Genomic DNA, 266180 nt, shown 5'->3' on the forward strand with positions numbered 1-266180 from the left:
GCAATATCTGCTTTAGGTACAATTTGATATTGAGATAAAAATGGCTGCATTGGACCTTTAAATGTAGCTATTTGGAGTCTTTGGACCCTTTCCCTCACTTTGAATAGCATAATATTTGTTTGCTAAATAAACTTTTAAGTACCTCCTGTAAATTCTTAGATTTTTCAATAGTGAACTGCTGTATAAAGTTTAAGCACAGGAATTTCACCAGTATCTGTGGTGATAAAACACATGAAAGTTCAGACTGTTGCAACTGCTGCAACCGTTAATGCACTATCTTGGAAAAGGGAAGTGATTTTCCACTAGTGGTGTAAAGTACTCAAGTATATTTCAAACCAAATACCTTTAGACTTTTACTCAAGTAGTATTTTGCTGTGTGACTTTCACTTTTACTTGAGTCATTTTCTATTAAGGTATCTTTACTTTTACTCAAGTATGTCAATTGGGTACTTTTCCACCACTATTTTCCACTTCAGCCGATCCTTACAGGGAAAGAGCTTGGGCTATGTTGTTGAAGGTGAATTTTGCATATGTCCTGTTGCAGGATAACCTTCTTGCAATTCAGGAAATGTAAAACTTAGTGTATGTGAGGTTTAAAAATGGTTTCTGAGGTTTGTTATCTCCACTTAGAAATTTCAGACTTGATTTTCCCGAAAAATGTATCAACCCCTACAAAAATGTATGTTAATTATAATCCACATAATAATTCACATTTAATGTTGCTGCAGGATTATTTTCCTGCTGTAGCAAACTGGCTCAAATTAAGATCCTACATCTGTAGCGTCGGATCTAACTAACTGACCGAAATGTGTACTTTAGGACTGGGTTTCACCGACTCTTACTGCCTTTTCACCCCCACAACACCCATACTTCTACAACGGATATTAATAACCAGCTAATTTAAAATACCAGTTTGCAGTTATTAGCACCTATTGTCAGAGTAGACGTGCTGTTAACTGAGTTGAGGGAGGAAGGCTGCGGAGGGCTTAGTGTCCACATTTGCCCTCAGCTATGGCCTTTTCCCAGGGAGCACCTGGTAACCTGAAGGAAGGTTAGGTAAACAGCGTAAAAACACTTGCCCTAATTTCAGAGTTATAGAGAGCTTACATTTTCAGGGAACGTTGTACATTGAAGATGTTATTAAAGATGCCAAGTGTTAAATATTTGCGTCAAGCGTTTCTAACCCAGCTTGAGAAAGGTCATGTATACTGCAGCTCATCCAAATGGAGAGAGAAATATGTCTTAGACACGTCTGCATACATCTCCACTTTCAGCTACATTGCAGTCTTCGACATGCAGTCTTCTGTGTTGCATATCTCTCCTCTTGTTCATCTGTATCTCACATCGCTCTCTTTCTCTCCTTTGGGGGTCTCAATCGTAACTTCTTTCACACAGTTAGTAATACAGAAGTTTGGGCTGGTAGAAGTGAGAAATGGAGTGGGGACCATAGGGCCAGATTCACTAATCATTGCAGAAAGTTTACACCTTTTATTTCCCAATCGGAATATAAATGGGTGTTGAACTAAATATTAAATAAAGGGAGGTGCAACAAGTGCAAAAACTTTGGGTAAATGTGGCCCTGATTGGTTGGGTTTGGCTTCATTTTGGAGGCTTTGCAGATATAATTTGCAGAGGCTCCTCTTGCGGATTTATCTCATGGGGAGCAGCTGGAGATGTAGAAGAGATGATTATAGAGAAAGAGAGAGAGAGTGAAAAATAGGGAGAGAGGGGTAGAGAGAGGGTGGTATAGAGTGTCAAAAGGGAGGGGAAGAAAGAGGGGGTAGATACAGGAGAGAGAGAGAGAAAGAGAGAGAGACGGTGGTAGCTTCAGAGTGTCAGTCAACTGCCAGGGAAGTGCCAGGGAAGGTCACATTACACTGACTCTGGGAGTGCAGGGTTTTAAATAGAGTGGCTATTTTGGGGGCTACATGTTCAGGCGGGGCTGAGGGGTACCGGGGAGGGGGTGTACTCAGAGGGAACGTAGTGAAAAGGCTATATGGGTTGAGTGTGAAGACCAAGCCATTCATTGTTGATCACATTGTGCCTGCAATGTGTGTGAGTAGCCAAGGGCGGGCTCATTGCTTGTTCCTCCAGTGCTAGAATTGTGAGATTGGCGGGTTGGTGGGCATATAAAAAAGGGTGGGTAAAAAACTGAGTGGAACATTTGGTACAAAACTAATTGGCATGGGCATTGACAATGGTCAATAGTTTCCAATTGATAGCTGATATTTCTTCTCTCAACACATGCATACCTGCCTGTTTGCTGGTCTCACCAACGTTCTCTTTTCTCCCTCACTCGTTCCACTGATATAGTTTGGATATCACCCTTCTCCCTCTCTCCTTTGCTATTTCAACTCTTCCTCCTTACACCTCTCTTCTTTCACGATATATGGTCATCCTGGCCTGAGCCTCCTTCTCCCACCGTCCTCTCTAAAGTTAAATTTGAACATTTGATGACGGCAAAAAAGCAAGCAATATCTGCCCCTCTCTCTCTCTCCCTCCCTCTCGCTATCTGCCTCTCTTCCCTGTTCATTCCATTTTAGATGGTGCATGGTCAACGGTGCTGCATTTGCCCCTGTCACTCAGCCTAATTGCCCCCCCTCCTTCTCATCTTACCCCCCGGGTTGGTCTCTCTCTTCTGCTGCCCGTCCCACATTAGTGCCGTCTGTGTCGGGTCTGCAACGGGGTCTCTTCGAACTGTGCCATTTTTACAGCATTCTTAAACTTTAAAGGGTGGGGTAGACAAACACTATTTAAGGAGGACAAGAGGGTTACTTTTTTTTTCCAAAGGAGAAGGACACCTACCTTTTCCAGGAGTGATTTGATTCATCATTGTTTTGTGAGTTGAGAACAAGTGTCTGGATTTCTACTTGGAAATCATTCAACTGGGCATTACACAGGCCTATTGTGTGCACTTATTTATAACTGGGGCCCGTTCTTCCTAGGGTCTGTGTGTGTGTGTGGGTGTTTGTGTGTGTGTGGGACAGAAAGGCAACGAACTCTGGGGGTGTCCGTGTGCACGTGCTAAACCATTGCACTGCAAAGGGAGTGATCCCTCGTTTATCTGGTATCATCCCTCACTCTCCTTGTTTATCTATCGTCCCTCACTCTCAACCCTTTGCTCTGAGATTAATCATGGCCTCCTTTAAGACGTGGCTCTTGGGACTGTTCCTAGCCCTGCTCTGCACCTTCCAGACCCCTCTTGCCCCTGGCGTCAAGGCTCAAGACCTGCCGCTGGCCCCCCAACAGGATGTAGTAGCTGATGACGAGGGGGAGCATGCAGCGGAGGTAGGGGGAGATGACGATGATGACGATGACGATGATGATGATGATGGGGACAGTAAAGAGGACGATGATGATGACGATGATGATGATGATGATGACGACGATGATGATGACAATGATGACGATGATGACGACGACGATGATGACGACGATGATGATGATGACAATGATGATGACAATGATGACGACGATGACGATGATGATGACGACAATGACGACGATGATGACGACGACGATGACGACGACGACGATGACGATGATGATAACGACGATGATGATGATGATGATGACGACAACGATGATGATGATGACGATGATGATGACGATGATGATGATGACGATGACGACGATGACAAAGATGATGATGACAAAGATGATGATGATGATGATGATGATGATGATGATGACGATGATGATGATGATGATGATGATGATGACGACGACGACGACGATGATGATGACCACACAGGTAAGTTCACTTAAATGATGCTGCATTCTTTATCCACCTTCCCTCGCCATCATCTTTGTGTGACCCTAACCCCACTCCTCTCTGCCTGTCTGAAACTATGTCCGTTGAAAAAGGGAGAGGGGAGGGGCTTAGCCACACCTTGGCCACTCCCCTCTCCTTACCTCTCCCTGCCCTGCAGAACCTCTCCTTGTCAGTTAGTTCTCGGCTCAGCCTGTCACTCAGTTCAGCTGTCCAATCAGAGTAGATATAGGAAAAGATACTAGTACACAAGTCCCTCCTTCACACCTTTACAGCTGTCCATTACATTTGCTGTGTCTGTCTGACTCTCTCTGTGTTCTCTTCCCTGCTTAAATAGAGTTATGAACACTCTGGGGAAATTGAACTGGCCCGCCTGGAGTCCCAACTGTGTGTCATCCTACAGTAGATATGAACCTGGGGACTACAGAAGCATTGTAATGATGAGGAAAAAGGAAAAAAAATATATATTTAAAAGTAACACAGAGACTTGATAGAGTCAGTCATCGGATCATAATAAAATTCAGATCTTTTGATTTGTGTCTTGTTTGAAATAATGGTTTCTTCTTTTTCACTCCGTCCTTCCTTTCTCACGGTTATGGATTGGATTGACCTGTATTTGTGTCTCCTCCATGCTAACCTACAGAGAAAGAAAGAGAGACAGTGGTGTAGAAAGAGGAGGCTTGATAGAGATAGACAGACAGACAGGAGGTGGAAGGGGTGAGGGGAGGCACATGAGGGCTAAAGAATGAATGGATTTAGTAGATAAGAGTAGTCAGGAGTGGTAATAGCAAAAGCGTCGATAGAGTTTCTCTCTTTCTCCACATCTCTCAATCTCTCTCTTTCCCTGTAGAGCTTCCTTCTTTGTCACTGTATGTTGAATAGTTCCAATGAAATTAATGTACTGTATATGCAACCCTGGTCTATGTTTTTACGTCATCTGTGAATGCATATTAATAACACATCTGTGAATGCATATTAATAACACATCTGTGAATGTATCCATTCATATTTTGTAATACTCACTCAAGCGGTTCTCAGACAATTATATTTGTACAAAGATAGTCATTCATGCTGAGAACAGAGTCTTCCGTTATTTCCTTAAAAAACTAATTTTCAATATTTATATGGCCATTAGTCATTTTCACTTTAGAGAGGATAATTGGAATATAAATGATTCTGAAAATACATTTGTTTGTATAATTGGGTATGATACCACTTTAGTTAGAGTGTATGTCAGATATCAGAGATTTTTTGGGTGACATTCGCTACACCAGATCAAGCTATGTTTGTTTGGGCTACCTCTAGCCTGGTACTCGACGTAGATGTTGAGGTTTTTCATATTTTGGAGAAAAAAAATGCATTGGGAAAAAGAGAGAAATATATCTGTTTTAGGTAGTCAACTGACAAGAGATGACAGTTACTCCAAGAGTTTGCTCTTATTTTTATGTGGATTTTCTTTCTTTCTTTTTTGTTGACTGTGAAACAACCCCTTTCTGTGAAAACTGTGACAAAATATCACCTCTGATCATGTCTCTCTAACCCCACTTTCAATCATAGAATAAATCAATTGATCATGATGAGTTGCATGGATGTACTTCTGTTGTTGCCTGGAGTCATGGGTTTGGTGACTGACTACATGCATGGAGTACGTTTGTGTAGTATGAAAAAGGTGGGAGATAGTACTGAAACAAAGTCTGTTTGAGACAAATGAACAGGAAAAGTTCAAACGGTCATCTTAGTGTGGAATGGTTTATTGTATGGTCACGCTGAGTGTGAACCTATATATATCTTTAAAATGATTGGACTTTTCTTTATGGGTGTTTGTGATTATAATCTACCTATGTGTATTTGTATGTACAAAGCTTCTGTGAGGTAGTCTGTACATTGTACTGGTTTGGGTATGCGGTTAGAATTTGTGTTTGTCTACAGTATATGAGCGTGTAGAACTAGTGTGTGCATGCGGGACTGTATGTAAGGAAATTAGTTTTGTACAGTATGAATGAACTCTACACTGCCATTCTGTTACACTTGCTACACAAACAAAAATGCATTAATTAAATTAAAATGTACAGATACACACATACGTGTTAGGATGGGAATGAACAACTTATTTTACAGAGGCTGACGGTAATAACGACAATGATGATGATGTGCCGGCTGCAGCTGATGATAATGACGATAATGACGACAATGATGATGATGACGATGACGACGACGACGATGATGAGGATGATGATGAAGAGGAGGAAGATGACGGTCAACTGTATCACAAAGGATCCCTCTGTTCATACTGTGAATACTGTGAGGTAGGTTTCACCATCTAGATAGAAACACAAGTTTGGTGTTTGTGGATGTGGTTACATTTATTGGTAAAACAATTTGCACCATTTTCCCCATCCTTGTTAAAAATGCCAAAAATTCTCTCCCTCGCTCTTCTTTTCTCTCACCTTTTCCCTCTCTCTCTCTCTCCCTCCCCATCTCTTTATCTCTCTCTCTCTCTCTCCCTCCCCATCTCTTTATCTCTCTCTCTCTCTCCCCATCTCTTTATCTCTCTCTCTCTTTCAGCACTGTGACACCTGCGACAAGTGCCCATGTGCAGAGGGAGATGAGTCTAAGCACTGTGACACCTGCCAGGTAAAATGACCTTCCCATTCAACCACTAGTAACCTACACTCCCAGATAAAAGGGTTCCAAAAAAGTTATTAAGCTGTCCCTGTAGGAGAACCTGTTTTTGGTTCCAGGGAGAACCCTTTTTTGGTTCGAAGGAGTACTGTTTGGGGTTCCAACTGTAGAACCATTCCACAGAGGGTTCTACATGGAATCCAAAATGGTTCTACCTGGAACCAAAAAGGGTTCTCCCTGGAACCAAATAAATGGGTTCTGACATCAAGAGGGCTGGTTATGATGCAACGACAAAGTCAGATCAGAGAAGCTACTCCCTCCAGTTATGTTCTATGATGTTATATACTCCTTTATTTCTTATCCTTCTCTGATGGCTTACCCCGTTTTCTGCTTATTTCTTTAGATCTGCAACTTCTGCTACGTGTGTCCCGTTTGCAGCACTCTTTGCCAACCAGGTAAGACAGGGGTGTGGGACTGTTTGATAAAGAGTGATCGTTTGAACTGCTTGCCGCTATTAGAGGCATGTTTGAGCTTGAAAGCCAGGCAGCAGAAACATCAGGCTCACTGTATGTTTTTAATCCCCAAGGTGGTTTTCTGGACGAGCTGACTGGATCGATCTATAAGTAAGATACAGTTACACGTTCACAGTGACATAACACCTTTTGAATTCCTCAGTGTGAGCTATCAACATTCAATTTGACACAGAATTACGTGTATTCTCAAAATGGCAAATAATATCTATCTGCGGAATGCAGTTACTACAAGGAGCACCCCACATGAAACACCCATTAGCATTGCTCCACTACATGCCGTGTCCACTGCCGATGAGGCTGCTTGTAATAGTACGGCCCGTATCGTATGGATGGAGAAACAATTATCCACACAATGTGGAAAGATGTCTTCGGCTACACGCATATCAAAACAGACATTAAATGGCAGCCACTAGTTAAAAATAGTTCTGTTTATTTCACAGTAACATGCCAATTAGCTAACATTACTGCCTTCGGGAAGCTCAACGACAAGCAAATGACACCGGTGTTGAATCGAGGTGCCTGCCGACCTAAGGTGCTTCCCATGGGGCAGCTGTATCAGTATGTCGGCACGCGGTGTCTTTGCGCCTCCGCCTGCCGAGCACTGTTTTCTTTGCAGTTCTGTTAACGTTACGGCGAGGGAAGTAGCTTGCTACGGAGCTTTCAGAAAGTATTCATACCCCTGTGTTAGAGCCGGAATTCAAAATGGATTACATTGATTGTTTTTCTCACCCATCTACACAACATACCCCGTAATGATAAACCTAAATATTTGCAATTGTATTACCATGAAGTCCAAGGAACTGTCCATAGATCTCTCAGATAGAATTGTGATGAGGCATATATCTAGGGAAGGGTATAAACTAACTATTTCTAGAGTATTGAACGTTTCCAAGAGCCCAGTGGTCTCCATCATAGGGAAATTGAAAAAATAGGGGACTGCCTAGAGGTGGCCGTCTGACCAAACTGAGCAACCGGGCAAGAACGACCTTGGTCAGGGAGGTAACCAAGAACCCAATGACCACTCTGACAGAACTACAGAGTTCCTTGGCTGAGATGGGAGAACCTGCCAGAAGGACAAGAGTCTCTACAGCACTACACCAATTTGGGCTTTATAGGAGAGTGGCCAGACGGAAGCCACTCCTGAGAAAAAGGCACATGACAGCACGCCTGTAGTTTGCAAAAAGGAACGTGAAAGACTGAGATCTCAAGGCAAAATATTCTGTGGTCTGATGAGACAAAAATGTAACTCTTTGGTCTGAATGCCAAGCGCTGTCTGGAGAAAACCAGACACAGCTTATCACCTGTCTAACACCATACCTACCGTGAAGCATGGTGGGGGCAGCACCATGCTACCGGGGATGCTTTTCAGCAGCAGGGACTGGGGGACTGGTACGAATAAAGAGGAACAATGAATTGAGCCAAATCTTTGTGCTTCAGAGTGCAAACTACCTTAGACTGGGGTGAAGAGTCACATTCCAACAGGAGCGTTAACTTAACAAATTTTGAGAAAAGCTGCAAGGAAGAATGGTAGAAAATTCCCAAAACCAGATGTGCAAAGCTAATACAGACATACTCAAGACGACTGAAAGCTGTTATCGCCACCAAAGGTGCTTCTACAAAATATTGAATCAGGTGTGTGAATACTTAGCTAAATGAGATATTTTTGTATTTCTTTTTCAATAGATTTGCAAAAATTTCAAAAAACATGTTTTCACTTTGTCATTGTGGGGTATTATGTGTAGATTGGTGAGAAAACATATATAGTTAACAAATCCAAATGGCAAGCTTATCACACCCAAATTCACATGCACCTCACCCTGTGATCCTTTCAATAGGCCTACCCGTGTGAGTAGAAATGTGAAGACTGACGCGCAGTAAAATCAAAGATCGATGGAACATAAACCAACCACTTGTCTCCCTTTATCCGTTAGGACTGTAGCCGACGTCTTCGAAGCTGACAAATAAGCCCCCTGTCGCCACCATGTGGCCAAGGAAGATACTGCAACCAAGGGATTGTATTCACTGTCATTATTTTCACTTTTAATAAGTTATAAGTTATTTTTCTGTCTTTTTTGTTGTTGACTGAGAACACCACAAACATGCACACTGGATGTAGAGATATTGGATACACATATTGGATATAATGGATAGCCTATGGAAGTTGTGATGAGAATAACTTTAATTGAGCTGTTTGTGTATCATTGTTAGATGACAGGTTCATGGTATTCTTCTCAGGAACATGCATTCATATTTTAAAGTCATATCTGTGTTTCTTAAACACAGTGGGGTTGTATGAAATAAACTAAAAGGGGACATTTTAAACATTTGTGCTGTAATGTTTTTATGTGCACTGTCAAATTAAATGGAAAATGCAGCTAGAATTAGGCTATAAAAGAACACAATATATTGGCAGATATGAGCAAACATGGGGTATTTTATCATTTCAGCTTCAATTGGAAGATTCATATTGTGTAATGGGGAATATAAGCATAGAGTGTAAATTGTTGACTGTCATTGGGTAGAATTGACAGTATATACTGAACAAAATATAAATGCAACATGTTGGTGCCATGTTTCATGAGCTAAAATAAATTATCCCAGAAATGTTACATATACACAAAAAGCTCATTTCTCTCAAATTTGGTGCACAAATTTGTTTACGCCCATGTTGGTGAGCATTTCTCCTTTGCCAAGATAATCCATCCACCCGACAGGTGTGGCATATAAAGAAGCTGATTAAACAGCATGATCATTACACCTTGTGCTGGGGATAATAAAAGGCCACTCTAAAATGTGCAGTTTTGTCACGCAACATAATGACATATATGTCTCAAGTTTTGAGGGAGCGTGCAATTGGCATGTTGACTGCAGGAATGTCCACCAGAGCTGTTGCCAGAGAATTGAATGTTCATTTCTCTACCATAAGTCGCCTCCAAAGTAGTTTTAGAGACTTTTGCCGTACGTCCAACCGGCCTCACAATCGCAGACCATGTGTATGGCGTCGTGTGAGCGAGCGGTTTGCTGATGTCAACCTTGTGAACAGAGTGCCCCGTGGTGGCGGTGGGGTTATGGTATGGTCAGGCATAAACTACAGACAACGAACACAATTGCATTTTATAGATGGCAATTTGAATGCACAAAATGTATCCAAAGGAAATTTAAAGGTATCTGTGACCAACAGATGCATATCTGTATTCCCAATCATGTGAAATCCATAGATTAGGGCCTAATTCATTTTTATTCAATAGATTTTTATCCTCATATGAACTGTAACTCAGAATAATCTTTGAAATTGTTGCATGTTGCGCTTATATTTATTTTCAGTATATTTCTTTGTTCTTCACAGGTCAACATAGTTGGAGTCGAATACTATTACTGCATAACATTTGAACATAACTCTAATATACACTACCATTCAAATGTTTGGGGTCACTTCCTTGTTTTTGAAAGAAAAGCACATTTTTGTCCATTAAAATAACATCAAATTGATCAGAAATACAATGTGGACATTGTTAATGTTGTAAATGGGCATTGTAGCTTGAAATGGCAGATTTTTTTAGGGAATATCTACATAGGTGTACAGAGGCCCATTATCGGCAACCATCACTCCTGAGTTCCAATGGCACATTGTGTTAGCTAATCCAAGTTTGTTGTTTTAAAAGGCTAATTGATCATTAGAAAACCCTTTTGCAATTATGGTAGCACAACTGCAAACTGTTGTTCTGATTAAAGAAGCAATAAAACTGGCCTTCTTTAGACGAGTTGAGTATCTGGAGAATCAGCATTTGTGGGTTCAATTAAAGGCTCAAAAATATTACTTTCTTCTGAAACTCGTCAGTCTATTCTTGTTCTGAGAAATGAAGGCTATTCCATGCGAGAAACTGCCAAGAAACTGAAGATCTTGTACAATGCTGTGTACTACTCCCGTCACAGAACAGCGCAAACTGAGTCTAACCAGAATAGAAAGATGACTGGGAGGCCCCGATGCACAACTGGGCAAGAGGACAAGTACATTAGAGTGTCTACTTTGAGAAACAGACGCCTCCCAAGTCCTCAACTGGCAGCTTCATTAAATAGTACCCACAAAACACCAGTCTCAAAGTCAACAGTGAAGAGGTGACTCCGGGATGCTGGCCGCCTCCAACATCGTTTTAGAGAATTTGGCAGTACTCACCAGTCTCATCGTCAATGTCAACTCTAAACAATGAAGAGTTTAATTCCAAAACGCTATAGATTTTCTGAAATTAATAAAGAGATTGTGTTTTTTCAATATCTAATCATGGCATGACATGTATTTATTTAAAATCTATCACTTGATGGTTTCATTTCAGAGAGACAAATACATTTTTAATAAAGAAATGTACAAATGATACATTTGTGACAAACATTTTTTAAATGTAAAAAAAACGAAACAATTCAATACAATAATATGAGATCTGTATGTAAAACATTTACATTTGGCATTTTAGTAATTTAGCAGATGCTCTTATCCAGAGTGACTTACAGTAAGTGTTCTCATTTGAGAAAACTACAGCTAGTTGAGACAACCGCATAACCCTAACATTACATGTACAGTGCCTTGGGAAAGTATTCAGACCCCTTTACTTTTTCCACATTTTGTTACATTACAGCCTTAATATAATATTGATTCAATATTTTTCCCCTCATCAATCTACACACAATACCCCACAACGAGAGCATAAACAACTTTTTAGACATTTTTGCAAATGTATAAACATTTTAAAACAGATACCTTATTTACATAAGTATTCAGTCCCTTTGCATACGAGACTCGAAATTGAGATCAGGTGCATCCTGTATCCGTTGATAATCCTTGCCATGTTTCTACAACTTGATTTGAGTCCACCTGTGGTAAATTCAGTTGATTGGGCATGATTAGAAAAGGCACATACCTGTCTATATAAGGTCCCACAGTACACTGTGCATGTCAGAGCATAAACCAAGCCATGAGGTCTGCATACACGGCGGAGCTGATGGCATTGCAGTGGGTTGAGGAAGTCAAGCCAGACAGAGTACCCAGCTAGCACATAACATTCTGAGAACCATATGTTTCTTAGGGCTTGGTGAGAGCGTGTTTGTCCTATGGTTATTTTGCATACAACCTTCCCACAACATTCTGGTAATGGTGCAGGATAGTTGCTTGGCATTGGAACATTCTCAGCGCATTTAAGGAACTTGACAAAGTCATATTCTCAGAACATTATGAAAACTTTCCATAAAAAAACAAGAAAACATTAGTAACATTCAAAGAAAGATCTAAGAATGTTATTTAAAAACATATACATTCTGTTCTCAGCATCAATAAAACTCTCTCTATCCTCTCTTGTTAACTGTGTTCAGCTTTGTTGGCTGTGTCCACTAATTGGCCACACCTGATCTTAATAAGTGTTTGTATTCTTTGAAATGGGGCACATTTGACTAGAATAAAATTAACAGCTTTGTATGAGTTCAAAAAAACGTGGTATGGTTGCTCCATCCTGGTGTTGCAGTAGACTAATTCCATGGATAAAGAACAGAAGACACCGTTTTGAATTTCACTGATGCTGTGCCACAATAAGAAAGAAATGTGTTTGCATGATTAATACCTAAGCAAAATCATTTCCATGTATCCTATCTGTTCAAAACAGAAACTAAGCTAGCGGTGATTTAAAAAAACCTCAAGATAACCTTTACATATCGTTCAAAACATTCACAACATTTAGAGAATGTTCCTAGAATGTTTACCTTCAAATAACTTCACATTTGCATTCTCAGAACATTATTAAAACTGATGTACTGGCTAAACACCCTTAGCAGTGACGTGGTGGACATTGAAGTTTCAATGAGCAAGGCAGAGGCAAAAGGCCTGATGTGGTGGTGCAGTGATGGTAGGAGCAGTGTAACAGAGACCCTAAGGGCAGGCATCTATTCCAAGTACAGTGGAATGTCACGGAGGGGCGGACGGCAGGAAGAGACAAAAGAGAGGAGGCCATCTTTACAAGATTAAGAGCAGGACTCAGCCAGTTGAATAAGAAGTTAAATGTGATAGGAAAGCATCCAACAAGAAGGTGTGATTACTGCCAGGAAACAGAGGAGCATGTACTGATGGAGTATGAGAGGGAAAGAGAAAGAATATGTGCTTCAGTAAGGTGGGATTTTTAGCATTCATAGCCATGGTTATCAATTGTACTGCAGGAATGGATTGGAAGTCACAGAAAGGAGGTTGTGGTGCCAGCGGCAGAGAAGTGCTTGGGATTGCGAGGATTTACTGCAGAACAGTTACAAGGGGTGTGGAGTGGTAGTGTTCTGTCCTCTCAGACTGTTGGATTAGATAGGGTTAAATAGTGGAATGGGGGTAGTATTTTTTTATTTTTAGGTTTAATAGTTGGCTGGGCAATTTTCCTTTTCCCCAATGTTGTGTTACCGTATCAATAATTGAATGTAGGTAGGCCGTGAATGCCCTCATACACTAGTACAGTAGGTGGCGGTGTATGCACCAAAAATTGGATGGGATCCAACAATCAACTCATGAAGAAGACGACTCGAACAACTTTCACTGGCGTACCAACATCCGCAGGATTGCCTTCGCTAGAAACGGACACAGTGTTGTAAACGCACATATTGTTTATAAAGAAGCTATTTTTATTTTTTATAGTATTATTGTTCTTTAGAATCAACTACTACCCAGTTCCATGCAAAGAGGGTAATTATTATTATTAATTTACTATCAAAGCTTGGTGCTGACGTTTGGTCGTGGGACCAGTTGGCGTTGGTTAGCATTATCGTTGGCTAGCTAAGACTTGCATGTTAACCTACATGTTTTCTGGTAGCTAGCAAGTTGTTTAACGTTAGATAACTAGTCTTTCTAACGTGTTTTTACCTCTAGCGGACAATGACTCGGCATGGGAAAAATTGTACGGCGGGAGCCGTTTACACCTACCACGAGAAAAGGAAGGACACTGGTGAGTCTTTACAACGTTGGTTTAACGTTAGCTGTTCATGCCAGCTAAGCGTCATCTGCTCTCTCTTATCTAGCGGCATCGGGTTATGGGACGCAAAGTGTGCGTTTAGGAAAGGATGCCATAAAGGATTTCGACTGCTGTTGCCTTTCTCTCCAGACTTGCAGGGACCCCGTTGTAACGTAAGCCGCAATCCCCTTGTCTCACACAACACATCATTGTTGTGTAACTCGTATATAATCCGTTTGTGTGTCGTAAAAACGTTAATGTTGTATCTCCAGTCCAGATGGATACTTGTATGAAAAACAGGCCATCCTGGAGTACATACTCCACCAGAAGACCGAGATCGCCAAGAAAATGAAGGTAACTGGCTTTAAAATGGTCCCGTTTGGGAAATAGTACAGAACACCGAGACTAGTTTTATTTCTCTCACTCGATAGATATTTAATTAATTAGTGGCCAATCGCATATTTTGACCAATGGGTATGTTAATTGTGTACATAATCCTTTAACGAAACCAATGGTTGTAGGATGGCCAGAATTGGGGTGACTAAATCAATGGAGGTCAAAGAAAAAGGTGAAACAAAATCTGGAAAATGTAATCGCTTCAGCTAGGCTGGATTCTGTGCAAGATTTAAGGCTACTGACAGGCTCACCTTCCCTTTAGACATGTTATATTTCTTCTCGAATCCGCAGGATATTAAACAATATGAAGGTAAGATGGATATCGATTTTGAGACATGACATTTAGAATTTCAGTATACACTTTTCTCTGAAATGTCAATAGAGCACTGAGCGTGTACCAAGTTTGTTTGTTTTTCAAAGCCTTTTACATTTGAATTAGGCTCGTCGTGTTAATTTAGCTTCTTGCGACCATCGGAAGCAACTTTGAAGATGATGACGACCACAACATGTGAAGTCCTCAAGTTGTTAATTAGAATCCTGTACCGCTATGTCAACGGTGCTCGGTGCTTATTATCGGATGTATTAGGTTACAAAATCCAACTTTAAAAAAATATCATGTCGATGATATGATTCATAAGGCCGACAAATATGATTATTCAGGTCCTGAAACATTCAGTCTAGTCTCTCTAACATATCATTAACAAGATATAAAAAAAAAAAGTTGCATTTTTGTAACCTAATACATCCGATAATAAGCACCGAGCTTTATCTGTCTTCATCTGACCCTCTCACTGTTCATTTAGGCGTACGAGAAGCAGAAACAGACTCAGAAGAGTGACAGTCGTCTGGAGTCTAAATCTGAGGAGAGGGGGATAGCAGAGAGGTTCAAGACCCGGGAGAACAGCATCGTGTCCAAACCCATCAACCCCTTTACCTCTGGTAAGTGTGTGTCTACTAGCTTGGAAGGAACGTAGGACAGAGAACAGTAGATTGAGTTAACCTAACCTATCTCTTCAGGCCAGGCCAAAGAGTCAGACAGCCAGAGTGTTGCGGGTACATCAGCCAGTACATCAAAAGCTGACTCCGCTGCTCCTGCTGCCGGCACCAGCTCCTCCCAGGCCCTGCCCAGCTTCTGGATCCCCAGTCTCACCCCAGAGGCCAAACCCACCATACTCAAGAAACCTGTGAGTGAAAGCCAAAGTCCTAAAGTGTTGACTTACCCCATGCCCTTATCCCACATTTTCACTCTACTTCTTTCTCTTCATTTCTCTCATTCAACACAGCTGTCTGGTCACTTGTTTTTCTTTACTGAGGATCTGACCTTTGTCCTAGGGAAACAATTGTTGACTCTTCCACTGCCAAGAGCTTGTTAGGTTTCTTGTCCAAATGTCAATGTCATCGTGCTCCCTGTGTCTGTCCCCTCTTGTTCTCCATCTCTCTATTATCTGTTATCTCTCTGAGGTCAGCTTGTCCCCAGGTGTTTGATCTGTTGGTCTTTCCTTCTCCCTCTCCACCATACATTTTAGCGGTTTGCTATTTCAATGGGTTTGTGCAAAGCAAATTATTGACCCAATAAAGAGGAGTTCAAATTCAATCATCGCTCGCTCTCTCCCCCCTCAGAGTAAGACGGTAGTGTGTCCCATGTCTGGCCGGCCTCTGAAGATGAATGAGCTGACCAACGTACACTTCACTCCTCTGGACCCCAGTCTGGACCGAGTGGCCCTGCTCGCACGCCAGGTCAGTGCCTGACCACACCACAACCTCTGCACACTGTTACACATTGTTATCTCTAACTCCATGCATGTCCCTCTTTTACATAAATAGTTGCATTCATGAGTTTTCATGACAAGTGTCAATAAAAAAAAAAAGGTCCACCAAAGTAAAAACCTGCGCAAAAGGAATTTGATTGCTGTAAATACAGAAATGTTTTGCTCACTGGGAAATAAATGTACAACTAGTCAGTGACTACTGTTTGGAGTTAGCAACTATATAAGCTTATTACACTGTCCTGGGATCTCCTATGATCTATGTAGAAAAACCCCTTGCCTTCTAATGATGCTTGTGAGCGTCCTAGAGTAGAGCATGTAACAGGTTCATGATTTTCATAAATGGTGTGTAGCTCAAACCATTCGGACTCTACAGACATTTTTGTAAGACCGGGATCCATCCTTGTCTCACAAACACTGTTCTAGCTCAGCCCCTTAATCACACATCTGTTGGTATCAACAGATGCAGAAGAAATGGACAAATCCAATACCCAGAAGTATATAGCTCAAAAGGGGTTAGAAATCCAAAACCCGTCGGCGTTAGTGGGGCTCATTGGGTTAATAGCTTGTGTAATGTTGTTCCCAGGAGAGGTACCTGTGTGCCGTGACTAAAGACACTCTGGGTAACAGTGTCCCCTGCTCCGTTCTCAAACCCTCGTAAGTATACCCCTCTTCGGTTCCTTTTTATTTACTGGACCACCTCTACTACCTCTCTTCTTCAGTTTCTTAAATCTATTTCCCTTCTCCCAGTGGAGCGGTGGTGACTCAGGAGTGTGTGGAGAGGCTGATCAGGAAGGACATGACGGACCCGATTACCGGAGACAAACTCACAGAGAAGGACATCATCCCACTACAGAGGGTGAGTGTTGGAGCGTGTGTTCGAGTTTAAAAGAGTGTACGTACAAGACCGAGCAGGGTACTTAGTTTGTAAGGGTAATTGAAGACCGTCATATGTTAATATAATATTTTCTATTTTATTCCTTCCCAGGGTGGAACTGGGTTTGCAGGCTCTGGAGTGGGACTGAAAGCTAAAGAGGCTCGACCCGTAATGATGGTGTGATGGTTCAGAGACGACGGTCAACATGACAAAGGCATATACTTGATTATTTGTACATACGGTTGTCTGTTCTTGTATGGAGTCTGAGAATTCCAACTGCTATTTTGAAGCTTTGTTATACAGGGTTCTATTCTGAGAAGCACATAGGTGCACACAAAGAAATTTAGAAGGTAAAATATTTGAGGTATTAATTTTAGGCACACTGGTGCTCCTAAATAAAAAGAATCCTGACCACACATAGTGTGTAGGTGCATATGCAAGTAAAATGGTCGTACTGTAGAGCCCTGAGAAATGTCATTTTTATTTCTCTGGCACACACGCATCAAACAGCCTACACACCAATTCATGCCTGTACCGTATATCAAGTTAAATTGGCTGTGTTGGGGTCAAGGAGGTCAGAGTTCTTGGTGACCCTCATCCGCCAACATACCTCCGTAGTCAGTCAGCGTGCTTGACTTAAGGAAGTCGACCTTGTCCATGACCTCCGAGAGAGAGAGACGTCCATCCTAAGAGAGGAGAATGAAGGAATCTGGGTAAACTAACAGACCATTTAGCAGGTGGCAGTGGTGTGGTAAACTCCATTCAAGCACCAGGAAACAAATTAAGTTGCTTAGGACAGTAAATGTCATGTCAAAGAAAAACAAAACTTTTTGTAGAAAAACCAACATGGCTTTATTTAAAATTCAGAGAAATGTTTCACCACAAGTGTAATTCAATTTTGCCCCCTCCCTTCCTTCCACCCTGTGAACCAAGTGTATATTCTATATATGATGCTGTTAAAAAAATAAGCCTGTTGACTTGTGGAGTGTCTTTATTCACACATGAGCATGATTGTGTTGTGTGTGAGAGGCTGTAGTTGTGGTTATGTATCCGCGTGTGTAAACATCTCCATGCTCCCGTTACCAGTTACCGTTAACTGTATAAATATGACCTGTGACCTTTTCCCATCAGAACTTCCCCCTACCCAACTCCTTAATAGTAACAGTATTCTCCATTATAAGTGTATGGCCTTTCACAATACAAAACCCCAATATGTATTTTGGAAATCCCTCTCCCTAGAGGGCTCTATGCAAACAGAGTACGTATACGGTGCGTTCCAAAAATTTGGCTGCACAAAAAGTACATAGAATTGCGCAAACGGAGCTCCATTTGCATGGAGCCCTTAACCCCTCCCTAAGCCTTCGCATGACTTCATCAAAGCTCGTCATGTCTCCTGGTGAGATCCTCTCCGTAATTGGTCGCCTGGCTTCCCACAAACATGTTCCAATTAGCCAGAATCTCCTTCTTGGTTATTTTGTCATCCTGTTTCGTCCAATCGCGGAGGAGGCAAGTTTCAGGTCCCGCCCACCACCATTCATTGCGTCATGATTGAGAGATGGATGAAAAAGAGGGAGAGTGGAATGAAATTGAGGGAGAAATGGATAGATAACAGTGAGAAAGGGAGAAAAGTGTGAATGAAGGACAGATGGAGAGAAAGAGATTCATTATAATTAACAGGTCATTACCCCCAATTAATTCCATTATGTTGATTATTAGCAGTGTTCAGGCTGACAGTGTGTGATGTGAGAGAGCCCTGAATCTGCTCCCAGGCTCATGTCTGTAGTGTCGCAAATGGCACCCTTTTCCCTATAGTGCACTACTGTTGACCAGGGTCAGTAGGGCTGAAGTACTGCACTACAGGGAATAGGTTGCCATTTGGGATGTAAACATCTTTGTTTTAGCATAAAAGCTACTATTTTTCAAAGTTCCTAATTTAAACTGCTAGGAGACTGTTCTTGTATTATTACCACAGATGTCATTTAATATTTACATAGGATAGGCCTATGCGTTGCACATGTCACCAAATACAGTGGTCAGTTGTAACAGGATGTTATTTGGTTTTCATATGAGAAGTCGGTGTGAGGTTGGGGGAAGGTGTGAGGTCAGAGAGGAAGGGGAGATGCTACAGGGTGAGTTGGAAGGGGTGTGAACGGGTGGGGGTATGCACTGCACGATAGTTGTAGCTATGGCGGTGGTTAGATGTGGGGTGAGGGTAGAAAGGGGAACACAGGAGGTGTGAGTTGTAGAGGGGTACAGGGATGGGGAGGGGTGCTTCAGAGGGGATAAGATTGTGTGTGGAAGTGGATTAGGAAACATTTATTGTAATGGGTGTACAGGTTTGGTAAGTTTAGTTTGTGGTAAGGGTGAGATCAGGCAGTAGGACTGGGAAGATGCGTACCTTGTCTGTGTCTGTCTCGTGGATGAGGTGCTTAGCCTCATTGTCAGTATGGTCAATCTCTCCTGGCAGGATCCACTGAGCTACCTCATGGTTATCCAGGAAACCATCCTGACAACAACACAACAGACACAAACCTGTTAACTTAGTATGTTGACAGAGAGAGGGGTGCGTGTGTGTGTAAGTATTGACATTGCTGGTCTGAGAGGTAGGGTACTGTAAGTGTACTGACTTAAATAGTGATGTTATAGTAATGTATAAGGAGAGGATGTTGTCAATGTTAAGGTGATCCAGTAGCAGCAGACTAGTGTACCTTGTTGGTGTCTCTGATCTCTGTGAAGTGCTTTTTCTCCGTCAGCACCCAGTCTGGTTCACTCTCTCCATTCTCAGGTGTGAACATGTCCCCTGTGATGGAGAACAGGTTACAGCTTGTACAGTAGGTGTTGTATTTTTAAAGTATATTCCAGGGGTTATGAGCTAGTTCAGGGCTACAACAAAATTGTGAAACGTCTGGGGGTACCCGAGGAGCTGTGCATCTCTGGGTTATCTTCTGTTTGTGTACACATACCAGCATACCAGCACTTTCATTTAACATATAGTTGGTTGTGGACCCAAGAATATCACGCATAGATGGTAATAAAATATTTCATTTTTTGTTCTCATATTAAAATGTATAAAAAAACTATTACATTTGGTTGATGACATATTGTATGTTCTCTGTTTGGAAAGGGTAGTAAGTTGAAGGAGAGACTAACCAATGTATTCGTCAAGGGTGATCTTTCCATCACCGTTCTTGTCAATGTCTTCTACGGTTTCCTGAAGTGAAACAGAATAAAATAGTTTAGAAGTGGGCTGGAGAAAAAAGTACACCATCTGGATGTTCCTCAGAATTTGATTGATCTTGTGACTGATCCCAGTCCTCTGACTGACCTGTATAACAACGGCCTTCATGTGGTCGTACTCCTCGGGGTGAAGGAAGGCAGTGAACTCGTCCTTGGTGGCGATGCCGTCCCCATCGCGGTCAGCTGTCCTAAAGCGCCTCTCGTCTCTAGTCAACATGGCCTTGTAGCTAGCCTTGTCATCCACGTCGTCAAACTCCTCATCTGCAACGGAGCGGAGGACATTCTCAGAGTCAAGACATGGCTTTGTAAAGCAAAGATCAGGGGTCGTATGTATCAAGCGTCTCAGTGTAGGAGTGCTGATCTAGGATCAGGTCTCCCCTGTCCATGTAATGTTACTTGTTATGATCTAATAGGCTAAACTTATCACTAACCCCTTCCCCTGCCTTTGTATTAACAATACGAGCCTAAGATGACACCACTATCGCATAGCTGTATGGCCACTACTGTACTGTCATGTTCAGCTCTCCTCTCTCATTCCCATCTCATTTTTGGATTGTGTTTGTAGCTCATGATCAATCTCTCCTTATATTACATAGTAATTATATCAAATTTGATCCTACATATAGTATCTTGGTTGTGCCAAAACCTGCCCATCATTCCAACAATCTTTAACACCCATAAAGCCTACTAATTATATGCGGACTATACACCTCTGGTAAATTTGGACTGCCCTTTTGAAGTCCCACCCCCTCGCTCATTCACCTCAAATTTAGGCTGCCCACGCTCCCACACACACCCCCTCCCTTGTCGTACCCAGGTAGTAGCCGTAGGTGGTGTTCTTGTATTCCTCCCAGCCGATCTTCCCATCCTTGTTCTGGTCGTACTCCTTCCAGTGTTTCAGCACATTCTCCTCGATGTACCTCCTCTGCCTGTGTTTGATCCACTGGTGCAGTTCACCATGGCTCACGAAACCATCCTTGTCTGTGTCGATGCGATCTACAATCTTCCTGCCAAAGGGACAGAACAAGCCAACTAAGCCTACTACCTACAGAAGCGAACTTGGTCACCATTCAGAGCCTGGTTCCTTTCTAGGTGTCTTTCTTGGTTCCAGTCTTTCCAGGGAGTTTTTCCTAGCCACTGTGCTTCTACATCTGCATTGCTTGCTCCTTGAGGTTTTATGCTGGGTTTCTGTATAAGATCATTTCCATGTAAAAGGACCCATGAGCACCAACGTGAAGTTCATAGGAGCATATCAAATTGGATGACAAATTAATGCTAAGAGTATATTTCTGATAAGGCATACTGTATATACATCTGTTACAGGTTTTCTTTTTTCCATTTATGTTTTGAGTTTGGACTTTTAGCATGTAGGGTGCACCGATTGGTGTCACCTTGTTAGTCAGAAGGTGTTTCACCTGTACTGACCCAAGTGATATTTAAGAGCAGCTGGCCCAGTGCTCCAGTTGTCTTGAGAGATGTGTAGGGTCAACACTTTTAGTTGGCACTCCCTATTTGATTTATAGAAAAACATTCCTTTGTCTGATCTTTCCTGTTTTCATTTTGCTCAACTTTTTGGTTTGCCTACGGTCTTTAAGTTTGGTGTGGGTTTTTCATTTGTTTGCCTCTTACTTGGCAAATTTAGTGGGTGTTCATGGTGGGTGTCTTTTAGGTCCCAGTTTTTATTGCTATGCAATTTTCAGTGGACACCCCCATGAGTGTCATTCAGAACCCCTCCTAAAACCCCAACTGTTTAGTTTTGGTTGTTGTCAGTGAGTCTTTGTTAGATCCCCTTTTGTTTGGTCAAAATGTTTGATTCTTGCTGGGGAACGTAACATTTTACAACCAAATTTGGTCTTGTTTGGGGCAGAGCTCATTAAAATAATACCCAAATAAGGATATTGCATATTTATACTTTTATTATTTAACTAGGCAAGCCAGTTAAGAACAAATTATTTTTACAATGACGGCCTAGCCCGGCCAAACCCGGACAGCCTGGGCCAATTGTGCACTGCCCTATGGGACTCTCAATCACGGCCGGATGTGATGCAGCCTGGATTCGAACCAGGGACTGCAGTGATGTCTTTTGCACTGAAATGCAGTGCCTTAGACCGCTGCACCACTCGGGAGCCCACCTTTGCAGTGTGGCTACATCCCAAATGGAACCCTATTTCATACATAGTTCCCTCTTTTTGACCAGAGCCCTATTGGCCCAGGTCAAAGGTACTGCTGTACATAGGGAATATGGACCCTGGTCTATAGTAATGCATAACATAGGAAATATGGGCCCTGGTCAAAAGTCGTGCATATTGGCCATTTGGGACACTGCCTGCCTGGGAGTTCTGTAACATAATGTACCCAAGTTTGTCTTTGCTTTCCTCAGGGGTCAGCTGGTCGAAGGTCTTGGCTTCCTCTTTGCCCAGGAAGGCTTCGTGGTCATAATGGAAACCAGTGGAGTCGTCATGGGCGTGGTCACTCAGGTCACTATGGCGATGGACACGCTTCTCTTTAGCGGGCACAGCTACCACCACCCCGAGGATGAGAATGAGGGAAGGTAGTGACTGCAGCAGCATCTTCTGTCCTGAGAAAGAAAAAAGGAGAAAGAGAGAGACACTACAGCAGACTGAACAGAATTTATCCTACAAATAGACAGAGATGATACTTGCCAGACACATGGGCCTCACTCAAAATAATACATTATTGGGTTAGACAATAACTGTTTATTTAATGCAAACAGTGATACATATGGTCATAAAAAAGTGTGTTCAACTTTTGTGCCCTATTTATAGGCTACTGTCTTGAGTCCTGACATGAATTAGGATTAATCAGTCAATGTCTGTTGTCTTAACACTTCTGAATAATGAATACAACAATAAATTACATCAATAAAGCCTGTGAATGAATTTAAAAAAAATGTTTTAAAGCAAAAAGGGATGCAGTTAGGTAGCCTACATATTTTAAGACAATGAGTTTAGGCTACTTCAAGATCATTTTAACTTGGCATAAACTACACAACGTTTTTTTAATTTAAATTTTAAACAACCGAAATCACTCAATTTCTTTACTGGAGCATATACGTTCATGCATTATTAATAATAATAATAATAAAACACGTACCAATTTTTAGCAACACGTCTCAATCACGGTTTTTTCTGGGCTTGTAAAGATACGCGTTGGCACTTTCCCTGCCTCTTTAAATTCTACAATAAAGGAGGCGGTGCCACGCTTTCTCAATCGACCATTCGCAGACACGCTGACAAGAAAATAAACCAATAGAAACGAGGAAATGGGATTAACGGAGCCCGAGACTGATTTCGATTGGCTTTGAAGCGCCACGTTGACATGCGACCGCGCAAACCTCCATACCGGAGCGCGCATGAAGAGATTTTTACGAAAGTTTTCATCAGCAATGTAAAGGGACACCTGAGGTGTATAAACATACGGCAAGGAATGGCAGGCAGCATTGTTTGGTAAAACCCAATGCAATTGACATGCATCTTGCCCACTCATATGAAACCAGGGAGGATGGAAAACCACACCACTGTAGCCTTTACCATTGTAAAGTCCGAAAATGATATACATACTAATATCGGGAACGACAGACTAACGTGATATTTATTATTAAGGAATTTATTCAGCATGGGGGGGGGAATTATTTTCACATAAATGAATAACGTATGCTTATGTTGTTCTGGAAACCTAACGCTTGGGGGCAGAGTGGGATACATTTTGAAACGAACAATCTAGAAACCACAGCAGAGATTTTTTTCTTCAAAACCCCCCCTTTTTCGTTTCCCGACTTCCTTCCTACCACATACCTCCCGCCAGAGCCACCTTAGCCTATTTCCACTCAGTATCATTTTCAGGGCAGTTACATCAGTTTAACTTTTAATGCCTCGATGAAATCATGAATTCATTCCTATTTTATTATATGAGAAGGAAGTATTTTGTTTAGGTTTAGCATAATTTATTTTCAATGTTTGGTCATATGAACGGAGTTTGATATGATTAGAATGGGCTATTATTCATTGATTGATTGATTGATTCATTTTATGTAGCCAATTTCTCCATATTGTCATTGGAATTGTTGTTATTTACTTAATTGTGTTATTCAGGCCTACTTCATTTGGTTATTAAAGGTGAATAGCTTTTTTTTCTATTTTGATGTTAAGGCTATTAAACAGTCATAAATAATGCACTGTGCCAAATTGTGATGTAAATGTGCTGGCCAAACACTTAACGACACCTTATCCCCTCAGCCCTCAAATTAAGTGGACACTTCTGATGACATTTCATCACGTCTGACGAGTATACACTTGCAGGGTAATGGGCAAGGGAGGAAGGAAGGAATGATTTTTAAACGGACTCCCCTTGGCCGGAAATTCGTCACTCGTTCATCCCGAGATGATTGTGTTTTCAGCCACTGGTAGTTTGTGGGTGTTTTATATGGCTACAGTCAATTACGAGTGCATGTCTATATTAAATATATAATTAATAATATATACCAATTATATGATAGCTAGCAAATGAATTATCCTGCCTAGCTGGAACTTCTGAAGAATATATATTTTTTCTTCTTCTACAATTTCCAAAAGATAACCAAACAAAAACATATTTACCTTTACGTAGCAGCAAAATGTCACACTTATTTGCATTCCTTTTTACTTACACTTGTATCTTGACTTCTCCATTGATGTTGTTTTTAAGTTTTCGCTGACTTTTCTTAGCGAATGTGCAATCGTCGCAAATTGAATTATGGGGAGTTTCTAAGTCATCTAAGGCGAGGGTAAGTGGATGAGGGTGTGTTTTTGAAGTCTTTGGACCGCAGCCCCCAGTTCACATTTGGGACCCCCTGTAAGTTAGGCAGGGCTCTGGTACTTGTAGTACTATGCCCTATAAATGTTTTCTTGTAGTACTGTTATTAGTACTGTTAAGATGGCGCCAGAGAGACCAAGGCTGACGTTTTAATTATTCCTAACCAATCGTGTTTTTTAGTTTGTTTCTTTGCATTGTTTGTAACTTATTTTGTACATAATGTTGCTAATACGGTCTCTTATGACCGAAAATAACTTCCGGGCATCAGAAGTGCGATTACTCACCACGGACTGGCAGAATCCTTTTTTTCCTTTAATGAGTCCGAAAAGCCCGACATGAATGATATACTGCTCTCCCGGGAACAGGCCCAGATCCCGTCATTTGTACGAAGAGACGGCACAGAAAAAGGGGCCTTAGAATTGGTAGGCAATCAAATAAATCCCCACTTCCTTTCATGCAATCTTTGGAAAATAAAATCGACGACCTATGCGGAAGATTAAACTATTCCTCTGACACCGCCAGGACCTCTATACCAGGCGGTGTCAGAGGAAGGCCCTAAAAATTGTCAAAGACTCCAGCCACCCTAGTCATAGACTGTGCTCTCTGCTACCGCACAGCAAGCAATACCGGAGCACCAAGTCTAGGTCATAGAGGCTTCTTAACAGCTTCTACCCCCAAGCCATAAGACTCCTGAACATCTAATCAAATGGCCACCCAGACTATTTACATTGCCCCCCCCCCCCCCTTTTACACCGCTGCTACTCTGTTGTTTTCGTCTATGCAAAGTCACTTTAATAACTCTACCTACATGTACATATTACATCAACTAACCGGTGCCCCCGTACATTGACTCTGTACCGGTACCGCCGTGCATAGTCTCGCTATTGTTCTTTTACTGCTGCTCTTTAATAACGTGTTACTTTTATTTCTCATTCTTATTTATTTTTTAAAAACTGCATTATTGGTTAGGGGCTCGTAAGTAAGTATTTCACTGTAATGTCTACACCTGTATTCAGCGCATGTGACTAATAAAATAAGATTTGGATTAGATTGGATTATTACTGTTATTTGAGTGAATTCAGTAAAAGTGGGAGTCTTTTTGCATTTACGTCTCCTGTAACCTCTTCAGAGATCTATCTAACATATTAGCCCAATACATGATACATTTCTGAAATCCTCAGATGTTTCCTAATCACACACAATTGAATTGAATTGTCATTGGGGTACAATTGAGACTATAATAATGGTGTCCCAGTTATTTTAGTCTGTTGTCCCAGTCTACCAAATGCAAACTGAAAATATGCTTTTGAGTCACTGTACACAAATGGGTGTGTCATCCCTCCTGTCAATATGATATCAACACAGTTTTTTCTGTGATTAGGAAACTTCTTGAGGATTTCAGAAATGTATCGTGTTGAGCTAATATTTTGGATAGATGTCAAAAGAGGTTATAGCTGACGGAAATGCAAAAAGTGTCGCACTTATTCCGAATTGATCCTACTTAATTGTGTTATTTAGGCCTACTTCATTTTATTATTTACGCAATTTACTTCATTTGTCCTTTCTTGAGATTTTCTCATAAACCCATAGAAATAGAAAGACCTTCTCACAACATTCTGGGAATGGAACCGATTCGCTATCTTAGTTAACAGGAATCCATTAGTTCTCAGTGTTGGACTCCTCAGTCAGGACAATGGTTAACAGCAGGTGTTGCTGTTATTGGATAGTTTTACACAGGATGTTGCTGAACGACACAGTTGAGACTTTCTCATCCCCTCCTCTAACCATACCTTTTTATTATGTCCTCTCTCTCTCCCTTTCTCTCTCTTTCCCTCTAATTCAAACTCGTTCTCTCTGTTTCTTTCTCCTTTCTCTTGCTATCTCCCTATCTCACACATACCCTGTCTGCCTCTTTTTCCCTCCGCTCGGTTTCATTCTCTCTTCTGTCTTTCCCTTTCCGTCTCTCTCTCCCTCTTTCTCTTTTGGTCTCCTCTCTCGCTCCTCTCTTCCCTCGCCTAAGGCAGTGTGTCTAGTTCCATGGAGCAATTGAAGGTGACAGGGGCAGTGAGAGAGGAGGGGAGAGGGAGGGATGGAGGGAGGACGTGCCACAGTGCCTGGGGGCACACAACAGCAAAGAGATGGAGAGAGGAGGAAGAGAGAGAGAGGAAAGAAGGAAAGACAAAAGCAAGGAAGAGGAGGGGAAGAGTGAATTGAGTGGGGGAAATTGACATAAAGTGAGAGAGATGGATATAGAAATGAATATTTCATAATCAATGTAGCCCCTCCCCTTTTATGGAAATTCACAGAGTTAATAGAGTCACGAAAGGGAAAAGGACACACACACAGACACACAACCGCACGCACACGTAAGCTCGTGTGTTTTGTTTTAAGGACTTGATATTAATTTGTCCCGGCATGGTTGCTATGGTGACCTCCATCCCCCTCCCCCCAGCAGTGAAAAAGAGAGAGAGGGAGAGAGAGCGAGAGAGGGTGACAGGGATGAACTAACAAGAGACTGAAAAAATGTGCCCTAAAGCTGCACGCATATTCAAGTAACACACAAACACACACGCATACACATATACAGTACACACACTCAGGGCCGGCTCTAGCATTTTGGGCCCCCCCACCCCACGGGCAAAAGTGATTAAAAAAATCAACGGTGGCCCCCTGGAGGTCAGGGCCCCTGGGCAAGTGCCCTGTGTGACTAGTCGGTATTTGGCCATGATTACTACAAGTTTAGATAGCTGGCAAGACAAAAGTATGTGGACACCCATTCAAATTAGTGGATTTGGCTATTTCAGCCACACCTGTTGCTGACAGGTGTATAAAATCGAGCACACCACCATGTAATCTCCATATACAAACATTGGCAGTAGAATTGCCTTACTGAAGAGCTCAGTGACTTTCAACATGACACCCTCTTAGGGTGGCACCTAACCAACAAGTCAGTTCGTCAAATTTCTGCCCTACTAGAGCTGCCCCAGTTAACTGTAAGTGTTGTTATTGTGGAAACGTCTAGGCGCAACAAAAACTCAGCTGCGAAGTGGTAGACAGATTGTGCTTCCAGCTTTGTTGCAATAGTTTGAGGAAGGCCCTTTCCTGTTTCAGCATGACAATTCCCGGGCACAAAGCAAGGTCCATACAGAAATGGTTTGTCGAGATCGATATGGAAGAACTTGACTGGCCTGCAGAGCCCTGACCTCAACCCCATCAAACATCTTTTGGAAGAATTGGAACGACTGTGAGGCAGGCCTAATCGCCCAATATCAGTGCCCAACCTCACCAATGCTCTTGTGGCTGAATGGAATCAAGTCCTTGAGGAATGCTCCAACATCTAGTGGAAAGCCTTCCCAGAAGAACGGAGGATGTTATAGCAGCAAAGGGGGGACCAACTCCATATTAATGCCCATGATTTTGAAATTAGATGTTCAACGAGCAGGTGTCCACATACTTTGTGTCATGTAGTGTATATACTGAACAAAAATATAAACATAACATGCAACAATTTCTAAGATTTTACTGAGTTACAGTTCATATAAGGAAATCAGTCAATTGATCCCGCTGTTGAAGAAGCCGGATGTGGAGGTCCTAGGCTGGCGTGGTTACACGTCGTTTGCGGTTGCGAGGCCGGTTGTGAGTATGGCCAAATTGTCTAAAACGATGTTGGAGGCGGCCAGCATCCCAGAGTCACCTCTTCACTGTTGACTTTGAGACTGGTGTTTTGCGGGTACTATTTAATGAAGCTGCCAGTTGAGGACTTGTGAGGCGTCTGTTTCTCAAACTACGTAGACACTCTAATGTACTTGTCCTCTTGCTCAGTTGTGCATCGGGGCCTCCCGATCTTCAGTTTCTTGGCAATTTCTCGCATGGAATAGCCTTCATTTCTCAGAACAAGAATAGACTAACGAGTTTCAGAAGAAAGTCAATTGTTTCTTGCCATTTTGAGCCTGTAATCGAACCCACAAATGCTGATTCTCCAGATACTGAACTCGTCTAAAGAAGACCAGTTTTATTGCTTCTTTAATCAGAACAACAGTTTTCAGTTGTGCTACCATAATTGCAAAAGGGTTTTCTAATAATCAATTAGCCTTTTAAAACAACAAACTTGGATTAGCTAACACAATGTGCCATTGGAACTCAGGAGTGATGGTTGCTGATAATGGGCCTCTGTCCGCCTATGTAGATATTCCATAACAAATCTGCCATTTCCAACTACAGTAGTCATTTACAACATTAACAATGTATACACTGTATTTCTTATCAATTTGATGTTATTTTAATGGACAAAAAATATACGCTACTTTCAAAAACAAGGACATTTCTAAGTGACCCCAAACTTTTTTATATATATATTTAGGGGAGTTGGGGGCCCCCTATTGGCTTGGGGCCCTAAGTGATTGTTTATGCACTTGTGCATACAGGCATACACACAAGATACAGTGTACATACATGCCCATAAACCCACTCATACAAAGACAGGATGCATAGAAACATCTAAAACACATTTACAGAGATATCTTATATTCTTGCTTCATTGTTTCTGGAAAACAAAATCCCTTCTTTTTTATGTCATCTATCTCTTACCTCAGATGATTCTCTGTAGCCAGCGACAGAGAGAGAATGACAGAGAGAGAGGAAGTTTAGACGGGAGGGAGGGAAGGAAAGAAGGGAGGGAGCGAGAGAGAGAGAGCGCAGAGTTTTGTCAACCGGAAATAAAACATGTTGGCACCCTCCTTCTCCTCCACCTCCCCCCTCCTCCCATCTCTCTCTCCCTGTCTCTCGCTCTCTCTTCCTCATGCCCTCCCTGTCCCCCTTTCTTCTTCTTCTTCTTCTGATCTTATAGTCATACTTAAGTCTTCTTGTTTATTTTCTAGTCTTTATAATAATAACATGAGCTTCCTCGTTCCATTCTCTCTCTGTGTTCTTGAAGTAGTGGTGCACTTCTGTTTTCAGGTTTGAGTCAGTTGTATTTCAATTCAATCAATTCGGTTGATTAGAACATTTGAATTTAAAACGTGAAAACTCATCCTCATTGAAAGTAAATTTAGGCACTTCCTGAATTAAAATGTAATTGACATTAACCTTGTGTGTTACGAAAATCATCCAATCCAGTCTACCTCCCAAGAAGTATCTGTTTGTAGTGTATTTTTTAGAATATCAGGCAAAAGGTGTTGTATTATGACTGTAAAACATAGTGAGCTCTCTAATTGTATTCAATTAACCTTTATTTAACTAGGCAAGTCAGTTAAGAACAAATTCTTATTTACAACTGACGGCCAAACCCTAACCCGGACGACGCTGGACCAATTGTATGCCGCCCTATGGGACTCCCAATCACGGACGGTTGTGATACAGCCTGGAATCGAACCAGGGTCTGTAGTGATGCCTCTAGCACTGAGATGCAGTGCCTTAGACCACTGTGCCAATCAGGAGCCCAAAAAATCAGCAGACACCAAATAAGACTAAAGATAGATAACTGGGATTTGAGTAATAGAGTTGTCCTCAATACATCGCCACTATATTATATTGTATTACAGATATATTACCCCACAGGACTCAACATTAGTTTGCTCAAACTGTAGATGCATTCTCTCTTCTCATTTTTGTAGTGTCAAGGACTCTCTAGTTCTCTGGGCTAATCCAATGAAATATGCAAATGTGGTGTCACGAGTGACAAAGTGCAGTCAGAGAGAAACCAAGCCAAACATTCCGTAGCACGCGTATTTGGCAGCTTGTACTGTGTAGAGTGTGTGTATGTGGGGAGGGGCCTCACGTCGTAGTCTGTAAGGATAGCGACTGACCAAGTTGGTGCGTGACGGTGTCACTGGTGTGTGAGGGTGTCACTGGTGTGTGTGTGTGTGTGTGAAAAACAAGTACTGTGTATGAAAGTGTATAACTCAAAGTGTTTGTACTATGGCTATAACTGTGTGTTCCTAGAATGCAACCCTTTGTTTCATATTTGCAAATGTAAATGTATGCAGTTTCTCCAGCCAGAACTGGGCCAGTGGTCTCTCTCCCCCTGTCCTCTGTATCCGAAAGGTCAGAGTTTCTCTCTACAGTCCAAACCCGTTGGAACACTATAAGGCCAAACACATTTCAGTTTTAAAGCTTTACCTACGGTGTTCTTATGAATGCCTTATATGTCTGTATTAAATAGGTTGTTATTCATAGACCGTTTATATATCATTTGTTATATATTTATTAACAAGTACATACCGGTGCATGTCTAAAAACATTCAGTACAAGGACATGTTAACCTCATAGATCATGAGTAATATGGCTTTTACATAAAATGGGTACACTATGGATTAATGTTTGGAAGCCGACCTTCAAATAAAGTGTCAATAGGCCTTGTTTTGAAATTGATATAGGTGATCGTCATCCTCCCTTCATCCTTCACCCTCCCTTTCTTTCATTCTCTCCATACCTTTACCAGCCCTCCCTCCATCTTCCCCTCCTCTCTCTCTCTCTCTCTCTCTCCATCACCCCTTTTCCTGGCATTAAGTCCAGACCTGACACTGACACTGAGTCTGTGTGTCATCCTTCTCTTCCTCCCTCCCTCCTCCTTCTCTCTCCCTCTCTATCCATCGCTCCGAGGACCAGAGTGCCTGCAGACTTGTTTCTCTCTCCCTGGCCCACTCCCCCCTCCCTCGCCTCCTCTCTTTCGCTCTGTCTAACTCTCTCCATCTCTACTCTGGCTCGCCTCCCTGCTCTCTCTTTCTCTTTGCACACACAGTCAACAAAAGCGAGGTCAGAGGAGAGGGATGAGGGTATAACGAAAGAGAGGAAGAGGAGGAAGAGCGAAACCTTGGAAGCAGTGGAAAGACTAGAGAAACATCAAGTTTGGAAAACCATTGGCATCCTCTCTCTTGAGGAGGTGAGTGTCCTTTCACTAAACTTGTCAACCAACATCAATTTTGGGGGAAAGAGAGACAGACACAGACAGAGAGCAAATAAGAGAACAAGGCAAATTTGAACGAAACAAATAGGAACTATTTATGGCAGACAGTGAGAGGTATAACAAAAGTACCAACTGGACTAAAGAGGGTGGATCCACACAGAACCAAGACAACTTGACCTTTGACTCGAGGTAGAGATACAGAAAGGCACTGTGAGGCAAACAGGTAGAGATACACCCCGCTAGCAAGGTCCATGAATATATGGTCAGAGAACTAGCTCTCACTCACTGATGCCTCAGGGTTTCTCCACTTCTTCTGTAATGTATAGCCTTTCCCCACTTTACTTGGTATGTTTTCAAGCTAAAGGTCTGCTAATAACGATTTATGAAATCTGCCTGTCTGGTGTCTTACGCTTATAACCGGTATGACTCTATGCTGGTTATGATACCTGGTTGTAGTCATAGTTGGGAGTCCGTCAATGCGCAGCACACTCACAGCTTTTGAATAAAAGGACAAGGCAGGATTTATTTATGCTATTCCAGTCTCAATCATGATCACTGATTAACGGATCAATGAATCAACTGTAAATTGTGGAGTGAAGTGTATAGTGTTAGAGCATATATCTTGCCCCACAAACAAGATAATGTGTGTCCAGTGTTGTGAGTTGTTAGTCTCTTCCATCGTTACTGTATTAGGGCCTATTGTAGCGTGTTTTTCCGAAGTCCCATTGACTGTTTAGTTGCTCTATTTCTCTATCATCATGTGTCATTCGAGTGTAGTTACAGTGTTGTGAGTATTTCTGCCCCAATTCTCTGCATGCCGGTATCACTGTCATACGTAGTCAGTGTGTATTTTTGTATGTACTTTTGTCCCCCCCTTTCAGTGCACCATATTAATGTGAAGTTAGCTTTAAGGTTAGAGTAATGTGGTGTTGTGAGTGTGCTCCCCCCTTCTCCGTGTATTACAGGTGTAGCCAGTGTTGTGTGTAATTCTGCTCCCCTGTATCACTAGTACAGCTTTAGTGTTGTGCATACGTATTTCCGCTCCCCTTCTGTCTGTGTGTGTATAATAATGTGTGTAATGTTACTTCTACATTGTGACTGTGTATCATTAGTGTAGTTTGTATCTGGGGTTGTGTTCTGCCTGTGTGGTTAATGGTAGCTGACAGTGTTACTCTCTCCTCTCATGCGTGTGTGTATAGTCAGTGTCAGAGTGGAGGGGATGTAGCTCCTAATTACTGAGTGTGTTTGTAATGAACTCCCCGTGTGTCGCCGTGGTAGGCTAATGCACAAGCGTGTGTCTGTCTGTCTGTCTCTCCAAACCCGATCACTTATTTCCTTTACCTTTCTCTCCTCTTCCTCCCCCTCTCTTTATCTCCTCCTCCCTCTGTCTTCCAGTAGTTCTGATCTGTGTTCTTATTGGAGGAGAGAAGTAAGAGGTCAGAGGTGAAGGGGAAGTGTTATGTGTGAGAAACTCAGCATGCTGAATCTACAGAACACCTCCAGCTGGACTGGGCCAAACAACTGGTACCATCAACCAACACAGCACGGTACAGATAGGAAACAGAGGTGGTGTGTGTGTGTGTGTTTGTGACTCGTGGAGTCAGCTTAGGGTGAGCTGGAGAATCTTCCACATGACTGAGCAGAAACAGTGTGCCAACAGCTACAAAACACACACACACACACACACACACACACACACACACACACACACACACACACACACACACACACACACACACACACACACACACACACACACACACACACACACACACACACACACACACACACACAGTGACAGAGTGCACAAACACAAAACAGTGAAATGCATACGTACATGTGGAGATATGGAGGATGCATAAACGCTTGTTACACTCAGGCAGACAGTAACTGGTGGACACACAAACACACACATTTCACCAAGAAAAGAGCTTCAATTATCCTTCTGTTCTAGAACAATCTCTCTCCCCCTTTCCATTAGATGGCTGTGTGGTGGATGATGTGAGCGTGCGGATGGTGGGAGGAGGAGAAGGAGTGCAAAGAGAGAGGGATGAGGTAGAGGACGCCCAGCATCACCTCCAGCTGAAGAGAAAGCTCCAGAGGAATCGCACCAGTTTCACCCAGGAGCAAATTGATGCGCTGGAGAAAGGTCTAACCCCAGCCCCAGGCTTCAGTTGAGGCCTGTGGAGATTACATTAAATTACAGTAATAAACATGAAGGAAAAGCTTAGTTTAATGCCATGGGCATGTGTGTGTGTGTGTTAATGTGAACCATTGTGGGCTTCTTGACAAATTTTTCTCCACCTCACAGAGTTTGAACGGACACATTACCCAGATGTCTTTGCCAGAGAGAGATTGGCAGCTAAAATCGACCTTCCAGAGGCTCGCATTCAGGTAACCAACCGTTCACTCTGTCTGTCTTTTTAAACCTCTTTTCTTTATTCTTATCCTTTACTCCCCTTAGTGGTCAGATTAGAGTATGGCAGCTACCAAAGTAGTACCTGAGTTGTTCTCAAACCAGTCCTCTGGGACCACCAGTTTTCACATATTTGTTGTATTCCAACACAAACACACCTGAATGGTTACAGGTTGGGTTGATTGATTGACAGGTGTGGTTTTCCAATCGGCGAGCTAAATGGAGGAGGGAGGAGAAGTTGCGCAATCAGAAGAGGTCAGGCGGCGGGACTTCCTGTTCTCAGGCACATGCCCCCCTCAGCACCTCCTTCAACACAGGTGTCTATCACTCTCACCATGGTAACAGCTCAGGTAAGAAACCATATTTTTTTTCAATATGTTTGTAGGTGTACAAGTGTGTGTGTGTGTGTATTATTGTATACAATATTATTTTAAACATATTTCTGTGTTTCTTGATGAAGCCTCGATGCACAGTCGCAGTGACAACTCTCTCTCAAGCTACGGCTCTCTCTCAGTCTTCTCCAATATGCAGGTAAATTCAACAAATGTTTATTTTTTATTGTGCTATGAACCCCGTGGCGTCCATTGACTATTAGTCTTTCATTTTGAACCAAAACTTTCACTGAATCTTTGTTCTGTCTCATCAATCTTATCACTGGTTAACAATCTTCTCTCTTTTCTCTTCCTGCCTGTCCTGTTACTGTCACTCTCTCCTCTTCTCTTTGCTCTCCAGTCGTTGCCCCCCCAGTCCACTCCCTCTTACCCCTGCATGCTCCCTCCCTCCCCCTCTCCTCCCCCCCTGCCCCGGAAGTTTGACTCCCTCTCTTACCCCTCTCCTCACCTACCTCCCCCTCACTCTGCCAGCTCCAACACAGGTGAGTCTCTGCAGCATGTGTGCATGTGAAGATCTAGTATTTAGTTTAGGTACCACTTTGCTAACTCATCCTTCTTCGCTTTGTCTTTCTCTCTTTGTCTCTCTCTCTGTCTGTCTTTGTCTCTCTCCCAGGATATCTCTCTCCTGGTGTGTCGGGTAGTGAGCAGGACTTAGGTCAGTACTGGACCAGACTCCAGTGAGAATAACACAGTTACGGCATGACACTAGACCACCACCAGACCTGCCAGTATCTGAAGATCCACCTATTCTCTGTGACAGACTAAGATACCCAAACACCCAATCCGTTACAATCCAAAGCGATTACAATCAGTCATTCTAATAATGACAAAACGACCAAAAAAAAGTATCAATGACCTACCACAGCCAATAACAATCATGGATGACCTTGGAACCACCAATGACAATCTAGTATGGGCCTGAAGCAGCCACTGACAATCAAGTATTGCTACTGGACTATTAATTACAATTAAGCTTGATCTCAGCGCACCAGGCAATCAAATGATGAACTGAAACTGGATCCCAGCAGATTCACTCACTCCTTCACTCACTCACTCATTCCTTTTGATGTTTGTTCAGATCAAACAAGACAATCAAGCATTGAAATGAAATCACCAATCATAGTCAAGCATGGATTTCATTTAACCAATGACAGTCGAGCAGGGATTAATGCAACCAATGACCTAGGAGAGTATAAGACAATCAAAAACCAATACTAGTGAATAAGGACGTTACTGTGATGCCATATTTTTGTCCTCTCTCCATTCCTTTCTGTCAATCTGACTTTTGCAATCTTACCCCTTTTAAAATCCCTTCCCTCATCTGTACATTTAGCACTGTGTGTGTGCGTGCGTGTGTGTGTGTGTGTACGTGCAGACATGAGTGAGTGTTTGTATGTGTGTAGCTGCATTTTGTGTATGTGTGTGTCTTTAAACTGCTAATCATTTTAGTGTACTCCCTTTTTGTGAAACTGTTTGAACCAAGAATAAAATTCTAAATGTGAAACTAAACAATGCCTGTTATTTAACCGTCATTTATCATTAATAAGAGGGCTAGCTTGATTCATGTAAGAGTTGGAATGTGCATTGCTTATATTTTGAAAAAAGTGAATTTACACCACATATACTGTACAAACAGGGAAATAATGGCTGGAAAGGGGGAATCCTGAGGTGGCTTTCTTTCTGAACACAAAAAGACTTTGGCTAATTTAAATGTGAGAATATTTACCAAATCGTCAGTAACATATTGATCTATGTAAGTGAACCACCCCTCAGAATCGTCTGGTGGCGCTTGTCTATTATATGGCCTTTAGCTTGTTTATTTCTCACTCTGTCACTGAGCAGGAGCATTTCCTGCCTATGTGACTGTGGATTTCCTGTTTTTGTTACTCACATCACCACACCCACTGTAAATAATGCCCTGACTGACTGACAAACCAATTCTCACGGGGACATGAAACGCACTCGTACAAACTTGCAAATGCGCACGCACGCACACGCGCACACACACACACAAACACGTATGCCGTATACAGTTCTTGTAATCTTGATAATCACAATCAACACAAACACTCAGTTACAGCCTGCCCATATAAGGTCCTATATGCTAACACAATTATTTGTGTGTTTCCGTGGCAATGTTTAAATGAGTGTAATTAGGAGCAGAGTTAACGAGGTGTGGAGATTCCGAGAGGATGTTGCACGCAAGACACTCTTAACCCCTGCTCAAACAATCACATCACCACTATCCCCTATGGACTGTCTCTACCTCCTAACCCACCCAACCCATCAACTCAACTTCTATAAGAGAGCACTTATCTACTGTCTGTCTTTGAACATGGCCCTCCCTCTATCACTTCATCTTTCCCATCCCGCTTTCTACTCCCTTCTTCTTGGTCTTGCCCACTCAACACCTCTCTCTCTCTCTCCAGCTAAACTTGACCTCACTTCAAACCACTTTCAACTTTGAACATACACTCTTGGACTTCACAAGGGTCACAGTATGTGTTCGTATTCACTCTCTTGTGACATTTCCAGTGGACAGGAAGAGTTTCCTTGGTGTAAAAGAGCACTGCTGCTTACCAGGTTTTAGAGCGAGTTCAGGAGCTGACAAGGTACAAATCTGTCGTTCTGCTCCCGAACAGGCAGTTAACCCACTGTTCCTAGGCCGTCATTGAAAATAAGAATTTGTTCTTAACTGACTTGCCTGGTTAAATAAAGGTAAAATAAATTTTTAAAAAAAAGTCAAAGTAATCAAAGAAGCATACATAATCTACCCTTTTACTGTATGATGGTAACAAACACAATCCACCAAGAGTTGTATTTCATGGGTGAATTTTCAACATTGACATCTATCTCTCTTTTCACCCCCCCCTTCCTCCTCTCACTCATTATCTCTCTCGCTCTCACTCTCTCATTATCCCCCCCAGCTTCCTGTCACAGAGGAAGTGCCTCACCCTGCTGGCTGGCTCCCCATTGGTTCTCAGATGAACAGTGATTTGGGGGGAGATAGGGAGGGAAGGACAGGGGGATAGATAGAGGGAGCGGGAGACGTAGAGAGGGAGAAGGGTACGAGACAGGGCATTGGGCAGGCAGGAAGATGAGCACCAGAATAAATTAAAGGAGTGAAAGAGAGAGGACTACTTAATGTGTTCAACATGAAGGCAAGGAAATGGCTTTGAAGGCGTAAGCGGTAAGAAGAGCGCTACAAGAAGCAAGTCAGGAAACTGTCCATGCAGAGACTTTAGAAAACAGAAAGAGAGGGAGAGAGAGAGAGTTAGTGAAAAAGAGATAGGCTGGCAGGAGAGAGACCTCCATAATGTTTTTGTTAATTATAATGTATTACCGTATCAATGCAGTGGCATTTATTTTTATGTTCTGCTCAGTATTCTTTTGAATGTACTTTGTTTATGTACTTTTGTTTGTAACTCATATAACCCGCAGGTGGTCAGATGTGTTTCTATAATTTCAGATGGAGCATGGTCTTATCAGCAGTGTTTTCACTCTTCCTTCAAACATGTCTGTCATGCAGTACACTTTTTTTTCTCTCTCTCTCGTCCCTTCAACTATCCTCTCTCCTTCACTCTCTCCTTTCCTCCTCTCTCTCTGTACATTGTCTGTGTTCAACCATTCTCTCGCCTTTCCTCTCTTTTTCGTGCTTTTCTTTCTTTCTCTCTCCCTCTCACTCTCTCAGTACAGTCTCTCCCAATCCTTGTACCAGTGTCTGATTTTAAGCTGACGCTGGGCATGGTTTGGGGGGGGCCGTGCTGAGGATTCTGCAACAAGTTGTGCGTGTGTGTTTGGGTGTTGAGGGGTCTTTTTGTGCATTAGACCGCTGTGCCACTCGGGAGACGCAATAAATTGCTTTTTGTGGTAACCTTTAGAATTTGTTAAATATTCATCTGACCTCACAATGATTCCATGCCATTGTTGTTAGATACAAGTCATGTATTTATTGATGCAGTACACAGCCTGTACAGGTTACTAATAAATAGTATGATACATAATGAAAATCTGTGCTGTTTGTAGATGTTTCTTAAATTACTTTTTCATACTTTATAACCTAAGATTGAACTAAATCCAATAAATAGTTTTAAAATGTTGATTGATCTTTGAATGCAATGTAAAGAGCTGAGAAACACTCTTTTCACACCACTTAGATACAGCTATGACCAGAAGTGACCTTTTCCTAGCAGATTAGGAGAATTTATGCATCAGATTAGAATAATTAACATAGCAGGTTTGGAGAATTAGATTAAGGTTAGGAAAAGGAGTAGGGTTAGGGTTAGCGAAAATGTTCTCCTAACCTGCTACGAAAATCACTTTTGGCCTTAGCTCTATTGAAGTGCTGTGAAAAAAGTGTGTAGCTTAGGGGTTCCCAAACTCTTTCATGCCATGACCCCATTTTGATATATGAAAATTCTCAGGGCCCCAGAGCACTGATGGTGATATCAAGACAACTGGAAACTCTGAAAAATTTGAGGTCAAATCATGACGCCAGTGAACCTCAGGTCAGGAAGTCGGAGCTCTAGAAAGAGGCCAGAGTTCCCGAGTTGGAATGACCGTTCAAAATGATTTTTCCCAGTCGGAGATAGTTTTTTCCCCGAGATCCCAGTTGTCTTGAACACACTGAAGTCGGAGATTTCCGAGTTCCCAGTTCTTTTGTATGCGGCATTATTGCTCAGAGGGAGACGGCAGGGTATTCCCTTTGAGATAGGAACACAAACTCCTCCATAGTGACCATTGAATGCATTCGGTCACATGACAGCTCAATCAGTTGAATGACTTCCCTTACCCGCATGTCAACTGAGCCAGAATCACAGTCAAAATGGATTGGGAAGAAGGTCCCAAAGTGCTCTTCCAAGCATTGGAGGTGAGCAGTGAGTGATCACTCGTGTGGGACACTTATAATGCTGTTTTCTGTTAGAAACATGCACAGCCGAGGGAAAGGGGCATGGTTAGCTTTTGAAAGACTCCAATAAGAATTATTTCCTCTGAATCAGTCGCTTGGTTTTTGTATTTCCGCTGCATGCTTGCAAGTACCGTATGTCGTTTACATAGGAAAGATTTTCTTTTCATTACCCAGAAAGTCAACCAGTTTTTTTTTGCATTCATTGTGAAAGGCAACAGTTCCTCCCTCAATGCGAAAAATCTTTCCAACACTCACCCTCGATAACCTCCAAGCCTCATTGTGAAATAGTTTTTCAAACAGGCGTGCGTGCAGTTGATGTGGTTTGATGTAGCTAACAATCGAAGTTGCCTGCTGCAGTATATCTCCCTAAAGTTCTGTGCGCAGCTCTTTTGCCACCAGCTGTGTATTATACAATGTCTCCATATGGCAGAAGGAGACACATTCATAAGTAGAGCGCAGAGAGGCCTGCCCCTGTTCCCTGATAGATGAAGCCCCATTTATGCCAAAGTCCACATTTCCATCCCGTGGAATATGGTTTTCGTCAATATAGCCATATATAGCCACGCAGCACACATCAACTGTGCCGTTTCATACTCGGGAATCGTGAGACAGAACAATATGTCCTCATGAATAACATCCCCCGACATGTACAGTAAACAAAAGTCAATGCATGGGCATAAACTGGGGAGTTTGAGTCCTTCAATCAGAGTTTCCTCTTGATTGCTAGTAATAGCATAAATGATTTGTTTAACAGTTTTCTCTGACAAAGGTATTGATGTGAGTTTCTGTGCCTCTGCCTCCCCACACATTGTTTTCACCACATCAATTGCAGCCGGTAATATCAGAGTCTCTGCAATAGTGTGTGGTTTATAGCATAGCGGGCCTAGTCATTCACCGTGGGAATGACTGAAGTGCAACGGTAAGTGCGGCCTTCTCCCACGATCTAAGGGCTCTCCTCTGGTTGAATTGTATCTTTTAGATTTGAATAATTATCATTTAGATTTTTAAGCTTAAACACATCACAATGATTTTTGAATTTTTTATATCAGGCGACCCCACGCAGTGTCGCGTTTGGGAACCGCTGGTGTAGCTGTATCGAAGTGACATGAAAAGAGCTTCCACTCTTTTTTTTTCTTTTTCTGAGAGCAGACATCTTTTATGTCCAAGCCGTTGTTTTATGTCCAAGCTGTTGTTTTATGTCCAAGCTGTTGTTTTATGTCCAAGCCGTTGTTTTATGTCCAAGCCGTTGTTGAACAAAGGGAGCTGAAGAGATGGTGATGGATGCTCCGCAGACTGTGGAGATTCAGAATGTTGTTCAACAGCTGATATGCTGATTGTGAAGAAGGTGGATTTTATGGTGTTTATTGCACATGTGGTTAATTGTACTGCACAAACTAACAAAAAGTCAAAGAAACTGGACATAAATAGCATTTGCCGAAACATTGCAAATAATACTGTCCGAAGTTGCTCTTCCTTCTCAGGCCCCAGAGCCGGTAGTGATTGGTGTTGGCAGTTGAATCTGAATAAAGGAGTACATTGAGTTTTGTTTAGTTAATTTAGTTGAGTTTTATTTTGTTCATTATTTGGGCTGATATACAGCCAAAACAACAGGTGGCGGAATGCACTTATATATTTTGTTTGCGAACCGCAGTAATGTCAAAGAAGACCCCGTACAATAGGTGGCGGCAATACACCAATAGGTGTAGTCTTTAAAGAAGAAGAAAAAGAAGAGAGCGGACATGCGCAGATGTTACGTTTGGTAGAAGCGGTAATGATGCTTGAACCTCACGGCGGTGGAAATAAGAATGAATGGACGTTGGTCCAGAAGAATGGAAAAGTAGCAAAATTGTTGGGAAAAAAAAGGGAAATAATGTGTAGTTCTGATAATACACCATTGTATCTTGTAGGAGTCATTTTTTTGTGGGAAAAAAATGATATACCCATCACGAGATGGATTGATAGATAAGTGGGTGGTGGGGCTAGTGTTATCATGTTATCATCATCATATACAGCTATCTTTTTATGGAATGGTCTGCCCATCTATGTGAGAGACACAGACTCTGTCTCGACCTTTAAGTCTTTATTGAAGAGTCATCTCTTCAGTTGGTCCTATGACTGAGTGTAGTCTGGCCCAGGGGTGTGAAGGTGAACGGAAAGGCACTGGAGCAACGAACCGCCCTTGTTGTCTCTGCCTGGCCGGTTCCCCACTCTCCACCGGGATTCTCTGCCTCTAACCCTATTACGGGGTCTGAGTCACTGGCTTACTGGTGCTCTTCCATCCCGCCCCTAGGAGGGGTGCGTCACTTGAGTGGGTTGAGTCACTGACGTGATCTTCTTGTCCAGGTTCGTGCCGTGGGGGGGATCTTTGTGGGTTATACTCAGCCTTGTCTCAGGGTAGTAAGTTGGTGATTTGTAGATATCCCTCTAGTGGTGTGGGGGCTGTGCTTTGGCAAAGTGGGTGGGGTTATATCCTGCTTGGTTGGCCCTGTCGTCAGACGGGGCCACAGTGTCTCCTGACCCTTCCGGTCTCAGCCTCCAGTATTTATGCTGCAATAGTTTGTGTCGGGGCGCTAGGGTCAGTCTTATGTCTGGAGTATTTCTCCTGTCTTATCCGGTGTCCTGTGTGAATTTAAGTATGCTCCATCTAATTCTGTCTCTCTCCCTCTCCCTCCCGGAGGACCTGAGCCCTGGGACCATGCCTCAGGACTACCTGGCCTGATGACTTGCTGTCCCCAGTCCACTTGGTCATGCTGCTGCTCCAGTTTCAACTGTTCTGCCTGCGTCTATGGAACCCTGACCTGTTCACCGGACGTGCTGCCATGTCCCGCACCTGCTGTCTCTAACTCTGATTGATCGGCTATGAAAAGCCAACTGACCTTTACTCCTGAGGTGCTGACCTATTGCACCCTCTACATCCACTTATTATTATTTGACTCTGTTGGTCATCTATGAGCGTTTGAACATCTTGGCCACGTACTGCTATAATCTCAACCCCGGAACAGCCAGAAGAGGACTGGCCACCCCTTAGAGCCTGGTTCTTCTAGGTTTCTTCCTAGGTTCCTGCCTTTCTAGGGAGTTTTTCCTAGCCATCGTGCTTCATTGCTTGCTGTTTGGGGTTTTAGGCTGTGTTTCTGTATAGCACTTTGTGACATCGGCTGATGTAAAAAGGGCTTATAAATACATTTGATTGATTGATTGATCATATGCGCCTGCAGCGAGTTAGCTAATCAGACAGGTAGCTGGGGATTGGCTATCATTTCCTTTAAAAGCGCTGTGTTTTGTGTTGTTCGGTGCTGGGAGTTGATCGGAGAATGTCTCTCCATGGGGATCGAGCCCCAATGCAAGTGTCCATGTCGTGCGCCTCCCGAGTGGCGCAGCGGTCTAAGGCACTGCATCGCTACAGATTTGGGTTCAATCTCAGGCTGTGTCACAACTGGCCGTGACCGGGAGTCCCATAGCGGGCCAGGCACCTGGCGGACCGGGCACCTGCAGGCTGAATTTGGTCGTCAGTTGAACAGTGTTTCCTCCGGCACATTCGTGTAGCTGGCTTCTGGGTTAAGAAGGCGGGTGTTAAGAGGCTGTGACTCGACCTGCGCCTCTCCCGAGCCCGTTGGGGAGTTGCAGCGATGAGATGAGATCATATTTGGATCACAATTGGATATCATGAAATAGGGGAGAAAAAGGAGGTAAAGAATGGGTGTTTGCACTGGAACCTATCTCCACCCTGTATATGTTGTCTTGTCTGTCTTTCCCCCTCCCTATTTTGTCCTTTAGAGAGGTTGGCAGAGTAGAGCAGGGCCAGGGGAGGGTTCCATATCGTGTGCAGCACCAGAGTGAGATTGTAGTGCCTTTCAGCATATTGTTTTCAGTGCCTTCCCTTAGAATAACTATCTTGTTGCGGTGCCACATCAGAATAATTCCGTGTTCAGTGGAGTGAGATTTGTAGTGCCTTTCACCATATTGTTGCAGTGCCATATCAGAATAATGCAGTGTTTCACTTTTACATGCCCGATATTTACCTGAGGGAGTAAGGGGGAGGGTCTATTGTGTCGACACAGTCCTGGAAATCGTACAGTCTGCTGTGGGAGGTGGGGTACAATCCATATTAACCTATGAATTGAAAATAAAACTTACCTGTCCTGTCTTCTGTTTTGGGGTTGTGTGCCTGAGAACATTAAATCCTGTGTTGGATGGAGTTATAAGGGGTTCACACTAAACTGTGACATGCCGACTTGTGGAACCCGTTCAAAACATCCACAATTATGGACAAAGCATTGGGTAAAGTAGAATCAGTGAAGATCACGAGAAGTAGTCTTGTTCTGGTTTCTGCCGATCAGAAAAAATGTATGTTGGATATCAATTGAGCTGATGGATATTATGTATCATGCTTTGCGCTATGGCGCAGGGCACCTCTCAATGGAGAAATGTCTGGAGTCTCGGATAATGCTGACATTACTCTATTTAATGAACATTCCAGGAGTGGTTGATGCGCGAAGGATGAATCGTAAGGTTAATAGCAGGAAGGAGAAGCGTTGTCTGTTCTAGTGTTTTTTTGTTATGTGGAGTCTTGCCCTACTCTAGTGCAGCTGTGATATGTGTACTATTCTGTCAGAGCTTTTGTAAACCAACTTTACAATGTTCTTGCTGTAAAATATTTGGACATGTAAGAAGTGTCTGCAGACGAGAGAAGCTGAAACGTGGAAAAGATCACTATGAAGGAGATTTCACATTTTTAGTAGAAGAGAATAGCCATGGAGCAAAATATTGTAACTGTGTTGGAGAGCACGAAGTGCAATCCTTGGAGAGCCCTTTAAGGGTGAGAGGTTGCCAAAATCAAGGCAGGAGAGTCTCTCCTATGTGGAGGCTGTCAAAAGGGTAGAAAGATTGAGTGTCTCTGAAGGTCCGGTGGTAGTGAAAACCCGTAGGTCTACACTGCAGCCTGATTATCACCAGCTCCCTATGCAACTGGGTCCTGGACTTCCTGGCGTGTTGTCCCCAGTTGGTGAAGGTAGGCAATATTAAAGGTAGGTGAAGGTAGGCCTCACAAGGGTGCATCCTCAGTCCCCTCCTGGAATTACCGTACACCCACAACTGCGTGGCCAAGTTCGCTATAGACATGACAGCAGTAGGCCTAATTACCAACAACGATGAGATGGCCTACAGAGAGGAGGAATGCACTCTGATGGCGTGGTGCCAGGTAAACGGCATGACAGTGACACAACCTCAGGAGGCTGAAGAAATTTGGTCTGTCCCCGAGGGCCCTCGGTGTTCTACAGGAGCACCATCGAAAGCATACTGTTGGGCTGCATCACAGCCTGGTATGGCAACTCCACCACCACTGACGGCAAGGTTTTACAGAGGGCAGTATGCTCAACCAAATGCATCATTAGGTGCACACTGCCTGTCCTCCTGGACACCTACAACACCAGGTGTCCTAGAAAATAAATAAGGTGTTTGCCATACTCCTAACTACCGGTACCCAAAACTATCACAAGGGTATTGTGATTACAAGGGTAATCACAACAGCAATACCATTACCCTAAACAAATCTTGGTTCAGTCACCAGTTTAAGTTGAGAGTAGGGGTATCCATGGTATTTTCCAAGTCTAAAAAAAGAGAACCTTACATAATGTTGCCAAACAAAGACTCAACAAACTTACCTGAGACTCCCTGTCCCTGCCTATCTGTCCCCAGCTCTGCTGTCTGTGTGCCATCTGTTGTCTGATGATCTGCCAAATGACATCATTATGCAACATTTCCATTAGCATTTCACTTCTTCTTATTAACATTTTATAAACTAGTCTTTGCGATATTAGGCTACTACTATGGTTCTTACTTTGCGTTTTGGTGTACTGAAAAATGCTCTGATGACCGTCTTCTTCTTCAATTTTTCTACCTGGCTGGCGACACACACACACATACAGTATGCAGGTTATTTACAGTAGGATATGGGTTTCTATCATCTAGTAACATTCCATAATGGGCTTCGATCTGCAAGCTAGTCAGCTAGCAAATGTGAAACGGATTGCAGTGACAAGGGTTGACAGCTGTATATGAGTTCACCATTTACACAACGTAAGCTGCAACCTTTTAATTTTAATAAAGTTTATGTTTTCAATTTATATTGTCTGGCTTCCCACAATAGCTGAATTTGTAGAGCTAGCGAGCACCAATTCCGTTTCTGAGGTGTTTGTTATAATCTTTGCTATCGTCAGTTTCCTCCAAGATCGGCGCACAGGTGCTTCAAAGTCCCCCTTTTGCAACGTGACCATTAAAGATATTTAAGACAATGGTAGAAGAGAGTGTAGTTCTGTTCAGTATGGAATTCAGTTTATCATAGGGACTTAAAAGCAATACAGCTGCATGCTGATCTTGGAATAAACTGACGATAGCAAAGATTCCATCTTTGACGACGTCACATAAATGAAATAGCAAGCTAGCTAGTATCTAACTAATGTTTACTCGCTAGCTCTGCAAATTCAGCTATTGTGTGTGAACCCTGCCAACCTAAAACGTAATCGCTATGGTGCAATTGACTGGATTAACCTCATGTTAGCTACGTGCTTCAAGTGCCTTTCAGACGGTAGACACGAACACCCTGCCAGTTAAGAAATGCAACATTGCATTGCTAGCTTCTCTCATTGATTTGAATTGACACTATGGAACGCCGTTTGGGTCTTAAGGCACGTGGTCAAAACGCGATCTTTTTAATGCTGCGTGTGTAAAGTAAACAGGCGCAGGCGTTAAATTAACGCCCACACACGTCAAATAAGCGCGTCCAAATGTGCTTGCAGGCTTTTCAACATGTGCAAAATAAACGTCTGCAAGCGGACCTGCACACGTCAAGTTAACGCCAACAGCTGCTAAATATGCACCTGCACACGCTAACTTAACGAGTTCCTTTAATATGCTAATTTTACTAGCCAATTTCCCTAGCTCCTCATTTCACAGTTTGAAGGAACTTGCTTTTCCACTGCAAGCAGAGTTTGAACCTTTACAAGGTAACGGTTTTGTCTTTGAAATTTGTTGTTACTGAATCGTAAAGTTTATCAGCTAGTTTACATTGGAAGGATCTGTATCTCATCACTGGCAATACAATTCAGCTAACATTAATCTATCACCAGGATCAGCAGTGCTTAGCATAAGCTAAGTCATATTTTGCTAGCTAATTTAGCTAACCGTAGCTTCGAACGGTCATACTACTATTAGCAGTGAATGGCACCGTCATGTGTTTTATTAAAAGCCCTGCTGAAAAAAACATGTAAACTATAACAGCCACGGAAACACATTGGACTGTGTTAATACTATCAAGGTAAATTAATTTACATACTAGCAAGATTGTTGCTTGCATGCAGGGCCAGGCATACATAGACTAGACAACGGACAATCCTGGTAGTTCTCGATTTTTGGACTATTGTCTTTATTTTGCTTGTTTTTGAGTTACGTTTTTAGCCCAACGCCTTGTATTTAAGCAAAACAACTTAAGGTAGGCAACATCAGCCTGACTGGCTTTCATTTAAATGCTAGCGTTAGTTGCGCTAGCTTGCGATTGCATGAAGACACAAATTTGGCTAGTGACAACCTTAAACCTTTTTTAACATCGGACGTTACATGTCAGCTTTCGAACAAAGTAGACTTTATTGTGCACGTTCCCTTTTCACATATATTCCATCAAAGCTTATTAGGGTAAAATAACTTCAGGCATATACCCAGTACTGCTTTATTTCCACAGTTGTCTCTTGCAGAAGGGAACCATGAAGAGGAGATTGGAGTGGGCAAGGGGGAGGCTGATAAAGCACCAGAGAAGACCTGATTCATCAAGTATCAATTCATTTTGGTGATTCTCACCTGGTTGGCATGCATGCACAAGACAAGGTATACAACATTAAGCCCAATCAAATATACAATGTTATTAAAACATGTATCCCAATTTACAGTCAAGCAACGTTTGTCAGTTGTTAATGTTATGAACAACAATCAATGGTTCTTGGAGTCAATGAATCAATTGAAAGTGACTACAATTACACATTTTACAACTGTGCCAGTAAAGATGAAAGTAATCTGCTCTTATGGTTCTGTTTACATTTTTTCCAATCTGACACTTAATGTTTGACGTCAGGCAAAATGTCTTCAGCCAATAGGAAGGAGAGCCGCTTCTTACCGTCTCCACTGCAGCCCAGTCGATAACGATAAAAAAAACTGGAACAATAGATTGTGCTACACTATGTACAACTCCAGTTTGCCTATTGTCCCAACAAATGACAATGGTGACAGGACAAGTCTCAGCATAAGCAAAACAAAGTAGATGGTGATACTTGACCATTCTCCCATCTACTGTACATGAAGATGATCAGCAGCTTCAAGTTCCTGGGCACCCTGATCTCCTTTTCTGCCCTCAGTTACTTCACTCAAAGTGTCACGATCGTCGTAATAACATTCGGACCAAAACGCAGCGTGATATGGGTTCCACATGTTTATTGAATGAAACGCACAAAAAACAAGAACGAATGAAATGCGAAGTAAATGAAGTGCTCACAGGCAACTACACATAAACAAGATCCCACAAAACACTGATTTTCTGGATTTTTTTTTCATTTCATCTGTCATAGTTGAAGTGTACCTATGATAAATTACAGGCCTCTCATCTTTTTAAGTGAGAGAACTTGCACAATTGGTGGCTGACTAAATACTTTTGCCCCACTGTATATACACTGCTCAAAAAAGTAAAGGGAACACTAAAATAACACATCCTAGATCTGAATGAATGAAATATTCTTATTAAATACTTTTTCCTTTACATAGTTGAATGTGCTGACAACAAACACACAAATTATCAATGGAAATCAAATTTATCAACCCATGGAGGTCTGGATTTGGAGTCACACTCAAAATTAAAGTGGAAAACCATACTATAGGCTGATCCAACTTTGTAATGTCCTTAAAACCAATGTGTATGACCTCCCTACAATGCTTGGGCATGCTCCTGATGAGGTGGCGGATGGTCTCCTGAGGGATCTCCTCCCAGACCTGGACTAAAGCATCCGCCAACTCCTGGACAGTCTGTGGTGCAACGTGGCGTTGGTGGATGGAGCGAGACATGATGTCCCAGATGTGCTAAATTGGATTAAGGCCTGGGGAACGGGCGGGCCAGTCCATAGCATCAATGCCTTCCTCTTGCAGGAACTGCTGACACACTCCAGCCACATGAGGTCTAGCATTGTCTTGCATTAGGAGGAACCCAGGGCCAACCGCACCAGCATATGGTCTCACAAGGGGTCTGAGGATCTCATCTCGGTACCTAATGGCAGTCAGGCTACCTCTGGCGAGCACATGGAGGGCTGTGCGGCCCCCCAAAGAAATGCCACCCCACACCATGACTGACCCACCGCCAAACCGGTCATGCTGGAGGATGTTGCAGGCAGCAGAACGTTCTCCACGGCGTCTCCAGACTCTGTCACGTGCTCAGTGTGAACCTGCTTTCATCTGAAGGGCGCCAGTGGCGAATTTGCCAATCTTGGTGTTCTCTGGCAAATGCCAAACGTCCTGCACGGTGTTGGGCTGTAAAGCACAACCCCCACCTGTGGACGTTGGGCCCTCATACCACCCTCACGGTGTCTGTTTCTGACCGTTTGAGCAGACACATGCACATTTGTGGCCTGCTGGAGGTCATTTTGCAGGGCTCTGGCAGTGCTCCTCCTTGCACAAAGGCGGAGGTAGCGGTCCTGCTGCTGGGTTGTTGCCCTCCTACGGCCTTCTCCACGTCTCCTGATATACTGGCCTGTCTCCTGGTAGCGCCTCCATTCTCTGGACACTACGCTGACAGACACAGCAAACCTTGCCACAGCTCACATTGATGTGCCATCCTGGATGAGCTGCACTACCTGAACCACTTGTGTGGGTTGTAGACTCCGTCTCATGCTACCACTAGAGTGAAAGCACCGCCAGCATTCAAAAGTGACCAAAACATCAGCCAGGAAGCATAGGAACTGAGAAGTGGTCTGTGGTACCACCTGCAGAACCACTCCTTTATTGGGGGTGTCTTGCTAATTGCCTATAATTTCCACCTGTTGTCCATTTGCACAACAGCATGTGAAATTTGTCCATCAGTGTTGCTTCCTATGATCCCCAATCAGAGACAACGATAAACAGCTGCCTCTGATTGGGAAACCAATCACACCCACCCTAGTCACACCGACCTAACCAAAATAGAGAATAAAAAGGCTCTATGGCCAGGGCGTGAAAGTCCCACTTGTGCTTCTCCACTACCCTCAAACTTGCTGCACCACGACCTGTGTACTAACTAGTGTCTAATTGCCATAACATGCAAATGAAATGTCCATATTTACTGAAAGATTTGTAACATTGCACATATTGTAACAGTCCCTTGACATACATGACTTAACTACTTTGAATAATTCTCAGTTTACCCACTAATAAAGCTGCATTATGTATTACTGTGTCCAATTGATTATGGTTGATTGTTTTGAAAACCTTCACTACACAACTTTTTTTTTTGTGCTGATGGGACAATCCTGTCGGAAACATTCATAATATCAATTATTTTGGGACACATCAATTAACATTGGCTGCAGTATTCCCGAATTTACTAGGTGGTCAAGCAATAAACGTTTTGGATAATTCCCCTTAAATCAAATCAAAATGTATGTCACATGCGCCAAATACAACAGGTGTCGAGACCTTAGTGAAATGCTTACTTACAAGCCCTTAACCAGCAATGCAGTGTCAAGAAAAGTAAATAATTAAAGAGCATCAGTAAAATAATAGCGAGCCTATATACAGGGGATACCGGTACAGAGAATGTGCAGGGGCACTGGTTAGTCAAGTTAATATATACATGTAGGTAGATGTCACGATAGTGTGTAGAGACGAACCAAGTTCCACGTCTTTATTTCTAAGTGAAACTTAAGCAAAACATTAAAGAAACGTGACTAAGTGATGCACAAAATAATATCCCACAAACACAGGTGGGAAAAACTACTTAAATATGATCCCCAATTAGAGACAACGATTACCAGCTGCCTCTAATTGGGAATCATACAAATCACCACCATGGAAAATAAACTTGAACACCACAGAAATAAATGAACTAGATCACCCCCAGTCACACCCTGACTTACTTCACCATAGAGAAACAATGTCTCTTTATGGTCAGGGCGCAACAGTAGAGATATTGTAGTGACTATGCATAGATAGAGTATCAGCAAATAGTCTGGGTAGCCATTTGATTAGATGTTCAGTAGTCTTATGGCTTGGGGGTAGAATCTGTTTAGAAGCCTCTTGGACCTAGACTTGGTGCTCCGGTACAGCTTGCCGTGCGGTTGCAGAGAACTGTAGCTGTGGCTCCACTGGCAATCCCAGCCTAGGAATGCTGAAGCCCCCGAAGTGAAAATGAAAATCTTCTCCATGGTTAAAGGGTATGTGTTCCCCCTGAAAAAAAGGAAAGTGGGGGACATTAAAGTCCATAAGTAACACTTATTGGAGAACACAATACTCTTAAGTGAAAGTAGTTTCAGATTTAATTTATTACATTCTTAGGGGGCCCATGGAAGTATAAGGCTGGAGGAATAATGCTGTCCCACAGTTGTGAGAGTGATTAGGTGATGTTTTACTGATGTGGGCCGTGTTACTTCAATGATCATGGTTTTGCATCTAACCTTCCACCTCCAGAAGTCAGTCCCTCCAGAAACATATGACTCTTCTCTCTTTATTGCTCTTTGATTGGTACCAGGTGGGGAGCGCTCTGCTTTGAAAAGAGGTTTCTCAGCGTAGATGAAAACCTCTGAAGAGGCTTGTGTCTATTCATGTAAGGCATGAGACATACACTCCAGACCCTCTTTTAATCTATAAAGTAAAAATACGTCTGAATTTGCCCTGAAGAATTTAACTAAACTTGAGATCCCTTAGATATGGAAACACTACTCAAGAGCATCCCGTATCCTGCTTTCTAAGTAGAACTTTGTGGCTGACTCCACCAGAGCATCCCTCTCCAATGTACGAATGTATCACACTGGACCCAACATGACCACTTCCTGTGCCTCGTCAAAAGTTTGTGCTAACTGGATCTTAGTTCAATAATGAGTGTTTTGGGACAAATTAGCAAAACAATAAACTGATTATCACTGCCCTTAAAGATTGACTGCCAATTTACGTGCAAATTAACAGTAACATAACATCCATCACAGTATAAAGTACTTACCTTCTCCAACTTCTCTCTGAAGTCATATTCCGCAATTTCTTTCAGTTCTGGCACAGGAGGTTGTAGGTCACACACTTGTCTGTATAGCCTCTGAAAAAATGTGGCTCTACACCCCCATGTTGCTGTCACACAGAAGACAAACAGTAAATAAGGGACACATTACATACAAAAATCAAATGTTTTACTCAAGTCATATATTGCCATAAACAAATGTGTCTTTGTTGGTGTAACTCACCTTGAGAGTTGCAAGAAAGGCCTTTTTTGTCAATCAGGTCCCTCAAATATTGCAGAGGAATGGATGGCACTCATTAGCAGCCAGATAATTTTTCTTGAGGAACCACCCTCATCAGCTACCCCTTTTCCGTCAGCATCCCTAAACCATGTCTATTTTTGCCTCCGGATTAAAGTGGGCTCTCTTAAAGCCTCTCATTGCACAATCATAAACGTTGTCCCTCATCATGTTAATTTGGTTGGCATCTCATTAACTTCAGTGTTTGGCGGTCAACACTAAAAGAGACATTCAGAATAACAAAGCTCAGATACTTCCCACAATTCATCTGTAATAACAAGACATTTGATTATTTACAGGGATGACTTACTCATTGTCATCACCAACATCAACAGAAGAGTGTGGTGGACGATAAGCCTCAGGGAATGGTGGAGGGGAGGCCACAGGAAGTGGTATAGGTGGAGGGGGGCCATAAGAAGCGGTGTCACAGGAATAGGTGCTGCCACAAGTATAGCCTCATTTGTAGAAAGTCAGTAAAAGGTCATTTAAAGGCTTATACATTTCAAAAACATGGAGAAAGCAATAAAGCTGTCAAACATAATTGTGATTGCGTTCTGAAAATGATTTACAGAAAAAAAATGTAGCTGCATGCATCCCTCACTATAGAATGTAATCAATGTGTAGGTCAAGACAACATTTTAAGGATGCATGTAGCTCTATTTTTTAAATAATATTTTCAATATGTATTACATTCAACAAGCAGACAGTGTTGTTTTCTCCTCCATGGTCCGTCCGAACTCTGGAGGGAACGCCATATCTGGAGACAGCATTCATGAAGCAATCCATTACAGTACTGCTGCGATTGTTGCTGGAAGCACAAAGAAACACAACAAGGCAGCTGTACCCATCAATGCCACCATGTATAACTATCCTCCACCTAAATCAGAAAACACAGCACTGGTTGATACAAAAGCTGAACACATGAAATATACAAACATCACCATCCTCCTTTACCACTTAGATGCTGCATCAGGTTCCTGCAGTATATAACAAAGCAGCAGACCTGATATTAAATTAACATCCAAAATGTGGAACAATGTTAATGAATCAAGTTAATGAGTGAGGAGGACAGACTCTCCTGTTGTTCACACTTAGGCACAAATACTTTGTTCCAACAGTTTTTTTTGCCTCAGTATGTCCTCAATATAGGCATGTTTGTTAATTTCATGATGCAGATATTCTATTGATCACAGAAGTGGCAGAAACACAAAATAATTATTATCCACATGATTGATATATTGGGCCATTGCTTGCTAAACTGAACTAGTTGTTGATGAACAAGTTGATGAACAATTTGAGATGTTACAATGTACAACTTCTCACCAGTGATATAGATAATTGTGTCGATCACAAAGATACATCTACCTTATCAGTTTGAGGTTTCCATCAAGGTGCCATAACGAGTTTTGTCCAGCAACACGTTATGACCTTCTATGTAGCCTCTGCGACATGGCTCTGAGGGCAGCTGCCCTCGGGTTAACACGAATCATGCTGTCCCTCACATTGGATTCCCAATGCCCCTAATTGTGCTCGAACAGCTTCCGGTCCAAGTTTGTCATTCACAGCCACCAAGTCCTTAATCTTTTCATCCAGAGCCAAGTCTGACATGTCAGAATATAACGGTGCATTTGACATATTGAAGTGTCTGGGGAAAAAAAGTGTAAATGGACAGGGATGAGGTAATGTACATCATCATAGTCATTTTAAAGTCCTGCCTTGATTGTAGTCATTCTAAAACTGTTTGATTGGTAAGAAACTGGAAACCATGCATCTAAAGTCTGTAGTTTATAGCATTACGCCCAAGAACAACTGACCTTAGACAATGTTTGAGTGTTGATCAGGACACATGTAGAATATTTGCCATGAGACGCACTGAAAGCAATATTGGATTTTTAACCAAGACATACATTGAAATGTTGACCAAGAACAAATACAATGGGCAGCAGGAGAAGGAAGAGTGAAAAACTCAACCAAACCCACTACAATGCTGCTTACCTTGTTGTGCATGCCAGCCAGATGAACGAATCTCCTGAATGAACTGAGGTACTTGATCAATTAGATCATCTGCTGAAGCAACATTTAGCAGCCTCCCCCTAGCCCAGTCAAGGCACCTCTGCATGGTTTCCATTCTGCAAGACGACAGTTTTGTGAAAATAGAGACGATAGGACTGCGATTCCTGTTAAAACAGTGCCATAGTACTAACGTTAACGTTCCTGGTTCTGAAGTTGTTCATTTCTGCATCATAGGCTTAGATGAAATATTAACATTTCAAAGGGTATTCAAAAATCATATCTGTGCTGTTGGAAAGCTGGTATGTTGTAGATATTAGCAAAGTTTTTACAGGGTTGTCTTAGGTCAAATGTGCTTTATGGGAGTTTTGTAAATGTTTTCATGCTAATCGCGAGCTAGCGCGGCTAAGGCTAGTTGGCATTGCAATTATAGTTATCCAGCCTAAAAATATCTGAAAATACAAAAATGCCTAAAAATACAAAAACATGTTTCACGTCAGTACTCCTCGACAAATCACCTTTATGTAGCTAGCAGGGCTGTAAAAATGTTACAAGACTGCACCGTTCACTGCAGCGAAGGCCGGTGTGTGCGGATCAACTTTATGATTAATAATAGTATTTAAAAATAATCAACCTTGTTAACGTGGACTCAATGACATCAAGTCCAGGATTATCGAGTGCAGTCATTTAGGGTCTGTTTGCAGCGGGTAAGGAAGTTTCTTCTCGCCATCTTCAATTGTTGCATCAAACTGACTGTACACTGATTATTGAAACCTGATTGAAAGGAGGAGCTAGGGAAATTGGCTAGTAAAATGTGCATATTAAGGAACGCGTTAAGTTAACGTGTGTAGGTGTATATTTAGCAGCTGTAGGCGTTGATGTGTGCAGGAACGCTTGCAGACGTTTATTTAGCACATGTTGAACCGCTTGCAAGCACATTTTCAAGTGCTTATTTGACGCGTGTAGGCGTTAATTTAGCGGATGAAGACGTTAATTTAATGCGTGCACGTGTTAATTTAGCGCCTGCACCTGTTTACTTTACACACATAGCATTAAGATCGCGTTTTGACCACGTGCTTTAAGACCCAAACGGCGTTCCATATCAAACAGCAGTAAACATGGGTTGATGTTCAAATCAAATCAGTCACATACACATGGTTAGCAGATGTTAATTTGAGTGTAGCGAAATGCTTGTGCTTATTTTTTTATTTAATCTTTATTTAGCCAGGAAGGGCTCATTGAGATTAAAATACATTTTTCAAGAGCGCCCTGGCCAAGATAGGCAGCACCAAGTCATTACAAAAAAATTAGACAACATGAAAAACTACAAGTAATCCAGTAAAAACCACTGAATTCACAAGAGTATAAAACAGCAAATTAAAAACATTGACAGGTCAGGGAATCAGACTCAAAATCCTTCATCAGTGATTTAAAAACACTAATCGGGACAGGTTCTTCCAGTTTAAAAAGTATTTTGTAAGGTGTTCCAAGACGATGGCGCAGAGTACATAAAAGCCCTTATACCAAATTCAGTTCGGACATTTGGAACAGTTAGCAGGATAAAGTCCAGCGAACGAAGAGAGTACCCACCACAAGCACAAATAAAAAGGTAATAAACCCAAAATGGCTTTGTAAATAAAAGTATACCAGTGACTGAGCCTACGAGTGACTAGAGAAGGCCAGCCAACCCTGGTATACAAAGTGCAGTGGTGCGTAAGGGTTTTGCAGTTTAAAATAAATCTCAAAGTGCCATGGTAAAGAGTGTCAATTGATCTCAAACACTGAGCGGAAGCATTCATATATAAAATATCCCCATAGTCTAGTAAAGGCATAAATGTAGCTGATACTAGCCTCCTTCTGACTTCAAAAGAAAAACAGGCCATATTCCTAAAATAAAATCCCAATTTCAGCTTCAATTTTTTTGTAAGTTGTTGAATATGCAATTTAAAAGAGGCCGTCATCAATTAAAATTCCAAGATATTTATACGAGGTTACAACCTCAATCTCCTTGCCCTGGCAGGTAGTAATAGGGTAAAGGTTCAGAGGTCTATTTCTTGCATTAGAAAACACCAGTTAGTTTAGTTCTCTCAGTATTGAGAATAAGCTTCAATTGACACAAGGTATGTTGAACAGTATAAAAAGCAGTTTGCATGTTCTGGAAAGCTTTTGTAAGAGACGAGGCACAACAGTAAATAACAGTATCATCAGCATAAAAATGAAGTTGTCCATTTTGGACACTGTCTAAATCATTTATATAAATAGTGAATAAGAGAGGACCAAGTACAGAGCCTTGGGGCACACCATTCAAGACAGACAATTTAACAGACACAAGCCCATCAAACTGAGTGCACTGAGTTCTATCAGACAGATAGTTAGCAAACCATGCAACTGCATGCTCCGAAAGACCTACACTCGACAATCTCTGCCTTAGTATAGCATGATCAACTGTATCAAAAGCCTTAGAGAGATCAATAAAAAGTGAGACAGTGCTGTTTTTTGTCAATGGCTTCAGTGATATAATTTAAAACCTTCCTGGCTGCTGTAATTGTGCTATGCTTCTTCCTGAAGCCCAATTGGTACATTGATAAAAGAGTTAGTTTTTATTTACTATTTTATTAAAAAAATATTTGTATTTTTTATTAAGTATTTTCCCCAGGGGTTGGCAGCTTTGAGATTGGCCTATAATTATTTAAAAGAGTTGGATCTCCCCCTTTTAAAAGTGGTAGGACAAATGCTGATTTCCAGATCTTTGGAATTTCATTACATTCCAGGGTTAGATTGAACAGAGATGTAAGTGGTTCAGCTATGAAATCAGATGCCAGATTTAAAAAGCAGGGATCCAAAAGATCAGGACCTGCAGGCTTTCTCTGATCTAAGGATTTCAAGGCTTTATGTACCACCTGCACTGAGAATGGCAAAAAGCTAAATGTTTGACCAGCTCTCACTTGTTCATCCACACAGGGCTGTACAGAGACAGAGAACACTGAATCAAACAGCCTACCAGATGATACAAAGTGCTCATTGACGCAATTCAGCATTTCAGTTGTCATATATAGCAACAGAGTCCTTCAAAACACATGACGGTAATTCATTAACATTACTGTTACCAGAAATAGACTTAATAGCCTTCAAAACTTTATAGGGTCATTCAGGTTCAGTGGTAAGACATACATATTCAGACTTGGCCTTCCGGAGAAGAAAATAACATTTGTTTCGTACCTGCCTAAACATAAGCCAATCAGCATCAGAACGTGATTTCCTTGCTTTAGCCCAGGCTAGATTACGGTTGTGAATAATACAAGACAGCTCAGAAGAAAACCATGGATTATCCCGCTCTTTAACCCTGAACCTGCAGAATGGGGCATGTTTGTTTACTATTTGGGAAAAAACATAATGAAAGAATTTCCAGGCAGTTTCCACATCAGGGATAAGCTCAATCTTCCTCCAGTCAAAATAAAACAAATCATGAAAGAATGCCTGCTCATTAAAACACTTCAAATTTCTCTTACGGATAAAACGTGGATTTGTCTTTGGAACCTTCGTATTTCTAACAGCAACAACACAATGGTCACATAAATCATTACAAAAAACACCAACCGCAGAATATTTATGTGGAACATTTGTCAATATCAAATCAATCAGGGTAGATTTATCTGGGCATTTAAGATTTGGGCGAGTGGGTAAGTTAATCAACTGGGTAAGATTCATAGAATTACAAAACATTTTTAAATCATCAGACACCGGCTTTAACCAACAGCAGTTGAGATCACCAATCAAGATCATTTCACTGTAAAGAAGTTTAGACATAAGGTGCATCAAAGAAGAAAATGCATCACCGAGAGCAGAGGGGGGTCTATAACAGCCAATCACAGTTATAGAGAAACCCTTTGAAACCTCAATATTCAAAGCAAGAAATTCCAACTGTTTACAAATAGTTTCAGACTTTGCCACACTTACATGGAATTTAGATTTTACATATATAGCCACACCCCCACCTTTCTTAACCCGATCAGTGCGATAAACATTGTAACCACTTATACAAATATCCTTATCAAAAACAGACTTGCTGAGCCAGGTTTCAGAAAACACAATTACATCAGCATCAGTTGATTTAGCCCAAATCCTAACCCCATCCATTTTTGACCACAGTACATTTAAATGAAAAATACCAAAACCAGATCTTGATTTCAAATCAGAGGGGGTTTGGAGACATTGCATATCAGGGCCAGGGTTAGGTTGCACATTACCTGATATCAACAAAAGAAGAATAACTATGCACCTCTGTTTAATAACCTTGCACGGCTTCTCTTTTTTAAGAGACCTACTGCAAGCAAATTCTACAAGTGAGTTGCCAGACAATACAAAAGTCATTTAAAAACCATTAGACTTTGGTAAAATTCGTACTATTCACATCATGCCACAAATACATCCGCACTTGGACAAGTGAAAAAGAGCGAGTTCCTGCAGACAAAATGTCCAATGGACGGGAGAGCACATTGTCAAATATACTCACCCAGCGACAATGTTCGTTTTCTCCAGAGTTCAGTAAAGTCAGTGCACAAAGCAATACCACGAAAACTGTTATTTTCTCGGACATTTTTAAAAATAAATTATAGGCCAACGAAGGTAAAAGAGAGAGACAGCGTGTATGTATGAGTCTGAATGTGAGTGTTTGCGCGTGTGAGTAGATTGGGTGTTGATTGTTGAGCTGCCACTGACAGCCAGGCGAAGAGCAAAAAGGAGCAGCTTGGACAAGACACTCCGCAGACGAAGGAGGAACTCAGGCCAGCCAGAGATAGGGTTCCTTTGGTAAACTTCAAGTAATGAAGTGCCGAGTTGAGGAGGACCCGTGATCTTTACACCAGCAAAAATAAAATAGTTTGCACTACACAACAACGAAGTTACGCAACCACAGATAAATAGGTTATTAGTAGGTTCAAATGTACTAGTCACAGACAAACGACTTGACATGCTGCCATCTTGGATTTGAGATGCAATTACGATACAGTTGAAACCAGAATTCATTCGTGAAGAGCACACTTCTCTTCTAGTTCCGACAATGCAGTAATATCTAACAAATTCACAACAACTACCTTATACACACACAAATGTAAGGGATGAATAAGAATATGTTCATAAATATATGGATGAGTGATGGCAGTGCGGCATAGGCCAGATGCAGTAGATGGTATAGAACAGTATATACATATGAGATTAGTAATGTAGGATATGTAAACATTATTAAAGTAGCGTTATTTAAGGTGACTAGTGATACCTTTATTAAGTCAACTTATTAAAGTGGCCAGAGATTTGAGTCCGTATGTTGGCAGCAGCCTCTCTATGTTAGTGATGGCTGTTTAACAGTCTGGTGGCCTTACTTTAGGCCTTACTGTAGCTAGCTAGCAAACGTCACGAGTGACCTGTAATTTAATGCAGCGAAAATGAGGACGTGACGGGTAAACCTCTCTGGGATAAGTGGGACCGTCCCACCTGGCCAAAATCCAGGGGAAATGCAGAGCGCCAAATTCAAATAAATTACTATACAAATCTAACTTTCATTAAATCACACATGCAATATAGCAAATTAAAGCTACACTTGTTGTGAATCCAGCCAACATGTCAGATTTCAAAAAGGCTTTTCGGGCGAAAGCAAACGATGCTATAATCTGAGGATAGCACCTCCGTAAACAAAAGAGAGAAAGCATATTTCAACCCTGCAGACGTGACACAAAACACAGAAATAAAAATATAATTCATGCCTTACCTTTGACATGCCTCTTTTGTTGGCATTCCAATATGTCCCATAAACATCACAAATGGTCCTTTTGTTTGAGTAATTCAGTCAATATATATCCAAAATGTCAATTTATTTGGCGCGTTTGATCCAGAAAAACACCGGTTCCAACTTGAGCAATGTGACTACAAAATATCTCAAAAGTTACCTGTAAACTTTCCCAAAACATTTCAAACTGCTTTTGTAATACAACTTTAGGTATTTTTTGAACGTAAATAATCAATAAAATTGAAGACGGGATGATCTATGTTCAATACAGGAAGAAAACAAACTGAAGCTAGCTTTCTGGTCACGCAGAAAGCTAGCTATCTAACAGTACACTTCAAGTGACCCTCGTTCAAGATGGCTGTACTTCTTCATTACACAAAAGGAATAACCTCAACCAATTTCCAAAGACTGTTGACATCCAATGGAAGCGATAGGAACTGCAAGAAGGCCCCTTAGAAATCTGGATTCCCAATGAAAACCACTGAAACGAGTGACCTAAAAAAAAATCTGAATGGTTTGTCCTCGGGGTTTCGCCTGCTAAATATGTTCGGTTATACTCACAGACATGATTCAAACAGTTTTATAAACTTCAGAGTGTTTTCTATCCAAATCTACTAATAATATGCACATCTTATCTTCTGGGGATGAGTAGCAGGCAGTTGAATTTGGGCATGCATTTAATCCGGACGTGAAAATACGGCCCCCTGTCACCAAGAAGTAAAAAATGTTTTTTCTCGTGTTGAGTGGTAGAAGTAAAGAGCATATCCATTGTTTGAACTACTTACTGGATGTCAGCCACCAACGACAGACCCAAAATCTGATTCCCACACATGCACAGTACCTGCATCATGTGCCACTGCTGAGTGCTGGGGGGTGAGAGGCAGTGGATCAAACCATTGTGAAGGAAAGGGCAAGGGGTCTCAATCTTTTGAAGCAAAAACGCGTGTCTATAATCAGGACAAGTGCTTTCATTGCGTACTATTAATATTATTTAAATGAGTTATGTTTACAGTGATATTTTGGGGGGACAAATCATATTTTTCCCATGATGGGGTGTCCTGTCCCCCTTGGGATTTCCGCCTATGGTCTATGCATGAGTTTATGCCGCGTTCACAACAACTGGGAACTCGGAACTGAGAAATCTCAGACTTCCATCTTCAGTGCATCCAAGAACACTTTGAACTCTGAAAAAAACAACCTCCGACTGAGAAAATTCGTTTTGAATGCTTATCCAACTCGGATTTCTGACTTTCTGAATTCGTTTTTTTTCCGAGTTCACAGTTGTCTTGAAAGCACCATTAGCTAGCCAACTTCACAATGACTTCCTATAATACCGCGTTCAATGCTAGTCGGAACTAGGAATCTCATTTCCAACTTGCTGATTCATTGAACGCTGCACATGTATAACTACAACCAGTTTTATCAAAGATTTTTACAACTAAGATAGACCACAGCCTGTTGTTTCTAACGGGAACAAATGAGTCATAGTGAGCAGAACAAGCAAGGAGGTGCGAGCTAGCGAGATCCTATTGGCGCGTTCTAGTAGGGAACGCCTCTTGGAAGTGAGCGTGTGCAATAACACAATTCGCTTTGGCACTCCTTCTAAACAGCTGTAATTGTTTTGAGTAAAAGTTTACAAAACGTTGTCCAAACTGTTCAGCACGGATTCTAGTTTTGGTGACAGAAAACTGTATTGAGATCAAATGTTTCATTGATCAGAAAATTTGCCGAATCTCGGCCAAAATCCATATAGTTCTATATTCTCCCACTGCCGGCCAATGGGCTTCATATTACTACTATATTTGGTAGTGAGTGGAAACGCCAAGCGGGTGCTTCACATTTATACGTCAGGTGAAATATCTGTCTCATTGTTCTATCTGTGGTCGTAGCATTTTTGACATTTCCGAGTTTCCTAGTTCCGACTTGTAGTTGAACGCGGCTCAAGTGGGGTTCGGGGATTTCTATTGGAGAAGCAATCTCTGCCTATCTTAATACTGTACTGTCTTTGACGTAATTTGTATCAGTTTGGATATGCGGAAAGTTGGAACTTCGAGTTTCATTTGGTCAAGAGCGGTTGACTTGAAATTGACCCACAAAAAGTAGCTAGCAAGATTCGATAAGAGGTAGACACATATGAAGAGCGGTCTGTGAGGACTGACAATAGTGGAAGCGAATGAAAACATGTAACGTTAGCTAGCTATATATGTCTTCTATCGAATTAATATAATTTACAGCGATAAGCTAGGTAACGTTAGCCTGCTGTTGCTAGCTTGAAGTTGAAGTGGAGAGGAGACGAACGCTTAGCACTATATATATATTTTTTAAAGTTTTATATTTTAGAAAAGTTAATATTACTCCACTGGAAAGTTTTGCTTATGAGGACTCCGATTCGCCGTCGCGTGGAGCAGTGAGGACGGAACCACCACAGGTAACGTGTTAATATTTAAGTGGCCGCATATTTTGAGGGAAAATCGACTTTCGGTCCGGTGTTCCAGCCATTCAAACATCAGTGGGTGTTACTGGTGTGCCGATGACCAATGTAGAGTAGCACATTTCCATTTTTGAAAAGATGAAGTAAGTCAAGTGTAGCCTTGTGAACATTCATGCCACAGATACCACCTGAACTGATACTAGCATGCCATGACTAAAGAAAGGAGAGGGCGTGGTGTCAGTTTCGACAGTCTGATAAGATGCTGGCACGAAGTTCTTGGACGAAGTAATATCCTTATTTACTACAGCCATTAGCAGGGGCGCAACTTTGGTTTTAGAAGTGGGGGTCCTCCCTCAGAATTTGTTTGTGCATCTAAAGCTCATTTCCTGCGTTTCTACTAAGGCTGTCCCGAAAACAAAACAAAAAAATTGGTCATAGTGGAATTTCATTTTAAAACGTGTATTTTTCCATTTATAGACACACCCTGTGTGTTTTAACAAAATCAACTGTCCGTACTGAACTTGTCTGATTAAATAATGAAGACCCACACATGACTCGAGGGAGCCAGAGATAGCCTAACCAGAAGGGGGAAAAAAACTATTCCTGACCGTCCTTCACCCGCTGCTGCCGGCCTTCACTCCTGAAGTTGCCGGTAATAGGCTATATCAGTGGTCGGAAACCTTTTTCCATTTGAAGTGCCAATTTATCTTGCTGTTTATACCAATCTTGCGTGCCAGTTATGATTTTCATATGCACAATTTGTGGAACAGTTTAATTTAATTTATAATAGTCTTTGTATCTCAAAATCATTGGCTGTGGTTAATCTACATAGCCAAATATGTGATAATAACCTACATAAAGCCAACATACAAAAACATTGCAGCCTGCAGGTAGAAAATATCCTGATAAAAATATATATCCTATTAATCACATTGGCTACACATGGCCTGTCTGCAATTATCTTGAAACGTTGTATCAACTGGGTCGCCCCAAAATTCGTGCTATCGAACTTGAAACATTGTATAAAATATTCTGGGCCCTCAGTTTCCCATGCCAGTGAGCTTAGGACGGACACACCTGTATACTATTTGTGCAAAGGATAAGAAGTAATCAGGTATTTTATGGCGTTGCCACTGGATCAGAGCATTACATTTTTCCCTTTCATGCCGAGTGGTTATCGAAAGGGAGAGAGCTGGAAATGTTGTTCAAATACTTTGAGGAACTATTGTCTTTCTAAGTTGATTCTAAAAACAGACTTTGTTTACTTGCTGTTTGAGGTGAAGAGACATTACTTTGAGAAGCTCCACAGCTCATTAGTGTTGGTGAGTTAATTAAGACAATCAGAAATACTATAAGACATCCCCAAATGGGCACATGTATAGGTCTACATTTGCGTGTAGCCATGTCCTACGTATATATGCATAATCAGATGCATATATAATGGGAATTCACTGTAAATGTAAGCTACTATTGGTGATGTACAGCATGTAATGGGTAATTGATTGACATAACTTCATTGTGTGCACTGTTTGCTATGAAACAATGAAAACCCACAAAATTGCATGAGAGCGCATTCTGGAGAGACATGCCTCTGAGCCACAATCCTCATATTCTTGGACCGTGGCATCTCCGCAGCCTCCTCAATGGATTAATCCACTGAGACAGGCGCAAATAAAACAGGTGTCTTGTGAGCCATGAAAAAATAAAATATATATTTGACTGCTCAAATAAATAAATAAAACTCATTTTCAATACAGACCCCTTTGCCATACAGTAGGCTAGTCCATATAAGGCCCCTAGACCTTATAAAAGTTGCACAGTATACCCTTAATCTTGTAATAAATCAAATCTAGTAATACATGTGACATTTCTGCCATGCATTTTTTTTGCCACTATAAATGCTAGCTTAAACAGTTTCTTCTGATAAGTCTCCAGTATCAACATTTCCAAGCAAACAAAAACAGGAAAAATAAAGAATCTTTAGACATGCTGAGCTAAAATAACATACTCTTTGCCAGAATTCAGCCAGCCAGCTCAAGATCATAAAATATGCAAATACAGTGCATTCAGAAAGTATTCAGACCCCAACCCTTTTCCACATTTTGTTATGTTACAGCCGTGTTCAAAAATTTATTAAATTAAACATTTATTATCAATCTACACGCAATAATGACAAAGCGAAAACAGGCTTTCAGAATAAAAAACAGAAATACCTTATTTACATAAGTATTCAGAGCCTTTTCTATGAGACTCGAAATTGAGCTCAGGTACATCCTTTTACCATTGTTTCTACAACTTGATTGGAGTCCACCGGTGGTAAATTCCGTTGATTGGATATGATTTGGGAAGGCACACACCTGTCTATTTAAGGTCCCAAAGTTGACAGTGCATGTCAGAGCAAAAGCCAAGCCATGAGGTTGAAGGACTTGTCCATAGCTTCGTGACAGGATTGTGTCGAAGCACATATCTGGGGAAGGGTGCCAACACATTTCTTCAGCATTGAAGGTTCCCAAGAACACAGTGGCCTCCATTTTTATATGGAAGAAGTTTGGAACCTCCCAGACTCATTCTAGAGCCCCCCGCCTGGCCAAGCTGAAGAATCGGGGGAGAAGGGCCTTAGTCAGGGAGGTGACCAAGAACCTGATGGCCACTCGGGCAGAGTTCCTCTGTGGAGATGGGAGAATCTTCCAGAAGAAGAACCATCTCTGCAGCACACCATCAGGCCTTTATGGTAGAGTGGCCACTCTTCAGTAAAAGGCACATGACAGCCTGCTTGGAGTTTGCCAAAAGGCACCTAAAGGACTCTCAGACCATGAGAAACAAGTTTCCCTGGTCTGATGAAACCAATATTTAACTTTTTGGCCTGAATGCCAAGTGTCACATCTGGAGGAAACCTGGCACCATCCCTACAGTGAAGCATGGTGGTGGCAGCATCATGCTGTGGGGATGTTTTTCAGCGACAGGGACTGGGCGACTAATCAGGATCGAGGGAAAGGTGAACAGAGCCAAGTACAGAGATCCTTGTTGAAACCTACTCCAGAGGGCCCAGGACCTCAGAATGGGGCGAATGTTATGACCTTAAACACACAGCCCAGACAACGCAGGAGTGGCTTCGGGACAAGTCTCTGAATATCCTTGACTGGCCCAGCCAGAGCCCGGACTTGAACCCGATTTGAACATCTCTGAAGAGACCTGAAAATAGCTGTGCAGAAATGTTCCCCATCCAACCTGACAGCTTGAGAGGATCTGCAGAGAAGAATCTGAGAAACTCTCCAAATACAGGTATGCCAAGCTTGTAGCGTCATACCCAAGAAGACTAAAAGGTTGTAATCGCTGCCCAATGTGCTTCAACAAAGTACTGAGTAAATGGTCTGAATACTTTTGTACATTTGACTCGTTTCAGGAAACTAGGCGTATGTCGCGGGTCACTACTTCACAGGAGAGGCATTTGAACGTAAATTATTATAATTTTTAAAAAATCAATATGCATTTTTTTGGCAAATGCCTTCTGGAACATGTGAACTTTCATGTGCCTTAACCTGTTATGGTTGCATTCCTTTTGTTCTCAATTTCCGCCTGAAGATATACCCTAATCTAACTGCCTGTAGCTCAGCCCCAGAGGGAAGGATATGCATATTCTTGGTATCATTTGAATTGAAACATTCTGAAGTTTGTGGAAATGTTAATTGAATGTAGGAGAATATAACACAGTAGATCTGGAGAAAGAAAGAGCAAACGTTTTCTGTTTTTTTATTGTTGTAGTATCATCTGGGGGCAGAGGTAGAGCGGGCAGCTTGGCACCGGGGGCTCCTAGTCGGAGTCGCTATCACTGTGAAAGACAACAATATTTGTATTGTATGAGCCTTTTATCATCACATAAAATAAACAGATATGTATTGTATAGAGCAGAGGGAACAGTCACTAAGGTGAAGTGCTGTTCCATTCAACTCCAGCCATTGTTGTGGGCCTGCACTCGCCCCCAGCACCCAATGGCTATTTCATATGGAAATGAAGAGGAGTAGCAGGCACAGTGGCCATGTGTGTTTGCTGTTCTACTCCATTCCATTTGAGTAAAAAAAATTGAAAATATAATCTGACATGGAATATATATATATATATATATATATATACTGCTCAAAAAAATAAAGGGAACACTTAAACAACACAATGTCAATCACACTTCTGTGAAATCAAACTGTCCACTTAGGAAGCAACACTGATTGACAATAAATTGCACATGCTGTTGTGCAAATGGGATAGACAACAGGTGGAAATTATAGGCAATTAGCAAGACACCCCCAATAAAGGAGTGGTTCTGCAGGTGGGGACCACAGACCACTTCTCAGTTACTATGCTTCCTGGCTGATGTTTTGGTCACTTTTGAATGCTGGCGGTGCCTTCACTCTAGTGGTAGCATGAGACTGAGTCTACAACCCACACAAGTGGCTCAGGTAGCGCAGTTCATCCAGGATGGCACATCAATGTGAGCTGTGGCAAGAAGGTTTGCTGTGTCTGTCAGCGTAGTGTCCAGAGCATGGAGGTGCTACCAGGAGACAGGCCAGTACATCAGGAGATGTGGAGGAGGCCGTAGGAGGGCAACAACCCAGCAGCAGGACCGCTACCTCCGCCTTTGTGCAAGGAGGAGCGCTGCCAGAGCCCTGCAAAATGACCTCCAGCAGGCCACAAATGTGCATGTGTCTGCTCAAATGGTCAGAAACAGACTCCATGAGGGTGGTATGAGGGCCCGACGTCCACAGGTGGGGGTTGTGCTTAAAGCCCAACACCGTGCAGGACGTTTTTCATTTGCCAGAGAACACCAAGATTGGCAAATTCGTCACTGGTGCCCTGTGCTCTTCACAGATGAAAGCAGGTTCACACTGAGCACATGTGACAGACGTGACAGTATGGAGAACGTTCTGCTGCCTGCAACATCCTCCAGCATGACCAGTTTGGCGGTGGGTCAGTCATGGTGTGGGGTGGAATTTATTTGGGGGCCGCACAGCCCTCCATGTGCTCGCCAGAGGTAGCCTGACTGTCATTAGGTACCGAGGTGAGATCCTCAGACCCCTTGTGAGACCATATGCTGGTGCGGTTGGCCCTGGGTTCCTCCTAATGCAAGACAATGCTAGACCTCATGTAGCTGGAGTGTGTCAGCAGTTCCTGCAAGAGGAAGGCATTGATGCTATGGACTAGCCCGCCCGTTCCCCAGACCTGAATCCAATTGAGCACGTCTGGGACATCATGTCTCGCTCCATCCACCAACGCCACGTTGCACCACAGACTGTCCAGGAGTTGGTGGATGCTTTAGTCCGGGTCTGGGAGGAGATCCCTCAGGAGACCATCCGCCACCTCACCAGGAGCATGCCCAGGCGTTGTAGGGAGGTCATACAGGCACGTGGAGGCCACACACACTACTTAGCCTCATTTTGACTTGTTTTAAGGGCATTACATCAAAGTTGGATCAGCCTGTAGTGTGGTTTTCCACTTTAATTTTGAGTGCGACTCCAAATCCAGACCTCCATGGGTTGATAAATTAGATTTCCATTGATAATTGTTGTGATTTTTGTCAGCACATTCAACTATGTAAAGAAATAAGTATTTAATAAGAATATTTCATTCATTCAGATCTAGGATGTGTTATTTTAGTGTTCCCTTTATTTTTTTGAGCACTGTGGGACAAAAGTATTTAGTCAGTCACCAATTGTGCAAGTTCTCCCACTTAAAAAGATGAGGCCTGTAATTTTCATCATAGGTACACTTCAACTATGACAGACGAAATGAGGAGAAAAAATCCAGAAAATCACATTGTAGGATTTTTAATGAATTTATTTGCAAATTATGGTGGAAAATAAACTTGTTATTGACCAAATACTTATCTCAATACTTTGCTATATACCCTGTGTTGGCAGTGACAGAGGTCAAATGTTTTCTGTAAGTCTTCACAAGGTTTTCACACACTGTTGCTGGTATTTTGGCCCATTCCTCCATGCAGATCTCCTCTAAGAGCAGTGATGTTTTGGGGCTGTTGCTGGGCAACACAGACTTTCAACTCCCTCCAAAGATTTTCTATGGGGTTGAGATCTGGAGACTGGCTAGGCCACTCCAGGACCTTGAAATGCTTCTTACGAAGCCACTCCTTCGTTGCCCGGGCGGTGTGTTTGGGATCATTGTCATGCTGAAAGACCCAGCCACATTTCATCTTCAATGCCCTTGCTGATGGTAGGCTTTGTTACTTTGGTCCCAGCTCTCTGCAGGTCATTCACTAAGTCCCCCCGTGTGGTTCTGGGATTTTTGCTCACCGTTCTTGTGATCATTTTGACCCCACGGGGTGAGATCTTGTGTGGAGCCCCAGATCGAGGGAGATTATCAATGGTCTTGTATGTCTTCCATTTCCTAATAATTGCTCCCACAGTTGATTTCTTCAAACCAAGCTGCTTATCTATTGCAGATTCAGTCTTCCCAGCCTGGTGCAGGTCTACAATTTTGTTTCTGGTGTCCTTTGACAGCTCTTTGGTCTTGGACATAGTGGAGTTTGGAGTGTGACTGTTTGAGGTTGTGGACAGGTGTCTTTTATACTGATAACAAGTTCAAACGGGTGCCATTAATACAGGTAACGAGTGGAGGACAGAGGAGCCTGTTAAAGAAGAAGTTACAGGTCTGCGAGAGCCGGAAATCTTGCTTGTTTGTCGGTGACCAAATACTTATTTTTCCACCATAATTTGCAAATAAATTCATTAAAATTCCTACAATGTGATTTTCTGGATTTTTTTCTCATTTTGTCTGTCATAGTTGAAGTGTACCTATGATGAAAATTACAGGCCTCATCTTTTTAAGTGGGAGAACTTGCACAATTGGTGGCTGACTAAATACTTTTTTGCCCCATTGTGTGTGTGTGTGTGTATATATATATTTATTTTATATATATTAGAATTAAATACATATATATCATAAAACGGCATTAGCACTTACCCATCCAGAAGTACGTCCTGTCCTTGCAGAAACTCAGTTCCTGTTTGAAACATAACACTCAGATTGTCTCACTTTTTCACTTTCACTTTAGACTTTGACTTCGCTCTTCCTGATTTATTCGCCATGATATATTTAATGAAATCATTGAAAATACAACTTTCTGAAATACAGCTGTGCTTAACAAGCGCAGCAACACCTCTGATCGTCAAGGCGAGAATGGAGTTCGTTACGCATGCGATATCAAACAAGGAATGGTGCTCCAACCCAAAACCATTACATACTGGCGTTTACCTCAGCTTGGCTATCTACCCAGCTAGATTTCAAGAAGATCAGTGGTCATTGGGCAGAAATACAGTCCATCAACGAAGCTTCGCTAAAATGATTGGTGCGCCAGGTAGTCATTGCTCGTTGTCTTCAAATAAGTTCACTTCGGTCAATACTCCCCGCAAAAAAACAAAGACGTTTGGCTGTGTTGCAAACATCCAGAGGAATGCAGTGAAACCAACCATGACGAGATAAACAAACAATGTTTTACCGTGTGTAATTATGTCAAATGCTCCATAAAAAAATTGATGGAGATGGAATTCACGGCACAAACAGGTTACAAAATGTTTCATTTTAAGCTATAAAAATGGATTTTATCAAAGAAAACGGCACTTCATTTGATCACTGGGACCCTCAGGAAGAGAAATATGTGCAAGATATCAGAATGTAAGTCATAATTTTACTTTCAGATGTGAATGTGTAAAAACTGTCATGGCGGAAAATGTTTGATTGCTCTTCTCAAACAAAAGCATGGTATTTGTTCTCTGTAATAGCTTTTTTAAATTGGAAAACATATTATGATTACCAAGATTCTAATCTTTTGAAGGGTGTAAGACACCTACATTTTCAAGAATGTTTAATGTTAAGACGTTGTATTTTTAGTTGTCACTCTGAAATTTCCCCTGATGTTGATCCCTGTACAGGGATAGCAGCCATAACATGTTTTAATAACATACTTGCATGCCATCTGTAATTACAAATAACATTGTTAAATTACGAGCCTAGTTGTTTTTAACCACAGAAAAAGACAGAAACCTAATGAGTGGGCTGGACATGCCGGGAGATGAGTTCGGATTGGTCTGTCAATTTGAGCTGGTCAGTAAGTGTAGGTAATGCTGTTCTTAAAAAAACATATATTGTGTATTAAAACTGCATACGTGTTGCTCTCCACTTTCTGGAGGACCGAGTTTTGAAGTCAGTGGAATTAGAGTATGATAGCTAGGAGATGGAGAAAACACCTGTCTCTGGATTACATCTTCAAACTAAGGGCATCCATGACCGGGAGAGGCGTCCATCCATGATTTATACGGATAAGATAATGTAGCTAGCTAGACTTTCAGATTTTCCAAGTTTCTAATTGTTAGTCATTTTAATTTCTAGTTAAAGTGTACTGTTAGCTCACTAGCTAACTGTGTGTATGATCTTATTATTCGTATCTGAGTCATTTGCTTTGCTAGTTATAGCCTAATGTTAGCTAGCTAACAAAGCTGGTTGGTTAGCTACCTGCAGATTTCATGCAGGTCAGTAACATCATGAGTTGGGATTCTGGTTCATTATTCAGCTAGCTAGCTAGCTACACATCTTAACAAAAGGTTACACTGTGCAAGTAACCATTTCAATAGAATGCCACTGCGACTGTTGATAGATATAGATGGTAAATTTATCTACTCCGATTTACAGAGCAGAATAACTGATGGATTTATGAATGCATAACAACCGTTGAATATGGCCGGTGTCAGTAAACGCTGCACAGTTGCAGTCACCAACGCTCTGGATAACATAAAAACAGCCTAACCAGCTCTAATGGGGCGAGTAAAATGGTCAATGGGCTTGTTCTCTCATTTGTGCCTGGAAGTAAGCTAGCCAACTTTAGCCAGTTAGCTTGGTTGCTTGACTGTTGTTGTTAGGACAGAATGCTCGGATCAACCCTTAAAGAGAAGGGCGGGACTAAGGCTTAAGATGATGTGAACGATGCTGAATGGGCTTAGACAAAGAAGAGCTCTCCAGGAAGTACCAAAACATTCAAAGGCCATTTTCTCAAAAATAAGGTTACAAGTTTATCAACTTTCAAAGCAGAATTACTTTCCCATTGTTCCTCAAATACAGTGTATGATATACAATGTTGGTGCTCTGTGTCTCTGCTTTTATCCGATGTAAAAAAACACAAATTAAAATGTTGATACACAAGACTGAATCAAGGCGCTCGGTCACAAATGTAATGTCAATTTTTTCTTTTTAAATCTAAACTGTCACATTTCTAAACTCATTTTGCTTTGTCGTTATGGGGTATTGTGTGTAGAATAATTTTTATCTATTTTAGTATAAGGCTGTAAATGTAAGAAAATGTGGAAAACGTCAAGGGGTCTGAATACTTTCCGAAAGCACTGCATGTCCCCTTTTGTGTTTTACACTTCCAGCAGAGGAATTATATTTCTGAGTGTATGATATTCAGTTTCACAGGCATATCAAATCAAATCAAATGTATTTATATAGCCCTTCGTACATCAGCTGATATCTCAAAGTGCTGTACAGAAACTCAGCCTAAAACCCCAAACAGCAAGCAATGCAGGTGTAGAAGCACGGTGGCTAGGAAAAACTCCCTAGAAAGGCCAAAACCTAGGAAGAAACCTAGAGAGGAACCAGGCTATGTGGGGTGGCCAGTCCTCTTCTGGCTGTGCCGGGTGGAGATTATAACAGAACATGGCCAGGATGTTCAAATGTTCATAAATGACCAGCATGGTCGAATAATAATAAGGCAGAACAGTTGAAACTGGAGCAGCAGCACAGTCAGGTGGAAGTTGAAACTGGAGCAGCAGCATGGCCAGGTGGACTGGGGACAGCAAGGAGTCATCATGTCAGGTAGTCCTGGGGCATGGTCCTAGGGCTCAGGTCCTCCGAGAGAGAGAAAGAAAGAGAGAAGGAGAGAATTAGAGAACGCACACTTAGATTCACACAGGACACCGAATAGGACAGGAGAAGTACTCCAGATATAACAAACTGACCCCAGCCCCCCGACACATAAACTACTGCAGCATAAATACTGGAGGCTGAGACAGGAGGGGTCAGGAGACACTGTGGCCCCATCCGAGGACACCCCCGGACAGGGCCAAACAGGAAGGATATAACCCCACCCACTTTGCCAAAGCACAGCCCCCACACCACTAGAGGGATATCTTCAACCACCAACTTACCATCCTGAGACAAGGCTGAATATAGCCCACAAAGATCTCCGCCACGGCACAACCCAAGGGGGGGGCGCCAACCCAGACAGGATGACCACAACAGTGAATCAACCCACTCAGGTGACGCACCCCCTCCAGGGACGGCATGAGAGAGCCCCAGCAAGCCAGTGACTCAGCCCCTGTAATAGGGTTAGAGGCAGAGAATCCCAGTGGAAAGAGGGGAACCGGCCAGGCAGAGACAGCAAGGGTGGTTCGTTGCTCCAGAGCCTTTCCGTTCACCTTCCCACTCCTGGGCCAGACTACACTCAATCATATGACCCACTGAAGAGATGAGTCTTCAGTAAAGACTTAAAGGTTGAGACCGAGTTTGCGTCTCTGACATGGGTAGGCAGACCGTTCCATAAAAATGGAGCTCTATAGGAGAAAGCCCTGCCTCCAGCTGTTTGCTTAGAAATTCTAGGGACAATTAGGAGGCCTGCGTCTTGTGACCGTAGCGTACGTGTAGGTATGTACGGCAGGACCAAATCAGAGAGATAGGTAGGAGCAAGCCCATGTAATGCTTTGTAGGTTAGCAGTAAAACCTTGAAATCAGCCCTTGCTTTGACAGGAAGCCAGTGTAGAGAACTGGAGTAATATGATCAAATTTTTTGGTTCTAGTCAGGATTCTAGCAGCCGTATTTAGCACTAACTGAAGTTTATTTAGTGCTTTATCCGGGTAGCCGGAAAATAGAGCATTGCAGTAGTCTAACCTAGAAGTGACAAAAGCATGGATTAATTTTTCTGCATCATTTTTGGACAGAAAGTTTCTGATTTTTGCAATGTTACGTAGATGGAAAAAAGCTGTCCTCGAAATGGTCTTGATATGTTCTTCAAAAGAGAGATCAGGGTCCAGAGTAACGCCGAGGTCCTTCACAGTTTTATTTGAGACGACTGTACAACCATTAAGATTAATTGTCAGGTTCAACAGAAGATCTCTTTGTTTCTTGGGACCTAGAACAAGCATCTCTGTTTTGTCCGAGTTTAATAGTAGAAAGTTTGCAGCCATCCACTTCCTTATGTCTGAAACACATGCTTCTAGCGAGGGCAATTTTGGGGCTTCACCATGTTTCATTGAAATGTACAGCTGAGTGTCATCCGCATAGCAGTGAAAGTTTACATTATGTTTTCGAATAACATCCCCAAGAGGTAAAATATATAGTGAAAACAATAGTGGTCCTAAAACGGAACCTTGAGGAACACCGAAATTTACAGTTGATTTGTCAGAGGACAAACCATTCACAGAGACAAACTGATATCTTTCCGACAGATAAGATCTAAACCAGGCCAGAACATGTCCGTGTAGACCAATTTGGGTTTCCAATCTCTCCAAAAGAATGTGGTGATCGATGGTATCAAAAGCAGCACTAAGGTCTAGGAGCACGAGGACAGATGCAGAGCCTCGGTCCGATGCCATTAAAATGTCATTTACCACCTTCACAAGTGCCGTCTCAGTGCTATGATGGGGTCTAAAACCAGACTGAAGCATTTCGTATACATTGTTTGTCTTCAGGAAGGCAGTGAGTTGCTGCGCAACAGCCTTCTCTAAAATTTTTGAGAGGAATGGAAGATTCGATATAGGCCGATTTTAGTTTTTTATATTTTCTGGGTCAAGGTTTGGCTTTTTCAAGAGAGGCTTTATTACTGCCACTTTTAGTGAGTTTGGTACACATCCAGTGGATAGAGAGCCGTTTATTATGTTCAACATAGGAGGGCCAAGCACAGGAAGCAGCTCTTTCAGTAGTTTAGTTGGAATAGGGTCCAGTATGCAGCTTGAAGGTTTAGAGGCCATGATTATTTTCATCATTGTGTCAAGAGATATAGTACTAAAACACTTGAGCGTCTCTCTTGATCCTAGGTCCTGGCAGAGTTGTGCAGACTCAGGACAACTGAGGTTTGGAGGAATACGCAGGTTTAAAGAGGAGTCTGTAATTTGCTTTGTAATAATCATAATCTTTTCCTCAAAGAAGTTCATGAATTTATCACTACTAAAGTGAAAGTCATCCTCTCTTGGGGAATGCTGCTTTTTAGTTAGCTTTGCGACAGTGTCAAAAAGGAATTTCGGATTGTTCTTATTTTCCTCAATTAAGTTAGAAAAATAGGATGATCGAGCAGCAGTAAGGGCTCTTCGGTACCGTCCTTCGGTACTGTCCTGCACGGTACCGTCCTTCCAAGCTAGTCGGAAGACTTCCAGTTTGGTGTGTGGCCATTTCCCTTCCAATTTTCTGGAAGCTTGCTTCAGAGCTCGGGTATTTTCTGTGTACCAGGGAGCTAGTTTCTTATGAGAATTTTTTATATTTTTTAGGGGTGCAACTGCATCTAGGGTATTGCGCAAGGTTAAATTGAGATCCTCAGTTAGGTGGTTAACTGATTTTTGTCCTCTGGCGTCCTTGGGTAGGCAGCATATAGGATGTTCTATAAATTGTCTTAAATTGCGGTAATTTGTCTGATTTATATTAACATGACTGGGCATTCAAACATATCTGTATTAGAGGTCGACCGATTAATCATTTTTTTACACCTTTATTTAACTAGGCAATTCACCTCTCTAGGGTAGGTCACCTCTCTAGTCACCTCTCTAGGGACGCTAGCGTCACACCTGGCCAACTTCCAGTGAGATTGCAGAGCGCCAAATACAGAAATACTAATTTATAAAAATTCAGAAAAGATAGGTTTAAAAATGAACTTCTTGTGAATCCAACCACGGTGTCAGATTTAAAAAATGCTTTATGGCAAAAGAAATCAAATCAAATCAAATGTATTTATATAGCCCTTCGTACATCAGCTGATATCTCAAAGTGCTGTACAGAAACCCTGCCTAAAACCCCAAACAGCAAGCAATGCAGGTGTAGAAGCACGGTGGCTAGGAAAAACTCCCTAGAAAGGCCAAAACCTAGGAAGAAACCTAGAGAGGAACCAGGCTATGTGGGGTGGCCAGTCCTCTTCTGGCTGTGCCGGGTGGAGATTATAACAGAACATGGCCAAGATGTTCAAATGTTCATAAATGACCAGCATGGTCGAATAATATTAAGGCAGAACAGTTGAAACTGGAGCAGCAGCACGGTCAGGTGGACTGGGGACAGCAAGGAGTCATCATGTCAGGTAGTCCTGGGGCATGGTCCTAGGGCTCAGGTCCTCCGAGAGAGAGAGAATTAGAGAACGCACACTTAGATTCACACAGGACACAGAATAGGACAGGAGAGGTACTCCAGATATAACAAACTGACCCTAGCCCCCCGACACATAAACTACTGCAGCATAAATACTGGAGGCTGAGACAGGAGGGTAAACCTTTACAATTATTTGAGAACATAGCCCAGCAGACAAATCATTACAAACAGTAACCAGCCAAGTAGAAGAGTTACACAAGTCAGAAATAGAGAGAGAATGATCTTCAAAATGATCTTCATATGTTTGCACTCAGATGATATTCAATAAATGTTCCTTTTGTTCGATAGTCTCTCTTTGTCCGAAAACCTCCGTTTTGTTCGAACGTTTTTAGTAATCCACAGGCTCAAACGCAGTCACAACAGGCAGACAAAAAATTCAAATTTCATCCGTAAAGTTCATAGAAACATGTCAAACGATGTTTATATTCAAGCCTCAGGTTGTTTTTAGCCTAAATGATCTATAATATTTCAACCGGACAATAACGTCGTCAATATAAAAGGTAAACAAGAAAGGCACTATCTCTGGTCGCGCGCATGAAAAAGCTCTGTGACACGGCAGGGTCCACTCATTCAGACTGCTCTTACTCCCTCATTTATCAGAATACAAGCCTGAAAAATTTCTAAAGACTGTTGACATCTAGTGGAAGGCATAGGAACTGCAATTTGAGTCCTAAGTCAACTACCCTAAAATAATCTTACTTCCTGAATGGATTTTTCTCAGGTTTTTGCCAGCCAAATCAGTTCTGTTATACTCAAGACATTATTTTAACAGTTTTGTCAACTTTAGTGTTTTCTATCCAAATCTACTAATTATATGCATATCATATCTTCTGGGCCCGAGTAGAAGGCAGTTTAATTTGGGCTAGTTTATCTAGCGTGTCCTGGGTTGCATATAAATCGATGCGTTGCGCATCCGCGGAAAAAAGACTGTCGTTGCTCCAACGCTTACCTAACCATAAACATCATTGCCTTTCTTAAAATCAATACACAGAAGTATATATTTTTAAACCTGCATATTTAGCTAAAAGAAATCCAGGTTAGCAGGCAATATTAACCAGGTGAAATTGTGTCACTTCTCTTGCATTCATTGCACACAGTCAGGGTATATGCGATAATAATATACGTTTTGTTTTCGAAATGATCGTTCCTGGATTCGACCATATTAATGACCTAAGCCTCGTATTTCTGTGTGTTATTATGTTATAATTAAGTCTATGATTTGATAGAGCAGTCTGACTGAGCAATGGTAGGCAGCAGCAGGCTCGTAAGCATTCATTCAAACAGAACTTTAGTGCGTTTTGCCAGCAGCTCTTCACTGTGCTTCAAGCATTGCACTGTTTATGACTTCAAGCTTATCAACTCCCGAGATTAGGCTGGTGTAACCGATGTGAAATGGTTAGCGGGGTACGCGCTAATAGCGCTTCAAACGTCACTCCCTCTGAGACTTGGAGTGGTTCTGCATGGGTAACGCTGCTTCGAGGGTGGCTGTTGTCGATGTGTTCCTCGTTCGAGCCCAGGTAGCGGCGAGGAGAGGGATGGAAGCTATACTGTTACACTGGCAATACTAAAGTGCCTATAAGAACATCCAATAGTCAAAGGTATGTGGAATACAAATGGTATAGAGGGAAATGGTCCTATAAATACTATATTAGCTACAACCTAAAAACCTCTTACCTTGGAATATTGAAGTCCCATGTTAAAAGGAACCACCAGCTTTCATATGTTCTCATGTTCTGGAGCAAGGAACTTAAACGTTAGCTTTTTTTACATGGCACATATTGCATATTTTACTTTCTTCTCCAACACTTTGTTTTTGCATTATTTAAACCAAATTGAACATGTTTCATTATTTATTGGAGGCTAAATAGATTTTTATTGATGTATTATGTTAAAATAAGTGTTCATTCAGTATGGTTGTAATTGTCATTTATTACAAATACATTTAAAAAATCGGCCGATTTTAATTGGTATGGGCTTTTTTTTGGTCCTCCAATAATCGGTATCGGCTTGAAAAATCATAATCGGTCGACTTCTAATCTGTGTCCATTCTCGAGGTTGATCGATCAATCGGAATGGACGATTTTTTTCAAGTTTTCATAACAATCTGTGTTTTTGGGCGCCGATTTAAAGGGGCAGAACGACAGATTTTCACATTGTCAGCTCGAGGGATCCAATCTTGCAACCTTATAGATAACTAGTCCAACGCAATAACGACCTGCCTCTCTCTCGTTGCACTCCACAAGGAGACTGCCTGTTACGTGAATGGAGTAAGCCATGGTAAGTTGCTAGCTAGCATTAAACTTATAAAAAACAATCAATCATAATCAATAGTTAACTACACATGGTTGTTGATATTACTAGATATTATCTAGCGTGTCCTGCATTGCATATCTGAGCATACAAGTATCTGACTGAGCGGTGGTAGGCAGAAGCAGGCGCGTAAACATTCATTCAAACAGCACTTTAGTGCAATGACTGTGGCCATGATTATTGCCATGAATGTGTCAAGACATACAGGATTAAGTGTCTCCATTTATTCTAGGTCCTGGCAGTTCTGTGCACTCAGGACAACTGAGTTATGGAAAAATATCAATTCAAAGAGTAGTCTGTAATTTGCTTTCTAATGATCATGATCTTTTCATTGAAGTTCATGAATTCATCACTGATGACGTGATAGCCATCTTCTCTTGGGGAATGCTGCACTTTAGTTAGTTTTGCGACCGTATCAAAAATACATTTTGGATTCTCCTCCTTAAGTTGAAAAAATAGGATCGAGCAGCAGTGAGGGCTCTTCGATATTGCATGGTACTCTTTCCAAGCTAGTCGGAAGACTTCCAGTTTGACGGAGCGCCATTTCCGTTCCTATTTCATGGAAGCTTGCTTCAGGGCTCTGGTATTAAAGGTTCAATTTAGATTCACAGTTAGGTGGTTAACCAATTAAAAAACTTTGTTTTTTTACTCTGACGTCCTTGGGTAGGTAGAGGGAGTCTGGAAGGTCATCTAGCAATCTTTGGGTTGTCTGAGAATTTATAGCATGTCTTTTGATGGTCCTTGGTTGGGGTCTGAGGAGTTTATTTGTTGCGATTGCAAGCGTAATTAAATGGTGGTCCGATTTAGTCCAGGATTTTGAGGAAAAACATTTTAGATCCACAATATTTATCCACAAAATATTGTGGACAAAACTAGATCCAGGGTATGACTGTGGCAATGAGTAGGTCTGGAGACATGTTGGACAAAACCCACTGAGCCGATGGCCCCAACAGCCTTTTGGAGTTGGTCTGTGGACTTTTCCATGTGAATATTAAAGTCACCAAAAATGTGAATATTATCTGCCACGACTACACGGTCTGATTAGGAATTCAGGAATTCTGACTTCCCTGATTGAGTAGGTTGCATAGATTTAATGACTAAAACGTGTATGTATGTGTAAATGTTACCGACACTGGTGTTCGAACTCTTGTGTGTAGAATGATTGAAATGTGGATAGACTGGATTCTCCAGCCATGTGTTTGTGTACGGCATTGCTTTCACTTCCCTATGAGTGCCATGGCATCAGCCATGGTCTTTGTCACTGACGTATTCAGGTAGAAACAAAGACTGTTCCATTAGCAACACAACTGACACTTGCGCAACTATGGGGAAAAACAGACTGTAAACTATATTTCTTCTCCAACGTTTATTGAAAACATAAATACATTTGCACTATGAGCACTTTTTGTCTCAAATACATTGTTACAGATGTTGGTTAGTTAGCTAGCAAATGTTTTGCCATATTAACATTGTCATGAAATCATTCAAAACAAGACATGGTATCAAGAACAAGATGAAACTGAAATGTGTCACTTACGATTCCCCACAAAGCAGTTTCTTGTAGTTTTTGGTAGCTATTTGGCCATCCAGAATCACAACTCACTGACTTCGGCCCCAATGAAGCATGCACATCATTTTTGTGACATTGTCAGCTAACCCATCTGTGGAAGCATCTAGGCTACATACAGTCAGTCTGCCTGTCAGTCAATAAAAGTGAAGTTCAAATCAAATCCCTTGACTAATAAAAGGGTTGGTGTCTTTAGGTTGGGGCTGCCTTTGGAGTTGACTTTAAACATGCACTTGTAGGAGTTTCTATACTGCATACTAAGACACAAAAAAGGTCAGGTGTCGGCTAATAACATTTCTCTTTCTCTCAGTGATGTCAGCTGATGCGCTCAACCCTACCTCTCCCAACCCCTCAGTGATGTCAGCTGATGCGCTCAACCCTACCTCTCCCAACCCCTCAGTGATGTCAACTGATGCGCTTAACCCTACATCTCCCAACCCCTCTGTCTCGTCCATCTCTCTGGTTGAGATCAAGGCAGACACTCGTCTGGTGCTGAAAGCTTTCCTCCGCAGCGCACTCTCTAATCCTTCGACCGAGCGGCTTGGGACGGTGGGGGGAAGCTACAAAGACCACAACAAGTACAGGTAACAACTCTCTCACGTAGCCCCCCCCCCCCCCCATCTAGGCTATTACCTGTCATCCCCATCACCTCACATCCCTGCCATTCACCCCCATCCCAGTTGTATGTTTTAAAAATGCCACCCAATATTCTTTAACCTTTTTTTATTTTGAAATTGTATTTAATTTTTGCAATCATCGTACCTCTTTATCCATCTCCCCTGTCTCTTCTTTCCAGTGCAAAGGAGTCTAGGAAGCGGCCGGACAATGGCTGGGACTCTCTGGATGAAGCAATCAGCTCAGTGGAGGAGAAGAAACACGGCTTGAAGGACCTCATTAAGAGACGACTGCAGCCACGGCCCTCCACCCTGCCCCTCCGTCGCTCAGCTAAAGACAGCGGTGCAGACCAGACACAAAATGGTGGCTCCTTGGAGAAGGACGGAAGACCAAACCGAACCAGCCCAGGCCTGCCAGGCTTCTTCAGAGACCAACTCGAGGTGAGATGGATCCACGTTGTTAATCACAACGCATGATTTAAAATGTACTAAGAAATTACATGTCACATACAGTACCAGTCAAAGGTTTAGACACACCTACTCATTCAAGGGTTTTTCATTATTTTTACTATTTTCTACATTGTAGAATACTAGTGAATTACATCAAAACTATGAAATAACACACATGAAATCATGCAGCAACCAAAAAAGTGTTAGACAAATCAAAATATATTTTATATTTGACATTCTTCAAAGTAGCCATCCTTTGCCTTGACAGCTTTGCACACTCTTGGCATTCTCTCAACCTGCCTCATGAGGTAGTCACCTGGAATGCATTTCAATTAATAGGTGTGCCTTGTTAAAAGTTAATTTGTGGAATTTCTTTCCTTAATACGTTTGAGCCAATCAGTGGTGTTGTGACAAGGTAGGGGTGTGATACAGAAGATAGCCCTTATTTGGTAAAAGACCAAATCCATATTATGGCAAGAACAGCTCAAATAAGCAAAGAGAAATGTCAGTCCATCATTACTTTAAGACATGAAGGTCAGTCAATACGGAAAATTTCAAAAACATTATACTTCAAGTGCAGTCGCAAAAACCATCAAGCGCTATGTGAAACTGGCTCTCATGTGGACCGCCACGGGAAAGGAAAACCCAGAGTTACCTCTGCTGCTGATAAGTACATTAGAGTTACCAGCCTCAGAAATTGCATCGAAAAATAAATGCTTCACAGAGTTCAAGTAACAGACACATCTCAACATCAACTGTTCAGAAGAGACTGAGTGAATCAGGTATTCATGGTTGAATTGCTGCAAAGAAACGACTACACTTAGAATAAGAGAATTGATTGGGCCAATGGACATCAGACCAGTGGAAATCTGTCCGTAGGTCTGATTTTGCGATTTTTGGTTCCATCCGCTGTCTCTTTGTGAGACGCAGAGTAGGCGAACAGATGATCTCTGCATGTGTGGTTCCCACCGTGAAGCATGGAGGACGTGGTATGATGGTGTGGGGTGACACTGTCAGTGATTTATTTAGATTTCAAGGCACACTTAACCAGCATGGCTACCACAGCATTCTTCAGCGATACACCATCCATGATGGAGTGCTGCATCAGATGACCTAGCCTCCACAATTACCCAACCTCAACCCAATTGAGATGGTTTGGGATGAGTTGGACCGCAGAGTGAAGGAAAAGCAGCCAACAAGTGCTCAGCATATGTGGGAACTCCTTCAAGACTATTGGAAAAGCATTCCAGGTGAAGCTGGTTGAGAGAATGCCAAGAGTGTGCAAAGCTGTCATTGAGGCAAAGGGTGGCTCCTCTGAAGAGTCTAAATAAATATTTTGATTTGTTTAACACTATTTTTGGTTACTGCATGATTCCGTGTGTTATTTCTTAGTTTGGATGTCTTCACTATTATTCTACAATGTAGAACCCTAGAAACCTTTGAATGAGTAGATGTCCAAACTTTTGACTGGTACTGTAATTAGCTGGTATCCCACTCCCCCATTTTAAGAGTTTTGTTGTGGTTTTCAGTCAGACAGAAGACCTGTGACCGATTTTTAGCTGCTGTTTTAAATTCTATACAAGACCACATCGGTCATAGAGCAAAACTGCTGCTCTGAAACTATGGAATGTAATAAGTTGTGGAATGTGGTTATGATATGTACAAAGCTGTGATTATCTGATCTTATACAGTATATGACATCCATCATTGTTACTATTACCTCAGGAAGATGTTAGGTTCCCCTCCTCCATGTCAGATGAAGAAGGGAACGATCCAAAACAGCAGAAAAAGGCAAAGAAGTTGAAGAGCCAGATCTCCTCTTTCTTCAGCATGAAAAAGAAGTCAGAAAAGGATAAAGACAAGGATGAGACGCGTCTTCAGAGGCCATCCACACTGACCATCGGCGTAGGGCCAGTACCCGTGGCGCCAGTCATCTCTCCCAGTAAGTATTTTGGAACAGAACAGTCGGCAGCAATTAATGTTTGCCTCAAACTATCATATTTATTAGGGGTTCAGCAGCGAACACCATTGGCTCATAGTGGCCATATTGTTTGAGCTGGAGTCCTGGTTGAAGAAATGAGTACATAGATGTTATATACCAAATTTGGTACCAATCGGTCTAGCGTTTCTGGTGAAGTAGACGTTTTAAAGTACATAATTAAAAATAATTTGCACATTGCATGATCTGTTCGATGTTGAGTTTTAATATTGGACAAGCTTGAAAATTAGTACAGCGGTACCTCATCCAAGGGGCACAGTGGGCCCACAACTTGAACCCCTTGCTATTTGCAGCTATACTTATTATTATTATTCATATTAGGGGTTCAAGCAGCGACGCTGGGTGAAACCCTATTGTTTTTGCTGGCATTCATTATTATTATTATTATTATACATCTTCTGTCAAGGAAAATTAACATGCACATTCCTGTATGATAATAAGGCCTAGGAGGATGAAAAATTGCATGATGCTAAAGGCGTTGGCCACACCCTCTCATGCAATGCCAATTGGCCCAATAGTGGCACTATAACAAACAATTGAAAATGCTACATTTGAAAGCTCATGCCCATCACCCCGTTTGAGCTAGAGTCCTGAAATTTTGTTAACACTTAAAACGCTACTTCTCTGGCACCAAATGACCGATCTGCATGAAGTTTGACATGTGGCATATGTGGGCCAATGTCTCTCAACGTAAAAAATAGTTAAGACTACAACCTAAAACAACTAGTACCTATTGACCAATAAACATGTGGGCATGGTCTCACACATAAAGGTCTATAAATCAGTCACAGATATTCATATTGTAACACAACTTGGTACATATTTTGCAAACTCTGTCAAGGCTCAACATATCCAAGCACCTTCATATCAACCATACGGTGGTGCTATAACAGGCACATTTCTATATCTCTTGATCTGTTTGACTCAGAGCGATGAAATTAGCATACATGCAAAAGGATATGAGACTAGCTAACCTTTTTTAAAGTATGGTTGCGTTTGGCCACATTGTGGCACTGTTGGATGGGAAAAAAACATTAATGCAAGTTCATTGGCTCATAAAGGATATATTGTTTCAGCTAGTCTTGGAAAATGAGTTTGAAGATATGTATCCATACAGTGCATTTGGAAAGTATTCAGACCGCTTCCACATTTTCTTACATTACATCCTTATTCTAAAATGAATTAAATATGTTTTTCCCTCATCAATCTACACACGATAATAACAAAGCATTTTTTCCCCCCTAATGTATTAAGTATAACATAAGTATTCAGACCCTTTACTCAGTACTTTGTTGAAAAAACCTTTTGGCAGCGATTACAAGCTTGGCACACCTGTATTTGGGGAGTTTCTCCAATTCCTCTGCAGATCCTCTCAAGCTCTGTCAGGTTGGATGGTGAGCATCACTGCACAGCTATTTTCAGGTCTTTCCAGAGATGTTTGATCGGGTTCAAGTCCGGGCTCTGGCTGGGCCACTCAAGGACATTCAGAATCTTGTCCTGAAGCCACTACTGCTTTGTCTTGGCTGTGTTGCTTAGGTTCGTTGTCCTGTTGGAAGGTGAACCTCCGCCCTAGTCTGAGGTCCTGAGCAAGTTTCCATCAAGGATCTCTTTGTACTTTACTCCGTTCATCTTTCCCTCAATCCTGACTGGTCTCCCAGTCCCTGCCATTGAAAAACATCCCCACAGCATGATGCTGCCACCACCATGTTTCACCGTAGGGATGGTTCCAGGTTTCCTCCAGATGTGACGCTTTGCATTCAGGCCAAAGAGTTCAATCTTGGTTTCATCAGACCAGGGAAACTTGTTTATCATGGTCTGAGAGTCCTTTAGGTGTCTTTTGGCAAACTCAAAGTGGGCTGTCATGTGCCTTAAACTGAGGAGTAGCTTCTGTCTGGCTACTCTACCATAAAGGCCTGATGGGTGGAGTGCTGCAGAGATGGTTCTCCCATCTCAGAGAGCTCTCTGGAGCTCATGTTGTTTTGGTACCCTTCCCCAGAACTATGCCTCCACACAATCACGTCTCGGAGCTCTACGGACAATTCCTTCAACCTCATCGCTTGGTTTTTGCTCTGACATGCTTTGTCAACTGTGGGACCTTAAATAATATTTACCTCTTATGTGCATCATGTGCACATTCAGATAGCCTTGTCCAACTAGGTCTACTATCAATCACCTCGTATACCTTAGCTGGCAACATTATAACCAATGCCAGCCTTACATGTAATTAACCATAGGCTGCTATAGGATATAAAGCCTACAGGTTAAATAATTTAGCTCTGATTTTCTCCCCATCATAACCGTCGGAGGGGGGTAAATAAGTGACTTCCTTGAAAAGGGGAGAATATGAGCTTTACAACAATGCCAGAATTATTACTGTACTCATAATATTCAGCAAAAATCATGTGTTTTTCCAATCTTAAAAAGCAACCGCAACTCGCTATTGCCATAGATGAAAATAACGCTTATGGCAAAATAGAACTGGATGTGATCTGAGCAAAATGGTTAGTTTGTTGCACAGCCAGGAGACTTCAATTGTATCAGCTCAAAAGAAAGGCAGACGACTGATTGAAGTGACTGGGAACCAGTGGTGTAAAATACTTTAAAGTACTACCTAAGTGGTTTTTGGGGGTATCTGTACTTTACTTTACTATTGATATTTTGGGCCACTTTTACTTCACTACATTCCTAAAGAAAATAACATACTTTTTACACCCTACATTTTCCATGACACGCTAAAGTACTTGTTACATTTTGAATGCTTAACAGGACAGGAAAATTGTCCAATTCATGTACTTATCAAGAGAACATCCCTGTCCATCCCTACTGCCTATCATCTGGTGGACTTAATAAACACACATGCATCTTTTGTAAACTATGTCTGAGTGCTGGAGTATGCCCCTGGCTATCTGTACATTTTAAAAACAAGAAAATGGTGCCATCTGCTTTGCTTAATTTAAGTAATTTGAAATTATTTATACTTTTGATACTTAAGTATATTTAGAACCAAATACTTTTAGACTTTTACTCAAGTAGTATTTTACTGGGTGACTTCCAATTTTACTTGAGTAACTTTCTATGAAGGTATCTATACTTTTACTCCAGTATGACAATTGGGTACTTTTTCCACCACTGCTGGGAGCTGTGTGTGGGAGAGCCAGATCAACTTAATCAGCTCGCGCAACAGAAACATGTTATCGATCAATGAGAGGTTTGCATTATGTATTCTACACAGCTATGCATGCTTATGCTTGGACAAAACAGGTGAAAATGAGCTTCATGTCAAAGTGAATGTCTCTTAGTCTCACGTGGACTTTCTCGTCTTGTTATATTTTTGTCAACTAAAATGAAAAGCAATTGGTAATAGTTTTTATTTTTTTTGCGCGTCTCGTTATCGTAATTTAGTTTTTGTCTGGGGCAATAGGCTGTTGACGACTATTTTTCGTCATAGCAGCACACCTGATTCTAAGTTGAATGTCTAGACTGAAGACCATGCATGTTTTAGTTGATTATTTCAAACAGGAGTGTTGGAACAAAAGCTGGAATTAAAGCCTGCAACATCCAGTAGTTCTCCAGGACCAGAGCTGGAGGCCCATTCTATTACACTCCTACTATTCTCTCCTCCCATCCCTCTCTGTAGCACACCCTCCTGAGTTCTATGACGAGGTGGCTGAGACTCTGGACAGGATTGCTCAGCGGTCCCACAGTATGAAGAGACCCCAAAAGCCCAGCCCACGACCCAGCCCTGCTTCCACCCCGGTCAAACCTCCCCCTGGTGAGTGGAAACACACATGCTATGCTGCTGTATGGCTATTCTTTATTTTTATCCATCTCTCCTGTCCTCAGAACCTGACAAAGAAGAAATGGTGCGCCAGCTGGTCCAGGTACTGTCTATGGAAGGGGATGCCATCAACTACAAGGTAAGACTTCTGGTGTAGGACTAGATCTAGATCACCTGACACTGCAGTTTCTAACTACCTACACAGTTTCTAACAACCTACGTACACCTTTACTACCTGCCTACACCATTACGAACAACCTACATTTCTACTATGTACACCTTAACTAACTACCTACCCTTGTCTTGTGTGTGCCCCCCCCCAGATCCAGTCGGACCCCTTCCTGCGCTCCACACTGAACCGTCTCTCATACCCATCCTTCGCCAAGCTCCTGGACACCTTCGCCAGCCAGGAACAGGCCACGCCGTCACCTCTGCCGCCTCCTGCCAGCAGCCCCACGCTGAGACGAGTGGCTGTCACCATGGAGGTGTCGCGGCGTGTCGTCACAGCGACAGGGATGCAGCGCATGCAGGGCTACGCAGAACGCTATATGGAGAACTTTGCCCCCTGGGTGAAGAGCCATGGAGGATGGGTGAGTGTTTGCTCCAATTGCCCTGTCCCTATCAGAACTCTCTATCTCTAAATTATTTTTGCAAAATGCAAGTTAGCCATAAATTTTAATGCAGATTTAGCTCAGCGTTTGTTTTCCATTTCTCCTAAACAGCTAAATATATGAAGAATATATGCATGTATTTGATAAGAGTAACTTGTTTGGTTGTACAGACTGGTTGGTTGTTGAGCAACAAAACCGACACGTGCGCATCTATGGGGCAAATCAGACTGGGTTCACTTAGTTTGTTGACAACATATAAATTATATTTAATCTCCAATGTTTATTGAAAACATATATAAAGTTGCACGATGAGCACTATTTTTGTGTTGTTGGTTAGCTAGCTAGTAAATTCTGGCCATATTTAGCATAGAAGGGACATCACTTAAAACACCTCAAAGCAGGACATGGTATCAAGAACAAACTGAAACGAGCCACGTACGATTCCCCACCTGGCGGCATCTTGTCAATGTTGCTAGCCTTCTGGCCATCCAGAATCACAACAACACATGGACTTCTGCCCCATTGAAGCATGCGCAACGTTTGTGACATTGTAAGCTAACCCATCTTTTACATTTTTTTAATGTGGACATTGGCGCCCTCTGTTCTAAAGTTTAAAGGTTGTTTCCAAACACAACCACCAGGAGGCAGAAGTCATCACTGACCACAGCAGGCATCTGGTGCTGATTTTCCCTCAATTTCTAATCTCCCATTTTCCATATGCAGGAAAGTATTGTCCAGTTGGAAGAGATTTTGGAGTGCGACTGACAACCCTCCACCATCAAGGCAGCTCGGAAATCCTCACTACTTCCTTTTAACGGTGAACTCTAATCTATGACTAAGGCCTGGAGTTGTTTCCTATCATGTCAGGTACAACTCAAGGCCCTTCCTGACCTCAGTTTCTCCTGTGGTGAGAGAAGGAGTTAGCTTTTTATAACTCTACGACATGTGAATTATGTCACTTGTATTTGTCTGAGAATCATGTGTACTTGTACAATTCTTTTTTTTATCAACATTTTTCTATAAACGTGTTTTACAAAAACCAATGTGTACAGTGTGGTCTTTGGTTTGCATTTCATTACTTGGTGTTACGACTGAAGATCATAATTAAATAGTGTACTTTGATAGTCCATTTATAAGGATATGAGATATTTATTTAATTAGAATGACGAACCCTGACCTCTTCAGTTGTCTATTGGACAGAAATAAGTATTTGAAAGCATAGGCTCATCTCAGAACTATAAGAGAAGTGAATTCATACCGACAACACCTCATACGCACAATATGGAAAACAAGTTGTTTGAACTATTACCACATTCATAATCAGAGATTCATCCATTTGGTTAAGTGTATTTTACAAAATGTGCAAGTTCACAAAACAAATACCACATCACAAGCATATACAAATTACAATGGATTTACATTTTATTTGCTTTTGATAAGGCTCACTTTTAAACATATATAGTTTTGACTTCTGGTTAAAAGATGCTGCAGTTGAACAGAATACTATAACTGTTTCTTTGGGGCAAATCCCAATGCTTGTCCATGGGCATCAGAGCAAGCACTTTACATTTCCACAACTAAACAATATAATTTGTATCGCCTGATTAGTAAAAGTAACAAGCAGCATGTAGTCCCCAATAGTTACAAATAATGTCATTCCTTATCCTGTATAACTACATGGCTGTATTGCAGTCGTGTTGATCAGATCTCTAGAAGACAATTTCATTACACTTCTCCAGGCGTTGTGAGATCTGAGCAACATGACTGCAATGAAGATGACCTGGAATGTGCCCCATGGTTTTTAATGTAGTGTTCTAAGAACAATCAATCCAGATGAAAATAACCCTTCAAATGTGTGTGCTCATTAAAATATATTTACTTCAAACTTAACAGAATTGAACACAAGGATGATCTGGATTTAATGTTCTGAAAAACCATTCCAAGCAGCTGTTATCTCACATTCAGGACCCAGCTAACACTTTTTAGTTCCCACATCGTTGTGGGGAAGTTCTTTTTCAAATAACCAAAGGAAAACGTTAAGGGAACGTTACATGAACTCTCTGTGCCAGCTAGGGAGTCTCTCATTCAGCCTCTTGTCTGTGAAGGACCAGTCCCAGATCAGTCCAGGTACTTCTCAGCACGGAGGATCTGGCAGTACATCAGAAGGGAGAAAATCAGGGCCAGGATCTGAAACGACAAGAGAATGTATTTGAGTTATACAAATGGTGACCTATATTTTACAAAACTGGATTAATTTAATTGTTTGCCAGATAAGTTTCCTAAATTATTAGATTTTTTATTTATTTAATATTTGTAGCTCATATTTCTTAGTTAATCAATTTTAGATATGTTACAACACTCCAATATTCTCAATAACCCAGATTCCAGTGGTGTAAAGTACTTAAGTAAAAAAATACTTTTGTAGTTTTTTGGGATATCTGTACTTTACTATACATTTTTGACAACTTTTACTAAACCACATTCCTAAATGCATGTTTTTACTCATACATTTTCCCTGACATAAAAATACTTGTTACATTTAGAATGCTCATGCAGGACAGAATTATGGCACCTATGAATATAACGCTTTGTCATCCCTACTGTCTGATCTGGCGGACTGCCAAAACACAACTACTGTGTAAATTATGTTGGAGTGTGCCTCTTTCTGTCCTTAATTAAAAATAATACGAGAATAGTGCTGTCTAGTTTGCTAAATAAGGAATTTAATGTATAGCATGTACTTTTACTCAAGTGTGACAATTTAGTACCTTTTCTCCCACTGCACTTAAGTAGAATTAAAACCAGTTACTTTAACTCAAGTAGTATTTTACTGGGTAACTTTTACTTGAGTTATTTTCTGTTAAGGTATCTTTACTTTTACTCAAGTATGACACTTGAATGTTTTCCACCACTGCAAGATTCAAGCTTTCTTTATAAACATGCAAGTGAAGTTTTATCTGGCTGTTTATCGAATTTATGTGACTAACAATGATCCTGCTTGATGGAAGACAACCCTGGCTTATTGATTGTGATCAATCAATTAATCTATTAGTATGTTGTAATTACCTGGACAATACCAATGCAGACTCCAAACACCAGGACAGAGGGGATGTTGTCCAGGAGCCACTGTCTGGCCTTCTGATAACATGGCTGAGAGAGGGAAGAGGAAAATGCAGGAAGAGAGAAGGACAAAGGGAAAGGAGGAGAGGGAAATGGGAAAGAGAAAAGGGCAAAGGAGAAGTAGGGGAGGTTGGGGGACAGAGAGGGAGATGGGGGTTGGGTAGGGGGGAAGAAGAGTGGAGGACAGATGTTGGAGAGAAGCAGAGCAATATGTTGATGAGAATTGGGTGTTGAAAGAATGCAGTCGAGAAAATAAATTGTATTGTCACAGTCATGTCATTCTTTACACTCATGTAAGTGTGAGCACACGTGCAGATCTGGACTCTGTTAGCAAGACCTGTAGGCAGCTGGGAAATGTCTTGTGCGCAGCCTGTTGAACCTTGACTCCCCTGACCCCCCCCCCCCCCCCCCCCCCCTACATTTAAGAAGTGGTCTGACCTCGATCCATTCTTCAACACATTGGTCCATCCCACCGGAGCAGCAGGAAAAGGGGAGCGTTCCATTGACCACGAGGTACCAATCTGTTTTGTTGGTGACGCCGCAGCACTTGAACTTAGAAACAAATATTGCATAGTTGTTAGTCTCTGACTCTGTCAGATCCTTAGTTAGTTTGTCTGAAAATGTGCCTCTAAAAATGTGTCCCTGGATCAGCAACTGCACAGCCCTTCAGATTCACTGATGCTGTAGGTACATTTCTAGCCAATCAAGGAGATTTAAAGCGATAGTGCCAGATGTTGGCCCTTTTTCTACTTACGCAGAGTCAGATGAACTCATTGATGCTATTTTTATGTCTCTGTCCAGTATGAAGGAAGGTATCTTCGGAAGCCAATGCTAGCTAATGTTTGCGCAATGGCTCGAAGTCTACTGGAACAGCTACAAATAGCATGCTGACTCTGGTTAAGTAAGGGCCCTTTAAAGGGTCAATCTGCATTGCTACATCCATATTTGTATATATATATATATATGAATGAATGCTATGTAGCCATTGATTCTTGAAGAATATAACTTATAAATGCCTTCATGAGCTTAGTGCAACTGTCTTACCACAATCTGTTTTGATCCACCCAAAATATAAGCTTGTTTTACTCCAATGTTTATAAACAAAGTAAAACCATGGATGGTCAGTTCCGTTGGGTATACTACGAAGCAGGTTGAAGGAGTTAGGGGGCAGCTTATGTCAACTTTGAGTTCAACTAGGTATTACCGGTCATACGAACGTGGCTCATCTTTTAGCCAGGCAAATTTCTATGGCAACGAATTCTTCAGAACTCAGGCTAACTCCATTTACCCTGAATGAAATGACTGAGCCGCAAGTTGAGGACCAGATCCCTCCCTATGGCAAAGATTGCATCGTCCCCTTCATTCGAGGAAGTCGACTGGTTAAATATTTTATTAATCAAAAGTTTTTTGTGTGTAAAATGTTTTGGTTAAAATATAAAATTGCACATTTAGTAATGACAGAAGGCAATGTAATGACAGAATGCGACTTCACGCAATGTAACACTTTTGTATGACTTAATAACTATTGATAGGAGTGGGGGAAAATGGAGTTGATAAGCACACAAACGACTGCATTAACGATAAGAAATACAATAACTGCATTTCTAAAAGCCTATTTCACACTGCTGAATTTGCAAGATAACTTTTCTTTCGTTTTGGTTTCGGCACAATTGAAAATGTGGCACTGACTCGCCCATGGATTGACATTTCAGCATTGTGTTAATGAAAAGTCTGGTGTTCGGCTAGCCATGTGCGACATGCACGCGCAGTTACAAGCTTGCTAGAGTTAGCTACAGCCGGCCAAGCAATATCCACTGCTGTAGTATGGATGAAGCCTGAGCTGGAATGTGAAGCTAACTGAAGCTGTTTAGCTTTAGAAAACTCTGAGTAGATCTAACTTGCTTTGTAGGATACCCCTCTGGCATCCATGGCTCTATGAATTTGAGAGTGGTTACTTTCTCCAGCCCATCATTCAGCTTTTTCCTGAAATGGGAGAGGGGACAGGGCCGGATTACAGAACAGGCATGCAGGGCACATGCCCCTGACCTCCAGGGGGCCCCCAACCCCCCCTAAAAATATTTTTATTTGTTTTTTGGGGGGGCCCACCTGGAGGTTGGGGTCCCCCAGATAGTATATGATGGCAAAATGTGTAGATTTGCAGGAAATTAAGCTGTACAACTGCACAATTGTTTCTGTCTCATGGTAAAATGTGAACAAAAGCGTGAGATGGCCCACTGGGCACTCACTGGTTGAATCAAGCTTGTTTCCACGTTATTTCAAAGAAATTGCGTTGAACCAACATGGAATAGATGTGGAATTGAAGTTTGTGCCCAGTGGAGAGCTATAAATCAGCAAAACGTGTAGAATTGCAGGAAGTTTGCTTTAAAACGGCAACATTTTATCTTAGCCTCAAGACAAAATGTGTAGAATAGCATTATAAAACTGCAAATGTTTCTCTCTGCACCATGCCAAAATGTGTTGAAATGCAGGAAGTTAGCTGATTTCCCCCCCCCAAAAAACTGCCAATGGCCCATTAATGATCACTAAGGCCGGGATTGCCTACACCCGCATAGCTGGGCTGCGTGCACTACATGAAACATAATAGAATGTTAAATTGAACGTAAACTGTGCTGTACTGAACGACCAGTTGAAAAACAGGGAGGGGTTGGGTCCTGACTTCAAAATGCACTTCTGCCTTTTAAATGCGTCAGCCATTGCTTCAAGCCACACACCGGCACACCCACCGAACAACGCAAACGTACCTCAATGTCTGTTCAAGAACATTTTGGGGAAGCATTCAGTACAAGCTGTTCCACAAGGTAGCAAACATTCAAGTGAACTGAACGCACCCCTGGTGTTTTGGCGATGTCGGGTGTGTAACTGAATTAGTGCTGTCATCAGTGAGCGTCTGCTCGTGTTGTTCTCACAAAGCCACACCCGTCCCACTCATATTAGAAGTTCAAAACGAGAAATAATGACACAAATTGAAAATCATTTAACGAAATAAGGATTTATATCAGTCTAAAGCGACTCCGTGCATCCCATGGCAGTATACGCAATGCATTTCACCGGGATGCTGGCCCATGTTGACTCCAATACTTCCCACAGTTGTGTCAAATTGGCTGGAAGACCAACCTTGATACATATGGGAAACTTTTGAGTGTGGAAAACCCCAGCAGCATTGCAGTTCTTGACACAAACCGGTGCGCCTGGCAACTACTACCATACCCCGTTCAAAGGCACTTAAATATTTTCTTGCCTCATTCGTCCTCTGAATGGCACACATACAAAGGCTTAAAAATCTTCCTTGAATCTGTCTCCTCCCCTTTGATTCCCCTGGTCAGTCTATGTCATGGAACGAGCAGGTGTTATTGATGTTTTGTATGATCAGAAAGTCCTTACTATCATCGTCAGTCAGTGTAAGTGATTTATCACTAAATCCACACTGAACAGACACAAGCACCAAATAAGGTAACAGACTAGAGATTGGTGGGTTTCCCCTACCCCCCCATCCCCCTCTACCATTTTCTGCACATTGTCCCATGACTTCTTCAGTCCTTCGTCTGTCAAGTAACCCTTCATCCCCTCCTTTAACTCATTCTGTGCTTTTGTGTCCAGCTGTGTGAGAGAGAGAGAGAGAGATGAAGATGAATTGTGGGCTTTGATATACTTGCAGAATATGAGACAGATATAGGGGATAATGTAGATGTACAGAAGGCTTCTATAATGTAGTCTGTACCACCTCTTTGTCTTCTGTATCGGTATATCATTTTTTTAAACACTGGTTGTTAATTTAGTGGTAATATAGTGGTACAACTTTACTAAGGACCCTCATTTGGGGTTGTTAAACATTAGTGGGTGAAACTGGATCTTTATGAGTGGCCAGGAGGATTGTAGATGGATGGTAGACTGGACTCACCTCTTTGTGAAAGATATGGAGGACCAGGGTTAGAGTCACCTCTGTCAAGACCAGGAGCAAAAGGATTACAAAGAACTGTGAGGAGGGAGGGAGAGAGAGAAAGAGAGAGATGGGTTAGATATTTAATCCTTTGGACCTGTGAGTGTGTGTGGTTTTGTGTGTTGTGGTAAGTTGACTTGTAAAGGTATTTAACATGGTTGAGGTGGACCCATGTTTTGTCATGTCATGGGGACTCACTGTCATCAGCAGGCAGCGCTGCTCCTTCAGGGCACCAAGGCAACCCAGGAAGCCTGTCACCATGGTGACGCCTCCAGCGACCAGAAGTAGGTTTGCTGCGGAGAGTGAGGGAAAAGACAGCGGGAGGGAGGAGAACTCGGACTGGGTGAATGATAGCCACACTCCCACTCCAAACAGGCCACACCCTCCCAGCTACAGAGGAGACGGGAGACACAAAAGGTGACTTACGGTGAATATCAATACGTAAAGTGGTAGTTTATTCCTAGGTGAACTGTCAGAAGTAGTTGCCTCCATAGTTAGAAGATAGGACATGGGAAAGGAAGCAAGTTTTTGCATTGGGACTCACCCTGCCTTTTGTGACTGATCCCAGATCTGTATGTGTTTACATGTGTAAAAGCACTTACAGATGAGACAAGGCTACCCTGTGTTATAAGTTGTGCATTTTAATAGCTAAAACAGAGGAAAATCATCAATGCTGTCTACTTGACCTACATAAGTAGAGATCTGGCAGGAGTCTTACTGTTGAGCGTGTTTCCGTATGTTCCTACCAACTAACATATGCCCAGAGTTATTGGAGTGTCATTTTATGTCTTGGTGCCGCCAACCAGAGGCTTTATCATGACCATTTTTCTCTTTAAAAAATAAATAAATCCATAGCCCGCACTTTATGATATCTAGTTCAGAGTTTGTATTCACATCCTAGTGTTGCTAGCCAATACTGTACATTACACGTGGTGCATGGTGAACTTGTTCCCCAGCCTAAGGTAATGTTCACGTTAATCTGGGATCACAAATATATTAATTTGGGAGACCAATAAATAGACCAAACTTGAACATAATAGAAACAGGACCACAACAAAACTAGAACAAGGCCAGATTGGAATCAGACTGGTTTAAGACCAGAATTTACAATCTCTTATGGTATGTAAGTATGTAGAAGGGAACAGGCCAGAACAGATCAGAACTGAGCCAGAACAGGACAAGAAGAGAGCTAGAAGAACACCGTAATAGAACCACACAAACAGGACTAGACAAAGACCAGAAACAGATCAGAACTGGATTCGGAGCTTAAAAGCTCCATCTGTGATATCAAACAGCCTGGACCCTCCCGCTTTGTTTGTTAATCTATATTCTTCAAGATTCAAACAATGGGTATAGCGTACTCTGTCATTTATTTAAATGACTATTGGACAGCAGAAAATCAAACAGATTGTGCCTTTTAAAAACTGAGGCATACCAAAGGATAGAGATGTGAAGGTACTGACCCAGAAGATGAGGTTGAAGACGAACATGAGGTATTTCACGCAGCACAGGCACCTCCGAGAGGCTGACATCCTGACAGAGAGAGAACAAAGTATTCTATATACTAATATCAAGTTCAAGCTAATTGGGTTATAACAAGTTCAAGACAAGACTTGAGAAATCTACTTAACTCTACTCAAGTATACCTTGGGCATACAGCACATTCGAGGTGTGATTGTGGCGGCAGATGGTTTTGTGTATTGTGGTTAGTTTTGTTGTTAAGGTATTTATATGGTGTGTCTGTGGTTAGTTGTGTGTGGGGGGGGGGGGCTGTCAGTGACTGTGTTGTAGTGTTCTTAGCCAACCAGTTCAGGGGGGGGGTGTGTTCTTGCCTGTGTTGTAGTGTTCTTAGCCAACCAGTTCAGTATGTATGGTGGACTTGCTCCCTAGCCTATGGGTCTGATAAGTCACACAGTCACTGTGGTGGAATCAAGTGACCTGTTCCACACACAGGAAGTCCGTTTTTCAGAACACAGGAAGGAACCTCCCTTCTCCTGCTGTACTGCTAATTGTGTGCGTGCTTGCTAATTGAACTCATGTAGGGCGGTCGTGGAAGGTTACCATGACCAGCCCCAGACAGGATAAACATGACTCGTAACACGACTGGAAGTGAAGCTCATTCTAAAGGCATGATGATGCCAGAGTGCAGAATAGTGTGGTAGAATAGACTTTAAAAAATACTTAGAACAGAATGAAATAGAGGAGTGCTTCGTTTGTTTATAGATGTACAATAAGAGGCGGTCTTTGAAAATGGGGAAGACTTCTTGGTCAAGCAAAAATGACATTGATGTTGGTAGTGTGAACAATGCCAAAGTATTTTATGCATTTTTACTTGTCCACCACTTAGAATGGACATAAATGGAGGCAGACTTACAGAAGAAAACTACTTTGGCTTAAGTTCTGCTGTAAATGATATGAAATATAAATTATTCCCAGTCTTAGACAACCAAATTGTCATAAATCAATATATGCCATTACTAGGATTCATGCATACACAGTCAAGGTATACCTGCCATGGCGGAGACCTTTAACGTGTGTGTGTGTTTTAATTAAGCCTACTGTACCTGTCTGACGGTTGGCTCCACAGGCTTGATATACAAACAAATGAGTAGAAAAATTCCAGGCTAGGGAATCCTCTTTTGTTCTCTTGGCTCTTCTTCTTTGTTGAGTTGATTTTATTTCAACTCAATGACATATGTTTGGATTCAGTCCCCTTTGTTCTGTTTTAAACGATCCTCCAGATTAAAAAGCTACATTTGAGTTTCCCCTCTTTGTCGTCCTCCCCTCTCGGTATGGATTGTTCTTAGGATAGAATTCCAGTTTCTTGCGCTCGCTCTTTCTTTTCCTCAATTCCTTTCTCTCTGTCCACTGTAGAATTCTTGTCAACCTTTAGATAAACTGTCCTCCCTTAAATCTTTAACTCAGTTGATACATTTTTATAAGTCTATCCCTACATCTAGAGTTTGTTTATCCTTTCTCCCTCTTTTCTATTACAATGCAGTTCTCTCTCTTTCTCTTCTCAATAACTTCCAGATGTGACTGTGTTGTTGCCGCTCTCTCTTCTCTCTCTTTCTCTCTCTCGCTCCCCCTCCTCCTTTCATTATTTTTGCCATCCCTCCTCCATCGCCTCTTCCTCCTCACCCCCATCCCCTTACTCACATCTCTCTCTCGCCCTCCCTTCCTCTCTCACACTCATTCTCCCTCTCCAAACAAACATTCTCTGTCAGATTATCCTATTCAGCAGAGAGACATTTAAGGCATTCATTTGCCATAGTAGCAGATTTTTTTTCTCTTCCTTTTCCTCTGATTCTGTTGTATGCACCCCCCTCCCCCCAACACTTCCTCCCCTTCCTGAACAAATGGTTGAGGGGTGTAGTGGAGTTTTGACCAGGATAAAATAGAACATTTTGGCTTACGTACGTAACATGTCCTACCAAGGACATTGCCTTTACAGTGATCAATCTTAGTAAAAGTGGTTGTTGTTATATCTAGGTTTCATGTGTGGGTTTCATCACAGCAGAGGGTTTTCCCTGATTTAGTTGTTTGCCTGAAAAACTGTGTTTGATCTCTGCTTGAGGTACCTGTTGTTTTTCTGCTAGATGTTTGCAACAGATGCAACTGTGCAAAAACAGACCAATAGAACGGAAGGCCTGTGCGTCACCACCACACCAGCTCTTTACTGCAGGTTACATAATTTAACTGTTCTCTGATCATAAAGATAGGGAAAGACACCACCTAGTGGCCATAATCGGCAACACATAAAATCAAAGCCTAACTATGAGACAAATCCTAACTTCTACTGAAGTCAAATATTCACTTAGTCTCCCATTGACATCAATGCATGATTAAGTGAATATTCAACTTCAGTGGAAGTCAAGATTCCTCCCTATGAATTGAGTGCTATTGAGTCCAGCAGTTCCAGAAATAAAGTGCATTTGCGGACAGCAAATGATTAAGCAAAAAGTATTCATATTCTGTCAAGTTCAACAACTTCATTCTAGCACATTCTCTCCACATCCTAAAACTTTATTAAACTGAAAACGGTTAAGAAATAACACCATACAAAATACAACTGGTAAAACGTATGGCTATACACACAACCATTTGTTTTGTTGATAGAGCACACAATCACAGATCAATACAATGTTAAAGGCCTTTTCAGTAGTACAAAAATATTAGAAACCTTTACAATTATCATCTAGAACCCCTTTTTTTTTTCATGGAAAACTGTTCTATTTTTAAACTGCAGTCGTTAGACAGAATGCCGCTCCTCCATTCTGCTCACCTCTTTCACTCTCATTTTCTTTCTTTCCATTCCCTTCTCCCCTCTCCATCTCCTTTTCACTTTCCCCCTCTCTGTTGCCCCCTCCTGTCTTTTTCTCAGAGTCAGATTTTGAAAGTGAAGGAGGAGCCATTATCTCCAGCACCTCCTCCACTCCCTCATCAATGTACAACAGAGGCTCCTTCTCCTCCCATTTCTCCGCCTCCTTGCTCCCAGCCACTCCAACTGCCCCATCAGGCCCACCCCTCTCTCCCTCGGTCTCGTTGGCTATGAATGTGCTCAGCACAACATCTGTTCCAGCCCCCTCTCTCTTGTTGTCCTCTGGGCTCCCTCCCTCCTCCACGCCCTCACCCTCCTCCCTGTCCCCGCCCCCTAGCTTCACTGGCCCCGCCCAGGCATCTTCCTCTGTTCCTTTCTTCCACTTGGAACTCTTCCCGTTCCGGACGCCGGACCCAAAGTACTCTGTGCGGCACTGCCTCTTTCGTCTGAGGCCCAGATATATGCAGTAGACCATGCCCGGGAATATAACACAGACCAGGAGACTGGCAATGATGATCCAGAACAAGCTGAGCGGACTTCGCTTGACCCTGCCCACCGTAGAGTCATGATCTGTGGAGGTGGAGGTCGTAGCGGGGGTTGTGAAATGGCTGGGAGCGCTGTTGACCGATGGGGAGGCGGGTGCTTGGGTAAGTCCCTCTGTGTGGCTGGCAGTACTCTCTGAGGCAGTGTGGATAGGTTCAGGTGTAGTAAAGGAGTCCTTCGTCAGATGAGGGGTGGTGTGGAGGGGCCCGACTGGGATAACAGAAGTCAGGTGGTCCTGGGATGTGGTTGGGAGATAAGAGGTGGTAGTCAGGACGTCTTGGGAGAGGGTGGATTTAGGGCCAGGTGGAGTGGTCGTATCTACAGGCCCTTCAGTGATCACAGGGGATGGTGTCATCGTCTCAGCCTCTGAAGTAGTAGTTGGTGCATCAGAGGTGGGCTCCTGAACGGTTGTGATCTCAGGGTCTGTTAGTACTATAGTGATGTTATCTATGATAAGTACTGGAACAGAAGTTACCAGGGTGATTTCAGTGACAGGCTGTGCTGTAGTGACGACCACAGGAGCAGTCGTTGTCTTGGTGGTGGCCTCGGGTGAAGAGGCTGCCATCGTGCCGTCCTCAGTAGTAGGTGCTGCCATGCCATATTCAGGTACGGTGATGGGGACATTATCTTGGGCAGGGAGACTGGGCAGAGAGAGGGAGAGGAGCATAGCCCCGAGCATCAGTCGTACCCACTCCATACTGGGCAAGAACTGAGAGGGGTCACGGAGGTCAACAGTCACTAAAGGGTTTTGCTGACCTCTCTCAGATTGTGTTTGTCTTCCTCTCTCTGAGGTGCGTCAGTGACAGCCTTGTGGCTTGAAAGGTATTGCAGGTTTGTTTTACAAGTCTAGAGGAGAAAAATTCACATTCTAGAAAAGAAAAGCAGTATCTGTCATCAGCTACCGAGGTTCTTGGTTTGACTAGGGTTGTGTCAGGCTTTGATCTTCACTGCTCTCGAATTTTCCCTTTCTTTCAGGCCTTGCTCTTGTTAATAATCTAAGGTTTGACTGAGTGTTAAGCATTTGAAGTGCATTTACGTAGTCAAACTTTTGTTCTCTTGCTGTCTCTCCTGGTTGCTGGGCTTGTGGTTAACTAGGGTGTACTTGTGTGCAAATAGGCCGGAAAGACACAACCCTTCTCTTCCTCTCTCGCTCTTCCGTTTTCTCCTCCCCCTGCACTTCACTTTACTTTTCTGTATGTCAGCTGTCTATTTCAGGTGCAGCGTGAGAGATTGCAGCAACGGTGAACCAAAAAAGTCACGAGACCTATAGAGAAAAGGATAGATTGAAGGGTAAAGGAAGAAATGGAAGAAGGAATGGAGAGGTTATTTTATGTGTACATTCCCACATGTACTGTATAAATAGATTTACCTCCTCACAGCATCCACTGTCTGGACCGCTGTAGATTTAAAATGCTTGCTTAGTACACGCCTACAAAATTAAGGAAGTTACCAACACCACTTCTTGTTGTTTATTCTTGTCCGTGATGTCACCATCCATTTTAATTTGGTTTATAAATTAGTGACTAAAAGCAAGTAGGCCTGTCTTAAAAATGATAAATAAATAAAAACTATGATAAAATGAAGACTTAGAGACCAATTTATATATATTTTTTAAGAAATTGAAAAATGTATTTAAAAGGAATTATGAAGAGGTACATTAGGAGGACCCTCTTACTACAATAGCATGTCAGTAAATGTAACACAAGCCTATGAAAGTTCCTCCGATTGCGTTTTTGAAACATCTCTTTCCCTCCTTTTTCTTGCCTCCTCACACAGTCACAAAGTCATATTCTGTCGATTATTATCCAGATCAGTGTCTGTTTAGATCAGACATATATCAATGTGTGCCACGAGACTTTCAATCTTACTTACCCACACGTTGCTGGGAGAGAACGGTTGGGTTTGAAATGATCAATCCACCATAAAGGCATTAGGCTTTAACTCGTGTACTGTGTGGATGACGTCCCCTGCACTAGTACTTGTATGAAGCACCTTTCTCTCGCTCTCTTCCTCTGTCCCTCCCTCCTGTTCACTCCCTCCTTTCTCTCACCCCTCCCTTATTCTCTCTAGTTGGTTCTCTCTATCTCTTCCCGTCAAGAGTATCAAATTCTCCGTAAAACAGTTTTGTTAACTACTAAAGAGAGAGAGGTGGATAGGTGGGGAGATGCCAAGTAACTTAAGAGCAGCTTCATTTGGTTTACTGTGTCATGTGCTTATTTTCTTAAGGAAAAAGGAGAAGTTGGTCCTACGAAGAATCTGTGTGTGTGTGTTGAAATGTTTGAGCCAGGGTGTGTTTGCACGCCTACACACAGGCCTACTTGGATGTGTGTGTGCTTGACGGTGTGCATGGGTTTGTGTTTGTGTGCGTGCGTGTGTGTGTGTATGTGTGTGTATGTGTGTGTGTATGGGGAGCTGGCAGTCAAAGGGCGTAAGTTGTCAAAACGTGAGAATTCAAAGTAGAGAGAGTATGATGAAAATGCCATTTTATTATGTCAGTCCATGTTATTTTCACATCTTGGGACATTATATGTCAAACTTCAGCTGGTCGGGTATTACATTCTAGAGGGGTAGATTTTCTACTGTATTTACAGCTCTACATTATTGATCAAATGGCCCGATCCATTATCAATTTTGAGGTAGTCCTATAGTCGATTCCAGTCACCATGTTCACATGCACACCAATATTCCGTTATTATTTGGGATACACAAGTATTCCTGTTTACAACAACCCGAATAAACGTGTATCCCAGTTATGAGAAACCCAGTTAAGATGCCTGGGATATGCTGATCGTAGACTGGATAATGTGGCATGTAAACATCTTATTCCGTTCACTGTTGTTTTACATGATTTGTATCATGGGTACATTTAGGAATATTCTGTTTATGCAGGGATAATCGTAAGCGGTGGATAGACGTATAGGGCTGTCGTGCTTCAAGTTCTTAGGAAACTTTGCAGTATAATATATATTTTTTTGTGTTATTTCTTTAATTATTAGCCCAAGAAATGTTTTGTGTTATAACATACAGCTGGGAAGAACTTTTGGATATTAGAGTGGTGGTAACTCCCCAGCATTATCAGCATTATGACCAGGAATAAGACCTTCCCGAATCGGATCCTCCTCTGATCCAAGAGGCTGTTCCAAAACTCTGCTGGCGGAAAAGAGATACTCGGAGCTGACTTTTAGTTCGACTCAGGAGGTGCACACACCACCCACCGATTCTGAGTATATTACTCGCTAATGTTCAGTCTCTGGATTATAAAGTTGACGAGCTCAGGGCAAGGATTTCCTTCCAGAGAGACATCAGGGATTGTAACATACTCATGGCTCTCTCGGAATATACTCTCTGAGTCCGTTCAGTCAGTGGGGTTGTATGTTTCATGATTAATTACTCATGGTGTGATTGTGATATCATACACAAACTCAAGTCCTTTTTTTTTACCTAACTTAGAATACCTCACAATCAAATACCAACTGTATTACCTCCCAACAGAATTCTCTTTGGTTATAGTCACAGCCCTGTATATTCCCCCTCAAGCCGACACCACGACGGCCCTCAAAGAACTTCACTGGACTTTATGCAAACTGGAAACCACATATGCTAAGGCCACATTTATTGTAGCTGAGGATTTTAGCAAAGCAAATTTGAGGAAAACATTACCGAAGTTCTATCAAAACATTGCCTGTAGTACTCAACCTTCAACACTCAACTCCAACTTCTGGGATGCCTACAAGGCCCTTCCCTGTCCTCCCTTTGGCAAATCTGATCATGACTCCATTTTGCTCCTCCCTTCCTATAGGCAGAAACTCAAAGAGGAAGTACCCGTGCTAAGGACTATTCAACGCTGGTCTGACCAATCAGAATCTGGGATATGTTCCAGGTAGCCTCCGAGAACAACATAGACAAATAAATACACTGATACGGGGAGTGGGATTATCAGGAAGTGTATAGGAGATGTTGTACACACTGTAAGTATTAAAACCTACCATAACCAGAAACCGCATTACCCCAAAACCATCGCATATAACCATGCAAGGTGATTGGGAATATGGCTGAATACAAACAGTATAGTTATTCCTTCACTGGGTGCCGAAGACGTGGATGTCGATTAATGCAGCCCCCGCACCTCTCTGATTCAGAGGGGTTGTGTTAAATGTGGAATACACATATTCCAGTTGAAGGCATTCAGTTCCTTCCGTAAGGCAATCATAGGCAAAACATCAGTATAGAGACAAAGTGGAGTCAACGGCTTCACGATTCAACGTCTTAGACACGGGACGTATGTGGCAGGGTCTACAGACAATCACGAACTATAAAGGGGAAACTAGCCATGTCGCGGACGTCTTGCTTCCAGACAAGCTAAACACCTTCTTCGCCCGCTTTGAGGATAACACAGTGCCACCGATGTGGCCCGCTACCAAGGACTGTGGACTCTCCTTCTCCGTGGCCGATGTGAGTAAGACATTTAAGCGTGTTAACCCTCACAAGGCTGCCGGCCCAGACTGCATCCCTAGCCTCAGAGCATACGCAGACCAGCTGGCTGGAGGGTTTAAGGACATAGTCAATCTCTCCCTATTCCAGTCGGTTGTCCCCACATACTTCAAGATGTCCACTATTGTTCGTCTACCCAAGAAAGCAAAGGTAACTGAACTACATGACTATCGCCCCCCCACTTCTGTTATCATGAAGTGATTTGAGAGACTAGTCAAGGATCGTATCACCTCTACCTTACCTGACACCCTAGACCCACTTCGATTTGCTTACCGCCTCAATAGGTCCACAGACTGTACAATCACCATCGCACTGCACACTGCCCTATCCCATCTGGACAAGAGGAATACCTATGTAAGAATGCTGTTCATTGACATAGCTCAGCATTAAACACCATTGTACCCTCCAAGCTCATCATTAAGCTCGAGGCCCTGGGTCTGAACTCCGCCCTGTGCAAATGGGTCCTGGACTTCCTGACGGGATGCCCCCAGGTGGTGAAAGTAGGAAACTACACCTCCACTTCGCTGATCCTCAACACTGGGTTTCCACAAGGATGCGTGCTCAGCCCCCTCCTGTACTCCCTGTTCACCCATGATTACGTGGCCATGCACTCCTCCAACTCAATCATCAATTTTGCAGATCACCTAACAGTAGTAGGCCCGATTACCAACAATTACGAGACAACCTACAGGGAGGAAGTGAAGGCCCTGGGAGTGTGGTGCCAGGAAAATATCCTCTCACGTAACGTCAGCAGAACCAATGAGCTGATCGCAGACTTCAGGAAACAGCAGAGGGAGCACGGGAGCATCCCCCCACCCCCCCCGCACTGACCACTTTTACATATTTTGTATTACTCATCTCATATGTAAATACTATATTCTATCATATTCTACTGTATCTTAGTCTATGCCACTCTGACATTGCTCGTCCAAATATTTATATATTCTTAATTCATTCCTTTACTTTAGATTGTGGATATTACTTGTTAGATATTACTGCACTATTGGAACTAGAAACACAAGCATTTCGCTACACCTGCAATAACATCTGCTAAACACGTGAATGTGACATACACCTTTCAAATCAAATTGTATTTAAACAGCTTATCTATAATAAGACCTTAACTAAGCTATTATCTGGAATACAGTACGCATGAAAACGTGTCAGTCAGATAAATTAAGCTAAATTGTTTATGCCCAGTGCAGTTCACCAATCATTTTTATTTGACTAGCTCCTGATAACAGTGCATGTACAGTATTAGGAGTCAACAGTATTTGTCTCGGTGTGTTTGTAGAAATGGCACCTTTCTCTTCGTTGCTGTTTGACACATGACGATGATGTGTCACTAACAAGGTCTGAATTGTCTTAAAATGGGAACTCTCTTATCAAGTGTTATTTCCAGTTAGACATGTTGTTCTAATCTCTCTCTCTCTATTCCTCTCTCTCTGATCAGACCCAGGCTTAATCTGTCTTTCAGTAGACTTATGTAGATCTTATACTTTTGTTACAGCCAATAAACATACAGATTATCAATTCATATTGGAAATGTTTCAACTCTGTCAGGATTATAGTTTTCAAATCTGCCGTGGAATTGGTGAACTAAGCATGAACATTTCTCTCCAAAGTAATTCCAGGTAAATTGTAGCACTGTAGTACAAAAAACTGAATCATACGCAGGTCTCCAAAAATGTTTGGTCTGTAGTTTCTTCTGGTATCGCGCTTCCATTTGCATACCAGAAATCAGTGATATCCTCCAGTGTCACTTTGGGTTGAGTCCACAGGTTGTCACACTCTACCCCTTTCTGCCTCCCCTGCTCGCTCCTCCCCCTCTCCCTCCCTCTCTCCCTCAGTTTATGGCCGGGTCCCATGGTGGAGCCGTTGGCGTACCAGAATTCCACCCTCTCCTCCACCGATGATATCTGGTCAACCCACAGATTCTCCAGATCCACCCCTGACACCTTCTCTCCTCCTCTCCTCACTCTCCTCTCCCTCTCTCTCTGGACTGACAAACGCACCGATAGGAAGACAGTGAGACCAAGGAAGACCGAAGCAGTCAATCCCAGAGCCCACAGAACAATGAAACAGACCAGTCTAGTAGAGCCAGGAGACAATGGTGGGGACCTTTCATCTGCCTCTCCGCACTCAGGACGATGATGCACATTGTTTTCAGTTGTGTTGTTCAGCCTGTTGTCATAGCCTGAGATTGTGTGGTTGTATCCGAGGGAATGAGTATGAGTTTTCTTATTCAAATGTACTGTTGTGTTACAATGATTAGAGGTTGTGGTATTACTGTATGAAAGTGTGTCTGTGTAGTTGTCTGTGTTATTATCTGTAAATGTGTTTGCATTGATATATGGAGCTGTGCTATTGTCAGCATGGGGGATTGAAACTGTGGCTGTGGTGTAGTCCTTAGACTGGCTTGTGTCGTCAGGTTGTGTTTTGTAGCCGGTAGCCCTGTAAGTCACGGTCATGTGCTCATACAAACCAGGACGTGTGACTGTGTACGTAGGTGAAACCGTCGTTGTTGTTGCGACGCTGTTGGCCTTACTTTGTTTACCTCTGTTCAAACCTGACGCTCTACTAGTTGGGGTGATTGTGAAGAAGTCTCTCTGTGTTGTGTGGTAATCTCCTGAAGCAGTCTCTAGTCCTTGTGTAGCAGTGTGCTGGTCTGCTGCTTGTGATCTGTCTAAGTGTGGCTTCGCTAGCCTGGAGTCATTACTGGTGTCAGCAGCCCAAGTATCTATGGAATTTGGTGTGTTCAGTTCTCTGGCTATTTCAATGTTGCTGCTGTCATGATACCCAGTCCCTTCCTCCCTGGGGAGAGTGGTGGTGCTGGGGTGGTCAGTTGTGGGTGAGGCTGTGTGTCTGCTGAAGGGAAGAGTCTCATGGTGATTGTGGCTCTCTGTTTCCTTCCTCAAGTCTCCTGCAGTTGTGTGCCTGTTGCTCTTCTGTACGGCTGTGGTGGCGTAAGTGGCAGTTCCTGTTCTGAGAATGCCTCTTCCTTGAGTCGTTCTGCCTGAGTTGTTGACAGCTGCTAAGCGAGTGCTTTTCTTCAATTGTGTTTTAGCCGTTCCACTAGTCCTACCAGGGTGGTTTTCAGTTGTGGAGAGTGGAAGCATCAGGGGGTCTGATGTTGGAGTGCTGATACTAAGGTCTAGAACTGATGTTGTGGTTTCTGTGGCGCTCGGTGAAGCCGCAATGGTGGAATGGAGGACAAGAGTGGCGAAGAGGTGAGGAAGGCACAGGGCAAGGGAAATCAGAGCCCCTATCATCATGTCTGTGTGCGAGAGAGGGGGACAGAGAAATATATAAATAGTGGGAAAGCGAGAGTAATAGAGAGAGGTAGAGAGAAAGAAAATTAGAAATAAAGTGAGAGAGTGAAAACGAGAGAGAGGCATCCAGCTAATCAGATTACTTTGTTTTGCTTGTAGTACTGTAGCACACTAAACTCTCCCATTGCTTCCCATTGCCATTCAGTCTCATACCCAGTAAGTTGTCAGTTCTCGATGAAAAAGTCTCTAGCGATTTCATTCAATTAGAGAACAATAACTCTGCTCAACATGGATAATAAAATATCTATGCAAATAAACAGAAAAGTACACATACCTAATTGTCCAGCTTTCTCATCTCATCTTCCCCTTTATCTGTGATTTCCTCTTCTGAGGCGCCACTCATCATCGCACCCTGCTCTAACCACAAGCCTCTCACTCGACACGAGGAAATGGTCTGTTTTGATTACCGTGGCAACAGAGCTATAAGGTGCAAGTTGTGGTATGATGATGTGGTATGACATAGCCCCTTCTCCATCCTCCATTGCTCAGTCCCCTTAGACGGCAGTTTGGAATAAAAACATGAGTTACACCCTGCTTCCTGTTGACTCAATTCATCTCACATGTTACAGATTCAAAGTGACAAGTGAACGTTTGGCGAGAAAAGTAACAGACAGCATTCAAGTCTGTAATTAACATTTTTTGCCATTGAGGTCAACCGTGATGTCTAACACTTTACTCATAATGCAAAGTGATTTAAACATACTGATTATTCATCATGCCTGCTTGACAAAAAAAGTATCCAGTGCAGATTAGGGGGAATTTTTCTGTAAAATGATTTTCCATAGATGATGAATTTATGAACATACGTGTACAGGATGTGTAAATTACATTTGTGGTAAACCGTGGGGTGTTGGGTTTAGTGTGCAGAGATCGACACAGACGGGGAGGCTTTAGTCCGCAAAAACAACTTTACTAACACAGAAAATAAACATAACAAAGAAAATCACTTAGGTTTGGCTCGGTCTTTCTTCTCTACTGTGGCTTGGTGTCGGTCTCTCCCCGGTCTCTCTCGCAGTGTGCCACCATGCTCCTTTTATTTGGCCTCCACAGCTGGTTGGCCCTTTCCTCTAATTACCTCCACTTAGAGCTGTCTGGAAGGGAGGCATGCTAAGGGATAAGTTTGCATCCCTCCTGGATAGGGTGTCCGCATTGCCGTGCGGGGCACCCGACCTGTGGATGACAGAGAAAGAGAATCGCTGTAAGGACAGGAACCAGCAGGTGACACGGTCATTTGTGTCCTTACCTCTTGCCATCCACACGAGGGGCATGGTCAGTGATCAGGGTGAACTTCCTCCCGAGGAGGTAATACTTGAGGGTGTCCAGTGCCCACTTCACGGCGAGGCACTCCTTCTCGTCAACCAAGTATTTTTTTCTTCCTCAGGAGGAGTTTCCTGCTGACATACATGATGGGCTGCTCCTCGCCTTCCTGCTCTTGGGACAAAACGGCCCCTACCCCTGTGTCAGACGTGTCTGTCTGGACCAGGAGGTTTTTTGAGAATACCCGGTGCGAACATAGCACATCCTTCAGGGCCAGGAACGCCGCCTCTGTGTCCTCTGTCCATCGCCCTGTCTGGGGTAGTCGTGCCTTTGTTAAGTCTGTGAGGGGAGAAGTTATTGCGGCAAAGTTAGGTACAAATCTACTGTAATACCCTGCTAACCCCAGGAATGACTTCACCTGACACTTGGTTCGGGGGACCGGACATCCCCTAATGGCAGCGATTTTTATTTTAATTTTTTCTTGGGGTTTCACATTGCCCCTCCCGATCTGATAGCCCAGGTACTCCACCTCGGCGTAGCCCAGCTTGCACTTGTGGGGGTTCGCGGTCAGACCTGCATCCCTTAGCGCATCCACCACGGCCTGTAACCTGCAAACATGTGACTCCCAACTGTCACTGTGCACAATTATGTCATCCAGATAAGCAGCGGCGTACTCACTGTGCGGCCGCAGGACGCGGTCACTGAAAGGTCGCTGGTGCCCCGTGGAGCCCGAAAGGCAGAACCCGGTAGTGGTATAGCCCCCCCCCTCCCTGGGGTGAAGAAGGCAGTCTTCTCCCAGGAGGCCGCTGCCAGTGGCACCTGCCAGTGGCACCTGCCAGTACCCCTTCGTCAGGTCCAAGGTGCTGACGTCTCTCGCCATCCCCAAGTGGTCGATCAGTTCGTCCACCTGGGGCATGGGGTAGGCATCGAACTTACTGACCTCGTTCAGGCCCCGGAAGTCATTACAGTAGCGGACGGTTACGTCTGGTTTTGGAACCAGCACTATGTTGATAGACCACTCACTGTGTGACTCCTCCAGTACCCCCATTTCTAACATTGTCGTCACTTCCCGCTGGACCACCACCCTCCGGGCTTATGGTATCCGGTATGGCCGTTTACACACTTTTTCTCCTGGACGGGTGTGGATATGATGTTCCACGAGATCCGTGTGCCCCGGCACCTCGGAGAACCCCGGAGCTGTGATCTAGCACTCCGGGCAACTACGGCAGTAGTCCTACACGGCGCGCTTGACTCCGGGCCAGTGGAACCAGTTCTCGATCTGCTCCCTGGTTTTCTCCATCCCCAGGTGTGCCCCAAGCAGGTGCGTGTGGCCAAGCTGCAACACAGTCCTGACATACTGGCTGGGTATGAGGAACAAGTCTTTTGCCTCCCCATTATGCTTTGCTACCTGATACAATAAATGATGCTTGATTGCGTAGTGGGGGTAGCGCCAATCACTTACCCCAGGTAACAGTGCGCCATCCACTGCAATCACCTGGCCCCTAGCGTTCTGGAGATTGGGGTCTTCTAACTGGGCTGTCCCGAACTGACCCGTGAGGATTCCAGTGTCGGGAGGTCCGTCTAGGGCCTCCACCTCCATAAAGGGGAGCCTGAGGCACGGTGGCTTGCTTGCCGGAGCGGGGTCGTCTCCCTCCTCCGGGTCCGACTCGGGCCCCATGTGAGCCACTGCGGGTGGGCCAGGGTCACCATGCTGCCAGAGTCCAGCAGAGCGCTGGTGTCGATGACATCGATTCGTACAGGAACCATCGGAGTGGCCGTCTCTGTGTGCGCCCAACAGGAGGTGACGTAACTCGCCATCCGGGTTACCCCAGAGCTGGTGGATGCGGATGGCATGGCCTCCTCCCAGCCAGGACATCTCCACGCGAGGTGCCCCGGCTCACCGCACTCATAGCAGCAAATAGCACAAATTCTGACAAACTCCAAGCATTGATTATGCAAGAATGGGCTACCATCAGTGGCCCAGAAGTTAATTGACAGCATTCCAGGGCGGATTGCAGAGGTCTTGAAAAAGAAGGGTCAACACTGCAAATATTGACTCTTTGCATCAACTTCATGTAATTGTCAATAAAAACCTGTGACACTTATGAAATGCTTGTAATTATACATCAGTATTCTATAGTAACATCTGACAAAAATATCTAAAGACACTGAAGCAGTAAACTTTGTGAAAATTTATATTTGTGTCATTCTCAAAACCTTTGGCCACGACTGTACTACCCTATTTATTGCCTACCTCCCTAGTCTTCTACATTTGCACACACTACATATATTTTTATATTTTTCTTTTATTTTGTGTTATTGACTGCATGTTTGTTTATGTGTTACTCTGTGTTGTTTTTGTCGCACTGCTTTGCTTTATCTTGGCCAGGTCGCAGTTGTAAATGAGAACTTGTTCTCCACTGGCCTACCTGGTTAAATAAAATAAAAAATGTTAGACTAAGGTTTAGACTAAGGTTTAGACTAAGGTTTAGACTAAGGTTTAGACTAAGGTTGTAACGTAACAAAAAGTGAAGGGGTCCGAATACTTTCCTGAATGCGCTGTATGTTTTAATTATTTGGGGTATAGGGGAGGGTTACTTGTTTTTTTCAAGTGTTCAGGGAGGGTTTAGTTAAAATATATTTTGCTTGAAGGGAGTGCCAACCGTTCTCATTTCAGAGATCAGATTTTTTTCCAGGTAACCCTTACTATAAATAACGTACACTTCCCTAAGGACATGCAAAATCCTAGAGGATAACCTGGTTCAGTCTGCTCTTCACCAGATACTGGGAAATTAATTCACCTTTCATTAGGACAATAACCTAAAACACAAGGCTGGAGTTGCTTACCAAGAAGACAGTGAATGTTCCTGAGTGGCCTAGTTACAGTTTTGACTTAAATTTGCTTGAAAATCTATGGCAAGACCTGGAAATTATCAACAACCAATTTGAAAGAGCGTGAAGAATTTTGAAAAGAATAATGGGTAAATGTTGCACAATCAAGGTGTGAAAAGCTCTTAGAGACTTACCCAGAAAGACTCACAGATGTAATCGCTGCTAAAGGTGATTCTAACATGTATTGACTGACTCAGTTGGTTAAATACTTATCTAATCAATATATGTGGTATTTTTTTTTTTTTTAAATCTCTTTGACAGTACAGAGTATTTTGTGTAGATCATTAACAACAAAAAAAGACAATTAAATGTATATAGCCCACTGTAACACAACAAAATGTGGAAAAAGTCAAGGGGTGTGAATACTTTCTGAAGGTATGTGAAAACATGTGAACAACTGACCTCATGTGTCTCATTTGTTTTGAAGTGAACATTTCAGCTCAACATGTGAAAATAGCTATTTCACATATGGCTTTTTGTAAGTGAATTCATTAAATTGTATGGGGTTTTTAAAGTAAGTGGTGTGCTGTTCACCTAAAATGTGTAAAAACGTGTTTTACTAATCTTTAGTCAGTATGATTACATTTCACCTGATCACTTAGTACTGACTTTTCAGTACAAACGAACCGGGAATTTGAACTCACGTTTTGCATTACGCTGATCTTCATGCTGCGCCACAAAATCTGTAGCATTCTCAGAAGACCCTGCGATGGAACTTTTTAAGTTTGTGCTTTTCTAATAACCAATGCATGTGTTCATGCAAGTGACTTATTGAACGAATCCTCACTATCAGTATCTGCAATTTGGCGGTTACGCCAAGAACCTTGCTTTGAGAAAGGGATATCACAGGGCCTCAGCTTAGAGAGAAGAAGCCTCTCGAGGTATTTGTCTGTCACATGCCTGACCCAGTATTGGTCAGTCACATGAAGGAAGCAAACATTTATTATGAATAATGAATAAGCTAAATCATGCAAATATAACTTGTCTGTATAGAAGAGAACTAACGGGACTGCCCCAGGTGGAGCTCCTGATTGACATGTGTACTTGGTGCATTGAATTGGTTGGAACCTCCCCAGCGTGCTGATTAATAAAATGTTCATTTAAAATGGACTGTGTCCCTGTGTTAGAAATTATTAATTTAAGATGTATGTCCCTGTGTAGAATTTCCACAATATCCCCGACACATTCATTACCTATAATACATCTGCTATTTTAGTTATAAATGAATCAGTATTTTCTCAGCAATTTGAGGGTTTTCTGTTTAAATGTTACTCCTGAATCACTATGATAAATATAAATAAAAAAGTATATATATATATTGAGTGTATTATACAAAAGCTGAGATTTACTTTTAAGTTTAGTGTAGGAATACAGGTGATATTAAAAAAGTGACATAGACAGGGTGGTGCATCAAGAAGATTGGCATGCCGTGAACCAAGAGGTTGTGAGTTCAAATCTCAGGTAATAACATGTTGAATAGTATTTACTGTATAAATAAACATACACACAATGCCAAACTGTGTCAAATATCTGAGTGGAGAACACTGCGGCTATTTTCTGATGTTCCTAACAACTTTTTTTTGTAAAAATGTGAATACATGTGAAAATCCACATGAAATATTATCAGCTTTTCCAAAACCACATGGTTTCGCATGTGCATTTTTATGGGAAATAAAATGTTACATGTGCAAAACATGGGAATTTCACTTATGAAATCATGTGATTTTCGTAAGTCTGTACTGTGCTGCAATACGCACACGTACTGTAAGTAAGCATTGTTAGTCTACACTTGTTGTTTACAAATACAATTTGATTTCACACACACACATTCACCAGCTTAACTTGACACATTGGTTGATGTATGATTTCATTGTTTTGATGTAATTGTACCATTTTGTCAGAATGCCTGTGTTCTCCAGAAGACAACATCTACAATATCACCCTGTGCTGCTTCAAAATCTGAGATTTTTAATAAATGGAAAAATAACTCCCTGAGTGTATTATTTACAGCAATTTACAAACACTGCACACCAACCTGTGGAACAGTGTTTCTTGATGTCCAAAATGAGGGAAGTAACTGTGATGTTCTGTGAATACCAGTAGGTGGCTGTAGAGGCACGACATTAGTGATGCGCGAGTTAGCTGGGTTTTTTTCAACACCCGCCCGCAATTGCTAATAACCCATCCGCAACACGACTAGCCTATTTGTGATAAAGTAACATTCTGAGTTCCGCAACAGCCCCTACCCCACTAATATAGAAAATGCACTGTAGGCTAGTCAAAGATGGTGGAATGATTTTTGGACAGGGCGTGTAGGATTTATTTTGCCTGATTTAGATTTGTTTCTGCTTATAATTTTGGTTAGAGAGATTTTGGTAGGCTATTTGTTAGTCAACTTGTCTATAATTAGATACATGCAGCTTCTCTTCTGTCATATGTTGAGCCAGAAGAGTAAATAATCCCTTGCTCACCAGAATAATGTAAAAAATGGATCGAATGTGAATGCTTCAATCTAGTTGAAATCGGTAAAGTTTCTATGCTTCTTTTTGCAGAGCAAATACGTTTATTTACCAGGGAGAAAATGCAATAACTCAACAACAACAAAAACGGGAAATATTTTTTCTGTGCAAAATGTCAAAATTACCGGTTGTAAAGGAAATAGAAAACTGCTTGGATACATATTTTATTTGGTTGAAAAACTATCCGCTTTTATCATGCTGATAAAGATAACACCTCTACAGATGGTATCTACATTCGCACATTCGCATTCTCTCAAGATGAAAACTGAAAGAATGAAATCATATTTCTCCATTCCTGTTCCTGAGTAAAAATGTTGCCTACATTTGGTGTATCCTTTTACTGCAAGAAATGCTTAACTCTGCAAAAGTTAATATTAAAGGAAAATTCCACCTCAAATCTTTTGGTATTTGTTTCATTAGTCCATTGTTGACGTAGTCCCATTTTTGTGTGTTGCTTATCAGCAATCAAGTTGTCAAGATATGTAACTTTCAAAATACAGAAATTATCCAGTATGATGCATTTTGCGTCATATGATGCTGCGTTTTGCTTCCTGTAAAGATCAGTGAATAGAACATTATCTTCACACAAGATCAGAAGATCAAGGAAACTGATTTGACGTGTATCAGATAGCATAGTAAATCTCAAATGATCAGAACAGGAGTTAAGAAAAGCATGGAATGCCTGGAGCTGTTTTGCATCACCCCTCCATAGAACAAAAATATAATCAATATACCGTTTCCAAATAATGATGTTAGGCAAGAAAGCATTTTTCAGAGGATTGAAAAGACTGTTTCTCCATGTAACCCACATACAAATTAGCATAGTTAGGAGCCATGGGGGATCCCATAGCAGTACCCTTCGTCTGAATTACGAAATAATTTAGAAACATGAAATAGTCATGTATGAGTACTATTTCAGCCAATGTTATAATGCATGCACTGGAAGGTAGTTCATTAGGGTCACGTTGCAGAAGAAAATGTTCCATAGCTTTATTAGCGCCCTCGTGTGGAATATTTGTGTATAACGACTCAACATCAAAAGTAACTAACAAGTTATTCTCAGGGAGAGGATCAAGAGATTCAATGATAGAGATGATACTGCTGGTGTCCTTTACAACGGAGGGAAGCTGTTCTGCGAGTGGTCGAATAAAAAAGTCAATAAAAGTAGATAGAGGGGCCGTTAATGCATCAATGCCCGCTACAATAGGGCGTCCTGGAGGTTTTGTAACATTGTTGTGTAATTTCGGCAAAGTGTAGAAAGTGGCAATTTTAGGGTGTTGTGTAGACAAAAAGTAATGTTCTTTTTTGGTTATCTGATCAGAACTTAAATACCCATCTAGGACAGTAAAGATAGTATTCTGAAATTGTGAAGTAGGGTAACTTCTGAGTTTCTTGTAAAAGGTGTTGTCAAGCAGCTGTCTATGACACTCATTTACATAAACTGTCCTATCCATGAGCACAACCGACCCACCCTTATCAGCAGGACGAATAAGGACTGACATATCGGATTGTAAATCAAGCAAAGCTTGTTTTTCATCCTTAGTTAAATTATGGAAAGATTTAGGCCCCTGTTTATTCTTAAGGAGATGTCCAACATCTTTTTCCACAAGTCTGCAATATGTCTCGATAGAGTGATTGGCTGGGTGAATAAAATAACTCTTGCTTCTAAAAGGAGTCGGAGTATGTGCAAGGAGAGCAACCTACTGGTTCAATGGAAGTGTCAGAATTAGGGGAGCTGAAGTATTCCCTTAAACGGATGTTTCCAAAAAACTTAAACATATCTACCTTAACATCAAAATCGTTGCACTGGGTTGTAAGGCAAAAAAGATAACCCTTTATTAAGCAAAGAGACATGGGCAGGGCTCAATATCTTGCTTGATAAATTAAAGACACTCAGTCCCGTGGGTTCTGGGACCGTGTGAACGGTCTCCTCTGCCTCTGATAGTAGTTTCTTCTTACCCCGTCCGGTGCGGCATCTCGTCGATGCGCGTGCCTGCGGCCGCCTCCGCCCTTCGTTCGGTCCAGTCTCTCGTTGAATAAAAAACTACCACTGGAAGCCGATGGTTTGTAGAGCGTTGATCAGACGGGGGTGGATCGAAGTAAGCGGCATCCCTCCTGCGTCTGCCATGGAGAGTGACTTGACGCACATAATCACTAAGAGTGACTATATGTAGATGCGTTGTGACTATACGTAGACTTGGATCTGAAGCCATTCTTGTGATTATTGTGACTTTGCCATTGTAATTGTTTGTAAGCTTGTGTAGTCGAAAATGAATTTATGATCGTATGCTATCCATTTCTTGTTTGTATGCTGTTCTTTGTATGCCATTTTAATATTGGATAATTAACCAATGATATTAGGCCACTCTTGGCCATGATTACAGACACCTGTGTCTTTTGGCACTATATAAACCGCAGTGTTTGTGATTATACCCTGATGATGGGGGCGGCAGGGTAGCCTAGTGGTTACTGCGTTGGACTAGCGTTGGACAACCGGAACGTTGGAAGTTCAAATCCCCGAGCGGACAAGGTACAAATCTGTCCTTCTGCTCCTAGGACGTCATTGAAAATAAGAATTTGTTCTTAACTGACTTGCCTAGTTAAATAAAGGCTTTTTAAAAATGAAACAGCTTGGCTGTCGAAACGTTGGTAATTACATTTTTGCATCCGAGCTCCTAGCGTGTGCTGCTCCCTTTTATCTTCAAGTGTTCTACTCCGCTAGCCAGCACCTCGCCATAATAGGTGTGCGTTTCTTTTTCTTCTATATTAACTTTTTCTAACCATTCCCAAAAAGCATTTGGCGATTGGGTAGGCTATTTGGCACTTGTAAGCCTGTCAGGCCCTAAAGCTTAGGCTTACCGCACTAATGCGAGAGAGCCTAAAATAATGAAAGATAAACCTGTAGCCTGTAGATATATTTAAGGGATTGTTCTCTCTTTATTCAAATCCTCCCGCCACCAACATTTCATCAACACAATATTTTATGACCCTAAATCTGCCGCCCTCCACAAAAGCCGCGGCCCTTGCAGAGCAAGGGGAACCACTACTTCAAGGTCTCAGAGCAAGTGACGTCACCGATTGAAACGCCACTAGCGCGCACCACCGCTAACTAGCTAGCAATTTCACATCGGCTACATATGCAGGAAAATTATGACTGGTGTGCAACCACCAATTAATGTGTGAAGTGTTCGTTATTTTTCTCGCACTGTGCGAAAAAATGAATTGGAACAATAGAGAAGATAGGATGGTAGTGAAGGGAAAGTCGGGAATTTGAACAATGAGAACAATTTCCAATTCTTGGAAGTATTACTGAAATAGTTTTTCATTACTTAAATAATGTAATGTACAGTATTTTTTGTTATTCAATGGTTCTTGCTACATTCAAGTTTAAACAATCTCTTCCTATCCACATCTCCTTCTCTCCCTATCTTTTTCTCTCTCTGCCGGAAATGTAGGACTTGATGGAATTTGATCAAAGGATGCAGTATCGTTTCACCGCGTCTTTTCTGACCCTAAGAGCAACGTAGTCTATCCCTTTGATATGGGCTTTTATATCTGTAAAATGAGTGAATAATGACTCATTCAAGTAGCAGTTAATCAATGTGAGATGAGGATGCGTCTATGTGAGCATGTGTATGTCTTTTGTTATGAGTTTTTGTGTTAATGTAGGAGTGAATATTGTGTTAATGTAAGTACTGATGATGTAGCTGAAATTGTATGCATGTACATACATGCATGTAACTGTGAACGACTGTACTGTGTGTCTAAGCTCTGTGTATATTAACATCTGTCTGGTGTTCTCTCTCAGACTAGAGCTTACGGTGGGCAGCAGGGTAGTGAACTTTCGTCTGATAGAGGCATGACTTCAGAGACCTGATCCTCAAGACCTTTGACTTTGAGATCGGCTACTGCAACCCCTACAGCAGGAACACCTGTGAACACATCTAGTCTACCTGACCTGGAGGCAGACATGGGTGAGTACACACACACACACACACATGCATGCACACTAGGGATGCAACGGTAGACAGTATGTTGTCAAACAGTTCGGTACGCCCCCTACGGTTCAATACGCACACGTGAACCGCGGAATTACGATATGCCTGTCATTTTCCTATAATTTGCTTATTGCGTTGCAGACTACACGCACGTTATACATTCAAATCCACACAATTAGACGTGTAGCTTGGCAGGCAACTGCTTGGGGCACCAGGCCGTTATGGGGCTCCTGAGGGCTGACAAACTTTACTCCACAGCAATTTCTCAATGTGGCAACCGTAGTGACCGCAACCCCCTGCCCCTTAAACAACCAATGGACAATTTGCAATGACATCTCAGTAGGAAACCTCCCTAAATGGGTGCCAGGAAGAGATGGGGAAACTAAAACCAAAATTCTCTCAGCTACAACGTGACAATGTTGAGCGCTAGCGAGACAGAGCGGAGCAAATTTGAAGAGGCACCGCCGTCTTTCAAATCCGCTGTGTGGGAACATTTTGGATTCAGCGTTCAATACGATGAAGACCGTAAACAAACAAAGTACAGTCTGCAAGCATTGCTTTGACACTGTCGGCTACTTGAGTGGAAACACTTCTAACATGATGTCATTTAACGTAAACTCACCCCATTCCTACAAATGTGCGCAACCGCAACATTCAAACGAGGCTACAAAGAAAACTAATGAGACTGTGTTGACGTCAAAATCGGGGGTGTGAACTAGGTTTCTATTCAAACGTTGATCGACATGGTAATGGCTCTATACTATTGGAGAAAAGTTGAAAAAACTGACCCTCCGTTACATCGTGACGTGTCATGCCATAACGTACAGCACGCATAAAGCAACTATTTCTGTCTTACAATCTCTCTCCACCAGGTGTATGTAGCACTTCTCTCATCATTTAAAAACAAGAAATGGACAGTGACAGGGTAAGGGGGGGATACCTAGTCATTTTTTTCTTCATCATTGCATGAGATCATCATTCTCAAAGCCGCTGTTTACTTCTAAGATCACTTTAGCACCGCCCTAAAAACCAGATTCAAATTCGACACAAACCTTCAAATAGGTATGTAATGACACATTTTATAAACTCTTTATAGTGTTTCATTTACATTTTAGAGGCGATAAGTTGGACAGATCGAGTGAAAAAAGGCAATTTCCCCACACAACATCTCTCCTTCTCACTATCACGCATTAGTTTCACTTCCCCACCCGCCATTTTTAAAAAGACCCGACGGGGCTCATTGCCTGCTTGAATTATGCAGAAACGGGCAGCGTTTAGGTCATGTAATTGATTCTGTTGGAAAGGGGAGAAATTGTGCTTTACAAGGGTATTGACATTACAGTTGATCTGGAACAATCTCTCGCTGCTGCCTTCCAACAACAAAACATAAAGAACTAACAAAAGCAGTGGGAGTATTCATAGCCAAAGATTGTATAGGCAATACAAGTATGTACCCTGTTAATTTAAAATAGAGAATTCAAAGCACCTACAGGTTCTCAAAGCTAAGAAGCACTTTTAATTTGAATGTTTTTCTCCCCTTGACTCCCCTAGCCAGTCATGCTGCCATTTCTGAATGGAAAGTTTTATGTGGTTCTTTAGGAAAAATAAAGAGTTCATTGTTTAAAGGGTGATGTGTTTTTGTATTTTTTTCTTAAATATAAAGATACCGTACTGTTACCGTCGGTCACAAACCGTGATGCATACCGATCAGTGGGCCCACTGTACTGTTGCATCCTGTCACGTTCTGACCTTTATTTCCTTTGTTTTTGTATTTATTTAGTATGGTCAAGGCATGAGTTGGGGTGGGCAGTCTATGTTTGTTTTTCTATGATTTGGGGATTTGTATGTTTCGGCCTAGTATGGTTCTCAATCAGAGGCAGGTGTCATTAGTTGTCTCTGATTGAGAATCATACTTAGGTAGCCTGGGTTTCACTGTTTGTTTGTGGGTGATTGTCTATGTTAGTTGCTTGTGTCAGCACAGGTCTCATTTATAGCTTCACGGTCGTTATTTGTTTATTGTTTTTGTATAGTTTGTATTCTGTGTTCAGTGCTTTCTTTTATTAAATATTCATCATGAACACATACCACTCCGCATTTTGGTCCTCCGATCCTTCTCGCCTCTCCTCTTCAAATGAAGAGGAGGACGACCGTGACACATCCCTAATGCGCGCACACACACACACACACACTGCTGTGTTCTAGAGTCAGTGGCATAGGAGGTCCTTTTTATTTTTGCCCTAAACATAGCACACCAAACCATCAAGTCACCTGCTCGAGAGTTCAGTAAGGTACAGTACATGGAAATCAAATATCATCTGTCCTCGGGTGCAACACTCACTACCGAGTTCCAAACTGCCTCTGGAAGCAACATCAGCACAACAACTGTTCATCTGGAGCTTCATGAAATGGGTTTCAATGGCCGATTTGCCGCACACAAGCCTAATATCACCATGCGCAATGCCAAGCTTCGGTGAAGTAGTTTAAACTCACTGCCATTGGACTATGGAGCAATGGAAACACGTTCTCTGGCGTGATGAATCACGCTTTACCATCTGGCAGTCCGACAGACAAATCTGGGTTTGGTATTTTATTAGGATCCCAATTAGCTGTTGCAAAAGCAGCAGCTACTCTTCCTGGGGTTCACATAAAACATAATACAGAATGACATAATACAAAACATTAATAGACAAGAAAAGCTCAAGGACAGAACTACATACTTTTTTTTTAAAGGCACACACAGCCTACATATCAATGCATACACAGAAACTATTTAAGTCAAATAGGGGAGAGGTGTTGCTTTATCTGTTTTTTTTTTCAACCAAATTTGCTGTTTATTTGAGCAATCTGCCCAAATGCATAGTTGCAACTGTAAAGTTTGGTGGAGGAATAATGGTTTTGGGCTGTTTTCATGGGTCGAGCTAGGCCCCTTAGTTCCAGGGAAGGAAAATCTTAACGCTACAGTGTACATTCTAGACAATTCTGTACTTCCAACTTTATGGCAACAGTTTGGGGAATGCCATTTCCTGTTTCAGCATGACAATGCCCCCGTGCACAAGGCAAAGTCTACACAGAAATGGTTTGTTGAGGTCAGTGTGGAAGAACTTGACTGGCCTGCAGAGAGCCCTGACTTCAACCCCATCAAACATCAAACATCAACCCCTAATCACCCAAATCAGTGACAAGGTACATACAAGGCTGACAAGGTACAAATCTGTCTTTCTGCCCCTGAACAGGCAGTTAACCCACTGTTCCTAGGCCGTCATTGAAAATAAGAATTTGTTCTTAACTGACTTGCCTGGTTAAATAAAGGTGTAATAATAAAAGTGCCCAACCTCACTAATGCGCTTGTGGTTGAATGGAAGCAAGTCCCTGCAGCAATGTTCCAACATCTAGTGAAAAGCCTTCGCAGAAGAGTGGAGGCTGTAATTGCAGGAAAGGGGGGGCCAACTCCATAATAACCCATGATTTTCAAATAAGATGTTTGACAAGCAGGTGTCCACATACTTTTGGTAATGTAGTGTATGTATTGCGTTCTTTCTTTCCGTAAATCCCCAGCTGTCTTCCTCTGTTTTAATCTTCCTCATAAACATCCTCTATCTAATCTATTTTTATAAACACAATACTCAACAGGTTGGAATTCTCCCCGGGGGGTGTCAAACATCAGCCCCAGCAAACAGGAAGGAGTGGAACCCATACTTCGCCCCCATTCATATCCTCTCTCAGACCCTCTATTGATTATTTCTTACATTCCATCCCTCCTCTCTCCTTCATCTCGTCTGGCCCTCTACAGTGGTGACACAAAAAGATACACATCTCTCTGCTTTGAATGAAAAATATGTGGTGAATACTGTTACCGTCTGTGTTGTGGGTTCTGCTGAACTCATGTGGGTATGTGTATGACACAGGGTCAGTTCTCTTGCCGGTTTGCCGTCGCCTCTGTACGCCGATGACATCATCGTTTGGCATCAATTTGGACATACTCTATGAAGACGTTTGTACTCTTGAACTTATCATCCCCGGGATCAGAGGCGGAGTATGGGTTCGATGCAGTGTGGGACAGCTCCTTTTCAGGATGGGGTATACAGAGCAACATACAGGATAAGCTGTTTACATGTCCACCTTCTAAACAAGTGCTCTGCAGAGTGAGAGGAAACAAAAAAAAGTGTATGTGTGTGTTTGTTTACCAGAATGGAGTGGATGAGAAAATGAACCCAGAGAAAAAGGGTGGGGTGGGGCTGCTGTCTATAAGTGCATCCTATTGATCTATACAGTATGTCCATCCATGCGCAGGCCCAGCCTAGTCTCAGGGGATGTTGCAAGAGAAAAACAGACCGAGACAGAGCTCTGCTAAAGAAGCATCTTCAACTATTCTGAGGAACTGTTCTCCCCATCTTGTGCTTTCTCTGCTTACTCAGGAAAAAGGTTGTTTATATCTATTTATTTATTTGATTCATCAGAGTTATCCAGAGAGCTGCAAAGGTTTCAGGTTGAGTGTCCACCGAGAAGCCAACGGTTATGAGTCAAGCATTTGACTGCTCAAGTGGTCACACACTCTGTGGAATGAAACGGACATCCGGTGTAGCCCATCTTTACCAGAGGTCGTGGTGAGCAAACGCATTTTCAGGTTAGTTATGTGTTATCATCGTCTGCTCTTGGTGAGCGGAGCAGGGCTCCTTCTAACAATCTCCATCGGGCTGTGTGCCCCAACGGCTGACCAGTACTCTCGTGGAGTGGTAAGTAGGAAACCCTACACGCTTCTTCCAGTCCGGTAATGACAACCAATTTAATAACCTTCATTATTCGCATTTATGACATTCCCTCAGATTCATATGACATGTGAGATGTACACATTAGATATTAAATACGTTTTCATACAATAGGCATTGTTCAAATAGCCAGATTGGCATACTATGTTCAATGCTAGTATTGGGACTCTACTAATGATTTACACTAGATCCATACTGCCATTTGCATTGAATTATTTGACTGTGGTGTTGCCCATAAATGTTATGTTTCAGTTATGTGTTTTAAACGTAAAGAAAAGCTCATGGTAGTTATGTGTTTTAAACAAAAGAAAAGCTCATTGGACTCATGTGGGCAGGCTAATGTTTAACAATAAATTGCATATAGTGGTGCATGTTTACAATATTCCTTGGAACTGAGGCCAGTGTATATGCATACTGGAGATAGTTTCACAGTGTGTGTGTGTGTGTGTGTGGTATCATTCTTGAGCTGTCTTTTTCCACAAACATTTGTGTTTCTTCCACATATGCAAACACACTTAATCACTACTTATTCTGTAATATATCAAGGAATTAGGAATCACTCTGTGCATGTATGTGTGTCTCTCTCTCTGTGGAGGACTGGCTGAGTCGGTATGGGTACCTGCCCCCTCCGGACCCCCGCACAGAGAGGCTCCAGACCAGGGAGGGCATCCAGAAAGCTTTCCGCCAGATGCAGAGGTTTGCTGGGCTAGAGGAGACAGGAACACTGGGTAAACTCTTTAGCATACTTTTGCAACGCTGAGTCTATGTTTAATTGGAAAAAAAACATGTTTTAATTGCTAAATGGACAAAATACCTAAATGTTATTAAACAAAATGGTTGAGAGAATGTCTAGAGTGTGTAAAGCTGTCATCAAGGCAAAGGGTGGCTATTTGAAGAATCTCATCTCGACACTTCTTTGGTTACTACATGATTCCATATGTGTTCTTTCATAGTTGATGTCTTCACTATTATTCTACAATGTAGAAAATAGTAAAAATAAATAAAAACCCTTGAATGAGTAGATGTTCTAAAACTTTTGACCAGTAGTGTGTGTGTGTGTGTGTGTAATTATATATATATATATATATATATATATATATATAGTGAGCCTGGATAACTTCATCTTTGTTTCTCCACCCTAACTGTTATTGTACACACTGATGAAAGAATATAATATAATTATAAAAATATGAATGTCCTCTATCTCTCCCCCTCTCTCTGGCCCCCCTCCCTCTCCTCCCTCAGACCATGCTACTCTTTCTTTGATGAAGACCCCTCGCTGTTCCCTGCCTGACATTGTCGGAACGGAAGACCTGAGGAAGAGAAGGAGGAAGAGGAAAAAGAGATATGCTTTGACCGGGCTGAGCTGGAAAAAGAATGATATCACCTGGAGGTATGATGTCGCTGAAAAATACTAGTTATAAACTGGTTGGTTTGAGCTCTGAATGCCGTGGTATAGCAGACCGTATACCACAGGTATGACAAATTACTGTTTACTGTTCTAATTACGTTGGTAACCGGTTTATAATAGCAATAAGGCATCTCGGGGGTTTGTGGTATATGGCCAATATACCAAGGCTAATGGCTGCATCCAGGCACTCTTTGTTGCGCCGTGCATATTAACAGCCCTTAGCCGTGGTATATTGGCAATATACTACACCTCCTCTGGTTTTATTGCTCAATTATACACCATGTTTGTTGACAATGTCTAGAACACAAGTTACCAGATTCTGAATGAACTTAGTTACCAGATTTCGAAACAACTCAGTTACCAGCTGTTTACGTGGCACATACTAGGCCATAATAATCTTCACTCGATTTAACATTTAAAAAACAGAGACGTGCTAGTTAAAAAGCTAAGATTTAAAGTGGGCTTCTTTTTTCTTTTAGAAATGGGTCTTGCCTGTCCCTAAATAGCAAGAAGCCAATTGTACAGTACATTCAATTTTCCTGCCAGTTCTTGACTATTGTGACACCATTTATCAGAATGCAGCAGCCATTACTCATAAACCATCTACCATAGTGCCCTTCATTTTATCACAGGTGACTGATTTAATCCTCATCACTGTATCCTGTATCAAAAGGTTGGCTGGTCCTCATTATTAAAATCCCGTAGATCACTTCATTACTCCCTTTTAGTTTCCAAAGCTCTACTACTAAGCTTCCGATTTAACTAACTTGTTAAAGTATAAAATCATGCGATACCAAACCTCAGGTCCTCACCGAACTAGGATAATCCGCTTTTAGTTTTAATACACCTCATTGCTGGAACCAACTACAAAATACATTAGAATTGGATGTTCTGGTACAGCTCGGTAATTTAATATTGCTTGGGGACCTTCTTACTGAAGAATGTACGTTTTTCTGGAATATTTGTGTTGTGCTGTATTTTATTTTGTTTGACATTGTATCATATTTTCATTGATTTTGTCTTATGAATTGTACTGTATATGCAGGCAGAGCCATTTACCAGGGTTTGAGTTTTAGTGATGTCCGGAAAGAGCGGAATCTAGGAACACATAGCCTATTAGCTATACAATTGTAATGTTATACCCCTAAAAGGGGGGAAATATGATTCATTATTCACAATGACACACAGAATCAGCAACTGTTCAGTCAGTTGTAATGATGAATTGTATAAAATCATCAACCCTTCACATAGTTATTTTCTCAAATTACATAGCGTTCACGTTTCTATTCCTAGGCATTACTAATCAAGCTCCGCACAAACAGACATCAATGGAGCACACAGTCATTGCATTATCACATTCACATGAAATATTAGACTATTAAGATTTTGTATTAATATCAGTGATGTAGTGGTAAAAAAAGTAAGTAATTAGTAAACTATAAACTCCAGTGGGCGATTGAGATAAGACGAACATCCATCGATACAAACTAAGACCTATTACATTTTTAGAACTGTATTTTTGCATTTTCATTTCATTTTAATGTAAACCTATAGGGAAGATAGGCTATGTGGAGATGTTCATATTGAAACGTATATTCTTTTTTTTTTTGTTCCTAATAGGGGTGTATCAGTTCACCAAACCCACGTATCAGTAGGTATTGGGGTTTTACGGTCACAGTTCGGTTTTGGTACAGCGGGAAAACAATGTTCAGCATTCACAATGTTCCTTGCATTGTCTGCTCTGACCGGATTGTTATATTGGACAATGTAGGTTCCTCGAGTGGCACAGCGGTCTAAGGCACTGCATCTCAGTGCTAGAGGAGTCACTATAGACACCCTGGTTCGATTCCAGGCTGTATCACAACCGGCTGTGATTGGGAGTCCCATAGGGCGGCGCCCAATTGGCCCAGCGTCGTCCGGGTTTGGCCAGTGTAGGCCGTCATTGTAAATAAGAATGTGTTCTTAACTGATTTGCCTAGTTAAATAAGGTACAAAAAAAGTAACACTTTCACTCTGATGCTGCATTTTTAACCATGTGCGATGTGGAAATTTTACCAGTAGTGAATTTGTAAATACCAGTTGGATGCATTCATGTGATTTGAACTAGTTGAGAAACACTGATTGGCTAATGGCCAACAAGCTGTGTCAACCATAAACTAAAAGTACAGCTTTCAAGCTTGTAAACAAATGATAGAGTTTATAAACCACGAATAGATTTATTTTTATAAATAGTTAATGCATTTACAGTGCCTTCAAAGTATTTTGTGGGTTAAAATGGATTAAATTCAGATTGTGTCACTGGTCTACACAAAATACCCCATAATGTAAAAGTTGAATTATGTTTTTAGAACTTTTTACAAATGAATACAAAATTTGAAGCTAAAAGTCAATAAATATTCAACTCCTTTCTTATGGCAAGCCTGAAGAAGTTCAGGAGTAAAAATATGCTTAAAAAGCCACATAATAAGTTGCATGAACTCACTCTGTTTACAATAATAGTGTTTAACATGTTTTTGAATGAATACCTCATCTCTGTACCCCACGCATAAAATCCTGTAAGGTTCCTCAGTCGAGCAGTGAATTTCTAACACAGATTCAACTACAAAGACTAGGGAGGTTTTCCAATACCTCGCAAAGAAGGGCCCCAATTGGTAGGTGGGTAAAAATTAAATAAAAAGCAGACATTGAATATCCCTTTGAGCATGGTGAAGTTATTAATTACACTTTGGGTGGTGGATCAATACACCCAGTTACTACAAAGATAGTCGTCCTTCCTAACTCAGGTGCCGAAGAGGAAGGAAACCGTGAGGCCAATGGTGACTTTAAACCAGTTACAGAATTTAATGGCTGTGATAGGAGACGACTGATGATATATAAAAAATATTGTAGTTACTCCACAATACTAACTTAAATTACAGAGTGAAAAGAAGGAAGCCTGTACAGAATAAAAATATTCCAAAACATGCATCCTGTTTGCTATAAGGCACTAAATAAATTTACTTTATGTCCTGAATAAAAAGTGTTATGTTTGAGGCAAATCCAATCCAACACAACACATCACTAAGTACCCCTCTTCATATTTTCAAGAATGGTGGTGGCTGCATCATGTCATGGGTATGCTTATTATCGGCAAGGAATAGGGAGTTTTTATAGGATAAAAATAAATGAAATAGAACTAAGCACAGGCAAAATCCTAGAGGAAAACCTGGTTCAGTCTGCTTTCCAATAGACACTGGGAGACATTCACCTTTCAGCAGGACAATAACATGCTTACCAAGACGATATTAAATGTTCCCGAGTGGCCTAGTTACAGCTTTGACTTAAATTGACTTGAAAGTCTACAGCAAGACTTGAAAATGGCTGTCTAACTATGCTCAACAACCAACTTGACAGAGCTAGAAGCAACTATTTGTCCAATGCCGTTGTAATCTACTGGGAATCCAAAATCTTTATCAACTTGCTCTTTCATAGTGTAATGTTTTACACATTCAAAAGTCTCTCAGGCTATCACACAATGTTATGCAAATTAGTTGCTGTATGTGAGGATGCTGGAGCATGCTGAGGGAGAGTCTTTGGTGAGGCGATTGTGCGGCGGGTCAGTGCTGGGGTGCACTGTCTGTGTTCATCCAAATAAATTACAACTTGGTTAATTATGGGAAATCAGTGTCCTAGGACTGTTTACGCTAGTCAAACTACGTGTGATTTTCGTTGGCTTTAACAGGCTCGTTACAAATTGGTGGCAATGGTGGGATCTGCACGTGAACTAGCTAACAACTTACGAGCTTGGCTAATTTTAGCTGGTTAGCTGCGTTGGAAAATGGAGGGAAAAGTTGAACAACCCGGGAACAGCAATCAACAACCACTGGCCGACCGACAGCCGGTGGTGGATCAGCCGGATGCCATGGACAGTCGGATTGACCAGCCAGTGTTCATGTCAGAATCTTTCGAGGGGAAAGAAGACGAATGGACTGTGTTGATTGAACAATTTGAGTTAGCAGCGCAAGTGAATGGATGGTGAGCGGTAGATCGTCTGAACTTTCTCATGCTGTTGCTGAGGGGAAATGAGCAGAGATTTTGTAGTACTTTACCTCAGGATACCAAGAATGATTAGAACAGTGTGAAAGTGGCTTTGCAGAGGCATTTTGAGCCACCGGCACATGCTGACTGGAATCATGCATTTTTTCAGGACAGAAAAGGTAAAGTCGTTGAGTGCATTCATGACTTTGGGCATGATTTAAGCAGGCTAGCTTCAAAGGCTTATCCAGATTATAGCACGAGCACACGTAATTCGCTGGCACGAGACCGTTTTATTACATACATTGGGTGCAGTGATCTGCGTATGCACCTGCGCAAGGCAGTACCAGAAACGTTGGAAGAGGCCATTAGCATGGCTACAGAGCTTGATCAGATAAAGCAGCTAGAAATGCTGGCAAGTGAAGACACTGCACAATAAAAAAGTGAACATGTGAACAAGCAAGGTAACTCTGCCTCAAGTTGGAGAGAATGTCAGAGTTCCAAAAGAGATGTTTGAGTCATTGCGTGAGAGCGTTGCACAGTTGCGGACTAAGGTGCAGTATTTTGCAGCCACATCAGAGGCGGACATACCAAAGCAGCAGAGTGTTTCCAGGGTCTTCTACAGTAGCAACGGCAAACGCCACGGGAGGATACAGACCGGACCAGGGAGAGGGAGATCTAGCTTCCCCGGGAGCGACAGAGGATGACCTACGTCGACCAATAGCAGGGCCTGCTGGAAATGTCATTGCCCATGAAAAAACTGTCCTTTCCTTTTCCATGTCAGCACAGCATTGGATTCAACTACATGCACAGCTGACCAGTCCACAGCGAGAATTACATCAAGTGTGGTGGAGAGTGGGGTTTACCTGGAGTGCAAATTTGCCGACCCAGAGTATGAGTTCGTGGTGGACTCGGGGTCCAGGTTTCCATGGAACATGAACAGGTATGGAGAAATGCTACTGGAGATAAGTGGTACATTGCAACCATACCAAAGCATGGTTAAACCTCTCTGGGATATGTGGGACGCAAACGTCAAAAGCCAGAGAAAATGCAGAGCGCCAAATTCAAATAAATTCATATAAAAAATTTTTTTGCATGAAATCACACATGTAAGATACCAAATTTAAACTACACGTGTTATGAATCCAGCCAACATGTCAGATTTCAAAAAGGCTTTTTGGCGAAAGCAAACGATGCTATTATCTGAGCATAGCACCATAGTAAACAAAAGAGAGAACATTTCAACCCTGCAGGCACGACACAAACTGCAGAAATAAAAATATAAATCATGCCTTACCTTTGACGAGCTTCTTCTGTTGGCACTCCAATATGTCCCATAAACATCACAAATGGTCCTTTTGTTCGATTAATTCCGTCCATATATATCCACAATGTACATTTATTTGGCGCGTTTGATCCAGAAAAACACCGGTTCCAACTTGCGCAAATCTCAAAAGTTATCTGTAAACTTTACCAAAACATTTCAAACTATTTTTTAAAGTAAATAATCAATAAAATTGAAGACGGGATGATCTGTGTTCAATACAGGAAGACAACAAACTCAAGCATGCTTTCTGGTCTTGCGCCTCTATCAAATATGATGTGACACTTGTTCAAGATGGCCGTACTTCTTCATTACACAATGGAATCACCTCAACCAATTTCTAAAGACGGGTGACATCCAGTGGAAGCGGTAGGAACTGCAAGCAAGTCCCTTAGAAATCTGGAATCCCAATGAAAACTCATTGAAAAGAGGGTGACCTCAAAAAGAAAATCTGAATGGTTTGTCCTCGGGTTTCGCCTGCTACATAAGTTCTGTTATACTCACAGACATGATTCAAACAGTTTAGAAATTAGAGTGTTTTCTATCCAAATCTACTAATAATATGCATATCTTATCTTCTGTGGATAAGTAACAGGCAGTTGAAATTGAGCATGCTTTTCATCCAAAATTCCAAATGATGCCCCCTATCCTAGAGAAGTTTTTAAAGTAGCAAATGGACAGTCATCTCACAGACATCTCTCAGTCTTGGAGACCTGGTCCACAGTCATGAACATTGAATCTGACCTGGGACTTTGTCATTGCTAGCAACGCAGACCAGTGTGTACTGATAGCGACAGACTTTCTGGTAAAATATGGGGCTGTACTTGACGTGAAAAAGAAAACACGTGTTTTGGGGAAGCAGATTCCCTTGATTTTCAGGGGAGTGGCAGGGGGAGTGTGTTAAGTGGTGTTGATGAATGGCACGATTATCCCATCCAGAAGTGAAATGTTTATAACTGGTAAAGTTGAGGGTACAGTAAAAAAATGACAAAACTGAGGGTCTTCTTGAGCCCTGCGTTAGTCACTGATACAAGTAACCTGTTGGTAGTGTCATGGAAATTCTACACTTAAATTAATAATTATTTATTATCAGCGCGCTGGAGATGTTCCAACCAACTCAATGCACCAAGTACACATGTTGATCAGGAGCTCTCCTGGGGCAGTCTCGTTAGTTATCTTATATAGATTGCAGCCAGCTAACTGCGATGCAGCTGAGAGTTGTAAAGGAAATGGTGGGGAGGTATGTGGGAATGTTTAGCACTGGTGATTTTGACTTGGGCGGCACTAAACTAGTCCAGCATAGGATTGACACAGGGGACACCAGGCCTATCAAATGAGCATTGAGGCGGGTGCTTGTTCATCTGCAAGCAGAGTTTGACGAGCATTTGCAGGATATGTTAGAAAGGGGAATAGTTTACCCATCCAGCAGTCCATAGGCAGCACCAGTGGTGTTAGTAAGAAAGAAGGAAGGCTCAATCAGGTTCTGTGCGGATTACAGAAGGTTAAATGAGAACACTAAAAGATGCTTATCTGTTTCCTATGATCGATGAGACCTTGGACTTGCTTTCCGGTGCTCAGTGGTTTTCCACTTTAGACTTTGCCAGTGGTTACTGGCAAATCGAGATGCACCCCGAGGATCGTTGCAAAACTGCTTTTATGACAATGAGAGGACTTTTCGAGTTCCAGATAATGGGGTTTGGGTTGACAAATGCTCCAAGCAGCTTCCAGGGTCTCATGGACCTGGTTTTGGCTGATTTACAGTGGACAACATGTTTGGTGTACTTAGACGACATCATAGTGTTTGGTCGTACATTCCAAGAGCATGTGAAGTGTTTAGACAAGGTTTGGATCATGCAGGACTTAAGATGAAGCCATCTAAGTGCCATTTGTTCAGGTCACAGGTGAGGTACCTGGGATACATCATCTAGTGTCGACTGACCCCATGAAAACAGAGACAGAATCTTTTTACGCCTGGCGTCATACTACAGGAGGTTCATACCAGATTTTGCAGCTATGACGGAGCCTTTGTACAGTTTGACAGATAAGGGGAAAATGTTTGAATGTAACGCAGCGTTTGAAGTTGCCTTTAACAAATTAAATTCCAAGTTTACCACATCCCCCATACTTGCTTTCCCTGACCCAAATCTAGATTTCATAATGGATACTGACGCATGTGACACAGGCATAGGGGCAGTCCTCTCCTAGAAACACGAGGGTAGAGAGAGAGTAGTAGCACATGCCAGTCGGTCACTGTCAAAACAGGAGAGGAAGTATTCACCTACCAAGAAGGAGCTTCTTGCTGTGGTAGTGTTTCTTAAACATTTCAGACAGTTTTTGCTGGGGAGGAAATGTATAATGAGAACTGATCACAGCTCACTGAGGTGGCTGAGTAACTTCAAACAACCTGAGGGACAGTTGGCTAGATGGTTGGAGAAACTGGATCAGTTTGACAATGTTATTGTCCACAGGCCAGAGAGACTGCACAGTAATGCAGATGGTGTGTCACACAACACACACAGACAGAGAGTGTAGACACAGCTGACTCACAGGAGGCCACTGCCTCCTGTAGGCTATGTGAGTCATACATAGCCTACAAGCCACTGATGCAGACCTATAGCCTACACCTTCACAATAAATACCATTATTTCAGAAGAAAAGAATAGCATACTTTGAGTGGTCCTGATGTGGTTATGCCACACACCTGTGGGCTACACTAGTTAATTTAGCAAACAAGATTTGCTTAGAATTCATCTGGCATTTTATAGTATGAAGAAAACAATTGAACAAATATTTTCTCCAAACGATTTGAGAGAGTGCGCACATACGGCTATTCTGTGTTGCGCAGTTAACAAAGAAATAGGTTGTCACATGAGATGATGCTGGAGAGACGAAGCAGGTACGGGGAGTAAAACATTTAATAAAGACGGACATGGAACGAGACAGGAACAGCGTCAGCAAACTAATAAGAAAGACCAAAAACAATACATTGCAGCAGCAGGTAACAGAGCTGGGGAACTGACAAATATAGGGGAGGAAATTAACAGGTGATAAGTGAGTCCAGGTGAGTCCAATAACGCTGATGCACGTGACGAGGGAAGGCAAGTGTGCGTGATGCAGGGCAACCTGGCGCCCTCAAGCGCCAGGGGGAGGGAAGAGCGGGAGCAGACATGACAGTACCCACCCCGACGTCACCAAAAAACTCCTGGACCGGCTGGGCGAACAAGAATTGACGATCCGGCTGAGGCCCAACGTGGGATGGGCGCCATCCGAGCCAACCAGGGCAAGGGACTCTCGAGCCAGCTAGGGCATGGTACGAGCTGGCTAGGCACCCCCGGTTCCATCAGTGGTGACCCAGATGCCACCATACCAACCGGAACGCCAGTACTCCCCGATGCTTCGTATGTATGCTACTGCATTCTGTCACATGAGACGAAGCAGGTATGGGGAGTAAAACAGACATGGAACGAGACAAGAACTGCGTCAGCAAACTAATACTAAAGACAAAAAATGATACAGTGCAGCAGCGGGGAACAGAGCTGGGGAACTGACAAATATAGGGGAGGAAATTAACAGGTGATAAGTGAGTCCAGGTGAGTCCAATAATGCTGATGCACGTGACGAGGGAAGGCAGGTGTGTGTGATGGATGGCAGGAGTGCGTGATGCAGGACAACCTGGCGCCCTCAAGCACCAGGGGGAGGGAAGAGTGGGAGCAGACGTGACATAGGAACTCCTAATATGCTTAATTTAGAGTTATTAATGTAACTTTAGTTGTTCTACAAACATTGGGCTTTGTTTTGATTTTAAGACTTGAAAAAAGTAGCTTGAAAGGCATGAGCTCTGCTTTGTTTTTTTTTGCGCAGGCTGTAAACACTCCAATAGTTTCTCATTCACAATTTGACAGCACTTGATAATGCCTCAAATTTCACGGCGGCATCGCCTTTGTTGTCGTAATGCACCCTATAAAAAATCCATGCCTTTTGCGGCCTGGAGTGATGCATTGTGTCCTTCTCCCTGAGTGCTGCGCAATCCGAAGTGCCTCTCACTCACATGGCTCTCCGACACGTGATCAGGTCTTTCTCACAGGCTACAAGTGAAGACAGACACATCGGGGACACAACTGTGCAAGTCCTTATTGAAGATACTGGAAGAACTGTCTATCATTTACTTATCGTCAGCCAACAAGATGAGTAGGTCTAACGTACAGCAAAAGCACTAGCCTACTGTCCCACAGTACAAAAGTTGACCCTATTGTGCGATAAATAAATATTCCAAACATAGTCTGGGACCGTTGTGGGGTTCAATAGATCCCAAATTAATATAGCCACTAGCATTCTTTTTGTGCCTGACGCAATAGATCAGAACGTTTAGCTTAAAATGTTGATAAACTATTAGGCTATTTCTTCACATTATACGCGCAGCAATGCACACATGGCAGTAGGCTATAAGCGTGAATGTTCCATTAGCGAGAAAACACTGACCTCAAATGAGATTATACACGTAATGCTTTCAATATAAAGTTGCATTTATGGTGAAAATGATCTTTCCCAAACTTGAAACTCATGCCCTACTTATGTAAGTCAGTTAGGCTTTAAACCCCTTGTAAAGCGGATTAATGTGGTTAATTTTAAGAAGTTATTTGGCCACATATAGGCCTATGGGCTAGGCTACATGAGGTGTGCGAATATGAATCGAAAAAGTTTAAGGGAAAAAAGCAGTTTCTTATGCTGGGCATCATTAAAGTGATAATATATAATTCCTATAACACAGGGCGAGACCCAGATGCAGACACAGGAGGCAGATGGTCAGAGTCTCTGATATTTATTAGAATACAAGGGGCAGGCAGGTCGAGGACAGGCAGAAGTTCATTAACCAGGTCAGAGTCCAAAAGGTACATGGTGGCAGGCAGGCTCGAGGTCATGGCAGGCTGAAGGGTCAGGCAGGCGGGCTCGGTGTCAGGGCAGGCAGAACAGGTTGGAACCGAGAGGGCTAAAAAACAGAAAAACACGCTGGTAGGCTTGACAAAACAAGACAAACTGGCAACAGACAAACAGAGAACACAGGTATAAATACACTGAGGATAATGGGGAAGATGGGCAACAACTGGAGGGGGTGGAGACGAGCACAAAGACAGGTGAAACGGATCAGGGTGGAGAGGAAACAAGCACAAAGACAGGTGAAACAGATCGGGGTGTGACATCACAAGTGAGGCTAATATTGTCACCCAACAGACTATTCTTGATTTAATCTTTACATATACTAAATAATATATGTGTGAAATTTGTTTTGATTTAGAATGGACCATTATCATGCACCTGTCTCGAAACAGGGTCGACGGGAAAAATATGCATCACAAAATAAGTGTTCTGTAGATCACCTCTGACCACTCCCCACGTTCTATGTTCGAAATATTGTTCCAGTATTCGCTTTAGAACGTATTAGAGTTTTGGCTGGAAAAGTCTGTTGAAACAAAGGCACATTCCTTTCATGAATTTGGAGAGTGAGACCTGAATCTTCTACCTTGATTTACAACACGGCGTGAGTTTTTAACCACCATCAGTTTCCTCCTCCCCCTTCTGCGGGTGAGAGGGCATGTGGTTGCAGTCATTCATTGCAAACCTGATCTGACCTATTTGGATCTGAACAGGACAGTCATGACAAGATAAACAATGTGCTTAATATTAGGAATGTTGAGAAAAAAATATAGTAGGCATAGTCTATAGAAAGCTGATGGGATCCTCCTTTTTTTAGTAGGGCTATCACTCTGTTTTCTCACAATTGCATTGCCTATAGAAATATTGCACAACGTGAGCTCATGGGCTCTCATTAAGTGTTTGACATCAATGCAAATGTATTCAAAAATCTAACCATAGTGATTAGAGGGATAATAGATTGCTGAGTACCAAGCAGTTAGCAAGTTTTATCAGCTACTAATCACCATCAGCAGCAACAGAGCTTGGAGAAGCCTAATTACAGTGACTAAACAGTCACATGGAATTTGACTGCCTTCATGACTCGTGACCGCCGGTGTGGCGGTAATACGGTCACCGCAACAGCCCTAGTTGCACCATATGAGCTCGTACATAGATACTTACCGTCCGTCTGGCCACTCTACCATAAAGGCTTGATTGGTGGAGTGCTGCAGAGATGGTTTGGCCCGGGCGGCCAGCTCTAGGAAGAGTCTTGGTGGTTCCAAACGTATTCCATTTAAGAATGATGGAGGCCACTGTGTTCTTGGGGACGTTCAATGCTGCAAAAAAATGTTGGTACCCTTCCCCAGATCACAATCCCGTCTCAGAGCTCTATGGACAATTCCTTCGAATTCCTGGTTTTTGTTCTGACACCCTCTGTCAACTTGCGACCTTATATAGACAGGTGTTTTCCTTTCCAAATCATGTCCAATCAATTTAATTTACCACAGGTGAAGGATGATCAATGGAAACAGGATGCATCTGAGCTCAATTTCAAGTCTCATAGCAAAGGGTCTGAAAACGTATTTAAATAAGGTATTTCATTTTTTATTTAAAAAATAAATAAATTTGGCAACATTTATTAACCTGTTTTTGCTTTGTCATTACGGGCTATTGTGTGTAGATTGATGAGGAAAAGTTTTTATTTTATCCATTGTAGAATAAGGCTGTAAAGTAACAAAATGTGGAAAAAGTGAAGGGTTCTGAATACTTTCTGAATGCACAATAGGTTACCTTTCGGGGTAAGCTCCGCCCCTTCTATCTTTCAGAGGATTATGGAAAATCTGATGAAGGATCTTGATTGGATGGAATGAAAAGGAGCACCCGAGGAACCTACAAAAGGTCCTGCAACGTCCTCAGGAGAACGGACTCCAAGTGAAAAAGTCAAAATGTGAATTTGAGAAAACACGGATCAAGTATCTAGGTCATGTGTTGGATAACAGAGGAATCCACCCGTCCACAGAGAAAATCAAAGCTATCCCCGGGGCACCTGCGCCTACAAACGTGTAGGAGCTGAGGACCTTTCTGGGTCTTGTTAACTACTATTGGCGTTTTGTGCCACAGCAGAGCACAGTTCTAGCGCCACTGTACAGGTTGCTGAAAGACCAAGTGACTTGGCGTTGAAAGCAACCGGAACAGGATACCTTCAACAAATGAAAAGAGCTGATGAGTGATCAGGTCTTAGTCCACTGTGACTCAAAACTACCCACTGGGCACACACTGGTTGAATCAACGTTGTTTCCACGTCATTTCAATTCAATTACATTGAGCCAACATGGAATAGACATTGAATTGACATCTGTGCCTCGTGAGTACCTCTTTCTTTGGCTTGTGACGCATTGTACAGTATTGAATCACAAACCCTTACTTACCATGTTTGGGGAGCACAAGAGCCTCCCTATGATTGCATCCAGAGGTAGGCCAACATTTTGTCAGCGTATGACTACTACCTGAGACCAGTAATGCCGGAACTGTGTCAGCTCACATTCACACACTGCTAACAGAGCACTTTGAGGAAGCACTGCTGAATGCTACACAACTAGCCAGGGCAACACACATGGAGAGTGAGCTCTCAAACGTCTACAAATATATCATGGAGAGTTGGCTTGAACAGGTTGAAGTAAATTTGAAATTCTACACACGGAGGAACGAGGGTGTTTCTTATGGGGCAATACACACAGGACACCAGGACATTGTAAAAACGAAACCACTTGCTCACAAATACTTTGTCTGGTGGCCAGAACGATATAGAGAAGTGGACCCGGTCTGCAAGGAGTGTGAAATACCATGACAGGTTTTGTTGCATCCATGGGAGTTCCATGGTGAGTGTTAAATGTTTACACAGACTTTGCAAGCCCATGTTTATGATAGTGGTTGACGCACACTCTAAACGGTTAGAAGTGTTCAGAATGTCACAAATCACTTCACATGCTACCATAACCAGACTGAGAAGTTGTTCTCATCATTCGGGTTACCTGTGAAAATCGTAACGGACAATGCGAAGACTTTAATGTCAAACGAATTCCAGATGTTTGTGAGGTAGAACAGAATCCTGCCCTCCACCAGCACGCATGGACACCCAGCTTCAAAAGGGCTGGCAGAGCGGTATGTTCAGACATTCAAAAATGGTTTTAATAAAGCCTGCCAGTACCACTCTGGACATAAAGGACAAGATCTCCTTGTTCTGACTGCAGTACCGCACCACAACGGACTGCACAACAGGACAAACGCCTGCTGACCTCTTCTTGAGCAGACATGTTCGCAATGCTGTGCTTCGCAGGAAGCAGTACAAGTAAAAGTAAAACCAAATGAAAATATTGTCACATACATCGGATAGGTGCAGTGAAATGTGATGTTTTACAGGGTCAGCCATAGTAATACGACGCCCCGGGAGCAAATTAGGGTTAAGTGTCTTGCTCAAGGGCACATCGACAGATTTTTAACCTTGTCGGCTTGAGTAGTCAAACCAGCAACCTTTCAGTTACTGGCCCAATGCTCTAACCATGACCAACGTACAGTGGAAACGTAATTTGGATTGGATGATGCCGTGTACCTGCGAAATACAACAGGAGGAGGACCGAGATGGATACCTGAGTTTGTCACACAACAGACAGGTCCAGTATCTTACAAAGTGATAGGCAGAGACACTGACCGTCCACATATGACACAGGGATCAGTTGAGAGCATGAGTTGCTCCTGAAACACCATCTCTGGTGGTAACTGACTCTTTGACTGACTCGTCTCACCTGTACAGTGTGAGTTAAGGACATTTGAACGCAGACACAAAAAGCCTGCGTTGCTCTCACAGGGTCATCAGACCACTCCAGCATTACAGCCCTTAAAGACTTTTACACACACGCATTCACACTGATGAGGCTGAAAAAAAGAGAAAGAATTCTTATGATGTGAAAAGATGTATGTCAAACTGTTCATTGAAATGTTTAAAAGATACATACTATTTTAGTTGTTTACAGTACAAGCATTTCAAAAAAACTTTTATTTCATTAGGCAAGTCAGTTAAGAACTAATTCTTATTTTCAACAATGGCCTAGGAACAGTGGGTTAACTGCCTTGTTCAGGGGCAGAACAACATATTTTGTATTCAACAGCTCTGGTATTCGATCTTGCAACCTTTCGGTTACTAGTCCAACACTCTAACCACTAGGCTACCTGCCGCCCATTTAATAGGGATAATTTGTTACTGTTTCTCAGACTAAAATGAGTAGATGATGTAGTGTATTAATTAGCCTATAACAACTACATGGTTCAATTATGGTATTACATTATTGGGTTAATAGTAATATTGGTACACGCAGGTCACCGTACGTACCATAGTCAAGGTCAAAGTGCATTATGAGAATGCACATGTCAATTCATTCTGTTAGTAAACTTGATGCTAAACAGCATGGCTGCATCTTGCCTCGTTAATATACCACAGGTAGTTTACCAAAGTTACCGGAATCTTCAGTCATTTTGGTAATTAACAGAAATGGCAATCTATCATAACTTTGGTCATTTATATTTGTATAACAAAGAAAATGTATTTATATATAGTATCATATATATTTCGATACTGTTTCCATATATATAGTAGATAGACCAAATATCCTAATGAAAAAAGCATCTAATCAACAATGGCATTATTTTCAATTAACTCTGCAACTCTTCCAACTGTTAATGTCTTTCACAACTGCCGTCAGCTTGATGCCAAAACATTGACAAAATACATACTGACATAGTAAAATAAATAAAAGTGTGAAAAAATAATTTAAAAAATAATTATTTCATTCAGAATCAAGATGATTGCCGGAGAACAAGGCTGATGTTTTACATATTCCTAACCAATAGTTTTTTCTTGCGTTGTTTGTAACTTATTTTGTACATAATGTTGCCGCTACCATCTCTTATGACCCGAAAAGATCTTCTGGACATCAGTACTATGATTACTTGTTTTCCTTTAACGCGTCCGATGAGCCCGACGTGAATGATATACTGCTTCCCCAGGAACAGGCCCAGTTCCCCATCATTTGCGCGAAGAGAAGGCGGAGAAAAAGGGTCCAGAGGGCGGGCTGCCTTCTGAGAATTCGTAGGCGATCGAATAAACCCCTACTTCCTTCCATTCTGCTAGCAAACGTGCAGTCTTTGGAAAATAAAATCGATGACCTATGCGGAAGATTAAACTACTGGGACATTGAAAACTGTAATATCTTATGCTTCACGGAGTCATGGCTGAATGACAACATTATCGACATACAGTTGGCTGGTTATATGCTGTATCGGCAGGACAGAACAACGTTGTCTGGTTAGACAAGGGGCATCGGACTTTTGTATGTATTTTTGTAAATAACAGCTGGTGCACGATATCTAAGGAGGTCTTGAGGTTTTGCTCGCCTGAGGTAGAGTATCTCATGATAAGCTGTAGACCACACTATCTACCTAGAGATTTCATCTGTATTTTTCGTAGCTTTCTACATACCACCACAGACTGATGCTGGCACTGAATGAGCTGTACTCCGCCATAAGCAAACAGAAAAATGCTCAACCAGAGGCGGCGCTCCTAGTAGCAGGGGACTTAATGCAGGGAAACTTAAATCAGTAATACCAAATTTCTATCAGCATGTTAAATGTGCAACTAGAGGGAAACATTTTGGACCACCTTTACTGCACACACGGAGACGTATACAAAGCTCTCCCTCGCACACCATTTGGTAAATCTGACCATAATTCTATCCACCTGATACCTGCTTACAAGCAAACATTTTAAGAAGGAAGCACCAGTGACTCGATCAATAAAAATGTGGTCAGATGAAGCAGATGCTAAGCTACAGGACTGTTTTGCAAGCACATACTGGAAAATGTTCCCGGGATTCCTCCAATGGCATTGAGGAGTGCACCACATCAGTCACTGGCTTCATCAATAAGTGCATCGATGACATCATCCCCACAATGACCATACATACCCCAACCAGAAGCCATGGATTACAGGCAACATCCGCACTGAGCTAAAGGCTAGAGCTACTGCTTTCAAGGAGCGGGACTCTAACCCGAAAGCTTATAAGAAATCCCACTATGCCCTCCGATGACCCATCAAACAGGCAAAGCATCAATACAGGACTAAGATTGAATCGTACTACACCTGCTCCGACGCTCATTGGATGTGACAGGGCCTGCAACCCATTATAGACTACAAAGGGAAGCACAGCCGAGAGCTGCCCAGTGACACGAGCCAACCAGACGAGCTAAACTACTTATATGCTCGCTTCTAGGCAAATAACACTGAAACATGCATGAGAGCACAAGCTGTTCCAGAAGACTGTGTGATCACGCTCTCCAGAGTCGACGTACGACCTTTAAAAGGTCAACATTCACAAGGCCGCAGGGCCAGACGGATTACCAGGACGTGTACTGCAAGCATGCGCTGACCAACTGGCAAGTGTCTTCACTGACATTTTCAACCTCTCTCTGTCCGAGTCTGTAATACCAACATGTTTTAAGCAGACCACCATAGTCCCTGTGCCCAAGAACACTAAGGTAACCTGCCTAAATGACTACTGACCCGTAGCACTCACGTCTGTAGCCATGAAGTGCTTTGAAATGCTGGTCATGGATCACATCAGCATCATTATCCTAGAAACCCTACACCCACTCCAATTTGCATACTGCCCCAACAGATCCACAGATGATGCCATCTCTATTGCACTCCACACTGCCCTTTCCCACCTGGATGAAAAAAAGGACCCTGGGACTAAACACCTCCCTCTGCAACTGGATCCTGGACTTCCTGAGGGACCGCCCCCCAGGTGGTAAGTGTAGGTAACAACACAGGGGCCCCTCGGGTGCATTTTCAGTCCCCTCCTGTACTCCCTGTTCACTCATGACTGCACGGCCAGGCACAACTCCAACACATCATTATGGTTGCCGATGACACAACAGTGGTTGGCCTGATCACCGACAAAGACGAGACAGCCTATAGGGAGGAGATCAGAGATCTGGCTGTGTGTTGCCAGAACAACAACCTCTCCCTCAACATGACCAAGACAAAGGAGATGATTGTGGACTACAGGAAAAATGGTCCGAGCACACCCCCATTCTCATCAACAGAGCTGTAGTGGAACAGGTTGATAGCTTCAAGTTCCTTGGTGTCCACATCACCAACAAACTAACATGGCCCAAGCACACCAAGACAGTCGTGACGAGGGCACAACAACACCTATTCCCCCTCAAGAGACTGAAAAGATGTGGCATGGGTCCTCTGATTCTCAAAGGTCCTACATCTGCACCATCGAGAGCATGGTAGCATCACTGCCTGGTATAGCAACTGCTCGGCCTCCGACCGCAAGGCACTACCCCCCCCCCCCCCCCCGCCCTTTACACCGCTGCTACTCTGTTATTTTCATCTATGCAAAGTCACTTTCATAACTCTACCTGCATGTACATATTACCTCAACTAACCGGTTCTCCCACACATTGAATCTATACCGGTACCCCCTGTGTATAGTATTGCTATTGTTATTTTACTGCTGCTCTTTAATTACTTTTATTTATTGTTCTTACTCATATTTTTTTCAACGGCATTGTTGGTTAGGGGCTCGAAAGTGAGCATTTCACTGTAAAGTCTACACCTGTTGTATTCGGCACATGTGACTAACACAATTTGATTTGATTTGAATCCCTCATATTACACACCAATGGTATTTACTAAGTTGATGGTTCATATTCTGAAGTGCCCTAATGGGCCACTAGATGTCTTGTGATAGATTACATAAAACCCTTGAAAGATAATTATGGTAGTTTACAGGTAAACTTAGAAAGTTTCCAGTAATATACCCTCTCTTTGCAACCCAAATCTCCTCTCATGCCCTCCCTCATCCTCCCCCACTCCAGTGTGCTCAGCTACCCCTCCCCCTCCCTGTCCCCCTCCCTCCACCCCGAACTGGTGGATCTCATCCTCACCTATGCCCTCCGTGTGTGGAGCAACCCCACCCCCCTCAACTTCCAACTTCTTCGCCCCTCCCGGGACCACCCCAACCAAGAGGGGGACTTCAGGGTGTCCTTTCCCAGCTCCTACCACGAGGACGGGTACCCCTTCGATGGCAGAGGGGGCACCCTGGCTCACGCGTTCTTCCCCGGGACGGCGGACATGGCGGGGGACACCCACTTTGACAATGGGGAGAGCTGGAGTTACGGGTATGGAGGTGAGGGAGAGGCTTATAGGATGTGACACACACAAACGGTGTGCACTTCTGTGAACAACATAATGACATTTTAATTGCTTTATCTTTCCCTATCTATCCATCTACTTCCTTTCCTCCCAACATCTATTACGCTCTCTCCCTTTCTCTCCCCTCCCTCCATTTCTCTCTTCATCTTTAGCTCCCCCAACCTCTCTCTCACTTTTTTCCTTCCTCCATTTCTGTCATTCTCCCTCTATCGCCAAATAGCCTATACCTACAGTATATGTATCATCTCGGTACTGGTACCCCTTGTATATAGCTAAGTTATTGTTACAATTTATATTTTTATTCCTTGTGTTATTATTTTCTCTTTGCATTGTTGGGAAGGGCACGTAAGTAAATATTTCACAGTCTACACCTGTTGTTTATGAAGCATGTGACAAATACAATTTGATTTGAGATCTATTGTCTCTTTTTCTCTCCTCTCCATCTCTCTCTCAGATGACATTGGCACCACTGATCTCTTCACGGTAGCAGTGCATGAGTTTGGCCACGCCCTGGGCCTCTCACATACCTCTTCCAATCCCTCCATCATGAGGCCATACTACCAGGGGACTGTGGGGGACATCCAGAGCTACACACTACCTACAGATGACAGGCTGGGAATACAGGCTATATACGGTACACACAATCACACACAGTGCACACACACATTTGAAGTCTTTGTTTGGGTCCTCAACAAAGGGAAATATTAGAAAGACCCATATGCAGAGACACAGGAACACAAATGCTCAAAAATACTGAAATGGTATTTCATAGGAAAGAGAAGGTCTGCCACGCATCCCACTCCGGCCCCAACCACACCCAACCTACCTTTCCTGCCCAGTCCTCCATCCCCAAGACTAACACCACAGTGAGTGTATAACTGGACAAATACTGCAAATACTCCAACTTGTTATGGTTAAGATACTATATGACAATATCATGAAAATATCATAAAGATACAGTACCCTCTCTCTATCGCCCCTTACAAACACAGCCCAGACCCTGCTCTGCCAGATCGCTGTGAGGGGCAATATGATGCCATTGCCAACATCAGAGGAGAAGTCTTCTTCTTCAAGGGTAAGAAGAACAACCATTTTTCATGTTAACTATAGAAAAATGTATGGGCTTGGGACTGTCAGTGTGGCGCCATTTTCTCTAAATGTTCTCCCATGTGGCCCAGCCCCCTAGCAATTTGAGTTTCAGTCTGTGACCTTCAGTCCCTCGCCATTTTAGTGACAGCTAGTAAAATGAGAGAGAGAAATAATTTGAGTGATAGCTAGCAAGATGCACACACAGCAGAGGGAGAAAAAAACACAGGAAAATCTCCTCTTGTGTACTACCTATATCCTACCACTAGAATCCACATACTTTAATGAGGACAGCTTCTCTATCTTGGAGGGGGAAATCAATCATTTCCAAGCCCAGGGACATGCACTAGTCTGGTGTCCTAAATTCCAGAACTGTAAAGAAACACACAAACACCTATCTGGAGGAGACAGCATTTCCTCCCCCATATGCCCCCCTAGGCACAATTACGACAACATAACCAACAAAAACGGGTCACAAATCCAGCAGCTCTGTCACACGCTGGGTATGTACATAGTCAATGGTAGGCTTCGAGGGGACTCCTATGGTAGGTACACTGATAGCTCATCTCTTGGCAGTAGTATTGTAGACTACTTTATCACTGACCTCAACCTAGTCTCTCAGAGCGTTCACAGTCACTGCGTTCACTGAGAACCCTATCAGATCACAGCAAAATCACAGTCTACTTGAACAGAGCAATACTCAATCATGAGGCATCAAAGCCAAAGGAACTAAATAATATTAAGAAATGTTATAGAAGGAAAGTAGTGTGGAAACCTACCAAAAAACTAATTGTCAACAACAAATTCAATCCCTTTTAGACAACTTCCTGGACAAAACGTCCCACTGTAAGAGTGAAGGTGTAAAGTATATTTGACCTCAGCTTCCCTATCAAATCTAAAAATGTCAAACAGAAAACCGAAGAAAATGAACAACAATGACAAATGGTTTGATGAACAATGCAAAAACCCAAGAAAGAAATTGAGAAACCTATCCAACCAAAACATAGAGATGCAGAAATCCTGAGCCTACGCCTTCACTATGGTAAATCACTAAAACAATACAGAAATACACTACGGAAAAAGAAGAAACAGCATGTCAGAAAGCAGCTCAATGTAATTGAAAAATCCATAGTCTAACCACGTGTGGGAAAATTGGAAAACCCTAAACAAACAACAATACGAAGAGTTTATCTATCCAAAACTGATAACTTCTCCTTTCTTTTTGGTCGTAGAACAAACAGCAAAAACATATACATGATCAAATACAAATTAAAATCACCTATTAAAGACTACCAGAACCCACTGGATTCTCCAATTACATTGAATGAACTACAGGACAAAATATGGTATCCTCAATGAAATGATAAAATATACAGACCACAAATTCCAATTGGCTATACTTAAACTCTTTAACATCATCATTGGCTCTGGCATCTTCCCCAATATTTGGAACCAAGGACTGATCACCCCAATCCACAAAAGTGGAGACAAATGTTACCCCAATCACTATATGCAACCTTGGGAAAAAATGCATTATCATTAACAGCAGACTCGTACATTTCCTCAGTGAAAACAATGTACTGAGCAAATGTCAAATTGGCTTTTTTGCCAAATTACTGTATGCTAGAAGGCACCCTAACTGACAAAGAAACAAAACAAAACAAAGGCAGCACCTAGATCTTCTGCAGAGATTCTGTCAGACCTGGGCCCTGACAGTTAATATCAGTAAGCCAAAAATAATGGTGTTCCAGAAAAGGTCCAGTTGCCACGACCACAAATACAAATTCCATCTAGACACCGTTGCCGTAGAGCACACAAAAAACTATACATACCTCGGATTAAACATCAGCGCCACAGGTGACATTCACAAAGCAGTGAACAAGCTGAGAGACGAGGCAAAAAGGGCCTTCTATAGAACCCATTGCCTTATATGGTTGTGAGGTCTGGGGTCCGCTCATCATCCAAGAATTCACAAAATGGGACAAACACCAAATTGAGACTGCATGCAGAATTATGCAAAAATATCCTCTGTGTACAACGTAAAACACCAAATAATGCATGCAGAGCAGAAATAGGCCGATACCCGCTAATGATCAAAATCCAGAAAACAGACGTTAAATTCTACAATCACCTAAAAGGAAGCGATTCCCAAACCTTCCATAAAAAGCCATCACCTACAGAGAGTTGACCCTGGAGAAGAGTCCCCTAAGCAAGCTGGTCTTGGGGCTCTGTTTACAAACACAAACAGACTCCACAGAGCCACGGGACAGCAACACAATTAGACCCAACCAAATCATAAGAAAACAAAAAGATAATTACTTGATTCATTGGAAACAATTAACAAAAAACTGAGCAAACTAGAATGCTATTTGGCCCTAAACAGAGAGTACACCGTGGCACTTGTACAGTGCGCAAGCTTTTAGCATAACCCCTTTTACACCCCTGCTGGCTTACCCCTACTAGCTAACCACTAGCAGCCTTGAAACACATCACTTATTAGAAGTTCAGCACATCAGCGTTTCTCATACAAAATCAAAATAAACCTTTATCATCATAGTAGACATTGAACGCAGATGGTAGCTATAGCTAACCACATACTAAACGGAGTGCTAATGTTACTAGCAGCAGTAACAGTAAATCCAGGTAGACTCAGCAATAAAATAAACATCCCTTTTTCAGGACCCTGTCTTTCAAAGATAATTCGTAAAAATACAAATAACTTCACAGATCTTCATTGTAAAGGGTTTTAAACGCTGTTTCTCATGCTTGTTCAATGAACCATAAACAATTAATGAACATGCACCTGTGGAACGGTTGTTAAGACACTAACAGCTTACAGACGGTAGGCAATTAAAGTCACAGTTATGAAAACTTAGGACACTAAAGAGGCCTTTCTACTGACTCTGAAAAATACCAAAAGAAAGATGCCCAGGTTCCCTGCTCATCTGCGTTGACGTGCCTTGGGCATGCTGCAAGGAGGCATGAGGACTGCCAGGGCAATAAATTGCAATGTCCGTACTGTGAGACTCCTAAGACAGCGCTACAGGGAGACAGGACGGACAGCTGACAGTGGGAGTGACAGACCACGTGTAACAACACCTGCACAGGATCGGTACATCCGAACATCATACCTGTGGGACAGGTACAGGATGGCAACAACAACTGCCAGAGTTACACCAGGAATGCACAATCCCTCCATCAGTGCTCAGACTGTCCGCAATAGGCTGAGAGAGGCTGGACTGAGGGCTTGTAGGCCTGTTGAAAGGCAGGTCCTCACCAGATGTCAGCTGCAACAACATTGCCTATGGGCACAAACCCACCGTTGCTGGACCAGACAGGACTGGCAAAAAGTGCTCTTCACTGACGAGTTGCGGTTTTGTCTCACCAGGGGTGATGGTCGGTTTCGCGTTTATCGTCGTAGGAATGAGCGTTATACCGAGGCCTCTACTCTGGAGCGGGATCGATTGGGAGGTAGAGGGTTCGTCATGGTCTGGGGCGGTGTGTCACAGCATCATCGGACTGAGCTTGTTGTCATTGCAGGCAATCTCAATGCTGTGCGTTACAGGGAAGACTTCCTCGTCCCTCATTTGGTACCCTTCCTGCAGGCTAATCCTGACATGACCCTCCAGCATGACAATGCCACCAGCTCGTTCTGTGTGTGACTTCCTGCAAGACAGGAATGTCAGTGTTCTGCCATGGCCAGCGAAGAGCCCGGATCTCAATCCCATTGAGCACGTCTGGGACCTGTTGGATCAGAGGGTGAAGGATAGGGCCATTCCCCCCAGAAATGTCTGGGAACTTGCAGGTGCCTTGGTGGAAGAGTGGGGCAACATCTTACAGCAAGATCTGGCAAATCTGGTGCAGTCCATGAGGATGAGATGTACTGCAGTACTTAATGCAACTGGTGGCTACACCAGATACTGACTGCTACTTTGGATTTTGACCCCCCCCCACCCCCTTTGTTCAGGGACACATTATTCCATTTCTGTTTGTCACATGTCTGTGGAACTTGTTCAGTTTATGTCTCAGTTGTATGAATATTGTTATGTTCATACAAATATTTACACATATTCAGTTTGCTGAAAATAAACACATTTGACAGTGAGAGGACGTTTCTTTTTTTGCTGAGTTTATAATGGCTGACCCAACATTGGCTACCATGATATTCTGCAACTTATATCGGCCAATAAAGATCACAGTTCAGCTAAAATAAAGACATTCCTTGAAACAAACGATGACATTAATCCAATTGGTATTTGACCATTTATTTTTGCAGAACGTGCAGTGTTGATGGAGTTGTTGTAGCTTGCTTGCTAGCTAGCTAGCCTATTCCATCCCCAAGCACCATGCTAGATCTGAGTGGGCCAGTTCGTTTTGCATGGACTGTTTAAAAAAAGCATCTACTAGCAACATAACATGACCAAACTCTTTGGGCAATTTTGTACCTACTTACCCAATTCGCCTCCATCACCGAAGCCACCAGCAGGCTTTTCCTTTCTTGACATCAAAGCCCAACGTATTGTTGGTATCGGAGTTTTTGATAAATGTAAATCACATTGCGAAAATAGAAGTGTATATCATTTTTCTTTTGCATGAAGACTGTTTAGATAAAATACAATACATTTACGTTGTTAGATTTGTGGAACATACTGTCTATCGTGCAACTTTTCCATTGTCACTTATCTAAAGTCAACTGTAACCCGTACACAAATACATATGCATAGTGCATACACTTACTGTATACTGTACACCCAAAACACACACTTTCCCATTCTCTCTCCCCCCAACCTGTGCCTCTCCCTTTATTGTCTCTCTCTCTCCCTCCCTTTCTCAGGTGCTTTTTTCTGGCGTGCTCAGCAGTGGGGTTCTCTGGTGTCTTTCATCCCAGCATTGATCCACAACTTCTGGGTTGGGCTCCCCCTAAGGCTGGACCGGATCGACACAGTCTATGAAAGGAGTGACGGACACATCATCTTCTTCATTGGTGAGAATATATTCAAAAATATATAATACTGCATAATATGATATGTTATACCGTAATTATATAGTATTCTCAATTGTATATTGCTTACTGTTATGTGCTTGTGTGAGTAGTATATGAATGCCCAAATGAGCGTCTTCTATCGGTTTATGTCTGATAAATGATATATTTCAATGTGATTAATCTCTCTCTGGTTGTCTTATGTCCTCTCTACTCTCTGTGCAGGAGCCCAGTACTGGATGTTCAAAGACAGGGCCTCTTTGCCTGGGTACCCACGCTCCCTAGAGGAATGGGGCATGCATACCATGGAGGGTCGGCCACTGGAGAGGGTGGAGGCGGTGTTTGTGTGGGCACACAATGGGAAAACGTACGTGTTCAGCGGAGGGGAGTTCTGGAGATTTGACGAAGGGGGGCAGGACAGGAAACTGGAGGGGGGGTACCCCAAAATGGCCTCCCTCTGGACAGGGGTGCCCTCTGACCCAGATGACATCATCAGCTGGGGAGACGGTAAGAAATACGCTAAGTTAGTGTTTGCACCTAATCACAGATCCAGGATCAGATTGGCCTTTACCCAATTGTTGAAGGAATTTAATTCCTCTGTTTTAATTCCCAAATAAAATTAAACACTCTGTCAATTCATAAGAATTTGTAAGACCCTTATTTTATAGGAATGGACAGAGCCCGATCTTAAAAGTCAAGTAACAGCCTTTATTCAAGAGAGTACTGAGTTCATACACATTTTACCACAGGTTATAAACTGAAAATGACGTCAGCGTTTTCTAAATGTTCCATCTCTTCTTGACACTGGTAGAAAGGCTCTATAGCTCTCAAGCCTTCCCTCCTCGCCTAGAGCCAAGGTCAGTCAGTGTAGATAAGCATTCTAGACAGTCTGGATTCATAGTTCATTCATTTGTACCAAGGAACAGACCGTCATTGTTCTAAACTCTTGACTACATTCACTACATTATATTCAATACTGGGAGCAAGAGAGAAAATTCATACATGTACAGTCGCATAATAGTATTCGGATTAGTCAGCCCTGATTGAAATGTATACATAATTAGTCATCATTGATAAAAATTCCCTTAACACCAATCCAACCATTTTACCCAGAAATGGGCAACTGGCTACCCTCACTTTTGTAGGCCTGCGGATCCATTTTTTTTAGGAACTCAATTGGGGTCGCAACTTACTGTTGAGAGCTGGAACATGGAATACAAAAGGTGCTATTTCAAAATGTTGCATAATTTCTATTATGTCAGTCACTGACAGTCACTCAATTACAGTAGCCCATGTCAGCTAACATTTTTTAGATTGGTAAATTAGTCTAGTGGCCAGCTATCTAAACTTGTAGTAAGCATGGTCGAATTACCGACCTATGGCAAAATGTGTAGAATTGCAGGAAATTAGCTGTAAAACTGCAAATTATTTTCCCCGCCCCTTGGCAAAATGAGTAGAATTGCATGAAATGAGTTATGAAATTGTAAAATCTTCTCTACGCCCCATAGCAAAATGCACCATGCTCTACCAACTGACCAATACAGGATCACACTACAGTACTCCGAGAGAAGCTTTGTGGGTCCTTAGTAAGGCTTAGTAAAGGGTAGTTCTGGGGCACTTTTAGTACCAGTCAAATCTTTGGACACACCTACTCATTCAAGGGTTTTTCTTTATTTTTGAAATATTTTCTACATTGTAGAATAATAGTGAAAATATCAACACTATGAAATAACACATGGAATCATGTAGTAACCAAAAAAATGTTAAACAAATCTAAATGTATTTTTGCCTTGATGACAGCTTTGCACACTCTTGGCAATTTGTCAACCAGTCTTATGAGGAATGCTTTTCCAACAGTCTTGAAGGAGTTCCCACATATGCTGAGCACTTGTTGGCTGCTTTTCCTTCACTCTGCGTTCCAACTCATACCAAGCCATCTCAATTCGGTTGAGGTCTGGTGATTGTGGAGGCCAGGATGCAGCACCATCCCTCTCCTTCTTGGTCAAATAGCCCTTGTGTTTTGGGTCATTGTCATTGTCCTGTTGAAAAACAAATGATAGTCCCACTAAGTGCAAACCATATGGGTTGGTGTATCACTGCAGAATGCTGTGGTGGCCATGCTGGTTAAGTGTGCCTTGAATTCTAATTAAATCACAGACAGTGTCACCAGCAAAGCACCCCATCACACCTCCTCCTTCATGCTTCAAGGTGGAAACCACACATGCAGAGATTATCCGTTCACTTACTCTGCATCTCACAAAGACATGGTGTTTGGGACCATAAATCTAAAATTTGGAAAATTCAGACCAAAGGACAGATTTCCACCAGTGTAATGAACATTGCTCGTGTTTCTTGGCCCAAACAAGTCTCTTCTTCTTATTGATGTCCTTTAGTAGTGGTTTCTTTGCAGCAATTCGACCATGAAGGCCTGATTCACAGTCTCCTCTGAACAATTGATGTGGAGATTTGTCTGTTACTTGAACCCTGTGAAGCATTTATTTGGACTGCAATTTGAGGCCCAGTTAACTCTAAAGAACTTATCCTCTGCAGCAGAGGTAACTCTGGGTCTTCCTGTGGCAGTCCTCATGAGAGCCAGGTTCATCATAGTGCTTGATGGTTTTTGCGACTGCACTTGAAGAAAGTTTCAAAGTTCTTGACATTTTCCTTAATGATCTTCATGTCTTAAAGTAATGATGGACTGTCGTTTCTCTTTGCTTATTTGAGCTGTTCTTTCCATAATATGGACTTTGTCTTTTACCAAATAGGGCTGTCTTCTGTAGACCACCCTTACCTTGTCACAACACAACTGATTGGCTCAAATGACAAGGCACACCTGTTAATTGAAATGCATTCCAGGGGACTACCTCATGAAGCTGGTTGAGAGAATGCCAAGAGTGTGCAAGGCAAAGGGTGGCTACTTTTAAGAATCTCAAATATAAAATATACAGTGGGGCAAAAAAGTATTTAGTCAGCCACCAATTGTGCAAGTTCTCCCACTTAAAAAGATGAGAGAGGCCTGTAATGTTCATCATAGGTACACTTCAACTATGACAGACAAAATGAGGAAAAAAAATCCAGAAAATCATTGTAGGATTTTTTATGAATTTATTTGCAAATTATGGTGGAAAATAAGTATTTGGTCAACTACAAACAAGCAAGATTTCTGGATCTCATAGACCTGTAGCTTCTTCTTTAAGAGGCTCCTCTGTCCTCCACTCGTTACCTGTATTAATGGCACCTGTTTGAACTTGTTATCAGTATAAAAGACACCTGTCCACAACCTCAAACAGTCACACTCCAAACTCCACTATGGTCAAGACCAAAGAGCTGTCAAAGGACACCAGAAACAAAATTGTAGACCTGCACCAGGCTGGGAAGACTGAATCTGCAATAGGTAAGCAGCTTGGTTTGAAGAAATCAACTGTGGGAGCAATTATTAGGAAATGGAAGACATACAAGACCACTGATAATCTCCCTTAATCTGGGACTCCACGCAAGATCTCACCCCGTGGGGTCAAAATGATCAAAAGAACGGTGAGCAAATCCCAGAACCACACGGGGGGACCTAGTGAATGACCTGCAGAGAGCTGGGACCAAAGTAACAAAGCCTACCATCAGTAACACACTACGCCGCCAGGGACTCAAATCCTGCAGTGCCAGACGTTTCCCCCTGCTTAAGCCAGTACATGTCCAGGCCCGTCTGAAGTTTGCTAGAGAGCATTTGGATGATCCAGAAGAAGATTGGGAGAATGTCATATGGTCAGATGAAACCAAAATATAACTTTTTGGTAAAAACTCAACTCGTCATGTTTGGAGGACAAAGAATGCTGAGTTGCATCCAAAGAACACCATACCTACTGTGAAGCATGGGGGTAGAAACATCATGCTTTGGGGCTGTTTTTCTGCAAAGGGACCAGGACAACTGATCCGTGTAAAGGAAAGAATAAATGGGGCTATGTATCATGAGATTTTGAGTGAAAACCTCCTTCCATCAGCAAGGGCATTGAAGATGAAACGTGGCTGGGTCTTTCAGCATGACAGTGATCCCAAACACACCGCCCGGGCAACGAAGGAGTGGCTTCGTAAGAAGCATTTCAAGGTCCTGGAGTGGCCTAGCCAGTCTCCAGATCTCAACCCCATAGAAAATCTTTGGAGGGAGTTGAAAGTCCGTGTTGCCCAGCAACAGCCCCAAAACATCACTGCTCTAGAGGAGATCTGCATGGAGGAATGGGACAAAATACCAGCAACAGTGTGAAAACCTTGTGAAGACTTACAGAAAACGTTTGACCTCTGTCATTGCCAACAAAGGGTATATAACAAAGTATTGAGAAACTTTTGTTATTGACCAAATACTTATTTTCCACCATAATTTGCAAATAAATTCATAAAAATTCCTACAATGTGATTTTCTGGATTTTTTCTCATTTTGTCTGTCATAGTTGAAGTGTACGTATGATGAAAATTACAGGCCTCTCATCTTTTTAAGTGGGGGAAATTGCACAATTGGTGGCTGACTAAATACTTTTTTGCCCCACTGTATTTTGATTTGTTTAACACTTTTTTTTGTTACTACAGGATTCCATATGTGTTATTTCATAGTTATGTCTTCACTATTAGTCTACAATGTAGAAAATAGTAAAAATAAAGAAAAGTCCTTAAATGAGTAGTTTTGTCCAAACTTTTGACTGGTACTGTATGTGTTGTAGGACTTATCGGAAGATCCGACTGGGAAGTTTCGCTTGAATGACCCTCCAAGTCATAATTACAAGTGGGAAAACAAGTATCTTTTGTTGTGACGTTTTACCTTTCACCTTTTCAATCCAAAAAGATGAAAATAAATCAATTTGACAATTACAAACTTAGCAATGTGAATATATCAAGTTTGACCATATTGTCAATGTTAAGAAAGCTAGCTAACTTTATTATTAGCAATGTTAGCTAGCTTATCTAGCTACCTAAATTTTGTTGGTTGAATAATTGTTCCGACTTTAAAAGCACTTGAACGAAATCATGTTGGACTTATAATTTCGCATTTCCCACAAGCACATGAATGACCCATTAGTCACACGAATAGAATATTATATATTATATGCAACTTTACTGAGTGTGATATTGGGAGATTCTCATTTGTGGAAAAGTCTGTCCTCTCCTTGACCCCTCCATCCTCCTCTCCTCTGTGACCCCAAAACCGATGAGTCATGGAGGAGAGTGTCAATTTGTTTGTATGCAAATGAGGGAGTATGCTCTCTTCCTCGATTACCTACTTTGGCAGAGGATGCACAAGAGTTTCTTCCCTGCAGCTAGCGCAGAAGTGTTTACAAACAAATCTACCACACCCTCTCGAAGGAGAAAAGCATGCACACATTTAAAAACTATACAGTAGTTATACAACCATTTTATTTTTGGATTCCTTCCCTGTAAATGTGATTTGCCTGATGACGCACGAGTGGAGGAGAGTCTAATTTCATACAAGCGCATTTCTTTCAACGTTTCCTCTTCTCGCCTCCGCTCCTAGATTACCTTTGACCTTTTTCAAAAGGAGGCGAGGAGATGAAGCGAGGAGTCGAGCAAACCAATTGAGAATCTCCCAATATGTTTAGTTGACCACATCTCTCCTTGAAGTACTCAAACCATACCACAATCACTCTCTTCCCTCTGGCCCTCAGGAGATGCTTATTTCTTCAAGGACACCTCCTACTGGGTGCTAAAGAGAGGGGGATTGGACCAGGGAAGTATCAATCCAAAATCCACAGCAGTGGATTGGATGAAATGTAAGGTTGGTGGACCAACTCCCACCCACTTACCCAAGATGCCTCACCCTACAGGCAGAAACTGTGACCGGAGCAGAACTGTAACAATACAAGCATCTTATTGGCTAATCATAGTGTCTGTTTCTGCTTTGTTGTTATTTTCTGTTTCTGTATGTTAGTATTCACTGTTTTCATTGTTTTTTTTCTCTGTCAACTACAATGATTACAATGATTTGGTGAAAATTAAATGGATAAAATGACAGACAGCAAGCAGCGTTCAGGAGTTGTGGTGATTTCAGTGCTCAGAGGACTATAAGACATTTACAGTGTATTTAAGTATGTCCATCTGGTCATTAGGTCTTGTGATGTACTGTATGTCACCTGATGTATGTAATCTGCCCAACAAGTATGCCTGTCCTTTGTTGCAAAGACAATTTCCATATGGGATATTAAATTATACTATTCTATCCTATCCTGTGTAATACCATGATTGGTTCAATTATTATTTAGTCGTTCTGAACTTAGCTTAGGGGCACGTTCAGTTGATTGAATGTTTTGCTACATTTGCGAACAAGAACACAGAGATGTTGGTAAAGATAATTTTTCTCTATGTAATTCAAATCAACATGTATTTGTCATATGCACAGGATACACATGGTGTACAATTAAATGCCTTCAAGAAATGTAAATTAAAAAGGCTGAGATTTTTTGGGGCATAAACATATGAACAATAAGTCCCAAACACAAGATGTGTTGTGAAAATACTGAATGCAAAGTGTGTAAATGTGCCCATATAGTTTCACAAACATATTTCATGATCCAAAAGCAAATGAGTCATCACTAATAAAAATGAATGATTAGCAATAGTGTTGCGGGTAACATTATATAGAACTCAGCAGTGTCAATTCCCATGAAGCTACAAATGACTGGCGGCATGAGATAAACAATGCTAGAACCATTACATTCTAAACCGTCAACATGTGAGCTAACAATAGCTGAAACTTAATAGCCTAAAGCTAGCTAGAGATTGGCAAAGCTAAATTCAGTTAGCATGAAGCTAGTGAACTGTGAAATACTATTTCCTTAAAAATAAACACTTTCAACACATTTTAATGTAATGTCGGAAGGGATACAGACACCTTCACTTTTTCCATATTTTGTTAGGTTAGAGCCTTATTCTAAAATAGATTAAATGTTTTTTTCTCTCTCATCAATCTCCACACAATAACCCATAATCTTTTTTTGTTGCTAATAAAATAAAATAAAAATGTCACATTTACATAAGTATTCAGACCCTTTACTTAGTACTTTGTTGAAGCACCTTTGGCAGCGATGACAGCATTGAGTCTTCTTGAGTATAATTCTACAAGCTTGGCACACCTTTACTTGGGGAGTTTCTCCCATTCTCTGTAGATCCTCTCAAGCTCTGTCAGGTTGGAAGGGGAGCGTCACTGCACAGTTATTTTCAGGTCTTTCCAGAGATGTTCGATTGGGTTCAAGTCCGGGTTCTGGCTGGGCTATTCAAGGACATTCAGAGGTGTCGCAAAGCCACTCCTACATTGTCTTGGCTGTGTGCTTAGGGTCATTGTCCTGTTGGAAGGTGAACCTTCACCCCAGTCTGAGGTCCTGAGCGCACTGGAGAAAGTTTTCGTCAAGGCTTTCTGTACATTGCTCCGTTCGTCTTTCCCTCGATCCTGACTAGTCTCCCAGTCCCTGCCACTGAAAAACCTCCCCACAGCATGATGCTACCACCACCATGCTTCACCATAGAGATGGTGCCAGGTTTCCTTCAGACGTGAGACTTGGCATTCAGACAAAGAGTTCAATCTTGGTTTCATCAGACAAGAGAATCTTGTTTCTCATGGTCTGAGAGTCCTTTAGGTGTCTTTTAGGCAAACTCCAAGCGAGCTTGCATATTACTGAGGAGTGGCTTCCATCTGGCCGCTCTACCATAATGGCCTGATTGGTGGAGTGCTGGTTGGACAACATGGTTGTCCTTCTGGAAGGTTCTCCCATCTCCACAGAGGAACTCTGTCTGAGTGACCATCGAGTTCTTGGTCACCTCCCTGACCAAGGCACTTCTCCCCCATTTGGTTGGGCGGCCCGCTCTAGGAAGAGTCTTCCATTTAAGAATGATGGAGGCCACTGTGTTCTTGGGGACCTTCATTGCCACAGACATTTTTTGGTACCCTTCCCCAGATCTGTACCTAGACACAATCCTGTCTCGGAGCTCTATGGACAATTCCTTCGACCTCATGTCTTGGTTTTTGCTCTGACATCCACTGTGTGTTCCTTTCCAAATCATGTCCAATTAATTTAATTTACCACAGGTGGACTCCAATCAAGTTGTAGAAACATCTCAACGATGATAAATTCTAACAGGATGCACCTGACGTAAATTTAGAGTCTCATAGCAAAGGGTCTGAACACTTATGTAAATTAAGTATTTCTATTTTATTTTGCAAACATTTCTCAAAAATGTAATCCATTTTAGAAAACGTAGTCTGGATACTTTCCCAATGCAGAGTATTTCTGAAAAATATGTTGGATTATATTTGACTAACTACCATAGCATGCTGTCAAAATGTATTTGGGATTTATTTAACTCTGCAAGTCAGTCACGAACAGATCCTTATTTACAATGACGGTTTACGAAAAGGCAAAAGGCCTCCTGCGGGGACAGGGGCTGGGATTAAAAATATAGGACAAAACACATATCACAAGAGCCACCACATAAAGAGAGACCTAAGACAACAACAGCATGGCAGCAACACATGACAACAACATGGAAGCAACACAACATGGCAGCAGCATAACATGGTAACAGCACAAAACATGGTATAAACATGATTGGGCACAGACAACAGCACAAAGGGCAAGAAGGTAGAGACAACAATACATCATGCGAAGTAGCCACAACTGTTAGTAAGAGTGTCCATGTTTGAGTCTTTGAATGAAGAGATGGAGATGAAACTGTCCAGTTTGAGTGTTTTTTTGCCACTCATTCCAGCCACTAGATACAACGAACTGAAAGACGAGCGACGGTAATCTAACATGGATAGGATGGTCCCCTAAATCAGGGTTACTTTGGCAGCTGGGTGAAAAAGGAGCAATTAAGATAGAGGAAACCAAGTCTAAATTTAACCTTAGCCTGCAGCTTTGACATGTGCTGACAGAAGGACAGTGTACCATCTAGTCAAACTCCCAAGTACTTGTATGAGGTGTCTACCTCAAGTTGTAAACCCTCAGAGGTAGTAATCACACTAGTGGGGAAAGGGGCATTCTTCTTACCAAACCACATGACCTTTGTTTTGATGGTGTCCAGAACAAGGTTAAGGGCAGAGAAAGCTTAGTTGCAGAGCGTTTAACACAAAATCCAGAGGGGAGAATACTATAGACATCAAGAAAGCCAGTCAGTTGATCATTGACAAGTTTTTCCAACACTGTTGACAAACAAGGAAAATAGAATTTGGCCTATAACAGTTAGGCTCAACTTGATCTCCCCTTTAAATAAAGGATGCACCGTGGCTGCTTTCCAAGCAATGGGAACCTCCCCAGAGAGGAGAGAGATGTTAAAAAGGTCAGAGATAGGCTTGGTGATGATTGGGGCAGCAACCTTAAAAAAGAAAGGGTATAAACCATCTGACCCAGGTGGTTTTTTGGGGTCAAGTTTAAGGAGCTCCTTTAGCACCTCAGACTCAGTGACTGCCTGCATGGAGAAACTTTGTAGCGGGGCAGGGGAAAAAGAGGAGCAGCATCGGGGATAGTCACATTAGAAGGGGTGGGAGATGAGGAAATGCTGGACGGACAAGGAGGCATGGCTGAGTCAAATATGATGCCTGACTTAATGAAATGGTGATTAAAGAGCTCAGCCATGTGCTCCTTGTCAGTAACAACCACATTATTGACATTAAGGGACATGGGCAGCTGGAAGGAGGAGGGTTTATTCTCCAGGTCTTTAACCGTGTTCCATAACTTCTTGGGGTTAGACCAACAGAGAGAACTGCTCCTTAAAGTAACTAACTTTGGTCTTCCGGATAGCCTGAGTGCACTTATTTCTCATTTGCCTGAACGAGAGCCAGTCAGCCTAACTATGCGTGTGCCGAGCCTTTCGCCAAATGGTATTCTTGAGGTGGGGTACAGTGCCTTGCAAAAGTATTCATCTCCCTTGGCATTTTCCCTATTTTGTTGCATTACAACCTGTAATTTGAATAAATTTTTATTTGGATTTCATGTAATGGACATACACAAAATAAAACTTTTTGGTTAACAGTACAACTGAAAATATTAAAAAAGGAGGTACAGGCGTCTTCGACAGAGGGGATAAAGCTGTTTCTACATCAATTTACAGAGACCAGGTCATGAAGGAAGGCTTGCTCATTAAAGTTGTTTAGCAGGCATTCATGACAAATCAGGACAGGTCGTTTCACTGAGCAGCCATTACGAAAACAGGCTGGTAAAATTGTGATCACTAAGGACATTACAGAAAACACCAGACTGATACCTATCAGGATTCTTTGTGAGGATAACATCAATGAGATCAGCCTTTCCTGGGTGTTTGGAGTCATACCTTGTGGAATTGGTAATAATCTAAGAAAGATTTAGGGAGCCACATTGCTTTAGGACTTGGTCAGGTGGTTTAAGCATGTCCCAGTTTAGGTCACCTAACAGGATACATTCAGACTTAGTGTAAGGGTCCAGGAGAGCGCTTAGGGCAATTAGAGGACAGGCCGGTGCTGATGGAGGACGATAATACCCAGAAACAGTCAAGAGCTATTTGAAAGTTGAATGCTTAAAAACAGCAAATCAAATTGTTTGGAGAAAGACTTTGTGGAGACAAGCAAGCACTGAAGGTGTTCCTTGGTAAAGATTGCCAGAGCACAAGTGAGAATTAGGGCTAGCAACAGTAGATGCCCCAGGGTGTACATGCACATTTCCAGATATCATCAGCAGTAATAAAATCAGGGCACGGCAGAGGACAGGGAGAGCTCTGTAGTGTTGATTTATGACATTTGAATGTGGATTAGATGGCAACAAGATCATATTGTACAGCAATTTCATCAGGTAACATGAATACAAAGTCGGCATCCCGAGTATGGAAACAAACGTAGTTTGTCCCACGGTTGGGTAAACAAGCAAGTTCATAGTCAATCAAGCACACAGGAGTCATGAGGCAAATACCTTAAAGCACAAGATAAAATATATAACTTGGGGCTAGCAAAGAGTCACTCGCCCCAACAGTGCATGTGCTGGAGGCGAGTGAAAGCTTGGGAGAGAGGGGGGAGTGTAGCGGGGGTACCTGTACCAGACAGGAGGAGGGCACAGGTACCCAGACAGGCTAGGGCAGACGGTGAACAGATCGCCAGGTGGAATCCAAGCAGCAGTGTAGCAGGCAACGGGAGTAGGTGTCACACCCACTTGGGAAAAGATTTTTCGGGTTCCTTGTAGAAATTCCCAGCTAGCTAGCAAATCTTTGTCCACCGTTTTTTTTCCACGTGGAAAAGGAAGACGTTAGCTAGCTATATCTCTTTAGTGTCGGCGAATCGTCCTTTACGACTTCCAAACAAAGTTGTCCTGCGGCTGTTGTATTTTGGAGATTGCGGGGAGGATATTTTCTGATGTGATCAAAGCAACAAAATAGTTTGAGGTAATTAACAATTGAAGTATCCTTGCAGCATATCAGTTAGAGAATATAGATAAATACAGGGGATACTGTATTGTAAGGACCTCTGCACAGATGGGGGGGCTTCAAAGGCCTCTGCATTTGGGTGGGGGAGGCTGTGAAACTCTCCTGCCATTGTTGGGCTCAAGGGCTTTGACACCTCTCACTTCACACCTGTGCTAATTGATCTGATCTGTCCTAGCAAGCTTGGTAGCCTTAACTTCGCATTCAGTCCTTATAAAGTAAAATATATCATTCATATTTATTTTTCTTCTTGGCTTTAAAAGTAACTTCAGACTAAACATTACTCAGTTCCAGGTTAGATGGTGTTTTCAGGTTTCTTGTGTTTATTTTGCTGGTAGTTGGTTTGCCAGCGCATTCGTTGTATATACAGTGCCTTGCGAAAGTATTCGGCCCCCTTGAACTTTGCCACCTTTTGCCACATTTCAGGCTTCAAACATAAAGATATAAAACTGTATTTTTTTGTGAAGAATCAACAACAAGTGGGACACATTCATGAAGTGGAACGACATTTATTGGATATTTCAAACTTTTTTAACAAATCAAAAACTGAAAAATTGGGTGTGCAAAATTATTCAGCCCCTTTACTTTCAGTGCAGCAAACTCTCTCCAGAAGTTCAGTGAGGATCTCTGAATGATCCAATGTTGACCTAAATGACTAATGATGATACATACAATCCACCTGTGTGTAATCAAGTCTCCGTATAAATGCACCTGCACTGTGATAGTCTCAGAGGTCCGTTAAAAGCGCAGAGAGCATCATGAAGAACAAGGAACACACCAGGCAGGTCCGAGATACTGTTGTGAAGAAGTTTAAAGCCGGATTTGGATACAAAAAGATTTCCCAAGCTTTAAACATCCCAAGGAGCACTGTGCAAGCGATAATATTGAAATGGAAGGAGTATCAGACCACTGCAAATCTACCAAGACCTGGCCGTCCCTCTAAACTTTCAGCTCATACAAGGAGAAGACTGATCAGAGATGCAGCCAAGAGGCCCATGATCACTCTGGATGAACTGCAGAGATCTACAGCTGAGGTGGGAGACTCTGTCCATAGGACAACAATCAGTCGTATATTGCACAAATCTGGCCTTTATGGAAGAGTGGCAAGAAGAAAGCCATTTCTTAAAGATATCCATAAAAAGTGTTGTTTAAAGTTTGCCACAAGCCACCTGGGAGACACACCAAACATGTGGAAGAAGGTGCTCTGGTCAGACGAAACCAAAATTGAACTTTTTGGCAACAATGCAAAACGTTATGTTTGGCGTAAAAGCAACACAGCTCATCACCCTGAACACACCATCCCCACTGTCAAACATGGTGGTGGCAGCATCATGGTTTGGGCCTGCTTTTCTTCAGCAGGGACAGGGAAGATGGTTAAAATTGATGGGAAGATGGATGGAGCCAAATATAGGACCATTCTGGAAGAAAACCTGATGGAGTCTGCAAAAGACCTGAGACTGGGACGGAGATTTGTCTTCCAACAAGACAATGATCCAAAACATAAAGCAAAATCTACAATGGAATGGTTAAAAAATAAACATATCCAGGTGTTAGAATGGCCAAGTCAAAGTCCAGACCTGAATCCAATCGAGAATCTGTGGAAAGAACTGAAAACTGCTGTTCACAAATGCTCTCCATCCAACCTCACGGAGCTTGAGCTGTTTTGCAAGGAGGAATGGGAAAAAATGTCAGTCTCTCGATGTGGAAAACTGATAGACATACCCCAAGCGACTTACAGCTGTAATCGCAGCAAAAGGTGGCGCTACAAAGTATTAACTTAAGGGGGCTGAATAATTTTTCAGTTTTTGATTTGTTAAAAAAGTTTGAAATATCTAATAAATGTCTTCCACTTCATGATTGTGTCCCACTTGTTGATTCTTCACAAAAAATACAGTTTTATATCTTTATGTTTGAAGCCTGAAATGTGGCAAAAGGTCGCAAAGTTCAAGGGGGCCGAATACTTTCGCAAGGCACTGTACCTAGGAAATAATCTTTGGTAGTAGGAATCCTTCCAGGCAATTCTGTCCAAAGGTTGCAGGTTTGGAGTTTTGATTTGGATTGAATCCTGTATATGTCCTTGCAGAAAAACAAACTTTCTGTAAAAACATGCTGAAAATGCAGGAGCCCATCTGCTCATTAGCTCTCTGAATTTCCACATATTTAAATATATAAACATATATGTGGAAATATATAGCAGTCACGCTGGACAAGTGTGCCTGCTAAATGTTATCACCACACTTACTCATTTCATGCATTCTGTAATATTGCTATTAGGATTTGTTGGGAACAACACCCAACAGTATATCATGTCTGAATACATAATTGAAGTAGGTCAAAAACATTTTTTTTTCCTTCAATCCATGCATCAACTGGCTAAATAAACAGAACTTGAAACCTCCAGCAGATAAAGGAGATTGATACAAAAAGATTTTATTTTCACAATATCAAAAGTCAACAGTGAACCCTACAGAGATTTGTGGATCAATAGGCATCAGCAGGGTAGAGAGAAAAAAAATAAACAGTTGTGTGTAGTGATCCCATTTAACCAGTTACTTTATTTTTGTTTGAGTGTAGGTGCATGCTGAGTAGCATTGAGAACAATGTTTTTGAAAACTGAGTTGGAGACAAAACACAAGCAAACAGTAAACTGAAATAGCAAACTGGAACAAAAAATCATTTTTGCAGTTCATCCTTTACACAACAGTTATACAAAAATCTAAGAAAAGAAAAGTGTTTAAGAAACTATGCATATGGAAAATTCAACCCAGAAATGGGGTTAATTTCCTATATCTGCAGATTAAAATATTCTCATCTCCTTTCAAGTATCCCGCCATCTGTAGGACAATGTTCCCATTTTCAAATGTAAAAATACTACAAGATTAGGGGGAATGACAAATACCAAACAACTCAATGGCGGCAAGAGGGGATAAGAGAAGTTAATAGGAGGGGAGGAAGAAAAAGGAGAACTCCGTGATGGCCATTTTATAGAGCTGAAATAACAACAGTCATGGGCACAGTTTCAAACGGACCCAAAGCGGTCAAAACTAAATACTTCATGATCTTCCGACCAAGGTCTGGACAGTATCAGCAGTATGGTAATAGCTCCACCTCATCCTCTGATAGTGTAGGTGGATAGAGGGCTAGGTAGAGTTTCTGCCATATTGCTCACACAGACACAGCGCTTTCATTTCTCCAGTGGGGAATCAAGAAGTGTCTAGAGTGGGGTTTGAAACCCTGGTCCTGGAGTGCGGCAGTTTTTGATTAAACTGACCTGGAAGACCAAGTGTGTTGAATTTAGGCAATCACTGAAAAATAAGTGTAGTAGCTCAGTGTGGCTCTGAGACAATTGTACAGTACCTGCGGCACTCCAGGAACAGGGTTGTCTACCCCTGGTCTAGGGGTCAGTTTGAAACAGAACTGAAGAGATTCAAGACACCAGAATCCATCCTAACATAAAGGGCGCGTTCCTCTGCCCAGGCATTGCTGACGCATGCCAGATCTTAAAATACCTATCCAGGGGTTGTAAGTATCAGCTAGACGCATCAAGTTATAGCAATCGACGACAGTCGATGACGTGGCACGTAACCATTGGTTGATGCACGCAACGTCTAAGCAGGGGAACGCGACCAAAGGCGCCATATTCCCTCCAGGGTGAGAGGTCACAGGAAGTAGTCTGCCACTGGCTTTTTGGAGGGAATGCCCCTGGTTTCTTGCGGAGCGGCTTCAAATATGATGAACTCCCTCTGCAGGTGCTCATCCAGCTCCAAGATGGCCGCCACATTACCACATCTGTTTGTCACAGAAAGAGAGAGACAGAAGGGGGCAGGAGAGCGAGTTGGTTGATATTGCGACCTAAACATTGTTATAAGCTAACAAAGTACATGCATACACAGCAGAGTTTGGCCATAAACTCAGCAGTTCAAATACAGAATATATAGGACGGGAGAAGAAAACGAGACAAGCGAGCAAGAAAAAGATGGAGACAGGACACAGACCTGTAGCAGTAGTTGGGAGCAGACCACACAGTGAGCACAGTCTCATTGAAGTGCCACTTGTATCCCTCCATGACCAGCTGGTGGGCCCTGCAGATCATGTGGATGTCGTTGGCTGCGTTGAACTGGGCCACCACGTCACTGCCAAACAGGTAGCCTGCCCCCCTAGGGCTCACACCCCACCCTGTGGTGTCTGGGAGAGAGAAGCAGAGAGACATTCTGGTTGCTACTGGAGTCATCTCATTCCTTTTTGTTGGGGCATAGATGCTACAATGTGTGACAGGATGACTTGGAGGAATCTTCACCATCTTGCTTACAGCTACACGTTTTTGGGGCACAAGTTTATTTAGGGGGTTGTTTCTGGACAGTACCAGTATCTTACCTTCTGGGTCAGACCACAGCAGGTCACACATGGGGCCGTCGTGAGGCACTTCCTGCTTCCTGTCGATAGTTCTGATTTGGTCCAGAGTTTGAATAGATGGAGAAAGGCCGCCGTGCACACAGAATATCTACACAAAGAGAAAATATAAACACAACATGTAAAAGGGTTGGTCCCATGTTTCCTGAGCTGAAATAAAAGACCCATGACATTTTTCATACGCACAAAAAGCTTATTTCTCTCAAGTTTTGTGCACAACTTTAGTGAGCATTTCTCCTTTGCCAAGATGATGCGCCACACCTGTCAGGTGGACAGATTAAGAAGCCGATTAAACCGCATGATCATTAGACAGGTGCACCTTGTGGTGGGGACGATAAAAGGCCACCCTAAAATGTGCAGTTGTGTCACACAACACAATCCCACAGATGTCAAGTTGAGGGACTGTGCAATTGGCATGCTGACTGCAGGAATGTCCACCAGAGCAGTTGCCAGAGAATTGAATGTAAATTTCTCTCCCACAAGCCATCAACATCTAGAGAATTTGGCAATACATCTAACAGGCCTCACAACCGCCGACCCCATGTATGGCGTCGTGTGGTGAGCAGTTTGCCGACGTCAACATTTTGAACAGAGTGCCCCATGGTGGTGGTAGGGTTATGGTATAGGCAGGCATAAACTATGGACAACGAACACAATAGCATTTTGTTTAATCAAAGGCTATTTGAATGCACAGAGGCCCATTGTTGTGCCATTCATCCGCAGTCATCACCTGAAATTGCACAGCCCCATGTCGCAAGGACCTGTACACAATTCCTGGAAGCTGAAAATATCCCAGTTCTTCCATAGTCTGCACACTCAGAGATGGCACCCATTGAGCATCTGTGGGATGCTCTGGATCAACGTGTATGACAGCGTGTTCCAGTTCCTGGCAATATCCAGCAACTTCACATAGCCATTGAAGAAGAGTCAGACAACATTTCACAGGCCACAATCAACAGCCTGATCAACTCTATGCGAAGGAGGTGTTGCACTGCATGAGGCAATTTGATCTTTTCCAGGGTATCTGTGAGCAACAGATGCATATCTGTATTCCCAATCATGTGAAATCCATAGATTAGGGCTTAATTTATTTATTTCAATTGACAGACTTTCTTATATGAACTGTAACTCCGTAAAATATTTAAAATTGTTGCATGTTGTGTTTATATTGTTGTTCAGTCTAGTTAACGTCTCGCTTAGCCTCAAGAAGTTTAACGTCCCATCTAGCCTCTAGCCCAGGGAAATGCGTAGCGCCAAAATCATATAGTACTCGTTAAAACTCAAACTTTCATTAAATCACACATGCAGGGTACTCAATTAAAGCTACACTCGTTGTGAATCGAGCCAACATGTCAGATTTTTTAAATGCTTTTCGACGAAAGCATGAGAAGCTATTATCTGATAGTATGCAACACCCCGAAATACCTGAAGGGGACGTAAACAAAAGAATTAGCGTAGCCGGCGCTACACAAAACGCAGAAATAAAATTCATTACCTTTGACGAGCTTCTTTGTTGGCACTCCTATATGTCCCATACACATCACAATTGGGTCTTTTTTTCGATTAAATCCATCCATGTATACCCAAAATGTCCATTTATGAAGCCTGTCTGATCCAGGAAAAAACTGCTTTCCAAAACGCAACGTCATTTTTTAAAATTAAAAAAGTTGCCTATAAACTTTGACAAAACACTTCAAACTACTTTTGTAAACCAACTTTAGGTATTAGTAAACGTTAATAATCGATCAAATTGATCACGGGGCGATCTGTATTCAATAGCAGCAGGTCTTGAAATCTTGGTCGATATTCTCTCTTTCAAAACTTCCGCCTGTGTACTTGATGACAGGAAGTGCCTATTTCTCATTTCACCAAGGATTAACTTCAACCCAATTGCCAGTACTGGCGACATCGTGTGGAAGCTGTAGGCATTGTAAACTGGACGCTATCTATTTTCCCTTGCCATAGACAATACAGAGACTGGCGGAGGGATACTTTTTTTTTGTGAACAGGTTTTTCTTGGGGTTTTGCCTATATAGTCACAGACATGATTTAACCGGTTTTAGAAACTTCAGAGTGTTTTCTATCCACACATACTAATCATATGCATATACTATATTCCTGACATGAGTAGCAGGACGTTGAAATTTTGCGCGAGTTTTAACAAAAAGCTGCGAAAATTCGCAGCCTCCCTAACAGGTTATTAACAGGTTTTAAGGCCTTACATAATCAAACTCCAGAAACAGGTTTCTTTAAAAACATTCTTCCTCATACAGCAGCAAAACATGTTTGAACCAATGAGTGCAATTGCGATCGTTACTTGCATTAATTACAGAGTTAACAATTACAGAGGAAAACTAGAGCTAGCAGGAAAGATATAAAGAGGGGAGATTGTAGCGAGTCATGCTGTTTCAGTGAGAGCTAGCTATTTAGTGAGACTAGCCATCTAACCATAACAATCTAGCCTGGTCCCAGATCTATTTGTTCTGAATTGTCAACTCTTATGTTCATTGTCACATCCCTACTTGGCATGACCATAGGAGTTGGTAAGATGGCACAAATAACAGAGAGAAGCAGAGAAATATGACTGAAGGGGCCGGGGAGCGCACCTTGCCGTCAATGATGGCAGAGAGGGACAGGTAATCAAAGATCTCGGTGCAGTATCTCCAAACAGTGACCGAGCCGTACTTGCGGAGGCACTCGTCATAGAAGCCGTAGACCTGTGTGATCTGACGTGACTCATGGTTCCCTCGGATCAGAGTGATCCTGTCTGGATACCGCACCTGTGGGAGGAGGGGTTAAGTTACGTGTTAGAATGGGTCCTTCAGAGGGACCCTACTGGCTAAAAAGCAAATGAGAGGGGTGGTAGGTCCAACTTTGACCTATAGAGAGCTTAGGTTTGTAGTAGGGCTAGACAAAGGGCACACATCGCACAGTACAATGAAGTACACAAAAATGTCCAATCATTGCATTTCCTGAATTTACATAAGTTTAAATTGAATTAACGCCCACCTTGCATAGCATTAGAAACACTACTACAGAGGCGGTAAAAGAGAGTCAGAAGAATAAAAATAATTGAATAGCTTTGATTTGGCTTCTCTCGAGTACCTTGAGTGCTAGCAGCAGCAGGAACGTCTCCACACTGTAGAAGCCTCGGTCCACAAAGTCACCCATGAAGAGATAGTTTGTCTCCGGAACATCACCCCCAACCTTGCACACACGCAATTGAAGTTTTAAATAATGACACAGCAAAAAGAGCACAGTAGAATATGACATGTAAATTACATAGAGTTTATGGCATTATGAAGAAAAATGGTGCATATGTTGAGTTTGGAACTGTACACACACACACACACACACACACACCGCAACAGAGCAGCACTCAGAAATCATACAGATGAAATGCAGACAACTTACTCTAAACAACTCCTTCAGGTCATAAAACTGTCCATGAATATCCCCACACACCTGTGATAGAAAAGGAGAATTGTAGAGAATTAAAGGGAAACAATTCAGGAAGTAAAGCTGAGCAAAAATGTATTTAATCCACTAATACTAAACATGTGCTTGTAACATAGAAAAATCTATATTTTTTGTATTTTGACCTTTAACGTTTATTAGAGGTAAGGGTAGCGCTATCTTGAATTGCCATGGTAGCACCGATGTGTCATTGCATTGGTAGGAGTGAGCAGATTGTGAGTTTTGGCACAGAGACTGCAAGTGAATGCTGCCACTGGGAATTTCCTCGCCTCTACTGGATTGCGAGCAGGACAACAATATTAAGGAATGAAACTGTATACAATTAATTTTGATGTAATGACATGTACACTTTAGAGTATTTTTTCAGTTGATGAGTCGGTGAAATGAAAATGGCAACAAGCAGAGTAGACAAATCAGCCAAAATGAGGCAAAGTAGCTTGCAAGAGCGAGGACAACGAGCCACAGCAGCAAGAGTGACAGTAGCGAGAGCGAGGCTGCATTGGAATCTGTTGACGAGCAAGTTGATGAGCAACATAGTGAAGTAAGAGAAATTGACACTGTTCCTGTTCTCTGTCATGGATAGGCTTAGTCCTCCTACACAGTTAACAGGAAATCTAGCTGACAGTTGGAAACATTTCAAGCAGAGATTCAATTTCTACCTAGCAGCCAGTGGAGCAGGGGGAGATGACAAATTTAAGGCTTCCATTTTTCTGCATGTTATTGGAGAGGATGAATTGGACATTTACAATAGCTTTCAGCAAGACGAGGCAAACTTGATATTGACTGTGCTAAATTTGAGGAGTACTTCGTACCATGCCAGAACGTCACGTTTGAGAGATACAAGTTTCTCTCATGATCAGAAACGGGTGTCAGTTTTGACCCGTATTTGGCTGAGCTGAACACACTGAGCAAAACGTGTGAATTTGAAAAACTGAAAGACTCACTAGTGAAAGACTTTCCTGTCTGTGGCATACTTATAAAGCAGTGAATGTGTGTCCAGCAGCCGAAACCACCAGAGCACAAGCTAAAGAGCTGCACAGGGATGAGACGTCAGTGCATGCAATAAAAAGGAGAGGAGCACCACACACACACACACACACACACACACAACACCTTACAAAACAAAAAACAAGCAAAAGAGGGAAATCAAAACACTACATGTGGAAAATGTGGATTTATCCACAAGCAAAAAAATTGCCCTGCATATGGCAAATCATGTAACAACTGTGGGAAAAATAATCATTTTACAAAATGCTGCAAAGCTGAGGCTAGAAAGAAAAAGGTTCACACAGTCAAGGAGATTGAAGAAATCTTTGTTGAGTCTGTGGAAATAGGCAACGCAGTAAAAGCTGAATGGATTCTGCCATTCACTGTGAATGAAACTATAATACCATTCAAGCTTGATACTGGAGCACAGGTAAACCTATTGTTACTGGATGACTACAAAACACTGAAGGTGAAGAGCAAAATACATCTGGTGAAAATTAAGTTTACTGGTTATACTGGGGAGAACGTACCAGTCAAAGAAAGCTGCATAGGAACTTTACAGCACAAAGGAAAACAGTTCAAAGCACAGCTGCTGATCGTGGAAAAGTGTACAGCCTATTCTAGGAATCAATGCATGTGAAAAGCTCAATTTGTTGAAAAGAGTATTGACATTACAGACTGAAAATGACCAAGAATCGCTACTGGCCGAGTATGAGGACGTGTTTGAGGGTCTTGGATGTTTACCAGGAGAACACAAAATATGTACTTATGACAAAATTACTCCAGTTGTGCATGCATGCAGAAAAGTTCCATTTTGCACTGAGGAAAAAGCTCAAGGAGGAACTCGGACGCATGGAAAAGATGGATGTCATCACAAAAATGAACGAACCTACAGACTGGGTAAGCTCACTGGTTGTGGTGGTGAAAAAGAACAGCGATCTCAGGATATGTCTAGACCCGAGAGATCTCAACAAAGAAAGAGAGCATTTCAAGTTGCCAACAAGAGAGGAGAATGTCGCAGTTTGCTGGAGCAAAGTGGTTCAGTAAGCTGGATGCCTCATCAGGATTCTGGCAAATGAAGCTCGACGATGCAAGCTCAAGGCTATGCACATTCAACACACCTGAGGGCAGGTACAGATTTCTTCATCTACCATATGGGATTCTCTCAGCGTCAGAGGTCTACCACAAGACAAACCACATTATCTTCGAGCACATTCCAGGAGTGGAGACCATGATGGATGACATCATCGTCTGGGGGTCCACAAAAGAAGAACACGACGCGAGAATGAGACAAGTGCTGGACCTGACACAGAAAGTCAACCCAAAACTAAACAAGGACAAATGCGAGTTTAGTGTGAAAACACTTACCTTCGTGGGAGACGTACTTTCAAAGGATGGAGTCAAACCAGACCTGAGGAAAACATTAGCCATCAACAACATGGAGCGCCCGAAGAAAAAGGACGACGTGAGATGCTTCATGGGCATGATCACCTACATTGCAAAGTTCATTCCGCAACTGTTAGCAAAGTCCGCTCCACTCAGATGTCTTCTGGAACAGAAAAATGAATGGGAATGGTCCCATGAACAGGAAAACTGCTTCAAAAACAAAGACAATCACAGAAGAGCCCGTGCTCAAGTTCTATGATCCAGAGAAAAGCACAAGGATTTCTGCAGATGCGTCAGTTTGGCTTGGGAGACTTCAAAGTAGACACGACCACAAACCATTGGTGTCAATCATGTCTAAGTCACTGAATGATTGTCCAATGAGAATCCAAAGAATGTTGACCAGACAGCAAAAGTATAATGTGAAGACGATCTATACACCGGGAAAGTTTGTTCGCCGCCGACACTCATTCTCAAGCAGTCGTCAAGAAAGAGGGCTTCGAAACACAGAAACACACAGATTCAGGCCTACGTCGACATGATCGTAGCATCACTTCCTGTGTCTTCTGAGAGAATGGAGCAGATCAAAAGAGAAGCTGCAGCTGAACAAACAATGATAGAGTTGAAAGAAACAACACTGATAGGATAGCCCGCACAGGAAAACAACTGTCCAAGGAGAATACAGGATTACTGGATGTGCAGGGCAGAGCTCACTGTTGTGGATGACAGTGTTCAAAGGCAACAAGATTGTCATTCCCATGACACTACGCAAAGAAACGCTACAGAAAATACACGAGGGCCACTTGGGTGAGGAAAAATGCAAACGACAAGCACGAGAAGTAATGTACTGGCTAAAAATGAACTAGGCTTCATGTGAACTGTGTTTGACCGACAGGCCAAAGCAGCAAGCAGAGCCACTAATGCCTTATCCAGTACCCAACAGACCCTACTACAATGTTGGAGTTGACCCTTTTGACTGCAATGGCAAAAGTCACATTGTTGTTACCGACTACTACTCAAACTACCCTGAAGTAGCAACACTGCCAAATACCTCCAGCAAAGCTGTAATCACCTACCTGGAATCAGTCTTTGCAAGACATGGTGTTGCGTCTGAACTGTACTCGGACAATGGCCCGCAGTTCAAGTTTCGATTGTTCGCTAACGACCGGGGATTCTGACAACACCTCCAGCCCCAACTACCCAAAGTCCAACAGCTTAGCAGAGTTCAGTCAAAATTGTTTGATGACAAAAGGCACACGATGGAAAGGAGGATTTCCCAAAAAAATCTGACGAGCACATGGAGGGCTGTGCGGCCCCCCAAGAAATGCCACCCCACACTATGACTAACCCACCACCAAACCGGTCATGCTGGAGGATGTTGCAGGCAGCAGAATGTTCTCCACGGCGTCTCCAGACTCTGTCACGTGCTCAGTGTGAACCTGCTTTCACCTGTGAAGCGCACAGGGCGCCAGTGGCGAATTTGCCAATCTTGGTGTTCTCTGGCAAATGCCAAACGTCCTGCACGGTGTTGGGCTGTAAGCACAACCCCCACCTGTGGACGTCGGGCCCTCATACCACCCTCATGGAGTCTGTTTCTGACCGTTTGAGCAGACACATGCACATTTGTGGCCTGCTGGAGGTCATTTTGCAGGGTTCTGGCAGTGCTCCTCCTTGCACAAAGGCGGAGGTAGCGGTCCTGCTGCTAGGTTGTTGCCCTCCTACGGCCTCCTACATGTCTCCTGATGTACTGGCCTGTCTCCTGGTAGCGCCTCCATGCTCTGGCCACTACGCTGACAGACACAACAAACCTTCTTGCCACAGCTCGCATTGATGTGCCATCCTGGATGAGCTGCACTACCTGAGCCACTTGTGTGGGTTGTAGACTCAGTCTCATGCTACCACTAGAGTGAAAGCACCGCCAGCATTCAAAAGTGACCAAAACATCAGCCAGGAAGCATAGGAACTGAGAAGTGGTTTGCCTATAATTTCCACCTGTTGTCTATTCCATTTGCACAACAGCATGTGAAATTTATTGTCAATCAGTGTTGCTTCCTAAGTGGACAGTTTGATTTCACAGAAGTGTGATTGACTTGGAGTTACATTGTGTTGTTTAAGTGTTCCCTTTATTTATTTTTTTGCAATATATATATCTAGACGAGCGAGGTCAGAGCGGAACCGACTAAGATACAGTAGAATAGTATAGAATACAGTATATACATATGAGATGAGTAATACAAGATATGTAAACATTATTAAGTGAATGAGATACCATAGAATGGTATAGAAAACAATATATACATATGAGATGAGTAATGCCAGATATGTAAACCTTATTAAAAGTGACTAGTGTTCCATTCCTTAAAGTGGCCAGTGATTTATAGTCTATGCCTATAGGCAGCAGCCTCTAATGTGCTAGTGATGGTTGTTTAACAGTCTGATGGCCTTGAGATATAAGCTGTTTTTCAGTCTCTCAGTCTCAGCTTTGACGCACCTGCACTGACCTCCCCTTCTGGATGGTAGTGGGGTGAACAGGCAGTGGCTTGGGTGGTTATTGTCCTTGATGATCTTTTTGGCAATCCTGTGACATCGGGTGCTGTAGGTGTCCTGGAGAGCGGGTAGCTTGCCCCGGTAATGCATCAGGAAGACCGCACCACCCCCTGGAGAGCCATGCGGTTGTGGGCGGTGCAGTTGCCATACCAGGCTGTGATACAGCCGGACAGGATGATTTCAATTGTGCATCTGTAAAAGTTTGAGGGTTTTAGTTGACAAGCCAAATTTCTTTAGCCTCCTGAGGTTGAAGAGGCTCCGTTTCACCTTCTTCACTACACTGTCTGTGTAGGTGGTCCATTTCAGTTTGTCAGTGATGTGTTCGCCAAGGAACTTGAAGATTTCCACGTTCTCCACTGCGGTCCCGTCGATGTAGATAGCAGAGGGTGCACCCTCTGAAGTCCACGATCATCTCCTTTGTTTTGTTGAGTGAGAGGTTGTTTTTCAGGCACCACACTCCCAGAGCCCTCACCTTAGGCTGTTTCGTCATCATTGGTAATCAAGCCTACTACTGTTGTGTGGTCTGCAAACTTTGAGTTGGAGGCATGCTTGGCCATGCAGTCATGGGTGAACAGGGAGTACAGGAGGGGGCTGAGCATGCACCCTTGTGGGGCCGCAGAGTTGAGGATCAGCGGAGTAGAGGCGATGTTTCCTACCTTCACCACCTGGGGGCGGACTGTCAGGAAGTCCAGGATCCAGTTGCACAGGGCAGGGTTCAGACCCAGGGCCTCGAGCTTAATGATGAGCTTGGAGGGTACTATGGTGTTGAATGCTGAGCTATGTCAATAAACGTATCGTTTGAGCCGTTGAATTGAGACTTCACTTTGTCTCAATACTTACGTTTTGCCTGTTTGATTTCCTTGCGGAGTGAATAACTACACTATATATATTCTTCCATATTTCCATCCCGCGAATGCTACCATCTATCCACGGTCTCTGGTTAGGGTAGGTTTTAATAGTCACACCGGGTACCACATCTACTATACACTTCCTCCTAAACTCAGTCACAGTATTCGTGTATGGGTCTTGATTATTTTCGCAAGCTGCCCGGAACATATTCCAGTCCACGTGACCAAAACAATCCTGAAGCATGGATTCCTGAATAGTGCGAAGCATGTGTCCTTCCTGTTTGAGTTTCTGCCTATAGGACGGAGCAAGATGGAGTTGTGGTCAGATTTGCCGAAAGGCGGACAGGGGAGGGCCCTGTAAGCATTCCGGAAATTTGAATAGCAATGGTCTTAGCAGCGTGAGTAGTACAGTTGATATGTTGACAGAACTTCGACAGCCGAGTTCACAGATTTGCTTTGTTAAAATCCGAAGCTACAATAAATGCAGGCTCAGGATATGTGGTTTCCAGCTTGCATAAAGTCCAGTGTAGTTCCTTGAGGGCCATCGAAGTAACGGCTTGAGGTGGGATTTAAACGGCCGTGGCGATGATGAAGGAGAATTCTCTTGGGAGATAATATGATCTGCATTTAATTGAGAGGTATTTTAGGTCGGGTGAACAAAAGGACTTGAGTTCCTGTATGCTTCCAGAATTACACCAGTCGGTAATCATGAAAAACACCCTTCTGTCCCGGAGAGAAATTTATTCCAGTCTGTGTGATGTACTGAGAATCCTGCTGGCTTTACCAGCTCTGACAGAGTATCCCGAGAGAGCCATGTTTCTGTGAAACAAAGTATGTTACAGGCCCCCTTGCTCTAAGCTCACCAACTTTGTTATCGCAAAGTCTAAACCTTTCGAGGGAGGTTCTACTAAGCCAACATATGGATTTGTTTAAAGATGGTCATACCATGGATCATTTAGATATTTTATTTTAGGGCCCCTGTAGGCATCAGAAAATATTGAATTTGGCTTTCACTACTATAGCCCATTAAAAAGCATTGAATAACACATTCATAAATGGCAAAACAGACATTCTGTTTTGAAGTCTGGTTTTGAAGTGTCTGTCATATATATATAGGAGATATGCTCAGGAAATATTTGTGTTCTTTGGACATTTTTAACCCCTTTTTTGTTGGCTAGTGCTGAGTGATTAGCTCTTTTTGAGGTCAGTTTAGTTAAATAAATCACTTTAAATGTTTTTTATTATTATTATTTTTTCCATTAAATGCATTATGTGGGTTGAATGCTGTAACACAGAATAAAACAATTAATAAAAATCGCATGACGGTAATGACTGCCCATTACTGCTTACTAACCATCTATCTACATTAATAAAAATATTTGATGAGTTTATTATTTCATTCCAAGTCATCATTTCATATAGAGCTGCTGCCTATGCGGTCTGACAAAAATCACTATTTTAGTAGTTTTTCAAAGTAAATAAAGACATAGCCTACTTTTATGAATGCTGAATACCAACTATCAATCCCTTAGATCATGTATTTTCAGGCTCGCGAAGCAACTGCTTTCTATCTCTCTCCATCCTGTGTTCTCTCTTCTCTCAGTCTCAGGGTCTTGCGCCGCACAGACCGGACAAGTTTAAGTGGGCGTGCAATGGATTATGGGCATTGTAGTTAATTACCACATTTTCTGTGCTTAACTATGTAGAATATTGGCCTGGAAACTACAACTCCCTACTACATCGCACAGTTCAGGCTTGATCTGATATATATACAGAAACTGCATATCGAGCTTACAGAAAAACAAGTCTCCCCTTTCCATAGTGGGTTCATACTAGTTTGTAGCCCAAACAGTTTGGACGCTACAGATAGAAGTAGGCATATCGGCGGAACTGACTTCAGACGAGTCCGTGTGGCTTCTGGTGGTCGTAGAGCAAAACAGTGAACATCACTGTGCTCCTGAGTCTCAACTTTCCATTTTTCAAACCCGTTTGGACGCTATAGACGTTTTCATGAGAAGAGATGGGAGGTCTCCTGTTCTGACAAACAGCGCTGTAGCTCTGCCACTTTCCACCGTAGATGTGGAAGGCCGACAGGCAGATGCGGTGGATTGAGACGGATCTTATATAGCTTAAACTGAATGATTTTGATGGGAATTTGTGTATTATGTTAGATTGACTCACAGGTACATCAATAGATTTAAGGATTATGGACAATCAGATATGAAATGTTACATGTTTGCTCAAAACCTTTGGACAATAAAATGTAACTGTCACCTTGCAAGCCGTTTGATAACTTGTACAACTCCCTTCCATTCATTGTTCCATTTTTTATGTGCTGAAGGGTCATCATTACTTGGGGAAGATGAGGACGAGATTGAAAATGGACGAGCAGGAGGAAGTTTGAGCCACCACGTAATACTACTGCCTCTGCCAAGCTTTTTGACTGGAAGGTAACTGTCAATGATTATTGTTATGTACCATTAGGCCTATGTTGTTGTTTTTTTAAACACTCACTCTCTATATGACACTGTGGTGCACTGTCAGCTCTCAGACCTTTGTGTTGAGGACGACACTATAGACATGTCACCTGTGCACCAGGCAGTCAATAGTTGAACCCACAGTAACAAGGAGAGGCAGGGGCTGAAGAGACTGGACAACATGCTGCAAACACTGCTGAGGGACAATCACACACTCGCAGGACAGATACATAGATATACATAGGTACTAGTGAAGTGACTCCTAGTCTTCACCCAATAGCTTAGATTGTCACTTGTCATTTCCCCTTTCTTGCATGCTTTTCATTTGTTCCCTTTTTGACTCTTTGTGTATTAGGCTATATGCCTAGTAGAATGTTTGTATGAAGAAATTTAAGTTGTAAAAGCAAATTGTTATTATATGCTTCATTCTTATATTTTGTAATTCTAGGAAAATTTTGATGACAATATCCCAAAGATGAAAGTTGTATATAATGTTATGGTTAGGATAGCATGATGTAACTTGCACTTTGTTTTCAGGGTGGAATGAGATCATGTATTCCCTTAAGTAATATAAAGTCTTTCCTTATCAAATGTAAGACTAAATTACATTTGTAATATGTTTTGGTGCATATATGCATTGACTATGCTATCCAAATAAGAAAGTGTCTGATTGCAGAACATTCCATAAAATTCTACAAAATACCACGGGTCTTTAAAACAGCTGTAACTCATTCACAGTTAAAAAGGTATTACTATTCTGATATCAGTCAATCCTTACAAAACAAGGAAGACTCAATATATTCTAAGTGTTTCTCTATCTTCATTAGGAAGTGTAAATTGCAGTTGTTTGGGAAAAAAGTGTATGGCACATTTTCACAGGTGTTTTTTCTTGACTGATTACCATTTGATTTACGTCATATCATTTGAAAGGGCTCTTTCTCAGCTTTCAAAATATGTATCATGTTTTCATAATGGTTTGACACTAGCAAAGTATAGCTCATTTAGGTATGCAAGATCTGAGTAAATTCATGAATTTCAAAACTCTCCAACAGTTGATGCAACAATGCCAATATGGCAGTTTACAATTAAGTCAGGTTTAGTCTGTCTATCGACATGTCTGTAGACAATTGTCTTAGCGACATCATGAACATTCTATCGACATCAGCACCCCAGTGCTCCAAATAGCATACTTTATTTTATCACCAATAAAACCCATCTGTTTAAAAATGAATTCAGTAAATGTCAACCTAGCAAGCCAGGCAACTAAAAAGCTATTTTCTAAACAATGTTTTGGTTCGTTGTCTAGCCAGTTCAAATAATGACCAGAGTATAGCTGACAACGTCTAAACTTTAGTTACTTGTGATCCATTATTACAGGAAAGTAAACCAACCTAATTATTTACAAGGTAATTGCGAGTTACAGAAAATAGCTTAGTGCCATAGTGTGACAAAATAAAAGTTGGTCATTCTGAGAATTTTTAGAACAGCATCATCATCAAAGGAGGATTTGGTCTGGTTGCTGTGACAGTACGGTAACCACATCAACGGACACTGCGAGTCGCAGAGAAGTAAACCTTTTTCACATCTGTGCGACAAGGAAAGTGACGGTCTACAGATATTCCACCTGAGTATAAATCAAATGTTGTTTTGACCAGTGACACTGGTCGCATTCTAATTGCCTACAAACATGTAGAACAAGTATGAACTAGAATTTACAGTTAACTGGGGTTCTAAAGCCTAGTGTTTCCATTCTCCCTTAATGTATTCAGCCATCCAACATTACACATAACACGAGGGCTCAGATTGGGAAGTGCAAATAATGGCAGTCTAGGCAGATCTACGAAGTAACCAAGGTGTCTTCTATTCTGAAAATACTCACAGTAACGGGAGAATCCACCCTCTGTACGTTACTCTCCTCTACCAGAATCTCCCTGTAACACAAACGACAGGCTTAGTGATGAAGATTTAGATAGTATCAGAAATGTTATAGTAATATGGCCTTTGTGTTTAATTACCTGGCCTTGGCACACAGTGCTTTGACTTCATTTTCCTTGATAAGTTCACAACGCCTAAGTTGTTCTATCTGTCTGTCCAGATCACTGATGTCCCCCATTGTCACACACATATGGAGCGAGAGGCTCACACACAATCCTCACTCTGGGGTCTGGAGGAGTCACCTACAGGGCCTCGCAAACAGAGTGTATTCTTCACACACAGTCACCCTGGTCCGGAACACACACACACTCGCTGTTCAGGCAGTTATAGTCACAAAGAGAGAGCGGCAGATAGAGGGATCTATGGAAGAGTAAGAAAATACATTTTTTAGAGCATGGTAACATGTAGACATTGTTATATGTCTGTCCTGTTCAATGTGAGGGCTTCAAATAGTGGAAACCCCAATAAACCAACTAACGTAGTTAGCTTTACTAGCGAAGTTCGCGAGTTAGTTAGCATGAAGTGAGTTAAACATTAACATAATAACGTTAGTTAATTGGTAACGTTACCTCAGTCTGCTAGTTGGCTGGTCTTTTCATTAAAGTTGGTATTATGGCTATATTTGTGTTCATATGTAATACTCAGATCGTTTGTGGTAGAAAAGAGAACTGCGTTGTTAGGATTAGCTAACAATCTTGGCCTGTTTATCAGGTACTTACGAAATGCTAACGTTGCTTAGCTAGCTAATTTAGCTTGCTAGCTAGCTGTTACCAATGTGTTCTAGTCGAAACGGCGTAATCCAAAACTAACATAAATACCTTTGAATATTGGGGAAGAAGAACTTGAGATACATACATATAGCTGTTTTATTCCACGTAAAAGCAATTTTTCCGCTCCACCACGGTTATCTTTTTCACCGGTTCACCAAACCACAGCCGGACGGGCTCTGTCTGCAACTTCCGCTGTCGGGAACGCGCATTTCGCAGTCATGAAACGGGAGGGGAATTTTTCAGTTTTTAAGCAAATTTTCTACATACTTTCTATTTGGTTTTAGTCGTTTAAGTTGCCAGTGAAATAGTTTTTCCCATCCTGAAAATGTCAAATAATAACAATATATATTTGCTATCCACAAACAATTTCACCCCCATTGATGTATATGGACCCCCGATTGCATTTTCTATGTATTGGCCAATGAGAGGCTTTGAAGCCATTGGCACTCCCCAGAAGGAATTGATGGATTTCTACAGAATTTCAATTGAATGTTGTAAGGACAATGTTACATGTATTTAAGCATTTTTTTGTTGTTGTAGTGCAGACACTAACATTAGTACTTAAAAAATATATAAACTTTAAGGAAAATGTATATATATTTAGTTTTTTTGTTTAGCACACATAATAAATATAAATTTAACATGCAACAAATTAAAAGATTTTACTGAGTTACAGTTCATGTAAGGAAATCAGTCAACTGAAATAAATAAATTAGGCCCTAATCTATGGATTTAACGACTGGGAATACAGACTGTTGGTCACAGATACCATAAATAAAAAAGGTAGGGGCAAGGATAAGAAATCCAGTCAGTATCTGGTGTGACCACCATTGTCCTCATGCAGCGTGCAGCTGATTGTGGCCTGTGGAATGTTGTCCAACTCCTCTTCAATGGATGTGCAAAGTTGCTGGATATTGGCATGAACTGGAACACGCTGTCATACTACACGTCAATCCAGAGCATCACAAACATGCTCAATGGGTGACATGTCTGGTGAGTATGCAGGCCATGGAAGAACTGGGACATTTTCAGCTTCCAGGAATTGTGTACAGATCCTTGGGGCCGTGCATTATCATGCTGAAGTATGGGGCCTCAGAATCCCGTCTCGATAAAATTGAATTGTTTGTTATCCGTAGCTTATACCTGCTCATACCACAACCCCACAGAGCACTTTCTTCACAACGTTGACATCAGCAAACCACTCGCCCCCACACAACGCCATTCAAGTGGTATGCGGTTGTGAAGCCGGTTGGACGTACTGCTTATGGTAGAGAAATTAACATATTTTCTGGCAACAACTCTGTGGCATTGTGTTGTGTGACAAAACTGCACATTTTAGTGCCATTTTATTGTTCCCAGCACAAGGTGCACCTGTGTAATGATCATGCTGTTTAATCAGCTTCTTGATATGCCACACCTGTCAGGTGGATGGATTATCTTGGCAAATGAGAAATGCTCACTAACAGTAATTTGAGAGAAATAAGCTTTTTGTGCATATGGAACATTTCTGGAATCTTTTATTTCAGCTCATGAAACACTTTTACATGTCGCGTTTATATTTTTGTTCAGTGTATCATTTAAAAGAATGCATTAAGGTGTCTGTAATATAATAAAAGTGAAACAAACAAATGTAGACATACATTTCTATAGCTTCCCAAATATTTTTTTTACATTGTGGGGGAGTGCCAACATGGAGGCGCAGTGGCTTCAAAACAGAGCCCCCTGTTAGCCATCTAGTGTGAGATATATATATATATATATATATATATATACACAGTGCATTCGGAAAGTATACAGACCCTTCCCTTTTTCCAAATGTTGTTACTTTATAGCCTTATTCTAAAATTGATCAAATAAAAATAAATCCTTATCTACACACAATACCCCATAATGACAAATATCAATGTATTAACAATAAAAAACTAAAATACCTTATTTACAAGTATTCATACCCTTTTCTAAGAGATTCTAAATTTTCTCTCAGGTGCATTCCATTTGTCATCCTTGAGGTGTTTCTACAACTTGATTGGAGTCCACCTGTGGTAAATTCAATTGATTGGACATGATTTGGAAAGGTTCACCTTCCAACAGGACAATGACCCTAAGCACACAGCCAAGACAACGCAAGAGTGGCTTCAGGACAAGTCTCTGAATGTTCTTGACTGGCCCAGCCATGGCCCGGATTTGAATCCAATCAAACATCTCTGGAGAGACCTGAAAATGGCTGTGCAGCGACGCTCCCCATCCAACCTGACAGAGCTTGAGGGGATCTGCAGAGAATGGGAGAAACTCCCCAAATACAGGTGTGCCAAGCTTTAGTCATAATAAGTAATACCTATTTTCCACCACAATTTGCTAATAAATTCATTAAAAATCCTACAAATGTGATTTTCTTTCTCATTTTTGTCTGTCATAGTTGAAGTGTACCTATGATGAAAATTACAGGCCTCTCATCTTTTTAAGTGGGAGAACTTGCACAATTGGTGGCTGACTAAATACTTTTTTGCCCCAATGTATGTATGTATGTGTATATATATTTATTTAAATTTTAATGTATTAATTGAGGTATTGTGTGTGTGAGGAAAAAAACTATTTAATACATTTTAGAATTAGGCTGTAACGTAAGAAAATGTGGAAAAAGTCAAGGGGTCTGAATACTTTCCAAATGCACTGTAAATCTTTGGTCATCCCACGACCCAGTTGGGCTGGGTCGACCCACAGTTTGGGAACCAGGCAACTTCCGCTGTCGGGGAAGCACATCTCTTAGTCATGAAATGGGAGGGGAAACCCTGGCTGAGAGTACTTTAGTACCTCAATCTAATTTGCGAACCGAAGTGGACACCGATCCACATTGTGTCTGTTTAAAGTTAGATTACTTAATTGAAACGAGAACTGTAACCACACTCAGATTTAGACTCCCAACTATCCACAATATCAAAATGATCGTTTTAACCATGTTTTGAGGCTATGAAATGGTTGTTTACATTTACATTGTTTTTAAACATTGGGAGTAAACAAGCCTATAGTTTGGGTTCTGACTTGGTACGACAGTTGAACTTAGCTCATGTGGCATTTACAAGTTATATTCTTCAATAATCAAGGGGTATAAACAGTTGAAGTTGGAAGTTTACACACTTAGGTTGGAGTCATTAAAACTCATTTTTCAACCACCCCACAATTCTTGTTAACAAACTATAGTTTTGGCAAGTCGGTTAGGACATCTACTTTGTGCATGACACAACATTTTTCCAACAATTGTTTATAGATTATTTCACTGTATCACAATTCCAGTGAGTAAGTTGACTGTGCCTTTAAACAGCTTGGAAAATTCTAGAAAACGTCATGGCCTTAGAAGCTTCTGATAGGATAATTGACAACATTTGAGTCAATTGGAGGTGTACCTGTGGATGTATTTCAAGGCCTACCTTCAAAATCAGTGCCTCTTTTCTTGACATCATGGGAGAATCAAAAGAAAAAGAAAAGGACCTTGTGAAGATGCTGGTGGAAACAGGTACAAAGGTATCTATATCCACAGTAAAATAAGTCCCATATCGACATAAACTGAAAGGCCGCTCAGCAAGGGAGAAGCCACTGCTCCAAAACCGCCATAAAAAAAATCCAGACTTTTTGCAACTATACATGGGGACAAAGATTGTACTTTTTGGAGAAATGTCCTCTGGACTGATGAAACAAAAATAGAACTGTTTGGCCATAATGACCATCAATATGTTTGGAGGAAAAAGGGGGAGGTTTGCAAGCAGAAGAACACCATCCCAACCGTGAAGCACGGGGCGGCAGCATCATGTTGTGGGGGTGCTTTGCTGCAGGAGGGTCTGGTGCACCTCACGAAATAGATGGCATCATGAGGGAGGAAAATTATCTGGATATATTGAAGCAACATCTAAAGACATCATTCAGGAAGTTAAAGCTTAGTCACAAATGGGTCTTCCAAATGGACAATGACCCCAAGCATACTTCCAAAGCAAAATGGCTTAAGGACAAAGTCGAGGTATTGGAGTGGCCATCACAAAGCCCTGACCTCAATCCTATAGAAAATGTGTGGGCAGAACTGAAAAAGCGTGTACGAGCAAGGAGCCCTACAAACCTGACTCAGTTACACCAGCTCTGTCAGGAGGAATGGGCCAAAATTCACCCAACTTATTGTGGGAAGCTTGTGGAAGGCTACCCAAAACATTTGACCCAAGTTAAACAATTTAAAGGCAATACTGCCAAATACTGCCAAATACTAATACGAGTGTATGTAAACTTCTGACCCACTGGGAATGTGATGAAAGAAATAAAAGCTGAAATAAATCATTCTCTACTATTATCCTGACATTTCACATTCTTAAAATAAAGTGGTGATCCTAACTGACCTAAGACTTTTTACAATGATTAAATGTCAGGAATTGTGAAAAACTGAGTTAAAATGTATATGTAAACTTCTGACTTCAACTGTATAATTAATTTAAAAGTCAAAATGGATGTAGCAACTAAGGATTCTAGCTTTAATTATGCAATTTATCTTATTTAAAAACAAAGTAGGGCTACAGAACAATAAACCACACATTTGATTCAAAATCTTTTAAAATTTTTAAATCACTTGTAGAATCTCAGGTCAGTTTCCAAAAGTTGAACATTGATCATACAAGCCCACCACATGTAAACACTGTTAGTAGAGCTAAGTTAGAGCATTCACAATTTTATAACAGTAACTCAACAATAGCAGCAAAGAAAAAGTTAGTGGTTACATTTAAAACAAATATTAGCAGGATACTAGACATTGGAATGTAGTGAGAAGATAAATATATTAAAACATACAATCCTGATAATTATCAAAGGCACATTGACAAATGTCCTTGGTGATGGCAGAAATATTAAAGTTAGTTGGCTAGTGATATGAAACTTGTACCAGTCGTAACAATGTGATTTCTAAGTAAATGGAGGAATCTACCACACACCCAGCAAGGTTGCTAAGGTGCAGGAAGATGTCTGAACAGACCTCTAATTTAAGCATAACAATAATTATCAGCAATTTCCATCCACCCCAGCTGCAGAGAGTCTCTTCTTCAGACCTCCAAGGAAATACCAAGCACTTCAAAACATGATACTACCTCTTTTGCACTTCCCACCAGTCTTTCTCCCTCTACTATCTCTCATAGTGAGCAGAAGTATCTGTGGACTGGGAAAGCTATGAGGCCGGAGATGGCGATGCCCAGACTGTCTCCTACACTGGCTGCCACCATGGCAAACTCCCTCTGTCTGTCTCCAGTCTGCAGGGAGAGAGGGGAAAGGTAAGGGGAGTGGCACGCAAACACACGCAAACATGTCCGATGGCTGACCCTCCAGCTAATGTTATATATTGACATAAACACAACCTTATATGCAGGCTGACAAACACACACACACACACAGGTGACTGACCTCCTTGCTGATGAAGTAGAATGTGTTGACGTATGCAGCTCCTCCCAGCAACCCCTCGTAGAGGACTATCACAAACACCAGCCATGCACTGGGCAGGAACTGGTAGTACACCGACAATAACAGCAACACCGCATTCACACACTGAGGGAGACAGAGCAACACTCCGTTCACACACTGAGGGACCAGGGCCCGTATTCACAAAGCATCTTAGAGTAGGAGTGCTGATCTAGGACAATAAAATGACATGGACAGGGGGGACCCGATCCTAGATCAACACGCCTACACTGAGACGCTTTATGAATAAGGGTACAAAAGGTAGTGGTGGGGATGGTGGGGGAGCTAGAGGGGAGGAAGAAGAAAATATAAAGCCAGGTGGAGAGAGAGAAAGATCAGAGAAAGTTATAGCTCCACCACTAGGTCTGTTACGCTGACCGTATTACCACCACACCGGCAATCACGAGTCATGACCGCAGTCAAATTCCACATGACAGTTGAGTCACGGTAACTATGCTTCTCCAAAACTGCACTCTGATGTTGCCGATGGTCATTAGTAGCCTACCAAACTTGCTAACAGCCAGTCGCTAATGATCTGGTGCTCAGCGCTCTATTGTCCCTCTAATTCAATGCAAATGCATTCCAAAAATCTAATCAAACACTTTATTTTTAATTTTTTTATTTCACCTTTATTTAACCAGGTAGGCAAGTTGAGAACAAGTTCTCATTTACAATTGCGACCTGGCCAAGATAAAGCAAAGCAGTTCGACACATACAACGACACAGAGTTACACATGGAGTAAAACAAACATACAGTCAATAATACAGTATAAACAAGTCTATATACGATGTGAGCAAATGAGGTGAGATAAGGGAGGTAAAGGCAAAAAAAGGCCATGGTGGCAAAGTAAATACAATATAGCAAGTAAAACACTGGAATGGTCGATTTGCAGTAGAAGAATGTGCAAAGTAGAAATTAAAATAATGGGGTGCAAAGGAGCAAAATAAATAAATAAAATCTAGTAGGGAAAGAGGTAGTTGTCTGGGCTAAATTATAGGTGGGCTATGTACAGGTGCAGTAATCTGTGAGCTGCTCTGACAGTGAGATGAGACTGACTAATATCTCAGTAGCTTTAAATGGCATATCTGTCCAAATGAATATATTTCCATGGCTGAGTTCAATGCTTCCCCTTCTGGCTATTTGGATAAAATCATAATGCAGTTTCTAAATATATATGGCAGGATAAGCGAGCCCGGATCAAATGAAAAAAACTTTAAGAGGGAAAGACGTAGGACTATCCGTACCGAACTTTAAATTGTATTTCCAGGCACCTGCATTTTGTTCCATCCTAAATTGGTTTAGACATGATTCTTCCGCCCCGTTGTGGAGTATAGAGTGAAATATGGTGTCTCCTATTGCCCTGGAAGAGGTGGTCTTCACTGATATAACCCTTAAACAAATGTAAACTACGCTTTGGTCCTATTATTTATCACAACATTTCTATATGGCGTCAAATTGAAAATCGATATAACTGGGATTCAAAATGACAGGACATCACAATATTTCACAATAATGCCTTGTGATCTGGAGGGTGGCCTTTTGCATCCCACCAATGGTCCAAATGTGAAATCCATACCCTTGCTGATATCATGGATAGTAATGGTTCGTGAACATTCCAAGAGCTGAAAGACCGATACATACCAGGCAAATCTTTTTTCTATATTTACAATTTAGTTCAGCTTTGCTGGCCTATGGAGTCCCCTGGGAAACCCAACTACCGAACCATCCAATGCTGGGATTTATAAATAAATGTTCTGTGCTCCTGAAAAGGACTGATCTCTATAATATAGAAAACTTTTGGAAAGCTCATTCTGAGCTAGTCATAAAAAAATGGTCCACAGATCTAATTGAAATCGGAACAACCCTTTAACAACCCTTTAACAGAACATTGAAAAACATGACTTTGGCATCCCGTAATCTGAACCATCAATTTATACATTGTCTGTTCACACACTGTATTTAACACCGAGGAATCGTTTTACGATTAAATTGACCCCAACTCCTAAAATCAGGTAGGCACATTCCTCCATATGTGGGTGTACCCTGCAGTTAAATGCTTCTTGGCAAAGATACAAAATTAATTCAGAAGTGCATGAATGTAAATTCAATGCTTTGCATCTATGTTACTTAACGATGAAAGCTCCTTGAATCTCTCAATCAGAGATTATATGATTAATGCTGACAGGCAACACTGCCGCAAAATATTATGTTGGATCTTACACGGCAATCACCTCACTCTCTCCCAATTTGCCAGTGGATACAGTTACTTTTAGAAGTTAGAACATCATTTGTATTTATTATGGATCCCCATTAGCTGCTGCCTTGGCATTGGAAAACCTTTGTGGTTAAATCTGTTTGAAATTCACTGCTTGACTGAGGCATCTTACAATTGTCTGTATGTGTGGGGTACAGAGATGAGGTAGTCGTTAAACACTTATTGTACACAGAGTGAGTCCATGCAACTTGTGTGACTTGTTCAGCAAATGTTTACTTCTGAACTTATCTAGGCTTGCAAAGGGGTTGAATATTTAACAAGACATTTCAGCTTTTGATTTTTAATTAATTTGTAAAAATTTCTAAACATAATTCAATTTTTACATTATGGGGTATTGTGTGTAGGCCAGTAACAATCTCAATTGAATCCATTTTAAATTCAGGCTGTAACACAAAAATGTAGAAAAATCTAAGGGGTGTGAATACTTTTTCAAGGCATAGTACCAAATAAAAATGGCCTAGAAGGCCAGCATCCCGGAGTCGCCTTTTCACTGTTGACGTTGAGACTGGTGTTTTGTGGGTACTATTTAATGAAGCTGCCAGTTAAGGACTTGTGAGGCTTCTTCCTCAAACTAGACACTAAATGTACTTGTCCTCTTGATTGATCAGTTGGGCACCGGGGCCTCCCACTCTTTCTATTCTGGTTAGAGCCAGTTGCCACAGATGTCTCAAACTTTTAGGGAGAATGCAATTGGCATGATGACTGCAGGAATGTTCACCAGAGCCACCTCCATTGTTTTAGAGAATTTGGCAACACGTCCAACCGACCTCACAACCGCAGTCCATGTGTATGGCGTCGTGTGGGCGAGCGGTTTACTGATATCAACGTTGTGAACAGAGTGCCCAATGGTGGGGTTATGGTATGGGGAGGCATAAGCTACGGACAACAAATAAAATTGCATTTTATCGATGGCAATTTGAATGCACAGAGATACCGTGACGAGATCCTGAGGCCCATTGTCGTGCACGGCACCATGCCGCAAGGATCTGTACACAATTACTGTAAGCTGAAAATATCCCAGTTCTTCCGTGGCCTGCATAGTCAGACATGGTACCTGTTGAGCATGTTTGGGATGCTCTGGATTGACGTGTACGACAGCGTGTTCCAGTCCCCGCCAATATCAAACAACTTTGCACTGCCATTGAAGAGGAGTTGGACATCATTCCACAGGCCACAATCAACAGCCTGATTGACTCTATGCAAAGTAGATGTGTCACGCTGCATGAGGCAAATTGTGTTTTTTTTTTAAAGGTATCTGTGACCAACAGATGCATATCTGTATTCTCAGTCATGTGAACTCATTTCAATTGACTGATTTCCTTACATGAACAGTAAAATCTTTGAAATTGTTGCATTTTGGTTCAGTATATTATTTAGTATGTAAAGACAACATTAAATTGAGAATAGTCTAATGGGTGAGAATATTATCACTTGTGAATGATGCCCAGTGTGTGCAGTCTAAAGAAAAACAGCGCATGCATTATTTAAAAACTTTTTCAGCTCATAAGCCTATACGTTTTGATAAGGTTTGTATCACAGTTTGTATCATGGCCAAATTACTCAAAGCGTAGCCTATAAGCCTAGGACCCCTGGAACAGGGTTGGAGAGCCCATAGCCAACAGAACTTGGTGAACCGTGTTCTTATAAGCCCAGTCATTGCGCAATGGCGTGTGAACAGAGTTTTGACTGGCCACCATTTAAAAGAGGATCCCAGCTTTCTTGTGATGCTATATTTATTGCTCAATTCTTAAAATTAAGCACATTAATCCTCTTTATGACCAGTGTAGCCTACCTGGCATATAAAAAAATTAAATCGCACGTAATGTTCTTTCTATTTGAGTGCAGGCTACGGATTTTTTTTGTGTGGGCCATTCTAAAAATAAAAAAAATGCACAAATATGTAAACACCAGATTACATTGAGAATAGTCAGATAGTTGAGAATATTATCAAGTACTTGTCAAATTGTGGATGAGAGACTGATGAAGTGTGTGCAACCTGAGCAAGAAACAGCAGAGCGAATGCCTTTCATCCAACTCTTTTCAAATCATCCTTAGTCGCTCAACTCAAGTTGCATACATAACTACATATTCAGCATATAGAAGGACCTGTTTCAAATGATCACTTTGTTAACCACAACACAGAATAGCCATTTGTGGGCACACCCTCTGAAGTCAATATCCTTTCTATTATATTCTTCTTCCTATCAAATAATGCCACGGAATTCTAAGAAAATCCTGTAAAAATAATTAGTGTAGCCCACAGCCATATGGCAGAGCCAGATCAGGGCCTAACATGAGGACAACTCAAAATATGCTGTTCTGTTCTTCGGTATAGGCTACATTTTCTTCTTGATGGTGTAGGCTATATTAAATGGATTTAATAGACTTTTTAAAATGCAGACATTCCAAAGATCTGCATCAGAGTTGCTTGTGGAAGCCCAAAGAGCCCAATGCGTGGAAGCCCAAAGATGCAAAACGTTTTGTTATTTAAAAGGAATATTACCGTGAGACAGGCAGTAATTTGCATAACAGTTACCGGCTGATAAAATGTCATGACCGACAATTTCATCACCGCTTGCTGGTGACACTGATTTATTTAGAATTCAAGGCACACTTAACCAGCATGGCTAAAACGGCATTCTGCAGCGATACGCCATTTCATCTGGTTTGGGACTGTCATTTTTCAAGGGCTATTTGACCAAGAAGGAGAGTGATGGAGTGCTGCATCAGATGATCTGGCCTCCACAATCACCCGACCTCAACCCAATTGAGATGGTTTGGGATGAGTTGGACATCAGAGTGAAGGAAAAGCAGCAAACAAGTGCTCAGTATATGTGGGAACTACTTCAAGACTGTTGGAAAATCATTCCAGGTGAAGCAAGTTCAGAGAATGCTAAGAGTGTGCAAAGCTGTCATCAAGGTGGCTACTTAGAAGATTCTCAAATATAAAATCTATATTTGTGTAACACTTTTGTTTACTACATGATTCCATGTGTTATTTTGTAGTTTTGATCTCTTCACTATAATTCTACAATGTAGAAAATAGTAAAAAGAAAAGAAAAACCCTGGAATGAGTAGGTGTCCAAACTTCTGACAGGTACTGTATCTCATCTATTGTTCACTCACCTGAAGCAGAGAGAGAGCCCAGATTCTCCTGAACTTCACACAGCAGAGAGAGGATCGCGAGACCAACACCCCCACCTGGTACAGTGTCTGGTACCTGAACACACACACACACACACAAAGAATGTTAATAGCTTTACACCACTTAATCAGAGAAGTTTACATTCACCTGAGCCAAATACATTTTAACTCAGATTTTCATAATTCCTGACATTTAATCCTAGTAAAAATATATATATATATAACATATAGGAATAAAATTCCTTTAACAACAGGGAGTACAGGAGGGTGCTGAGCACGCAACCTTGTGGTGTCTGTGGGGTCATTTTGCACTTCCTAAGGCTTCCACTAGATGCTAACAGTCTTTAGAACCTTGTTTGAGGCTTTTACTGTGAAGGGGGGCTGAATGAGAGGGGAATGAGCCAGGTGTGTGGCAGAGTGCCATGGGCTTGTGACTTCACGTTCATGTGAGAGTTACCTCGCGTTCCATTGCTTTTCTACAGACAAAGGAATTATCCAGTTGGAACATTAATAAAGATTTAGGTTAAAAACATCCTAAAGATTGATTCTATACTTTGTTTGACATGTTTCATACGACCTGTAACGTAACCTTTCGAGTTTTTGTCTGGACGTAGTGCTCGTGCCTCATGAAGATGGATTACTGGGTCTCTATTTGGACATAAATAATGGACTTCATGGAACAAATCAGTCATTTATTGTCGAACTGGGATTCCTGGGAGTGCCTTCTGATGAAGATCATCAAAGGTAAGTGAATATTTATAATGTTATTTCTAACTTCTGTTGACTCCAACATGGCAGATATTTCTTTGGCTGGATTGGGCACTGAGCGCCGTACTCAGATTATGCTTTTTCCATAAAGTTTTTTAAAAATCTGACACAGCGGTTGCATTAAGGATATGTCTATCTTTAATTCTGTGAGTAACACTATCTTTTATCAATGTTTATTGAGTACTTCTGCAAAATCACCGGATGTTTTGGAATCAAAACATTACTTCACGTAACACGCCAATGTAAACTGAGATTTTTGGATATAAATATGCACATTATCGAACAAAACATACGTATTGTGTAACATGATGTCTTATGATGAAGATCAAAGGTTAGTGATTAATTTTATCTATATTTCTGCTTTTTGTGACTCCTATCTTTGGCTGGAAAAATGGCTGTTTTTTTTGACTTGGCTATGCCTTAACAATCATATGTTGTGCTTTCGCTGTAAAGCCTTTTTGAAATCAGACACAATGGGTAGATTAACAAGAAGCTTCTTTCATTTGTTGTATTGGACTTGTTAATGGGTGAAAGTTACATATTTCAAAAAAATATTTTTGAATTTTGCACACTGCCTTTTCAGCGGAATGTTGTCGAGGGGGTTCCGCTAGCCTGCCCTAGAAAGGTTAAGCCATTTTGCCAAAACTTTGGAAGTATGCTTGGGGTCATTGTCCATTTGGAAGATCCATTTGCATCCAAGCTTTAACTTCCTGAATGATGTCTTGAAATGTTGCTTTGAAATATCCATATAGATGTCATCATGACGGAGGATTTTTTTTTTGAAGTGCACCAGTCCCTCCAGAAGCAAAGCACCCCCACAACATGATGCTGCCACCCCCGTGCTTCACGGTTGGGATGGTGTTCTTTTGCTTCCAAGCCTCCCCCTTTCTCCTCCAAACATATCGATGGTCATTATGGCCAAACAGTTATATTTTTGTTTCATCAGACCAGAGGACATTTCCCCAAAAAGTACAATCTTCGTCCCCATGAGCAGTTGCAAACCGTAGTCTGGCTTTTTTATTCCTTGCTGAGCGGCCTTTCAAGTTATGTCGATATAGGACTCGTTTTACTGTGGATATAGATACTTTTGTACCCGTTTCCTCCAGCATCTTAACAACGTCCTTTGCTGTTGTTCTGGGATTGATTTGCACTTTTCGCACCAAAGTACGTTCATCTCTAGGAGACAGAACGCGTCTCCTTCCTGAGCGGTATGACGGCTGTGTGGTCCCATGGTGTTCATACTTGCGTACTATTGCTTGTACAGATGAACGTGTTACCTTCAGGCGTTTGGAAATTACTTCCAAGGATGAACCAGACTTGTGGAAGTCTACAATTTTTTCTGAGGTCTTTGGCTGATTTCTTTAGATTTTCCCATGATGTCAAGCAAAGAGGCACTGAGGTAGGCCTTGAAATACATCCACATGTACACCTCCAATTGACTCATATGATGTCAATTATCCTATCAGAAGCTTCTAAAGCCATGACATTTTCTGGAATTTTCCGAGCTGTTTTAAAGGCAGTCAACTTAGTGTATGTAAACTTCTGACCCACTGGAATTGTGATACAGTGACTAAGTGAAATAATCTGTCTGTAAACAATTGTTGGAAAAATGTCTTGTGTCATGCACAAAGTAGGTGTCCTAACCGACTTGCCAAAACTATAGTTTGTAACAAGAAATTTGTGGAGTGGTTGAAAAATGAGTTTTAATGACTCCAACCTAAGCGCATGTAAACGTCCAACTTCAACTGTATATATTCTGAATGGTACTGACCAGCGATACTGCTCTGCATGGGAGAGAGAGAAGTTTGGGAAATATAGGAGTTCCAACTGTAAAGAAAGTAGAAAAATTAGGAAATGAGTTCAACTGTAACAAGAAGTTGGGGGTCATCCATACTATACAATGAGAATGGAAGTGATGGTGAGAATATCAACTAATTGCAGTGACACTATAAACTGCCAAGGGGCGACAGAGGCCTACTCACCAGGCCCTGGTTGATGAAGTACTCCGCGAAGTAGACAACTCCTAACGGAACCACAAACCTCAGCAGACCCTGAGGGGAGGCGGTAGAATTGATATAGCAGATAGCAGATTGGCAATAACACATGGAACACATCAAGACTGAGTAAAACTTACTAGGCCAGGGTTAAACTGCTTATTTAGCACATGTGAAAATGAAATTAAAGTAAAACTGTTCTGTGTCTATCACATTGGGGAATTGAGTTTATATCGACTGGGGAAAAATGATATTTATGAGATTTTGGCCTGGCTTACCCTGGTCTGGGCCAACTTTGATAGAGTATAACTTTTTAATCTGAAATTGGTACAGACCAAGTCCACTTTTCTAAAGTGACTTCAAACTCACTTTAGTGATGTGTAGTTTCTCAATACATGTCAGTGGTCCAGTGACCTTGTCTTCTGTTATATTCAGAAGGAAGGAAGTGAAGATGGGCTGTTTGGTTAATCAATGTCCTACAAAATATTTAATAATTAAAATGTAATATTTCATTACTTAAAAATATATTGTGTTGAACATCCATATTACCACACATCACTTTCCTCAAAATTCTTTACCTTACCACATGCTGACATGATAAACACACCTTCAGCACCTTTCTCCCGCTCCTCCTCTTCATCAGTGTCATCCAATAGGGGCTGCCTGCTCTGTGAGTCTCTGCCCCTCACAGACTCCACCTCCCTGCACTTCCACTGTGGGAAGGATGGGGGGAAGACTAGCAGGAAAAAATAGCTGAGGGGAAAGTGGGGGAAAATGAAGAGACAAGAAGGGGGTGAAGGGTTCAGATAAACTGACAGAAAAGGAGTGATCCTTTCCCACTCACCTAACACATTAACTTATCACATCCACATTGTTTATGAGACCGACCAGGGGTGAAAGCATACCGAACAAAAATATAAACGCAACATGCAATTTCAACAATTTTACTGAGTTATTGTCCATAAAAGGAAATCAGTCAATTGAAATAAGGCCCTAATCTATGGATTTCACATGACTGGGCAGGGGTGAAGCCATAGGTGGGCCTGGGACGGCCACCCACATGGAAGCAAGGCCCACCCAATCAGAATGTGTTTTTCCCCACAAAATGGCTTTATTACAGACATAAATACTCATCAGTTTCATCAGCTGCCCAGGTGGCTAGTCTCAGAAGATCCCGCAGGTGAAAAAGCCGGATGTGGAGGTCCTGGGCAATGGCTGGCATGGTTACACATTGTCGGCGGTTGTGAGGCTGGTTGGACGTACTGCCAAATTGTGCACAACCTTTTCGAGAAATACGCTTTTTGTGCGTATGGAAAATGTCTGGGATCTTTTATTTTCAGCCCATGAAACATAGGACCAACACTTTACATGTTGCATTTATATTTTTGTTCAGTATAGAACTAATTTCTTCCCGGTATGGGACCTCCTGTGTGTGCATGCGCTTGTCAAACTATCACTTAAAAGGGCTCCTTTACTAGACTACCGACACACACTCATCCACTCACAACATATTTCCAGCCTCCAAACTGGTGAATGGAAAGAGACATCGGTTACACAAAACGCCAAAAAAATGTAATGTCATTTGGAGAATTGATGCACCCACTGCTGTCCTCGCGCGTCTCAGCCACTCATCTCTGCCTTGGCAAAATGTTAGTGTTATCGTGGAACCACATCACAGTTTTGAGCGTAGGTTATACCACCATTCGCAAATGTTTCATGCCTCTGACGTACGGTAATGATAAATAATGGCATAAAAGCCAAAAGTTTCATTTCCATTTTCTTGAATTATTGTGATAGGCTCATGTTTCTGGTACAGCGTACCCCCACTATTTATTTTGCCAGTACGCCGTACCGAACTACCTTACATTCACCCCTGGGACTGACCTGATCACCATGGCTACAGGGACGACCAGCATGATGAGCAGCGTGTTCCTGGGCGAGAGGCCAGCCTGCGTGAGACCAGAGTACAGCAGAGCCCCGGCCACACCTGCTCCACCGGTGCCCGAGCCCCAGCCCCCCAACACATCTCTAAGAAGGCGGATAGAAAGAGACACGTGGTGAGAGTGTCGGAAAAAAACTATTGAGAGGGGTTTGAGTGAGAATACCTTTTATGTAAAAAAAGAGCTGCAAAGTAAACAACTTACAGAACTGTTAGTAAATCAGGGAGATAGTCTACCTGCTAAAGAAGACAGTGAGAGAGAGGAAGGAGAGCTCTCCCAGTCCAGCGCTCACACTGGCAAAGATCACACCTAAAAGATATACAGTACTTTAATATGGATGCAAATATGTACTCTAATACGATACACATAATAATAGGGTTTCAAAAATGGTTAAAATACCGTCTCACAGTATATCGAGTAAGGGTGAAACAATTGTAATACAGTGCCTTATGAAAGTATTAATTTCCCTTGAATTATTCCACATTTTGTTGTTACAGCCTGAATTCAAAATGGATTAAATAAAATAAGTAATACCCCATAATGACAAACTGAAAACATGTTTTTAGAAATGTTTTGTTAATTTATTTTAAATGAAATACAGAAATCTCATTTCCTTTTCCTCTAGGATTTTGTCTGTGCTTAGTTCCATCCCGTTTATTGTTTATCCTAAAGTACTCCCCAGTCCTTAACGATTACAAGTCTACCCATAACATGATGCAGCCAACACTATGCTCGAAAATATAGAAAGAGGTACTCAGAAATGTGTTGTATTGGATTTGTCCAAAACATAATACATTGTATTCAGGACAAAAAAGTAATTGCATTGTCATTTTTTTTTTTGCAGTATTACTTTAGTGCCTTGTTGCAAACAGGATGCATGTTTTGTAATATTTGTATTCTGTACAGGCTTCCTTCTTTTCACTCTGTCAATTAGGTTAGTATTGTGGAATAACTACAATGTTGTTAAACATTAAACACTAACTGTTTAAAAAAAGGTCACAATTGGCCTAATGGTGAAATCCCTGAGCTGTTTCCTTCTTCTCTGGCAACGGAGATAGACATTCTTCCTATGTTTGTAGTGACTGGGTGTATTGATACACCATCCAAAGTGTAATGAATAACATCACCATGCTTAAAGGGATATTCAATGTCTGCTTCTTTTTTTAACCATCTACCAATAGGTCCCCTTCTTTGCGAGGCATTGGAAAACCTCCCTGGTCTTTGTGGTTGTAATTCACTGCTTGACTGAGGGATCTTACAATTATCTGTATGTGTGGGGTACAGAGATGAGGTAGTCATTAAAAAATCATGTTAAACACTATTATTGCACACAGAGTGAGCCCATGTAACTTGTGACTTGTTAAGCAAATGTTTACTCCTGAACTTGCCATAACAAATGGGTTGAATACTTATTGACTCATGACATTTCAGCTTCTAATTTGTAATGAACATAATTCCACTTTGACATTATAGGGTATTGTTTGTAGGCCAGTGACAAATTCTCAATTCAATACATTTTAAATTCAGGCTGTAATACAACAAAATGGAAAAGGGGTGTGAATACTTTCTGAAGTCACTAAGTTCTGCCTTTCTTGTGAGTTGAAAGGGTCTATCTGGGATTGGTACATTATGTTTAAACTATATACAGTATATAGCCATGGATTCTTGAAGAATACTTATAAATGCTTCATGAGCTTAGTTCAACTGTCCTAACCCATCAAAACCCCAAATGTAAGTCTGTTTTACTCCATTGTTGGTAAACAATATCATTGTAAACAAATAAGGTTAAGATTCAAAACATGGTTAAAACTACAGCACCTTCAGAAAGTATTCAAACCCCTCGACTTATACCACATTTTTATTGTGTTACAGCCTGAATTCAAAATGTTTCTCACCCATCTACCTCATAATGCCAAAGTGAAAATATGTTTTGACATTTTTGCAAATATATTGAAAATGAAATACAGATACATCTAATTTACATAAGTATTCACACCCCTTTGCTATGACACTCCAAATTGAGCTCTGGTGCATCCAATTTCACTTGAACATCCTTGATATGTCACAACAACTTGATTGGAGTCCACCTGTGGCCAACTCAGTTGTTTGGACATGATTTACAAAATTAAAAAACGATATAAAAAAGGTCCCACAGTTGACAAGCTCATGTCAGAGCAGAAACTATACCATGAAGTCCAAGGAACTGTCCATAGATCGTCGAGATTCTGGGGAAGGGTATACAACTATTTCTAGAGTGTTGAAAGTTTCCAAGAGCACAGTGGTCTCCATCATTGCGAAATTGAAAAAATATGGAACCACCCACTCTGCCTAGAGGTGGCCGTCTGACCAAACTGAGCAACCAGGCAAGAAGGACCTTGGTCAGGGAGGTGACCAAGAACCCAATGACCACTCTGACAGAACTACAGAGTTCCTTGTCATAAATAGGAGAACCTGCCAGAAGGACAACGGTCTCTAGAGCACTTCACCAATCTGGGCTTTATAAGAGAGTGGCCAGCCAGAAGGACAACGGTCTCTAGAGCACTTCACCAATCAGGGCTTTATAAGAGAGTGGCCAGACAGAAGCCACTACTTAGAAAAAGGCACGACAGCACACCTGGAGTTTGCAAAAAGACATGAAAGACTCAGATCATAAAGTAAAGGATTCTGTGGACTGATGAGACAAAGAATGTACTCTTTGTCCTGAATGCAAAGCACCATGTCTTGAGAAAAGGATATTTGAAATTGGATGACAACTTGTTTTTAACCAAGAAAGAATAATTTATAACAGACTTTTTCCAACATAACATAGGTACTGCAGATCCCCTTATTGTATGGGACGCTTTTAAAATGTTCCTTTAGAGGACATGCAATTCAACACTCATCTTTTAAAAAAAAATGCAATTTAGGTCAGGAGTTCATATTAACAAAGGGAAATAGCAGGACTAACAGTACAGATAGATAGCAATAAAAACTGTACCATAGGAGGCACAGAATATGTGGAAAACAAAAACAAATAGAGGAACTTATTCAAGGAAGATCAAGTGTAATATATTATAAAAAATAAAGTGAACTGCTAAAAGCTTGGAACACCTGTATTTGGGGAGTTTCACCCATTTTTCTCTGCGGATCCCCTCAGGTTTAAGTCCGGGCTCTGGCTGGGCCAATCAAAGACATTCAGAAACTTGTCCTGAGACCACTCCTGTGTTGTCTTAGCTGTGTGCTTAGGGTTGTTCTCCTGTTGGAAGGTGAACCTTCGCCCCAGTCTGAGGTCCTGAGAGCTCTGGAACAGGTTTCATCAAGGATCTCTCTGTACTTTCTTCCGTTAATCTTACCCTCAATTCTGACAAGACTCCCAACCCCTGCCGCTGAAAAACATCCCCACAGCATGATTCTGCCACTATCACGCTTCAACGTAGGGATGGTGCCAGGTTTCATCCAGATGTGATGCTTGGCATTCAGGCCAAAGGGTTCAATCTTGGTTTCATCAGACCTGAGAATCTTGTTTCTATTGGTGTGAGAGTCTTTAGGTGCTTTTTGGAAAACTCCAAGCAGGTAGCCATGTGCCTTTTACTTAAGGAGTTGCATCCATCTGGCCACTCCACCATTAACACCTGATTGGGAGTGCTGCAGAGATGGTTGTCCTTCTGGAAGGTTCTCCCATCTCCACAGACGAACTCTAGCTCTCTGTCTGAGTGACCATCGGGTTCTTGGTCACCTCCCTGACCAAGGCCCTTCTCTCCAGATTACTCAGTTTGGCCGGGCGGACAGCGCTAGGAAGATTCTTGGTGGTTCTAAACTTCGTCCATTTTTGAATGATGGAAGACACTGTGTTCTTGGGGACCTTCAATGCTGCAGACATTTTATGGTACCCTTCCCCAGATCTTTGCCTTGACACAATACTCTATCAGCGCTCTACGAACAATTCCTTTAAACTCCAGGCTTGGTTTTTGCTCTGACATACACTGTCAACTGTGGGACCTTATATAGAGAGGTTGTGCGCCTTTCCAAATCATGTCCAAACAATTGAATTTACCACAGGTGGACTCCAATCAAATTCTAGAAATATATCAACGATGATCAACAGAAACAGGATGCACCTGAGCTCAATTTCTTGTCTCATAGCAAAGGGTCTGAATACTTATGTAGATAAGGTATCCGTTTTTAAGTTGAAATAAATGTGCTAAAATATCTAAAAACGTGTTTTCGCTTTGTCATTATGGGGTGTTGTCTGTAGATTGCTGAGGATTTAAAAAAATGTATTTAATACATTTTAGAATAAGGCTGTAACGTAACAAAATGTGGAAAAAGTCAAGGGGTCTGAATACTTACCAGAGGCACTAAACACACACACACACACACACACACACACACACACACACACACACACACACACACACACACAGTACCAGTCAAAAGTTGACACACCTACTCATTCCAGGGTTTTTATTTGAACTATTTTCTACATTGTAGAATAATAGTGAAGACATCAACACTATGAAATAACACACATATGGAATTACTTAGTAACCACAAGTGTTTAAAAAAAATCAAATCTTTAAAAATCTTTAAGTACCCACCCTTTGCCTTGACAGTTTTGCACACACTTGGCATTCTCTCAACCAGCTTCATGAGATAGTCACCTGGAATACATTTCCATTAGCAGGTGTGACTTGTTAAAAGTTCATTTGTGGAATTTATTTCCTTCTTAATGCATTTGAGCCAATCAGTTGTGTTGTGACAAGGTAGGGGTGGTATACAGAAGATAGCCCTATTTGGTAAAAGACCACGTCCATATTATGGCAAGAACCGCTGAAATAAGCAAAAAGAAATGACAGTCCATTACTTTAAGACATGAAGGTCAGTCAACGTGGAAAATATCAAGAACTTTTAAAGTTTCTTCAAGTGCAGTAGCAAAAACTATCAAGCGCTATGATGAAACTGGCCCTCATGAGGACCGCCACAGGAAAAGGAAGACAGCTTTGCCTCTGAATCAGGCCTTCATGGTCAAATTGCTGCAGTGAAACTACTACTAAAAGTCACCAATAAGAAGAGACTTGCTTGGGGCAAGAAACACAAGCAATCAACATTAGACTGGTGGAAATCTGTCCTTTGGTCTGATGAGTCCAAATGTGAGATTTTATTTTGTTCCAACCACCGTGTCTTTTTTCAGACGCAAAGTAGGTGAACGGATGAACTCTGCATGTGTGGTTCCCACCATGAAGGAGGAGGTATGAGGAGGAGGTATGAGGGTGTGGGGTCCTTTGCTATTGACACTGTCTGTGATTAATTTCGAATTCAAGGCACAAATAACCAGCATGGCTACCACAGCATTTAGCAGCGATACGCCATCCCATCTGGTTTGCACTTAATGGGACTATCATTTGTTTTTCAACAGGACAATGACCCAAAACACACCTCCAGTCTATGTAAGGGCTATTTGACCAAGGAGAGTGATGGAGTGCTGCATCAGATGAACCTGGCCTCCACAATCACCCGACCTCAATCCAATTGACATGGGTTGGGATGAGTTGGACTGCAAGCAACCAACAAGTGCTCAGCATATATGGGAAATGCTTCAAGACTGTTGGAAAAGCATTCCAGGTGAAGCTGGTTGAGATAATGCCAAGAGTGTGCAAAGCTGTCATCAAGGCAAAGGGTGGCTACTTTGAAGAATCTCAAATATAAAATATTTTGATTTGTATAACATGTTTTAAGTTACTACATGATTTCTCTTCACTATTATTCTACAATGTAGAAAATAGGAAAAATAAAAACCCTTGAATGAGTAGGTGTGTCCAAACCTTTCACTGGTACTGTGTATATATCAATATTTATACATACAAACGTACAAAAAAAATAATATATATATATATATATACACACAGTGCCTTGCGAAAGTATTCGGCACCCCTTGAACTTTGCGACCTTTTGCCACATTTCAGGCTTCAAACATAATGATATAAAACTGTATTTTTTTGTGAAGAATCAACAACAAGTGGGACACAATCATGAAGTGGAACGACATTTATTGGATATTTCTAACTTTTTTAACAAATCAAAAACGGAAAAATTGGGCGTGCAAAATTATTCAGCCCCTTTACTTTCAGTGCAGCAAACTCTCCAGAAGTTCAGTGAGGATCTCTGAATGATCCAATGTTGACCTAAATGACTAATGATGATAAATACAATCCACCTGTGTGTAATCAAGTCTCCGTATAAATGCACCTGCACTGTGATAGTCTCAGAGGACCGTTAAAAGCGCAGAGAGCATCATGAAGAACAAGGAACACACCAGGCAGGTCCGAGATACTGTTGTGAAGAAGTTTAAAGCCGGATTTGGATACAAAAAGATTTCCCAAGCTTTAATCATCCCAAGGAGCACTGTGCAAGCGATAATATTGAAATGGAAGGAGTATCAGACCACTGCAAATCTACCAAGACCTGGCAGTCCCTCTAAACTTTCAGCTCATACAAGGAGAAGACTGATCAGAGATGCAGCCAAGAGGCCCATGATCACTCTGGATGAACTGCAGAGATCTACAGCTGAGGTGGGAGACTCTGTCCATAGGACAACAATCAGTCGTATATTGCACAAATCTGGCCTTTATGGAAGAGTGGCAAGGCAAGAAGAAAGCCATTTCTTAAAGATATCCATAAAAAGTGTCGTTTAAAGTTTGCCACAAGCCACCTGGGAGACACACCAAACATGTGGAAGAAGGTGCTCTGGTCAGATGAAACCAAAATTGAACTTTTTGGCAACAATGCAAAACGTTATGTTTGGACACAGCTAATCACCCTGAACACACCATCCCCACTGTCAAACATGGTGGTGGCAGCATCATGGTTTGGGCCTGCTTTTCTTCAGCAGGGACAGGGAAGATGGCTAAAATTGATGGGAAGATGGATGGAGCCAAATACAGGACCATTCTGGAAGAAAACCTGATGGAGTCTGCAAAAGACCTGAGACTGGGATGGAGATTTGTCTTCCAACAAGACAATGATCCAAAACATAAAGCAAAATCTACAATGGAATGGTTCAAAAATAAACATATCCAGGTGTTAGAATGGCCAAGTCAAAGTCCAGACCTGAATCCAATCGAGAATCTGTGGAAAGAACTGAAAACTGCTGTTCACAAATGCTCTCCATCCAACCTCACTGAGCTCGAGCTGTTTTGCAAGGAGGAATGGGAAAAAATTTCAGTCTCTCGATGTGCAAAACTGATAGAGACATACCCCAAGCGACTTACAGCTGTAATCGCAGCAAAAGGTGGCGCTACAAAGTATTAACTTAAGGGGGCTGAATAATTTTGCACGCCCAATTTTTCAGTTTTTGATTTGTTAAAAAAGTTTGAAATATCCAATGTCGTTCCACTTCATGATTGTGTCCCACTTGTTGTTGATTCTTCACAAAAAAATACAGTTTTATATCATTATGTTTGAAGCCTGAAATGTGGCAAAAGGTCGCAAAGTTCAAGGGGGCCGAATACTTTCGCAAGGCACTGTATCTATATATATATCTATATATATATATATATCTATATATCTATATATACATACATACAGTGGGGCAAAAAAGTATTTAGTCAGCCACCAATTGTGCAAGTTCTCCCACTTAAAAAGATGAGAGGCCTGTAATTTTCATCATAGGTACACTTCAACTATGACAGACAAAATGAGAAGAAAAAAATCCAGAAAATCACATTGTAGGATTTTTTATTTATTTATTTGCAAATTATGGTGGAAAATAAGTGTTTGGTCACCTACAAACAAGCAAGATTTCTGGCTCTCACAGACCTGTCACTTCTTCTTTAAGAGGCTACTCTGTCCTCCACTCGTTACCTGTATTAATGGCATCTGTTTGAACTTGTTATCAGTATAAAAGACACCTGTCCACAACCTCAAACAGTCACACTCCAAACTCTACTATGGCCAAGACCAAAGAGCTGTCCAAGGACACCAGAAACAAAATTGTAGACCTGCACCAGGCTGGGAAGACTGAATCTGCAATAGGTAAGCAGCTTCGTTTGAAGAAATCACCTGTGGGAGCAATTATTAGGAAATGGAAACTGATCATCTCCCTCGATCTGGGGCTCCACGCAAGATCTCACCCTGTGGGGTCAAAATGATCACAAGAACGGTGAGCAAAAATCCCAGAACCACACGGGGGGACCTAGTGAATGACCTGCAGAGAGCTGGGACCAAAGTAACAAAGCCTACCATCAGTAACACACTACGCCGCCAGGGACTCAAATCCTGCAGCGCCTGGTGCAGGTCTACAATTTTGTTTCTGGTGTCCTTGGACATACTTATTTTCCACCATAATTTGCAAAGAAATTCATAAAAAATCCTACAATGTGATTTTCTGGATTTTTTCTTCTCATTTTGTCTGTCATAGTTGAAGTGTACCTATGATGAAAATTACAGGCCTCTCATCTTTAAGTGGGAGAACTTGCACAATTGGTGGCTGACTAAATACTTTTTTTGCCCCACTGTATGAGCCCTGTATCAACAGGTATAATAAACAGATATATATAGAAGGTTGAATATATTAGGTTGAATATATTATTATTACCTGCTAGATCTACTATCTCTTTTATATTATGACATTTCAGCTAGATCTATTGTCTTCATTATATTACAACAGACCAGCTGTATCTACTGTCTCCATTTCACTTTTGCCATTGATGTGGTCCTGCCCTCTCCTCAACAGCCTCAAATAGGCTATTTCATGTGGGTTGGGGTGGGGCGGCAGACACACGCATCTCACATTCCATGACATTACATGTTTATATATTGCTTCTAAAATAAATTTAAAAAAATCTTAAATAATATTTTATATTATTAATTTCAAACAAGGGCATTTTAGCATGATAAGAACTTACCAGTCCAAAACGATGTCCTCTCCCGTTCGAAAAATATTCCTCCACAATCGCTAAATGAAGCGTCCTAAAACAATCTGTCTCACTTTCCCAATCAATTTATTCTAAAATTGTGTGTACATCTGTATATCTAGATTAGATTTAGCTTTCCCTGACTTGATAATAATTGATATATAAACAGCTGAATCTGCGCGTTTACCAAACAATGCAGTGCGTAATATGCTTAGCTCCTTCCGGTATGAAACTTCAATAGCGAATGACTCTCGTTAAGCTGGAGCTTACTACATGGGTTGGTCTTGCAACACATAAACTTGGCGTATTGCTGTTTAGCTCAGCTCATTGGCTATCTACCCAGCTAGATTTCAAGACGATCAGTGGTCATTGGGTTAAAAGACAGTCAATCAACGAAACAGTAGGCAAATCATTGGTGCACAATGATGTAATGACTTGTTGTCTTCAAATCAGTTTCTTTCAGTCAAGATCGTCAAAGGTAAACAATTTATTTTAATGCAGTTTGTGATTATGTTACGCCTGTGCTGGTTAGAAAAAATATGTTAATGGGGCTCTATGCTCAGATAATTGCATCGCATTCTTTCGCAGTAAATACTTTTTTAAATCTGACAACGCAGTTGGATTAGCAAGATTCTAGGCTTTCGATAAATGTGAGACACTTGTATTTTCATGAATGTTTAATATGACTATTTATGTAGCGATCACCGTATGTTGTGGAATTTCAGCCCGCTAGCGGGTTCCGTGCACAGAGGGGTTAATATACACATGACTGAAAGGTTGCTGGATTGAAACCCTGAGCTGACAAGGAAAAAATGTGTCGTTCTGCCACTGAACAAGGCAGTTAACCCACTGTTCCCAGGAACCACTGCTTTTTATCAGGGCAAGGTGACTGGAAACATGACCGAATACAAACAGTGTAGCTATTCCCTCCGCAAGGCAATCAAACAAGCTAAGCGTCAGTAGAGACAAAGTAAGAGTCGCAATTCAACGGCTCAGACACGAGAGGAATGTGGCAGGGTCTACAGTCAATCATGGACTACAAAAAGAAAACCAGCCCCGTCACAGACCCCAATGTCTTGCTCCCAGACAAACTAAACAACTTCTTTGCTCGCTTTGAGGACAATACAGTGCCACCGACACAGCCCGCTACCAAAACCTGTGGACTCTCCTTCACCGCAGCCAATGTGAGTAAAACATTTAAACGTGTTAACACTCGCAAGGCTGCCGGGGCACGTCCTCAGAGCATGCGCAGACCAGCTGGCTGGTGTGTTTACGGACATATTCAATCTCTCCCTATCCCAGTATGCTGTTCCCACATGCTTCAAGAGGGCCACCATCGTTTCTGTTCCCAAGAAAGCTAAGGTAACTTCTGTCATCATGAGGTGCTTTGAGAGACTGGTCAAGAATCATATCACCTCCACCCTACCTGACAACCCCGACCCACTCCAATTTGCTTACTGCCCCAATAGGTCCACAGACGACGCAATCGTAATCACACTGCCCAAACCCATTTGGACAAGAGGAATACCTATGTAAGAATGCTGTTCATCGACTACAGCTCAGCATTTAACACCATGGGTCTCGACTCCGCCCTGTGCAACTGGGTCCTGGACTTTGACGGGCTGCTCCTAGGTGGTGAGGGTAGGAAACAACATCTCCACCCCGCTGATCCTCAACACTGGGACCCAACAAGGGTGCGTTTTCAGCCCTCTCCTGTACTCCCTGTTTACCCATGACTGCGTAGCCATGCACGCCTCCAACTTAATCATCAAGTTTGCAGACGACACTACAGTGGTAGTCTTGATTACCAACCATGACACAACTGCCTACGGGGAGGAGGTGAGGGCCCTCGGAGTGTGGTGTCAGGAAAATAACCTCACACTCAACAAAACAAAGGAGATGATCGTGGACTTTATAAAACAGCAGAGGGATCACCCCCCTACCAACATTGACGGGACAGTAGCGGAGAAAGTGGAAAGTTTTAAGTTACAGGGGGGAACACATCATGGACAAACTGAAATGGTACACCCACACAGACAGCGTAGTGAAGAAGGCGCAACAGCGCCTCTTCAATCTCAGGAGGCTGAAGAAATTTGGCTCGGTCACCAAAAACACTCAAACTTTTACAGACGCACAATCGAGAGCATCCTGTCGGCCTGTATCACTGCCTGGTACGGCAACTGCTCTGCCCATAACCGCAAGGCTCTCCAGAGGATAGTGAGGTCTGCACAACGCATCACCGGGAGCAAACTACCTGCTCTCCAAGACACCTACACCACCCGATGTCACAGGAAGGCGAACAAGGTCATCAAGGTCAACAACCACCCGAGCCACTGCCTGTTCACCCCGCTATCATCCAGAAGGCGAGGTCAGTTCAGGTGCATCAAAGCAGGGACCGAGAGACTGAAAAACAGCTTCTATCACAAGGCCATCAGAATGTTAAACAGCCATCACTAACAATGAGTGGCTACTGACTCAAATCTCTAGCCACTTAAATAATAAAAAAATGGGATGTAATAAATGTATCACTAGTCACTTTAAACAATGTTTTCATACCCTGAATTACTCAGGTCATATGTATATACTGTACTCTATACCATCTACTGCATCTTGCCTATGCTGTTCGGCCATCGCTCATCCATATATTTATATGTACATATTCTTATTAATTACTTTACACTTGTTGTGAAATTGTTAGATTACTTGTTAGATTCTACTGCATGGTCAGAACTAGAAGCACAAGCATTTCTCTACACTCGCATTAACATCTGCCAACCATGTGTATGTGACCAATAAAATTGTATTTGATTTAGGCTGTCATTGTAAATAAGAATTTGTTCTTAACTGACTTGCCTAGTTAAATAAACGTTAAATAAAAATTTATAAAGATGAATTAATCAGCTAAATCAGCTATTAACAGAACTGCTGACTGGCTGATAGATGCGTCCCCATGGTTACCATATCAGTGAGATAGTGTCTGGTTTCAGGGGAAATGTCAGAGCTGCAATGTTCTAGAAATTAAAATAGTGATCAATGATCATATCTCAAACGTTTCCATCCCCATTCACAAACATAGGCCTACACACACACACACACACACACACACACACACACATTACCCAAAACGCTTATCCACATGGTAGAAGAGAAGGACACCACAAGGAAGCTTGCAATCGCTGTTGCAACGCATACCAACACTCGGAAACTGTGGACAAAAACACAACCTCCAAATTGACATGTGCACTCAAATGGCAAACCTTTGCAAACTCAAACAAACTGGTAATGTAGGATAATATTGTTTCTGTATTATGTTATGATTAGCAAAAGCTAAGATACGGCCATTGACAACATCTTATTACAATGTTAATTTACTGTAAGAAACAGTATTCAAAGACAACTGGGAAAGCACCATCTGTCCTTCTCTTACCCATAAGGGAGATTGTGGACAAAGAATGGAGCAGAAAACTTGATCATGAGAGTGGGAAGAATATCAGCCAACAAAACAGCCTTGGAGAGGGGGACAGAGAGGTCACACACATGTTAACCAGGAAGGATCAGGCTGGTCACTTTAATAAATGTTTACATACTGCTTTACTCATTTCATAGGTATATACACTGTATTTTAGTCAATGCCACTCCGACATTGCTCGTCCTAATATTTATATATTTCTTAACTCCATTCTTTTCCTTTAGATTTGTGTGTATTGTTGTGAATCGTAAAATATTTCTGCACTATTGGAGCTAGGAACACGAGAATTTCGCTACACCCGCAATAACATCTGCTGAATAAAATAACATTTGATCACACACACTTTCACAGCTGCAGTGCATCTTTATTTACCGCGGTAGAAACAGGGCTGCAGTCGTAACTACTTCTTTTTCCACCTTCAACGTCCAAGGCAACTGTGGATGGGGTCTGAAGAAGAAGGACATGGAGAGAGAATGAAAGAATATTGCCAATATAGTACTTTGATACTAACAATAGATACAAATGCTATGGTGATTCAGCATTCTACAACCCATTCTTACAGGCGATGTGGAGTTGTGAGACCCTTGTTGTTTTAAGATGTCATGGGCTGCACTCAGCATCACCACGTACGCAAAGTTATTGCACAACCCCAGCAACCTGAAGACAAGGGTCAGGAGGAAAGGTGGGAGACACAATGTTGAATTTCAAATCATTCATTTCTATTGCCTGCATTTCAGAACATTCAGTGCAGGGGGGGGGAGCATGCAGAGATGATGATAAGTATCAGTGGGCCAATGAATGATCGCAAGTTCACTGAGGCTACGCAATGATGTTGTGGGGCAAACTGAGGATAAGATGTAGATTGTAGATTATGTAGATTAAGACACCGATTAAGACACCGCGAAGCCAGTGCAAGATATTGTTTGTAAAACGTACCTCAATCTAGGTATGACAATTGCGTTGTACTTCGAATTGTCCCAACTGCTACACCGAGTAGAAGGAACGACTAATAGTTTTTAAGTAAACTGCAGTTTTTGTCCTCATGCTAGCTAGCAGAAGCCACAGCAGCCATTTTAGAATTCCATAATGGCTGCTGTGGCTACATACATACTTATTGCTGGGGCCAGACAGAATCTACAAGGATTAGTTTAGTCAGTCTTTACAACATATAGTGCCTTCAGAAAGTATTCACACCCCTGGACTTTTTCCACATTTTGTTGTGTTACAAAGTGGGATTAAAATGTATTCAACTGTCCTTTTTGTCAACAATATACACAAAGTATTCTGTAATGTCAAAGTGTGTGTGTGTGTGTGTGGGGGGGCCCCTGAACCCCTGTGCCCCTGAACAGGCAGTTAACCCACTGTTCCTAGGCCGTCATTGAAAATAAGAATTTGTTCTTAACTGACTTGCCTGGTTAAATAAAGGTACAATTAAAAAAAACACTAATATAAACTACTTAACCAAAAGTATATGGACACCTGCTCGTCGAACATCTCATTCCAAAATCATGGGCATTAATATGGAGCTGCGGGGACTTGCTTCCATTCATCTGTGACGACCCTCCCACTCTGTCTGCCGTATTCTCTCTTTGCGCTCGTTTTCCTTATTAGGATACCAGTGGGCGGAGTTGGGAGGGTCGTCAGCTACATGGGAAACACCTGGGCCCGGTGTGTCCCAGGATAAATACACCACTTCCCCATTGATGAAGGAGACTCTCTCCAGGCAGACACCTTTCTAGATTTTGTTGTGTTTCTTGGTGGCCTTTTGGTTGTTTGCTTTGGCACCTTTCAACACCCCGCATTATCACATTCATGCATGCAAAACACTCACTTACACTACTAATTACACACACCATTGTATATTGTACCTAGTTACTTATTTAATAAATATATGTTTTGTTACTCCTTATCTCCACGTTGTCTCCCTTTTGTTACGGGCTTTGAGCCGGTTCGTGACACAGTGTTGGGAAATTATGATTAAATGACTGAACAAATCATTTTAAATGGAATTGTAACTAAGTAAACTTATACTCTGTTTTATTATATCTGATTAACAATATGAGTTCATAAGAAGTGATTGTGTGACATGGACAAGGAGTAATTAAAGTTAATGAACACCATTCCAACTAGGAAGAAACGAATGGGTTGGGGACTGTGTAAACAAATAATGTCATTAACCTAACGTTGAACCTACAGAAACTTAGCTCTGTTTTTTTTTTAGATAACCCAGGAATGCACTCACTGCCTTTTCTGTTAATTAAAACTGTCAGTTCAGTGGTGATCGATAATGTTGAGGGGTCAAAAGTTATCTGGGAGTGTGTTAGTAAGTTAGAATGAACTTTTCACCTCACTTTGTCCCGGTCGAGAGGAGGGGATTCTGTTAACTTACGTATTGTGGTCCCTGTACAGGAGCCAAACTGAGCGGAAATTTCAGAGCGCCACCTGTAGTACTCGATAAAACTCAAACTTTCATTAAAACACACATGCAAGGTACTCAATTAAAGCTACACTCGTTGTGAATCTAGCCAACATGTCAGATTTGTAAAATTCTTTTCGGCAAAAGCATGAGAAGCTATTATCTGATAGCATGCACCCCCGAAATACCTGAACAAGACCTAAACAAAAGATTTAGCGGTAGCCGGCGCAAAACGCAGAAATAAAATATAAAACATTCATTACCTTTGACGAGCTTCTTTGTTGGCACTCCTATATGTCCCATAAACATCACAATTGGGTCTTTTTCCCGATTAAATCCGTCATTGTATACCCAAAATGTCCATTTATGAAGGCCGTCTGATCCAGAAAAATTCACCTTTACAAGACGCAACGTCACTTTTTTAAATAAAAAAAGTTGCCTATAAACTTTTATAAATCACTTCAAACTAATTTTGTAAACCAACTTTAGGTATTAATAAACGTTAATAATCGTTCAAATTGATCACAGGGCGATCTGTATTCGATAGCAGCAAGTCTTGAAATCATCGTCCATTTTTTTCACTTTCATAACTTCCTCGGTGTACCCCAAGACAGGAAGTGCCTATACGTCATCCCACCAAGGATAAACCTGCAATGAAATGCCAGTACTGGCGACATCGTGTGGAAGCTGTAGGCTTTGTATACGGGACCTCATCTATTTTCTATCGCCTTAGACAATACAAAGACTGGCGGATGAATCTTTTTTTGGTGTTTTTGGTGAACAGTTTTCCCTGGGATTTTTACTCCTAAACACATTCTGTTATAGCCACAGACATGATTTTACCAGTTTTAGAGACTTCAGAGTGTTTTCTATACACACATACTTATCATATGCATATACTATATTCCTGGCATGAGTAGCAGGACGTTGAAATGTTGCGCGATTTTTAACAAAAAGTTGCGAAAATTCGCATCATAAAGCAATGAAATTACGTCATGATCTGTATATAAACTGCTGCTCGTAATTAAGTGGGAGCGCGCTCCGAGAATAAATTCTATTACCTATTATTGAAAGACTGGTCTGCGTCTATTTTATGCAAACAAGAAGTCTTAGAAATTCTCATAAAATTGATTAAGGGTTTTCAATTGATGAAAGCACATTGACATAATTAAATTACAGTAACACACAGTCACAAGAGCATTAGTGAGGTCGGGCACTGATGTTGGGTGAATAGGCCTGGCTCGCAGTCGGCGTTCCAATTAATCCCAAAGGTATTCGATGGGGTTGAGGTCAAGACTGTGCAGGCCAGACAAGATCTTCCGCACTGATCGACAAACCATTTCCCTATGGGACCTCACTTTTCAGCATTGTCATGCTGAAACTGTTGTCACAAAGTTGGAAGCGTAGAACGTATGCTGTGATAAGATTTCCCTCCATTGGAACTAAGGGGCCTAGACCGAACCTTTAAAAATAGCCCTAAAACCATTATTCCTCCTCCACCAAACTTTACAGTTTGCACTATGCAATGGGGCAGGTAGCGTTCTCTAGGCATCCGCCAAACCCAGAGTTGTCCGTCGGACTGCCAGATGGTCAAGTGTGATTCATCACTCCAGAGTCCAATGGGGGTGAGCTTTACACCACTCCAGCTGACGCTTGGCATTGCGCAAGGTGATTTTAGGCTGGCCATGGAAACCTATTTCATGAAGCTCCCGACGAACGGTTATTGTGCTGATGTTGCTTCCAGAGGCAGGTTGGAACTCGGTAGTGAGTGTTGCCAACGAGGACATTTTTATGAGCTACGCGCTTCAGCACTTGGCGGTTCCGTTCTGTGAGTTTGTGGCCTACCACTTCGCAGCTTAGCCGTTGTTGCTCCTAGATGTTTCCAATTCACAATAACAGCACTTACAGTTGACCGGGCCAGCTCTAGCAAGACAGAAATTTGACAAACTGACTTGTTGGAAAGGTGGAATCCTATGACGGTGCCATGTTGAAAGTCACTGAGCTCTTCAGTAAAACCATTATACTGCAAATGTTTGTCTATGGAGATTGCATAGTAGTGTGTTCTATTTTATACATCTGTCAGTAACGGGTGTGGCTGAAATAGCCAAATCCACTCATTTGAAGGAGTGTCAAAATACTTTTTTTTATTTCCGGGTAAGTCTAAGAGCTTTCCAAATCTGGATTGTGCAACATTTGCCCATTTTGTTTTCCAAAATTCTTCAAGCTCTGTCAAATTGGTTGTTGATCATTGTTAGACAACCATTTCCAGGGCTTGCCATAGATTTTCCTGAAAAACTGCCCAGTCCTTAATGATTACAAGCGTACCCATATCATGATGCAGCCACCACCATGCTTGAAAAATATGTTTTGGATTTGCCCCAAACATAACACTTTGTTTTATTAACAAAAAGTGAATTGCTTTGCCACATTTTTTGCAGTATTACTTTAGTGCCTTGTTGCAAACAGAATGCATGATTTGGAACATTTGTATTCTTTACAGGCTTCCTTATTTTTACTCTGTCAATTAGGTTAGTTGTGGAGTAACTACAATGTTGTTGATCCTTCCTCAGTTGTCTCCAATCACAGCCATTAAACTAACTGCTTTTAAGTTACCATTGGCCTCATGGTGAAACCCCTGAGCGGGTTCCTTCCTCTCCGGCAAATGAGTTAGGAAGGATGCCTGTATCGTTGTAATGACTGGATGTATTGATCCACCATCCAAAGTGTAATTAATAACTTCAACATATTGAATGGATGCTTTTTTTTACACATCTAAGAATAGGTGCCCTTCCTTGAAAGGCATTGGAAAACCTCCCTGGTCTTCGTACTTGAATCTTTGTTTGAAATTCACTGCTCAACTGAGGGATCTTACAATTATCTGTATGTGTCAGGTACAGAGATGAGGTAGTCATAAAAAATAAAAAATGTTAAACACTATTGCACACAATGAGTCCATGCAACTTATTATGCGACTTAAGCAAATATTTACTCCTGAAATTATTTAGGCTTGTCATAACAAAGAGGTTGAATATGTATTGACTCAATACAATTCAGCTCTTCATTTTTAATTACATTTGTTTAATTTTTTTTTGAAAACATAGCACTTTGGAGGTGCTCATGAGTGGCGCAGAGGTGTCACGACCGACCCTGGTTCGATCCCAGGCTGTACCACAACCGGCCGTGATCGGGAGTCCCATAGGGCGGCGCACAATTGGCCCAGCGTCGTCCGGGTTAGGGGAGGGTTTGGCCGGCATTGTAAATAAGAATTTGTTCTTAACTGACTTGCCTAGTTAAATAAAGGTTAAATACAATTATGGGGTGTTGTGTGTAGGCAAGTGACAACACATCTCAAATGAATCCCTTTTCAATTCAGGCTGTAAGAACAAAATGGGGAAAAAGTCAAGGGGTGTGAATACTTTCTGAAGGCCCTGCAGCTTGCCTGCCCTATTCTATCGAGTACTTAACATGCGCACCAATTATTCAATATTCAACTGATTATGGCGTAAGGCCGGAGAGTATGGAAGTCGTCATGTAAACACCTTACTCTGTTTATCTATATCGGCGTAAGGTCATAATCCACGTAAACATACGCCAATTAAAACACTTGTTTTTATGAGCAATCTTTCGAATTATTAGCACATATTAACAGTTTAATCGGCGATACACTGGTGCATTTGCGCGAGTGAAGTGAGATAGGAAAAACATATATGCATCTTATAAATTGTTTTTACATACAAACTTCATACAGTGTGTCCGAAATCCGAATCAAATAGTCTACGCAAAAACAACATGGTCACTGTGGTAGAATGTTTCTTGATTGGCAACTTTCTGCATTTATCAAAAGTCCCATCAGCAGCCTGATTTCACGTGTCGAAGCATGTAAACACATTTTAAACAAACTATTGTATTAACCTGACTATCCACAGTAATCGCAAGATTGTGTGCATGTGACCGTGTTCACTGTAGCTAGCTAAATAGGATTCAAATAACGTTACATTTAAAGAAATGAAACACTGGTAGCTAGGCTCGTTTCTGATTCCACATCACATTCACCACAGTAGAACATAATCCCAAAACTAAACTCACCAAAAACCAGTCCAATTTCTCCAGCGCGAGCTACGACCTACAGACAGTAGAGAGACATGGTGTTAATAAAATAATAAAATTAAATATAAATAGTGAAATAGCCTACTAGCTAGCCATCCACACAGCAGTGTGATCTGTCTGATCGGTGAAACAAATCATAAGTGTGACACACGATTTACCTTCCCTGTCAGATGCCATATCTGGGTCTGCATTGACGCTGACTGCTTGGTCCATGATTAAAAACGAATTAAATCGATTATTAAACAGCAGCTACATAAACAGCTAACGTTATTCTTACACAGCTGTCCGATTAGCTAGCAATCTAGCTAGCTACTTCCTCAATGTTATCTTGTGGTGTTCCGCAAATTTCCATACGTCACAGATTTGACAGCATGTTTTACAGAACTTCGGGCAGACAGAAAAATGTTATAGCTAACTGACTAGTATAAAACGTTTTTCTTATCGCTTAAATTTTGGTTCATAGGTGTTTACGACATTGCAACTTCGGACCGATTCAAGGAAAACAACAAACATCGCGTGTAGCAGCGAAATATCCCCCCCCCTGAAAATACTACAACGCACTGCTGGTTCCACATATTGCAAGTGGAGTACCACAGTATGAGTCATAATACTCATAAAACCTAGAGGTCAAACAAGGAAATGGTTCCAATCGTTTTTCCACAATTCATTTTTCCATAGACAATTTGAAAACACTTAAAATAAGGGCTATATTTTGTATAGACTTACCCTGACATGACGTTTTAATAACATGCTTATCTCTCTAGGCCAAGGTTACTCTTTTTTTTACAAAAAACTTCTCAGCCGCAGATGTAACGATGTCCAGCTTCTTGGACACTTATGCAATATAATTAATAACTGACTGTAGTTCACATACACCTCAGCCAAATACAATTTAACTCAGGGAATTTTTACTAGGATTAAATGTCAGGAATTGTGAAAAACTGTCTTAGGTCAGTTAGGACCACCACTTTATTTTAAGAATGTGAAATAGTAGAGAGAATGATTTATTTCAGCTTTTATTTCATTCATCACATTCCCAGTTCGTACTTCCTGTTTGAGTTTCTGCATATAGGAAGGGAGGAGTAAAATGGAGTGGTGGTCAGATTTGACGAAAGGAGGGTGGGGGAGGGCATTGTATGAATCCCGGAAGTTGGAATAACAATGGTTGAGTTTTTCCAGCGTTAGTACTACAGTCGATATGCTGATAGAATTTAGGTGGCCTTTTCCTCAAATGTGCTTTGTTAATATCCCCAACTACAGTAAATGCAGCCTCAGGATATATGGTTTCCAGTTTGCATAAAGTCCAGTGAAGTTCCTTGAGGGCCGTTGTGGTATCGGCTTGAGGGGGGATATACGCTGCTGTGACAATAACCAAAGAGAATTATATTGGGAGATAATATGGTCGGCATTTGATTGTGAGGTATTCTAGGTTGGGTGAACAAAAGGAATTGAGGTCCTATATGTTATTACAATCATACCTGTCGGCGGGATGAACTGTGTATCCAGATGGCTGGACCGACTCCGACAGTATTTCCCGTGAGCCATGTTTCCGTGAAACAGAGTATGTTACAATCCCTGATGTCTCTCTGGAAAGAAACCCTGCCCTGATCTTCTCAACTTTTTTATCCAGGGCCTGAACATTAGCGATTAATATACTCCGAAGCAGTGGGTGGTGTGCGTGCCTCCTAAGTCAGACTAGAAGACCTATTCGAGTCCCTCTTTTTCACCTGTGTTGTTTTGGTCAGCCCCTGGAATCAGTTCAATTGCCCTGGGTGGTGAGAACAAAGGATCAGCAAAGTTGTATTCCTGATCGTAATACTGGTAGTGCTGGTGAGTTACCGCTGCTCTTATATCCCAAAATACTTCCCAGCTGTATATAATAACACATAATATTTTCTCGGCTAACAATGTAAGAAATAATACATCAATTCACAAAATACTGCAAAGTCTCCTAAGAACTATAAGCGAGGCAGCCCTCTCGGAACCATCTTATCTCAATATCAGAGCAAAAACCAAGCCATGAGGTCGAAGGAATTGTCCGTAGAGCTCCGAGGCAGGATTTTGTTGAGGCACAGATCTGGGGAAGGGTACCCAAAACAGTTCTGCAGCATTGAAGGTCCCGAAGAACACAGTGGCCTTCATCATTCTTAAATGGAAGAAGTTTGGAACCACCAAGACAGGAAGGACAACCATTTCTGCAGCACTCCACCAATTAGGCCTTTATGGTAGAGTAGCCACAGACGGAAGCCACTCCTCAGTAAAATACACATGACAGTCCGCTTGGAGTTTGCCAAAAGGCACCTAAACGACTCTCAGACTATCATAAATATGATTCTCTGGTCTGATGAAACCAAGATTGAACTCTTTAGCCTGAATGCCAGCCGTCAAGTCTGGAGGAAACCTGGCACCATCCCTACGGTGAAGCATGGTGGTGGCAGCATCATCCTGTGTAGATGTTTTTCAGTGGAAGGAACTGGGAGACTAGTCTGGATCAAGGGTAATATGAACGGGGCAAAGTACAGAGAGTTCCTTGATGAAAACCTGCAATAGGATAATGACCCTAAGCACACAGCCAAGACAAAGCAGTGGCTTTGGGTCAAGACTTTGATTGGCCCAGCCAGAGCCCTAACTTGAACCCGATTGAACATCTCTTGGGAGACCTGAAAATAGCTGTGCTGCAATGCTCCTCTTCCAACCTGACAGAGCTTGAGAGGATCTGCAGAGAAGAACGGGAGAAACTCCCCAAATACAGGTGTGCCAAGCTTGTAGCGTCATACCCAAGAAGACTCAAGGCTGTAATCGCTGCCAAAGTGCTTCAACAAAGTGCTGAGTATAGGGTCTGAATACTATTCTAAATGAGATTTCCATTTCTGTTATTTAGTTTTTAGCAAAGATTTCTAAAAACCATTTTTTTCTTTGTCACTATAGTGGTCTGAATACTTTCCGAATGCACTGTATATCCAACTTTACATAGGTTGGTAGATACTCTACATCAAACATCAATAAAATAGCTACTTTTTCTCATTCTCCACACAGGTCAAGCGATGTGCATTAACTACCCCTGGATTGTTTTGCCTAAGATATTGATTTTCAATGTCCACCGGGATTCCAGAAATATATTTTGCTCTGAAAATCACAGCTGTTCAATTCATGCATTGATAATTTTGTGAGCCATAATGCACGCTCCTTTTGCTATATTAACACCAAACCGCTCCTGGTTACTTTGACTGCATCCACTTCTCCCAGCGCCTTCTTTACCTAGTGACTTCAAAAGGGTTTCCAAAGGAACTTCAATTTTAGCACTTTTTGTTTCATTCTTGGACTTCACTGTTCACTCATCTTTCTCACTAACTGTAGGTGACGTGCTTTCAGCTTCAAATAACACTTCTGATTCCACCATGTCAACTTCCTCCATCCGGCTCAAAGTTACATTCCTTCATCAATCAAAATCGACACAAAACACAACAACAGCCCATTTTCTAGGACTAAATTAAATGAATTACATTGTTAAATACATGTGAGAGTTGCTTTAGGAAATGCAGTTCAAATGTACAGTATTGAATTGAGTGAAGTCTGACGCTAGTCACATTTTGATTTGGTCCTTTCTCATTTGCCCATCTAGCGATTATTACCCCCTGGCCTCCACCTAAAGCAACCATTAACATACAAAATGGAGGGGAAAAGAATAGTGTGTGTGTGTGTGTGTGCAAATTGTGAGCTACACACAAGTCATTGTGTCTGTCATTTGGTTGGATGGTAACTGGAAGAGCTATGGGTTGTTGGTAACTACTATCTGCAGTTCTGCTGGTCCGTGAGGCTGCAGGTGAGGTCAGAACATTATTTATCAAAAGATAATAAATCATTATTTTGACTTACAGTACCAGTCAAAAGTTCGGACACACCTACTCATTCAAAGGTTTTTATTTATTTGTACTATTTTCTACATTGTAGGATAATAGTGAAGACATCAAAACTATGATATAACACATGGAATAATGTAGTAACCTAAAACGTGTTATACAAATCAAAATATATTTTATATTTGTCACGACTATCACCGAAGGTGGCTCCCCTTCCCGTTCGGGTGGCACTCGGTCGTCGTCACTGGTCTACTAGCTGCTACCGATCCCTTGTCCCCTTTTCGTTTTGTTTGGTCTAATTGGTTTCACCTGTTCCTTGTTTTGGGTTGGGGTTATTTAAGTTCAGTTAGCCCGCCTGTGTTCGTGCGGGCTTGTTTGCTGTTTTTGGTTCAGGAGTGTCCTGTCATTGATTTTCCGCTGTTCGGCGTATGTACCGGTGTTGTACATTTTGGAGTGTTTTACGCCTGTGTTCGGCGTTACCCTCTTTTGTTCGCTGTGATTGTTCCGGAATAAATGGTTTTTCCGAATCCTCTGCTCTCTGCGCCTGACTCCACACCCATCACTCTTCGAAGCCTGACAATATTTGAGATTCTTCAAAGTAGCCACCCTTTGCCTTGACGACAGCTTTGTACACTCTTTGCATTCTCTCAGCCAGCTTCACCTGGAAGGCTTTTCCAACTGTATTGAAGGATTTCCCACATATGCTGAGCACTTGTTGGTAGCTTTTCCTCCACTCTGCGGTCCAACTCATCCCAAACGATCTCAATTTGGTTGAGGTCAGGTGATTGTGGAGGCCAGGTCATCTGATACAGCACTCCATCTCTCCCCTTCTTGGTCAAATAGCCCTTACACAGCCTAGAGGTGTGTTGGTTCATTGTCCTATCATTTGTTTTTCAACCAGATGGGATGGCGTATAGCTGCAGACTGTTGTGGTAGCCATGCTGGTTAAGTGTGCCTTGAACTCTAAATACATCACAGACAGTGTCACCAGCAAAGCACCCCCACACCATAACACCTCCTCCTCCATGCTTCACGGTGGGTACTACACATGCAGAGATCATCCATTCACCTACTCTGCTTCTCACAAAGACACTGCGGTTGGAACCAACAATCTCAAATTTGGACTCATCAGACCAAAGGACAGATTTCCACTGGTCTAATGTCCATTGCTCGTGTTTCTTGGCCCAAGCAAGTCTCTTCTTCTTATTGGCTTCATTTAGTAGTGGTTTCTTTTCAGCAAATAAGGCTCCCAAGTGGTGCAGCGGTCTAAGGCACTGCATCTCAGTCCAAGAGGTGTCACTACAGACACCCAGGTTTGAATCCAGGCTGTGTCACAACTAGCCGTGATTGGGAGTCCCATAGGGAGGCGCACAATTGGCCCAGTGTCGTCCGGGTATGGCTAGTGTGGGCCATCATTGTAAATAAGAATTTGTTCTCAACTGACTTGCCTAGTTAAAATAAAGGTTACATTTGACCATGAAGCCCTGATTCACAGTGTCCTCTGAACAGCTGATGTTGACAGGTGTCTGTTACTTGACTCTGTGAAGCATTTATTTGGGCTGCAAATTCTGCGGCTGGTAACTCTAATGAACTTATCCTCTGCCGTAGAGGTAACTCTGGGTCTTCCTTTACTGTGGCGGTCCTCATGAGAGCCAGTTTCATCATAGCACTTGAAGAAACTTTCAAAGTTCTTGAAATTGTCCAGACTGACTGACCTTCATGTCTTCAAGTAATGATGGACTGTTGTTTCCCTTTGCTTATTTGAGCTGTTCTTGCCATGGACTTGGTCTTTTACCAAATAGGGCTATCTTCTGTATACCACCCCTACCTTGTCACAACACAACTGATTGGCTCAAATGCATTAAGAAGGAAAGAAATTCCACAAATTAACTTTTAACAAGGGACACCTGTTAATGGATATGCATTCCAAGTGACAACCGCATGAAGCTGGTTGAGAGAATGCCAAGAGTTTGCAAAGCTGTCATCAATGTAAAGGGTGGCTACTTTGAAGAATCTACAACAATAAAATGTATTTGATTTGTTTAACACTTTTTTTGTTACTACATGATTCCATATGTGTTATATCACAGTTTTGATGTCTTCACTATTATAGTAAATAGTAAAAAATAAAGAAAAACCCTGGAATGAGTAGGTGTGTCCAAACTTTTGACTGTTAATGTACATATTGTAATAATGCAGCTAAATTGTTCTTAGGCCGGGATTCAGTCCATGGAGCGCTGAGCCATTTAAAAGTAATTTCAGCCTTGCCTGGTTCCTCTATATAGTAAACAAACTCTGGTTGAAAACTAGAAATGTCAGTGGACACTGTTTCTTTAATTGAATAGCTTGAGATAGAAATATCACCTCATCACTCTTTTTGAGAATTTGCATTCTGAAAATAAAAGAAAACATGATTTTATCAGCAACCCAGATGAGCAGCCTGCTATCATTGGAACTGTTAATCAGATTGCACATGTGTAACATTGATGTAATCTTAGCATGGACGTCTATAAAGCTGGACATCAGTCAGTCAGTGTCTATCCATCAAACAGCCGTCTGGTTGGTTGGATACTGACAGGAAAAGCTATGGGTTTTTGGGGACTACTGTCTGTAATTTTGCTGGTCCAGGATGCTGCAGGTGAGGTCAACAGAAATGTATTAATTAAAAGAGCATCAAATCGTTTTTAGCTTGCTTGGACCACAGTAACTATTACATTCATCAGATAGTGATGACATTTTTTTTACTGGTGTTGTTTTAATTTGAGCATCATTAGCCTACATATTTGGGCATGTACATAATTGTTTTGCCATCCACTAGAACAAAGAACTTCAAGCATATCTCTCTGTTTTGGCATTAGTGACCACTAAGGGCTCGATTCAAACCAAAGCTCAGATTTAAATGTAAATGTAATTTCCAACTGAGACGACATATGTAGCATTTACCGTGGCATGAATGCAGCTTCTGCTAATGCGGGAACATTGCCTTAAAATGTATTGCACTTTTGTGCAGCTCTTCAGCGCTACGAATATCACCACTACATATAAATACATATCACCACTATATCCTCTTAAAGGGGAAATCTGCAGTTGCTACATCCAATTAGGACTTATAAATTAAGCTGATTCTTGAAGAATATCACTTAATAAATGCCTCATGAGGTGAGTTTGTAACCCATCAGAACCCAAAGCTTATTTTACTCCAATGTTTTGCAAAGTAAATGTAAACAAACATTATATAGCCTCAAAACATGTTTAAAACTAATTGTGATATCATGGATGGTCAGTCCTTGCATCCAGAGCTCTGTCTGTGAATTTGAAAGTGGTTACAATCCTCCAGCCCAATCCCTCCACTTTTTACCGAGACAGGGGTGGGGAGGATCACTTTGTTATTATTTCAACTGCTCAGATGTTCTGGTGCGGTGGCACTAATTTCAGAGTTCTGACAGGAGCAAAGTATCAAATGCAGAGTGTTTGTACATGAAACAGTGTCACAGTCTGGCATTCTTTCCACCCTCCATCACCTCCCTGTCTAGAGTCGTTTGTGCCCCAGGCTCGGAGCTCTATTGTGGGGGGAAAGGATGCTCAAAAGGGCAGATGGCCGTGGATAGTCTACCTTTTAATCACGGATGATACAGGCTTCTTTAGCTGTGGCGGATCCCTCCTTACTGAGGAATGGGTGCTCACCGCTGCACACTGTGTTGACCCGTAAGTGTGTTTGTGTGTGAAGGAGGTTTGCATGTTGAACTCATTATCGTGTCTGCAGCCAAAATGACGTTTTTCCATGGTTGTACTTTGCTTAACGTGTCTACAAGCAGAAAACCAGTTTACCAACTAGAATGACATCATTATAATTTCAAAGGCCAAATTTGCTTGCTGGAATAGAACCGAAAGATCTGTATGTGTTTGTATGAAATATATCAATGTCTGTGTAATGTTTCTATCCAACCTGGACTCAGGGGTAGACATAACAGAGTAAACGTAAATCTGAACCATGCCGATTAGTACGATGTTACGTTTCGTATGATATCTATTCATTTGTGGATGTCCATCATCCATTTTCTATGATATGTTACAAATGACAATTCATATGATATGTTAGGAATTGCAATTCGTACAATATGTTACGAATTGCAAGTCCTACAATATGTTATGAATTTTCTAAATGTTTAGTAGCAAGTTAGCTAAAAAAGTAGTAACTAGTTGCAAAGTTGCTAATAAAATAAAATGCTACAGTTGTCTGTGATAAGATCCGTGATAAGATTCAAACACACCTTTGGGTTAATAGACATTCACATTACAACCATCCTACTTTCGTTTTTTGCCTTAAGTAACCTATCTTATGTAACCATATAAAATGTAACATATTCTAATTTCAGTGTCCTGGATTTAAATGTACTATGTTACACCTAGTCTATGAGACCAGGCTGTTTTACCTGTCTGCATGTGTATTAGGAATGACAACCCTATTCGAGACAATTCCTTCATTCGTCTGGGGACAAACAGCCTGAATGAGCCATCAGTGTTTTATTGAACCATCTCACGCATCGTCAGTCACCCACAGTACCAGCGTTTGGCCCAGCTGCACAACATCGCTTTGGTGAAGATGAGTGAAAAGGTGTCCTTTTCCTCCCTGGTGAAGCCCATGCCCCTGCCCAAACCGAGTGATGCCTTTCGCCCAAGGTTGAAGTGCTTCGTCGCTGGCTGGGGCGAAGTCGGGAACAATGGTGAGCAAACACACAGCAACACCGATATACAAACACTCACAGTGCCAGGTTCTAAAGCATAGCTTTGGTTGGTTTGGTCTTGATTGAATGTCAGCATTCAATTCTGTGGGCGACATTTTAGTAGTGTAAAATGATTTACCACAAACCTCATTATAAAGCTGGTGGTTCCAGCATTGAATGCTGACTGGCTGAAATGCTGATTGGATATGACCCCCCAAAATGTTTACCTTTCTAATTATGTTGGTAACCAGTTTATAAAAGCAATAAGGCACCTCTGGGGTTTGAGGTATATGGCTAATATACCACAGCTAATGGCTGTATCCCAGCACTCCACGTTGTGCATGGCCGGGGTATATTGGCCCTATATCACACCCCTTTGTGCTTTATTGCTTAATTATAATCTGGCAGTGTGATTTATAAACTTTTATTTACTCAGAGGAACCCAATTGAGACCAGTTTCTTATTTACAGTGGTGCCCTGAGGACCCCCAAAAACACAATTAATACAACAACAAAAAAGATAAAAACAAGTTATAATTAAGTTATAATAAGCAATTGAAACATTTGCACATTGTTAAAGAAAGATTTCAAAATTAAATCAGAATGCCAGATTATAATAAGATGTACTGTATTTTGTGCACTTTACACAATGTATTTTGTTTTCATCCAGCTTTAGTGAGTATCTCTCCCATAAATTCTCCCTCTCCCTGCCCGTTCACTTCCTCCCCCACCCGTTTCTATCCTACATTTTACTCTTCTTCTTTTTCCCTCCCTCCAGTGGAATTGTCTGGTAATAGGACCCTCCAGGAGCTGGAGTTGTCCATCGTGAAAAAGAGCACCTGTAAGAAAGATTTTCCGGGCCTCACTGACAACATGCTGTGTGCTGGCTCCATGAAAGAAGGGAAATACTCCTGTCAGGTGAGTCTTCTTTCCTGGTCTCCTGATTGGTACGTATACATGTTTTATACAAACACAGACCCTCCCTCTGTAATGGTTTTCTTCTGGGGAAAGAGAGGCGGACCAAAATGCAGCGTGGTTAGCTTTGTACATCTTTAATAAAGATGAAAGTACAACAATCTACAAAACAAGAACCGTGGACAATCCAAAACAGTCCTATCTGGTGCCACAAACACAAAGACAGGAACAATCACCCACAAAACCCAACACAAAACAGGCTACCTAAATATGGTTCCCAATCAGAGACAATGACTAACACCTGCCTCTGATTGAGAACCATATCAGGCCAAACATAGAAATAGACAAACCAGACACACAACATAGAATGCCCACCCAGCTCACGTCCTGACCAACACTAAAACAAGGAAAACACACACGAACGATGGTCAGAACGTGACACCCTTTATCACATAATCAGCTGGTTGTGGATGGGTTATTAGCAATTGTGGGTGGGTGCAGGTGAACAAACAGCTGACCCACATCACTGACACACACACACACACTCTTTCTCTCTCTCTATCGTTCTCTCTCACCTACACACACACACTTACTTGAATGTTGTAAATGTATGTTTGTGTTGTTTTTCTTTGTTCTACAGGGGGACTCTGGTGGGCCGTTGATTTGTCGCTCATCTGGTGTGTTGGTCCAGGTGGGAATCGTGAGTTTTGGGCATATCAATGGCTGTGCTTTGAAAGACTTCCCTGTAGTCTACACCCGTGTGATCCCCTACATGGACTTCATCCGCGAGACTATAACCTCAGACTGACAGGCTTCTGCTGAGTCCTAGGTCACCATGAAACACTGTCTGTTTACAGTCCATATCCGCCTCTCGCTCTGTCTTCCCTTTCTCTTCAGTTCCCTTTTGAGCCAAAGTCCTTACTTGAGAAGGAAGTGATTTAAAATGACAAGATATTGGTATTGATTGTGAATTACTTTGTGGTTGTATTCTTTACCAGACCTTTAAATTATTTTCAAATATATTTAGAAGTATTTAGTCAACTCTTCCTTGAAAATACAAGATGTTGAATCTGTATTTGAAATGTTTATTTGAAATATTTAAGTACTCTATGCATTTGAAACCAGATCTGTTTGAACACAGGGGTATTTGTAAATGATTTGGAAACAAGTAATTTAAAATAGTTTAAAATATAATGTATAGAAAATTATTAGAAAATATACAGAAAATACATATTTAAAATATAAATACTTTAATGAACATGTATTTGAACCCAGGTCTGTTGTAAAAAAAAGAAATGTTCAATGATTTACTGGCTATGTCCTTTTCAATAGTAGCTCCTTAGTAAACTGCAAGCATCAACCCTTCCGTTTCAGTTTTTTTTGTGTGAGAGTGTCACAAAATAGAAAGTGACTGGTTCTAGAATCTAGGTTGAGCGTTGTGAAGCAGCGACCAGAGCTAAGGTCCTCTCTCAGGGATTCCGATATCAAAGTATACAGCAGGAGAGACAGGGGACATCCTTGTCTGACATCCATGATCTCTACATGCCAGGCATGTGCACAGATAGGGCTCCACCAGTGCTCCAGCCTTTTGCCCATACTATGAGTAAGGGCCCTTTTGCCCTCCTATCAGCTCGTACATTTTTTTGTTGTTGATTAATTACTTTATAGTGTCTTTAAAAATATAGATTTTATATGTAACGAATTGCACAAACTATCGCATTTAATATTCGTGAATCTTGAAAAATATCTCCTCCCCCACACTCCCACCTCAAGTGTGCACTAGCCTGACTTCTGCATGTAGTGCGATGTACAGTAATTGGCTATCCGGTGGTGAGTTTGAATACTGGTAGGTTACCTTTGAGTTGGACCTGTCATGTATGTCTTGTACTGTTATGGACAGAGAAGGGGGCAATTCACTTGTTTGTTAGTAAGCGGCAGATGCAAACTCAAATCAAGTAAAAATTTGTTTGGTTTGACAGCATAGCTAACTAGCTAGCTAACTAGCAGATTTACATCATAATTCGCTATGATCAGCTGATAGCCTCTTTTCCCAATGTCACTCTTTATCCCACTGGGCACACAGTGGTTCAAATAACATTGTTTACACATAATTTGAATGAAATTATTTTGAACTAATGTGGAATAGACGTTGAATTGACGTCTGTGCCCAGTGGGACGTCTGTAGTTATTACCCTACTAGGAGTCACTGGCATGAGTGTGTTGTTGCATTAAATAAATAGGTCACTCTAACAAAACAAAAAACAATTTGATACAGAAACAGTTTGTAAATTATGAATTTTGAGTTGTGAATTTTCTGGCTGCATTTTTCATTTTGAGAACCTGCATCCCCAAAGGTCTGTGTCTGGCCATGCTACATGCAGCAAAGTTTAATGGGATCGTGGTGGAAACTACTGATGCGCCGATATGACATTTCTGGCTGATACCGAACTACACCGGTAAGCGATATAAAGATTTGTTGCGGCCTTTTAAGCATTCTAGTACAGTTAAACACACATGGACGCAGCGGTCTAAGGCACTGCATCTCAATGCAAGAGGAGTCATTACAGTCCCTGGTTTGAATCCAGGCTGTGTGGGAGTTAATGGAATGTAACTAGGTGCAGCTGCCATGCTGAGGAAACATAATAACAATAATTAAATTAACAGGAAGTAGTAAGGACAATAATTACATTGGCCAGATGGAGAAATGGTGACACCTAGTGCATTTGCCGTAGGATAACATGCCAAAGATTACATTAAGCTAATGTACATGAGTACATTCGCCAAGGACAAAATTACATTTGTTACACCTGGACATACTAATGTCAGGAGTACGTGGAGAGAGGATGGTAGCAAAATGACCAACATGTGAAACATAAGTGTGCAATAGATGTATTATTTTTTTGTACGACATAAGGGGTCCCACCACCATTATAATCTAACCCGAAGCAGATGTGGGCATTATTTGGCGTGAACAAGCAAAGAACTTGGACTCAAAGATAATGGTGGCGAGAGGACGAGGGGAGTGATTTCATTTACATATGGGATGTACCATATGTTGTATGTAAGGATGAAAAGCTATAAAGGCAAAGCTCTGTGCTCAGAGAGGTTGGTTGTTCCGCGGATCAGCACGGCTTTGCTACTTTGTAAGAAAGTCAATTTTGAATTCACAAGTTCTAAGTAAGAGTGTTATATTCTGAGCCAATATTCCACACCATATTTTGGCGAGCTTGCCAGGAGTTGAAGGGACCATAGGACAGTGGCGTTTTTGGCTGGCGACGGTTTTTCTGGGCAATCTATATCAGATAAGTTTGTTCTTACATAGTTGAATGTTTGTGTAAATTGCTTCAGGGATTCTGTCTCAGCGGGAACGGCGTCATTTAGGTCTCTCCTTATATTTCTTAAAAACCTAGTAATGCTTAGAGCTTTTGAATTCAATAAACTGCATGCATGCTTAAGCTTTGGGGGTTGTTAAACATAATTTGTATGTGCATTTGTGAGGACTAAGTGCGTGGGGAGTTGTGGACCTCGCTGGTGTTGGCTGTTTGGCGGAGGGGGCTTGCACCTGCTCTGGTCGGACGGTACAACGGACCCGCATGGGTGACCAGTTTGGGTTGGGTTGTCCCGTCTGATTCTACATGGCCGAGCGCGACTGTTTCGGGACCTGTTTTGGGATGTGCGTTAACACAGCCCATTCAACCTGATCAGGCGGTTCGTGTTGGGTGTGTGATTCGGGTTGCCCCTCTCACCGGTCCGTTCATCTGGGGACCTTGTGTGGTCTGATTGGTGCATTTGTTTGTTCTCTTTGGCTGGACTGTCTGGCCTGGTGTGGGGCTGCGGCTACCTGGATATATTGTCAACACAAATAAAATAAAAGTCCACGATACTGCTCTTAAACAATTATAAAAAGGTCTGCTAGGTTGGGTTATTCACGAAACCGCCCCAACGACGGGGGTCTGCTTGGATGAATAGATAGGGCGCCGTAGGAACGTTGACCTGATTAGGCAAGGTTCAAAAGCACAACAAATCCTGCGAATAAACGCTCCGTCTGGCTAAACAGTGGTCTGTTGTAAATCAGTAGGTCACACCACAATTGCTACTCTTTAGAACAGAGGTCCAAACGTAGTGTGTGTGAACGAATGTGAATAAAAGCCTAAGCAAAGGAGAAATAATAAAGACTTCTATAAAGAAATTGAACACTAAATGGCCAGCGGCAGGGACATTGAATGTCTCTGTGTGTGAGGAAATGGAGACTCTGATAAAGAACCACAAACCAAATGACAAGAAACAGAAAAGGAAATATAAGCGAGAGAGAGAAAATGAATTATTAAGAATGTTCAAGGAAGAAGGAGTTGGTCTGTTGAAAAGCATGAAGGCAGCAAGAAAAATACTGAAGAGTGAAGAAAAACATGCAAAGGAAAGACAGAGTGGGTGACTGTTAAGATATTTTATCAAGGTTTAAGATAAATGATTCAATAATTCTACCAAGAAACTTAACCATTAGGAATTAGAGTTTATGTAGCATGAACAAGGAGTAATAATTTAAAAAAAATATCTCCAATTAGGTAGGAGGGGGGGGAAGAGAGGAATGCATGTGTGTGCCAAACGAAAACAAAGTGGACTCCTTAACCTATGTTGGAACCGACCCAGAGTCCCGTCGTAGACAAGCGCCTAGGGATGAGGACACAGAGGATGCTGATTCACCAGGCGGGAGCTGGGGAGGAGTCAGCAATTGTGCAAGTGGAAGCCAGGATACGACTGATGCACCGCCTAATGCACCAAGAGGAGGACGAAAGCGAGACAATGCTGCAAACAACGGATATTCTCTCCTGAAGGGCCAGAGAGTCCAGGGTTGGGGGGGGGCAAAAAGGTATTTAGTCAGCCACCAATTGTGCAAGTTCTCCCACTTAAAAAGATGAGAGAGGCGTGTAATTTTCATCATAGGTACACTTCAACTATGACAGACAAAATGAGATTTCTTTTCAGAAAATCACATTGTAGGATTTTTTATGAATTTATTTACAAATGATGGTGGGAAATAAGTATTTGGTCAATAACAAAAGTTTATCTCAATACTTTGTTATCCTTTTATAACTAGGGGGCAGTATTTTCATTTTTGGATAAAAAACGTTCCCGTTTTAAACGGGATATTTTGTCACGACAAGATGCTCGATTATGCATATAATTGACAGATTTGGATAGAAAACACTCTGACGTTTCCACAACTGCAAAGTTATTGTCTGTGAGTGCAACAGAACTGATGTTACAGGTGAAACCCAGATAAAAATCCAATCAGGAAGTGCCGCATTTTTTAAAACCGCCTCATGCCAATGAATCCTTATATGGCTGTAAATGAGCTACGAATGAGCTTACGTTTTCTACGTATTCCCCAAGGTGTCTACAGCATTGTGACGTCTTTTTACGCATTTATGTTGAAGAATAGCCGTAAGGGACCACATTTAGCAAGTGGCACATGATGGCTTCGGCAGAAAATCTTGTGTAAAGTACACAAGTAGCCATCTTTCCAATCGCTTCTTATGAGAAACCAATTGTCCCGACGGATATATTATCGAATATATATGTGAAAAACACCTTGAGGATTGATTCTAAACAACGTTTGCCATATTTCTATTGATATTATGGAACTAATTTGGAAAAAGGTTTGGCGTTGTAGTGACTGCATTGTCCGGTCGATTTCTCAGCAAAACGTGAAGAACAAACGGAACTATTTCGCCAACAAAAATAATCTTTTTGGAAAAAAGGAACATTTGCTATCTAACTGGGAGTCTTCTGAGTGAAAACATCTGAAGTTCTTCAAAGGTAAATTATTTAATTTGATTGCTTTTCTTATTTTCGTGAAAATGTTGCCTGATGCTAGCAGAGACCCAGCCACGTTTCATCTTCAATGCCCTTGCTGATGGAAGGAGGTTTTCACTCAAAATCTCACGATACATGGCCCCATTCATTCTTTCCTTTACACGGATCAGTATTTTTGTTTTCTTTTGTTCTACTGTATTATTGACTGTATGTTTTGTTTATTCCATGTGTAACTCTGTGTTGTTGTATGTGTCGAATTGCTACGCTTTATCTTGGCCAGGTCTTGGCCAGGTCGCAGTTGCAAATGAGAACCTACCTGGTTAAATAAAGGTGAAATAAATAAATAAAAATAAAATGTTGAACTATTAAGATGCAGTACTGGAATGGGTTCTTATGTATCACATGCTTCTTACTTTGCTCCAGAAGGAAAACTGGAGTCACAAATCTGGTTTTCTGCCTATTTCTGCCTGTGTATTTGTACATGTGTTCTCTGTTTGTCTGTTGCCAGTTCGTTTTGTTCGTGAAACCTACCAGCATTTGTTCCCCTGCTCCTGCCTGATTCTTGCTCCTGTTTTCTAGTCCTTCCCGGTTTTGACCGTTCTGCCTGCCCTGACCCTGAGAATGCCTGCCGTTCTGGACCCGTTGCACCCTCTCTGGATAATTGACCCCTGCCTGCCTTTGACCTGTCGTTTGCCTGTCCCTGTATTCTTTGACACTGTCTGTATCTGGGTCATACCTGAAACGTGACATTACCTCTGTTACATCTGGCTATCAGCCAACCCTTGTCTGGCAGGAAACAGCTCATTCAGCCTCATCTACTGCCTTTTAAAAAACATAACTGATATAGTTGACTTGCTTAAACAAATGTAGTTTTTATTGAGATGTACAAACTATGGCATAAGGGGACTACGAGCGGAGAAGAGACAATGTGTAATTTAAATTAAGATATTAATGAGCAAGCCAGGACGAACGTAGTCAATATACAGTGCCTTGCAAAAGTATTCATCCCCCTTGGCATTTGACCTATTTTGTTGCATTACAACCTGTAATTTAAATAGATTTCTATTTGGATTTCATGTAATGAACAAAAACAAAATAGTCCAAATTGGTGAAGTGAAAAAATTCAACAACAAAAAAACAATGGAAAAGTGGTGCATGCATGTGTATTCACCCCCTTTGCCATGAAGCCCCTAAATAAGATCTGGTGCAAACAATTACCTTCAGAAGTCACATAATTAGTTAAATAAAGTCTACCTGTGTGCAATCTAAGTGTCACATGATCTGTCACATGTATATATACACCTGTATATATCAGTATATATACACCTGTTCTGAAAGGCCCCAGAATCTGCAACACCACTAAGAAAGCGGCACCATGAACACCAAGGAGCTCTCCGAACAGGTCCGGGACAAAATTGTGGAGAAGTACAGATCAGGGTTGGGTTACAAAAAAAAAACAAAGATAACCCTGAAGGGGCTGCAAAGCTACACAGCGGCGATTGGAGTATCTGTCCATGGGACCACTTTAAGCCGTACAATCCAGAGAGCTGGGCTTTACTGTGTCCAGAAAAAAGCCATTGCTAAAATAAAAAAATAAGCAAACACGTTTGGTGTTCGCCAAAAGGCATGTGGGAGACTCCCCAAACATATGGAAGAAGGTATTCTGGTCAGATGAGACTAAAATGTAGCTTTTTGGCCATCAAGGAAAACAATTTTTCTGGGCGCAAACCCAACACCTCCCATCACCCAGAGAACACCATCCCCACAGTGAAGGATGGTGGTGGCAGCATCATGCTTTGGGGATGTTTTTCCATCGGCAGGGACTGGGACACACACTGGTCAGAATTGAAGGAATGATGGATGGCACTAAATACAGGGAAATTCTTGAGGGAAACCTGTTTCAGTCTTCCAGCAGGACAACGACTCTAAGCATACTGAACATCTAAATGTTTTGGAATGGCCTAGTCAAAGCCCAGACCACAATCGAATTGAGAATCTGTGGTATGACTTAAAGATTGCTGTATACCAGTGGAACCCATCCAACTTGAAGGAGCTGGAGCAGTTATGCCTTGAAGAATGGGCAAAAATTCCTAGTGGCTAGATGTGCCAAGCTTATAGAGACATACCTCAAGAGACTTGCAGCTGTAAAAATCTATTTTAATTCCAGGTTGTAAGGCAACAAAATAGGAAAAATGTCAAGGGGGGTGAATACTGTCGCAAGCCACTGTGACTATTTGTTTAGTGACAGATTTCAGAACAAAGGCCGTTCTTACAGTCTTTGCCCAATTCAGATACACCAATTCAGATCTGTATGATAAATAAAGGGGACATATACAGTGCATTCGGAAATTATTCAGACCCCTTGACTTCTACCAAATTTTGTTGCAGTACGTTACAGCCTTATTCTAAAATGGGTAAAAACAAAATCACCCAATATCCCATAATAACAAAGCGAAACAGCTTTTTAGAATTTATTTTGCGAATTTCATAAAAATAAAAAACACAAATAACTTATTTACAGCGCCTTTGCTATTAGACTTTAAATTGATCTCAGGTTCACCCTGTTTCCATTGATCAAGCCATGCGGTCGAAGGAATTGCCAGTAGAGCTCAGAGACAGGATTGTGTCGAGGCACAGATCAGGGCAAGTGTCGTGGAGCATTTGGTACCATCAAGGCCAGTTTTTCAAATGTATTATTTAAATGGTGATTTTGTGGGGTTTAACTTCACATACGATCACGTGAAACACATGTGATCAAGTAAAATTCATGTGTTTTTTCCGTAAGGGTGAGGACCATGTTAGAAGACATTTGTTTTACCAGTCTTCAGGACGTCACGTGATGTTCCCAGTAGGTCCCAAACCATTATAAGTAAAGTAATGAAATGTTATGATGGTTTTAAGGTAAATGGTCGGCTGTTCAGCTAAAATATGACTTCACCAGGGATTAGAACTAAACCTTTTGATTGGAGGTGCACTGATCTTTCTGCTGCACCGCAAAGTCTGTAACATTCCACTTCACATTCATTACCTATAATATATCTCTGCACTTAGCAAAATAGTGCCATCTGCACTGCTATGTTACATATCAGTTAATCTGATTATTCTCTCATCATTGATTCCATTGACTTAATTCAGTAATTTGAGGGTTTTCTGTATAGTTGTCGAATGTTGGTGAGGCATATTCTGTTTAAATGTTACTCCTGAATAACTAGGATAAATATAATAGTTTTTCTTAAATGTATTTTTAACAAAACCGAGATTTACTTTGAAGTCCAAAGCGTAGGAATACAATGAAAAACAGTTATTGACACAGACAAAATGGCATAGCAGAAAGATCAGAATGCCGTGAACTATGAAGTTGTGACTTCAAATCCCTGATGAATAATAATTACTGTATCAATAAACATACAGAATGTTGTCATGTATATGTGTCGACTATGTACGTTGAAAACACTGTATGTTAAAAGCACTGTATGTGTATCATAATGATTTCACATGTGAAGTGTTCCAAAAACATGTTTTCACATGATTTCACATTTGCAATTTCACATGTGAAATCATGTGATTTTCCACATGAAAAATGTGAAATGTGGTTATTCCTTAAGGGTAGTTTCCAACAATAGTAATGTGTTTATCCACTATACAGATGAACCAGGCAAGGCTGTCCATTGTCTCCTCTTGTTTTTTTCTCTCATAAGAACCATAAACCTGCCTTATCAGAGCCAAGGAAAATATCCAAGCAATTCAAGTGAAGAATTATATGAGTATGTCAACCTTCTATCCTTATGATATATTATTGACAGTTGAAAAACCAGAAACCTATTTGAAGGCTGTGATAAACAGACAGAGTTTCAGGGCGACCTAGGCCTCAGCAGGAGCCTGGGTGTTGGAGTGAATCGTCTGCTGGATGAAGTCCATGTAACGGGGTATGCAAGTGTAGACTCGAGGGAAACCTTCCAAAGCACAAGCATTGCAATGCCTTAAAACTCAAAGTTTAGTTTAGTTAGTTTATTTATTTAGCACATAAAGAAAACATCATACATTAAAAAAGGTCAAACATTACAGTGCAGGGAGAGGGGAACAAACTCAAGATCAAACTAAATAATGAATACAGAAAATCGATTAACAAGACATTACATGAAAACAAACAGAAAGCTAAGACATGAAGAGAGAGTGAAGAGTAAAATGCTAAACAAAATAGGGGTGGGTACTGCTGTGAGAGGTAGTTTGGATGACTGGGCTTGTGCCTAAAGGTACTGCTTTAATAGTTGTGTTTTTAAACTGTTAATGGACATGTGATTCGTCGGATGTCCTGGTCAGTTATTTCAAGACAGTGGCTCCTTGCGTGTTATTGAGAATTGTCCTTGGGTTGTCCTGTAAAAAGCAGTATGAAGATGATTAGCAGATCTGGTCACGTGGCAGCTGCCGCCATAAACAACATGTCAGGAAATGAATCACTCATCAAGTGCATAAACAGGATGAGACTGAGTGTAAGGGCTCCAGTATACTAAGTTCCGTTCCAGCCATTATTATGAGCCGTCCCCTCATCAGCAGCCTCCTGTGATGCCCAAGGACCAGTAAGCCATTCCCCCGCCAAGGGGTAAAAATCTATCTCTCTCTACAGTATCCAGAGGACTGACTATTCAATGTGTGATAGAATAATGCTATAGTATCCATTGTATTTATGTTTTCAATTAACATTTGGCGACGAAATACAGTTAACATTTTGGCAACCCCATCTGTTTTGCTCCATAGTTGCACATGCATCGGTCTTGTTGCTAAACAACCAACCCATCTACACCAGACCCTAATTGTGACTGTGGGGACACAAAACAATTACCAATAATATACACTAGATGGAGACAAAGTTTGATATATTGTCCACAATTGTCCATAATGGTGCAAAAATTATGCAGAAAAATATGTATGTGTGAGAGGGGATGCTGGTTTATTCTGAGGCCCCCAGCAGTTAGATGCTATCTAGGACTCCAATTAATGTTCAACATAGTCGTTCAGCAACCAAGACTCTGGGCTACCGAAAAAAACAGTTTGTCAATGTCCATGGAGGCTGCAAGTTAGTGATCCCCAGCTTTGCATTCTCTCTGATCTGGTCCTCCATGAGGGTGACCAACGGAGAGAAACTAGGTTATCGATATGTCTAATTTTCTTGACTACTAGTGGAGGGAAGGACTAGAACTGAGGCTCTCAATTGTGCATCTGTAAAAGATTCTGAGGGTCTTAGGGGCCAAGCCAAATTTCTTCAGCCTTCTGAGGTTGAAGAGGTGAAGTTGCGCCTTCTTCACCACACTGTGTGGGTGGACCATTTCAGATGGTAAGTGTTGTGTACGCCGAGGAACTTGAAGCTTTCCACCTTCTCCACTGCGGTCCTGTCAATGTGGAAAGGGACTTGATCCTTCTGCTGTTTCCTGAAGTCCACGATTGGCTCCTTCGTTTTGTTGATGTTGAAGAGGTTATTTTCCTGGCACCACTCGGCCAGGGCCCTCACCTCCTCCCTGTAGGCTGTCTCGTCATTGTTGGTAATCAGGCCTTCTACTATTGTGTCGTCTGCAAACTTGTTGATTGAGTTGGAACCGTGCGTGGCCACGCAGTCATGGGTGAACAGGGAATACAAGTGGTGCACCTGTTTTAGAGAAATGTCATCATTGAACATTGTTAGAGGTTTCATTGTCTGATTACAGTGCATTCGGACTATACTTTCCGAATGCACTGTATATGTCCCCTTTATTTATCATACAGATCTGAATTGATGCACAGAGAAAATACTGTAAGAACGGCCTTTGTTCGGAATTCTGTCACTGTACATTTCCATAGTGCTAAACAAACAGTTACAGAGGCTTTCGAAAGTATTCACCCACCTTGGCATTTTTCCTATTTTGTTGCTTTACAACTGGGAATTATCTTGTAGTAAAAGGATTGCCTTGTTGAATTTGCCAATGAACAAAAGCACAGCATAATCCCGACGCCAAAGCTTTCGGTAGACCCTTGGTGCTCGCTGCGAGTGGGCAGACTGAACAGACAAGGCAAACATTCCAATGCTGTTCCAATGCATGGCGAAATTAAACCATCTTTACATTGTCAGCACAGTAAAAGAAAAACTATTAAAACATAATAAATGTACATTATTCTGCAGCTAGAGTTGAGTTGAACCACAAAGACACAAACCAATTGAAGAGAAATAGGCAGAAAACCAGATTTGTGACTCTCCAGTTTTTGTTCTGGAGCAAAGTAAGAAGCATGTGATACATAAGAACCCATTCCAGTACTGCATCTCAATAGTTCAACATGTCCTTCTCTTCTTCCCATCATGTGTACTGATCTTTAAGAACTCAACAAGAAAATTGGAAACAACAGCTTTCACCTATCCAGTGTCATAAAATATGTGCATATGAAGGAAAATACACAACCAGAAGACACTTAGCTACTATTAGGACTCAATCCTGGATTGAGTGCTCCAAAAGTCTCAGATAGCTCCCTTCAATAACACCTACGAGTCTAGGTGGACTTGAATGTGTACAATTTAACAGGTTTTATCTTGTCCTTTCAAATGGTCAGTATGGAAATCAAACAAGGAAACAAGACTTATTGGATTGGAACTCACACCAGTGTTGAATCTCAAAAGTCCTTCCTCCAGTCTTCTCCCCACCCTCTCAAAACATGAAGGAGCGCATTGTAGAAGAATAACTTTTTGAGAGTCACACATTGTGACAAAATTGTGGTTTTAGAAGGGTCAAGGGGCACACCCAGGGTGAGTCCTCATCTTCCTCCTATATCGTTGTAAAACTGAGATGACACCCACGCCAAGCCCCACTTGAGGTTGGTCAACATTAACTTGAGCGCTTTGGTCCACTGCTCCTCTGAGTTGAACTGGATCTTGATGGAGAAGGAGCCGCCGCTGCCTCCCGTGTCCTCAATCTTACCCTTCTCGACATCCATCCTGACCCATAACAGAAAAAGATGTGCTAAAACTCAAACCCCCAGGTGTTTATTTCTTGAGGGGTATGAACGAAACTGGTGCAACATCTATAGCTGCTAACACCCACATTTAAGGCCAGTATGCTAAAACAAAAATAATCTGCAGATTTCTCATGCTAGTGAGTAGTTGGAGGCAAATGATCATGCAGAGACAAAGGAGTAAGCTGTCAAAAGCTGACCAACTCCAGTTATTTGTGTAAGTACAATAGAGTACCACAGTATGAGTCATAATAGCCATAAAACATAGCGGTCAAATAAGGAAATGGTTCCAACCGTATTTCCACCATTCATTTCTCCCCATAGGGAATTTTAGAAACACTTAAAATAAGGATTATTTTAATTATGATGTCACAACTGATCAATAAATTCCAAATGTTCTGTTTGAACATTCTGGTGTCTGGTTGCTGAAAATAGAACAATAGTATGTATCTAAGACAATCTAGCAGATTCCTCCTGAGATATAGTTAACACAGTAGATCACCATAAAATATAGAAAGTGCTACTAGACGAAAACTTAGTTGCAGAACGAGGTTAGAAGAATGCCACTGTCAATCTCCTTGATGATGAGGAGATTTTTGCGGCCGCTACAGGAAGATAATGCTTTAACAGGGAACCTTGGAGCTGTCAGTAGCAACTCCGTTCAGCCTGCCCTGCCATCTCAACCCAAGGCCACTGAGAAGCTTCCAGGGCTCAAACAAAACAGTTTAAACATCTCCAGAATCCCAGTACTGGAGTTGACTGAAGAAAGAAAGGGTGCTCTGCAGCGACTTGCCAGTTTGAAGGCTGTGGAAAAGAAACCACATCCTCCCTCCAGAATCCCAGTACTGCAAAAAAAGAGGTCCATCTGCAATGGGAGGAGTCAAGGACTGCATGTAGCTCCAACATCTCAGCAGGCTACTGTTCCTCCCATCCAGATTCCACTGCAACCCATCCGTACCAAGAGGGATCAAACCTGCTTGGTGAAAGACATCTACCTCCATAGTGCCAAGCCATTGAAGGCAGTCCATGGAGCCAATATAGTCACCAAGATGCCACTGCCTCCCATTAGAGCCAGAGTCACTGTGCCAAACAATGATGCCAAGAAGAAGCCATTCCAGCCAGTCAGACCAGAGGGCAGCCTTCGTCCTGCTGCTTCAAAGTACAGAAGGCATGTTGTGAAGAAACACGTTCAGTTCAAGCCTCAGACCCTAACTGTACAGGATCTACCGCCATGCCCCGGTGAGATGGTATGGGACGTCTTTAACTCAGAGGCTGAGCAGGTGATGGCATATATGAAGGCCAAGCTGATCAGTGTCACCCAAGAATTGAAACTGATTAAGAGTGGGGCCAAGATGCATGCTCAGTCTTTAGATGAGAAAAACGCAAAAGAGCGGTTGAGAAAAAAGGTGGAGAAGTTCATCCAGGAGATTTGCCTAATGAAGGTGGATTCTGACCTAAGGGAGATGATAAGAGATAACGAAGAAGAGGAAGAAAGGAGTAAAGAGGTGAGGAGAAATGAAGAACAAAGCAGTGTGGCAAGTAACTTCTTGCGTCGAGCCATCCCGGTTCCGGCATCGTGAATACAGCCTCAAGCTCATTACCATAACGCAACATTAACTATTCATGAAAATCGCAAATGAAATTAAATGAATATGCTAGCTCTCAAGCTTAGCCTTTTGTTAACAACACTGTCATCTCAGATTTTCAAAATATGCTTCTCAACCATAGCAAAACAAGCATTTGTGTAACAGCTAGCGCAGCTAGCGTAGCATTTAGCGTTAGCATCAGCAGGCAACATTTTCACAAAAACCAGAAAATCATTCAAATAAAATCATTTACCTTTGAAGAACTTCAGATGTTTTCAATGAGGAGACTCTCAGTTAGATAGCAAATGCTCAGTTTTTCCTGAAAGATGATTTGTTTAGGAGAAATTGCTCCGTTTGGTGCGTCACGTTTGGCTACCAAAAAAACCCGAAAATTCAGTCTTCAAAACGCCGAACTTTTTTGCAAATTAACTCCATAATATCGACTGAAACATGGTAAACGTTGTTTAGAATCAATCCTCAAGGTGTTTTTCACATATCTCTTCATGATATATCGTTCGTTGAAACCCACCTCTCTCCTCTCAATCACTGGATGACTGCGTGCAGCTTGTAGATTACGCACCAATTTAGACAAAGGACACCGGGCGGACCCCTGGTAAATGTAGTCTCTTATGGCCAATATTCCAATGATATGCCTACAAATACGTCACAATGCTGCAGACACCTTGGAGAAACGATAGAAAGGGCAGGCGCATTCACAGCCATATAAGGAGACAATGGAAAACAGAGCTTCAAAAATTCTGCCCATTTCCTGGTTGAAGTTTCATCTTGGTTTCGCCTGTAGCATGAGTTCTGTGGCACTCACAGATAATATCTTTGCAGTTTTGGAAACCTTAGAGTGTTTTCTTTCCAAAGCTGCCAATTATATGCATATTCGAGCATCTTTTCGTGACAAAATATTGCGCTTAAAACGGGCACGTTTTTTAATCCATAAATTAAAAGAGCGCCCCCTATATCCAAGAAGGTAAGCCAAAGCAGACAGCCATGAGATATACTGTGATCAAGCCAAAGGAAGTCAAGAAGGGTTTGAACATGGAAGAGAAAAAGGAGGACAGACAGGTAAAGTAGCTTGACATTCCAAAGCCATGCTAACTGCTGATCTAGTATAGTGTTGGTGATCACGTGCATTTGTATCAGATGAGGCTGATGGGACGAGTTATAGGAGGATAGGATCGTTGTAATGGCTGGAATTAAATGAATTGTTCGAAACAAACGTGGTTTCTCCCACCAGCCTAATCTGGTTTGTACATATTGTATATCTTGTCTCTGTTGCCCAGCTGCCCATTATTTGGCCCATCTGATAACATCCGTTCATTCAGGTGGTGTTGAAATGTCAATTTGGGATGAGTGCAGCCAACTCCAAGCTGAAGCAGTTTGAGCACTGCGGCCGGTGCTTTGATCCTAGTCGCCTGGAGAAACACAGTGAGATCTGTGCCAAGCTCTCCTTCATAGACGCGGGGTCTATGACTCCACCAAGCACCAGCTCAAAGCCACTGTACTGCCTGGCTACGTGAAGTGATCAGTGGTGTGATGCACCAAGGGACCTGAGAGTCTGTCACTCTTTTGTATTTTGTATTGAACAGACAGACATACAGTGACTGGTAAACCACCTGCTGCCCAAATTAGGACTTTTACCTTGAAATCTGTGAGGGTTCCAATAAGAGGCAATACTACTAGGAGGCAGTATTGTATCCAGAAACGTCTAAACCAACAGTGTTCAGCAGTTCCTCAAATCTCCAGAAACACCTGTATAAAACACCTCAATAAAATCCAATCCAAATACTCATCTAAATCATTCTGTCAGATGTGTTACTAGTGCAGGAAAGTAGAATAAATGAAATATTAAGAAACAAGGTATTTGTCCAATCTGAATATGGAAAGTACAGACTTTTTTAATGAATTGGAATAATGAGGAAAGATAAACTAATTAATTTAGTTGTATAACTTACCAAATTTACACAAATAACGGAAGATGGTCAGCTTTTGACAGCTTAATCCTTGGTCTCTCGGCATAATCCATAGATGATTACAATTATAAAACATGTGTGTTCATGTACTGGGCCTTGTAGTTAGTTACCTCATGTGTTGGTAACAACCATCACACCTCTTCATCCATGCTTCACGGTGGGAACCACACATGCAGAGATCATCAGTTCACCTACTCTGCGTCTCACAAAGACACAGCGGTTGGAACCAAATATCAAATTCGGACTCAGACCCAAGGACAGATTTCCACCGGTCTAATGTCCATTGCTCGTGTTTCTTGGCCCAAGCATGTCTCTTCTTCTTATTGGTGTCCTTTAGTAGTGGTTTCTTTGCAGCAATTCGACCATTAAGGCCTGATTCACACATTCTCCTCTGAACAGTTGCTTTTAAGACGTGCCTGTTACTTGAACTCTGTGAAGCATTTTTTTTGGCTTGCAAACTTAGGTGCAGATAACTCTAATGATCCTGTGCAGCAGAAGTACGTCTTCTTTTCCTGTGAGGATCCTCATGAGAGCCAGTTTCATCATAGCGCTTGATGGTTTTTGCAACTGCACTTGATGAAACTTTGAATGTTCCATAATGTCTGACTTTCTTGTCTAAAAGTAATGATGGACTGCCGTTTCTCTTTCCTTATTTGAACTGTTGTAGCCATAATTGTTTTTTTAACCTTAATTTAGCAAGGCAAGTCAGTTAAGGACAAATTGTTATTTACAATGACAGCCTACTGGGGAACAGTGAGTTAACTGCCTTATTCAGCAGCAGAAAAATAGATTTTCATCTTGTCAGCACAGGGATTCGATCGAGCAATCTTTCGGTTACTAGCCCAACGCTCTAACCTCTAGGTTACCTGCCACCTCGCTTGGTCTTTTACCAAATAGGGCTATCTTCTGTTTACCACCCCTGCCTTGTCACAACTCAACTGATTGGCTCAAACACATTAAGAAGGAACGAAATTCCAAAAATGAACTATTAACAGGTGTGCCTGTTAAAAATCGCGCAAGATTTCAACGTCCTGCTACTCATGCAAGGAATATAGTAAATGCATATGATTAGTATGTGTGGATAGAAAACACTCTGAAGTCTCTAAAACTGGTTAAATCATGTCTGTGGTTATAACAGAACGTGTTTAGGAGACAAAATCGCAAGGAAAACTGTTCACCAAAAACACAAAAAAATATACATCCACCAGTCTCTGTATTGTCTAAGGCAAGGGAAAATAGATAGAGCCCCGTTTACAATGCCTACAGCTTCCACACGATGTCGCCAGTACTGGCAATTCAGTTGTAGTTTATCCTTGGTGGGATGACGTATAGGCACTTCCTGTCTTGGGGTCCACCGAAGGAAGTTATGAAAGGGAGAATATGGACGATGATTTCAAGACTTGCTGCTATCGAATACAGATCGCCCCGTGATCAATTTGATCGATTATTAACGTTTATTAATACCTAAAGTTGGTTTACAAAGGTAGTTTGAAGTGTTTTGTCAAAGTTTTTAGGCAACTTTTTTAATTTTAAAAAACGCCATTGCGTTTTAGAAAGGTGCTTTTTCCTGGATCAGACGGGCTTCATAAATGGACATTTTGGGTATACATGGACCAATTTAATCGAAAAAAAGACCCAATTGTGATGTTTATGGGACATATAGGAGTGCCAACAAAGAAGCTCGTCAAAGGTAATGAATGTTTTATATTTTATTTCTGCGTTTTGTGTAGCGCCGGCTACGCTAATTATTTCTGTTTACGTCCCCTTTGGGTATTTTGGGGGTTGCATGCTATCAGATAATAGCTTCTCATGCTTTCGCCGAAAAGCATTTTACAAATCTGACATGTTGGCTAGATTCACAACGAGTGTAGCTTTAATTGAGTACCCAGCATGTGTGTTTTAATGAAAGTTTGAGTTGTATCGAGTACTATTAGTTGGCGCTCTGAAATTTCCGCTGATTTGGTCCCTGTACAGGGACAGCAGCCGTAAAAGGACCTGTTATGGCTGCATCCATTTGTTCTGAAGACATACCCTAATCTAACTGCCTGTAGCTCAGCCCCACAGGCAAGGATATGCATATTCTTGGTATCATTTGAATGGAAACATTCTGAAGTTTGTGGAAATGTTAATTGAATATAGGAGAATATAACATGGTAGATCTGGTGGAAGAAAAGAGAAAGAAAGAGCATACGTTTTCTGTTTTTTATTGTTGCAGTATCATCTTTCACATGTACTAGAATAGCCACACAGTCAGATAGGATGCTGATGGATAACACAAGAGGGCAACTGTATGTGTGCAAAGTTTTAGATTGATAACTTCAGGAATGGGTGAGCTACATGACATGAAGTCCTCCAGATGTCCCACACAAGTTGCCCAAATGTACCCAAGTGGCCGAATTGGTGAAATTACCTATAACTATATACAGCAGTGCAAATAACTATATACAACATATCAAAAAGCAATTCTAACACACACACACACACAAAAAGAATTGTTTAAAAAATATTAGAAAATAAATATTTATAAAAAAACAGTACACCCCTTAGAAGTCCTCGTCACAATATTTTGCTGCCTGTGCCATGTCCCATCGCAGTCTCTTTCTGATGTAAAGCAGAGGCAAACTGAACAAGTGGTGCATTTCATGCGACACAGAACACAATGCCTCCATGCAGTGCCCTTTTGGCCCTGAGGCACAGTCATGCCTGCAGTAATGAACTGTGGCATATGAACACCACTGGGGGCAGAGGTAGAGCGGGCAGCTTGGCACCGGGGGCTCCCAGTCGGAGTCGCTATCACTGTGAAAGACAACAATATTTGTATTGTATGAGCCTTTTATCATCACATAAAATAAACAGATATATATTGTATAGAGCAGAGGGAACAATCACTAAGGTGAAGTGCTGTTCAATTCAACTCCGGCCATTGTTGTGGGCCTGCACTCACCCCCAGCACCCAATGGTTATTTCATATGGAAATAAAGAGGAGTAGCAGGCGCAGTGGCCATGTGTGTGTTTGCTGTTCTACTCCATTCCATTTGAATAAAAAAATGGAAAATATAATCTGACATGGGAAAATATATATATATATATATATATATATATACACACACACACCCAAACAAACCAACACACACACACACACACACAAACAAACCACACATTTCATTGCAACAAAAAAAAAAACATTTATATATATATATATATATATATATATATATATTTCATAAAACGGCATTAGCACTTACCCGTCCAGAAGTACATCCTGTTCTTGCAGAAACAGCTCCTCAGTTCGTTAGAATCATAACACTCCCATATTCCTCAAACAAACATCTGTCTCATTTTCACTTTTTCACTTTCACTTTAGACTTTGACTTCGCTTTTCCTGATTTATTCGCCATGATATCTTCGATGAAATCGTTGAAACTACAACTTTCCGAAATACAGGTGTGCGTAAAAAGCCTTACAGCAACTCATCTGATCGTCAAGGCGAGAATGGAGTTCCCTGCGCGTGCGATTACAAACGAGGAATTGTGGTCCAACCCAAAACCATTACATACTGGCGTTTACCTCAGCTCATTGGCTATCTACCCAGCTAGATTTCAAGAAGATCAGTGGTCATTGGGCAGAAATATAGTCAATCAATGAAGCTTCACTAAAAATTATTGGTCCGTAAGGTAGTCATTGCTCTTTGTCTCCAAATCAGTTCACTTCGGTCAATACTCCCCGCAAAAAAAAACAATGAAGTTTGGCTGTGTTGCAAACATCCAGAGGAATGCACTGAAACCAACCATGACTAGATAAACAATTGTTTATGGTGTGTAATCACGTTGAATGCTCCGTAAAAGATTGATAGAGATGGAATTCACGGCACAAACAAAATGTTTCGATTTAGGCTTAAAAAATTGATTTTATCAAAGAAAACGGCACTTCATTTGATCACTGGGACCCTCAGGAAGAGAAATAAGAGCAAGATATCAAAATGTAAGTCATAATTTTACCTCCAGATGTGAATGTAGAAAAACTGTCATGGCGGAAAATGTTTCTGTTGTTGATTGCTCTTCTCAAACAAAAGCATGGTAATTGTTCTCTGTAATAGCTATTTTAAATTGGAAAACGTAGTTTGATTACCAAGATTCTAATCTTTTGAAGGGTGTAAGACACTTGCATTTTCAAGAATGTTTAATGTTGCGAAGTTGTATTTTTAGTTGTCACTCTGAAGTTTCCCCTGATGTTGATCCCTGTACGGGGATCGCAGCCATAACAGGTTTTAACTAATCCTTTGGAAATCAATGTGGCTTGGTTCTTTTTACTCTATATTATATAAATCTGATTTTACTTTGGATAAATATGCCTCAGCTGAATTTTTCCTTACTTCCTTACATCCTTGCGTTTCCAATGAAGAATCACATAATACGTTTACATAATATGATTCGGACTTCTGTTGAAAATGAATGTTTTCATAATGTAAACTGGTCACTATAGACATTTGTCGTTGTTGTGCTCTGAGGTTAAATTGTATGCTAAAGTTCTCTCAGCCCATTAAGAATCCTACTTGACTACACTAGTGCATCACGACCAGACAGGGTTTATTAACACTTGTGTGGTGTTCATGTTTTTGTTATTCACCCAATGTTCGCTGGTCTGATGGACCCACAACATTATTGTTTTTTTTAAACAATACAGCCATAACAATTCATGTAAAAATACTTAATACTTAGATGTTGACTTATATCAATTACAAGCAATGTAGACATGGTTAATATTTGCCATGTTCCTCTGCTATATCACGTTCATCAATAAAAGCGCTCTTCATTTTTTAAAAATGTTTTTGAATTTTTTAATTTTTTATTATAATGAAGATATAGGTGGAATAAATCATGTTTATCTTTAACAAATCACAATCGCTGCAGAAGTTGGGGTCCTTGTGATATGTTGCCTCTGGATTTGAGGTCTTACCAATACCTTGCATAGCTCCTCGAGAAAGAGCTGTCTACTCTGGAGAATCCTCTATTCCAATCTGTGTTCAACGCCATCCAGATGACATATGTGTTGTACGCTGAGATGTCCAAAATATTGAAGAATATCAGTAGCCAGCGTAGGGTTCCTCTTTTGTAGCCAGTCACCAGTGTGTCTAAATTATCCCCCCCCCCCCCCCCCCCCTTTTGTGGAATTGTAAACCATTATAATTTCTAGTTTCTGATGTTCCTGGCCACAGATTCTCCCATCCCTATGCAGTGTACTCATGAGTAGCACATTTTTGCATTTCTTTGGTATGTAGGACACTAGGGATGTGTCAGCCGTGATCACAAACTTAGAGGAGTTGATAGGCCTGTTCTGTGTATTCATCAGCTGGGGTGGGAGCTCTGGCTTTTTTCTTGTACTGTTCCTACCATCGTCAGCTTCCTCTTGAGCAGCTCCTGTCCCAGCTTGTGCGAAGTAAAAAAGTTAGCACATGGGATGTTGTGACCGCGTCCAGGACAACCCGCATCCCTTAGTTCTTCTCAGGGGGTCCTCCTCCTGGCATCCACGTATAAACTTGCAAGTTCCACGCATTTGATGAAGCAGCAGCATCCATATTTTGAGGGTTTAGACAGTATGTACTGCCTGAAGGGGCAGCGGCCCATAAATTGTATAAGCTGCTCATCAACAGTAACATTGGGCCCAGGGTTGTAAAACAGGGGAAGGAGGTCAAGCCACTTGTCCCACACTGACCTGATTGCAGCAAGCTTGTCTCTTTGCTGCAGAGCTGGTCTGGTGTATTGGTTATCGAAGCAGATGATCCTGGAAAGAATGGGGAAGTTTTCCAGAGACATTGTTGCACAGAAAAGTTATCTGACAGTTTCTGCATCCCACAGGGATTCTGTGGATTCCCCATTGGATCTGAAAACCCCAGTAAGGATAAGAACCTCAAAGTATGCATGTAAATGAGTTTCGTCCATCTCCTTCCATCTCCGGGGCCTCCAGAACTGTCCCCAGTCCGGGGTCTCCAGTGACGGTCCCCAGTCCAGAGTCTCCAGCTATGATCCACGGCCCGGTTCCTCTGGCAACGATTCATGGTCCGGAGTTTCCGGCGATGATACACGGTCCGGTTCCACGGAAGCGGAGTGATCAGTGTAGGGAGCGGGGGCTGCGTCCCGAACCGGAGCCACCACCAGGGGTAGTTGCCCACCCGGACCCTCCCCTATAGGTTCAGGTTTGCGGCCGGGAGTCCGCACCTTTGGGGGGAGGGTACTGTCATGCCCTGACCGAAGAGAGATGTTTTTCTCTATTTGGTTAGGTCAGGGTGTGATTTGGGGTGGGCATTTTATGTTGTCTATTTCTTTGTTTATGGCCGAGTGTGGTGCCCAATCAGAGGCAGCTGTCTATCGTTGTCTCTGATTGGGAATCATACTTCATGTCACTTTCTGACCTTAGTTCTTTTGCTATGTCTTTGTTTAGTATGGTCAGGGTGTGAGTTGGGTGGGTTGTCTATGTTCCTTTTTCTATGATTTGGGATTTCTGTGTTTGGCCTGGTATGGTTCTCAATCAGAGGCAGCTGTCAAGCGTTGTCCCTGATTGAGAACCATACTTAGGTAGCCTGTTTTCACTTTTGAGTTGTGGGTGATTGTTTCCTGTGTCTGTGTTTGTACAATACGGGACTGTTTCGATTTTCATTTGTTCATTCACGTTGTTATTTTGTATTTTTGTAGTGTTCAGTTTTATATATTAAAATGGGCATTTACCACGCTGCACATTGGTCCGACCTCTCTTACTCCTCGTCAGAAGAAGATGACAATCGTTACAGAATCACCCATCGCCAAAGGACCAAGCAGCGTGGTAACGGGCAGCAGCGATCTCAGGACCCCTGGACATGGGAGGAGATTCTGGACAGCAAGGGACCTTGGGCACAGGCTGGAGAGTATCGCCGCCCCAAGGCAGAGCTGGAGGCAGCGAAAGCCGAGAAGCGGTGGTATGAGGAGGCAGCACGGCAGCGCGGTTGGAAGCCCGAGAGGCAGCCCCAAAAATGTATTGGGGGGAGGCACACGGGGAGTGTGGCTAAGTCAGTTAGGAGACCTGAGCCAACTCCCCGTGCTTACCGTGGAGAGGGGGACCGGGATGGCACCGTGTTATGCCGTGAGGCGCACGGTGTCCCCGGTGCACAGGCATAGCCCGGTGCAGTACATAGCAGCGCCTCGTATCGGCTGGGCTAGAGTGGGCATCGAGCCAGGTGCCATGAAGCCGGCTCAGCGCATCTGGTCTCCAGTGCATCTCCTCGGGCCGGGGCACATGGCACCATCCCTAGGCATGGTGTCCCCGGTTCGCCAGCACAGCCCAGTGCGGGCAATTCCACCTCGCCGCACTGGCCTGGCTACGGGGAGCATTCAGCCAGGTAGGGTTGGGCAGGCTCGGTGCTCGAGACCTCCAGTGCGCCTTCACGGTCTGATCTATCCGGTGCCACCTCCATGCTCCAGCCCTCCGGTGGCAGCCCCCCGCAACAGGCTGTCTCACCGTCTCCTCCCTACAGGTGCTCCCGTCTGTCCTGAGCTGCCAGAGTCTCCCGTCTGTCCTGAGCTGCCAGAGTCGCCCGTCTGTCCTGAGCTGCCAGAGTCGCCCGTCTGTCCTGAGCTGCCAGAGTCACCCGTCTGTCCTGAGCTGCCAGAGTCGCCCGTCTGTCCTGAGCTGCCAGAGTCGCCCGTCTGTCCTGAGCTGCCAGAGTTGCCCGTCTGTCCTGAGCTGCCAGAGTCGCCCGTCTGTCCTGAGCTGCCAGAGTCACCCGTCTGTCCGGCGCTGCCAGAGTCGCCCGTCAGCCAGGAGCTGCCAGAGCCGCCAGTCAACCAGGAGCTGCCAGAATTGCCCTTCACTCTGGAGCTGCCGGAGTGTCCCGCTGTCCGGCGCTGCCGGAGTCTCCCGCCTCTCCGGCGCTGCCGGAGAATCCCGCCTGTCCGGCGCTGCCGGAGCCTCCCACCTGTCCGGCACCGCCGGAATCTCCCGTTCGTCCGGCGCTGCCGGAATCTCCCGTCCATTCGGGACCCGTGGCTTGGGTCCACAGTCCAAGGCCGCTCTAAAGAGGCCACGGAGGTGGTTGAAGAGGCGGAGAAGGACTATGGTGGAGTGGGGTCCACGTTCCGCGCCAGAGCCTCCACCGCAGACAGACACCCGCCCAGACCCTCCCTATAGGTTTAGGTTTTGCGGCCGGAGTCCGCACCTTTGGGGTGGGGGGGTACTGTCACGTTCTGACCTTAGTTCTGTTATTATATCTTTGTTTTAGTATGTTCAGGACGTGAGTTGGGTGGGTTGTCTATGTTCGTTTTTCTATAATTTGGGATTTCTGCGTTCGGCCTAGTATGGTTCTCAATCAGAGGCAGCTGTCAATCGTTGTCCCTGATTGAGAATCATACTTAGGTAGCCTGGTTTCACTTTTGAGTTGTGGGTGTTTATTTTCCGTGTCAGTGTTTGTGCTACACGGGACTGTTTTGTTTGTGTCGTTTAGTCACGTTTATTGTTTTTGTATTTCAGTGTTCATTTTTTATTAAACATTATGGACACTTAACCAACGCTGCGCATTGGTCCTCTGATCCTTCTCGCTACTCCTCGGAAGAGGAGGACGAGATCCATTACACAGTTATGTAGAATATAAAGAGAATAAAACAATGAATAGGATACTCAGTAAAATAAAATCAATAAAATACATTTAGAGTTACAAAATAAAAGTAATATGACATCATTCTAAAATAAAACACTTTAACACAATCCTCCCTCCCTCGATCAAAAGAAGTCATTCACAACAAAACCTGTTAATTATTAAAGGATTAAGGACATGGTCCGTAGACACTCATAACCGGAATACCCTGTGTTACCTAACATGTTGTAAGTGATCCTTATTTTAGAAGGCAAAACTAGCTTTAATTAAAATGTAATTGAAAACAAAAGATATGTGTATATATATATATATATATAAATATATATAAATCAAACAAACACAATACAATACAGAATATAAGGATACACAAAGATATACTAGAAAATATACCGTTTTAGCACATTCCTCAATCTCAGCCTCCAGTATTTATGCTGCAGTAGTTTATGTGTCGGGGGGCTGGGGTCAGTTTGTTATATCTGGAGTACTTCTCCTGTCCTATTCGGTGTCCTGTGTGAATCTAAGTGTGCGTTCTCTAATTCTCTCCTTCTCTCTTTCTTTCTCTCTCTCGGAGGACCTGAGCCCTAGGACCATGCCCCAGGACTACCTGACATGATGACTCCTTGCTGTCCCCAGTCCACCTGGCCATGCTGCTGCTCCAGTTTCAACTTCCACCTGACTGTGCTGCTGCTCCAGTTTCAACTGTTCTGCCTTATTATTATTCGACCATGCTGGTCATTTATGAACATTTGAACATCTTGGCCATGTTCTGTTATAATCTCCACCCGGCACAGCCAGAAGAGGACTGGCCACCCCACATAGCCTGGTTCCTCTCTAGGTTTCTTCCTAGGTATTGGCCTTTCTAGGGAGTTTTTCCTAGCCACCGTGCTTCTACACCTGCATTGCTTGCTGTTTGGGGTTTTAGGCTGGGTTTCTGTACAGCACTTTGAGATATCAGCTGATGTACGAAGGACTATATAAATAAATTTGATTTGATTTGATTTGATCCTGACAGATAGGACAATCCCCTCTTTGACACATGGCACAGAACAAAGGATCAGTATGATGGAGATGTCCTTCACTATTATCCTTGGAGCACCACTTGCAACGACCACGCATATTACATTTTTTGTGGACATGCACAAGTACATAGTCATCAGAATTTGGTATTTTAGCGTAAACAGGAAAACCATCCTTACGAAAGTCATGGCAAGCATAACCACCTCCCGGAGTCACCCCATGGAGACAATTAGGATTACCAAAAGGGCAATCAAGAGGTCCTCCAAAAGTATTGCAAGGCTCTCCAAACCCATTAGTATAATGTCCAGGTTTCTCAGCCACGGGGTTAATTACAACAGGCGATGCATTATACCATACTTATCAAACCAGCTATCAGGCACATAACCCCTCAAACCACTCAAATCCCTTGGTTTAGCTCTACGTAACGACATCTGCTTAACTGTTGTATGAACCACAATATATTTCACCAAGGGTAAAACACAACAAAACACAATACCCAGCGCCAATAGACCCCCACCCAGCATAATAGCCATTATAGAAAACATAGCACCCAACTTTCCCAAAGCTAGGTCCAACCAATCCCAAGCATGAGTATCAAACCCAAAAAGGCATTAGCCTTAACGTCTGCTCTTATTCCTTTAAGTTTGGCCATAGCAATAGAGAAAGATCCATTAGGTGCAGTGTTATTGGGAACGAAAGTGCAACATTCATCTCCAAACATTACACAAACACACCCCTTTTCTGCTAAGAGCCCGTTGAAAGCTTGTCTATTCTGCCATGTCATCTTACTGGTAGCCTGTACCTCTTCTCCCAATGCAGTTAAAGCAGAGTCAGTATAGTTAATGAACCTCTGTTGATTATAGTAAATATAATGAATCCACTCTAAATTCTTGTTAGGTGTTATCCACAAGAATATAGATTCAAATCCTGATCTGATCTCATCTCTGGCCATAAACTCATTAGGTACTCCTCTAGGTTGTCCAATTGCATCAAGGTATACTGTAGGATCTGATTCATAAGCCCTTCTAAATCTAGTTTTAACATAGTCATCCTGTTGTGATTTAATAATGGTAACCTGTTGAATTGCTCTGACTAAAGCACAAAGACCAGTCCAACCTTCAGGTAAAACATTCAACATTGTTTTTCACACACATCCAAAAACTATCAGCGATACCTCTGTGTCCTGATTTTTCAACATAGTGAGAGATGGTGCAACCTGAGTTATGTGCCCACACAAACCTTTCCTATTCTCAAACAAACCTTTCTCATCAAATGTGCGAATTCTAAAACCCAAATAGTAACACACTTGACAGTAGTGTTTCTTACATCAATTCCACCAGTACCATAGCTATAGAAACATTCATATTTTCCTTTAACAATAGTACTTTTGTCAGGTTGAGATCCAGACAAAATGAGAAACAAAATCCAGAAAATCACATTGTAGGATTGTTAATGAATTTATTTGCAGATTATGGTGGAAAATAAGTATTTGGTCACCTACAAACAAGCAAGATTTCTGGCTCTCACAGACCTCTTCTTTAAGAGGCTCCTCTGTCCTCCACTCGTTACCTGTATTAATGGCAACTGTTTGAACTTGTTATCAGTATAAAAGACACCTGTCCACAACCTCAAACAGTCACACTCCAAACTCCACTATGGCCAAGACCAAAGAGCTTTCAAAGGACACCAGAAACAAAAGTGTAGACCTGCACCAGGCTGGGAAGACTGAATCTGCAATAGGTAAGCAGCTTGATTTGAAGAAATCAACTGTGGGGAAAATGATTAGGAAATGGAAGACATACAAGACCACTGATAATCTCCCTCGATCTGGGGCTCCACGCAAGATCTCACCCCGTGGGGTCAAAATGATCACAAGTAAAAATCACGAGCAAAAATCCCAGAACCACACGGGGGGACCTAGTGAATGACCTGCAGAGAGCTGGGGCCAAAGTAACAAAGCCTACCATCAGTAACACACTACGCCACCAGGGACTCAAATCCTGCAGTGCCAGACGTGTCCCCCTGCTTAAGCCAGTACATGTCCAGGCCCGTCTGAAGTTTGCTAGAGAGCATTTGGATGATCCAGAAGAAGATTGGGAGAATGTCATATGGTCAGATGAAACCAAAATATAACTTTTTGGTAAAAACTCAACTCGTTGTGTTTGGAGGACAAAGAATGCTGAGTTGCATCCAAAGAACACCATACCTACTGTGAAGCATGGGGGTGGAAACATCATGCTTTGGGGCTGTTTTTCTGCAAAGGGATGAGGACGACTGATCCGTGTAAAGAAAAGAATGAATGGGGCCATGTATCGTGAGATTTTGAGTGAAAACTTCCTTCCATCAGCAAGGGCATTGAAGATGAAACATGGCTGGGTCTTTCAGCATGACAATGATCCCAAACACTCCGCCTGGGCAACGAAGGAGTGGCTTCGTAAGAAGCATTTCAAGGTCCTGGAGTGGCCTAGCCAGTCTCCAGATCTCAACCCCATAGAACATTTTGGGAGGGAGTTGAAAGTCCGTGTTGCCCAGCAACAGCCTCGAAACATCACTGCTCTAGAGGAGATCTGCATGGAGGAATGGGCCAAAATACCAGCAACAGTGTGTGAAAACCTTGTGAAGACTTACAGAAAACGTTTGACCTCTGTCATTGCCAACAAAGGGTATATAACAAAGTATTGAGATAAACTTTTGTTATTGACCAAATACTTATTTTCCACCATAATTTGCAAATAAATTCATAAAAAATCCTACAATGTGATTTTCTGGATTTTTTTCCCTCTTTTTGTCTGTCATAGTTGAAGTGTACCTATGATGAAAATTACAGGCCTCTCTTATCTTTTTAAGTGGGAGAACTTGCACAATTGGTGGCTGACTAAATACTTTTTTGCCCCACTGTAACTAGCCCATTTATACCAGTCATTCTTCACTCTTTCTTCCAACTAATTGTCATTGAGTGTTTCTGATTATAAGACGTTAGTTACAGATACAGTGTTCTTGTCTCGAGTTAGGTTATTAGAGTTTGTCAGAAAGTTCCAAATGTCAGTAAAGAACCCTCCTGAATCTGATGCTTCAGGTTTCTTTGTAGTTGCAGTGGACAGCCTGATAAGAGCATTAGATGGTAACCTAGTGGTAACAGCTGTGGTGTTCAAGGCAGCTGTTACTTTTTTTGTCTTTCCTGTTGTCACGGTCCTTTCCTGGCCTGGTGCCAGTGTGGGGTCAATACAGATGATAGTTACACTATTCCCTTGAGTCCATTTAGTACTCACTATTTCTACTATATATTCTTCACCTTCCTCTTGGTCATGTTTGTCCATGGTGATCAGCCAAGTGTCTTCAACTTTAGATATTGTCAAGTTGCATCCTTTCGTGTCCCAAACGACTCTCTCCCAATGTCTGATGAGGTGTCCATCCACAGAGTGCTATTTCTGGTGGAGGTCTGATTCTCCTGAACTCTCTGAACTTCTGCTTCTGTTATGATTTGAGGTGGGACAGAAATGCTAACCTTATCATTGTCCTCGGGGTGTTCAGTAGGTTCCTCTCTTCTCTTTCTGCTTTCAACATACTGCTTGATTGTACGTGAGCTTGCTGTTCCTTTACCAATGTTCACTGTTGCTCTTGTCATGTCAATGTCATTGTTCTTCTGTTGTTCTAACTTCAATTGTCTGTTAAGGGGACCAACCAAGGGCTGAAAAGTCAATTGTGGGGAAATCCTTCTCCCCCTCAGCCTGTGGAACTTCTCCCTCTCCTCCTCCCTGTGAGGTTTCACCCTCTCCTCTTTCCTGTGGGGCTTCTCCTTCCTGTGTAGTTCCCTCCTCTGACCAGACTGGGCTTCCATCTGGAAAGGCATCAATTTCAGGGAAGAGTCGCTCCCATTCTGTAGGTGATATTTCGGGGTCCCACTGCCACAATAGGTATGTCATTAGGAGTAGCAGGCATGTCTCTCTTTCGTCCTCTTCTTGGTGCATTAAGCGGTGCATCAGTTGTATCCTGGCTTCCACCTGATCTGCTGACTTCTTGACTCCTCCCCGGCATCTCGATCTCCTCCGCTGCTCCTGGTCTTTCCGGGCTCCCGCCTGGTGCATCAGCATCCTCTGTGTCCTCATCCCTAGGCGGTTGTCTCCGACGGGACTCTGGTGCAGTGGTTTAGATGGTACCACGTTTTGCTTTCTTTCATCTGGATGGCAGTTGGCATTTCATTGGCCACCTCGTAGGGTCCTTCTCTCCTCGGCTGATTCCACTTCCTCCGGAACACTCAGATGTAGACCAGATCCCCTGGTATCACCAGGCAAGGCCCCTCTGGTCCTGGCTCAGGCACCTTATTTTTCTCCTGTGAATATATAGCTTCGTGGATCTTAGTTAGTTGCTATACATATGCTTTTAACTCATTATGCAATATATCTAAGGAGGGACCTTTATAGAATCCTCCTAACGTTGGTATAGGCATGGGTTGACCCGTAAGCATTTAATGCGGTGATAAATATGTGCTTCTGTTATTTTCCATGCGACAACTCATTAAAGCAAGCGGCAAGGCATCCACCCAATTAAGCCCTGTTGAGCCACAGATCTTTATTATTTTACCATTTATGGTACCGTTGGCTCTCTCAACTAAACCTTGCGATTGGGGATGATAAACACATCCCAATCTCTGTTTCATGCTCAACTGCTGTATTATTGTTTTTACAACTTTTTGTATAAACGCTGAGCCATTGTCTGAACTTATTTTGGACGTAATACCAAACCTCGGTATTACTTCTTTTGTCAGGAATTTTATCACTGTACTTGATCCCTGATCAGCTGATGGTATTGCCTCTATCCATCTGCTACATCTGTCTATGATGACTAACATGTACCTTTTACCACGTATAGGTTTTATCATGTCTACGTAGTACATCACAATGTGTCGAAATGGACCTTCTGGAACCGGTATGTGACCTATGGACGTAGTTATACATTTATGTATGTTGTTTTCCCCACATATTTAACATTTTGACAAGATTTCATCTACTGTTGCCTGTAAATAAGGTGATTTTTCTTATTACCTCCCCCTTGCACAATGATCTAGATCATGTGCATCATTTATAAGTAAAGTAAATAAGGTAGTGGTAGCAAGTATGGCACTGTCATGTGTTCTCCATACTCCATGTCTGTCCACAGAGGCTCCACTCTGCAGCCAAGTATTTTGTTCATAAATTCCAGCACAAGACTGAATTTGGACTAGCTCAGCAGGAGTTGGAATTGCCACAACGCCAACAATATCCATCAAAGGTGCGGTTAGAATTGGGACACCACATCTAGAGGCCTTTTTGGCAGCTTCATCAGCTGCATTATTACCCCTAACAACAAAGTCGTTACCTTTTTTGTGTGCTTGACATTTGATGATTGCTAACTTCCAAGGATACATTAAAGCTGTCATTAATTTGACAATTTGCACGTGATGCTGGATGTACCATCACTCTTTTTAAATCCTCTCTGTTTCCAAACTGCGCCAAACAAATGACATACACCATGTCCGTAAGCTGAATCAGTATAGATGTTGACTGTCTTTCCCTTCCCTAGCACACATGCTGCAGTCAGTGCTTGTAGTTCAGCCAGCTGGGCTGAACAAGGTTGAGGACAATGTTTTTATATTTCCTCAGTGAAAGCCTTCCCTGTTGTTTAACTACTGCAAACCATGCATGATTACCTGTGTAGTCCTTGCAACAATAACCATCTACAAAGTAGTTCTCTATGTTACATCCCTCTCTATTTATCAATGGAATGGATTCAAGATCTGGACGCAATTTGGAAAATGTCAAGTCTTCTGCAACACAATCATGAGCTTCCCCTTCAAAGTCAAATGGAATTCTTTCAGCTGGATTGACAGTGTTATATCTTTTAATGGAGACGTCAGGATAAGTACGTAAAGTCATATAGTCCAAAGTTCTAGCATTAGTTAACACAAATTTACCCTGTTCTACCAGCTCCACTATTTTATGAAGGGTGCTTATAATCACAGGATATCCCATGGTTATGGTTGACGCCTTGTCGTAAGCATAATGTAATGCGGCCAACCCTTTATAACATGGTGGGTAACCCTGAGCTACTGGATCCAGTTTAGAACTATAGTAAGCGATAGTAAACTATAGTTCTTCCTACCACTACATGTTTCCTGCATAAGGACAGCTGCTGCATAATTATCACACCTATTTGCTACGTATAACAAAAATGGTTTAGCGTAGTCTGGGGCTGCTAAAGCTGGTACTGTTTGCATTTATTTTTTAAGTGTTTCAAATGCAATCAGAGCATCCGTGTTCCAATCTAGTTGTGCCCTCAGATTGAGCTGTCCTGCTTCCTTCATTATTTCTCGTAAAGGAGCTGTCTTGACTACATACTCTTATATCCAGTCTGAGCTAAATCTTGTCATTCCTAATAAGGTCATCATTTGAGCTACCGTTTGTGGCAACGGTGCTTTGCTAATACCCTCTAGCTGTCCTGGAGCTATCGCTTTAGTCCCATGAGCTATTGTTCTTCCTAAGTACTCAACCTGAGGTTGACGGTAATGGAGTCTTGTCTTAGAGACTTTATGTCATCCTTCTGCTAATCGCTGCAGTACCTTTAATGAATCAGCGTGGCACTGTTCCACTGTTGAGGCACAGATTAACAGGTCATCCACATATTGGATCAGAGTGCCATCAAGCATTAGTTCTTCCAAATCAGCTGTCAGTATTTGATTGAATAAATGAGGGCTGTGACGAAATCCCTGGGGAAGTTTGGTGTAAGACAGAGTTGTCTTCCTCTATATCTAAATGCAAACAAACGCCTACATTCTTCTGCCAGGGGTACACTAAAAAACGCTCCACACAATTCAATCACTGTAAAGTACTTGGCATCAGGGGGAACATTAGTCAGCTGTGTGTGAGGATTTGGGACTTCTGCAAGACAATCCTGTGCAATGTCATTGACAGCTCTTAAATCATGTACCAGTCTCCATTTTTTTTACCATCGGCTTTAAGAACAGGTTGTAAAGGTGTATTGCAAAGGCTGGGCATCTCTATCAATACACCTGCTCTGAGCAAACATTTAATTGTTGAACTTATCCCTTCTTCAGCTTCAGGCTTCATATGATATTGAGCTTTCCAAGGAGGTTTAGCATCAGGTTTTACTTTGATGTTAACAGGACTTGCTGACTTTACCAACCCAACATCTGTATCATGTTGTTACGACACCTCGGACGGTATGATTTTCTCCATTTCAACTCTGAGTTCACTGATCTGTCCTATTCCCTCACCTAACAGTACCTGTTGGCCTGCACTAACCTCTATCTCCCTAGGATCACCAATCATCACAGTATGAATCACATAGTCACAGAATTCCTAGTAAGGTTTTGAAGTAAGTCCCACCACATCCTCCAGCCAGCTCCTCACTGGCTGGGGCATGGCTTCCATCACTGAATTCCGGAACATAGTTGTTATTAGTTCATGTTCCTCTGAATCTTGTTCTGTTTCCATCCTCCATCTTTTCAATTGTCCATGTAGGTATGTGGCTGGGTTTTCTGTGGCCCCAATAGCTTCACCTCTCAGAGCCTTGGGGTCAACTTTCGTTGGGTATGCTGTCCTTAATGCACGCCAGACAGTAGGTCAATATCTGTTGAGCATCAGTCCATCCATCATCACTTCCCCTTCTGTGCCGTTAATGCCACCGTCCTGCATAAACTCTCCCATTTTGGGCACGCTCATTACCCTTGCTAACAATGCCCTTATGTCACCAACTGCCAGCAATTTCCCCATTGTGTATTCTTCAAAGGTTCTGATTCACTTTCCAGCACCCTCACGGGGATCTGGCAAGTGGGCAACCAAACCTTCCAGGTCCTGTGCAGCCCACGGTTCATAGTGTCCTTGATCTCCTTTTATCAGGATTGGGCACTGGCCCACATAATAGACAGATTTTTTCCTTGACCCTTCTCTACGAGCCCTTGTCTGCTTTCCTACAGGCTCGTTCCTCATGTTTTCATGCATGTTGCGGGCCAAAGCCTCATCTTGTCTTTCTGGTCTTCGCTGGCTTTCTTCTAGCTTTAAGTTTACCCATTCCAACTTTTCTATCTCATGGTTCAATAATTGACTTTCTCTTTCTAGTTTATCCCTAAAGTATCTCTTATTATCTTCCTCTTCCCCTTCTGATTCACTGAGACTATTCTGCTTGGTGTTCTGCTAGTAGTTCTAGGCCTTTCCTAAAGCTTTCTTCCCTTTTGTCTTTTGTTTTTCCTTGTATATGGCTCTGATGGCTCCCCTTCTTCCATTTCGGTTTCCATTGCTGTCAGGGCTTTTCTCAGGCCCCCATAGCAATTGAAACCGCTTCTTTCGTTCTTGTGTGTTTCACAGTCCTTTTCTTGCCTTTGTCTGTTGAGTGAGCGGGTGCACATGATGCACCGGGTGTGACAGCCCCGTTATTTACATACGTCCAGTTATCATTGGATACTGTCCATTGGAATAAGGTGGATGGTTAGTCACTGTTAGAGGAATTTAATTCCTATATGTTCATTAACCAATTCAATTGTAACAAAGCTCAGGGGCTCTCCCTGTCCTATCTTATCTCTCCAGAGTTATAGCTGGGTCGGTTCCAATATAGGTTAAGGATCCTCTTTGTTTTCGTTTGGCACACACATGCATTCCTCTCTTCCCCCCTCCAACCTAGTTGGAGCTATGTTTATTGTTTTTTAATTACTCCTTGTTCATGCTACATAAACTCAAATGCCTAATGGTTAAGTTTCTTGGTAGAATTATTTAATCATTTATCTTAAACCTTGATAAAATATCTTAACAGTCACCCACTCTGTCTTTCCTTTGCATGTTTTTATCACTCTTCAGCATTTTTCTTGCTGTCTTCATGCTTTTCAACAGACCAACTCCTTCTTCCTTGAACATTCTTAGTAATTCATTTTCTCTCTCTCGCTTATATTTCCTTTTCTGTTTCTTGTCATTTGGTTTGTGGTTCTTTATCAGAGTCTCCATTTCCTCACACACAGAGACATCCAATGTCCCTGCCGCTGGCCATTTAGTGTTCAATTTCTTTGTGCGTTTTTCCCATTTTATAGAAGTCTTTATTATTTCTTTGCTTAGGCGGTGTCTAGCCCCTAAGATCTCTACTGGTGTTCTGTTCATTGTAATCAGTTGACTTATTTTATTCAGTGTTATATCCTATTTAATAAATTTATATTTTTATTTCAGCTGTTTATAATGTTTGTACTTTATCTTTATTTATTCACTTATTATATTCTATCCTACTGTTACTTATTGTTTTTTATTCCTATTTGATCTTTTCTCTGCACTACTTCCTATTTTACTGAATTTACTCAAAACCCACTCGCTCTTCTAGTTTCTGTAACCTTACACGTCTGTCCTCTCCTTAGGCTATATTCCCTAAAGGTTCTGCTGCTACAGAGTACTTAATTACCCACTGTTTCCTCCTACCGTCCTTCACGGTGCTATAGTATCTCTAGTAGGTACTCTAAACTATGCCACGGTACTGTTCTTTATGTATTCGTTATTACTATTTATTTTAACCATATAGTATAGCTTATATTCATCTGTATGTTTTATCTTTCCACTTCATACAATGTCATGTACTATATATGCCTTGTTTAATAGTTTAACACATTCTATGTATGACAAAATAGTCACTTAACACACTATTATGTCAATGTCCTGTCTTTACACAGTTCCTTTTATCCAACATTATTGATTTTATTCCCTCTTCCCAGTGAGAGCTAGACGCACTCCTCTCAACGTAATTCAATTAACTGTCACAGAGAGGCTGCGTAATCCTTTCTCTGGACCAACGACACACACACACACACACACACACTATTCTTCCTTGCTGCTTAACTTACTCTGATGCACTTCCGCTACACAGTGAAACTTTTACTCATTCAGGCTTTTATTCACAATCATTCAGGCTTTTATTCACATTCTTTCACACACACTACGTTTGGACCTCTGTTCTAAAGAGTAGTATTGTAGTGTGGCTTACTGATTTACAGACCCCCGTTTAGCCAGACGGAGCGTTTATTCACAGGATTTGTTGTGCAGTTGAACCTTGCCTAATCAGGTCAACGTTCCTACGGCGCCCTATCTATTCATCCAAGCAGACTCCCGTCGTTGGGGCGGTTTCGTGAATAACCCAACCTAGCAGACCTTTTTATAATTGTTTAAGAGCAGTATCATGGACTTTTATTTTATTTGTGTTGACAATATATCCAGGTAGCCGCAGCCCCACACCAGGCCAGACAGTCCAGCCAAAGAGAACAAACAAATGCACCAATCAGACCACACAAGGTCCCCAGATGAACGGACCGGTGAGAGGGGCAACCCGAATCACACACCCAACACTAACCGCCTGATCAGGTTGAATGGGCTGTGTTAACGCACATCCCAAAACAGGTCCCGAAACAGTCGTGCTCGGGCATGTATAATCAGGCTGGACAACCCAACCCAAACAGGTCACCCATGCGGGTCCGTTGTACCGTCCGACCAGAGCAGGTGCAAGCCCCCTCCGCCAAACAGCCAACACCAGCGAGGTCCACAACTCCCCACGCACTTAGTCCTCACAAATGCACATACAAAATTATGTTTAACAACCCCCAAAGCTTAAGCATGCATGCAGTTTACGTTTTCGTTTTTCACAAGAGAGAACAGAATGAGGGGGAGGAGTACATATGTAGCAGTGTTGAAGAAACTGTCTGAACATTGCCAGTTTGGAGAGAACCTAAATGACACATTAAGTGATAGATTTGTTTGTGGACTGAAACATGAACACATTCAAAAACGTCAGAGCTCACGTTTGCAAAGGCTGTTGAAATTGCCGTGGCTATGGAAATCGCGACTAAAGATGCATTTGAGTTGCAAAGTAAAAGAAATACTGACCTGTCACAAATTTCCCTGCACAAGTTCACGCAGTCGACACCGCCCCTAATGGCCGAAAAATGCAACAGGGGTGACAGAGATGGTCACAGAGCAGAGGACTGCCGTTTCAAAGATGAAATTGGTCACAAATGCAGTAGAAGGGGGCACATTCAAAGAGCATGCAAAGCAAAATTCAGTCACAGCAGGAAAACTGAGAAAATTAAAGGGTCTGTGAATGCACTAGCAGAGAACAGTGGCAGTGATTCAGATGAACGATTAATTGGTACAATGGAGTTAAACACAGTGACTTCTCCCAGCAGTAGCATAATATGGGTGACACCAGATATCGAAGGCAAACCCCTCAAAATGGAGCTGGACACAGGATCTGCAGTGTCTATAATTTCCACTACCGTCTACAATGAGCACTTTAAGGCTATCAAGCTGAAGAACACAAATGTGTTGCTGAAGACATACTCAGGAGAGAGATTGAGCCCAATGGGGGCGTTGCAGGTCATAGTGCATTATGGGGGGCAAACACAGCAGTTACAGCTGTATGTGGTGCCTGGAACTGGCCCCCCATTATTTGGCAGGGAATGGCTTTCAAAAATAAATCTGAAATGGTGTGACTTGAAAATGCTCCACACGTTCCAGTCCAAAGAGAAAGGCACAGACCAAACACTGGAACACTTGCGGAAGAAATACAACACAGTGTTCAGTGATCAGATGGGAACAGTAAAAGGCTTCACAGCAAAACGTACTAAGAGATGACGCAACCCCAAAATTCTGCAAAGCCAGATCTGTTCCATACCCCCTGAGACCAAAGGTGGAAGCGGAAATCGATCGCTTGCAGGATACAGGGATCCTGACGAAAGTGGACAGAAGCGAATGGGCCACACCCATAGTTCCTATTGTGAAGAAAGACGGGCCTGTTAGAATGTGTGGGGACTTCAAGGTAACTGTGAATTCAATGTTGCATGTGGACCAATACCCCCTACCACGCCTGGATGACATCTTTGCGGCACTAGCTGGTGGGAAACACTTCAGTGAAATCGATCTGAAACAGGCTTACCTGCAGCTACCGGTTGAAGAGAGTTCCAAACAGTACCTGACAATAAACACACACAAAGGTCTATACAGGTATAACCGCCTGGTTTTTGGGCATTGCATAAGCCCCAGCCATTTGACAACGAACTATTGACCAGATTTTGCAAGGAATCCCAGGAACCCAGTGTATCCTGGATGACATGATCATAACAGGACGCACCGACAAACAGTACCTGGCTAACCTGGAAGAGGTCCTGAAAAGACTGAAAGAGTATGGTCTAGGGAGCACGTGATGCCGTGGAGCTGAGCAGATGTTGACAAACCGAGCTCTTCAAAGTTATTCTATTTTTACCTAAATAACAACGTTGAAACAATATTCTAACATCGGCTGATAAATTGTCAAGTACTTACCCTCCCAAAGAGCCATGGACCTCCGACCGAGAGGCAAGAAGGATGACCAAACCGTTGTTGATTCCCAAGATAACGATAACGCTACAGCTAGCAAGATTAGCATTAGCCCTCATAACTCAGACGACGGTTCCAGACTGTTGCTCTCAGCAGCCTCTTGCGAGCCTGCCGACATTCTGGCTACTCTCCTCCGGGAAATTCAGGATGGTAACAGAGGTCTTTCTCTGAAAATGGATAAGAAATCGGCTGAACTCCATTCTTCCATTGACGACCTGAAATCCTCCATGAATGATCTCCTTTTGAGAACGACTGAGGCAGAGTTGCGCATTAGCACAGTTGAAGATACCATCGCTAGACATGACCAGGTCTTGATACAACTGCAAAAGGACAATGCCTACCTCAAAAACAAGGTAGATCAGATGGAGAACCAGAGTAGACGTAGTAATATCCGTGTGGTGGGATTGAAAGAGGACAGCGAGGGCCGTGACCCGGTCCGTTACTTCACTCAATGGATACCGGAGGTCCTAGGCATAATCAACTTCACCAAGCCGCTGGAAATCGAACGCGCCCACAGAACATCAGCGCCGAAACCCCGGCCAGATGAGCCCCCACGAGCCGTCCTGATCAGGTTCCTCCGTTTCCAAGACAGAGAGAAGATACTGCAACTCGCAAGAGCCAAAGGGGACATCACCATCGATGGAAAGAGGGTCAGCCTTTTCCCAGATATGAGCGAGGATCTCGCCAGACGTCGCAAGCAGTTCAGACCTGCCGCCAAAGCACTGAAGGAGAAGAACATCACCGGCTACCTCATCCACCCTGCGCGGATGAAAGTTCAGTACAAAGGCCGAAGCCATCTCTTCAACACATTGGGAGAAGTGCACACTTTTCTCAAAGAACTGAACAACGTCTGAGCCAGGACGGTCTCTCTGGGGGATAAAATGCAGTTTGTTTGTTTTCTCTTATCCGGATTGAACTGCTGGTATCTCCCGGTCACTATAATTGATTTGTACATTTTCAACTAACCGTATCTTTCCGGGGTGAGTTCTATTAAGAATTACAGGAGAGTATATTTTGGTTTAGTCCATATCTACTGGGCGAAGCAATAAGTGGGCTTAGGCCCACTGCTTTCCCCCTCATTTATGTTAATCTTTCGAAAAGAGACTCAAGCATCCCTTACCGTGGGCAGTAAATATTCAGCCATAAATATCTATTCACAACATTTGTTTTCAATTTAGACAGCTCGCAGGTTTTAGTTTACCCCAAGGTTTAGCTAGTAAGAGCAAGATGGAAAGCGAGCAGCAACGTATCTCTACAAGTGTATTCATGTTTGATTGTTGGGATTGTTGTTTTAGTCTGACAATCGGGGTGGGTGGGATTTGTATTATTTTTTCTTCCTTTTTTCTATGTTGATTGTTTCCTTCCTAAAGAGACACACAGGTCACGTTTGTGCTCAAACCAAAGTTGAAACATTTCCTAATTATCTGCATATGATAGACTTCTATTAAGTTACATATTTGAAACCCAACCTATGCTTAATCCACTAAAATATGTCACATTCAACGTAAAAGGTATTAACAGCCCGATTAAAAGGAAAAGAGTCTATACATACCTTAAGAAATTAAAGGCTGACATTGTGTTTTTACAAGAAACACATCTTACAGCCAGTGAACACAAGAAATTGAAGAGGGAATGGGTAGGACAAGTTTTTGCATCCTCTTTTAACTCCAAAGCAAGAGGAACTGCAATTTTGATAAGTAGACACATCCCCTTCTGCGTCAACAACACCATCTCTGATCCCTCTGGCAGGTTTGTTTTGGTGCAGAGGCATATGTTTTCAGAGTCTTGGATCCTATTGAATATTTATGCTCCTAACTTCGATGACCATATGTTTATTCAGAATGTCTTCCTTCAGGTTGCTCAAGCACCACAAGGATGGCTACTGGTTGGAGGAGATTTACATTTTTGCTTAGATACAGTTCTTGATAGGTCTTCTGATAAACCCTCACTTCTTACCAAAGCCGGCAAGCTCACCATGTCATTCATGAAATATCTAAATTTACTAGACATCTGGAGACAGTTGCATCCACAGGATAGAGACTAGTCTTTTTATTCACGCCCACACAAGACACACACACGCATAGATAACTTTTTACTTTCGACACAACTGTTTCATAGAGTGTTAGATGTCGAGTATCTCCCCAGATTGCTTAGTGACCATTCTCCTCTGGTATTATCAATCTCCATTCCTACCAAGGTAAATGGAGCATATAGATGGAGACTAAATTCTACACTCCTAAAGAAACCTGAATTTTGTGCATTCATCAAAGAGCAGATCAATATTTTTACTTTGACAAACAAACCCTCTGCTCCTGACAGCTTCATTCTTTGGGACACATTGAAGGCCTATCTGAGGGGACAGATTATTTCCTATACTAAAGGGCTGAAGAGAAAACACGGTGCGGAACTGAGTGCCCTTGAATCTAAAATCTCAGAGCTAGAGAAAACCTACCAAAGAGGCCCGACTAAAGATCTATACAGGCTTTTGGTAAATAAAAAACTTAAATATAATATTCTGAACACATATCAAGCTGAGAGGGCCATCACTAAATCAAAACAGTGTTATTATGAGCTTGGAGAGAAAGCTCACAAAGTATTGGCATGGCAACTAAAAGCAGAGGAAAGTAAGTGGACAATTAATGCCATAGAAACTCTTACTAATGAGATATCTTTCGACCCTACTGAAATTAATAATACTTTTAAGAAATACTATGAAGACCTCTACACTTCCCAATCAAGCGATGATCTATCAGAGATCGACTCCTTTCTCTCCTCTCTCAACCTCCCATGCCTGTCAGGGGAAGACAGCGAGCGCCTGAGTGAACACTTCTCAGTTCCTGAATTGTTGGAGGCCATTAAATCCTTACCTTCTAATAAATCTCCTGGGGAGGATGGCTTCCCTCCAGAGTTCTATAAAGAATTTAGGGAGCTGTTGGTCCCCTACCTTATGGAGGTACTTTAAAAAGCCAGAGAAGACAACTGCTTTCCAGAGTCCTTCTCTCAAGCAGTGATTACGGTAATCCACAAGAAAGGGAAAAACCCGCTAAAGTGCGCCTCCTATAGACCAATCTCTCTCCTTAACACAGATTGTAAACTGGTCACCAAGATGCTATCTAAGAGACCGGAGTCATGTCTTCCCCTGTTGGTCAACCCAGATCAGACTGGCTTCATAATTAATAGATTGTCCTCCAATAATCTCAGAAGGTTCTTTGATATAATTCACCTTGCTAACAAAAACAAAATACCTAGTGTCACAGTCTCCCTCAACGCTGAAAAGGCCTTGGATAGGGTTGAATGGCCATACCTCTTTCGCGTCTTGGAAAAGTTCAGTTCAGGTACCGTGTTTGTCAATTTGATAAAATCACTCTACAAATCTCCTAAAGCTAGGATTGCTACCAATGGGATTACTTCCTCCTCTTTCCCTCTTTATAGGGGGGAACAGACTAGGTTGCCCAATTAGCCCCCACCTCTTTGCCCTCGCCATCGAACTGTTGGCTTAGGCTATTAGAACGTGCCCTGACATACATGGCTTTGAGGTTGGCCCCCATACCCATAAATGATCACTCTTTGCGGACGACCTTCTTATTTCTAACAAACCCAGAACACTCCCTCTCTCACTTGCAGATCCTACTACAGTGTTATAGTTCTTTCTCTGGATATAAGGTACATTTTGATAAAAGCGAAATCTTACCGTTGTCTGTCTTTGACCATCATACCATCAAGCACAAGTTTCCTTTTAGATGGTCGCCTATGGGCTTCACATATTTGGGCATAATGGTGGATGGTAATCTGAACAACCTCTATAAACTCAATCTGGCCAGTTTGTTGCAAAAGGTGGAGGTTGACCTTTGTAAATGGATGGACTTACCTCTCACTCTACTGAGTAGAATCAATGTAATTAAAATGAATGTCCTGCCCAGATTTCTATATCTGTTTCAATCTCTCCCTATCCCCGCAGCATTTTTTTCCTCTCTCGACAAGCTGACCAGACGGTTTATCTGGCACGGCAAAACCCCTAGGGTTGGCCTGGATAAACTGACCCTTGATTACAGTCAAGGGGGCTTAAACCTCCCCAATTTTAGAATGTACTACTGGGCTGCACATTCTAGGTTTCTGGCTCAGAGGTTTGACAATGGTCCCTCTCCCTCATGGTTGAACATTGAAAAGCTTGGGGTAAATGATGACACTGGGGCAGAATTGTTTTACAAATGGGACAGAAAATCTATAAAAACCATCACAGACAACCCTTTAATCATACATTCTGTCCTGGCATGGTGCAAACTGCATGAGCTGTTCGGACGAGGGGGATTCCTTTCTCCTAAAACCCCTTTATGGAACAATAGATTGATCCCTATGTTTTTCCAGAATAGTAACTTTAGACCATGATCTGATAAGGGGATCACTCTTCTGGAACATTGTTACGAGGAGGGAGTTCTTATGTCTTTTGATCAGCTGAAACAGAAATACCACTTGCCTAACAGGGACTTCTTTAGCTACCTACAACTACGGAACTTTATTAGGGTGACTCTCAAGGGACAATGGAACCTACTTAAGATGTCACCTATTGAACAACTCTGCCACGCAGACCAACCACTGTTCAAGACCATTTCCTGTGTACGATGCTCTTATGTCAGGACTAACACTGCCTGGGCTAGATAAACCCCGACTTAGATGGGGAAAAGATCTGGGTATTGATCTTGATGAGGATCTATGGAGTGACCTATGCAGGGATGGTGTTACATCCACATTGAACTCCAGATACAGACTGATCCAGTTTAATTTCCTCCATCAGCTCTATATCACCCCATCTAGACTGCACAAGTTCAACCCAGATATCTCCTCCCTATGTTTTAGATGTGGCTCAGATGAAGGAACATTCCTCCATTCCACTTGGCAGTGTTCAAAACTACACGGTTTCTGGCAGGGGGTATGCGATACCATATCCTCAATTCACGGGGTTGCATTCCCTTTAGACCCGGAGGTCTGTCTACTGGGTAACTTTACTAACACCAATCTTAGGGAAAGCCATACTATAAAGCTAACAGAAATATTGCTAGCGATTGCCAAGAAATGTATTGCCTTGAAATGGAAATTGGATTCCTCCCTGCCAGTTGCAATGTGGCTATCGGAAGTTAATAGTTGTATCCCTTTGGAGAAAATCACTTACTGCTTGAGGAATAAGTTAAAGACATTTTACAGAATTTGGCAATCTTTTATTGACTATATGGAGAATCTCCCCCCACATCTCATTGATTGAATCTATATATAATCCTCACATAA

General features: G+C 42.0%; 10 protein-coding genes and 1 long non-coding RNA gene across 22 annotated transcripts; 6 read left to right on the top strand and 5 right to left on the bottom strand.

The window, feature by feature from the left end:
• The first annotated feature begins 2636 nt into the window (after nucleotides 1–2636).
• On the top strand, nucleotides 2637–9253 carry LOC109893109 (serine-aspartate repeat-containing protein F). Its single transcript, XM_020486160.2, has 6 exons — nucleotides 2637–3754; nucleotides 5891–6078; nucleotides 6338–6406; nucleotides 6798–6849; nucleotides 6981–7017; nucleotides 8859–9253. Exons 1-6 carry the CDS (start codon nucleotides 3136–3138, stop codon nucleotides 8890–8892), a joined length of 999 nt encoding a protein of 332 aa, XP_020341749.1. The 5' UTR covers nucleotides 2637–3135; the 3' UTR covers nucleotides 8893–9253.
• A 4170-nt stretch (nucleotides 9254–13423) lies between these two features.
• nosip (nitric oxide synthase interacting protein) lies at nucleotides 13424–17911 on the top strand. Its single transcript, XM_020486173.2, has 10 exons — nucleotides 13424–13630; nucleotides 13814–13889; nucleotides 13963–14068; nucleotides 14168–14249; nucleotides 15095–15230; nucleotides 15309–15475; nucleotides 15912–16028; nucleotides 16644–16714; nucleotides 16808–16916; nucleotides 17046–17911. Exons 2-10 carry the CDS (start codon nucleotides 13820–13822, stop codon nucleotides 17115–17117), a joined length of 930 nt encoding a protein of 309 aa, XP_020341762.1. The 5' UTR covers nucleotides 13424–13630; nucleotides 13814–13819; the 3' UTR covers nucleotides 17118–17911.
• Nucleotides 17392–23397, bottom strand: rcn3 (reticulocalbin 3, EF-hand calcium binding domain). Of its 3 annotated transcripts, XM_020486165.2 has the most exons (9): nucleotides 23286–23397; nucleotides 22527–22749; nucleotides 20985–21178; nucleotides 20260–20432; nucleotides 20085–20145; nucleotides 19643–19734; nucleotides 19333–19440; nucleotides 17475–17620; nucleotides 17392–17435 (listed from the first exon to the last, which is right to left on the bottom strand). In XM_020486165.2, exons 2-8 carry the CDS (start codon nucleotides 22739–22741, stop codon nucleotides 17510–17512), a joined length of 954 nt encoding a protein of 317 aa, XP_020341754.1. In that variant the 5' UTR covers nucleotides 22742–22749; nucleotides 23286–23397; the 3' UTR covers nucleotides 17392–17435; nucleotides 17475–17509. The 3 variants fall into 3 exon arrangements, with proteins under 3 accessions (XP_020341754.1, XP_020341753.1, XP_020341755.1); XM_020486164.2 differs by having other exon boundaries at nucleotides 17397–17620; XM_020486166.2 differs by lacking the exons at nucleotides 17392–17435; nucleotides 17475–17620 and adding an exon at nucleotides 17820–18416.
• An 8116-nt stretch (nucleotides 23398–31513) lies between these two features.
• pax10 (paired box 10) lies at nucleotides 31514–35623 on the top strand. 2 transcript variants are annotated; one of them, XM_031827076.1, is made up of 8 exons: nucleotides 31514–31863; nucleotides 33283–33434; nucleotides 33869–34036; nucleotides 34199–34281; nucleotides 34497–34653; nucleotides 34764–34834; nucleotides 35036–35177; nucleotides 35309–35623. In XM_031827076.1, exons 2-8 carry the CDS (start codon nucleotides 33347–33349, stop codon nucleotides 35374–35376), a joined length of 777 nt encoding a protein of 258 aa, XP_031682936.1. In that variant the 5' UTR covers nucleotides 31514–31863; nucleotides 33283–33346; the 3' UTR covers nucleotides 35377–35623. The 2 variants fall into 2 exon arrangements, with proteins under 2 accessions (XP_031682936.1, XP_031682937.1); XM_031827077.1 differs by having other exon boundaries at nucleotides 33286–33434.
• A 14873-nt stretch (nucleotides 35624–50496) lies between these two features.
• Nucleotides 50497–59936, bottom strand: LOC109893128 (uncharacterized). 5 transcript variants are annotated; one of them, XR_002255731.2, is made up of 9 exons: nucleotides 58634–59073; nucleotides 54106–54239; nucleotides 53925–53982; nucleotides 52801–53755; nucleotides 52421–52565; nucleotides 52057–52328; nucleotides 51822–51943; nucleotides 51280–51466; nucleotides 50497–51052 (listed from the first exon to the last, which is right to left on the bottom strand). It is a non-coding gene; the product is annotated as an uncharacterized LOC109893128 (long non-coding RNA). The 5 variants fall into 5 exon arrangements; XR_004210361.1 differs by lacking the exon at nucleotides 51280–51466 and having other exon boundaries at nucleotides 52801–52987; nucleotides 53476–53755; nucleotides 58634–59060; XR_004210360.1 differs by lacking the exons at nucleotides 51280–51466; nucleotides 58634–59073 and adding an exon at nucleotides 59885–59936.
• A 1809-nt stretch (nucleotides 59937–61745) lies between these two features.
• bcl2l12 (BCL2 like 12) lies at nucleotides 61746–88103 on the top strand. Of its 2 annotated transcripts, none has more exons than XM_020486155.2 (8): nucleotides 61746–62330; nucleotides 79923–80196; nucleotides 80409–80667; nucleotides 82402–82618; nucleotides 86313–86447; nucleotides 86519–86592; nucleotides 86777–87043; nucleotides 87788–88103. In XM_020486155.2, the coding sequence occupies exons 2-8, from the start codon at nucleotides 79925–79927 to the stop codon at nucleotides 87827–87829; spliced, it is 1266 nt and encodes a 421-aa protein (XP_020341744.1). In that variant the 5' UTR covers nucleotides 61746–62330; nucleotides 79923–79924; the 3' UTR covers nucleotides 87830–88103. The 2 variants fall into 2 exon arrangements, with proteins under 2 accessions (XP_020341744.1, XP_020341743.1); XM_020486154.2 differs by lacking the exon at nucleotides 61746–62330 and adding an exon at nucleotides 69612–70013.
• A 359-nt stretch (nucleotides 88104–88462) lies between these two features.
• Nucleotides 88463–107330, bottom strand: tspan4b (tetraspanin 4b). 2 transcript variants are annotated; one of them, XR_004210358.1, is made up of 9 exons: nucleotides 107104–107330; nucleotides 100879–106774; nucleotides 96707–100270; nucleotides 95606–95675; nucleotides 94341–94532; nucleotides 94104–94178; nucleotides 90623–93802; nucleotides 90131–90214; nucleotides 88463–89251 (listed from the first exon to the last, which is right to left on the bottom strand). XR_004210358.1 is itself a non-coding variant. In XM_020486181.2 (8 exons), exons 2-8 carry the CDS (start codon nucleotides 95672–95674, stop codon nucleotides 89183–89185), a joined length of 699 nt encoding a protein of 232 aa, XP_020341770.1. In that variant the 5' UTR covers nucleotide 95675; nucleotides 96707–97426; the 3' UTR covers nucleotides 88463–89182. The 2 variants fall into 2 exon arrangements, 1 of the variants encoding a protein (XP_020341770.1); XM_020486181.2 differs by lacking the exons at nucleotides 100879–106774; nucleotides 107104–107330 and having other exon boundaries at nucleotides 90623–90736; nucleotides 93707–93802; nucleotides 96707–97426.
• A 13572-nt stretch (nucleotides 107331–120902) lies between these two features.
• mmp25a (matrix metallopeptidase 25a) lies at nucleotides 120903–155236 on the top strand. Its single transcript, XM_031827062.1, has 10 exons — nucleotides 120903–122228; nucleotides 122857–122989; nucleotides 123507–123654; nucleotides 141863–142173; nucleotides 142654–142833; nucleotides 142972–143065; nucleotides 143192–143274; nucleotides 148120–148269; nucleotides 148492–148773; nucleotides 153933–155236. Exons 1-10 carry the CDS (start codon nucleotides 122127–122129, stop codon nucleotides 154193–154195), a joined length of 1746 nt encoding a protein of 581 aa, XP_031682922.1. The 5' UTR covers nucleotides 120903–122126; the 3' UTR covers nucleotides 154196–155236.
• A 6871-nt stretch (nucleotides 155237–162107) lies between these two features.
• LOC109893114 (serine/threonine-protein phosphatase 4 catalytic subunit B) lies at nucleotides 162108–178755 on the bottom strand. 3 transcript variants are annotated; one of them, XM_020486168.2, is made up of 9 exons: nucleotides 178622–178755; nucleotides 177847–178126; nucleotides 177711–177762; nucleotides 167527–167577; nucleotides 167218–167319; nucleotides 166719–166892; nucleotides 164077–164203; nucleotides 163698–163887; nucleotides 162108–163491 (listed from the first exon to the last, which is right to left on the bottom strand). In XM_020486168.2, the coding sequence occupies exons 2-9, from the start codon at nucleotides 177954–177956 to the stop codon at nucleotides 163362–163364; spliced, it is 936 nt and encodes a 311-aa protein (XP_020341757.1). In that variant the 5' UTR covers nucleotides 177957–178126; nucleotides 178622–178755; the 3' UTR covers nucleotides 162108–163361. The 3 variants fall into 3 exon arrangements, with proteins under 3 accessions (XP_020341757.1, XP_020341759.1, XP_020341760.1); XM_020486170.2 differs by having other exon boundaries at nucleotides 178585–178736; XM_020486171.2 differs by having other exon boundaries at nucleotides 178336–178736.
• Nucleotides 178756–183110: 4355 nt separating this feature from the next.
• cln3 (CLN3 lysosomal/endosomal transmembrane protein, battenin) lies at nucleotides 183111–213608 on the bottom strand. The gene is made up of 15 exons (XM_031827070.1): nucleotides 213178–213608; nucleotides 212999–213035; nucleotides 207057–207153; nucleotides 206869–206943; nucleotides 206455–206534; nucleotides 206147–206232; nucleotides 194373–194445; nucleotides 194081–194224; nucleotides 192804–192949; nucleotides 192566–192618; nucleotides 192185–192253; nucleotides 191974–192029; nucleotides 189417–189510; nucleotides 183961–184101; nucleotides 183111–183809 (listed from the first exon to the last, which is right to left on the bottom strand). The coding sequence occupies exons 1-15, from the start codon at nucleotides 213230–213232 to the stop codon at nucleotides 183693–183695; spliced, it is 1323 nt and encodes a 440-aa protein (XP_031682930.1). The 5' UTR covers nucleotides 213233–213608; the 3' UTR covers nucleotides 183111–183692.
• Nucleotides 213609–219385: 5777 nt separating this feature from the next.
• LOC116374426 (tryptase-2-like) lies at nucleotides 219386–223879 on the top strand. The gene is made up of 5 exons (XM_031827075.1): nucleotides 219386–219517; nucleotides 220413–220584; nucleotides 221431–221603; nucleotides 222381–222520; nucleotides 223158–223879. The coding sequence occupies exons 1-5, from the start codon at nucleotides 219466–219468 to the stop codon at nucleotides 223323–223325; spliced, it is 705 nt and encodes a 234-aa protein (XP_031682935.1). The 5' UTR covers nucleotides 219386–219465; the 3' UTR covers nucleotides 223326–223879.
• The last annotated feature ends 42301 nt before the right edge of the window (nucleotides 223880–266180 follow it).

The sequence above is a fragment of the Oncorhynchus kisutch genome, linkage group LG6 (genome assembly GCF_002021735.2).
Source record: "Oncorhynchus kisutch isolate 150728-3 linkage group LG6, Okis_V2, whole genome shotgun sequence".
Classification (NCBI taxonomy): domain Eukaryota; kingdom Metazoa; phylum Chordata; class Actinopteri; order Salmoniformes; family Salmonidae; genus Oncorhynchus; species Oncorhynchus kisutch.

Coding starts and splice junctions, on each gene's coding strand:
- cln3 (XM_031827070.1), bottom strand. CDS start 213,232: ATGGACCAAGCAGTCAGCGTCAATGCAGACCCAGATATGGCATCTGAC. Junction 206,944..207,056: donor CTCACAACTCCACATCGCCT/GTAAGAATGGGT, acceptor CTTCTTCTTCAG/ACCCCATCCACAGTTGCCTT. Junction 189,511..191,973: donor CATGCAGAGCAGTATCGCTG/GTCAGTACCATT, acceptor GTGTGTGTTCAG/GTACCAGACACTGTACCAGG.
- LOC116374426 (XM_031827075.1), top strand. CDS start 219,466: ATGGGTTTTTGGGGACTACTGTCTGTAATTTTGCTGGTCCAGGATGCT. Junction 221,604..222,380: donor GGGCGAAGTCGGGAACAATG/GTGAGCAAACAC, acceptor CCCTCCCTCCAG/TGGAATTGTCTGGTAATAGG. Junction 222,521..223,157: donor AAGGGAAATACTCCTGTCAG/GTGAGTCTTCTT, acceptor TTTGTTCTACAG/GGGGACTCTGGTGGGCCGTT.
- tspan4b (XM_020486181.2), bottom strand. CDS start 95,674: ATGTCAGCCTCTCGGAGGTGCCTGTGCTGCGTGAAATACCTCATGTTC. Junction 94,533..95,605: donor TCTTCAACCTCATCTTCTGG/GTCAGTACCTTC, acceptor TCTCCTCTGTAG/CTGGGAGGGTGTGGCCTGTT. Junction 89,252..90,130: donor TCTGCATTGGTATTGTCCAG/GTAATTACAACA, acceptor TTGTCGTTTCAG/ATCCTGGCCCTGATTTTCTC.
- pax10 (XM_031827076.1), top strand. CDS start 33,347: ATGTGTGAGAAACTCAGCATGCTGAATCTACAGAACACCTCCAGCTGG. Junction 34,037..34,198: donor AATTGATGCGCTGGAGAAAG/GTCTAACCCCAG, acceptor TCCACCTCACAG/AGTTTGAACGGACACATTAC. Junction 34,282..34,496: donor TTCCAGAGGCTCGCATTCAG/GTAACCAACCGT, acceptor ATTGATTGACAG/GTGTGGTTTTCCAATCGGCG.
- nosip (XM_020486173.2), top strand. CDS start 13,820: ATGACTCGGCATGGGAAAAATTGTACGGCGGGAGCCGTTTACACCTAC. Junction 13,890..13,962: donor CGAGAAAAGGAAGGACACTG/GTGAGTCTTTAC, acceptor TCTCTTATCTAG/CGGCATCGGGTTATGGGACG. Junction 16,029..16,643: donor TGGCCCTGCTCGCACGCCAG/GTCAGTGCCTGA, acceptor TGTTGTTCCCAG/GAGAGGTACCTGTGTGCCGT.
- rcn3 (XM_020486165.2), bottom strand. CDS start 22,741: ATGCTGCTGCAGTCACTACCTTCCCTCATTCTCATCCTCGGGGTGGTG. Junction 20,146..20,259: donor TGAAGGCCGTTGTTATACAG/GTCAGTCAGAGG, acceptor GTTTCACTTCAG/GAAACCGTAGAAGACATTGA. Junction 19,441..19,642: donor AGATCAGAGACACCAACAAG/GTACACTAGTCT, acceptor TGTTGTTGTCAG/GATGGTTTCCTGGATAACCA.
- LOC109893109 (XM_020486160.2), top strand. CDS start 3,136: ATGGCCTCCTTTAAGACGTGGCTCTTGGGACTGTTCCTAGCCCTGCTC. Junction 6,407..6,797: donor AGCACTGTGACACCTGCCAG/GTAAAATGACCT, acceptor TTATTTCTTTAG/ATCTGCAACTTCTGCTACGT. Junction 7,018..8,858: donor CTGACTGGATCGATCTATAA/GTAAGATACAGT, acceptor TTTATCCGTTAG/GACTGTAGCCGACGTCTTCG.
- mmp25a (XM_031827062.1), top strand. CDS start 122,127: ATGTGTTATCATCGTCTGCTCTTGGTGAGCGGAGCAGGGCTCCTTCTA. Junction 142,174..142,653: donor CTGGAGTTACGGGTATGGAG/GTGAGGGAGAGG, acceptor TCTCTCTCTCAG/ATGACATTGGCACCACTGAT. Junction 143,275..148,119: donor AGAAGTCTTCTTCTTCAAGG/GTAAGAAGAACA, acceptor TCCCTTTCTCAG/GTGCTTTTTTCTGGCGTGCT.
- bcl2l12 (XM_020486154.2), top strand. Junction 80,197..80,408: donor AAAGACCACAACAAGTACAG/GTAACAACTCTC, acceptor TCTTCTTTCCAG/TGCAAAGGAGTCTAGGAAGC. Junction 86,448..86,518: donor CCCGGTCAAACCTCCCCCTG/GTGAGTGGAAAC, acceptor TCCTGTCCTCAG/AACCTGACAAAGAAGAAATG.
- LOC109893114 (XM_020486168.2), bottom strand. CDS start 177,956: ATGTGTGTGACAATGGGGGACATCAGTGATCTGGACAGACAGATAGAA. Junction 167,578..177,710: donor GGGTGGATTCTCCCGTTACT/GTGAGTATTTTC, acceptor TTTCTATCACAG/GTGTGTGGGGATATTCATGG. Junction 167,320..167,526: donor ACCTGAAGGAGTTGTTTAGA/GTAAGTTGTCTG, acceptor CGTGTGTGCAAG/GTTGGGGGTGATGTTCCGGA.